Genomic DNA, 288,358 nt, shown 5'->3' on the forward strand with positions numbered 1-288,358 from the left:
TGCACTGCCTGAGAGTCTGGTATGGTAGATTTAGTCGGGGCTTTAAAAAGGGATAATTATTTGAAGAGAAAATTTGCAGGGATATGGGGGAAAGACAGGAGAGTGGGACTAGCTGGGTAGCTCTCACAGAGAGCTGGCATGGCCACCACAGACCAAAAGGCCTTCTTTTGCATTGTAACCAATCAGTGAATCTATGATTCTAATTTTTATTAGCCTTCTGTAATAGAATGTACTAGTACTGCTGAAGTTATTGCCAAACATCAGAGAGTAATGGTTTTGCTTCAGTTACCTTCTGATTTTACTCAACTTACACCATGGCATCATCAAGACTAATTAGCTCTGACTAGCAACAATTATTTATAGCTGTGGCTGCTGTCTAGTAAATTACTTTTAACAAAAGCAGTACCTCAGTGATGTTCCATATTAACAACAAATTGATCTCTAGAGATCAAACATAAGGGTGGTTTTTTTCACAGGTACTAAAAATAAGCTTCTAGAGATACAGGATATTTTCATGGAGTGGCTACTGCTCCTGTTTCCTCCCACTAGTCCCTAAAGACATGCTGTTAGGTAATTTGGACATTCTGAATTCTCCCTCTGAGTACCCTAACAGGTGCCGGAATGTGGCGACTAGGGGCTTTTCACAGTAACTTCATTGCAATGTAAGCCTACTTGTGACAATAAAGATTATTTGCAAAAATGGTTTACTGCATTCGCACTGGATTCAGAACTTCCCAAATCGAGTTAGCATAAGTCTATCAAATTTGTCTCATGTACCTTAGGTTGATCTTGTGGTATATGTATCAAAATCTTATGGAAATATGATTCTCCAATAATCAAGTCGATAATAGGCTTTGCTTGATATGGCACCAAAAAATATACATCAGAAAGATCCAGGTTTGGTACATGAAGAATCACGTAATCTCAGCTGGGGCAGTATTTAACCTGCTAGGTGTGAAGAAGGGGTAAAATTGGCCAAATTATTTGCTTCAGATGACTGCTAACTGGATATTTCTGTAAAATACATGACTATCTACTTTGGATAAGAATAGTATCAGTCTCAACTGTGATGCCCTCTCTATTGAATAGCCAGCTAACGTGCAGTGTCTAAGTGCACACAAAAAGAATGACTGTTTAAACAAAGTCCAGAAGGCTTGGCAGAACCTGAGAAACCATATTTCAGCAATAGTCAGTGGGTTCAGGGACCAGCGGAGGAAATAATCATGCAGGGTGAACTGAACTATATTCAATCACTTCTGTTAAATAAATTTGGTCAGAGCTTGTAATGTTTACAAAGATAAATATTTTTAAATTGTGCGCTGGGTTTCCAAACAAATTTATTGCTGCTGGTCCTTTCACATGTGTAAGCATAAAATATGCCAAGATGTCTAATAAAGTATAAAATTGCTCAGAAAAATAAGATTCCCCTACCACTGATGTATACCATCAATTCACATTCAGAGTCTCATTACCTAACTTCATCAAAAAGGGTGGTGTGACATAGCTATATGGGATTATAACAATAATTATTACCAACATATTCATTTAATATCAGCCCTTCAGATATTAAATAATGAATTGTTCCACACACTCTGTATTTCAGACCTATGCTTGAAAATTATTTACGTATTTTTGTAATCTGTGAATACATGCCATCAATGTAAATTGGGTACTTATATAAATTGATTTTCCCATCTTCAAACATGTTTTATAACCAATACACTTTCTGATAGCACCAATAATGATGTTAATATGCCCATACGTATTCCAGTATCTCACTACAGGATAAAACTGCTTTTAGAGTTTAACAGTTTCATTCAATAGGAATAACATGCAGTATACAAAGTGTTGTCTTTGTAAACCTACAGATGACAGATCAGTGGTTAAGGCCAACATGGGCTTGCTCCAGTAAATAGGTTTTCTGTTCTCTACCAGGTTAATCGACAGGTCTAAGAAAAGTTATTGAAGTATATTTAACTTTTGGAGGCACGGTGGCACAGTGGTTAGCACTGCTGCCTCACGGCGCTGAGGACCTGTATGCGATCCCGGCCCCGGGTCACTGTCTGTGTGGAGTTTGCACATTCTCCCTGTGCCTGCTTGGGTCTCACTCCCACAATCCAAAAAGGTGTGCAGAGTAGGTGACTTGGCCACGCTAAATTGCCCCTTAATTGGAAAAAAAAACATGGGATACTCTAAAATTCTTCTAAAAAAAGTATATTTAACTTTAAATGGAAAGATACACTATTAGTAATGATTTTCAAAAGTGAACAGTTGGCAAATTGTCAGTGGCAGCTGTCCTACAATTCAAGAAACTGGAAGATTACAAGCTTCTCCCATGGGCCTCCATGTGACCAAACAGACTGATTCCCAACTCACAGATCTATGGACATGGGGCATCCCATGATGCAATGGGATCCAGTGTGTAGGATTTGCTTGCTTCCTTTTCTTTCCCCACTACCATTGTCTGCCTCATTGGTAAGGTGTTGGGAGTGTTATGGACCAGGGTTTAGAGAACCCCAAAGTGTATCATGGAGTTCACCTGACCCACAACTTTTAATAGATTGTGGTATGGGGAGCACACGGTCCACTCAACAGGTGTGGTACAGCAAAAATGGAAAAGTAATTTTTTAAAGCAAAACAATGTTTATTCTATGAACTCAAGTTCACCTGTTTAAAACATACAGTGAACATCTTAGCAACCATTAATTCAAATACAACCCCCAAAGAATACAACACTAAGTAATACTTTATTATATTTATATACGCACCCATTTATAAACACCTATTTCTTAAAGGTACTCTCACATGACAGGAGTTAAAGGGTGATGCAGCTTGATGGACAAGCCACTGCCATCCTGAACAATTGGTAGCAAATTTCTCCCAGTCGTTAGTGTCAATGTTGCTGTCCTGCTGGGAGAGCTTTAGAGAATCCTCAAGTGTTTTATTTGTCTTCCCCTAGAGGGGGTGGGGAGGGGGCAATCCTCCCATAGGATCGGGGGGATGCGGTGGAGAAATTGCTGATCGAATTATATGTTGCTGATGCACCGTCGGGGTCGATCTACAGTACGTGAGCATGGTGACGACAACTGTTCTGTACATTAGGTCTCTTGTTGACTAGCTGGTGTATTTTTTGTCAAACACTTGTTCCTGAAGTTTGTAGAAGGCTGAACTGGCACAGTTGATTGGCTGCAGGATCTCCTCACCAATGATGACCTTTTGAGAGAGGTAGTGCCAAGGTACGAGAAGTACTCAACACACTCCAGAGTCTCGCCTTCAACATATATTGGAGGTGTAATATTTGGCCAACTAGGTGTAGGTTGATTTGTTCTGGCAACATTCAAAGACAGGCCCAGTTTCTTGATATGCAGAGTTGCAGCAATTATTATGTGACAGAAATTGGTATTGAGTGGACACATGAAATAGGAGTTGCCATATCCATCATTCGATAAATATTCAGCTGGCTAGTCAGCTGTGTTGAAGTCGATGGAATTGACTACGACGCAGGCAATATTAAATTAATAATAATAATATTTGCTTATTGTCACAAGTAGGCTTCAATGAAGTTACTGTGAAAAGTCCCTTGCAACAATCCAGCGCCTGTTCAGGGAGGCTGGCACGGGAATTGAACCCGCACTGTTGGCATTGTTCTGCATTGCAAGCCAGCTATTTAGCCCACTGTGCTAAACCAGGGCTCAAATTGACATCACCTATTCAGCACATCACCCAAGACCAATTTCTATCCCATTAGTGTTGCTGAATTTCTTTTCCTGTCGGTCTTCCCTCTGTGTAAAGGTGGATAGCATTGTTATGGAAGTTATCTTGGAGTTTGCACTTTGACTATCAGGCAACTTAATTCACAAAGTTTAAAAGACTAGATTTTTTGAAGCACCAAGGGTTAATTTATCTCCCTTTGTTATATCGGGAAGAACAACTCTTCATTGTTAGACCCATAGGGAAGAATTTTCTTTATTGAGGCAGACTGTTGCAGTGGGCAGGAAAGATAGCATTTATGCCATCTGTCCAAATGGCAGCTTTCTCCACCATATTGCGAGCAACTTTGAATTTATTTTCTAAGAGGTGGGTCCCATGACAATCAAAGTCTTGAATCCTGTTACATGACTGGCGGGGGTAATCACAATGGGACCTCCCACCAAGTTGTAACATGATTTGTGCCTCCTGTGAGATTTTATTCTCTTGCTGCCATTCACACCCAATGGAAAGGGGAGTGCAAAATTCTGAATTCTTTAGGGATCTGTCTGGTGAAAGATTCATTCCTCACATGTGTTATGGAGCTCGACTTTACAAAATTATGTTTTGGAAAGTCCAATTTACTTAAAATGAAATGGAACATTCTGAAAAGGGAAATAGTAAAGTCATACTAAATACCTCTGCTTGGAGACAAATCCATGTGATATGGTTGCCATTGGGGGAGAAACTGAAACAGATATATATCAAGGGAGAGTTTTCATCCTTTTCCAGAATATCTTACAGAAAAGGGACACAGAAAGAAAAATAATGTACTTATAATGAGAGACAAAGCAGCTTATGCCTTGGACTGACTGTTTTGTTTTAACAAACAAGCAGCGTGCTTATAAGAGTTTGTTTCATGTTTGAAAGGAAAGGGAAAAACAGATGGGACTTTTGGAGATTTAAGGAATTAGGAGCCGCCAAGGTGCACACTGCTGGTGAAAATCAGAACTGGAAGAAGTGGACCGAGAGTAATAACTTCCAAAAAGTACACTCATGTGTCAGAAAGAAATGAGCCAACTGTAGAGCTGGGAGTTGCTTTGGAGTCATTCCTGTAATGTTACACATCTTCCAGAAGTGCAGCACACAGCAAAGGGGTTTCACAAGAGAAATCTTGGTCTGTTAATGTGAACGTACCATTTCTTTAGTTGGGTGTATTGGCTGCCTATTAATTCATGTTTAATATATGTTGATTTCAGATTCATTGTTACAGTAGGCTTAAAACTAAAACATGAAATCATATTCTCATAGAATCCCTATAGTGTAGAAGGGGGCCATTCAGGCCATCGGGTCTTTGCCAACCTTCCGAAAGACCACCCTACCTAGGTTCACACCCACCCTATCCCCATATCCTCACCTAACCTGCACATTGTTGGGCACAAAGGGGCATTGTTTTAGCATGGCCAATCTACTTGACCCAACCTGCACATTTTTGGTTTGGTAATTTCCATTGGTTGCTGGGAAATTAATCTCTGTTAAAAGAAGTTGTGGTCTCCATGGGGATGGAACAAATTATGCAGTGGTCTTGTAACCGACGTTTTGTACAGGATAGTCCCAAAGTGGAGCTGGTCTCAAGCCATCATGTGCGGCACGGTAGCACAGTGTGTAGCACTGTTGCTTCACATCACCTGGATCCCCGGTTCGATTCTCAGCTTGGGCCACTGTCTGTGTGGAGTCTGCACATTCTCCCTGTGTCTGTGTGGGTGCTCCAGTTTCCTCCCACAAGTCCTGAAAGACGTGCTTGTTAAGGTGAATTGGACATTCTAAATTCTCCCTCTGCGGACCCAAACAGGCGCCAGAATGTGGTGACTAGGGGTGTTTCACAGTAACTTCATTGCAGTGTTAATGTAAGCCTCCTTGTGACAATAAAGATTATTAACAAAAACAACCAATCACATGAAAGGATTTTCACGGATCATTTTCCACCCCCGCCCCCCCCCCCCCCAACAGTAGGAAACAAAAGCACTAAAATGAAATTACTCTTAAAAAAAAGTACTTACTACACATGGAGTAAATTAACGATTGAGACATACAAAATAATCTACTAATTAATATTTTAATGGCCCCCATAATTATAAAACTGTTTTCTGAAGGTTAGTTCTGTCGTTCAGTAAATTTTATAAATCATCTAGCCATTAAGAAACCAAATGAAAAGTTGCAGTTTTGTCAGGGGTTTTAAACAACAATATGCACTTTCGGATATTAGGTCCCTTTTTAAGTGCACCTCCTGGTGGATTGATCAAGAATAGCAGATATCTAAATGCCACGATGCCTGAGAACAGGAGATCGGAGTGTGGATTCAGAAATCTGCCCCGCAGTGTTGTCAATTCATCACCAACCCATACTCCCACGTATGAATTCATAATGGGAGCCCGGGATTGTGGGATAATTGCGACAGTGTTAATGGGGAGCGCGAATCAATAGTGCTTTGCCATCATTTGTAACAGGGCAGTTAAAAATAATCTGAATGTTCTCTTTACTGGCAGGATTAGATAGGTTCTCCCACACACGGAGGGGATGGGGTGGATTTGGGAATTCGGACAGAAAGTTTATTACTCAGGGTCTTACAGACTCGGGCATTATCACTTTTGTGGCCATTAGCTTCTGGCGGTTGTGTCTCGTGGTCGTCAACCTCGGCTTTGCCTTTGGTGGAGACACCGAGTTTCACAGCACCAGCCTCGAGTTCCAAGTGTTCGGTCACTTGTGCAAAAAAGGAACACTGATCACCAGTCACCGCATTTGCAATCCTGTTGAGTTGGAGGAGTGTGTCGCACAGTTGAGAGATTTCCCATAACTCAGTGTCATTACTCACATATCAAACAAAGTAACATTACCAAATATCTATTGCCAGCACTGTCCTCGGCAACGAACGGCTTCTGCACTTTAATTAGCAACGTTTTGACCTGTAGCCTGGGCGCTGGAGCTAAAAAAAAGTTGTTTGGCAAATATCATATTATGTTGGCTGCTGGTTAGACCAACAATGTAAAACAATCGTTTGCATATTCTTGATTTTGAAGGGCGGAAACGCAACAACCACTGCAAATATGATGTTATCTTCGCTGTGTCGAAGCGCTAGGTAAATGCAAAATTCCCTTTTTGCAGCATGGGGGGATTTAAAATATAGTGCTGGAAAGATTCCACAGCAACGGTGGAGAGGGGAAGAGAGTTTGGAGTCCAACAAGGCTTCTCCAAGGAGAGTTGGAATATTATGTTCACAGGGATGACGTTTTTTCTTAAAGAGAAGACACTCCTCTTTAAAGGGAGGTTCAGTAGTCAGATGATTTGGGTTTAAGATAGTTTTAGTGGTCAGAGGAAACAAGTTTAAGATAGTAATAATAATCTTGATTAGTGTCACAAGTAAATTTACATTAACATTGCAATGAAGTTACTGTGAAAAGCCCCTAGTCGCCACACTTCGGCGCCTGTTCGATTACACAGAGGGAGAATTCAGCATGTCCAAATGACCTAATAGCATGTCTTTCCGGACGGGTGGGAGGAAACCGGAGTACCCAGAGGAAACCCATGCAGACACGGGGAGAACGTGCAGACTCCGCACAGACAGTGACCCAAGCCGGGAATCGAACACGGGTCCCTGGTGCTGTGAAGCAACAGTGCTAACCCCTGTGCAACCGTGCTGCCCAGTGGGCAGAGGACCCGGGTTTAAGATAGTTTCAGTAGTTACAGTTGGCAAAAGAGAGAGATGAGAAATGTTATTTATGCAATGAAAGCAGTAACTTTCAAAGGATATATTGAAATAAAAAATCAAGGTTGGAAAGAAGGGATAGGGGAGTGGGAGGGATTGGCTAGCCCGGGCACGATGGGCCGAATGGCTCCCGCTCTGTGCCGTATGATATGACGATTCGATGCTGTTTAGGCCCAATACTGTGGGCAGGATGTTTGTTTTGTCTCTGGTGGTTAACGGCTGATTAATGAGTGTGTCCCCCTTACCATTGCAGCTCAGTTGTGCAGCCTGGGCAAGGGCAGCAGCTAAGGCTGAGGTTTACCGCGGTCTTCATTCCCCAACATGCACAGAAATATATTTTTGGAAGGAGCTCGAGCCAGTTCCCATGAGCGCCGTTTGCTCGCTCCTGCATCGTGTGTGTGTGTGTGTGTAGCAAAGGAACAATCTTTGCTCCAGTTCGGAGCTATTTAAAAAAAATAGCACTCGGTTTCCAACTTTATTTCATGTGTGCATTTAAAAATCATACATTCATTCGCTGCAACATGTAGCGAAAATCTCGAGCAGCGTGAGGAGTGAGCGTGTTCGGTGGGGATTTTGTTTTTGAGTGAAAAGATGTAAGGAGGCAGATGCAGTGGTTTGCGAGCTGTAACTTAGGAAACACAAAGACAGCAATGAAAATGCACAACTGGTTCGCGCTCGAAATCATTCAGTTCTGTGCTGGCTCTGATGGAAAGAAAGGCACCCGACTGAACGCTTTGATTGCTGCATTAGAGAAGCTCTAGTATCGATCAGAGAGAGAACGAGAGGGAGAGAGCCTTGTTCCCGGAATAGACCAGATAGAGGCGAGGTAGCAGTTTAACACAGTAGAGATTAGCACACCGGCTGAATGCTCACCCCAACAGGCTTCAATCCCATAACGAACACCCCCCCCCCCCCCCCCGCCCCCGCAAAATAAATCAAAATCAGAAATTGCACTTTTCACTTTGTAATTCAATAGCATCTAAATATATGCGTGCTTGTGAGAGCCTCTGTACATCAGTGACAGCCGCCCAGTGTGATATTTAAACATGCTCCATTGGTGTTTCCCGTCTTTGCGGGAGCTGTTCTCCAGGCTGGTGCTGAAAACAAACTCCAGGACAGGGGATGTCAGCTGCACCTCACTGGGCACACGCTGCACCCGATGAAGACTCATCCTTTGTTGCACATTCGGATGAGTCTTATTCATGCAGGTCTGAAAACGAGCAGTTGCTGCGAGTGTCCGCGCTGACCTGTGTGTCGCTTGTTAAAGTAACAAGGTCTCGACGTGGTTTCATCGCATTGCGAGCACTTGGCCGACGCTGGTGCTCATTAATATATAATCACCCTAATTGGTATATGTTATGAACAGAGTCATTATAATTGTTATTGTTAACTCTGATAATCATTCTCATTAAGTTAATTGTGACGTTGATGCGCTCCAGACGAATGAAGATGAAATTCTATTATTGTTACTGGTCTCTGCCCCATAATAAAACGGGTTTAAGAAATATTTAGAGGACGAATCTAAATCCCAGTCCCGTGGTCGTACATTACTTGAATATTGTTGGCGAGAGAGACACTTTGCAGAAGCGTTTTGGCTTGCACTCATCAGGACAAATGCAAGAGTGCCAAATTTCAAACACTCAACAAATAATGCCACAGGAGAAAAGGAGTGCTGATTGGTTGGCAGGTCAACTCTGATTGGTCAGGGAATTGCCATGGCCAGGCAATTGCTGCTGCATCGAAAGAGGAAACAATAGGCTTCCCAAGCTCCAAAAGGCCACATGGCTTGAAGATGTTCTTTTTGTTTGCAGCCAGCAATCCTGTGTACTAATATATGCCACTTCTAACATGTATAAACAAACCATGTTACAAGCTCTTCTGATCATCTTAAATTGGTTGCTATTGTCGCTACTGTCATACTCAGGAGTGTTCAACAAGTGCTGCCTAATCATGGAATCATAACTCAGTCCACATTTCATTTGGCAAACATGGTTAGGGTTAGGCTGGTTGAGTAGGGTCTGCCCTCTGCCTATCATGAACCGCTGGAACATGCTGTTTTGATTTGAACAGCCAATCCCTGAGCAGTACGACATACGGAATTGAAATTCAACCAACAGGCTGCTGCGCTGTGGTAGGCGGGATGTCTTTGGAATGACTGCCGCAATTTGTTCGGGGAAAATACCACTCCAGTAGCCACAATGCATCGTCTCTTTTTCAGTGGTCCAAGCTTCTGTGTGTGTGGAGACCCCCACGACCACCCCCCCCCCCCCCAATCAGACCTCCCGCCACTCCAATTCCCCACCCCCATAGCATACAAGGCTACACCCGAGCTGCTGGAATGGGGATTAGGATATAGGTGCTTGATGGCTGTTGCGGAAACGATGGGCCGAAAGGCCACTTTTTGTGCTGTGAACTGTGTGACTCGATGACTCATCCACCCCATTATCCCTCACCCACCCCTCGCAGGGCAAATGTTGCTGCTCAGGACTCTCCTGGCTGAGTATCTGATAGACAGGGCACATTGACAAAAAAGCAGCAATTAGTGGAACTAAAACAGGAACTGTAACTCTGAAGAAGAATTCTTCCTCAGAAGTTGACTTTTCTTCTCCCTCTTTGCATTGTGACTGATCTGCGATAGTGTTCCCGCGCATTCTGTTTTCATTTGTAAAAGATAGTGTCCGGTACCGACTGGGAAACGGTGCTAACCCCCTTCCAGCACATTTGTAATTAGCACACAGCAAGGATGGTTAGCAAGAACAGTAGTACAGAAAATTTAATCCGATCGTGGCGCAAACTCTCTCAGGGGATCAATTGAGCTGAAAAATCTATGACGATCAGTTTAAAACTAGAGAAAAATCAGGGCTATTTATTGGCCCATCAACAACGAACCTGTGGTAAAATCCGCCATGTTCATATGAAGACAACATATGAGAAACAATTAGGCCAAGTTTTGTTCCTGTTTTATATATATTGACCAGCTAATGAATCTGCACAATTTTTCCATTGTTTTCACCCAGTCCTCCATTTTACAACATGTGCATGAAATAACCTTCAGATTCCACACCTGGACAGGCTATGACTTTGTCAGGGGTGCTCCTCGGTTTAAGTGGGAGCACGCTCCCTCTGAACCATATGGTCCTGGATTTAAGTCCCACACCAGAGACCTGAACCCACAATCTAGTCTTGACAATTAACTCCACTCCTGAAAGAGTGCTGCACTGCCCACCAAGTCGTCTTTTGCGATGAGTAAGAGGTCACCATTCAAAGAAGCAAAGTTCTCTTTTTGCCCCAACCAACACCACTCAGATCATTACCCGAATGCTGTTTGCAGAACCTTGCTGCGTACTGACTGGGAAACGCTTTGGGACTCGGACGCCAAGCAAGATTTATTAAATGAAAGATTGTTCTTCATTGCAAGCAGTGTGGTCTGATGTTAATTGGAAAACATCTTTTCAAGGGTCACCCTAAACTGGAGTGGTCACTTGCTCCTCGAGGGATACATCTCACCTGTGCAAACCTCGAGAAGTGAAAAGCAAACGCGAAGGGTCAGGGTATTCAGGGCGAGGTCACAGAGATTATTCTGCTGTTTAACCATTTCACAACACATAGCTTACCAACTCAGAACTGGAGAGCGTCCTGGCGCTTCTGGCCAGCCTGTGTGTTGGTGGATTGCTTCACAGGGTTATCAGAGTCTAAGGTGGAGAACATCAAACCCCCAGACCTACCCCACTGGAGTCCTGTCATTCTTTATAACAAGCAATCTGAAACATGCTGGACTATCAGAAAATTAGCCAGGTTGTCTCGGAGACTGAGTGGCTTGTCAAACCTGACTCCTATAGAGACCTTGCTCAGTATGTGACACTAAATGAGCGCCTGTGTTACCAGGGGCACTGCAATCTTCCGCAGGCAGAAGTTTGATTCTGTGAGTTGGTGTCTAGAGAAGTTAAAAAAAAATTGCCTGGGTGTGGATACCTCCGCGCGGTGATCCGGCGCCCCCGTGCTCGCAGCACAGCTCAGTTCTCAGCAGCCTCTTGCGCCACCACGGTGAAGTACCGCAGAGGCAGCAGCTCCGAGAGAGCAGCTCGCCTCAGATCGGCTGAGCAATCGAGCTGCTTGAGCGGAAATTTCCTGAGACCCGAGACCCGGATTTCTAACACCAAACCCCACTGATGTGAGAGACACAGCGTTGCAGACAACATGGGGATGTTTGGAGTGACTGTGGGAGCTTTGCATTACCTGGGGCTCTATGTCCAACTCTGTGCATCTTCACAAGGTGAGAAACAGCACTTGGCTATTCTGAGAGAGCAGGTTAAATAAGAGCAACCGGGAAGAATACCTTTGCACTTAGAATTGCCAGGCGCGGGCATCGTGTTTATTCTTTCTCTTCATTTTTCCTCCTCGCCCGTAATGCAAATTAAAGTTTTGACTGTCTGCAATAAATATGTTCATTATGAATTGAGGCAGGATGCGTGATAACATTTGGAGAATAGTCCTCTACAGGGTTCTGCACGATTCCACCCGTTTATTTATTTATATGAAGCAGTGTCTTTACATTGCAAGGTTTGCAAGGAAAGCCTGAATTGAGGCTACACCCTATAATTTAAAATAGATTGTGTTATAATTGATGCCCCTCATCAGACAGGAAACAATAATAAAATCAGATGCTGGATTTTATTCTGGATTGAAACTTCCTACTCCCTTTAGGATTTTAGCACAGGCTGTGGTAAGAGTGGAAACTGTGTAACATATATATATATATATATATACTGTATATATCAAGCACTCCATTCTTAGCATCCTTGTATGTCTCTGTACAATCCCTCTATCCCTTCCTGTTAATCTGTTGTATAGAGTATCCGATTGTATTTTGAAATATGATTAACCCTTTAAAATCCAGTGAGGCATTTTGTATAATGTCTGAATGATACTTTTTGGAGTTTACAGTAAGTGGTGAATGAGTTCACCACTTTGCTTTGTGTTTTACCATTGTAATCATTAAGCTTTGAGAATATTAATTCAGTAAGCACAAAGAAATCCTGATGTATCATTATTTTGGAATAAATGAGCATTGCACTTATAAGCAGTTTATGTACAATAGGTCCCATTGTATCAGTCATGACTGGGAGGGATCCAAACAAAAAGTAACAGTTTGTTTGTATCAAGAATTTTCTTGAGGTTTACTGTGCATTAATTCAGTTGTAGTTTTTTTGAAGTTTGTCCCCCAGTTGTCTAGGCTTTAACAGAGTTTAGGTCCACAGCTACTTTTCTACTTTTGCTACTGAGCCTATATTAAAAGGATTGTGGCTGTGTACTGGACCTTTCAGTTTGACTAATGAATTCAGCGATGCTAACCTTATCAGTTCTACCTTCACTAGACGCAGTACTGTTGATATTCTTCAGTTACCAGCAGTCAGGGTCATTAAACTTAGCAGCAAGTTCAGAAACATCTATAGATCTGAGATAAATGTAATTCAGTTAGATCAACACATAAAATTGAAAGTTTAATGTAATAGACAGGAGAATCTATTCACAACACTACACCAGCATATAATATCAGCTGTACTAGACCCAACTCTTGGATGGAGCGGAGGAGAATAACCTTGCACTGTTGACATTTTTCAGTGAGATGTGGTAACTCATAACCGACAGAATTAGAGCTCATTGTACTCATGTATTTGGTACTATTTTTGTGGTACTTAGAATAAAATCGTTTTTCGGGAGTTAAGCTTTCGAAAGTAATAGAACCTGCACGAGGTTCTTCAGGCTACTGTGAGAATGTTTATGTTTGTGGATGAACGAGAATTAATAATATATAATGAAGAAACACCTAAAATTATTCAAATGAACACAGCTTAAAGTAGTTTTCTTAGGAAATAATACATTAAGCTAAAGACTAGATCAGTCAACTTGTACAGAAAATGTAGTGTGTAGACTTTAGTGACATTAATTTGTGAGCTGATAAAGATTGTATGAAAACATTTAAGTAAACTGTAATGATTTAGATTAAAGCATGTATTTTAGGTGAAAGGTAATGTCAAAGCAAAAAAATCAAGCTTGTCTACTTAGAATACGTTGACAATGTGATTAGACGAATGGTTAAAAGCTTCCAGAGCAGCAGTAACACCTCAAAACTGCCTTATCTCTCAACACAATCGATGGTAATAAAATAATTAAGGAAACATTGTAGTTCACAATGGTCCTCACTACTTGTAGATCAGGAAGGGCAGATGTTAGGGGTAATCCAGCAACATTCCTTATATTGGAAAGAGTCAACTGTAAAACTGCGTCCACCACTGATCCCATATTTCATACCAAAAGGTTTGCTTCTGTTCAAACCCAATCCATTACATTGAAGGTTAAAATAATAGTTTTGGTTTTGGAATCATGTCCAGTATGCAGCAAATTCAACTTGCTCGGATCCACTTTGCGGCAGAGGTTCGAAATTATTTTAATCAAAACCATATGACATATAAATATTGTTGTCAATTTTGGACCCCCTATTGTTAAAACCAAATAAAAGAGATATTCCTAATTGTTTATTGTGCCTTTTTATGACACACCTTTCTAGAGTTGTAAATTAACATTTTTCCTAACTTTCGAACATATGAAAATGACCAACAGGAAAATATCCATTGGTCCATGCAGCCTGTTCCATGTGATTGTACATCTCAAAAGCATACTTCCTATCTGCCCAGCGGCATGTGTCCTACTGGGAGAAGCGAATAACCGGATAATGTAACAATTGTTGTTGAACTTAGATTTTCACATTTATACAAATTGAAAGATTATTTTATGTCCATTGAGTATTAAAAGTGATAAAAGCTGCGTAATCCATTTGCAAATTGATTAGAATATTATTAAAAGCTCTTTCTCTTTTCCCTTGCTTTCTTGCATAGCATTTGGTTATAAAGGGTATGAATCAGGGTAGGCTAAATCCAACCTGCAATAGGAATGTGAGTACGCAAAGCTGTCCAGAGCATAATGTTAATTTGTACCGAGGACCTCATTACGCACGGAAGGTCTACACTGAATGTCTTAGATTTGGCCAGAGAGGGCTTGCTGTTGACTTGTTGGTTACGCAGGCTGAAGAAAACAGCTCACAGAATTCACAGAAATTTCATTTGTTACCTTGATCAGCTTCAAATATACTTTAAAGCAGAAAAGCGCAGGGATCCAGTGTATTTTTCAGTGACAGGGTATGATATTTAGTATTAAAATTCCATTTTACTTTTGGGAGGTGAGATTTAAGCTATTTCACAAAATTGTAAAGTATAATTAAAATCTCCTTTATAGCCATCTCATGTTCTTTTCTTTTACATTATTATTGAGACAAGAGGGAGACAGGTTGCCACGTTTAATGGCTAAGTGAGTATGTGCCCAGCTGATAAAGAAAAAACAAATGCCCAGAGACGTGCAGGTTGGAAAGAGACCATTTAACACATTGTACTTTCGGGGCAGATATTTCATTACAACATATATTACTATTTGTGAGAGTAATAAAACTATAGGCCTGGCTCATGCATCTACACTTCATGGCTCAAGATTTAACATAATTATGTGAAGCTGAGTGATTTTAAACAATGCTTTTCATTCTCCCCAGGTGTATCAAATATTTTTGCAAAGGTTTTCGGGGAAGCGAAAACAATTTTTAATGTCACATTTGGACAGAGTTTGTTCCAAGTCAATCATTTTCTAATGCCTCCGTGTCTAAAATGTAATAATTGGAAGTTGAATGGAAGATATTTAAATGGGGTTGTTTTTCTCTTTACAAAACATTGGCGTTAAGTAAGTAAAACTGAATGTCATGTTGGAGAATTTTCTTGAAAAGGTATTCATAGGGCAGCACGGTGGCACAGTGGTTAGCACTGGTGCCTCACGGCGCCGAGGTCCCAGGTTCAATCCCGGCTCTGGGTCACTGTCCGTATGGAGTTTGCACACTTTGACCGTGTCTGTGTGGGCTTTGCCCCCACAACCCAAAGATATGCAGGGTGGGTGGATTGGCCATTCTAAATTGCCCCTTAATTGGAAAAACTGAACTGGGTACTCTGAATTTTAAACAAAGAAAAGGTATTTATAAACACAATGTAGTCAACAAAATACTGTAAAGGTCTGTTATTCCGCAGGAAGATGTATTTTGTGCTTCTATATGATTCAAAGAGCAAAATAAGATTTGGTGCAGCAGGCATAAAGTGATGAATCTTTTTTATACACAAACTTCAATCACACAAACCTGTGAAATATTACTGCAACTCAAATATTTAACTTGACAGCCATATATATAAAGCTTATCAATAGTTTGGCCAACCTTACATTGAAATTTATCACTGGGCTGCTCAAATATCATGTGATAAATAGAATTCAAACAGATCAACATGTCTATCGCACAGAATGTTGAATCTGCATCATAATCATGCAAGAGCTTGCATTAAAATTGTACCTTCACTTCAAAAAAAGCTTTCTGAGGTGTTTTGCAATAGAGTTAGGATTGGTGACACAAAGAGTTAGATTTAAGGAAACTTTTTGAAAAGGAAAGAAAGGCAGCGAAGGATAGGGGTTAAAATGTAAGACTGCAGAATGTGGCACCAAGATTGCTGAATGTTCTGGTTGGCGTGCTAAATTGTATATTTGTGAAACTGTACTGGTTGTGTGTGTTTTAAGTCAACACCCTGGGGATTACCATTGATCAGAAACTCAACTGGACTAGCCATATTAATGCTGTAGCTACCAGGGCAGGTCAAAGGCTAGGAATCCTATGAATGTAACTCACCGCCTGGCCCCCAAAGCCAGCCCACCATCTTACAAGTCACAAGTCAGGAGTGTAATGCAATACTCTCCTCTTGCCTGGATGAGTGCATCTCAAACAACACTCAAGAAGCTTGATACCACCCATGACAAAGCAGCCTGTGTGATTGCTCCTCCTTCCACAAACATTCAAACTCTACCATCTCCAAGATGCACTGCAGTAACTCACCAAAGTTCCTTAGACAGCACCTTCCAAATCCATGACGACTACGATCTAGAAGGACAAGAACAGCAGATACCCAGGAACCCCACCACCTGGAGGGCCCCCTCCAAGTCACTCACCACCCCGACTTGGAAATATAGCGCCGTTCTTTCAGTGTCACTGGGGCAACATCCTGGAACATCCTCCCGAACAGCACAGTGGGTGTATCTACACCTCAGGGACTGCAGCAGTTTAAGAAGGCAACTCACCACCACCTTCTGATGGGCAAAGAGGGATGGGTAATAAATGCAGGTCTAACCAGAACACATCCCGAAAATGAATGTAAAACACAAATAGCATCATTGTAGCTTTAAAGTAGAATTCAGGTAACAATTACTTGGTGATTCAAAAACTGAACTGATAAATGGTGCCCTATTTTTAAGTTAGTATGAGTGTGCGTGTTTGATGATCCTTTGAAAATGATGTTGACATGTAACTGCGGATGTGCATATTGTATACTTCTGGACATTTGGAATATTCTTCATGAAGACCTAGTAATAATCTTTATTAGTGTCACAAGTAGGCTTACACTACACAGCAATGAAGTTACTGTGAAAATCCCTTAGTTGCCACACTCCGGCGCCTGTTCGGTACACAGAGGGAAAATTCAGAATGTCCAATTCACCTAACAAGTACGACTTTTGGGACTTGTGGGAGGAAACCAGAGTGCCCGGAGGAAACCCATGCAGAAACGGGGAGAATGTGCAGATTCTGCACAGACAGTGACCCGAGCCGGTAATCGAATCCGGGTTCCTGACGCTGTAAAGTAACAGTGCTAATCACTGTGCTACCGTGCAAATGCAAATGGAGCGGATTAAGTTCTGTTCGTTAAAGATTTGCAACTGAAAAAAGAACATTGCTAATATTGGTATGGCTAATATTCATTTTGGCATAGAATAAGGTTGCATGCTGTCTTCATTTGGTTTCATTTAGTCCAAGTCAGTTCTGTTTACTGTGGATTTTTTATTCACAGACTTATCAAATAATGTGTGTTATGTGATGAGTAGCTGTTACACCTACAAATGTCAGTCCTTTTTATTTGCAATTTTCTGGAAATACCTGATTAAAGTTTTATTTAACCTATTCAAAGTTCTACCTTCAATCACCAAAAGAAGGAATGCAAAACAATTACTCTGTTTTATTCCAATGGAGTATATCCTGTACATTTTTCAAAAACTGACTGATTTTATCCATCTAATTCATATAATTTGATCACTTGTGTAACTTTGAGTAACTTAAAGGATCAATTAAAATGATTGATTAATTAATGTCAGTTGACAAAATATTGCTCCAATCATTCGTAAATGCACATAGACATGGCTTAATTTTAACTGAGGGAAGATTTCCACGCTTGCCATTTTCACCAAAAAGAAAAATAGATTTTCAAAATTCAAAGCAACGGAAAGTTCCCTCAATGTCCTTACATTGATAGCATTTTTATGTCTTACACAAGAGCAAATACATTTCCGAATAGACATGGACTATTATTCGAAGATTAAAATCTATCATACCATCCTTTGTAATGTGAAGATGTATTTGTGAACAACTCTTTTTGAGTTGAAATCTAGATCACCAAAAGGTGAAGGAACAGTGGACTAACTCATTGTGTAATCTAATTCCTATGTTCATCTGATGTATTAACCAAGCAATTTAACCGTATGGCCTTTCCCTCCCTCAGTAGGCAGATAACCAGCATAACACTTATGAATAATTAACAAGTCATCAATGTCTCATCTACTGTGCTCCTTAAAGTCTATTCAGGAGAGATGAATAATTAAATTTACGGTGACTATCCAAAATAGAGCATATTACAAATTAGCTCAAGAGTAAAGAATGATATTTTAGCTGCATTATGCAATATAAATAGAGAAGAATATAAAATAGGAATAATGGTTTAGCTATCATAGGGAGAGAAGCTGCAATACAGAATTTAATAGAATGGGTTTTTATTCTAATTGCTTAAACATTTTATATCAGGTCTGAGAGCTTTAACCTCAAGATAATGGAGACACAAGAGCAGCTTGCACAACTTATTCAGAAGGATTTTAAAAAACCTTTGTGCTTGTAATAACCCTTAGTGAAAACAAATGCAATCTAATTTATATTAATTAATTTTAAGACAGTAATTATAGATGAGGGTTGGAAATCTGTTACTTAATGGGAAACTGAAGACTACTGAAAATTTTCCAATATTGAGTCCAAGTGCAAAAACAAATAGGTTATGCCCCCATGTTTCCTGTAGTAAAAACCTCCAGTTGCTAAATCATCTATTAGTTTAGATAATCTTTCACTATTTACACTCTCTTACAGTTTCATCAGTTTGAACATCTCTATGAGATTCCTCCTTAATTTGGCTGCTCCAGTGAATACAGCCCTTGTGGCAACATCCTCATACATGGTATCTTATCTATAATTGAGCACTCAGAACTGCTCTAAATACTCCAGTTACAGCCTAACATTTGTTTTATGCTGATCCACGATCATTTTCTTGATTTTGTATGTACTGTATATACGTATTTTCTGTTTGGTATTTTCCAACTGTAATACCTATTATTCATACAATGTGCTTATTAAACAAGATCATGCTCTTGTAAGGGAAATTAGATGGATTTGCTGTCTTACCACAGCAGCATGTTGAAAATCAAGGACAGTTACATGAATTTTGTTACCTTGTACTGTGTGTATATATATTGTTTTTCTTGGAGGTTGGCAGGCTCCACGAAACAGGCAACACATCAGTTAACCTATCATACTCCTCAGAGGGCAAATCCATGAACTAATTTGATATCAAGTGCACCATCCTTGTTAAGAAAAGGAAGCAATCTACTAGCATATTTTATAGTGTGGGGCAATTTGAAACTGATAAATGCTTGAGATAGTGTTAGGAAAACAAAGGTAGTTTTAAGAGAATTAGATATGTATTGCTAAACATTAGCAATAAGGTATAGTTTTAAGTGTGTTTAATTGAATGTCTCTGTGCCTAGAAGGGTAAACCCTATAGTTAGATTCCTGCTAGACAAAGGTGTGTGCATGTGTAGGTATTGGTAAGTTCCAACTGTATTTCTATTGTGCTTAGAGATGGCTACGGCATGAATAATAAATAGAAAAGCATAGGTATGTGGGTGTTGGTTAGAAACTGGGGCCTTGTAGGGGTATGGAAGCTTTTATGTTTTAGTTTAGCTAAATTTGATTGCAGTTGGAGATAGGTATTGAGAGAGAAAGCAGTTTTCACAGATCTTCTAGAAGCAGGTCATTTAGAAGGCTGAAAAGCGAACATCTTTCTCAGCTTTGCTAGAAGAAAAGCCATACCATGGAGTAAGCAGATATCTGAAGAACAGATAGTTAAGGAAACTAGGGGAAAGAATAGAAGTTTCCAAGCAGTCAGAGGTTAAAGATATTTGAACAGAGAACTGTTTAGTAAAGACAGACAGAGCTGTGAAGAAGACTGAGATGCCAGAAAGCTATCAGAAGTGATTTTCAAGTTATGAGATTTTACTACGACCTACTCGAGTTGAAATAACAATGCAAATTGGTGGCTGGGACTCGGGGAGTTTGTGTAAAAGCAGTTAAGACAAAGGAAACCTAAAAGGGGCTGGTGTAAAATCCTGGACTGGATTTGCTGTTAAAAGTGGTGTGGAAGCTTGGGTTAAAAAAAGGCAATTGTAAACCAGGACTGGATTTCCGAATGCAAACTGCTAAAGGAAAGCATTATCATGAGAGAAGATTATAAAGCGTGTTTTTGGGAGTGAAGTTTGGAAGGTATCGCGTGACAATCATCTGGTGGGATTCTGAGGAGAAATCCACAGCCATTGACTTGAGATTCACAGTGGAGAGTGTATCTGACTACAGACATGTGTGCTTAAAAGTGACTTTTTAAAAAATATATTTTTATTAGGGTATTTGCAAAATTTTATAATGATAACAATGACAGCAACATAAACATGGTACAATAAACATTTCCACACCCATCACATTCTTCACACGCCCAACCATAAAACAACAATCCGGCCCTCTTTCCCCCCCCCCCCCCCCCCCCACCACCCTTTGGAATTCTGCTTCTGCTGACATTTTAACTTTCCCCGAGAAAGTTGACGAATGGCTGCCACCTCCGGGTGAATCCTAACATTAACCCTCTTAAGGCGAACTTTATTTTCTCGAGACTGAGAAACCCAGCCATGTCACTAACCCAGGTCCTACACTCGGGGGGGCTTCAAATGCCTCCACATTAATAAGATCCATCTCCGGGCTATCAGGGAGGCAAAGGCCAAGACGTTGGTCTCTTTCGCCCCCTGAATTCCCGGCTCTTCTGACACTCCAAAGATCGCCACCTCTGGACTCGGCACCACCTGTGTTTTGAGTACCGTGGACATTGTCTTAGCGAAACACTGCCAAAACCCTCTGTTTCGGGCATGCCCAAAACATGTGGACATGATTTGCTGGGCTTCCCGCGCACCTCGCACACCTGTCCTCTACCACGAAAAACCTGCTCATTCGGGCCACCGTCATGTGTCCCCGGTGGACTACCTTAAATTGTATCAGGCTAAGCCTGGCGCATGATGAGGAGGTATTAACCCTGCTTAGGGCATCCGCTCACAGACCCGCCTCTATCTCTCCTCCTAGCTCGTCTTCCCACTTGCCCTTAAGCTCCTCCACCGGAGTTTCCTCAGATTCCAAAAGTTCCTGGTAAATATCTGATACCTTCCCCTCTCCCATCCAGGTACTGGAGACTACTCTGTCCTGTATGCCCTGTGGCGGCAGCAGCGGGAAGGCCGGAACCTGCATTGTCAAGAAGTCTCGCACCTGCAGATACCTAAACCTATTCCCTGCCGGCAATGCAAATTTATCCTCCAAGGCTTTCAAGCTGGGGAAGCTCCCATCCATAAATAAATCCCCCATCTTCCTAATTCCTGCCCTTTGCCATCTCCGAAACCCATCATCCAGCCTACCCGGTACAAACCGATGATTATTATAAATCGGGGTCCAAACCGATGCTCCCTCCACTCTCTTATATCTCCTCCACTGCCCCCAGATTCTCAGAGCCGCAACCACTAATGGATTTGTGGAGTATCGGGCCGACGAGAATGGAAGAGGTGCCGATATCAGTGCTCCCAAACTTGTGTCTTTACATGACGCCGCCTCCATCCGCTCCCACACTGACCTCTCCCCCACTACCCACTTCCTAATCATGGCTATATTAGCTGCCCAGTAGTAATTACAAAAGCTCAGCATGGCCAACCCACCCTCCCTCCGACTGTGCTCCAGCAAAACTTTCTTCACTCGCGGGGTTTTACACACCCACATAAAGCCCGAAATAACCTTATTCACACACTTGAAAAAGGCCCTTGGGATGAAGATGGGGAGGCACTGAAAGACAAACAGAAATCTGGGGAGGACCGTCATTTTCACAGTCTGTACCCTCCCCGCCAGTGATAGCAGGAGCATGTCCCATCTCTTAAAGTCCTCTTTCATTTGTTCTGTGAGTCGGGATAGGTTTAACTTGTGCAGTGCCTCCCATTCCCGGTCCACCTGGATTCCCAGATACCGAAAGCTGCTTCCTACCATTCTAAACGGCAACTCTCCCAGTCTCTTCTCCTGCTCTCTTGTCTGGATCACGAACATCTCGTTTTTCCCCATGTTCAATTTATACCCCGAAAAATTACCAAATTTTCCGAGGATCCGCATAACTTCCCCCATCCCCTCAAGCGGGTCTGAAATATACAAGAGCAGGTCATCTGCGTAAAGCGAGATCCAGTGCTCCCCCCACCCCTCCCCGAACCAGCCCTTTCCAGTTCCTAGAGGCTCTTAGTGCCATGGCCAGTGGCTCTCTGGCCAGAGCAAACAGTAGAGGGGAGAGGGGGCACCCTTACCTCGTCCCTCAGTGTAGTTTAAAATACCCCGACCTCAGCCGGTTCGTACGCACTCGCTACTGGTGCCTGATAGAGCAACCGCACCCAGTCAATGAAGCCCTCACCAAACCCAAACCTACCCAACGCCTCCCACAAGTAATCCCATTCCACCCGGCCAAAAGCCTTCTCCGCATCCATCACTACCACCACCTCCATCTCCCCTCCTTCTGAGGGCATCATGATAACATTTAAAAGCCTTCGAACATTGGCCTTGAGTTGCCTGCCTTTTACAAATCCCGTCTGATCTTCCCCTACCACCCCGGGACACAATCCTCTATCCTTGTAGCCAGTATCTTAGCCAGCAGTTTGACGTCCACATTCTGTAGAGAAATTGGCCGGTATGACCCACATTGTTCCAGATCCTTCTCCCATTTCAGGATCAATGAAATCGAGGCCTGCGACATTGTTGGGGGGAGGACTTCCTTCTGCTTAAAAGCGACTTGTGTGAATGAGATAATTGTAGTTTAAAATGTACTTTATAATCCATGTTAATCTTCAAACCTGTGTGTATTTGTTAAGTTAAGAGGTGAGTAAAGGAGCATTGTATCATGATCCAATTTTTTCATGTTTAATAAAATGTTTTGTTTCTTGTTGTTGAAATTAATTAGAAATCCTGTGACTCTGTTTCTCCCCATTTTATTCAAACAATTTGAGCCAGGATTCCATTCTGGGATCTTCCCGTCCAGTTATAATGTCAGCAGGGATCATAACAATGTGAAAGTAATATTGGCACCTTCATGTATTAATTTGACAAGTTTTAAAGTGCACCAGCTTAGGATAGAAATAAATCAATTCCTTTCACTGATATGTAAAATTAGGGCTGCCAGATGCTTTATAACCATCATCTTGTTTGTCCCAAGTTCAAGCTACAAATCTTCAGGAGTGACTTATTGACTTCCAACTCCTCGGTGCTAGTCGAACTATCATGCAGATTCAGAAAGTCACTAATCATTGTTGGAAATGTGATAGAACAGGCTGCCCACAAATCTTTGCCTTCTACCTTCAAGAGAAAGAAAACACAATTACACAAGCCTTTTCTTACTTTCCTTATCTTGGGATCAACTAGTGACGTGTTGGAAATTCTCTTCCTATATTGACAAGTTGAACCATGTTGTGATAGAGCTACAATTCTGTTTTTCTGGCTGAATTTAATATTGATATTATTGAATTCTAATTCTACTCTAATAGATGTGTGCACACCAGCGGTGTACACCAATATGTGAGAGACAAACATTTTGGGCGTCATTCTACGACCCCCCGCCGGGTCGGAGAATGGCCGTTGGCTGCCGTGAATCCCGCCCCCGCCCCCGCCGAAGTCTCCGAAGGGAGAAAAGTCGGCGGGGCGTTAATGGCGCCGCTGCCGCGGAGAATGTCACGGGTCTGCGCAAGGCAGCCGATTTTCGGCCTGCCGATATTCTCCCTTCCGGATGGGCCGAAGTCCCGTCGACGTGATGACCGTTCACGTCGACGTGAATCAAACCTCCTTTTCATCGGCGTGACCCGATGCTCCAGGCTCACGCCGACCAGCGAGGAGGTGAGTGACGGCCTGGGGGGTTGGCTCTGGGCAGGAAATGGCGTGGCCGCAGACTGATTGCCTGAGGAGAGGTGTGTCTCGGCTTGTGTGTGTGTGTGCGGCCGTGGGGGGGGGGGAGGGGGGGGGGGGTTAGAGTAGGTTGGGCTCCGGGGGAGTGCCGGGAGGGGGTCCGTGCCGGGGTGGAGGTTGGGGGGGGGTCCGTGCCGGGGTGGAGGTTGGGGGTTGGGGAGGGGGTCCGTGCCGGGGTGGAGGTTGGGGAGGGGGTCCGTGCCGGGGTGGAGGTTGGGGGTTGGGGGGGGGGTCCATGCTGGGGTGGAGGTTGGGGAGGGGGTCCGTGCCGGGATGGAGGTTGGGGGTTGGGGGGGGGGGTCCGTGCTGGGGTGGAGGTTGGGGAGGGGGTCCGTGCCGGGGTGGAGGTTGGGGAGGGGGTCCGTGCCGGGGTGGAGGTTGGGGGGGGCCGTGCCGGGGTGGAGGTTGGGGAGGGGGTCCGTGCCGGGGTGGAGGTTGGGGGGGGGGGGGTCCGTGCCGGGGTGGAGGTTGGGGGGGGGGGGGTCCGTGCCGGGGTGGAGGTTGGGGGTTGGGGGGGGTCCGTGCTGGGGTGGTTGGGGAGGGGGTCCGTGCCGGGATGGAGGTTGGGGGTTGGGGGGGGTCCGTGTTGGGGTGGAGGTTGGGGAGGGGGTCCGTGCCGGGGTGGAGGTTGGGGAGGGGGTCCGTGCCGGGGTGGAGGTTGGGGGGGGGCCGTGCCGGGGTGGAGGTTGGGGGGGGGGGTCCGTGCCGGGGTGGAGGTTGGATGGGGGGGGGGGTCCGTGCCGGGGTGGAGGTTGGGGGTTGGGGAGGGGGTCCGTGCCGGGGTGGAGGTTGGGGAGGGGGTCCGTGCCGGGGTGGAGGTTGGGGGTTGGGGGGGGGGTCCGTGCTGGGGTGGAGGTTGGGGAGGGGGTCCGTGCCGGGATGGAGGTTGGGGGTTGGGGGGGGGTCCGTGCTGGGGTAGAGGTTGGGGAGGGGGTCTGTGCCGGGGTGGAGGTTGGGGAGGGGGTCCGTGCCGGGGTGGAGGTTGGGGAGGGGGTCCGTGCCGGGGTGGAGGTTGGGGGGGGGTCCGTGTTGGGGTGGAGGTTGGGGAGGGGGTCCGTGCCGGGGTGGAGGTTGGGGAGGGGGTCCGTGCCGGGGTGGAGGTTGGGGGGGGGCCGTGCCGGGGTGGAGGTTGGGGGGGGGGTCCGTGCCGGGGTGGAGGTTGGATGGGGGGGGGGGTCCGTGCCGGGGTGGAGGTTGGGGGTTGGGGAGGGGGTCCGTGCCGGGGTGGAGGTTGGGGAGGGGGTCCGTGCCGGGGTGGAGGTTGGGGGTTGGGGGGGGGGTCCGTGCTGGGGTGGAGGTTGGGGAGGGGGTCCGTGCCGGGATGGAGGTTGGGGGTTGGGGGGGTGGTCCGTGCTGGGGTGGAGGTTGGGGAGGGGGTCCGTGCCGGGGTGGAGGTTGGGGAGGGGGTCCGTGCCGGGGTGGAGGTTGGGGGGGGGGCCGTGCCGGGGTGGAGGTTGGGGAGGGGGTCCGTGCCGGGGTGGAGGTTGGGGGGGGGGGTCCGTGCCGGGGTGGAGGTTGGGGGGGGGGTCCGTGCCGGGGTGGAGGTTGGGGGTTGGGGGGGGGTCCGTGCCGGGGTGGAGGTTGGGGGTTGGGGGGGTGTCCGTGCTGGGGTGGGTGATGGGAGGGCAAATGAGTTGGTCCACCTGGCCAGGTGCCAGCCTCCAACAGTTGGACCCATGCGGTCCATGCCACCTGGCTGGGGGGAGGAGGGGATATGGGCAATGATGACATGTCGTCGTTCCCCTCCCCCCCACCAGGCCGTCATGTTTTCAGACCATCCAGCGATGTTGGCCGCCGTGGTGGCAGCCGCTCATGTCTATGTTGCCCTGGATGAGGAGGAGGAGGAGGAGGAGGAGGAGGAGCGTGCCAGAGAGGCGGCGCAGGCTGCAGCAGAGGGGCAGGCGGCAGCCGCCCAGGCTGGAGGGACACCTGACCGACAGGACGAGGAGGGGGAGGAGGACGTCGCGGCCCCACGGCAACGGAGGCATCCGAGGGCGCCCCGTGTGTACCGGCCACGGCAGTCATACCAGGACCTCACGGACCGGGAATGCAGGAGGAGACTCCGGATGAGCCGGGAAACCGTGGCACACATCTGCCACCTGCTGGCACACCTGTCACCGCGTGGCACTGGCGGGGGACACCCTCTCCCCGTGTCCGTCAAGGTTACGGTGGCCCTGAACTTTTATGCAACGGGGTCATTCCTGGCACCGAGTGGGGACCTGTCCGGCATATCGCAGACATCGGTGCATCGGTGCATCCGGGCAGTGACAGATGCCCTTTATGCCATGGCGCACCGCTACATCCGCTTCCCCGTGGACCGGGCCAGCCAAGATGCCCGGGCCGTGGGCTTCTCTGCCATTGCCGGGTTCCCCATGGTCCAGGGCGCGATCGATGGGATGCACGTTGCCGTGCGGCCACCTGCAGATAACAGGGCCGTGTTCACTAATAGGAAGGGGACCTATTCGATGAACGTACAGGTGGTCTGCGACCACCGCATGATGATCCTGCACGTCTGCGCCCGTCACCCAGGCAGTGTACACGACTCATTCGTGTTGTCGCGGTCATCCATCCCCGGCATGTACGAGGGACGCCATCCCCGGCTGAGGGGCTGGTTGCTGGGCGACAGGGGCTACCCATTGCGATCGTGGCTGATGACGCCTATACGGAGGCCACGCAATGAGGCGGAGAACCGCTACAATGATGCCCATGTAGCGACAAGGGGAGTGATCGAGAGGTGCTTTGGCGTGCTGAAGATGCGTTTCAGGTGCCTGGACCTCTCTGGGGGCGCCCTCCAGTATCGGTCAGATAGGGTCGGCCGCATCATTGTGGTGTGCTGCGTCCTGCACAACATAGCCCAGCAGAGGGGCGATGTGCCGCAGGCAGAGGAGGGTGGAGTGGAGGAGCAGCAGGAAGAGGCCCAGTCCTCCCCAGATGAGGGGGATGGGGGCAATGGTCAGGGCAGACGGGGTAGACACAGACGGGTGGCTGTCCACCGTTACCGGCTGGCCCAGCGGGCACGGGACAGACTGATAGACGCCCGCTTCACTGACTAGATGGGCGTGGGAATCGGGTAGTATGGCCACAGACCGCACACCATGACAACAGCCGACCACCCACACCCCCCACCCATCCACCCACCCAGCACCCTCACCCCCCTCCCCAACCCCACACACCCCACCCGCATGCACACCACCCCCCCACCCCCAATTGCCGATCCACCGGCGGCACAACGGGCCGGGCTCACCCAGTTGCGGGTGGACGTGTGTCTATCGCAGGCCATGGAGAATGATGACAACCCGCCTCCGATGAGCGCCTGGCTCTACATCGTTGGACTATGTCTGGCCCATGGTAACAGTACCAACATCCACCCGGACCATCCCTGCATGCGGCTGTGACACTGCAGCGCACGGTCCCGTCCTCTGCCCGGGGGATGTTGATGGCGGCCCAGGGGGAAGGGGGCAGACTCACCTGGGGTTGAGGTAAGACCACCCCTCACACACACACTTGCGCTCAACGTACATGACACCCCCGCACACTTTGGACAGAGCACAAAGGCAGCTTCGGTAGGTGTAACATTGACTTTAATAACCAAAGGAGTTCATGCACGTGCCCTAGCGCCTAAAACTCATCTGTGCCCTGCACCCGTACCAACTTACTCAGTGTCTAATTGTTTGGCCTTACGGGCCCTTTGACTACGTCTACGTGGTTCCCCAGACGGTACAGCAGAACTGGAGGTGGACTCCTGTGATTCCTGCCCTCTGACACTGGATCCCTTTGGCGGCCGTTTCCTGGGGCGTCCTGGCCTAGATGGGCCAGGCTGCGGCCTGGGCGACTGGGATGGCAAGCTGCCAGCCTGTCCTGTCCGTTGCCCACCCGATGCACCTGGAACGGAAGGGGGGGAGTCCGAGGTGTCGCAGTGTACCGGGACCTCCCCTACAGAGGGAGCCGGGACGGACCACACCACCTCCTCCTCCCTCGGGGTGCCCGATGGCCCCCAGGCCTCTACATGGGTGGGGTATGCGAACGGACTGGCCATCCGACGCGCCCCCGACATCTGGCGCTGCCAGTCCTGGAGGCCCGTGCTGGTATCGACAGGGGTCTGCAGGTTTGCAGCCATGGAGCCCAGGGGGTTGTCGAACCCTGTCTGCGACAGTGCGACGCCAGCTCGCACATGGCCACTGGCGCCGATGCCCTCAGCGATGGCCTGCTGAGACTGGGCCATGGCCTGCAGAGACATGGGCCATGGCCTGCAGAGACTGGGCTATGGCCTGCTGAGACTGGGCCATGGCCTGCTGAGACTGGGCCATGGCCTGCTGAGACTGGGCTCTGGCGTGCTGAGACTGGGCTATGGCGTTGAGCGCCTCTGCCATCTGGCGCTGGCACTGGCTCATGGCCTCCTGTGAGAGGGCAGCCATTTCCTGGGCCACAGACGCCGCCTGCACGGAAGGCCCCAGGCCTCGCAAACCGTTCCCCATGTCTGACACCGTCGCACCCATTGCCTCCACCGCGGACGCCACCCGTGCGGTGTCAGCCTGGGTGGCACGCATGACCGGGACCACTCCCAGCTCCTGGACGCGGGTGGACTCCTCCACCTGCGACCGCAGCCGCCGCAAGCCACCCGTCACCCTATTCGCTCGTCTCCGTGTCAGTGGTTGCATCGGATCTATGTGTGGGTGTGGTAACTGCAGGAACCCGGGATCCATCTGGGCGGCAGATGTTCGCTTGGCCTGGGCTGCCCTCCGACCGCCCGGTCCCTCTGCTGCTCCTACCTCCAGCTGCTGTACCGGGACGGCTGTGTTGTGCGCACCAGTGAGTGTACCAGACGCCTCATCACTAAAGTGCCCAACCGTGGTGAGTGTGTCTGCGATGGTGGAGGGTGTTGGTGACAGCAGTGGCGTTGTGTCGTGCTCTTCGTCCCACTCTGACTCCATGGCACTTTGGGGTGGGGGTTCGTCTCCACCCATCCACTCTGAGTCACTGTCCGGTATTTCGTCTTCCCGGGTAGGGGTGTCCTGGGTAGTGCTGTCCCGGGTAGTGCTGTCCCGGGTAGTGCTGTCCCGGGTAGTGCTGTCCCGGGTCGTGGTGTCCCGGGTAGGGGTGTCCTGGGTAGTGGTGTCCCGGGTAGGGGTGTCCTGGATAGTGGTGTCCTGGGTATAGAATCATAGAATTTACAGTGCAGAAGGAGGCCACTCGGCCCATCGAGTCTGCACCGGCTCCTGGGTAGTGGTGTCCTGGCTCGGATGTGACGGGGGCCTGTGGCTGCCCCCCTCGTCGCTGGGTGGTCGCTCCCGCACGTGACGGGGGTGTCGTCTCCCTGTTGCTCCAGGTCTCTCCGTCTCCCGTGGTGTGCGAGGGGCATCCTGCGGGCGTCGCATGCTGGAGGGTGCGGGTCTCTCCGTCTCCCGTGGTCTCCGAGGGGCATCCTGCGGGCGTCGCATGCTGGAGGGTGCGGGTCTCTCCGTCTCCCGTGGTCTCCGAGGGGCATCCTGCGGGCGTCGCATGCTGGAGGGTGCGGGTCTCTCCGTCTCCTGTGGTCTCCGAGGGGCATCCTGCGGGCGTCGCATGCTGGAGGGTGCGGGTCTCTCCGTCTCCTGTGGTCTCCGAGGGGCATCCTGCGGGCGGTCTGCATCTGCGGGGATGGGTGCCTGGACGTTTGGTCCTGCGATACACAATGAAGCATGCATGGTTAGACATCAGGCAGTGATCAGGTGATACGGGGGAGGGGGATATAGGGGAGGGGGGATATGGGGACGGGCTGTTGGTGGCTCACTTGCTCGTGGGGCCCCGACCTCTGCATCAGCAACCTCCCGGTCCTCAGGTCCGCCAGCCAGTTCCAGGGCCCTTTCCTCGTGTACGGTAAGTGGCCTCTCATCAGCGGGCCCTCCTCCAGTCCTCACATGCTCCCTATTGTTGTGTGCGCGCTTCTCCTGGGGGGGGGGGGGGGGTGGTGGCAGGGGTAAAAGGCAACAGTGTTAGGCAGGTATATGAATGCACGCCATCGGTTGCGCGTGCATTGCAGAGGTTAAGGTGAGGGCTGGATTCACTTGGGGATATGGGGGATATGGGGGAGGGGGGATATGGGGGTGGGGGGATATGGGGGATATGCGGGAGGGGGGATATGGGGGATATGGGGGAGGGGGAATATGGGGGATATGGGGGAGGGGGGGATATGGGGGATATGGGGGAGGGGGGATATGGGGGAGGGGGGGATATGGGGGATATGGGGAGGGGGATATGGGGGAGGGGGGATATGGTGGATATGGGGAATATGGGGGATATGGGGGAGGGGGGAATATGGGGGATATGGGGGAGGGGGGATATGGGGGATATGGGGGAGGGGGGATATGGGGGAGGGGGGAATATGGGGGATATGGGGGAGGGGGGGATATGGGGGAGGGGGGATATGGGGGATATGGGGGAGGGGGGATATGGGGGAGGGGGGAATATGGGGGATATGGGGGAGGGGGGGATATGGGGGATATGGGGGAGGGGGGATATGGGGAGGGGGGATATGGGGGATATGGGGAGGGGGGATATGGGGGAGGGGGGATACGGGGGATATGGGGAAGGGGGGATATGGGGGATATGGGGGAGGGGGGAATATGGGGGATATGGGGGAGGGGGGAATATGGGGGATATGGGGGAGCGGGGAATATGGGGGATATGGGGGAGGGGGAATATGGGGGATATGGGGGAGGGGGGAATATGGGGGATATGGGGGAGGGGGGAATATGGGGGATATGGGGGAGGGGGGATATGGGGGAGGGGGATATGGGGAGGGGAATATGGGGGATATGGGGGAGGGGGGAATATGGGGGATATGGGGAAGGGGGGATATGGGGGATATGGGGAGGGGGGGATATGGGGGAGGGGGATATGGGGGATATGGGGGAGGGGGGATATGGGGGATATGGGGGAGGGGGGAATATGGGGGATATGGGGGAGGGGGGATATGGGGGATATGGGGGAGGGGGGATATGGGGGATATGGGGAGGGGGGATATGGGGGAGGGGGGAATATGGGGGATATGGGGGAGGGGGGAATATGGGGGATATGGGGGAGGGGGGATATGGGGGATATGGGGGAGGGGGGATATGGGGGAGGGGGGATATGGGGGAGGGGGGAATATGGGGTATATGGGGGAGGGGGGATATGGGGGAGGGGGGATTTGGGCGAGGGGGGATATGGGGGATATGGGGGAGGCTCACCCTGCCTGCTCTGACGAGGTCGTTCACCTTCTTGTGGCACTGGGTGCCTGTCCGTGGTGTTAGGGCCACAGCGGTGACGGCCTCTGCCACCTCCCTCCACAGACGCCGGCTGTGGCGTGGGGCAACTCTGCGGCCGTGCCCGGGATACAGGGCGTCCCTCCTCTGCTCCACCGCGTCCAGGAGCGCCTCCACATCGCGTGACTCGAACCTCGGGGCTGAGCGACGGCCAGCCATCAAGTCGGGTGTTGCGGTCGGCTGTTCCGGTCGGGTGGGGGGGAGCTGCGCGGCCTTATGAGCCGTCACGCCGTGCAGCGCGTATGACGCTGCACGGCGTGAACCACTGCGCAAGCGCGGATCCCGTTACGTCGCTGCTAGCCCATTTCCGGCCGCAGAATATCGGCCCATTTTTATGACGTGACGCAAGTGGGATTTGCGCCGTTTTTTGCGCCGATCGGCGGACTTTCCGCCGATAATGGAGAATTTCGCCCTTTATCTCCAACAGTGAGATATATGATATAGTGAACAGAGTATGAAAAGCGTGAGATGGTCAGGAACCATGATATAGCAGCCTCGTAGCAGGCGATGTGATAATTCAGGCCTATTAAGCATGGTGTAATGCCAGTTTCTGTCAGTGAACTCTGTTCCATTCTAATTTATTTATTTTTTAACCAGTTTTTTAAAAAAACTTAGGAAAATATACAGTGTAATAAAGTCTGCCAGTTTGTTAACCTTTTCTCAGGAAAGCAGTTATTTCTCAGGAAAACAGTTGTTGCTTGGAGATACTGCATGAAAGATCTTTATTTTCAGTCTAAGGGTTTCCAATTAAGACCTTCTCCGAACAAGTTATAATCAATTTTCCACATGCAAAATCATTTTTTACTGCACGGTAATATTTTAGAATAATAGGGAATAAAGGCAAATCTCAAATAGAGTGACTAAAGAGTAACGCACAATAAAAACATGGGTGAAGAGAATTGGAATATCGTTGACGATGTAGTATTCAACATGCAACAGAACTATATTCCAAAACTAAGGAAGCACAAATAAAACAATGATAACACTGAATGGATAAATAAGACAATATATGGAGAAATTAAATTTAAAAAAAAAACAAATCTAGATGTATTTACAGATGTAGATATGGATGGGATGTGAAGTCAACCATGGGGACTAATGCAGGGACCACCAAAACAATGTAAATAGGCAGGCAAAAATGTTGAAAGGGAAGTGGAAATTAACATAAGAGTAGGGATCCAACATATCAGGAAGAACTGTATCTAATAATAATAATCTTTATTGTTATAAGTAGGCTTACATTAACACTGCAATGAAGTTACTGTGAAAAGCCCCCAGTTGTCATATTCTGGAGCCTGTTCGGGCACACAGAGGGCGAATTCATAATGTCCAACTTACCTAATAACGCGTCTTTCGGGACTTGTGGGAGGAAACCGGAGCGCCCGGAAGAAACCCACACAGACACGGGGAGAAAGTGCAGACTCCGCACAGACAGTGACCCAAGCCTGAATCAACCTGGGACCCTGGAGCTGTGAAGCAATAGTGCTCACTACTGTGCTAACGTTAGAGTAAGATTATACTCTATCTTACTCCACCAGCAGGGGCTGGTTTAGCACAGTGGGCTAAATAGCTGGCTTGTAATGCAGAACAATGCCAGCAGTGCGGGTTCAATTCCCGTACCGGCCTCCCCGAACAGGTGCCGGAATATGGCGACTAGGGGCTTTTCACAGTAATTTCATTGAAGCTTACTTGTGACAATAAGCGATTATTATTATTATTATTGATAATGAAGCAACAAACCTGTAAGGAGATGAATGGATTGAACTTGAAGATAGGATCGGCATGGTGACGAGTGGTTAGCACTGCTGCCTCACGGCTCCGAGGACCTGGGTTCGATTACGGCTCTGAGTCACTGTCCATGTGCAGTTTGCACATTCTCCCCATATCTGCATGGGTCTCACCCTCACAACCCAAAGATGCGCAGGGTAGGTAAATTGCCCCTCAATTGGAAAGTAAATTGTTTTAATTTTTTTTTTAATGTTGGGAAACTCAATATTGGACATATAATTTCCTGCAAGTGTTATCTTAGTATTAGAGCTGAATTATGAACAAACCATGGAAGAGTTTGTATTCTTGAATCTTGATAGAAAACATGTAAAAAGGATCTCTAGAAGGGTTAATAAGCTAGTGAAAATAGAAACTAGAGCACTATTTTTGGTTAAGTATTGACTGTAGAACTAAGAGATCTAGGTAGATACCATAAAAAGACACAATCAGACTTGATGATCAAGCAGTGATAAATACTTGTCGTGGTTTTCTGGGTAGTGCAATGGATTCAAAACCTTGGAATCATTCATGAGGTGGTTAGACGCTAATGTGTTTAACCTTTTATCCCCTTTTTCAAGGGATGGGGTTAGTTTACTCTGTGGGAAAGCTATACTGTCCCATGAAGCTTGTTTTAAACACAGATTGCCCAATTATATTCTGTACCGTTTTGTTCAAAATGCGACTTGAATCCACCCAGAGTGCTGTTCTTCTTCCTTTTGCTTTCGACAGTAAATTTCCATCATTATAGTCAATTTTCCAGTAATGGATGCTTGGTATGTTGCTGGAGCACTGTGCTGCAAGGCACTAAAGCATTAGTGTCTCTCACTGGCCTCAGTTCTTCCAAGAGCATTTGTTACCGTCTCTTGGCTTGGCCAGATCAGTGGGTTTGTTCCGGAAGGACCACACAAGAGTCGCTTTCTCAGTCCAGGTCATTTCATTGCAAGGTGTGATAGGTAATGTTCTCAACCTTTTTGCCTTAAAAATTATTTACAAATACTTTTTTTTGTCCTCCAATCCAATCATAAACATAGCATGTGAGAGAACTAATACTACATGAGCTTTATCTTCTGCACAGTCAAGACGGAAGTGTTAATTGAGATGCAATCCTACTGTAGTCCGATTTCTTTCATTTGGCAGCTGAAAATTGATTTTATGGATTACTTTACTTTTTAAAAACTTGCTGCTCGAAGATTTTGAGGAGAACGTATTGAATAAAGAGGATAGTGTGGCCTATGCCTTTAGGTATGCCTTCGTATATAATACAGGAGGTTAGAGAAACGGCAGGCAGTTTTACCATCAGTAACGTGGGATCTGTGGGATAGATTGTCTCCCTGGTTCCAGTGGAGGTACTATCACAGAAAATGTGCAAAAATGTTTTGTGGGGGACAGGGAGGAGAGGTTATGTTGGTCAGGGTCCATGTTGGAAACAACCACATAGGAGGGAAGAGGGTTGAGGTCCTGTAGCCAAAGTTTAAGGGGTTAGGTGGATAAACAAGTAGTGACAAGCAGCACGGTAGCCTTGTAGATAGCACAATTGCTTCACAGCTCCAGGGTCCCAGGTTCGATTCCGGCTTGGGTCACTGTCTGTGCGGAGTCTGCACATCCTCCCCGTGTGTGCGTGGGTTTCCTCCGGGTGCTCCGGTTTCCTCCCACAGTCCAAAGATGTGCAGGTTAGGTGGATTGGCCATGATAAATTGCCCTTAGTGTTCAAAATTGCCATTAGTGTTGGGTGGGGTTACTGGGTTATGGGGATAGGGTAGAGGTGTGGACCTCGGATAGGGTGCTCTTTCCAAGAGCCGGTGCAGACTCGATGGGCCGAATGGCCTCCTTCTGCACTGTAAATTCTATGAATAGCCACACAGGAATTGGTGGGAACTGAGACAAGGCGAGGTTCGGGTGCTTAATATATCTGGATGTGAGATATTCAGTAAAGGTGGGTGAGCAGACTTTCTGATTCATAGAAACTAGGAGCAGGAGTGGGCCATTCGACTCTTGTGCCATTCAATATGATTAAGGCTGATCTCAAATGCATATTCCCACTTTCTCCCCATACCCCTTGATGCCATTAAAATCAAAAACATTATCTGTCTTTTTCCTGAATACATTCAGTGGCTTGGCCTCGACAACCCTCTGTGGTAGAGAATTCCACTGGTTCACTACCCTTTAGGGTCTGGGCAGAGTGGATGGGGCGGGGGGCGAAAATGTGGGCAGAGTAGACATGGGTGGTGGTCCGGGCAGAGGGAGGGAGAGATGCGGGTAGAATAGACAAGGTGGTGGGGGGTTCTGGGCAGAGAAGATGGGGGATGTGAGTAGAGTAGACGGGGAGTGGGGGGCCGTCTGGGCAGAGTGGACTGGAAGGACAGGAGTCTGGGCAGAGTGGACTGGTGGAGGGGGGGGGGGGGTAGTTCCAGACAGAGTAGACTGAGGGGGGGGGGGGTCCAGACAAAGTAGACAGGAGATCTGGGTAGAGTGTACTGGGGTGGGAAGGTCCGGGTAGAATAGACAGGGGGAGCTGGGTAGTGTAGACCTGGAGATGGAGTCTGGGTAGAGTAGACTGGGTAGGGTTCCGTGCAGAGTAAACGGGGGGTTCTGGGTAGAGTAGACTGGGCGGGTGGCGGCTGGGCAGAGGAAACTGGGTAGGGATCCGGGCAGAGTAGACAGGGGGTTCTGGGTAGAGTAGACTGGGCGGGTGGCGGCTGGGCAGAGGAGACTGGATAGGGATCCGGGCAGAGTAGACAGGGGGTTCTGGGTAGAGTAGACTGGACGGGTGGCGGCTGGGCAGAGTAGACTGGGAGCGGAGGGGGTGGGGAGGTCCAGGCAGAATAGACAGAAGCATCTAGGTAGAGTAGACTGAGTGCGAGGGGTGTCCTGGCAGAGTAGACTGGGGGCGGGGGCAGGGGTGGCTGGGCAGAGTAGACAAGGAAAAACTGTTCCCATTGTTTGAATGATCAAAAACGAAATGGCACAGGTTCGAAGTAATTGCCAAAAGAAACAATGACGATATGAATAAAAGCATTTTTGTGCCGTGAGTGTTTGGAAAATGGTAGGCACTGTCTGAGTGCAGTGGAGGCAGGTTCAACTGAGGCTTTGAAGAGGGAATTGGATTATTATCTGAAAAGGAAGAATGTGCCAGGTTACGGGGGAAAGGTTGGGAGTGGCACTCGGTAAATTTCTCCTTCAAAGAGCCAGCACAGACCTGAGAGTTGAATGATCTCTTTCTGTGCTGTAACCGTTCTGAGATTCCATGTTTTGTGGTTGATTCATGTGAATCACGACAGTTGGTGTTGTGGTGGTGGACATGGGAGTTCCCTAGTAGCATGAAGCACTCCTGCTCTCCTGCCAGAGAGAGCCTCGTTAACCTGTTGTGCTTCGGTCACTGTTTGGGGCTCACCTGCCTCCTAATCAAGTACTCTGTAGCTCATTGCAGCAATGGCATGACTCCTTTCCTCACTCACCACCAATTCGCTTGCTAGGGTCTGCCTAATTGGCCCTGGAAACCCCAGATGCCACTTACTGAGTTACGAAGGCAACATTCTTCAATGCATCCTTGCAGCAGGCCACAGTCCCAGCAGTGGCCCCCGCTTCTGGTGGTGCTCCTGGGACTGAAGAGCTGTCAGTCCAGTGATTGCCCAGCAGCTCTTGGAGGCAGGCTCCAGATTGATAAAGGGACGGGAGATCCAAAGGAAGCTCATTAGCTACAAATTGCAAACTAAAGCCAATCCAGTCCAGCCTCAAATGGCTGAAAGCCCCAGCTTTACGGCTCATTGTTGGAGTACCCACCGTCCCAAAGAAAAGGAGTTTGAGCTAGAGGATGTGCAGGAAGTTGAAGACCTCAGCGGCACGGTAGCACAGTAGTTAGCACTGTTGCTTCACAGCTGCCAGGGGCCTGGGTTCGAATCCCGGCTTGGGTCACTGTCTGTACAGAGTCTGCACATTCTCCCCTTGTCTAGGTGGGTTTCCTCCGGGTGCTCCGGTTTTCTCAACAGTCCAAAGATGTGCAGGTTAGGTGGATTGGCCATGCTAAATTGCCCCGTAGCGTCCAAAAGTTAGGTGGGGTTGCTGGATTACTGGGATAGGGTGGAGGTGTGGGCTTAGGTAGGGTGCTGTTTCAGGGGCCGGTGTAGACTTGATGGACCGAATGCCCTCCTTCTGCATTGTAAATTCTATGATTCTATGATTCAGGAGGAAGATGTTTGTGGGGCTGGGGGCATGATTTCAGAGGATGTTCAGGCAGGCCCCTGTGGACCTCAGGCTGCTGGCTTCCCCAACGTTGAATGACCGTGTGGTTTTCCGCCTCACTATAATACTTCAAGTTGCAGCCCAGCTTCATGGATCAGCCTTAGTTACCTTCCTTCCTGCCAGCTTCAGACAAAGCTTGAAATGGATGGTTTGGAAGCAGGAAACAGATTTCTAACACTTTACAGAATTGTATAATCTTTGCAGTGCCTTATCCCCGTAACCTTGCACATTCTTGCTTTTCAGATGGGAAATCCAATTCCCTTTTGAATACCTCAGTCGAACCTGTCCACCACCCCCTCAGGAAGTTAATTCCAGACTCCCTCTGGGTAAAAGAAAATCCTCATCACTTTTACTCCTCTTATCATTTTGAATCTGGGGCAAAATTCTCCGGAAACGGCGCGATGTCCGCCGACTGGCGCCCAAAACGGCGCAAATCAGACGGGCATCACGCCGCCCCAAAGGTGCGGAATGCTCCGCATCTTTGGGGGCCGAGCCCCAACCTTATTGGGCTAGGTCGGCGCCGGACGTATTTCCGCCCCGCCAGCTGGCGGACAAGGCCTTTGGTGCCCCGCCAGCTGGCGCGGAAATGACATCTCCGGGCGGCGCATGCGCGGGAGCGTCAGCGGCCGCTGACAGCATTCCCACGCATGCGCAGTGGAGGGAGTCTCTTCTGCCTCCGCCATGGTGGAGACCGTGGCGGAGGCGGAAGGGAAAGAGTGCCCCCACGGCACAGGCCCGCCCGCGGATCGGAGGGCCCCGATCGCGGGCCAGGCCACCGTGGGGGCACCCCCGGGGCCAGATCGCCCCGCGCCCCCCCCGGGACCCCGGAGCCCGCCCGCGCCACCTTGTCCCGCTGGTAAGGTTGGTGGTTTAATATACGCCGGCGGGACAGACATTTTAGCGGCGGGACCTCGGCCCATCCGGGCCGGAGAATCGCACGGGGGGTCCCGCCAACCGGCACGGCGCGATTCCCGCCCCCGACGAATCTCCGGTGCCAGAGACTTCGGCAACCGGCGGGGGCGGGATTCACGCCAGCCCACGGCGATTCTCCGACCCGGCGGGGGATCGGAGAATTTCGCCCCTGCTGGTTCTTGATGCTCTCTTGAGTGGGAATAGTTTCTCACTATTGACCCTGTCCATATCCCTCAGGGTAGGGAATGCCTCTGTCATGTCTCCTCGCAACCTTCTTTTCTCGCGACATAAACTGAGTCTGAAGGTTGGGAGATCATGCTAAACGTATAAGAAACACTGCTTCGTCCCAAGCTGGAGTATTGTGTCCAGTTATGGGCGCCACACTTCAGGAAAGACATGAAGGCTTCGAAGAGGATAAAGAAGAGATTTATTAGGATAGTTCCAGGCTTGGGGGATTACAGTTGCACAGATAGACTGAAGAAACTGGCTTTGCTCTTTTTAGAGCAGAGAAGGCTAAGAGGGGCTTTGATAGTGTGAATAAAATCATGAAGCGTTTAAACAGAGTAAATAAAAATAAATTGTTTCCAATGGCTGAAGAGCCATTAACCAGAGGGCACAGATTTAAGGTGATTGAAAGAAGTAACCAGAGGCATCTGGACGAAAAACGTTTTTAATGCAACAAATGTTTAAAACCTGCGATGTGCTGCCTGCGAAGGTGGAAAAAACAGATTCGATAGCAGCTTTCAAAAGGAAATTGGGTAAAAAGTAAGAATCACTATCGTGTAGAAGGAGGCCATTCGGCCCACAGGGTCAGCGCCAACCTACCTAGGCCCACGGCCTTCCCCTGTTTAATCCAGAGACACACCTAACCTTTTGGACACTAAGGGCCACTTTCGTATGGCCAATCCACCTAACCTGCACATCTTTGGACTGTGGGAGGAAACCCACGCAGACATGGGGAGAACGTACAAACTCCACATCGTCACCCAAGGTCGGAATCGAACCCGGGTCCTTGGCGCTGTGAGGCAGCACTGTAATAATCTTAATAATCTTTATTAGTGTCACAAGTAGGCTTATATTAACACTGCAATGAAGTTACTGTGAAAATCCCCTAGTTGCCACACTCCAGAAACTGTTTGGGTACACTGAGGGAGAATTCAGAATGTCCAAATTACCTAACAGCACGTTTTGTGAGACATGTGGGAGGAAACCGGAGTCCCCAGAGGAATCCCACGCAGACACAGGGAGTACGTGGCAGACTCCGCCCAGACAGTGACCCAAGCCGGAAATCAAACCCTGGTCCCTGGCGCTGTGTAGCAACAGTGCTAGCCACTGTGCTGCCGTGCCGCCTGTAGTGCCTCCGTGCTGCCTAGACTTAGTACAGAGTCAATTTCAAGGAGAAAGGCATTGCAGGAATATAGCGAAAAACAGGGGAGAGAAACAAACTATCTAACTGGATTGGTCTTCAAAAGTGTCAGTGCAGACTCACTGGGATGAATTTCCTCCCTCAGTGCTGTACTATGATCATACTTCTTTGGAAGCAAATTGTCCGAACCATTTATTCGGTAATAGTGCTGCTTCTGTTACCTACTTTGGTTTTGCGGTATTAAAATAAGTTAAAATAAGAGTTACAAGTTGGCCACATACTTGGTGATCACAACTGTGATGATCAGGAAAATGCTGACTGAAAACTGGACAAATATAGACTGAAAATGGAGTCATGTTAGGCAGCTCCTTCCTAATGTCTGTAAAAAACAAAGCACCATGTATGTTATACTGATCCAAGTTAGTTCTTGAAATCAAGTATACTTGCAGAGCGCATTTATTGACTTAATACAGTTTCAACGCTCCTACACCGGTGCCCCAGCTGTCACCATTTTAACAATATCCTGTTTAACAATGTCATTGCCAATAACATTGACAATGCATATGATCTTTTTGATCTCAACTTCAAAAGAGTGTTGGAGTTACAACATCTTCCACCTCCTTGACTATTTTACCTATACAACAAATTCTGTGGTGGGATATTGGGGTGATAGAAGAGCTTGAGTGTGTAGGAACTTATTGGGGGGTGAAACCAGTCTACAGCAAACATGTGAAACTGGGATTGGAGTTCAGATCAGCAGCCAGTAAGACACTGTGACAGGTTTTATTTTCCATTGAGCGGGGAAATATTTTCAAGATTTTCAATTTCAAGCCAACTCAAAGTGACAGTGAATCTAGGAAATGAGTCTGAACTATCATTCTGTGATCCTTATTGCAAAGATAATTGGCTGTGATGGGAGATGGGCTGCTGATTCTCTGCAAGCCTATTTTGTGCTGCTGGCATCGAACAATTTCACCCCAGGGTTTCAGAGCATTAGCTACTTCCCCAGAATTATCAGTGCGTGAAATTCTTGCAGCAAGTAATTTATGTTTAACGTTACATCAAAGAAAAACAATACAGCTGGTCCCTGTCCTTTATTACAACTGCGTCCGTAAATAGAGAATCAAACACAAAAGAGGTAGTGTACAGAGTATATCAATGTGTTGTTCACCAAGCCCATGTGTATTACATTTAATTGTGTATGTGTAAACACCGATTTTCTTGGCAAGGTGTTGCTGTGTTTTGTTGAGGTGAGGTAAAACATTTGGGGTGGTGGGTTTTGCGGCAGCTGAATAGACCAATCCTGGAGCCGCAGACACGGAGTGTGGTGATCAATGTGGCGGTTGGCTGGGTCGCTCTGGATTCTGTGTGCTCTTTCTACGCACTCTTTCCGCTACTTACGCTTGGCCTCCATGTGCTCCACTCGGTGATGCTCGAGGTGGTTTGTGCCTTCGTGGGTGATTCTTCTCCAGTCTGTGTGTTCTAAAACACGCGATTCCCTCTTGTCAGGGGCTGTTGCATTTATTTAGCGGGGCTTTTAGAGTGTCCTCATATCATTTCCTCTGCCCTCTTAGTGATTGCTTGCCATTGTGGAGCTTGGAGTAGAACATTCGTTTAGGGAGTCTTATATTGGGCATGTGGAAAATATGGTCCGCCCATCGCAGCTGGTCGAGCGTGATCAATGCCTTAATACTGCGGATATTAGCCTGGCAGAGGCCGCTCGCATTGGTGCGCCTATCCTGCCAATGGATTTGCAGGATTTTTCAGAGTTAATGGTGGTGATATCTCTCCAGGGATTTGAGGTGTCTGCTGTATATTGTTAATGTTTCTGATGCATACAGGAGATCGGGGACCATGGCAGCTCTGTAGACCATGAACTTGGTGCTGGATTTAAGGTCTTCGTCTTCAAACACAGTTCCTCAGGCGTTGGAAGGCTGTGTTGGTGCATTGAGTTGATATTGGATTTCCTGGTCGATGTCTGGTCGTGCTGAGAGGAGGCTCCCAAGGTATGAAAATGGTTCTCATTGTCCAGGGCTCATTGTGGATCTTGATGGCCGGAGGGCAGCTTTGTGTGGCAAAAGAAAACCTTTGTTTTCTGGATATTTAGTCTAAATTCTCCCATATGTCTCGGTGAATGCGTCGACGATAGTTTGTAGTTCGGCCTGTGAGTGTGCGCACACGCTTATGTCATCTGCGCACTGCAGTCCAATGACAGAAGTTGGGGTGGTCTTGGTTCCGGTCTGGAGGCGTTGGTTGTTGAACAGTTTTATGCTTGTCCTGTAGGTTAGTTCCACTTTGACGGGGAGCTTCATGGTGATGGGGTGGAGTATTGCAACAAGAACGTGGAGAAGAGCATTGGTGAAATTATACAACCCTGCTTGAGCCCAGTTTGTACTCGTATTGGGTCTGTGGTGGATCCATTGGTGTGCAGCATGGCTTGCATGTCATTGTGAAACAAGTGGAGAATGGTGACAAATTTCTGTGGGCAGCAAATTTGAGGAAGGTGTTCCACAATCCCTCACGGTTGACAGAGTCAAAGGCCTTTGCGAGATCGAAGAAGGCCATGCACAAGGGTTGGTGTTGCTCTTGTCCTGGCTTTGTCGAATGCTGAATATTGTGCCCATTGTGCCTCTTGATGGACAGAAGACTTGAGATGGAGCTCTTCAGCCACTGGGAGGAGGTGACTGAAGAGGATTCTCGTGATGACCTTTACCATGGCGGAAGTAGGAAAATCCCTCTGTAATTTCTGCAATCAAACCTGCATTCTTTCTTGAAGATGGTCACAATTATGGTGTCTCTGAGATCTCCTGGCATTCTCTCTTCCATCCAGGCAGGGTGATGAGGTTGTGCATTCATGTTGGGAGTGCCTCTCTGCCCTATTTTAGTACTTCGACAGGGATTCCAGCTGTGCTGGAGGCCTTGCTGTTTTTCAGCTGTCATTGGGGGTTTGAGTTGTGCTGAGATGATGGTGGGTAGTATGCTATGGGATGGCATCAAGGGCACAGTGCCAAGGGTTACATATCGGTTAAGTAGGCCCTTGAAGTGCTTTCCCCAGCAGGCTTTGACTGCCTCTCTGTCTTTGAGCACCTCTCAATTTTTGGCTCTTGGTGGGGTAGGTCCCTGTGTTCTTGGACCATAGATGGTTTTGATTGCGCTGAAGAAGCTTCAAGCATTGTGGTTGTTGGTGAGTTGCTGAGTCTCCTGCGCTCTTTCCACCACCAACTGTTATTTAGGTCGCGAGCTCTTTGTTGCAACTCGACCTTCAGTTGCCTGTAGGCTTATTTCCTCTCACCCTAATTTTGGTGGAGCTGCCAGTTCAGGAACACCTTGTGTTTGCGGTCTAGAAGATCCTGGATCTCCTGATGGTTCTCGTTAAAAAAGTCTTGGTGTTTCCTGGTCGAGAGCCCGAGTGTTTCTTCACAGCTGCTGACTATGTGGTGATGTGCATCAATGTAAATGCATGTAGGCTAGCGAGACACTAGAGGGACACTTCACAAATACTAAAGACTAGGTCATGTTGGGGGACCACTGTCACTCAGTTTATCAGTACCACAGTGTGAGCCCTTGTAAAGGATTTGAATGCCTCACAAAACTGTGAGATTCTATATGTACACACAAGCAATGTTGTTAGAATAAAAGATGTCTTACCTCATGTTTTTCCATTAAGATCAAGTTAAATAGATATCTAGCTTCTGCTCAACTGAATTTTAAAATATTTGATCCTGTTTGTTCCTTTGCTCACTCTTCCTGAATTTCATTGGGAAACAGGGATTTATTGGCTAGAATTGTTAGTTGCTGTTTTTCCCTCCTATTGGCAATCTGTCACTTGCCCCTTGTGTCCCACCTCATTCCTTTTCATGATGGAAAAAAGTTCTCCCAGTCAGATGATGAATTATAACTAGGCTTCAGGGGAAGTTGCTTTTGCAAACACAAAGAATGCCTCGGGCATGCATACTCCTGTGTTACAAAAATGACGATGGGTTTAATGTTTTGACATAGAAAACAATACTGGAATAATTTGTCTTCATTGGGTGAAATAATTCATCCTTTGTGTTTTAATTGAATTAGAAAACAGTAAAACTATCAACATTGAGCAAAACACCTATTAATTAGACTATGGTGTGTTTATTTTTAATCAATAAAATTGCATATATAACAACACTTTTCTTGAACCTTAAGGGCAGCTACAGAAAATGCTGGAAATACACAAGAGATCAATCTGATTCTGAAGGAAAATGTTAATATCTCCAGAGGGTAAAGTCTACATCCCTTCATTTGAATTTTTTGTACCTGGTACATTAATTTGGAACATTCTCTTCTCATTTTAACAATCTAGTGTGCATTTTCAGCATTTTCCATCATTACTTCAGGTTTCTAGCATTTGCAGGTTCAGTTTGCCAAGAAAATAACTTCCAACGGTAAGGAATAATTTTTATTAGAAATTGATCTTTTTCAGTGCGATTCCGTACACTGGAAACCATTTGGCAATTGATGTATGGGGTAGGCACATTATTTTATCAGGAATAATCCCCTTTAACCATTTTGTGGTGAAATCTGTATTAATCAGGATTAGCCTTCAAGTTGGTATAACATATAAAAGCAAAATATCGTATCTATATACTTACTAGTGTCTCTAAATCAACTTACATGGTATGTTGTGCTTCAGTACAGCTCCAGTGGAAAATCATTTGCTTAAAACTTCCCTGATGTGGCCAACAGGCAGGACTGTCCAATCATGATCCCATTAGAAAGCGATATCTGATTGCTTCATCTAATCAGCCGTTCTAAAACATAAAACAAAGAACTAATGAGAGACACCTGGGAGTGCAAAAAATACCTAACTCTATGTCAGTAGGAATTTCAGGACAATTAAAATATTCCTTAAAATATGTGTTCCTTAAAATATGGCCGTGTGTAAGTTATTTCAAAATTATACTTTGTCTTTCATATATTGTTTGAGATGTAATTACTTTAAACCATTTCTGAAAGATGCTTCCATTGTCTTGGACCTTCATCGGCTGTAGTAACTGCCAAGTTTATCACAAAGCTTAATTGCATTTCTCTCTTAATCAATTGTCTGGCAGACAGAAGTGTTTGATCTGCTTTATCTACTGTGGTTTTCGCCTGCTTTCTGAATGGGTAGTTAAGCAATTCAGCTGTAATGTATGTATTTGATATTCAGTTATAGGTAACGCGAGATATCAGAAATTCCGTTTTTCATTTTATGATTTCAGAGTCCTTCTTATGCTTTTGGTGTATCAAAGTTCAATAATGTTCAGAAACGTCCTTATCAGAAATATTAATTGATCCAGAATGGGCAAGTGAAACACTGGCAAGAGCTCTGTTTCATATCGTATTGAATAAAATAATTTATAATGGAATATAATTTATTTTAACTTGCATGTTAAAAGGCAAAGAATAACTTTTTTTTAAGATATGAACTTAAAGAAATGTCAGCAGACATTTTCTTTATGATGTCTGTTATCCTAATTGAATGCCTTTTTTTTATCGAGGGCTTAAGTAAAAAGAAGATGGGAACAATTTTGGATGGACATTTAAAGGGTTGATAATCAGTGCCTGAGTGTTTAATTATTCTGAGTTAATCCTTATTGTATATCCTAGCAAGTGGGAAAGTCTTTATAACCATTTCTCTATTCCAGGAAGCCTAAGCCAGGTATCTTGTTGCTTTGAGGTCTGAAGTTGCAGCATCTGTGATGAAGCAGTGATTCACATCATTGGAGCCACAGAATAGGGATGCATTTTGAAAAATAATAATTACCCCATTATAACATTGAAGGGGCCGGTTTTTGTCGATTGCATGGAAGAGAGGAATGCTCCCTCCCTAACAGCATAGTGGGTAAACCTACACCTCAGGGGCTGCAGCGGTTCAAGAAAGCAACTCACTACCACCTTCTGAAGGGCAACTAGGGATGAGCAATAAATGCTGGCCGAGCCAGCAACGCTCACATCCCGTGAAGTCTAAATATACAATGCCCATGTTTTGGCAGCTATGGGTTGCCTCAGGGCTTCAAAATAATAACCTCAGCATACGTACGCACAAGACTGGTCCGAGTCATCATATCAGCGAATATGTTAGTGCGCACAGAGTGAACATCTACCGTAAGTATTCAGAATAGGCAGATCATAACATCAGTCAGTGCATAATGTTGATTTAATGTTAGCAGTGTCATTTTGGAACTCACAATCCAGCTCTCTCTTAATCACACATGGATGAACATGAGTTCAGCAGCAGGAAAGAATCCCTACCAGCTCCAATTAAAGAGATGATCAATTTTCGGATCAGTTGTTGATTGTTTTCTACTGGCTGGAGATGTGATTGCACTAGTTTTTTGTACTTTCTAGAGTTCTTCTGAGCTACTGAAGGCCACAGGAAGTGATGTGGCAAGACTTGGTCCTGACTTCCAAGGCTTCTTCAAAAACCAATTGCTCCCAGATATGGGCAGAGTGGTAGGCATTCCTCTGGAATACAGTATTACTAAGAGAAGGAGCAGAGGCAACAGAGGATAGGGTTAAACTGCTAGAAGAGTGAAGACGAATGGGTGAAAAGTTCTCAACAAAAAGACCATATCTCCCTATCGTGTAGAGTGAACAATTAAACTACCTGAATTTAATTGAAAAACAGCATGTTAAGACTGAAATTCTCCGGCTGTTGGGATTCTCTTTTCCCGCTAGCAGCTTACCCCTGCCGGTGGTGGGGTGGCTTCAATGGGAAATCCCACTTCGATAAAGACATCCTCACTAAAATCTTCCACCTGCTGCAGCCTCAGAGCAGGGTAAGGATGGCACTGACCATGGCTGTGAAGATGACCAAGGCAATGAATTTTTATGCATTGGGTTCATTCCAGGCTAGAGCTGGAGATGTTTGCAACAATTGTTAATTTTCTATCCATTATTGAATGAAGGGAGGTCACACAAAGAGAGCCGATCGTATTTCATTCCTGTTGCCAGTGGGCAACAGGTAAAGCGAGCACAAGGCTTCACATGGATTGTAGTTTCCAAATGGCCTCAGGTGCCACTGTCTGCATGCACAGTGCTTTGCACAAGAATTCCTGAGGTGTACTGCAAATGATAGGCATTCCACTTCCCTCAATGCTCAGCTGCTGAATGGTCATATACAGTGAAGGATGCAGGTCAATAAAGTGGCAGTATTCCTGATGCTTTTATCCTCTGGCAATCCACTATACCATAAGTGTTTAAACCACCATGGCACATCAAATTGTGGCTACAGGTGACGAGGACTATCTGCTAATCGCATGGCTAATGAAGGGATGACGGTGACATAGTCACTGGACAAGTGATCCAGAGGTCCAGGCTAATGCTCTGGAGGGGTTCCAATCCCACTGCAACTGGTGCAATTTAAATTCAGTTAATAAAATCAGGTATATAAAAGCCATGACCAGTATCGTTGATGGTCATAAAAACCCAGCTGGTTCACTAATACTCTTCAGGGAACAAAACCTGCCGTCCTTGCCCAGCCTGGCCTATAGCTAGTGTTGACTAATGCTCTCTGGACACTTTGGAATGCTTTGGGATGTTTAGCCGCATTAAAGATGCTGGGTGGAATTCCCCCCCCCCCCCACCCCACGCTGGGTGGGAGAATCGCCGAGCACCGCGCGGGTCCCGCCACGCCGTCCCGACGCCAGCACGCGATTCTCCCCCCCCCCACCAAACCAGCGCGGCACGAATCACGGCTGGCCACTGGGAGAATCGCCACTTGCCGTTGGTAATGGCCGATCTGCGATTATCCGGCGAGCGGCCTGCCCAACACGACAGGTTCCCGCCGGCGCCATCCACACCTGGTCGCTGCCGGCGGGAACAGCGCGGGAATGCTGGGGGAGGGGGTGGCAGCCTGTGGGGGGGGGGGGGGGCGAGGGATGTTCCTGCACCAGGGGTGGGGCTCAAAAGGGGTCTGGCCCGTGATCGATGCCCACCGATCGGCGGGCCGGCCTCTCTGAAGGAGGACCTCCTTTCCTCCGCTGCCCCTCAAGATCGATCCGCCATCTTCTTGCGGGGCGGCCGCGGGGAGGACGGCAACCGCGCATGCGCAGGTTGGTGCCGGCCAATCTGCACATGCGCACCCCTCCTAGCCCCCTGGGGGCGGGAGAATAGGGGGCTGGGAACGGCCTCCGACGCCGGAGTGAAACACTCCGGTTTTCACTCCGGCGTCGGGACTTGGTCTCCCGATGGGAGAATTGCACCCGCTATGTAAATACAAGTTACTGTTATAGGCCAATTAGCTGCAGACTGTTCTTGGCTTATATAAAAATGTTTGATTTTCCACGACTGTATATTCTCCGAATATGGTTATGTTGAGCTAAGACTATCAATTGCTGATGTAGCTGTACCTCATTCTGTATTGATTTCAAAGTCTGTATCAGGTATATTGGTGCCAAGGCTTTATACCACCACTGCCAGTGGAACTTTCTCTCGGACTATTGTAACCTGAAACTCTGCTCCTTGTGTGTAGAAGCTCAAAGACACAGTGTGCACTGATGCTGATGATACAATGAACTTCCATTTTCTTAGGCTTGGTGGGAGGGCAGTTCACTTCTTCAATCACTATTGGAAAATGCACAGGGTAGAGATAAATAAGCAAGGAAGCTCAGCCAATTCTAGCTGATCCATTCAGAAAGAGCCCACAGCATCCTCTACAACAAAACTTTCACTCATAGCTATGGCTTTTAAAAAAAAAAGATTCCACCCATTTTCTCAAGTACCACAGTGAGAAGTCCATTCCAAATGTTTGTCATTCATTTTGTGAAGGAGAATGCACTATTATCAGCCCTAAATTTATCTTTTGTGTGTTTGAACTTGCGTTTCTTTGGCCCTTGGCCATTATTCAGCTTGCTTTTGTATTCTAGGTTTCTCTTTTTTCATACAGTTTACTGTCTTATACACTTCTCTGAGGACACTTCTGGAACTCCTTTTCATGGTTAGTTTTCTGAAGCGAAGGATCGGCCTTTCCTCCAGAGATTAAATACCTATCTTTTCTCTCTGAGATCAGAATTTCTCCTGGTGTTCACTTCCATTATTTTGCCTGTTACTGATGGTTGAGTCTGTAATTACCTGGTTGTATTTGTCACATTTGTCATTTTTGCCACCAACCTGCTTTGCGCGGGTGAAGGAGACACAGCCTGAGTGAGTGAGACACAGCCAGAGTGGGAATTGGAGCTTGGTAATTTGGGCAGTGTGGTAATTCGGCGCGGAGTGGGAGGAGATGCTGTTTCCCTTTTTGTTCTGTTTCCTTCGTTTGGCTCTGTAACTGGTAATCAGCAGAGAGAGATCCAGAGTGCATTCCGGGAAGCAGAGGGAAAACCAGGGAGCACCCTGGGAAGGTAGGTGATATAAAATCTTACCCCCAGGTTCCAGTGGCCTTCATTTTCGGGAGAGAGAGCGAGAGATCCGGGGAGTAGCTTGGGAACAGGTAAGTGATAGATATTCTGCTATTCTGAGTCATCCGACTGGGGGGGGAACTGAAAAGTGATGTCACAGGAAAGCTGTGACCTGATTGGCTGCTAGGGAATCTGCACTAAATTTAAAAATTAAACTAATTACTTAAGCATAATTTAGAGGGGTATCTAGGCCAGAGATCGGAGAGTACTGTATTTAGCTTTTACATTTATAGTAGAAATCTAGTGCTGGGAAAGATATAGTTAACTAACTTCTTTTTAAAAAAATGTAAATTTAATTTACTAATTAATTAACGCAATGTCAATTAGAGGGGTGCAGTGTAAGATGTGGCAGGTCAGGGAGGCTTCCAGCGTCCCGGATGGCTTCATCTGCAGAAAGTGCACCCAACTGGAGTTCCTCACAGGCCGCATGGTTCGGTTGGAGCAGCAGTCGGATGCACTTAGGAGTATGCAGGTGGCGGAAAGCGTCATAGATAGCAGTTATATAAATGTGGTCACACCCAAGGTGCAGGCAGAGAAATGGGTGACCACCAGAAGGGGCAGGCAGTCAGTGCAGGAATCCTCTGTGGTTGTCCCCCTCTCGAACAGGTATACTTCTTTGTATACTGTCGGTGGAATAGCCTATCAGAAGAAAACAGCAGCAGCCAGAGCAGTGGCACCATGGCTGGCTCTGATGTTCAGCAGGGAGGGCCACAGCGCAGAAGAGCAATAGTCATAGGGGACTCTATAGTCAGGGGCACAGATAGGCGCTTCTGTGGATGTGAAAGAGACTCCATGATGGTATGTTGCCTCCCTGGTGCCAGGGTCCAGGATGTCTCAGAACGCGTAGCGGGCATCCTGAAGGGAGAGGGCAAACAGGCAGAGGTCGTGGAACATATTGGTACTAACGACATGGGCAGGAAGGGGGATGAGGTCCTGCAGCAGGAGTTCAGGGAGTTAGGCAGAAAGTTAAAAGACAGGACCTCAAGGGTTGTAATCTTGGGATTACTCCCTGTGCCACGTGCCAGTGAGGCTAGAAATAGGAAGTTAGAGCAGCTAAACATGTGGCTAAACAGCTGGTATAGGAGGGTGGGTTTCAATTATCTAGATCACTGGGAGCTCTTCTGGGGCAGGTGTGACCTGTATAAGAAGGACGGGTTGCATCTAAACTGGAGAGGCATAAATATCCTGGCCGGGAGGTTTGCTAGTGTCACACGGGAGGGTTTAAACTAGTGTGGCAGGGGGGTGGGCACCGGAGCAATAGGTCAGAAGGTGAAAAAATTGAGGGAGAACTAGGAAATAGGGCCACCATGGCTCTGAGGAAGAGCAGACAGGGAGATATTGCTGAAAACAGCAGGACTGGTGGCCTGAAGTGCATATGTTTTAATGCAAGAAGTATAACAGGGAAGGCAGATGATCTTAGAGCTTGGATCAGCACTTGAAACTATGATGTTGTTGCCATTACAGCGACCTGGTTGAGGGAAGGACAGGATTGGCAGCTGAACATTCCAGGATTTAGATGTTTCAGGCGGAACAGAGGGGGAGGTAAAAGGGGCGGAGGAGTTGCGCTACTGGTTCGGGAGGATATCACAGCTGTACTGCGGGAGGACACCTCAGAGGGCAGCGAGGCTATATGGGTAGAGATCAGGAATAAGAAGGGTGCAGTCACAATGTTGGGGGTTTACTACAGGCCACCCAACAGCCAGCGGGAGATAGAGGAGCAGACAGGTAGACAGATTTTGGAAAGGAGTAAAAGCAACAGGGCTGTTGTGATGGGAGACTTTAACTTCCCCAATATTGACTGGGACTCACTTAGTTCCTGTGATGAAGAAGGATAAATATGGCAAATTTTGCGATCCTTGGATAACGAGGGATATTGTAGACCTCGTCAAAAAGAAAAAGGAGACATTTGTCAGGGCTAGAAGGCTGGGAACAGACGAAGCCTGTGTGGAATATAAGGAAAGTAGGAAGGAATTTAAGCAAGGAGTCAGGAGAGCTAAAAGGGCTCACAGAAAAGTCATTGGCAAATAGGGTTAAGGAAAATCCGAAGACTTTTTACACGTACATAAAAAGCAAGAGGGTAGCCAGGGAAAGGGTTGGCCCACTGAAGGACAGGGAAGGGAATCTATGTGTGGAACCAGAGGAAATGGGCGAGGTACTAAATTAATACTTTGCATCAGTATTCACCAAAGAGATGGAATTGGTGGATGTTGAGTCTGGCGGAGAGTGTGTAGGTAGCCTGGTCACATTGAGGTCCAAAAAGACGAGGTGTTGGGTGTCTTGAAAAATATTAAGTGGGATAAGTCCCCAGGGCCTGATGGGATCTACCCCAGAATACTGAAGGAGGCAAGAGAGGCAATTGCTGAGGCCTTGACAGAAATCTTTGGATCCTCACTGTCTTCAGCTGATGTCCCAGAGGACTGGAGGTAGCCAGTGTTGTTCCTTTGTTTAAGAAGGGTAGCAAGGATAATCCAGGAAACTATAGGCCGGTGAGCCTTACATCAGTGGTAGGGAAATTATTGGAGAGAATTCTTCGAGACAGGATCTACTCCCATTTGGAAGCAAGGGGTTGTATTAGCGAGCGGCAGCACGATTTTGTGACGGGGAGGTCATGTCTCACTAACTTGATAGAGTTTTTCGAGAAGGTTATAAAGATGATTGATGCAGGTAGGGCAGTGGATGTTGTCTATATGGACTTCAGTAAGGCCTTTGACAAGGTCCCTCATGGCAGACTGGTACAAAAGGTGAAGTCACATGGGATCAGAGGTGAGCTGGCAAGATGGATACATAACTGGCTAGATCATAGAAGGCAGAGAGTAGCAATGGAAGGCTTTTCTGATTGGAGGGCTGTGACTAGTGGTGTTCCGCAGGGATCAGTGCTGGAACCTTTGCTGTTCGTAGTACATGTAAATGATTTGGAGGAAACTGTAACTGGTCTGATTCGTAATTTGCGGATGACACTAAGGTTGGTGGAATTGCGGATAGCGATGAGGACTGTCAGAGGATACAGCAGGATTTAGATCGTTTGGAGACTTGGGCGGCGAGATGACAGGTGGAGTTTAATTCGGACAAATGTGAGGTGATGCATTTTGGAAGGTCTAATACAGGTAGGGAATATATAGTGAATGGTAGAACCCTCAAGAGTATTGACAGTCAGAGAGATCTTGGTGTACAGGTACACAGGTCACTGAAAGGGGCAACACAGGTGGAGAAGGTAGTCAAGAAGGCATACGGCATGCTTGCCTTCATTGGCCGGGGCATTGAGTATAAAAATTGGCAAGTCATGTTGCAGCTGTATAGAACCTTAGTTAGGCCACACTTGGAGTATAGTGTTCATTTCTGGTCGCCACACTACCAGAAGGATGTGGAGGCTTCAGAGAGGGTGCAAAAGAGATTTACCAGGATGTTGCCTGGTATAGAGGGCATTAGCTATGAGGAGAGGTTGAATGAATTTGGTTTGTTCTCACTGGAACGAAGAAGGTTGAGGGGGCGACCTGATAGAGGTCTATAAAATTATGAGGGGCATAGACAGAGTGGATAGTCAGACTTTTCCCCAGGGTATAGGGGTGAATTACTAGGGGGCATAGGTTTAAGATGCGAGGGGCAAGGTTTAGAGGAGATGTGCGAGGCAAGTTTTTTACACAGATGGTAGTGGTGCCTGGAACTCGCTGCCGGAGGAGGTGGTGGAAGCAGGGACGATAGTGAAGTTTAAGGGGCATCGTGACAAATACATGAATAAGATGGGAATAGAGGGATATGGACCCCAGAAGTGTATACGGACCCCAGAAGTGTGGAAGATTTTAGTTTAGATGGGCACCATGGTTGGCGCAGGCTTGGAGGGCTGAAGGGCCTGTTCTTGTGCTGTACTTTTCTTTGTTCTTTGTTCTAATCCTTTACAAATCTCATCTGTTGCCTTTTTGTAGAGGTCCGGGAAAAATAGCATCTCTGGGGATCTATTTGTTCTGAGTTTTGTTGTTTCATCTGAGACCTCCATTTTACTGCTATCAAAGTTGTTATTCATACTTGGATTATCTCTCATGTTAAAAGCCATATGTGATGGAGTTTATGGTTAGGAAAGAGTAGCCCTTGGAGCCCTCAATATGGGCTTCAGACCCCATGAAGTCTTAGGCATCAGGTCAAAGACAGGCAAGGAAACCTTCTGCTGATTACCAGCTAGCCACTTTCCTCAGCTGGTAAATCAATGCTCCTCCATGTTCAACATCATTTGAAAGAAACACTTGAGGGTATCAAGGGCATACAATGTAGATTGGATATGACTTCATTGTCCATTACCAAGAATGGTTCAGTAGCCACACGACTGACTGAGCTGGCCAAATCTTGAAGGGAAAATATCCAGGCGGTGGTGAGAGGCTAAAAGAGGGAACATCCGCCTTGGCCCCATCCTCTTGTACCTGGTAAAAGATGGGATAAACGGTCAAAACTACGATAGAAATTATACATACAAACTATTTAAAAAAAATAAATGGTTCTGTTGATATAATAGAACGTATTTATGCCATAGGTCATGATATAGGGCATCACGGTAGCATAGTGGTTAGCACAATTGCTTCACAGCTCCAGGGTCCCAGCTTCGATTCCCGGTTTGTGTCACTGTCTGTGCGGAGTCTGCATGTTCTCCCCGTGTGTGCGTGTGTTTCCTCCAGGTGCTCCGGTTTCCTCCCACAGTCCAAAGATGTGCGGGTTAGGTGGATTGGCCATACTAAATTGCCCTTAGTGTCCAAAATTGCCCTTAGTGTCCAAGATTGCCCTTGGTGTTGGGTGGGGTTACTGGGTTATTTGGATAGGGTGGAGGTGTTGACCTTGGGTAGGGTGCTCTTTCAAAGAGCCAGTGCAGACTCGATGGGCCGAATGGCCTCCTTCTGCACTGTAAATTTTAATTCTCTGAGAATTATTAATGTGTCACATAGGTTTGCGATCGTGAAATAAATAAATGAAGGTGGCATTGAGCAAAGTCATACATCCTGTAGAATGTCACTTTGTCAAAATATATTCTCTTATCAATTATAAGCAGTGTTCCTTTATTGGGATTAAGTTTGTATTAAAGTTAAAACCCTGTTTATTAGATATGGGAGGCAGGAATTCCCAGCCTGATGCTATCCGAATACTAAGGATTAATTCCGAACTTGGAGATTTGCCAAAGTGGTCCATTTGAAGAAAGGCTTTTAAAAGTCATTTGTAGTTTTAATGAATATTAGCAGTTGGTAGGCTAAGGATGGTTTCAAACTCATTAGAACTGAGAATAATCTGATCGGTTGCTAACTAATTTTTATTTGGGTGAAATTAGCAAGGCTGCAGTTGTTTGAAGGAACGCATATCTTGGCTGGGCTTTTGAAAGCTAAAATGGTGCCAACATTTATGTTTTTACTATTGACGTATTCAGAAACATCCCAATCCTTCCTCCTGCCTGTATGATGCCGCATTGCATGCACATATACCGCAATAATGTAAAGGTAACGATCTGTCTGTGTCCTTTAACATTACTTTCGAGACTCTTACTGTTTTGTTGATTCCGCTATCCTCAATTCTGCCTGACACAACCCAATAAAAAAACAGTTCAGAACAGTATTCTTATTTCCCAGTTTGTACTGGCATTCTGTTTCAGCGTATACAGGACCAGTTTGGACCAATTTTCTTATTTTCAGTTTTTACTGTTTTTTAAAATTCCTTCTGGCACTCAAATCCTTTATTATTGTATTCAATTAAGATTTATCACATTGGGCGGGATTCTCTGGTCCGCCAGCTGCGTGTTTCTCAGCTGTGCGCAGTTCGCTGGCGGTGGGATTCTACCTTCCTACTGATTGTCAATGGGATATCCCATTGTAACCACCCCAAGCCAACATGAAACCCGCTGGCAGTGCTGCACTGCCAGTGACAAATTGAATCACAATGACCGGAGAATTCGGCCATCATATCCCACACTGAATCATTCTTACCTAGGACCTCAAAACTGAATCTTCTAATCTCCCTCGGTGTACCTTTCTTTTGACGTATGGAAGGTGTGCATGTTCTGTCCATTTTGCTTGTGAAAGTTGCAACTGGGGTCCTACAGCGTCCTGCTGGGATAGAGCGAGAGTACCTTGATGTCCAGTTAAACACAAGCCTGAAAGCTGATTCAAGAAGACAAATGGATATGTGCCCTCCTCACCAGCCATTATGTTGCCGGTTTCCCATTCTGTAGGTGAGATGAATAGTATTGAACTTACTCTGTTTGGCCACCAGCATCTAGAGGCTTGTGTGCCTAAAATGGCCAGAATTTTCCAGCTGCTCCCATTGGCGGAATGGTCTGGTCCCATTTACGGCAAACCCCCACCACGGGTTTCCCAGGGCGGAGTGTGCATACAATTGAAAACCCCGTTGACAGTGGTAGGGCCGTGAAACACAGTGCAAGGGCACGCGGAAAGTCCCACCCAATATCTGTAAAATTCCCACCTGGTTGCCATTATTTTCACATCATAATTTCTGAAACCATGGCATCACATTACACCTCCTCTGAGAACACATTCACTTGCGTGACACAACTTAAAGTGCACACCTCATGCACCATGTCACCTTGAGGGACGGTAAGTCTCCATTAAATTATTTATTTCAGGAAAATGCACACTATTCCCTCCTGAGGGTGTTATTTTCTTCAATTAATTTTGAGTGCAAAATATGGAGAGATTCATAGATCAATTTCTTCAGTGCCTGGCAGCTCGTGGACCTGTTATCCACCCGATGCAGTTTCCTTCCAAAAGGCAAAAACAGTGAGCTATTTGTATTTGCCGCTGCAGCAGATGTTACCCGGGAAACCAGATAAGGTTACAGAAGGCCAGCTCTGCTCAGTTGTCTCTTTGCTCTCCTAACTCATTTTTCGAGGAGGCTCAGAGTCCTGAAAAAGCCACCTGGACGCTCTCTAATCTGTGCCATTTTACAATGCACCCTCCAAAGATGACTGGGGGAGGATTTTCTCCATGTGCTACATGTATTCATAAATATATTCTTTATAAATGCATTTAGCATTTTGTTCGAACCAAGGAAATCTGGAGTTGCTGTACTCGTGATTCTTTGCCTAGTAACAGTGGCTAAGGCACATTGAGATGTTTCTGTAATAATGTTGATTTCTGAAGGTGACTGCAATGTTTGTGCACAAAGGCTGAACAGGAGATATTCTTTAGCTTGGAGCATCTCTGAAGTAAACCTTCAACGATTTTAAAAAATTCTATCCTTGCCAAAGCTACTTGTTGCCCCCAATTTGTTGGACGCTCAGGTTTCTATAACAGTCATCATTATCACCACTTCTGACTAGATCACAGATGATATGACGCACACCTAAATACAACAAATCTGTTTCTTTGGGAGGATTGCATAGGCGGCTATCTAACCCGGCTGAGCATCTTGCTTAGGGAATTAAATTGACTAAACGGGCTGGATTCAAACAGCAAGCAAAACTGAGATTAAAACCGTTGTAACTCAGATTATGTAAACAGCATGGAAAATAATCCCAGACTAAAATTCAACTCTGTTGTTTCCATGCCACCTTTCCAGAGTACAATCCAGCTTCACATTAAATATGTTTGCTATTAACATGGATATATATAGTTCTGGTGTCCTTGGGCTGGATTTTATGCTTTCCAGCTGACCCATTTGGGGAACAAGCAAAATTGAGCAGGTGGCTTTCATGTCATCTACCCCCGACCTGTCTGAAATTCAACAGAGGGCAGGAGAGGCATTGGGTGCTGCCTGACCATCCTTGGGCCCACTAAGGCCCTTAATTGACCAATTAGTGGCTCTAATGGGCTATTGGTGCACTGCTGTTAGTATTTTACCACATGGGAAGCCCAGCAACATTAGCTGCATGAGTGGGTGCAGTGCAAGGACGGGCATCTTACTTTGCCTGGCCCCCTCGGCCCATAGGAGGCAACCCCCCCCCGTAAAGACATGCCCCACCTTGAAGTCACCCCCCGGCCCACTCTTCCTTACTGAGCCCATGTTGGCAGGCCCCTCAAAACTCTCGACCCCTGACTTAGAGGTAAACCTTCAGCACCATACTGCAGGGCGGTTCAGGATTTTGATACAGTGGTGATGAAGGAACAACGATATAGTTCCAAGTCAGTATGGTTTGTGACTTGGACGAGGCAATGCATGGTAGTACTTTCACTGGACTAGTAAACCAGAGCCCGAGCATAATGCTCTACGTTCCTGGGTTTGAATCCTGCCAGAGCAAATGGTGAAATTTGAATGGAATAAAAATCTGGAATTAGAAGTCTAGCAATGACCATGAAACTCGTGTCGATTGTTGTAAAAACCCATCTGGTTCACTAATGTCCTTTAGGAAAGGAAATCTGCCGTCCTTAACTGATCTGGCCTACATATCACTCCAGATCCACAGCAATGTAGTTGACTCTTAAATACTCTCTGAAAATGGACCACCAAGCTACTCAGTTCAAGGGCAATTGGCTGATTGTAGGACATTACACAGTTTGGCCATCTTTTTTAAAACATTTAGAGTACCCAATTAATATTTTCCAATTAAGGGGTAATTTAGCGTGGCCAATCCACCTAGCCTGCACATCTTTGGGTTGTGGGGGCGAAACCCACGCAAACACGGGGAGAATGTACAAACTCCACACGGACAGTGACCCAGAGTCGGGATCGAACCTGGGACCTTGGCGCCATGAGGCAACAGGGCTAACCCACTGTGCCACCGTGCTGCCGTTTGGCCATCTTAAATAGCCAGAAAGTGATTTGTTATGTTGTAGGTGTAACATAAGCTGCTTCCTTGTGGTGCACTTGACAAAGGAAGGTTCAGACATGGAGATAACTTCAACACATTTATTTAACTATTTACACGTCTATTACTCGGGTTCGACACTAATGCTAGTCCTACTATAGCTACACAGACTGACTAACCAGTTGCTGCAATCCACGTGGTGGGTGTAATATTGAATCAACCCTGTGTCTCTACTCACTGACTGTCTCCACTGGAAAGAGGCAGATCATGTGTGTGGTGTCCTTTATATATGGGTTGGTGTAATGCCCCCCTGTGGTCGTGTCACCTCCTTGTGTATCGTGAATGTCTATTGGTCGTGTCCTATCTACTTGATCTATTAGTTGAGTGTGTGTGTGTGTGTGATGTCTCTGGTGCTCCCTCTAGTGTCTAGTTAGCCTACATGCATTTACATTGATGCACATCACCACATCCCCCCTTTTTTATATGTTCATATTTTCTGTACACTTTAAGAAAATTGAACAAAGAACAGGTAGATAACATAGAACATAGAACATAGAACAAACAGCGCAGTACAGGCCCTTCGGCCCACGATGTTGCACCGAAACAAAAGCCATCTAACCTACACTATGCCATTATCATCCATATGTTTATCCAATAAACTTTTAAATGCCCTCAATGTTGGCGAGTTCACTACTGTAGCAGGTAGGGCATTCCACGGCCTCACTACTCTTTGCGTAAAGAACCTACCTCTGACCTCTGTCCTATATCTATTACCCCTCAGTTTAAAGTTATGTCCCCTCGTGCCAGCCATATCCATCCGCGGGAGAAGGCTCTCACTGTCCACCCTATCCAACTCCCTGATCATTTTGTATGCCTCTATTAAGTCTCTTCTTAACCTTCTTCTCTCCAACGAAAACAACCTCAAGTCCATCAGCCTTTCCTCATAAGATTTTCCCTCCATACCAGGCAACATCCTGGTAAATCTCCTCTGCACCCGCTCCAAAGCCTCCACGTCCTTCCTATAATGCGGTGACCAGAACTGTACGCAATACTCCAAATGCGGCCGTACCAGAGTTCTGTACAGCTGCAACATGACCTCCCGACTCCGGAACTCAATCCCTCTACCAATAAAGGCCAACACTCCATAGGCCTTCTACACAACCCTATCAACCTGGGTGGCAACTTTCAGGGATCTATGTACATGGACACCTAGATTCCTCTGCTCATCCACATTTTCAAGAACTTTACCATTAGCCAAATATTCCGCATTCCTGTTATTCCTTCCAAAGTGAATCACCTCACACTTCTCTACATTAAACTCCATTTGCCACCTCTCAGCCCAGCTCTGCAGCTTATCTATATCCCTCTGTAACCTGCTACATCCTTCCACACTATCGACAACACCACCGACTTTAGTATCGTCTGCAAATTTACTCACCCACCCTTCTGCGCCTTCCTCTAGGTCATTGATAAAAATGACAAACAGCAACGGCCCCAGAACAGATCCTTGTGGTACTCCACTTGTGACTGTACTCCATTCTGAACATTTCCCATCAACCACCACCCCCTGTCTTCTTTCAGCTAGCCAATTTCTGATCCACATCGCTAAATCACCCTCAATCCCCAGCCTCCGTATTTTTTGCAATAGCCTACCGTGGGGAACCTTATCAAACGCTTTGCTGAAATCCATATACACCACATCAACTGCTCTACCCTCGTCTACCTGTTCAGTCACCTTCTCAAAGAACTCAATAAGGTTTGTGAGGCATGACCTACCCTTCACAAAGCCATGCTGACTATCCCTGATCATATTATTCCTATCTAGATGATTATAAATCTTGTCTCTTATAATCCCCTCCAAGACTTTACCCACTACAGACGTGAGGCTCACCGGTCTATAGTTGCCGGGGTTGTCTCTGCTCCCCTTTTTGAACAAAGGGACCACATTTGCTGTCCTCCAGTCCTCTGGCACTATTCCTGTAGCCAATGATGACATAAAAATCAAAGCCAAAGGTCCAGCAATCTCTTCCCTGGCCTCCCAGAGAATCCTAGGATAAATCCCATCAGGTCCCGGGGACTTATCTATTTTCAGCCTGTCCAGAATTGCCAACACCTCTTCCCTACGTACCTCAATGCCATCTATTCTATTAGCCTGGGGCTCAGCATTCTCCTCCACAACATTATCTTTTTCCTGAGTGAATACTGACGAAAAATATTCATTTAGTATCTCGCCTATCTCTTCAGACTCCACACACAATTTCCCATCCCTGTCCTTGACTGGTCCTACTCTTTCCCTAGTCATTCGCTTATTCCTGACATACCTATAGAAAGCTTTTGGGTTTTCCTTGATCCTTCCTGCCAAATACTTCTCATGTCCCCTCCTTGCTCGTCTTAGCTCTCTCTTTAGATCCTTCCTCGCTACCTTGTAACTATCCATCGCCCCAACCGAAACTTCACACCTCATCTTCACATAGGCCTCCTTCTTCCTCTTAACAAGAGATTCCACTTCCTTGGTAAACCACGGTTCCCTCGCTCGACGCCTTCCTCCCTGTCTGACCGGTACATACTTATCAAGAACACGCAGTAGCTGATCCTTGAACAAGCCCCACTTATCCAGTGTGCCCAACACTTGCAGCCTACTTCTCCACCTTATCCCCCCCAAGTCACGTCTAATGGCATCATAATTGCCCTTCCCCCAGCTATAACTCTTGCCCTGCGGTGTATACTTATCCCTTTCCATCATTAACGTAAACGTCACCGAATTGTGGTCACTGTCCCCAAAGTGCTCTCCTACCTCCAAATCCAACACCTGGCCTGGTTCATTACCCAAAACCAAATCCAACGTGGCCTCGCCTCTTGTTGGCCTGTCAACATATTGTTTCAGGAAACCCTCCTGCACACACTGTACAAAAAACGACCCATCTATTGTACTCGAACTATATCTTTTCCAGTCAATATTTGGAAAGTTAAAGTCTCCCATAATAACTACCCTGTTACTTTCGCTCTTATCCAGAATCATCTTCGCCATCCTTTCCTCTACATCCCTAGAACTATTAGGAGGCCTATAAAAAACTCCCAACAGGGTGACCTCTCCTTTCCTGTTTCTAACTTCAGCCCATACTACCTCGGAAGAAGAGTCCCCATCTAGCATCCTCTCCGCCACCGTAATACTGCTCTTGACTAGCAGCGCCACACCTCCCCCTCTTTTGCCTCCTTCTCTGAGCTTACTAAAACACCTAAACCCCGGAACCTGCAACATCCATTCCTGTCCCTGCTCTATCCATGTCTCCGAAATGGCCACAACATCGAAGTCCCAGGTACCAACCCATGCTGCCAGTTCCCCTACCTTGTTTCGTATACTCCTGGCATTGAAGTAGACACACTTCAAACCACCTACCTGAACACTGGCCCCCTCCTGCGACGTCAAATCTGTGCTCCTGACCTCTATACTCTCATTCTCCCTTACCCTAAAACTACAATCCAGGTTCCCATGCCCCTGCTGCATTAGTTTAAACCCCCCCAAAGAGCACTAACAAATCTCCCCCGCAGGATATTTGTGCCCCTCAGGTTCAGATGTAGACCATCCTGTCTGTAGAGGTCCCACGTTCCCCAGAAAGAGCCCCAGTTATCCAGAAATCTGAATCCCTCCCGCCTGCACCATCCCTGTAGTCACGTGTTTAAATGCTCTCTCTCCCTATTCCTCATCTCATTATCACGTGGCACGGGCAACAACCCAGAGATAACAACTCTGTTTGTTCTAGTTCTGAGCTTCCATCCTAGCTCCCTGAAAGCCTGCCTGACATCCTTGTCCCCTTTCCTACCTATGTCGTTAGTGCCAATGTGGACCACGACTTGGGGCTGCTCCCCCCCCCCCTAAGGACCCGGAAAACACGATCCGAGACATCACGTACCCTTGCACCTGGGAGGCAACATACCAAACGTGAGTCTCTCACGCTCCCACAAAATCTCCTATCTGTGCCCCTGACTATAGAGTCCCCAATTACTAATGCTCTGCTCCTCTCCCCCCTAAAGGTAAGGTATATACAAGTCATGGGAACAGTGATTAAACAATAAGTCCGAATCATTCGTGTGAGTCCATAAACCATCAATCATCATGGTCAAATGTCTCTCTTGGTTATGAACGCCATCAACGTCCCTGTGCCACAGGAACCAAGAAGTGGTCAAATCACTTTGTTGTCTGATTTGGGGTCCCTTTCTTTTTTTGATGTTTGTGATGATGCTGTCGGATGGCATCTTGTGGCTGATAAGGTGTTGACGTTAAAGAGGTACCATCAACAGTATCATTCGAGGTCATGGATGTGCCATATGTTGAAGTTGGATAAGACTGTACATACTGGTTCTGGCCAAGTGTTGTGCTTGAAGGGTGATCCTGCTGAGAACCGTTGAAGCTTGTTGAATTGGAAACAGAATTGATGCTCGCATAAATTCCTGGTGATGGTGTGAAACTAGAATCTTGCATCTGATAGAAATATGCCGTCTGACCAGGCTGGGGTGCAGCAAATCCTGGGCTGTAACTAAGACATCCAGTCTGTAGTGCAGATTGCGCTGGCGGTAGTCCTCCTTCGGTCTTGATTCCATTAGTGGGCAATCCATAGTGCTGGCCTGTTTGAGAATATGCTGCATAGACTGCTGGCTGCTGCATGCCTGAATACTGGGTTTGTCAAGCATGAGCTGTCATTGGCTGCACTTCTGGGGCGAAATTCTCCGTTATCGGCGGAAAGTCCGCCGATCGGCGCAAAAAACGGCACAAATCCCACTTGCGTCACGTCAGAAAAATGGGTCGATAGTCTCCGGCCCGAAATGGGCTAGCAGCGACGTAACGGGATCCGCGCTTACGCAGTGGTTCACGCGGTGCCGCGTCATACGCGCTGCACGGCGTGACGGCTCATAAGGCCGCGCTGCTCCCCCCCACCCGACCGGAACACCCGACCGCAACACCCGACTGGATGGCTGGCCGTCGCTCAGCCCCGAGGTTCGAGTCACGCGATGTGGAGGCGCTCCTGGATGCGGTGGAGCAGAGGAGGGACGCCCTGTATCCCGGGCACGGCCGCAGAGTTGCCCCACGCCACAGCCGGCGTCTGTGGAGGGAAGTGGCAGAGGCCGTCACCGCTGTGGCCCTGACACCACGGACAGGCACCCAGTGCCACAAGAAGGTGAACGACCTCGTCAGAGCAGGCAGGGTGAGCCTCCCCCATATCCCCCCTCCCCCATATCCCCCCTCCCCCATATCCCCCCTCCCCCATATCCCCCCTCCCCCATATCCCCCCCTCCACCATATCCCCCCTTCCCCATATCCCCCTTCCCCATATCCCCCCTCCCCCAAATCCCCCCTCCCCATATCCCCCCTCCCCCATATCCCCCCTCCCCCATATCCCCCCGCCCCCATATCCCCCCTCCCCCATATCCCCCTCCCCCATATCCCCCCTCCCCCATATCCCCCCCATATCCCCCCTCCCCCATATCCCCCCTCCCCCATATCCCCCCTCCCCCATATCCCCCCTCCCCATATCCCCCATATCCCCCCTCCCCCATATCCCCCCTCCCCCATATCCCCCATATCCCCCTCCCCATATCCCCCCCATCCCATATCCCCCCTCCCCCATATCCCCCCTCCCCCATATCCCCCATATCCCCCCTCCCCATATCCCCCCTCTCCGATATCCCCCCTCCCCATATCCACCCTCCCCCATATCCCCCCTCCCCCATATCCCCCCTCCCCCATATCCCCCATATCCCCCCTCCCCCATATCCCCCCTCCCCATATCCCCCCTCCCCCATATCCCCCATATCCCCCCTCCCCCATATCCCCCCTCCCCCATATCCACCCATATCCCCATCCCCCATATCCCCCTCCCCATATCCCCCCTCCCCCATATCCCCCATATCCCCCCTCCCCCATATCCCCCCTCCCCCATATCCCCCATATCCCCCCTCCCCCATATCCCCCCCTCCCCCATATCCCCCCCTCCCCCATATCCCCAAGTGAATCCAGCCCTAACCTTAACCTCTGCAATGCACGCGCAACCGATGGCGTGCATTCATATACCTGCCTAACACTGTTGCCTTTTACCCCTGCCACCACCCCCCCCCCCCACAGGAGAAGCACGCACACAACAATAGGGAGCATGTGAGGACTGGAGGAGGGCCCGCTGATGAGAGGCCACTGACCGTACACGAGGAAAGGGCCCTGGAACTGGCTGGCGGACCTGAGGACCGGAAGGTTGCTGATGCAGAGGTCGGGGGCCCACCAGCAAGTGAGCCACCGACAGCCCGTCCCCATATCCCCCCTCCCCTGTATCCCCCTCCCCCGTATCACCTGATCACTGCCTGATGTCTAACCATGCATGCTTCATTGTGTATCGCAGGACCAAACGTCCAGGCACCCATCCCCGCAGATGCCCACCGCCCGCAGGATGCCCCTCGGAGACCACGGGAGACGGAGAGACCCGGACCCTCCAGCATGCGACGCCCGCAGGATGCCCCTCGGAGACCACGGGAGACGGAGAGACCCGGACCCTCCAGCATGCGACGCCCGCAGGATGCCCCTCGCACACCATGGGAGACGGAGAGACCCGGACCCTCCAGCATGCGACGCCCGCAGTATGCCCCTCGCACACCACGGGAGACGGAGAGACCTGGAGCAACAGGGAGACGACACCCCCGTCACGTGCGGGAGCGACCACCCAGCGATGAGGGGGGCAGCCACAGGCCCCTGTCACATCCGAGCCAGGACACCACTACCCAGGACTCCACTACCCAGGACACCACTACCCAGGACACCCCTACCCGGGACAGCACTACCCGGGACAGCACTACCCAGGAAGACGAAATACCGGACAGTGACTCAGAGTGGATGGGTGGAGACGAACCCCCACCCCAAAGTGCCATGGACTCAGAGTGGGACGAAGAGCATGACACAACGCCACTGCTGTCACCAACACCCTCCACCATCGCAGAAACACTCACCACGGTTGGGCACTTTAGTGATGAGGCGTCTGGTACACTCACTGGTGCGCACAACACAGCCGTCCCGGTACAGCAGGTGGAGGTAGGAGCAGCAGAGGGACCGGGCGGTCGGAGGGCAGCCCAGGCCAAGCGAACATCTGCCGCCCAGATGGATCCCGGGTTCCTGCAGTTACCACACCCACACATAGATCCGATGCAACCACCGACCCGGAGACGAGCGAAGAGGGTGATGGGCGGCTTGCGGCGGCTGCGGTCGCAGGTGGAGGAGTCCACCCGCGTCCAGGAGCTGGGAGTGGTCCCGGTCATGCGTGCCACCCAGGCTGACACCGCACGGGTGGCGTCCGCGGTGGAGGCAATGGTTGCGACGGTGTCAGACATGGGGAACGGTTTGCGAGGCCTGGGGCCTTCCGTGCAGGCGGCGTCTGTGGCCCAGGAAATGGCTACCCTCTCACAGGAGGCCATGAGCCAGTGCCAGCGCCAGATGGCAGAGGCGCTCAACGCCATAGCCCAGTCTCTGCAGGCCATGGCCCAGTCTCAGCAGGCCATGGCCCAGTCTCAGCAGGCCATGGCCCAGTCTCTGCAGGCCATCGCTGAGGGCATCGGCACCAGTGGCCATGTGCGAGCCGGCGTCGCACTGTCACAGACAGGGTTTGCCAACACCCTGGGCTCCATGGCTGCAAACCTGCAGACCCCTGTCGATACCAGCACGGGCCTCCAGGACTGGCAGCGCCAGATGTCGGGGGGGCGTCGGATGGCCAGTCCGTTCGCATCCCACACCCATGTAGAGGCCTGGGGGCCATCGGGCACCCCGAGGGAGGAGGAGGTGGTGTGGTCCGTCCCGGCTCCCTCTGTAGGGGAGGTCCCGGTACACCGCGACACCTCGGACTCCCCCCCTTCCGTCCCAGGTGCATCGGGTGGGCAACGGGCAGGACAGGCTGGCAGCTCGCCATCCCAGTCGCCCGGGCCGCAGCCTGGCCCATCTAGGCCAGGACGCCCCAGGAAACGGCCGCCAAAGGGATCCAGTGTCAGAGGGCAGGAATCACAGGAGTCCACCTCCAGTTCTGCTGTACCGTCTGGGGAACCACGTAGACGTAGTCAAAGGGCCCGTAAGGCCAAACAATTAGACACTGGGTAAGTTGGCACGGGTGCAGGGTACAGGTGAGTTTTAGGGGCTCGGGCACGTGCATGAACTCCTTTGGTTATTAAAGTCAATGTTACACCTACAGAAGCTGCCTTTGTGCTCTGTCCAAAGTGTGCGGGGGTGTCATGTACGTTGAGCGCAAGTGTGTGTGTGAGGGGTGGTCTTACCTCAGCCCCAGGTGAGTCTGCCCCCTTTCCCCTGGGCCGCCATCAACATCCCCCGGGCAGAGGACGGGACCGTGCGCTGCAGTGTCACAGCCGCATGCAGGGATGGTCCGGGTGGATGGTGGTACTGTGGCCATGGGTCAGACATAGTCCAACGATGTAGAGCCAGGAGCTCATCGCAGGGCGGGTTGTCATCATCCTCCATGGCCTGCGATATACACGCGTCCACCCGCAACTGTGTGAGCCCGGCCCGTTGTGCCGCCGGTGGATCGGCAATGGGGGGTGGGGTGGTGTGCATGCGGGTGGGGTGGGTGGGGTTGGGGAGGGGGGTGAGGGTGCTGGGTGGGTGGATGGGTGGGGGGTGTGGGTGGTCGGCTGTTGCCATGGTGTGCGGTCTGTGGCCATACTACCCGATTCCCACGCCCATCTAGTCAGTGAAGCGGGCGTCTATCAGTCTGTCCCGTGCCCGCTGGGCCAGCCGGTAACGGTGGACAGCCACCCGCCTGTGTCTACCCCGTCTGCCCTGACCATTGCCCCCATCCCCCTCATCTGGGGAGGACTGTGCCTCTTCCTGCTGCTCCTCCACTCTGCCCTCCTCTGCCTGCGGCACATAGCCCCTCTGCTGGGCTATGTTGTGCAGGACGCAGCACACCACAATGATGCGGCCGACCCTACCTGACCGATACTGGAGGGCGCCCCCAGAGAGGTCCAGGCACCTGAAACGCATCTTCAGCACGCCAAAGCACCTCTCGATCACTCCCCTTGTCGCTACATGGGCATCATTGTAGCGGTTCTCCGCCTCATTGCGTGGCCTCCGTATAGGCGTCATCAGCCACGATCGCAATGGGTAGCCCCTGTCGCCCAGCAACCAGCCCCTCAGCCGGGGATGGCGTCCCTCGTACATGCCGGGGATGGATGACCGCGACAACACGAATGAGTCGTGTACACTGCCCGGGTGACGGGCGCAGACGTGCAGGATCATCATGCGGTGGTCGCAGACCACCTGTACGTTCATCGAATAGGTCCCCTTCCTATTAGTGAACACGGCCCTGTTATCTGCAGGTGGCCGCACGGCGACGTGCATCCCATCGATCGCGCCCTGGACCATGGGGAACCCGGCCACGGCAGAGAAGCCCACGGCACGGGCATCTTGGCTGGCCCGGTCCACGGGGAAGCGGATGTAGCGGTGCGCCATGGCATAAAGGGCATCTGTCACTGCCCGGATGCACCGGTGCACCGATGTCTGCGATATGCCGGACAGGTCCCCACTCGGTGCCTGGAATGGCCCCGTTGCATAAAAGTTCAGGGCCACCGTAACCTTGACGGACACGGGGAGAGGGTGTCCCCCGCCAGTGCCACGCGGTGACAGGTGTGCCAGCAGGTGGCAGATGTGTGCCACGGTTTCCCGGCTCATCCGGAGTCTCCTCCTGCATTCACGGTCCGTGAGGTCCTGGTATGACTGCCGGGGCCAGTACACACGGGGCGCCCTCGGGTGCCTCCGTTGCCGTGGGGCCGCGACGTCCTCCTCCCCCTCCTCGTCCTGTCGGTCAGGTGTCCCTCCAGCCTGGGCGGCTGCCGCCTGCCCCTCTGCGGCAGCCTGCGCCGCCTCTCTGGCACGCTCCTCCTCCTCCTCCTCCTCCTCATCCAGGGCAACATAGACATGAGCGGCTGCCACCACGGCGGCCAACATCGCTGGATGATCTGAAAACATGACGGCCTGGTGGGGGGGAGGGGAACGACGACATGTCATCATTGCCCATATCCCCTCCTCCCCCCAGCCAGGTGGCATGGACCGCATGGGTCCAACTGTTGGAGGCTGGCACCTGGCCAGGTGGACCAACTCACTTGCCCTCCCATCACCCTCCTCGGCACGGACCCCCCCCCAACCTCCACCCCGGCACGGACCCCCCCCCCCAACCTCCACCCCAGCACGGACCCCCCCCAACCTCCACCCCAGCACGGACCCCCCCCAACCTCCACCCCAGCACGGACCCCCTCCCCAACCTCCACCCCGGCACGGACTCCCCCCAACCTCCACCCCGGCACGGACCCCCCCCCCCACCTCCACCCCGGCACGGACCCCCCCCCCCCAACCTCCACCCCGGCACGGGCCCCCTCCCCAACCTCCACCCCAGCACGGACCCCCCCAACCCCCAACCTCCAGCCCGGCACGGACCCCCCCCCCCCAACCTCCACCCCGGCACGGACCCCCTCCCCAACCTCCACCCCAGCACGGACCCCCCCCAACCCCCAACCTCCACCCCGGCACGGAACCCCCCCCAACCTCCACACCAGCACGGACCCCCCCCAACCCCCAACCTCCACCCCAGCACGGACCCCCCCCAACCCCCAACCTCCACCCCGGCACGGACCCCCCCCCCCCAACCTCCACCCCGGCACGGACCCCCTCCCGGCACTCCCCCGCAGCCCAGCCTACTCTAACCACCCCCCCCACCCCGCCGCACACACACACACACAAGCCGAGACACACCTCTCCTCAGCAATCAGTCTGCGGCCACGCCATTTCCTGCCCAGAGCCAACCCCCCAGGCCGTCACTCACCTCCACGCTGGTCGGCGTGAGCCTGGAGCACCGGGTCACGCCGATGAAAAGGAGGTTTGATTCACGTCGACGTGAATGGTCATCACGTCGACGGGACTTCGGCCCATCCGGAAGGGAGAATATCGGCAGGCCGAAAATCGGCTGCCTTGCGCAGACCCGTGACATTCTCCGCGGCAGCGGCGCCATTAACGCCCCGCCGACTTTTCTCCCTTCGGAGACTTGGGCGGGGGGGCGGGATTCACAGCGGCCAACGGGCATTCTCCGACCCTCTGGGGGGTCGGAGAATGACGCCCCCTGTCTGGAGTAAAGTCCGGCTTACGTGAATCAGAGTCGGCGTTTGGTTGCTCCCCATCTGGAGTCTGGTCTGTTTTAATTGAGTCAGTGTTGGTTTGTTGATGCTGCCCGTCTGGAGTCTTAGCAGGTTCACTGGAGTCAGCTGAGATTTCTTGAAGCTGCACGTCTGGAGTCGGAACATGCAGGAATGCATTGACTTGTGCAGAGGTTTGAGCGAATAAGGGTGGAAGTATCGTGGTGTCACCGGAGTCACCAGTGGTCTCACAGTGATCGTCAAGTGCCTCTGTACACACTAGCTGAGGTCTGTCACTTTGCACATCTTGCATGGGAAGTGGGATGCTGTCGTCACTCGTCTCACATGCCATGGGTAGATCCTCAGTAGCTGCTTGTTGTTCACTTCGGTTGGGTAAATTGTCAGAGTTTTCATCTGGTGGCGCAAACAATGTGGGTGGACTGTCATTGTCTTGCTGTGTCCTTCATTTGGGCTTGGACTGTCATTGTCGCTTTGTTCTTCACTGTAGCATGATAGACCGTCATGGTCATCCTGCTGTGCACTGGAGCATGGTAGACTGTCATAGTCTTCTTGCTGTGTACTTGAGCATGGCAGACTTGCATCGTCTGCCGCTAGTTGATCAGAGGAGGTTGCTGGACCCTCATGGTCTTGTTCCTGCAAGGATTGCGCATCGGAGTCTTGCGTTGCTTCTATCGTGGAGTCTGTCCACGAGCTCGCTGTGGAGGCTTGTGACACTGGAGTCACTTCTTGTTCGTGAAAGTTCTGCGGCGTGGAGTCTTGCGTGTCTTCTTTGGTAGAGTCGGGAACTCTGAGCGGTGTGTGGACCACGCTCTGTGTGGCAGCAGGCCGCTCCCTGTGGGCTTGTATAGCTCTCTGTCTCTTGGTTTCAGGCCACAGCATAATCCTGCACTCATGAGTCGGGATGTCGTAGATGCTGGGTTGAAGATCCTCAAATCTGAAGAACGAATCCATGTCTGCGTCGGATTCATTACAGGGGGTCGCCAATGTGCAACAAGTCTAGTTGCGGTTCGAATTTGGTTCTGGGGTAGCCTCCCAAGGTGAAAGGTTCATCCGAGGCATAGTCTTCTAGGACCATATCATCACTGATTGCGTCGGAGCTGGCATTGGGCTCGCGATGTCCAGAGAAAATGTAAAGGTCGGCATCGAAGTATTCAAGGTCGGAATCATCGGTTTGGGCGTAGGTAACTGCTTGTTGCAGGGTTCTTCAGAGTTTAATTTCATTTCCTGGTTCAATTTGAGGCATGGTGCTGTCATTCCAGGTGAAGGAAGGTTGTTTTACTGCTTTAAAAAATTTTTCGTTGATTTGGTACGTTTCCCCTTTAAATGGGCATGGTCCGGGGCCTCTGATGTCATGACGCATGTGATGTAGCACGTAAGACGTGATTGCGCATGCACAGATGGCTGTTCCTTTACTGATGGCCGTTTTCGTGATTGCGCATGCGCAAACGGACCTTCCCGTTCTGCGCGCTTCTCGCGCAACTGTGCAAGTGCCGACCCTTTAGAAAGATGGCCGCCGATCAAAACTGTTCTCTGCTCCAGGATCTCGGCATTGTGGCGAGTACTGGTGCTTCTCTTACCTTTTATTGCTGGTTGGAGTGTGTTTTCCTCACAGTATTTGCCGAAATTGTCCAGGACTGCCTGGAAGTCGCGCCTGTTTTGCCCTTTGGAAAACTTGAATTTTTTAAAGATTTCTTCTGCTCGGGCAATGGTGAGGAGAAGCTCTGTTTTTTCAGCATCGGCCAGGTCTTCTAGTTCGGCTGCCACCAGGAAGAGTTCAAACTTTTGCCGGAATGCCCGCCAGTTTTCGCGGAGATCGCCGTGGCACTGGAGCTGCTGCGGAACCCGGATCTCGAACATCTTGCCTGGGTATTGTTGCTGGTTGTCACTGTATGCTGAGGTATGGCTATGTGGATTGAAACAGTTCAGTCCTGGTACCATGATTTGTTATGTTGTAGGTGTAACATAAGCGGCTTCCTTGTGGTGCACTTGACAAAGGAACGTTCAGACATGGAGATAACTTCAACACATTTATTAAACTATTTACACGTCTATTACTCGGGTTCGACACTACTGGTAATCCTACTATAGCTACCCAGACTGACTAACCAGTTGCTGCAATCCATGTGGTGGGTATAATATTGAATCAACCCTGTGTCTCTACTCACTGACTGTCTCCACTGGAAAGAGGCAGATCATGTGTGTGGTGTCTTTTATATATGGGTTGGTGTAATGCCCCCCTGTGGTCGTGTCACCTCCTTGTGTATCGTGAATATCTATTGGTCGTGTCCTATCTACTTGATCTATTGGTTGAGTGTGTGTGTGTGATGTCTTTGGTGCTCCCTCTAGTGTCTAGCTAGCCTACATGCATTTACAGTGATGCACATCACCACAGAAAGGATTTCCAACTGTGAAATCTGCCAATATGGTCCACTCTGCCCCTAATTGGCAAGGTGCACGCCTATGTGCTTTGATGCCTAGACATGATCTCCTGCGACCAGCATTGTAGTGTGCAACAAGGCAATGAGTGGGATCCATGTGCGGAGCCACACTTCAATTTTGCAATCACGTCCCTCCAATTACTGCCTCTGAAATACTGTATACCAGTGGTGCTTTCAATGCTCAGATGTTTGTAAAAGGAATGGCAGCATTTAACGGTAGTGTTGTGATGGGATGGAAGGGAACTGTTGAAAAATATTAGTAGTTGGCAGAAGCCTGTAAACTAATGGTCTTGGGAATGGAAGTAACCGAAAGACAGGATTAAACGTGAATGAATATCCTGTGAATGCTGCAACTGGGCAAGCTCTCCCTCTGGAATCACAGGCTGTTGGATATTTACTACTAGATGGATCTTCTCGGCTACCAAAGAAATATAACACGGGGGCGGTGGGGGGGGGGGGGGGGGGGGGGGGGGGGGGAGGGTGGAGAGATATAATGGCTAATTGAATAATAAGTGAACAAGTGAGTCTAAAAGGTCTCATTAAATAATTTTATCTATTGCAGTCTAATTTTCCAGTTCTCATTAGGCTGCATTCCAAATCCCTGTACTTGTGAGTAAACTGTTAAAGACTCAACCCTGAAATTACATTATAACAATGAGAGAATAAATGTTTAACATATTCATATGAATTTCTGTTCCCTTCTCTACTTTAACATATGTAAATAGATTAATGACTTCCTTAAAATGGCAGACAGTAGCAATTCATGATTATATCAGGCATCTAGTAACTAAGCAACTGGGGGGCTACTTTGAATAGCCCCTAAAAAGTAGGCACTGGGACTATGATGCGCAATTCATTCCTGACTGTACAATGTAATGCAAGCAGCGTGCCACCTCCAACCTGCCTGCTCATTTGAATTGATGTTGCATGCAGCCACCACTAACTGTACAGTTCATTAGCTGCACACATCAGCAGTGATCCCAAAATTGTAACTATCGAGCACCAGTTAAAACCAGCTTTTCAAGGCCATTGCTTTTTGACTGGAGCAGGTGCAGGCAGAAATGCAGGGAGTGAACTGACCTTGGAGGTTGTTCAAGAATAGCACAACACGGGAGGTAGAGGATTGATTCCATCGTTCTCCGATGTACCACTGAGGCTTTGGCGGAGGAAATGGAATGCAGGAGAGATATCCTCAAGGGGCTGGGAGGTTCTCCAGTCACACGCTTAAAAGGCAATGGGAGCATATGGCTGCATCCAAGCACATAGATGTAGTGCCACAAGAAGATCAATGACCTCACAGGAGTGCTCAAGGTCAGTGAATACATTTTCAAATGCTATATCGAACCAACTGAACCACTAGCTTCAGGCACCATTCAAATTCATCACAGCCCTATTATTCACCGACCAGTAATCTCTACCAATCATGACATACTTAAAATTCATAAGCTTCAACTCACTCACATAGACTTAATGCATGTATTGCTAAATGCTCTGCTATTACATCCTTATAATGGACTTTAACATTTTCTCAATGTCAGATGTTAAGCTGGTCTACAGTTACCTGTTTTTTTTGTCTCCCTCCCTTTTATAATAAGAGTTTTCCAATCCTCTGGGACTTTTTCAGAATTTAAGGATTCTTGGAAGATTACGACCAGTGAATGCATCCACCATCTTTGTAGCTACTTCCTTTAATATCCCAGGATGAAACCCATCCGGTCCCAGGGACTTAGCAGCTTTATCCCCGTTAGTCAACCTAGTACCTTTTATTTAGTGAGAGGTATAGTATTTATTTCCTCCCCCCCCCCCCCCTCCTTTTTTTCCCTTGATTATTTAGTATTTTTGGAATGCTATCAGAATGAACTGGCATTCATATTCATCACTACAGTAACTTACAGTTATTGGTTAAACAGGTCTTTGCCCCGGTTCTGAGGTTGGAATAATCTCAATGAGAACATTCTTGCTAAAGTGCAGAGTTCTCACACACTGTTCCTTGATGAGGTTCAGGTCGGAGAATAGCTTCCTGTTGAGAACAACCTCCTGCTGAGGGCCTATCTCCTTCATCTTCCACTTCCAGAAGCTTGCTCTGTGTGGCCTGTGCTTATTCTCCAGGTCATGTTGCATTCCAAGGGAAATGCCCACTAGTGCACTTACTAGCCTGGGATCAACTGGTTTGTGCAAAAGCCGTGAAGTCAACAAAATGCCCATGCCACCCCCTATGGACTTTCCACCTTGTAGTCACAATATAAATCACTTGTAGAATGATGCCAAAAAGCAGCATACATTTACTTCACCTGTAAATAGTTAAATATCCCTTGAAATAGCTCTGGAGTGGGGGTTTCGGGGGTCGGGGTGGGGGGAGTGCCAGGTGGGAGGTTCTGGGTGGGGGCTGGACTCCTTCCTGGTGCTGAATGTATTTTTAGCGATGCAAGGTTAAGAGACAGCTTTAAGCTGGAGCATTGAACTCCAAAATGGCGTCACTGGTCCAAATCACCATTGCACACAAGTTAAAGGTATTATCTGCATATTGGTAGATATTGATTGCACCCGTGCTAATTCCCTCACCAAGGTGGTGTTCAGCGCATTTTACCCCACAAGTCTGCGCGTGCCCGTCAATTTTCGAGATCTAAGGGAGTTATATCATCCAAATGATAAGCTGGGAACAAGTGAGAGCACCATATTCAGCTGTCAGGGACTGATCATGTCATTCGGGCCGTGATGTGATTATATGTTGGGATCATGTGACTCATGATGAGGGTTAAGTAATGACACTGAACTGTGGCATCATCCAGGAGTGTTTTCATTTTTAATTAAATCATCTGCGTTAAATTACTCTGCTGTCTCTTATCTTTTGTCTGCTTAGTTGCATGCTGGCGATAACTTGGACAGTGAATGCTTGCGATATATTAAAAAGCCACAGCAGTCGAAGAGGGTGTAAATTAACAATTTTGGGATGAACTTGATACACTATACTAATTGAATTTGATAGAGCAAAGTCTAACTTGTGTCAAGTTACGGGTTTGGAAGTTAGCACAATAAGAATGAGAGAAAATTTGACTAACATTTAATTCTTGTATTCACTGTCATTAATTGAAACGTAAAGGGGTTTACTGTGACAGTTTAACGGCAATGGGCCGCATTCTCTGTTTCAGAGACCCAAGTGATGATGTCAGGACTGAATTGGTGATGTTCTACGATTATGGAGTGATGCTGCCCTCGGAGCAATTCAGGATCCTTTAATGGGCTAGCTCCAGCGCCACGTGGAACTAGTGCAATTCCAATGAAAAACGGTGCCTGATTCGCCACAGTCGGGATTGGCACTCGAGAGGCTGGCAAGCTGCAGCCGCATATAAGCACTCCACTCCCCACACACTCTCATTCCAGCCAACAGAATGGCACCCCGAAGAGCGTCACCATGGTTCGGAGATGCGGAGCTCGAGACCCTGCTGGGCGCCATGGAGGAGAGGAGGGACAGCCTGTTCCTCAGGGTAGGAAGGAGGCTGCCACCCAATGGCGTACACTGGGCCTGGGTGCAGGTGAAGAGGGTGTCAACACCATGGGCATCACCACCAGGACTGGCCAGCAGTGCCGGAAAAGGCTGCAGAATCTCCTCTGGGCGAACGGGATGAGTAGCCGGCACCATGTCCCTGGGACCAAACCCTGTCCCACACACCCGCAACCCAATCCTCCGGCAGTCTGCTCGTACCCCACACTGCACCACATGCCAGCACCCATATCACCCACCATGGCCAGGTGCCCTGTTCACAAAGACCACCAGCTGCCCCCCCCCCCCACACCACCCACCCACCCCCTCCCTGCCCCGAGAAGGCGGCGCTCAGCAGGGAGAATGAAAAGACTGGAGGGGAGCCATTGTTCTGCAAGTGTGAGGGGCCGCAGGTCCTGGACCTGTTTGGTGGGCCCAGAGAGAGGGTCGGTGTGGAGGTTGGCATCGGGGAACCAAATGAGACCCTGCTGAGTTGCAGTGTCCCAATGGCACGTGTGGCACAACCCCCTCCCACACCACCCCAACCACCTCCATACCAACTCATCACCCCAACCTGCGATCCAAGCATGCGTCATGTCTTGTGCCTCAGCCGGCGATGAGGCAGGCCTTTCTGGCCCTAGGACATGTCCAGCGACGAGGCGACACCGGACAGCGATGAGAGACCCCAAACCCCAGCCCTCCACACACCGGAGCACAGACTTTCTGTCATAGCTATCTTCAACCCTCCGGGGGAGGGTAGGCGGTCGGATGGTGGGCCTACCCCATGGACTAGCTACCGTCCAGAGAGGTCCCGGGCTTCTGGGAAAGGTGGTCCCATCGATGCTGAAGATGCAGACACAGAGCCGGCAACTACATGAGGGGTGTCAGCAAACAACCAGCACCTGCAGGTACAGTTGGAGGAATCCAACCGCCTGCAGGGGCAGGACCATGAGTGCCACCCAAGCCAACACCGCACGGGGGGTGGCGTCCGCAGTGGAGGCCTTTGGGGCAAGGGTATCGGCCATGGGTCAGGACGTCCAAGGCCTGGGGCATTCTGTGCAGACCGGGGCTGAGGCACAGGACAAGGCTACTCTGTCACAGGCACCTATGTACCACCTACACATTGCAGCGGTGCGACAGAGTTTGGCTCAGTCACAACGGGTCATGGCTGCGGGTATCGCATCAGGCCACCACCATCCCTGGTATATTGCCTGGGGATCTACCTAGACATAACATTAGTGCCCATAAGGCTAGGATGTTAGACACCAGTTAAGTTGGCACGGGTGCAGCACACAGGATAGCTTTAGGGGCTGGGGCACAAACCTATAGTTACATGTTCACCTGTTTGCAATAACCACGGATTCACAAATGTTTTAACCTGCCTCGGTGCTCTCTCAGAAGGGTGTGGGGGTGGGGTGGGCTGGGCAGAGGGGGCGCTGAGGAGGATTGGGTGGTTATTGGAGGCAGGCCCTGACCAGGAACCCCAGGTCAGCCATCACTCGGCCCAGGTACGCATCCCCGCCCCCATTCCGCTCCACCCCAAACCCCCTCCCTAGCCACGCCACGCCCTATTCTCACCTCCGCCACCCCAAGGGTTTGGTGAGACCGTGTGATGGAATGGCCAGCTCCCATGCAGGAATCACCCTGGTGGATGGTGGGAAGTGCTACCGTGGGTAGGAGTCAGACATTGGGACCAGAGCTCATTGCAGAGTGGGTTGCCATCATCCTCCATCTCACGAACCAGATCTGTGATACTGCAAACCCAGGACCCACACCCCGTAGTGAGGCAGGTAAGAATCATGGAGGGGGCTGCAGGTACGGGGGTGGGGTTGTGCAGGGAGGGTGGCCGTGGGAGGGGGCATTTGTCTGGGGGTAGGGGGGTTGTTGGGGTGGGATGGGATGTTCGGACTGCAGTCGGCCAAGCCCCCTAGTTGGTAAACCTGGAGGTGATTAGAGCGTCTCATGCGCGCTAGCTCTGGCGCACACATTATGCAGCTTCCTGCGGCTGACCAGGCCCTATGCCCAGCCCAATCTGGCCCGCCCCCGCATCCTCCTCAGCGGACGAGGCCTTGCGTTATTCCCCCTCCTCCAGCATGTCGCCACTTTGCTGCACGATGTTGTTGAGGACGCAGCAGGCCATCACGATGTGGGAGACTCTCCTAGCGCTATCCTGGCGGGCCCCTCCAGAGCGGTCCATGCACCTGAAATGCATCTTCAGGTTGCCAATGGACCGCTCGATTACTGCCCTGCTTACGGCATGTACATCATTGTAGTGGATCTCTGCATTGGTCTGTGGCCTCCAGATAGGCGTCACCAGCCATGACCGCAGCGGATAACCTCTGTCGCTCATGAGCCAACCCCTCGGCCAGGGGAGCACTTTGAAGGTGTCGGGACCCGCCGAGTGTGCCAGGATGAAGCCATCATGCACACAGGCCAGGTATCGGTCGCAGATGTGCAAGATGTGCATCTCGTGGTCGCACATCAGCTGCACATTCATGGAGTAGAACACGTTTTGGTTTGTGAAGACCAGTCCCTCATGCACCAGTGCGTGAAGGGGGCCATGCATCCTGTCGATCACCCCCTGAACATGGGGCATTCTGCAGATGGTGCAAAACCCCGCTGCCCGGGCATCCTGGTAGGCTTGAACCTGAGATACTGTGCCTGTCATGATATGCAAACATGCAACCAATGAACACTCAGAATAGGACACAACCAATGGGCAGTCAGGACACTCAGAGGTGGCATCACCACAAGGGGCATGACATAAACACTATAAAAGGAATGAGGCACTCACACCCTGCCTCTTTCCACAGACAGACATCTAGAGTGTTAGACAGGGTTGACCAGCAGCATCACACCCCAGCACGTGGCTTAGAGCAAGCTGGTACAGTTAGACTGAGTTACTACAGTTAGATTAGTAGAGAGTCAAACTCATTTGAGAACTGTGTTAATAGTTCGATAAACACGTTGAACTCATTTCAGAGTCTGGAGCATCCTTTAGTTAAGACTGCATCAAGTAGCAGCCTGTGTTATCCGAAGCAGCATAACACAACAGTGCCAAGTAGACATACAGGGTTTCTGTGACAGCGTGGATGCACCTGTGCACTAGGGCCTGCGAGATCCCTGACATGTAACTCTTGGCACCTGGATGGACCCCGTGCCGAATGTCAGGGCGACCATCACATTGACGGCCACCGGGAGTGAGTGTCCCCCCCTAAACCCCTGCATTCCAGGTGCACCATGATCCGGCAGATGTGCCACACGGTCCCCCTGCTTAGCCGGAGTCATGGATGACATGCCCGATCCGATAGAACTTTGAATCACAGGTGCTGCCAGTATGCACGAGGCCTAATGCGGTGCCTCCGTCCCATCTTCTCGACCTGTTGGGCAACCGGCTTTCCATTCTCATCGGCTGGCTCCTGTTCCTTCTGTGGCAGGCTCCACTGCTACAGGATCCTACCTGAGCAGGTCCTGCTTGTGCAGTCTCAGTACCTTCCCCAGGGCTGTAAAGGCCAGTGTGATGGCAACCATTCCTCGTTGAATTCCAAAATCCATTGTCTGCAGGGGGTGAAAGAGAGACATGTTAGCATGGTGCATATCCTGGTGCCCAACCAGGTTCAACAGGCTACATGGTGGCCCAGGCCTGCACAGCAAACCCTGCTCCTGCATGTGCCCCTCGCTCATCTCCCATCTCCACACCCACCCCCGGCCGTTCTCCTGGCACTCTGTTCTCCGCACCGCACCACTGGCCCTGTTGGTGACCAGCAGAGCAGGGCCTTCTGGCCCCAGCACCTGTCCCTACTGGCGGTGGTACTGGTGACTGGTGCTATTCTTGCTCTGTGGCACCCGTCTGGGCCCTCCTGTAGCGGCTACCATGAGTGTTGCCCTTGAGTGGGCCGCGCGATGTCCTGCTGATAGGTGGCGCCCAGTTGTGGGTGAGGGTTCCGTGGCTGGAGGAAAGGGTTGGGGTGGGTTGGTGGGGTAGAGAGAGGATGTGGGAAGAGTTGAGGTGGAGGGAGGGTTTGGGGCTAGTGTGGGAGTTAGTGGGCAGGAGGGAGGGATTAGGGAGGCGAGTTAATGAGGTAGAGGGCAGGGTTGGGGGTGGGGTGGGTACACCCATACAGCCGGTGTCACGCCACGCAACCACGGGCCGTGGTAGGCGGTCAGCGGGGTGCACAGCAAGGTGGCTACCTTGCACGCCGCGGCAGTGGCGGTCCGTGGCTGGATACCGGCCACCGCAACGACATGGCCCATAACCTGGTCACCCCCACTTCTCTCCGGCCCTGTCAGCGACAGGATCGGCAGCCCACAGTTGTGCCTTTGGGTACATGACCTACGTCCGCTCCTTCAGCAGCCACAGTGCCTGTTTCCCGATTTTTAAAACCACAAGTGAACTTTGCCATCGGTAAGTCCTCCTGCTGGAGGAGGAGCATTGCAGGAGCACCGGAGAATACCGGGATGGGTCTGTTAATGATATGCCAACGCCATTTACTGTACATGCTGCATAGAATGCATTCACTAGCTGTTGAGGCACCGGAGCTTGGATTTCCATCGGGCGCCCGGCACTGGCCTCAGGTTTCTGCGGATTCTCCGCCTGATCGCATTTCCAGACTCCAGCGTCGGTCGACGGAGAATCCTGCCAGATATCTTTAATCACAGAAATTCTACGCTTGTCTGAGGACTGAATGAAGCATTCCGAGCTGGAGTGAAAACTGAAAATCAATTTCTTGTCTACCACAAACGATTCGTTAGCATCCATTTTGCAAACCATTATTTCTGTTATTTGTTGGGCTCTGTACATGATCATTATTGGGCTCTGCCTGAAGGCAGGTCCTTGGCTCATTAGTCTTATCTTTCTGCCCTGTGTCAGTCGTATCTTTTTCCAATAATTTCCTTCAATTTTCAAGCCATCCAGTATTGATATTTTCTTCCTCCCTCCTCTTTTTCCTTAAAATCGTCCCTCCATATTGTCTCTCACTAGTCCGTTCACTCATGAAATGTGTCCTGCCCAGCCTCTCTGCCTTTTCCTAATAACGTTCAGCAAATATTTTTTTTTGTCCAATCTCCACAGCACTGCAGTATTAGTTACTTTTCCTGTCTGGCTGATCCTTTCCAACTTCCTCCAAACCCACATTTCAAAGCTGTTGAGCAAGTTGGGCTCCTTTTTCCGTAAGGTCCAAGTCTCACATCCGTGCAAAACAATCCAGATAAAACCCTTTACAAGTCGCTTCTTGAGTTGTTTATTGAGCTTTCCAATTAGCAACATCTAAATACAGTCTTCCCACTGCTCTTCTTGTTCTACTTTCATTGTTGCATCTTCCAGCTGTAGATATTATGTTTCCTAAATAATTGAATGTTTGTACCTATTTCAGTTCTTTTCTTTCTATGTAAAAGATTTTTTCAATTTGGTTTTGCCAATGTTCACTTTCATTCCAAAGTTCATGCCTAGTTCATGTTACTAGTCCATCTACTAGTTCTTGTAATCCTTTTTCTGTGCTTTCTACACGTGCTTTGTTATCTGCAAACCTAATTGATGTTGTGTTATGCTTCTTCATATAGCATAAGCTGCTTCCTTGATGTATGCTCTGACAAAGGAAGGTTCAGACTTGGAGATAGGTTGAACACATTTATTGAATAGTTAACAATTCTCCTACTTGAGTTCGACTCTCCTGCTAATTTTGCTATAGTAACTCAATCTAACTACCCAGTCTGCTCTTATCCATGCGGTGGGTGTGATGCTTTGATCTGCCCCTATGTCTCTGAGTGTCGCCTATGGAAAGAGAAAGAGCATGTGTGCCCTGTCCTTTTTATATGGGTAGCCCCCTTGTGGTAGTGTCACCTCTGGGTGTGTCTTGACTGCCCATTGGTCGTGTCCTATCTTACTGACCTATTGGTTGAATGTCTGTGTGTCATGATGTCTCTGGTGCTCCCTCTAGTGTTTATTCAGTCCTAGTGTATCTACATTAACCCCTTGTGTATTTACAGTGATGCATATCACCACAGATGTTATCAACCCAATCTTAACACCAGATTCTGTGCCTTCAAACATTTATTTAATCAGTGCTTCTGCATCGGCATTGAAGAGGACTGGTAATGAACAGCACTTGCTTGTCGAGCTCCTCTTCCAATTAGATGTGGTTCCCATTCCCTGTTGACTACTCGCACTATTTCTGTTTGTCCCATGTACAGATTTCCATGAGTTTTCTGTCTCTCCAGCCTATTCCAAAGTCCTTCAGCATTGTCAATAGTTTAATCCAGTCAACTCGATCGAATGATATTTTGTAGCCCACAAAACAGAAATGTACCTCCCGTGCAAACTCTATATTGTGTTTACTCATCAATCTTGTCATTCTCTCATTCCTCTTCCTTCCTGGAATCCAAACTGGTCATCTGCGCTTTAGTTCTGCACCTTACCCATCCACTATCCTTGCTACAATTACAAAACAACCTTCAATGGAGGGTCAATTAGACTAATTGTACACAATCAGAACATCGGGATGCCTTTGACCTAGGGTGATCATTATTGTCTGCATGAAGTCGTCTGGTCATTCTGCTGCTAAGCAAATATCTTTGCATAGCTTAGTAAACATTGATCTTGCGTTGTTTCTCATGTTTTTAATCAACTCTGCAGGTATTTCTTCTATTCCAACCACTTTTCCAGCTTTTATCTCATTGATTGGTGCTCTTATCTCACTCTTGGATGCCTGGTCCAATGAAAACAATTCCGACGTTATTCTCTTCTTTTCGTTCATGTTTTTCATGTTTTGCAGATAGTTCTCCAATATTCTTAATTCACCAAGGTGTGTTAATGAAACATTTTCCTTACTCTACATTGCTGTTGTTTTCAGTCCCCTTATGCAGGGTGCCACTAACCTCCTTTGCTTTTGCAATCTTCAATACTGTCACATTCAATCCAATTTTTTGGAGTATATCACACTGCTCTTTTAACCGCTGTTCTTGTGCCTTTTCAGTTTCTCTTCGTAACCTATTATTCAAGTGTCTGTATTTCAGCTTGCCTTCTTCAGTATTGATAACGTTTTATTTTATCCGTTCTTCCATCCTTTACATTACAATCATAACCCATGATTTTCTGATCCTTTTTCCTCTTAAAAACCCTCTTATCTGACCATCCTGCCTTGATAGATCTGTTTCCATTACTCATTGTGTTGGTGGTATATTTTTTTAGAGAGTGCTTCCTTTACTTAATTTACAAATTTTTCATTTACTTCTTTCAGCCTCGCTAGCTTCCCATCGTTTTTTATGTATTCCACTTTGAATCTTCTTCATGTTTCCGTTTTCACCAGAATCACAAGTCTGCACCAGCTCCTGGTTGAACTTTTGAGTTGTTAACACTACTCCTGTATCTTTGTCCCACCATTTATTAGTCCAGTTGAAATCTTCCTATATCACCAAACATTTTCCATGTGTATTGTCTTCTATTTATGATGTCTAAACCATGTATTTGTTATCATGAGTCTGGTTCTTCTCCAAAAGTCTCCCAGTTCTTGGCCTTGCTCATTTATTTATTCAAGTCTATATGCTGATGTAACCTTTTCCTTTTCTAACAATACTGTTCCAAGCTCCCAGATTGATCACGTAGCTCTTTCCACTCTTGTTTGATTAGCTCATCAATTCTATCATACACTTCATCAATATTATCTGGATGTTCACTTGTGGATATTTTTACTTGAATAATGATAATGTCCACTGTCTGCCCTTTTAGTTTTGCTAGCATCAGCCAATCTTACTTACATTCCTGTCACTCACACAGTCAGCATCCCCCTTGTGTGGCATTACTGCTACTCCCCATTCCTTTTCTTCTGAATGCATCATTCTCACTACATCACTCATAAGGTCGCATTTTCCTGTCCACCATATTTCACATGACCCTAGGAGGTTTCCTTTCTCCTTTTCTATTTCCTGCTTTAGGTTCTCTTGCTTTTCTTTACTGCTCATTGTTTACATATTCCACATTCCTATTCTTTTGATACCGACAAGCTTGTACATATAAGGATTTCGCTGGAGGGTAACCCGAGAGGCCTCACTCCCTCCCTTGCTGAATGCAATGGCATCTGTCCTTCGACAGGTTCTCCCATCCATACCTGTTTCCGGAGGGTTCACCATTGCCTTCCGCTGTGGTACTGGTTGAGTCAGCAACACCTCATCCATTTGTGAGAGGGAGCACCGGGCTCCAATTAAACCAGTAGTAGACCTCAACACGACTCACCTGGCTGGCTGTCCATTCACATTTTATTGAGCAATTATACTGTGAGATTACCCCATCCATTCAATCTTAGACTTTCCTAGGATGAATGATTGCCAATTGGGGAGGGAAGGATACTGTGCCCCCTAATTCCACCCCCCCCCCCCCCCCCCATCTTCCTTTAGTTCACATCAGCCCTCCGCAGCATGTCTAATTGTCTGATTAGAGTCAGGGACCACCATGGCTATATTGAGAATACCACAAAGAGGATAAATCAGAGATTTGGATTTATGAATATCTGGGCTCAAGTGCTCTCAATTGATTTTTGAAAGACATTGATATACCTAGCTGAATATCTAGTTCAGGTCACAGGAGAAACCTTTTGTTACAATTCCCTCTCTCTCGCCCGCCCTTACCAGCTCACATGACCATAAAATTAGATGTTTGACGAAGCACTGCTAGAGGTAAGACATTCCGATTACAGTGCCAAAGAAAACATCAAAAGCATTGCTTAAAATACCAGCAACTTGACCCACAGCACATTTATGAAGAAGTCATTAATCAGGTTGTATTATTAGTAGTAAATACTATTAGATAACCTCCTTGTTTGAATGAGGTGAAATTTAAAATGTACTTTTCTAGGATTGAAATATACAGCAGTTCGGAGGAAAGGAAGGCACAGATTCTTGTTTTTGAAATATGTCGACTGCAGCTGCAGTTAGACCACAAATATTGGTATTTGTCCAATGTTATCCACAATTCACGTGACTTCTCGTTAAGTGCATTTTTTAGGCTGATGCATTCAACATGAACGGAAAATCAGCTGCTCTTGAGAATAATAATTGATGTTGCTGAAAGCATTCTTGTATGATGGGAAGTGGGCTGCCATAATGGAAGCTCAGTGAATTCACTGGAGGTCAGATAATCAACATTGGGATTTCAAAGAAATCTTGGATTTAATGGCTTTGTAGCTCCTCTGTGGCACTGTTTTTTTTTACCAAGTGTCTGCTTTTAAAAGGCCATTTGCAGAATCCTTTTGTCCCCATGCTAATGGAAATGTTTTGAAATGCTTCTTCATATATTATTGTGCAGATGCTTTTGGACAGAATGGCATTTTGCCATTCAATCTTGTATTCTGCTTGGTGGGAGAGGGCAGCAAATGATTACTTTAAATTTGTTGTTGGGTGCACTGATCATGTAGAGGCAGTATGCCTCAGATGGAAGCGGTGCTGCTATTATGGAATTGAGCATCTGACTGTGTTGCTGTTGGCCGTTCATACAGATTTAGGTTAAATATGCCATTCAGATACTGAGTACCAAATGGCGTTTTCTGTTTAAATGGGAGTCTCCCCCCCCCCCCCGCCCGTCCCTGTCCCCCCGCTTCTAAATTAAGATTTTCACCAAATTTGAAAAATTTAAATTAATGTCAGAACTCAAACCAGGAGCCCACTGGTGCCCAGGTTTTAATGTGGAAAGGGGTAGCAGGTTGGAGTTGGTACAGTCCAAGGTGACTCCAGATTGGAGTTGGTACAGTCCAAGGTGACGCCAGATTGGAGTTGGTACAGTCCAAGGTGACTTCAGATTGGAGTTGATGCAGACCAAGGTGACTCCAGATTGGAGTTGATGCAGACCAAGGTGACTCCAGATTGGCGTTGGTACAGTCCAAGGTGACTCCAGATTGGAGTTGATGCAGACCAAGGTGACTCCAGATTGGCGTTGGTACAGTCCAAGGTGACTCCAGATTGGAGTTGATGCAGGCCAAGGTGACTCCAAATTGAAGTTTGTGCATACCAAGGTGACTCCAGATTGGAGTTGAGGCAGATCAAGGCGTCGCCAGATTGGAATTGTTGCAGTCCAAGGTGACTCCAGATTGGAATTGATGCAGACCAAAGTGACTCCAGATTGGAGTTGATACAGTCCAAGGTGACTCCAGATTGGAGTTGATGCAGACCAAAGTGACTCCAGATTGGAGTTGATGCAGACCAAGGTGACTCCAGATTGGAGTTGATGCAGACCAAAGTGACTCCAGATTGGAGTTGATACAGTCCAAGGTGACTCCAGATTGGAGTTGATGCAGACCAAAGTGACTCCAGATTGGAGTTGATGCAGACCAAGGTGACTCCAGATTGGAGTTGATGCAGACCAAAGTGACTCCAGATTGGAGTTGATACAGTCCAAGGTGACTCCAGATTGGAGTTGATGCTGACCAAGGTGACTCCAGATTGGAGTTGATGCTGACCAAGGTGACTCCAGATTGGAGTTGATGCTGACCAAGGTGACTCCAGATTGGAGTTGATACGGATCAGCTGCCACATTTCCTGTGATTCATGAGTGAGGACTCTTCAGAAGTACTTCAATGTTTCTAAACAACCTGGAGATCCTTAGGTCCTGAAAGATGCTTTATAAATGCAAGCCCTTTCTTGGCATCTGCTGCATTGATCAAAGCACAAAATAATTCTCGAACTATAATCTTCAAGTCCAACTCAAAGCACAAAATAATTCATCCTTTATCCTGTGCAGGGTCTTGCTAATAGATGGAGAGCAGTATATATATTTAGATTGAGGAATTGACTGTAAATTAGAACTTGAATCGGGTTCCAGTGTTTTCCCAATGGCCAGGGTGGATTTCCTGACAAAACATCAATATATTTGAATGGAGCAACCTAATCGATGAACCAGCAAAATACTGCATATCTGTGTAATCAAAAATGAAGGGCAAAAAAGCATTGTCTGTAAATAAGTTCAGAACTTTGATATTTCATCTTTTTCTCCAGCCTGATGTCAGCTTTGTCAAATCAGCCGCATTTTGTCCAATAACAAAGAAGGGAATCATGGAATTGACAGTGAAAAATGACAAATAACTCTGGGCCACACTGACCAACACTGCGTGTAATTACAGTCTCCAACAGAATTTGATGCCAATGTTTCTGTTTGCATTTTCTGAAGTGGAGGAAGGAGCACCTATCCTGTGTCATTCTTCGCAGGAATTGTTTTAAAACTTGCAAATCAGAACTTAAATTCCAAATGTCAGCTCGGAATTCAGCGTACCCAGCTGCAAGGATTTACCGCACAGCCTCAGACCATTCAGACCAACTGGTCGTTTTGGTGTTTATGTTCCACAGCAGCCTCCTCTCACCAATTTATGTATCAGTCGACTGAGGCACATGACCTCCACAGTTACTAGCAAGTGAACTGCGATGTCATGATGTGCGCTGATTACAGCTTGACCTCAAGAAAATAAATGGTCATTATTTTCCCATTTGAAAGTGTATGATTATAGAGGAAATTCTCATTATGAGATTGTGATGTGAAGCTCTGCTTTCCCTGCCACCTTCGCTTCAAGGTGAGATTGTTTTGGTTGTGCGTCAACATGAAGGAAGCAGTATGAGTTGGGATAGTCAGTTTACAGCTTGGAACACCGTCTCATTTCAATCAGATCAAGTATGAGATCAGGCGTAATGCCTGTTCATGTCAGCTCTGATGTAGTGGGCGCGATTCTCCACCCCCAATCCGAAGTGGCTGCGCCGTCGTGAACGCTGTCGAGGTTCACGACGGCGCGGAACGGCCCCGGTCGCGACCGATTCAGGCCCTGACAATGGGCCAGTATCGGGGCCGCGGCATCTACCCGCGCTAGGCCTTGTTGCCCGCGTAAAAGCGGCGCTGATTAGATGACGCGGCCGGCGCCGCATAATGGACGTCATCCGCGCATGCGCGGGTTGGCCGGCGCCAACGGATCTTGCGGGGCGGCGGAAGGAAGGAGGTCCTCCTTCAGAGAGGACGGCCCGACTATCGGTGGGCACCGATCGCAGGCCACCCCACATCTAAGGTACCCCCCCCCCCCCGGTGCAGGATCCCCCCTTGCCCCCCCACAGGCCGCCCCCCCCCAGCATTCACGCACCGCCCACGACTGTAGCGACCAGGTGTGGACGGCGCCGGGGGGAACCTGCCATTTTGGCCTGGCCGCTCGGCCCATCCGGGCCTCAGAATCGCCATTTTGGGTGTCTCCGGCGATTCTCCGGCCTACGGCCCGCGAAACTCGACCGGGCCATTCCCGCCGCTTGGGAGAATCGCGGGAGGGCGTCGGACCGGCATCCCCGGAAATTCCGGCGCCCCAGGCGATTCTCCCAACTGGCGTGGGAGTGGAGAATCGCGCCCAGTATATCTCTTTTGTAGGGACCGTGAATTGGATTGAATTTGAATTGGTGTTTGGAGCAAGGAAGGAGATGAATCAAGGACTTGCCCCATGCACTCTGCGCAATGGTGTTGTAACTCTGAGAATGGAATAATTTTTCAAAAGACCATCCAGTAATCAGCATCACAGTGTTCTCGCGTTAGGCATCGCATCGCTCGATACAAAATAAATCTCCCTGTACTGTGCTGTACTCCCCTATAGGGGAGGCAGTGGTGTAGTAGTATCATCACTCAATTGCAATCCAGAGACACAGGGTAATACTCTGGGGACCTGGGTACAAATCCCACCACGGCAGATGGTGACATTTAAATTCAGTAGAAATCTGGATGACCCTGAAACCATTGTTTAAAAACCCACCTGGAAAAGAAATCTGGAAAAGGACCTTACCTGGCCTGGCCTACATGTGACTCCAGACCCACAGTAATGCAGTTGGCTCTTAATGCCCTCTGAAAGGGCAATTGGAGAATAAGTGCTGGCCCAGTGAGCAGCACCCACATCCGGGGCGAAATTCTCCCAAAACGGCGCGATGTCCGCCGACTGGCGCCCAAAACGGCGCAAATCAGTCGGGCATCGCGCCACCCCAAAGGTGCGGAATGCTCCGCATCTTTGGGGGCCGAGCCCCAACATTGAGGGGCTAGGCCGGCGCCGGAGGAATTTCTGCCCCGCCAGCTGGCGGAAACGGCCTTTGTTGCCCCGCCAACTGGCGCGGAAATGACATCCCCGGGCGACGCATGCGCTGGAGCGTCAGCGGCCGCTGACAGTTTCCCGCGCATGCGCAGTGGAGGGAGTCTCTTCCGCCTCCGCCATGGTGGAGACCATGGCGAAGGCGGAAGGGAAAGAGTGCCCCCACGGCACAGGCCCGCCCGCGGATCGGTGGGCCCCGATCGCAGGCCAGGCCACCGTGGGGGCACCCCCCGGGGTCAGATCGCCCCGCGCCCCCCCCCCAGGACCCCGGGGCCCGCCCGCGCCGCCTTGTCCCGCCGGTAAGAAAGGTGCTTTAATTTACGCCGGCGGGACAGGCAATTTATCGGCGGGACTTCGGCCCATCCGGGCTGGAGAATCGAGCGGGGGGGGGGGCGCCAACCGCCGTGGCGCGATTCCCGCCCCCGCTGAATCCCCGGTGCCGGAGACTTCGGCAACGAGGGGGGGTGGGGGGTGGGGGATTCACGGCAGGCCCCGGCGATTCTCCGACCCGGCGGGGGGGTCGGAGAATGACGCCCCCGATGTAAAAATCTATCCATTCCCCACGTTAGCTGTACTTGTATGTTCTCTGAAATACTCAGTTGGATTAGAAAGGCTGTGTTGTGCTGTGGAGCCTTACGCATGAGAAAATGTGTTGAGGTTACCCAGACTGATTTCAGGGTCTTGGGGGTGGGATGGGGGTGTGAAGGGTGGTGTTTGAATTTTCCGGACTAGTAAAACTACTTCAAAAGATCCATTTTGCAAAACAGGAAATTTGCAGTCAGGTTCAAACAGAAATACTGGGGGTTTGATTGCAAACGGGCAGTCTGTTTGATTTCAGATGTAATGTAAAGCTGGCTGTCCATTCATTATTGGCCTGTTTAGTGTCGAAACCAATTTCTCCCCCGATATTATTTCCATTAATCTAACAATTCAAATAATTGAGCAAACGAAAAGAAAACAGTCTCTTAAATAAAAACTGTGAACAAGTAAGCCCGGTGTGACTCCTACTATTCACTGCAATAGCCCAGTGAACAAATCCAAGCATTCGTTTTCCATTCTTAAATTGAGGAACTGACCAGTTCTGGAAAAACATCTGGGGCGAAATTCTCCCCCAACGGCGGGATGCCCGCCGACTGGCGCCAAAGCCGGCGCCAATCAGACCGGCATCGCGCCGGCAAAAAGGTGCGGAAGTCTCCGCATCTTTGGCGGCCTAGCCCCAACATTGAGGGGCTAGGCCGACGCCGGAGGGATTTCCGCCCCGCCAGCTGGCGGAAATGGCGTTTGTTGCCCCGCCAGCTGGCGCGGAAATGCGGCGCATGCGCGGGAGCGTCAGCGGCCGCTGTCAGTTTCCCACGCATGCGCAGTGGGGAGAGTCTCTTCCGCCTCCGCCATGGTGGAGGCCGTAGCGGAGGCGGAAGGGAAAGAGTGCCCCCACGGCACAGGCCCGCCCGCGGATCGGTGGGCCCCGATCGTGGGCCAGGCCACCGTGGGTCCCCCCCAGGACCCGGGAGCCCGCCCACGCCGCCTGGTCCCGCCGGTAAATACCAGGTTTGATTTACGTCGGCGGGACAGGCAATTCCTGGGTGGGACTTCGGCCCATCCAGGGGTCCCGCCAACCGGCGCGGCCGGATTCCCGCCCCCGCCCAATCTCCGGGAGCGGAGACTTCGGCGGGGGCGAGGGCGGGATTCACGGCGGCCAACGGCCATTCTCTGACCCGGCGGGGGGTCGGAGAATGACGCCCCTGGGCCCCCAGGATTATCCGTTTGCGAGTCCGCCCCGCTACCACTGCCAGCGAGAATGGAGAATTTGACGCTCAGCCAAATCTCCCATTCACTGCATTAGGGATGGAGAATCCCACCGGTGTGAAGAATGGAGAATCCCGCTGCTGCGAGCGGATGGGCAATCTTGCCCCTGGTGTTTCTGTGTTTTGATCGGCCGAACTTACTAAAGCACGCCATTGAAAAGTGGAGCGGTGCAACTAACAAGAAAAATAGAAATTTCAGTGTTTGAGTTCCACGTATATACCTCTCCCCCACCTATGCCATTGCCTTATAATTGATAGAGAGGGGACTGTCACCAGCCTAGGTTTTATGTCCATAATCTTGTACATTCATGTGTCTAACTGTGCTATTGATCCTGCCCTTTCAATATAATTCAAAGTAAAACACTGTTGTGTCCTTAGCTGCAGCAATATCATGTAAAACCCAGAGGTGAAGTTTTCTTAATTCAAATTTACTGTACATGATGAAAAGACAAATTGACCATGTGCGCAAGTTGACTACAGCATATGTGGTCAGACACATAGAATGGAATCTTCCACTCTGAAATCTAAGTTTAGCGGCAGATGCGGAAGTGAGATGAATTCCTGCTTGTGGTGGGGTGGGAGTGAGGGGGTGGGTTGGGAAGCTAACTGACCACATGCTCTTCAACTCATTAAATATGCATCTGCGAGGAGCTCGCCGGTTCTCATGAGGGGGGCAGGCAGGAAGTCTCCATCCCCATGGTGCTCATGACGTTAAAGATCCAGGAGCCATATTTAAAGGGTACCCAGACAACCTGCACCATCCCTTGTATCTTTGTCCGGATATTGTCCCATCCTTCCCCGCTAACCCTTCCTGCCTTGATCATCCACCATGCAACTTGCACTGCCACCCCTCAGTCTCGAGCAATGGCTGACATTTACAGAAACTGCCCAAAGGGAACATTTCAGTCACAGTGCACCATTACTCATGAAAGAAGTCTACATCGTCGGGTGCGCACACTTATATTCAGTCATAAAAGTGAATCTCCTCATTTCTCCCTGGTACGGAACTTGATTCCAGTGAGGTGGGCTTTTGATGAGAATGCATGTCTTGCTAGTGCATGCAAAAGGGTCTCATGACATGGTGCATTAGGAAGTTCGATCCCTCCCCAATCCACCTTTAAAGTCTTGAGAACAGATTTCCTAAAGTTCATCCCAACGTTAAAAAACGGATTATTGACCTCATGCCAAATTCAGCTTCCCGCCCACTATGCTGCATATTCCTAATGGGGCAGGAAGATTCTGCCCATAATCTGGGGTAAGCTGCTACCGCCAAAATTGTGAACAGGTAACATTGTGATGCCATTCTTCTGTGGCCTATTTGATTGAAGATGTTAAACCACTTACCTTACCTCCATTGAAACTTAGACCACATATGCTGTAGTCAAATTGCGCACATGGTCAATTTGTCTTTTCATCATGTACAGATGATAAAAGGTATTGACAAAGTAAACATAGAGCGAATGTTGCCTCTTGGGCAACTGTGAGGTCACAGTTTTAGGACAAGGGGCAGGAGATTTAAAACCGAGATGAGGAGAAATTACTTCTGTCCAAGGGTCGTGAATCTGTGGAATTCACTATCCCAGAGTGTGTTGGATGTCGGAACATTGAGTAAATTTAAGGGGCAGATAAACAGATTTTCATTTAGTAACAGGTTGAAGGAATGTGGCGTTGAAGCCGAGAGGAGATCAGCCATAATTGTACTGAATGGCGGAGCAGGCTCGAATTGCCTAATCCTACTCCTAGTTCTTATTAAAGAGTGTCATACGAATGCCTTAAACATCCGTGAAATAGTCATTTCTAGACTGCAGCTCAAAGCACTTTTATTCCTTCCGACAGCTCTATTTACTGAGGTCCCTCATGATGTCACAGCCAGAGCTGGGCAGGATGTGGAGATGGCCTGTGCTTTCCGGGGGAGCGGTTCGCCTTCCTACTCACTGGAGATTCAGTGGTGGTATATCCGAAATTCCAAGGACTGGACTGACAAACAGGCATGGAGCTCCCACCAGGTACTCGCACTGCATGCACTTGTATCCAACTTATTCGAGAATAAACAACAATGGCAGTTTCCATTATTGTAGCTCCTTTAATGAAGTAAACTGACCCAAGGCGCTTAACGGAAGTATAATCAGGTACACGTTGAGATGGACATGGAAAGAATGTTTCCTCTTGTACATGAGTCCAGAACTACGGCTGTTTTAAAATTAGGGGACGCCCTGAGAGGATAGAGGTGAGGAGAGCTGTTTTCTCCTCGTGCGACTTTGGAACACTCGGCCTCCGAAGGTGTTGGTACTTTTTAATGCAGAGGTGAATAGATTCTTGTTAGTCAAGGGAATCAAAGGTTATTGGGGGTAGATCAAGAATGAAGAACTCAACACAAAACAGTTCAACCAAGACCTTATTGAATGTCAGAGTAGGCTTGATGGCCCAAATGGCCGAGACAGTCTCCTGCTCCTATTTTCTATGTTTGTATGAAAAAGAGGTGGGGGAAAAGCAGAGAAGGAATTGCAGAACACGGGGCTTCGATTGTTGAATGTACAACCGCCAGCGGTGAACATGAAGTGGCAGGCACAGAGTGGGGGAGCACAGAGATTTTGTAGGCGCGAGGAGATTACAAGAATTTGGGAGAGGCAAGACCTTGAAAGCATTTGAAAACAAGGAATAGAATCGTAGTGTTGCTGGACCAGGAGCCAGTGCAGGTACAGAAAAATGACTCTTTGCACAGACTCCATCAATAATCGCCAGCATCTGATCAATGAAACCAGCTGTTCCAGGTGATGGAGAAAGCCCAGGCATCAGTGTGCAGCGATCGCCTCATGATCGTAACATGTTGCCTTGTCATTTTACATTCATTTGGAATATTTATCACAAATTTTTTTTAAATGTGCAAATCAAGTTGCATTTCAGATAACGTAACCTAAACAGCAGTAGTTCAGAAATTACATTTTGTTGGGGATCTCTTCCCCCCCCCGTCTGTCACAAAGTGTAACACAGCCAGAATGACAGCGCCTCCACAGTTGCTGAGGAAGATCACACCAATGCAAAGCACTTTGTTGCCACCCAGAGGCCAAGCTGAGAACTGTAGAATTTCCCACTAACAATCAGCCAAGTCTGGGCTCTGAATCAACCCATAGCCATTTGCCTTGGAGACACCTGCCTCTGCAGGAGAAGGGAAGGGGCAGGGGTGTTACCTACCAATGTCATATAGTTAGAATAGAACTTTCAAGCCAATTAAGTAGCCCGATGATGGGAATGTATAGACGTAAATAGAAAACTTGACAGAGAAGGAGCAGGGGAGTGAGACCAATTGGGAAGCTTTTGTGAAGAGCTTATAGAGGCACAAGGGATTGAATACTTCCTTCTGTTTATACAATTCTATGATTCCAAGAACATTGCAGCTTCAGTCTTTTTGGGACCAAAGGATTATGAACTGCAGCAAGAAAGTTTAAAACATGTTGTATTGACATTGTCAGTCACTTAGCTTTGGGATTAGAATAGACCTTGAGTTCTCTTTCTTCTTGGGAGAGTTACGTAAAGTAATCATCTCCATGAGTTACATTATAGGATGGTCTGTTAAATTTGTGTTTGACTCCGCGTGGCACGGTTGCACAGTGGTTAGCACTACTGCCTCACAGCACCGAGGACCCGGTTCGATCCCGCCCCTGGGTGACTGTCCATGTGGAGTTTGCACATTCTCCCTGTGTCTGCATAGGTCTCACCCCCACAACACAAAGATGTGCATGGTCGGTCAATTGGCCATACTAAGTTGCCACTTATTTGGAAAAAAAGAATTGGTTACTCTAAATGTATTAATTTTTGAAATTGTTTTTGCCTCAACAGATTTGAGAAGTCACTTGTGTTATAACACATGTTTTCTGATTAATTGAGCTAATAAAGCATGTGTGAAGGAGTGACTGAACTCCAAGATCTCGAATCAGTTAACGAGAAGTCTGGATCTAACTCGATTTGGCTCCACCATATTTCTGCCAGCTCCATTGACAATGTGATTTGCTGTCTTGGCCAATCAATTGTGAGAACTCAAATCAAGGGCGGAGTTGTAATTTTGGGTCATATTTTGTCTCTATTGGGAAAAGCACATATTCACGCCACACAAGTGCCAGGCAATGACCATCTCCAACAAGAGGATCAAACCATCTCCCCATGACATTCAATGATATTACCATCACTGAGTCCCCACAATCAACCTCCTGGGGATTATCATTGACCAGAAATTGAACTTTACCAGCTAAATACTGTCAGTTAAAGATCAGGTCTAAGGCTAGGAATCCTGCGGACAGTCATTCACCTCCTCATTCCCGAAAGCCTGTCCACCAGCTACAAGGCGCACGTCAGGAGTTTGATGGAATACTCTCCACTTGCCTGGAAAGTGCAGCTCCAACAGCACTGTGGAAACTCAACACCATCCAGGACAAAGCAGCCCACTTGATTGCTCCCCCTTCCACAAACATTCAAACCCTCCACCACACCGAGGCATTGTAGCAGCAGTGTGTTCCATTTGCTAGGCACACGGCAGGAACTCACCAATGTTCCTGAGGCAGTACCTTCCAAACCCATGGCCACTACCATCTAGAAGGACAAGGGCAGCAGATACCCGGGATCCCCAATACCTGGAGGTTCATCGCCAAGTCACTCACTACCCTGACTTAGAAATATATCACCGATCCTTCACTGTCACTGGGTCTAAATCCTAGATTTCCCTTACTAACAATATGTGGGTTTACCATACACCTCAGGGACTGCAGCAGTTCAAGAAAGCAGCTCATCGCCACCTTCTCAAAGGCAACTACAGATGGGCAATAAATCCCTAAATATTTTATATTCTTTCAAGACATCGGGCCCGAAAGACAGCGTGGCCAATAAATACCGAGAGATCCCTCTTCCGGGATCTTCCCGGCTCACCAAGCCTCGCGCGAGCTAACGCAATCTTGTGAAACGTAGCGATGTGGCCGGGATCACTTTTCAACAAATCTGCATATTGTGGTGATATACATCACTGTAAGTACACAAAGGGTTAATGTACATACACTACACCTAGCCAGACACTAGAGGGAGCACCAGAGGCATGACACACAGACAGTCAACCAATAGGTCAGTAAGATAGGACACGACCAATGGGCATCACGATACATATAGAGGTGACACTACCACAGGAGGGCATTACACCAACCCATATAAAAGGACACATCACATATGCTCAGTCTCTTTCCAGTGGAGACATTCAGTGTGTACACAGGGTTGATTTGAAACACATCACACCCACCATGTGGCTTGTAGGAGATTGGTTCGTCAGTCTGAGTAGCTACATAAGGATTAACAGTTGAGTTGAATCCAAGTAGGAGGATCATTATCAGTAATAAATGTGTTAAAGCTATCTCCATGTCTGAACCTTCCTTTGTCAGAGTGCACATCAAGGAAGCAGCTTATGCTACGTCAAGAGCATAACAAAACACATATTAGAGTGAGATAGCTAGTCTCACTCTAATATGCACTCCCACAATCTACACAGGCATTGGGATCTCATCCCTCCGCCTCGGAGACCTTCGGTGAAAAAGATGACCAGACAGAACGACACTCCAGTCAGAGGGTCAGAGGCCTCCAGGTGTTTGTTCTTTGGGCACTGCCAGCTGGCAATGTCAAAGTGCCAATCTGGCATTTCTCCTGCGATAGGGATTGGGCCAGGGGTGCCCTGCGCAGGTGCGGGGGGGGGGGGGGGGGGCCTGAGGGCCCAATTTAGAGGTGAGCTGGGGCTTGGGGGGGGGGGGGTTCGGGGGTTATGTCTAGGGGTTGAGAGTTTGAGACACCATTTAACAATGTGCCCCGATCTCCTCCTGTGCTGAGGCGTTCTGGCGAGCGGGGCTCCTCAGTGCAGAAAATGGGACAAAGTGCGGCCTGAGCTACGCGTTCCCTGCGAGGCCCCCAATCTACCCAAATGGTCACATAGAAAATAGGTGCAGGAGCAGGCCATTCGGCCCTTCGAGCCCACACTATCATTCAATATGATCACGGATGAACATACAAATTCAGTATCCCGCTTTCTCTCCATATCGCTGATCCCTTTAGCCTCAAGGGCCACATCCAGCTCCCTCTTGAATATATCCAATGAACTGGCTCCAACAGCTTTCTGTGGCAGAGAATCCTGCAAGTTCACAACTCTCCGAGAGAAGACGTTTTTCCTCATCTATGTCCAGAATGACTTACCCCTTATTCTTAGGCTGTAACCCCTGGTTCTGGATGTCCCCAACATCGGAGCATTCTTCCCGCATCTAGCCTGTACAGTCCCAACAGGATTTTATATGGGACCTCCTCTCATTCTTCCAAACTCCAATGAGTACAAGCTCAGTCGATCCAGTCTTTCTTCATATGTCAATCCTGCCATACCAGGAATTAGTCTGGTGAAGCTTCACCAGACACCCTCAATAGCACAAATGTAATTTCTCAAACCAGGAGACCAGAACTGCACACAATACTCAAGGTGTGGCCTCACCAAGGCCCTGCATAACTGCAGCAAGACATCCCTACTCCTACACTCCAATCCTCTCGCTACATAGGTCTTTCGGCAACCAGGGGCAGGATTCTCCCCTACCCGGCGGGGCGGGGGGGTCTGGCGTAATGGAGTGGCGGGAACCACTCCGGCGTCGGGTCGCCCCAAAGGTGCGGAAGTCTCCGCAACTTGAGGGGCCAAGCCCTCACCTTGAGGGACTAGGCACGTGCCGGAGTGGTTTGCGCTCCACCGGCTGGCGTGGAAAGGCCTTTGGCGCCACGCCAGCCGGGGCCGAAAGGTCTTCACCGGGCAACGCGGATCGGCGCATGCGCGGGAGCGTCAGCAGCTGCTGACGTCATCCCCGCGCATGCTCAGGGGAGGGGGTCTCTTCCGTCTCTGCCATAGTGAAGAACATGGTGAAGGCGGAAGAAAAAGAGTGCCCCCACGGCACAGGCCCGCCCGCAGATCGGTGGGCCCCGATCGCGGGCCAAGCCCCCGTGGGGTCACCCCCCGGGGCCAGATCCCCCCCCCCAGGACCCCGGAGCCTGCCCGCGCCGCCTTGTCCCGCCATTCAAAAGGTGGTTTAATCCACGTTGGCGGGACAGGCATTCCAGCAGCGGGACTTCGGCCCATCGCGGGCCGGAGAATCGGCGGGGGTGGGCCCGCCGACCGGCGCGGTGCGATTCCCGCCCCCGCCGACTGGCGCAGCGCGATTCCCGCCCCCGCCGAATCTCTGGTGGCGGAGACTTCGGGACACGACGGGGCGGGATTCACGCCAGCCCCCGGCAATTCTCTGACCCGGCATGGGGTCGGAGAATCCCGCCCCTGGTGTTTCTCTGCGCTCTGAGCCCTGGGAAACACCCCATGTTCCCATTCGGGTAGATCATGCCCGTAATCATTATTCAGTGTGTTCCATATGAATGGATACTTTCTGCCTAATGCCAACTATAATCCCCTGAGGCTACAGTCACAAATCAACAATCATCCTGTCCACAGGTCAGTGTGCAACCAAATGACAGATGCAGCTTTCACCTCCTGCCCAAGTATCCATTTTGAAATGACATTAACATTTTTAAAGCAGTCGAGCAAAATTAAAACACAGCATAGAGTTAGAGTAAATCAGTGTTTTCTTTTTTTTTAGAAATATTTTTATTCAAATTTTTACATATTTTCAACATAAGAAATACAAAGAACACATAAATAAACATCTTACAAGTACATCACAAATTCCCCCAATATACAAACCCTCCATTAAGCAATAATAAACACAGTAGAAAACACAAAGTACACCCCCCCACCCCTTCTCCCCCGCCTCTGGGTTGCTGCTGCTGCTGACCACCTCTTAATGCCCCGCTAGAAAGTCTAGGAACGGTTGCCACCGCCTGAAGAACCCTTGTACAGACCCTCTCAAGGCAAATTTTACCCTCTCCAATTTAATGAACCCTGCCATGTCGCTGATCCAGGCTTCCACGCTCGGGGGCCTCGCATCCTTCCACTGTAGCAGAATCCTCCGCCGGGCTACCAGGGACGCAAAGGCCAGAATACCGGCCTCTTTTGCCTCCTGCACTCCCGGCTCGTCCGATACCCCAAATAGTGCAAGCCCCCAACTCGGCTTAACCCGGGTGTTCACCACCTTAGACACCGTCCTCACAATACCCCTCCAGAACCCATCCAGCGCCGGGCACGCCCAGAACATATGGGCGTGATTTGCTGGGCTCCCCGAGCACCTCCCACACCTGTCTTCCACCCCAAAGAACCTGCTCAGCCTCGCCCCTGTCATATGCGCTCTGTGAAGAATCTTAAATTGTATCAGGCTAAGCCCGGCGCAAGAGGAAGAAGAATTAACCCTACCCAGGGCATCCGCCCACGTACCCTCGTCTATCTCCTCCCCAAGCTTCTCCTCCCATTTACGCTTTAGCTCCTCCACCGAGGTCTCCTCCTCCTCCTGCATCTCCTGGTAGATCGCCGAGACCCTGCCCTTCTCCAACCCACACCCCCGAGAGCACCCTATCCTGGATCCCGAGTGCTGGAAGCAGCGGGAACTCCCTCACCTGCCGTCTTACAAATGCCCTTACCTGCATGTACCTGAAGGCATTTCCGGGGGGAAGCCCAAATTTTTCCTCCAGCGCCCCAAGGCTCGCAAACGTCCCATCTAAAAACAGGTCCCCCGCCCTTCTAATTCCTGCCCTGTGCCAGCTCAGGAACCCTCCATCCATTCTCCCCGGGACGAACCGATGGTTCTCTCGGATCGGGGATCAAACCGAAGCCTCTACCTCACCCCTGTGGCACCTCCACTGCCCCCAAAATTTCAAAGTCGCCGCCACCACCGGACTCGTGGTGTACCTAGTCGGCCGGAGCGGCAGCGGTGCTGTCACCAGCGCTCCCAGACTCGTGCCCACACAGGACACCATCACCAGCCTCTTCCACGCCGCCCCCTCCCCCTCCCACTTGCGTATCATCGCCACATTGGCAGCCCAGTAATACCCACACAGATTAGGTAACACTAACTCTCCTCTGTCCCTACTCCGCTCCAGAAACACCCTTCTCACCCTCGGGGTCTTTGTCGCCCACACGAATCCCATGATGCTCCTACTGACCCGCTTAATAAAGGCCTTAGGGATCAGGATGAGGAGGCACTGGAATATAAATAGGAACCTCGGGAGCACCGTCATCTTCACCGACTGTACCCTACCCGCCAAGGAGAGTGGCAGCATACCCCACCTTTTAAACTCCTCCTCCACCTGCTCCAAGTTGAGCTTGTGTAGGAGCCCCCAGCTCCTGGCCACCTGGATCCCCAGGTACCGAAAACTCCTCTCCGCCCTCTTCAGTGGAAGCTCGTCTATCCCCCTTCCCTGGTCCCCTGGGTGTACCACGAAGAGCTCACTCTTCCCCACGTTGAGCTTATACCCGGAAAAGTCCCCAAACTCCCTGAGGATCCGCATCACCTCCGGCATCCCCCCCCCCACTGGGTCCGCCACATACAGTAACAGGTCATTGGCATACAACGAAACCCGGTGTTCCTTCCCCCCCCGGACCAGCCCCCTCCAGTTCCTGGACTCCCTTAGAGCCATAGCCAAAGGCTCAATTGCCAATGCAAATAGCAAGGGGGATAGGGGGCACCCCTACCTCGTCCCCCGGTACAGCCGAAAGTATTCCGACCTCCTCTGGTTCGTGGCCACACTCGCCACCGGGGCTTCGTAAAGTAGCCTAACCCAACTAATGAACCCCTCCCCAAACCTCCTCAACACTTCCCAGAGGTACCCCCACTCCACCTTATCGAAGGCCTTCTCCGCGTCCATCGCCACCACTGTCTCCTCCTCCCCCTCCACTGTAGGCATCATGATTACGTTAAGGAGCCTCCGCACATTGTTATTCAGCTGCCTTCAATTAACAAAACCCGTCTGGTCCTCGTGAATCACCCCCGGGACACAGTCCTCAATTCTGGTAGCCAACACCTTCGCTAACAACTTTGCGTCCACGTTGAGGAGAGAGATTGGCCTATACGACCCACACTGTAATGGGTCCTTGTCCCGCTTCAAGATCAGCGAGATCAGCGCCCTGGACATCGTTGGGGGTAGGGCCCCCCCCCACCCCCCCCCCTCCCTTGCCTCATTGAAAGTCCTCACTAATAGAGGGCCCAGCAGGTCCATGTACTTCCAGTAAAATTCCACCGGGAACACATCTGGCCCCGGTGCCTTCCCCGCCTGCATACTCCCCAGCCCCTTAGTCAGCTCCTCCAGCCCTACCAGTTCCCCAAGCCCAGCCACCTGCTCCTCCTCCACCCTTGGGAACCTCAGCTGATCCAAAAATCGACACATCCCCCCCTCCTACATCGGGGGCTCAGACCTATACAGCCCGTCATAAAAGTCTCTAAATACCCCATTTATTCCCACCGCACTCTGCACCGTGTTCCCCCCTTTATCCCAAACTCCCCCAATCTCCCTCGTTGCCTCCCGCTTCCGAAACTGGTGTGCCAACACCCGGCTAGCCTTTTCCCCGTACTCATACACCGCCCCTTGTGCTTTCCTCCACTGCACCTCTGCCTTCTTGGTGGTCAACAGGTCGAACTCAGCCTGGAGGCTTCGTCGCTCCTTGAGTAGTCCCTCCTCGGGGATCTCTGCATACCTCCTATCCACCCTTAAAATCTGCCCCACCAATCTCTCCCTCTCTCTCCTCTCCTTCCTCTCCTTGTGGGCCCTAGTGGAGATTAGCTCTACCCTAATCACCGTCTTCAGCGCCTCCCAGACCGCCCCTACCTGCACCTCCCCATTATCGTTATCCTCTTGATAGCTTTCAATGCACCCCCGGATCCGCCTGCTCACCTCCTCATCCGCCAGCAAGCCCACATCCAGGCCCCACAGCGGGCGCTGGTCCCTCTCCTCCCCTAGCTCCAGCTCCACCCAATGCGGGGCATGGTCTGAGATGGCTATGGCCGAATACTCCGTGCCCTCGACCCTCGGAATTAGAGCCCTGCTCATAACGAAGAAGTCTATCCAGGAGTAGGCATTGTGGACGTGGGAAAAAAAAGAAAATTCCCTGGCCCCCGGCCTGACAAACCTCCATGGGTCTACTCCACCCATCTGGTCCATAAACCCCCTCAGCACCTTGGCCGCCGCCGGCCTCTTACCCGTCCTGGACCTGGAGCGGTCCAATGCTGGATCCAGTAGCGTGTTGAAGTCCCTCCCCCCATTATCAAGCTCCCTGTCCCCAGGGCATCGTCCCAATTCGGGGCATATACATTCATTAATACCACCCGCGTCCCCTGCAGCTTACCACTCACCATCACATACCTACCTCCATTGTCTGCCACGATGTTCAGCGCCTCAAACGACACCCGCTTCCCCACCAAAATCGCCGCCCCTCGATTCTTTGTCCAACCCGAGTGGAAAACCTGCCCTACCCACCCCTTTCACAGCCTAACCTGATCTGCCACCCTCAAATGCGTCTCCTGGAGCATAACCACATCTGCCTTCAGTCCCTTCACGTGCACGAACACACGGGCCCTCTTGACCGGCCCGTTCAGGCCTCTCACATTCCAAGTTATCAGCCGGATCGGGGGCTTCCTGCTCCCCCCCCCCCCTCCCCCCCCCTGCCGATTAGCCATCCCCTTTTCTAGGCCAGCCACGTGCCCGCGCCTCCCGCACTCTCCATTCCCCCCGGCGGCAGACCCCCGCCCCGACTCTCCCTCCGAGCTCCAGCTCCCCTTTGGCCAATGCAGCAGCAACCCAGATTCCACCCCCCCCCCCCCCCCCCAAGCTAGGTCCCCCCCTAGCTGCGTTGCTCCCCCCATAGCACTCCCATGACTCCTGCTGACCCCGGCCACTCCTGCCACTCCATCGACCCCCCAGTGTGGTACTCTTCCCCCCCCCCCACCCCTCCTGTCCATCAGCGGGCGCTCCTCTCCAACACCGCCCTTCCCCCCCCGGCACTGCCCCCTTCCTTCCCTAGCGTGGGAAAAAGCCCGCGATTGCCATCAGACTGGCCCCGCCCTCTGGCACTGCTCCCTTTTGCATCCTAATCCCAACTCCCCCACCTCGGGCCTGCCATCTCCCCTCCTCCCAACGGGGCCCCATCCTTCCAACCACTGACGCCCACACTCTCACAAAACCCCCACTTCGAACCATTTCACCCTACCCGACCCAGCACCCAAGGAAACAATACAGAACAGAATAGAACATCCCCCAAAGCACAGTAACCACAGTAGCCCCCCGCGACTTCCCCTCACAACCGACCCTCAGTCCGTGTCCAACTTTCCGGCCTGAATAAAGGTCCACGCCTCCTCCGGCGTCTCAAAGTAATGGTGCCGGTCCTTAAACGTGACCCACAGTCGCGCCGGCTGCAGCATCCCGAATTTCACCCCCTTCCGATGCAGAACCGCCTTAGCCCGATTGTATCCGGCCCTCTTCTTGGCCACCTCCGCGCTCCAGTCCTGGTATATACGGACCTCTGCATTCTCCCACCTGCTGCTCCGCTCCTTTTGTGCCCATCTTAGGACACACTCCCTGTCCACCAAGCGGTGGAACCGCACCAATACCGCCCGCGGCGGCTCGTTAGACTTGGGCCTCCTCACCAGGACTCGGTGGGCCCCATCCAGCTCCATGGGCCTCGGGAAGGCACCCGCGCCCATCAATGTGTTCAGCATCGTGACCACGTATGCTCCAGCATCCGACCCCTCCACTCCTTCCGGGAGACCCAGGATTCGCAGGTTCTTCCTCCTTGACCGATTCTCCATGTCCTCGAACTTCCCCTGCCATTTCTTATCCAGCGCCTCGTGCGCCTCCACCTTCAACGCCAGGCCCAATATCTCGTCCTCATTCTCCGAGGCCTTCTGCTGCACCTCCCGGATTGCCGCCCCTTGGGCCTTCTGGGTCTCGACCAGCTTGTCGATCGAAGCCTTCATCGACTCCAGCAGCTCTGCTTTCAATTCCGTGAAGCAGCGCTTGAGAAACTCTGCTCTTGCGCCCACTGCATCCACGCTGCCTGGTCTCCACCCGCCGCCATCTTTGCTTTCCTCCCTCGCACTTTTCGCTGCGCCAGAATTACTTTTTTCACCACTCCACTCCTGGTCCAATCCATACAGTGCCGAGGAAATCATACTGTCACCTTCCCACACTGGGAACCATCGAACAAATGCCACTGGGGCCCCTCAAAAGAGCCCAAAAGTCAGTTTTTGGCGGGAGCTGCCGAACATGCGACTTAGCTCGGCATAGCCGCAACCGGAAGTCCGTAAATTAGTGTTTTCAAATAGAACATGAAAGATATTCAATATACATTGGGTCTGGTCAACTCCAACCGCATGGGACTTCCGGCAGCGCGATGTGAGAGGAACCTCTCACGAGGTGCCTCTCGCTAGAACACTGACGTTTTTACCATTTTTTTCTGCCGCCACGGCCTTTAACTTCTTGAAAAGTTGCAATTTGATTGTGTAAAGTTCTCTCATCTTGGAGGTGCCCAAGGGAGGCAGAGCCAGAAAAGGTTTGGCCCGAAACTGAATCTGAGGCCTCTTAGAGATCTACTGGAGATAAGATGGCAGAGTCAGCATCTTCTCCAACCACTTGACTAATGACTGAAGCTCTCACAAAAATCTTGGCAATCGCGCTCGATAAACACTGGCAAGACCTGTTGGTGAATCTTACAAGATCAATTGAAGAGGCCTTGGCCCCCATTCGTTTAGTTCTTGAAACCACCAGTAAGACCGTTGAGGCTCATGGAGCCACAATTAAGGACATTGAGGTTGTATTATCAGATCATAGTGATAGGATCACCTCCCTGGAGTCCTTCTGTGGTCGAGGTTTACAATATATTAACAGATAAGCTGAATGGAGAACAAATCCAGGAGACAGAATGTACGCATTGTGGGGTTACTAGAGATATCGAGGGCCGCATCCTGATTGAATATTTATCAGCCATGTTCCACAAGATGGTGGGTGAGGGTGTACTTCCATACCCCCAGAATTAGACCGGGCTCATCGCTCGCTCCAACCTAAGACTTGCTCTGGAGATCCTCCGCGTGTGGTGATTGCAAGGTTCTATTGTTTCAGAAAAAAAGAGCTGGTTCTTCGATGGGCAAGGGAGCATTGGGATCTCAATTGGGAAGGCCATTTCATTGGTCTGTACCAAGACATGAGTGTGGACCTAGCTAAGAAAAGAGTCGCTTTTAATGGAGTGAAATCCGGCCTGTAAAAGAGTGGAGTCAAGTTCAGGATGATCTATCGCCTTCGAGTAACGTTACAAGGAAAGGATCACTCGAGTAACATTACAAGGAAAGGATTATGCGCTATTTAATCTGTTTTATGTCCCCATGTACGGGCACGTTATATTTTGGGTTTTTTCATGTTTGTTGTTTGGGTGTGCTCTTGGGGCCATTAGTTATATTTGAAAGAGTTCTGCTGTTTATTAATCTATTGTTCCCTTTCTCTTTTTCATCTGGATGACTTTTAGTCGTTAGCATGGCATTGTTAGACAATTAATGTTTTATTCTACAATTGGGAGTCTCCCTGCTAACGGGGCGCATTAGCTAATGGATGTGGTGTTAGAGGGTTTTCAGTAGCTCATAACATTAGTTTTTAAAAAGAAATGAGAATTTGAGTTTAGTTTTGTTAATTGTAGGCTTCAGGGTAAGTTATTGGTTGCCACGGTTTCATTTGCTTTTGGGTGTAGTTATACTCAATTGTGATCGCGTTTTGGGGTTAAGGAGGGGAGGGTGGGGTGGGTTTTAAGGTTAGTTTGCTGACGGCGTCAGTTGGTCTCCCTTTGTTGAATCATCTGACTTTGCTCGGTGGCCATCTTTTTACTCTATCTTAGTTACGTCCATTGTTTAATACCTCTCTTTGGGAATGGCTGACTCCAGTATGAGGGGTGGTGGGAGACCTCCAATCCATCTGGTTACCTGGAACACTAGGGGTTTGACAGTCCCTGCAAAAACGGTCGAGAGCATTTGCTCATCCTGATATTGTGTTTTTGCAGGAAAGCTGTTTGCATATCAAGAATCAGACCAGGTTACACAAGGGCTGGGTTGGGCAAATTTTTCATTCCAGTTTCAATAGCAGGGCCAGGGGTATGATGATGTTAATTAATAAAAGATTCCAGTTCTCCTTGCCTGAGAAGTCTAATATCGGAGGATCAAACGGGCTTTGTAAAGGGCCGGCAATTATCAGCCAATATATGATGCCTTTTTAATGTCATTCTTTCCCCCTCCACCGCACCCGAGCTTGAGGTAATAGTTTCTCTTGACACTGAGAAAGCACTTGATAGGGTGCAGGGAGAATATTTATTTGAGATTCTCCAGAGATTTGGATTTGGCCATAAATTTGCCTCTTGTATCCTCTTGTTATATAATGCCCCCATGGCCAGTTTTCGCACCAACACTTTTTACTCAAACTATTTCCCCTTAAATAGCGGAACTAGACAGGGCTACACGCGCTCTCCACTTTTATTTGTCCTGGCAATTGAACCGTTATCTATTGCCTTGAAGTTATTACAGACCCAACTCCCTCCATTGACAGCATAATAAAGACACTGAATACCTTTGGCTCCTCTCTGGCTATAAGTTAAATCTAGGCAAGAGTGAATGTTTCCAGTCAACCCCTTGGAAGGCGAGCCTGATTAGGCATGTTACAATTCCGCATCTCGAGCACAAGTTTTCATTACTTCGGGATCAGGGTAGCCCGTTATTGCACCTCACTCACAAATTAAATTACTTGAACTTATCAATAATGTTAAAATGGACCTATAGAGGTGGATAAAACTTCCTCTTCTTTGGCGGATAGGATTCAAACTGTAAAAATGAACGTATTCCCTAGTGTTTTATTTTTCTTTCAATGACTCCCCATTTTTCTGCCCAAATCCTTTTTCGTTAAGGTTAATAAATTGATATCTGCTTTTATTTGGGTGGGTAACTGTGCTAGAATCTGCAGTGTTCTACTCCATAGCGATATACAGACAGGGCTTGGCCCTCCCAAACTTATTGTTTTATTACTGGGCTGCTAATATTCAAAAAATGTATTGTGGATCAATGATCCCGATTCCATTTGGGGCCAGATGGATGCCCTTCTGCATTATTTTCAAGTGCACGATTTCTCTCGTACAGCTTTTCCTTCCTTTCCTCTGGCTCCATCTTCCTCCTTGTAGTGATATCATGGTTGTGTTGTAATTCACCGATTGCCCACTAGGAATCTCATTAGTATATAAATGAATGTTAGACTCAGGTGACCTCAGACTGATTAGGGAGCTGGGAGAGAGGTTGTTTGTGCATGTTCATACTGTTGTTTTGTATATATTTGACCCACAGTTAATAAATTGTTTATAGCTTTAGCCACAAGTGTTCTTGTAATATAAATCTGGCCATCCGACATGAACATTATACTCCTTGCTGAATAATATGTTATCCTTGGACTGGTCTGGCAAGGGGTCTATCTGAGACATATATGGCCATTTTTTTTGTTTAATCCCTTCCCACTAAGCGGGGTAAGGGTGAAATGGGAGCGTGAGCTGGGTCCTATACTTACTGGCGAGGTTTGAAGGGAGGCCCTTTACAGGTTCAACTCTATGTCCTCATGCGCCCTTTTGAGCCTAATTCAGTTCAAGGTGGTGCATAGAATACACTTGACAATGGCAAGGTTGAGTGGGTTTTTCCCCAACGTTGAGGCCAGATGTGATCGCTGTTCGCTTGCCCCGGCTGACCATATGCATATGTTGTGGTCTTGCCCCAAACTCGCCAACTTCTGGGCTTCATGTTTTAGCCCCATATTGGAGATACTCTGTTTGGAATTTGTCCCATATCATATTTGGGGTTTCAGATTCACTGGCAGTCCATTTTGGGGTAGAGGCGGACTTTGTTGCCTTTGCCTCACTGCTAGTCTTTAGGTGGATATTGCTCTGAGGGTCTCTGAGGCAAGGCCGTTGGGTCCTGAGCGCTGGTCGATCCAGCTTTGACATATTCTTCTTTTTAAAATCTTTTTATTGGCATTTCTCATATTTATAAACAATTGTATATATACATCACATATTTCTTACACGCATTAATTTACTTTGTTGTACAGAGAGGTTTATTTTGTCTTTCATTTAATTGACCCTATATACATTTTGCCACCCTCTGGATCGGTCTATGGTCCCTCCCCCCTCCCCCCTCCGTTTGGCTTCAGCTGTGTTTTGCTTTTATTTATATTTTCAGGGAAAGGGGGGGTTTACCCCCTCCCTCCTCTTCCCTTCTTTTGTGGTTCCCCCACCTTCCTTCCAGCTGCCCCCCCCCCTCCCCCCCACAAACTGGGTTGCGCAGTCCTTTGGTTCCTCATCTTCTTGGTTTTTTATTCTTAACTTACTCCTCATTGCTGGCCTCATACTTGGTTTTGGAACAGGCCAACAAACTGCCCCCTAGTATCCAGGAAGCCTTCCTCCGAACCCTCGGATGGCGTACTTAATCTTCTCCAGGCGGAGAAATTCCGAAAGGTCAGTGAGGCAGTCTGCAGCTGTGGGTGGTGCTGCTGATCACCAGCAGCTTCGACATATTCAAGTGAGACCTGATTATCCAAATCTGGATCCTGCCCTCAATGGGCGGGACCCAGATCATAATGCCTCATGAGATCTCATTCGATCTCGTAAGGCAAGGCCAATAAATCACACAAGAGGCCCCTTACAAGATTTACCGGTCTCGTTGCATCTCGAATCGGGCATGGCCGATAGATTGTGCCCATAGTGTTTAAGTCAGTTGGCTTTCTTTGTTGTTTGTGTGGTGCTGTTTGTAATTTTTGCATTCTTGTGTTTGTTATTGTGTTTGATTGTTTGTTATTATGTAAAACTTTAATAAACACATATTTTTAAAATCTGCAACGACATTGCTCATGGGATCATTTAAGTTGGACAGTGAACTCAATTACATAGATACAGAATTCACAAGCTCTCTTGTGTGATTTAGTCATTTTAAGCATTGTTTTTCCTCTAAAACGGATAAATGGAATAGTCCTCAGAGAGAGAGAGCTGGAGAGAGACTGGTGAATTCTGGGTCAATTAGGCACATCTACAAAGAAATTGGATCAAAGCTTGTCAGGAAAAGCTATACAGGATTATAGAGATATTAATAAATCTGTTTGATCCATATGTAGCTTGGAACACATAATTGAGTTAGTGGGTGGGAGTGTGTGAGAATGAGACAACTGTGAAAGGAGTTGATTGACATACCAAATGGCGTTTTCTCACCGCAGACCTTTGTCTTTTATAAGGTCGTCCACTTGTGAAATATTTTTTACACTCTGGCTGTATCATTTTGTTGGATTTGGCGACAACTCAATAGCAGCTCCCGTGATGAATTAGTCACTGATTGCTGTGCAAAATAGCAACATTCTCCTAAAGTGAAATAGACAGAAAATCAAAATAACATAAAAATGTACCGTAATTCTTTGTAGCTTTTTTCAAAGCTGACATTGAGATTTGTCCCCTCTACTGAAGTTCTTGCAGCTAAAGTCCAAACGGCGAATAAATAAAATGGCATTGGGCCAGTTCTTCCGATGCCAACAGGCCCGAATATGGAGGTGTCTGCCAATGTCGGGTTTTAGGGTCCATCGGAAGTCCCGATGCCTGCTCAGGTACTGTAATTGTCCAGGAAGTTTAAATTTCTGATGAGCTGATTAGTGCTGCCGGGACACTACAAGAATGTTTCTTACATTCATTGAGTACCGCAGAATTGGAATCTTGAGCTAGAAATGTGCTACTTACCCAGATATTTGCTCTACAATTGTTATGTTGTGTAATCTCTGGTATAACACTGTGATTAACAGTGCAACCAATCTACCATTCAAATCGACACATAATCGCACCCCACAAATATGACTACCACCGCCCAACCCTCTCACTCAATCACCCACCCACGCGCTCACTCACCCACTGAACCTCTTTGAGATGATTAAACTCTTACCTGAACACAATAGCTGGTGTCATTAAAAGGGGAGTGTCTGCTGTGCTGCTGTTCTTTGCCAGCGCTCCCCATTGGTCACTGCGCTGATTCGCTGCTCCAGCATGGATGGGATATCTTGCCTAGGAGGACACAGATGGCTCAAGACTCAGCGATTTTCACAGTCAGTTGTGATCTCACCAGCATGTTCACTGACTGTAAAATCTGGGCCTCTAATTTAATGGTCCAATCTTTGAAAAAGTGAAAAGAAGTGATAGGCCATGTGCTACACATTGTGGGAGGGATTCCATGACCCCCCCGCTGGGTGGGAGAATCCCGCCCCGCCCCCCTCCCAATTCTCCCGCCCCCCAAAAACCGGCCAGGCGTGAGTCGCGCCACCCATCTCGGAGAATGGCGGGGTCCGGCGCGACTCAACGGGCGCTGGGGCCGCCCGAATTCTCCGGCCCGCGATGGGCCAAAGTCCCGCCCATCTGTAGCCGGTCCCGCCGGCGTAAATCAGAGTAGGTCCTGTCATAATATACACCATATATCATGGTGCAGATACACACACACACTGATAGACACACAGCAAGACCAATCAAAACACACAACACCGCAGCCAATCACCAGTTAGAGCACACTCACTATAAAGACAGGGGGCATCAGAGTTCCCGCTCATTCGGGATGCAGCCTCCTACAAGGACAGAGCTGAAGCTTACAGCACAGATCCTCACCATGTGCTGAGTGCATAGACTGGTTCGGACAGGCATAGGTCTTTAGTTTAATCTAACATCGTGTTAACCCACAGTGAAAGTATGGTCAACAGTTTCAAACTTAATAAAATAGTATTGCACTATTTTAAGTGTTGGTGGCCAGTATGTGTTCCATGGATCCAGAGCACCCAACACATCATGATACCAGGAGTTGAGGGATATTAGAACTTCTTAGACCTACCTGCAAGTGATCTGCCTTCCACCAGCATAGAGTCATCCTGCAAAATGGACAGCGTCCGCCCGCCGCCGCCGCTCCGCATCACCGGTAACCTGGGGGCCAACTGGAAGATTTTCAAACAACGCTTCCAGCTCTACCTGGAAGCCACAGACCGGGAAGATGCCTCGGACAGCAGGAAGATCGGTCTCTTCCTAGCCATGGCCGGGGAACATGCCATCCACATTTTCAATTCTCTCACCTTTGCTGATGATGAAGATAAATCATAATTCAAGACAGTCCTCCTCATATTTGACACTCACTGCAACATTGAGGTGAATGAAAGTTTCAAACGCTATGTATTCCAACAGCGTTTGCAGGGTAAGGATGAACCTTTCCAGTCCTTTCTCACCCACCTCCGCATCCTTGCGTAGTCCTGTAATTACGGGCCCACCTCCGACTCCATGATATGCGACCAGATCGTTTTTGGTGTTCAGTCGGACCCGCTACCCCAGCAGCTCCTCAAGGTAAAGCAGCTCACCCTAGCGACCGTCATCGAGACCTACGTGCTACACGAGCACGCCACTAGTCGGTATTCCCACATCCAAGTGGCTGAAACGGCAAGGTCCCCATGAGGCAGAATGGGTCCAAGCAATCGAGCAACTCCAGGGCCTCAGCCTCGAAGAGGGCGGCCATTTCACGCGCTTTTCGCGGACTCCCACGCTTGTGCGCACCGAGCGAGGGGAGGGCGACGTCGACGAATGTACTGCGCAGGCGCGCACCACGTACGGCCGCACCGCGCATGCGAGGTGGCGCAGTGAACGTACTGACGCTACAACGTGCAGCAACTGTGGCTCCGTTCACTTAAAGCGGCAATGCCCTGCCAAATGCCGACAATGCCTGAGTGTGGCAAACTTGGCCACTATGCTGCTTTATGCAGATTAGCACGGCCTGCCAATTCGTATCGCTCCGGCCAGCCTCGCAGGAATGTCCGGGCCATTCAAACCACGGTCACGGAGTCCGATGCGGACCAACTACCCGATATTGACATCGAGGACCTGAAGGCACCTTTTCGAGTCGGTATCATAACAAAAAACAGGGTGTCCCCGAAGCAAAGAATCCAGCCTCTATCGGTATACAGCATCGATCCAGACGATGAGTGGTGTGCTACCCTTATGGTCAACCGATCCCAAATACGATTCCACCTAGACACTGGTGCCTCCGCCAATCTCATTGCGGGTTCTGACCTCCAAAGCCTTCGTGTCAAACCAACCAACCTCCCATCAGCCTGCCAGCTATTAGATTATAATGGCAATGCCATTGCTGCCAGTGGCTCGTGTCAACTTGAAGTGATGCACAAGTCACGCAAAGCCATCCTTTCCTTTGAAATCATGGGCTCCTCGAAAGCCTCCCTGTTTGGCGCGCAGGCATGCAAGCTGTTGAACCTAGTTCAGAGAGTTCACTCTCTCTCTCCTGCTGACGCGTCTGCCTTTCAGGACACCGACTTCAGGGCGCAGCTCGATGCCATTATCAACCAGTACCACGATGTCTTTGAGGGCATGGGCACGCTCCCGTACACCTACAAGATTTTATTAAAACCGAATGCCACGCCTGTGGTTCATGCACCTCGCAGGGTCCCAGCACCCCTAAGGACCGCCTCAAGCAGCAGCTGCAGGACCTTCAGAACCAAGGAGTGATTTCCAAAGTCACGGAACCGGCCGACTGGGTCAGTTCCATGGTATGTGTAAAGAAAGCCTTCCGGCGATTTGAGAATTTGCATTGATCCCAAGGATCTAAATCGCAATATCATGAGGGAGCATTATCCAATTCCCAAGCGCGAAGAGCTCACATGTGAGATGGCTCGCGCCGAGCTCTTTACCACACTCGACGCATCAAAAGGATTCTGGCACATTCAGCTCGATAAATCCAGCAGGAAACTTTGCACATTTAATATCCCCTTTGGCAGTTATTGTTACAACAGGATGTTGTTCGGGATCATATCTGCATCAGAAGTGTTCCATAGGATTATGGAACAAATGATGGAAGGCATTGAAGGTGTTTGCGTCTTTGTCAATGACATAATCATTTGGTCCACCACCCCGCAGGAGCATGTTAGTCGCCTTCAGCGCGCATTCAGACGTATACATGAGCATGGCCTCTGCCTCAACAGGGCCAAATGCTCTTTTGGTCAGACGGAACACAAGTTCCTCATGGACCACATCTCCCAATTGGGTGTGCAGCCGGATGCGGACAAGGTAACTGCCATCACAGCTATGAAAACACCAGAGGACAAGAAGGCGGTCCTCCGATTTCTGGGCATGGTCAATGTTTTAGGGAAATTTATCCCTAACCTCGCCTCTCATACCATGGCTCTCAGGAACCTGGTCAGGAAGACGACAGACTTCCAATGGCTCCCTGCCCATGAGCGCGAATGGAGAGAACTCAAGGCAAAACTGACCACGGCCCCTGTCTTAGCTGTCTTTGATCCAGCAAAGGAGAACAAAATTTCGACCGATGCCAGTCAATCCGGCATTAGGGCAGTGCTCCTCCATCGTGATGAGGCCCCATCATGGGCCCCCATTGCATGTGCGATGACCCCCACGGAGCAGCGCTACGCGCAGATAGAAAAGGAGTGCCTGGGCCTTCTGACCGGTGTGGTTAAGTTTCACGATTATGTCGACGGACTTCCTCAATTCACCGTCGAGACCGACCATCGCCCGCTGGTCAATATAATACAGAAAGACTTGAACGATATGACGCCTCGTCTCCAGCGTATTCTTCTCAAGCTCCGGCGATATGGCTTCCAGCTGGTATACACCCCAGGCAAAGACCTCATCATTGCTGATGCTCTCTCCAGGGCAGTCAACACTCCATGTGACCCAGCGGGATTTGTCTGCCAGGTTGACGCCCGTGTGGCATTCGCGGCTTCCAATCTACCTGTCACGGATGAACGCCTCGTCCAAATTCGCTACGAGACGGCGGCTGACCCTTTGCTGCAGCGTGTCATGCACCACCTAACGGACAGGTGGCTCAAGGGCCAATGCCCTCAGTTCTATAATGTCAGAGATGATCTGGCGGTAGTAGACGGGGTTCTTCTGAAACTGGACCGCATTGTCATCCCGCATAGCATGCGCCAGCTCGTCCTGGAACAGCTACACGAGGGCAACGTTGGCGTGGAAAAGTGCCGCCGACGGGCCTGAGAGGCAGTGCACTGGCCCGGCATTAATGAGGACATAGCCAACACAGTGCTCAACTGCCCCACTTGTCAGCGTTTCCAGCCGGCCCAACCACGTGAGACCCTGCAGCCCCATGAGCTGGTCACGTCACCATGGACCAAGGTGGGCATCGACCTGTTCCACGCACTGGGTAGAGACTATGTCCTGATCATGGACTACTTTTCGAATTACCCGAAGGTGATACGGTTGCACGACCTCACCTCGTCTGCAGTCATTCGTGCATGGAAAGAAACATTTGCTCGACACGGCATCCCGCTCACGGTTATGTCGGACAATGGCCGATGCTTCGCCAGCCAGGAATGGTCCAACTTTACCAGGCGGTACAATTTTGCCCCTGTGACATCCAGTCCCCTGTACCCCCAATCCAACGGCAAAGCAGAGAAGGGAGTACATACCGTCAAACGGCTCCTATGCAAGGCTGCCGATGCCGGGTCCGATTTCTACCTTGCCTTGCTGGCCTATCGCTCTGCCCCGCTGTCTGCTGGCCTGTCACCAGCCCAGTTACCCATGGGTCGTACCCCGAGGACGGCGGTGCCGTCCATCCATGTCCCAGACCTCGACCACGTTCCGGTCCTTCGCCGGATGCTGCTGTCTCGTGCACAGCACAAGGTGGCTCATGACTCCCGTGCAGCTGATCTCCCTGCTCTGGCTCCAGATGACAACGTCCGCGTCCATCTTCCAGATGGGGGCTGGTCTGCAACCGCTGTTGTCCTTCGGCAGGTGGCCCCCCGCTCGTTCCTGGTTCGTCGACCGGATGGCTCCATTCTTCGCCGCAATCGACGCGCCCTTCGTCTCGTTCCACGCTCGCCACGTGATCCTCCACTGTCGCCTCGCCCTCCTGCTGACCCTGCCATGGATGCAGAGCTCCCTGTAACTCTGCCTCCCCCTGACTCTGACGCAGTCCAGCCCGCTCCTGAACCGGTGGCTCTCGACCCAGCCTTGAGGCGGTCAACCAGAATTATATACAGACCAGGTAAACGATCAAACAGAGGAACAAAACAATTTAGAAAGTCTATAAGGCCGCAAAGTTCATAAATTAAGTCTCTGAGGTGGGCGATGAATTCATCCGGTAGACAAACCAGGAACGAGCGGGGGGGGCACCTGCCGAAGCACAACAGCGGTTGCAGACCAGCCCCCATCCGGAAGGTGGACGTGGACGTTGTCATCTGGAGCTACAGCAGGGAGATCAGCTGCACGGGAGTCATGAGCCACCTTGTGCTGTGCACGAGACAGCTGCATCCGGCGAAGGACCGGAACGTGATCGAGGTCCGTGACATGGATGGACGGCACCGTCGTCCTCAGGGTGTGACCCATGAGCAATTGGGCTGGCGACAGGCCAGTGGACAGTGGGACGGAGCGATAGGCCAGCAAGGCGAGGTAGAAATCGGACCCAGCATCGGCAGCCTTGCAGAAGAGCCGTTTGACTGTATGTACTCCCTTCTCCGCTTTGCTGTTGGATTGGGGTACAGGGGACTGGATGTCACATGGGCAAAATTGTACCGCATGGCAAAGTTGGACCATTTCTGGCTGGCGAAGCAGGGGCTTGCCGTTTTAAATGGGCAGAGCCACAGTTGCCACACGTCGTAGCGTCAGCACGTTCGCTGCGCCACCGCGCATGCGTGGTGCGGTCATACATGGTGCGCGCCTGCGCATTACGTTCATCGACATCGCCGTCCCCTCGTTTAATGCGCACAAGCGCGGGAGTCCGCAAAAAGTGCGCAAAATGGCCGTCCTCATCCAGGCTGAGGCCCTGAGTTGCTCGATTGCTTGGACCCATTCTGCCTCGTGGGACCTTGCCGCGCCGTTTCAGCCGCTTGGATGTGGGAATACCGACTCATGGCGTTTTCGTGTAGGACACAGGTCTCGATGACGGTCGCTAGGGTGAGCTGCTTTACCTTGAGGAGCTACTGTCGTAGAGGGTCCGACTAAACACCGAAAACGATCTGGTCGCTTATCATGGACTCGGAGGTGGGCCCACTCCTCCTGCGCAAGGATGCAGAGGTGAGTGAGAAAGGATTGGAAAAGTTCATCCTTACCCTGCAAACGCTGTTGGAACACATAGCGCTCAAAACTTCCATTCACCTCTACGCTGCAGTGAGTGTCAAACTTGAGGAGGACCGTCTTGAACTTTGTTTTATCTTCATCATCCGCAAAGGTGAGAGAATTGAAAATGTGGATGGCATGGTCCCCGGCTGTGGATAGGAGGAGAGCAATCTTCCTGGAATCCGAGGCGTCCTCCCTGTCCGTGGTCTCAAGGAAGAGCTGGAAGCGCTGTTTGAATATCTTCCAGTTGGCCCCTAGGTTGCCGGCGATGCGGAGCGGTGGCGGGCAGATGTTGTCTATGTTGCAGGATGACGGAATACTGGCTGAAGGCAGATCACTTGCAGGTAGGTCTAAGAAGTGCTAATATCCCTCAGTTCCTGGTATCATGTTGTGTTGGGCGCTCTGGATCCATGGAACACATACAAGTCACCATCACTTGAAATAGTGCAACACTATTTTATTACGTCAGAAACTGTTTTACATACTTTCACTGTGGGTTAACACGATATTAGATTGAACTAAAGACCTATGCCTTGTCCTAACCAGTCGATGCACTCAGCACATGGTGAATGTCTGTGCTGCAGGCTGTGAGCTCTGTCCTACTAGGAAGCTGCAGCTCGAATGAGCGGGAACTCTGATGCCCCCTGTCTTTATACTGCGTGTGCTCTAACTGGTGATTGGTTGTGGTGTTGTGTGTGTTGATTGGTCCCACTGTGTGTCCATCAGTGTATGTGTCTGCACCATGATATACTGGTGTATATTATGACACAGTGAGAATGGGATCAAGGAAGGCAGAACTCAGAGGAGGCAGCCAGTTTCTTACAAAGAGAGCTTGTCAGAGTGTCTACCTGGAATAGTCTGTGACAAAAGGATGGTGTTGAGCATGAAAAGTAAAATATCTATTTTTAATATAAGTTGAGAGTACCCAATTCTTATTTTTTCCCAATTAAGGGGAAATTTGGTGTGGCCAATCTTCCTATCCTGCGCATCTTTGGGTTATGGGGTGAGACCCACGCAGACACGGGGAGAATCTGCAAATTCCACATGGACAGTGACCTGGGGCTGGGATTGAACCAGAGTCCTCGATGCCGTGAGGCAGCAGTGTTAATGACTGCGCCACCATATTGCCCATGAAAGGTAAAATAGAAGGGTCGTGTACTCTGTGGATGGCCTAGAATGTGGCACAATGGAATTTGAAAGTCCGGTGGTGTTAATTGGTTCATCTCTCACTCTGTCATATTTTCCACTCAGTACTTGATTATGAGAGCTTTGTGGGACAAACATGCGTGTCCCAAATTCAAGGGCAACTGGCTCAGAATCTTCCGTACATCCAGTTTGGAGTACCTGCTGTAAGCAATTCTTTTCTTTAAATATTTTTCCAAAAAAGGGGCAATTTATTGTGGCCAGTTCACCTACCCTGCACATCTTTGGGTTGTGTAGGTGAGACCCATTCAGACACGGGGCGAATGTGCAAACTCAAGAAGAACAGTGACCCAGGGTCAGGATCGAATCCGGGTCCTCAGCCTTGAGGCAGCGGTGCTAACCACTGTGCCATGTAGTCATGAGTCATGAGGGAAAAAAATTAATAAATATGATTGTTCCCCTTCAGGAAAAGATGCTGCAGAATATTTCTGATGGATATTAAGGAGTTAAGGAAAGAAGGAAAAAAAAGACTCGCAATGACATAGTGCCTTCCATTACCTCAGGATGTCCGAAGGTGTTTTACAACTAGTGGAGTACATTTTCAAATGTAGCCACTGGTGTAATGTAAACACAAGAGTACTCCATTCCAATGCAACAGGGCAACCGGGGAAGGGGACATAACTTCAGAGTTGTGAAAGGAAGGTTTAGGACAGATATCAGTTTGTCTTTACAAGAAAGAGCGCGGTGGGCCAGTTGTGCAATGGATAACGCGTCTGACTATGAATCTTTACGAAGAAGATGATCAGGAGTTGGCACTGGTTGCCGGGGGCAGGTGACTAAGGTCAGGACACGGACTGATCCAGGAAGAGTCTGATGTAGTAATGAGAAGAAAGTGGGCCTGGCTTTTGGGAAGGATGACACCAAACAGACCAAATGGTATTTATCTGAGCTGAGCTAGTACAATCATTAACAGTCTATTTTCAGCAGAGATTATCGCTGGGTAAAATATTCAGGAAGCTAGAAATTACATGCTGCCAAGTTTCACTATTTTGTTTCATGCCTCAGCTCATTTTGACTTTTCCTGCAACTTGTTTTGCAGCACACTCCTGCTTCTGCTCTCGCTGTGCCTGTGCTATAACACATCAAGCTTTTTTCCCCCAAAAATCATTTGCTCAGTGTAATTTCAAGGTCATCTTGTTTTGTTGCGCACTGTGTGTTGTTAAATCAAGGGTCTTCTCTATAATTAATGAATTGTTTGAAACCTAGGATTTTCTTGAATGTTGGTCACATGCAGTAACAGCGCTGCTTTAAAATTTCCCCTGCACTTAAATAACAATGGAGAGAGCTATCTGGAGGGAGCGATCACTCGGGGAGAAATCTGCCACATTGTGAAAGTTTCAGTGACAGTGACAGTCCTTGGTGAATTTGGCCTTTGCCTTTATCTCTGACTTTGTAGACAAGGGTCAGCTCCCTTGAAGTCTGAGGTTATCATTACTATTACAGGCTTGGGTTGCTATCGATACACAAGGAAGATCTCAAGGGTGCACGTCTTTGGGTTGCAATAACATTTAATAAACAACTTGAGCTTTTCTTTCACACTTTTGCACATCATCACATTGTCCCAATATGTAACATGATGTAAACTGTCTATTCTCCTTTATTTAACATGCAGGATTTAAAAATGAATAAAGCCATATGCATTATTTTGAATACATCATTAAATTACATGTCTGGCATCTTCCTAATAAAGAGGAACTTTACTGAACTGCTATGTTGTCTAATAAGAGTACCTGAAATTGCTTTTCACCTATTTGGATTGGGACTTTTTGTTGAAAACATTGACTAGTCATAAAAGTGCTATTTTTGTTTTCTCTCTCCCTCTATTTCTGTCTCACTCTTAATATCATGTGTTTGCCTTTCTTTTAACAGATGAAAGCCTCTACTCATGATGAGTCTAGAAAGGATGCAACAAAAATAAGTGTGAGTTTCAGTAACTTTCCATCATCTGTGCATACCTCCTATTGGGTCTAGTTATATCTCCATTAATACGCAAAGTATACAGGCGTTTGTTTGCATTATAAGAAGGTACAGTCCAGAGAAGAATTTTTGGAGCAATTTAATTTACAGTCATCTGTAAACAATCAAATAAACATTTGAAAAACCTACCCAATATCATGTTCAATGTCTGGTTTTCAATTTCTGGTTTTCACTGAGGTCAGCTGTTGGTGACATAAGAGGTTTTATTGCATGGAAAGTGGCCCTTTGGCCCATTGTCCATGCCGGCCATCAAGGACTTATCTGATCCCATTTCCAGCTCTTGACCCATAGCCTTGTATGCTAAGGCATTTCAAATGCTCATATAAATACTTCTTAAATATTGTGAGGTTACAGGTGAGCTAATGAGACAAGTGTTATAGCTGTGGAGTCACATTTAAGTATCTAAGTAGGAAATACGATTCCAACTCGATTCATTCCAATAAGTTACTTTTTCTCTCTCTTGCCCTGGACATTAGATGGTACAGTTCGTGGACATATGAGTCCTCTGTCTATTGGGGAGGAGATTAAAAAAAGCTGACAAAACTTGCGATGGTGCCTGCTCTTAATATTTGTGGCAGCTGCAGAGAAAATGTCTATTTGGTTGGTATACTCCTGCAACTGAGAGAAGGCCCCGGGTGCTTCTCAATATTGTCTAAGATCACATCATTCAAAGGAAATGTAGGAGGAACACCTTCGACGTCTTCCAAATAGGCGGCACAGAAGCACAGTGGTTAGCACTGTTGCTTCGCAGCGCCAGGGTCCCAGGTCGATAACTGGCTTGGGTCACTGCTTGTGTGGAGTCTGTAAGTTCTCCCCGTGGGTTTCCTCCGGGTGCTCCAGTTTTCTCCCACAAATCCCAAATGTGCTTGTCAGGTGGGTTGGACATTCTGAATTTTCCCTCAGTGTACCCAAACAGGCGCCGGAATGTGGCGGCTGGGGACTTTCACAGTAACTTCATTGCAGTGTTAATGTAAGCCTACTTGTGACAATAAAGATTATTATTGTTATTAAAGTGACTGTTAGTATCAAGCACAGATCTACCAAACCAATGCCCATGATGGTGACTGCCAAGATCAACAAATTCATTCAAATTTAAGTGTTACGTCATAAATGTCATAGAATGCAATTGAGTAGTTTTATTACAATTCAGGTCAATTGTCTACGTGAAAAGTAAAACATGATCTCACGTTCTAACCTTGCCCAATCCTAAAGGTCAGTGGTAGAGATGAGCCTTGGACAGTAGAGTCAGGAGTCACTGATTTTTTTTAAACTGACTATCTGACCAGCTGCACAGTAGGCTACACAATTTGTGTGAAAACCCCAGGTGGATGCCTGACCCATGGGGCGAAATTCTCCGTTATCGGCGGAAACTCCGCCGATCGGCGCAAAAAACGGCGCAAATCCCACTTGCGTCACGTCATAAAAATGGGCCGATAGTCTGCGGCCCGAAATGGGCTAGCAGCGACGTAACGGGATCCGCGCTTGCGCAGTGGTTCACGCCGTGCAGCGTCATACGCGCTGCACGGCGTGACGGCTCATAAGGCCGCGCAGCTCCCCCCCACCCGACCGGAACAGCCGACCGCAACACCCGACTTGATGGCTGGCCGTCGCTCAGCCCCGAGGTTCGAGTCACGCGATGTGGAGGCGCTCCTGGATGCGGTGGAGCAGAGGAGGGACGCCCTGTATCCCGGGCACGGCCGCAGAGTTGCCCCACGCCACAGCCGGCGTTTGTGGAGGGAGGTGGCAGAGGCCGTCACCGCTGTGGCCCTAACACCACGGACAGGCACCCAGTGCCACAAGAAGGTGAACGACCTCGTCAGAGCAGGCAGGGTGAGCGTCCCCCATATCCCCCATATCCCCTCTCCCCCAAATCCCCCCCTCCCCCATATCCCCCCTCCCCCATATCCCCCCTCCCCCATATCCCCCCTCCCCCATATCCCCCCCTCCCCCATATCCCCCATATCCCCCTCCCCCATATCCCCCCTCCCCATATCCCCCCCTCCCCCATATCCCCCCTCCCCCATATCCCCCATATCCCCCCTCCCCCATATCCCCCCCTCCCCCATATCCCCCATATCCCCCCTCCCCCATATCCCCCATATTCCCCCTCCCCCATATCCCCCCTCCCCCATATCCCCCATATCCCCCCTCCCCCATATCCCCCATATTCCCCCCTCCCCCATATCCCCCCTCCCCCATATCCCCCATATCCCCCTCCCCCATATTCCCCATATCCCCCCTCCCCATATCCCCCCTCCCACATATCCCCATATCCCCCATATCCCCCCTCCCCCATATCCCCCATATCCCCCCTCCCCCATATCCCCCATATCCCCCCTCCCCCATATCCCCCATATTCCCCCCTCCCCCATATCCCCCCTCCCACATATCCCCCCTCCCCCATATCCCCCATATCCCCCCTCCCCCATATCCCCCATATTCCCCCCTCCCCCATATCCCCCCTCCCCCATATCCCCCATATCCCCCCTCCCCCATATTCCCCATATCCCCCCCTCCCCCATATCCCCCCTCCCACATATCCCCCCTCCCCCATATCCCCCCTCCCCCATATCCCCCATATCCCCCCTCCCCCATATCCCCCATATCCCCCCTCCCCTATATTCCCCATATCCCCCTCCCCATATCCCCCCTCCCCCATATCCCCCCCTCCCCCATATCCCCCATATCCCCCCTCCCCCATATCCCCCATATCCCCCCTCCACCATATCCCCCATATTCCCCCCTCCCCCATATCCCCCCTCCCCCATATCCCCCATATCCCCCCTCCCCATATCCCCCCTCCCCCATATCCCCATATCCCCCCTCCCCCATATCCCCCATATCCCCCCTCCCCCATATCCCCCATATCCCCCCTCCCCCATATCCCCCATATCCCCCCTCCCCATATCCCCCCTCCCCCATATCCCCCCCTCCCCCATATCCCCCATATCCCCAAGTGAATCCAGCCCTAACCTTAACCTCTGCAATGCACACGCAACCGATGGCGTGCATTCATATACCTGCCTAACACTGTTGCCTTTTACCCCTGCCACCACCCCCCCCCCCAGGAGAAGCGCGCACACAACAATAGGGAGCATGTGAGGACTGGAGGAGGGCCCGCTGATGAGAAGCCACTGACCGTACACGAGGAAAAGGCCCTGGAACTGGCTGGCGGACCTGAGGACCGGGAGGTTGCTGATGCAGAGGTCGGGGCCCCACGAGCAAGTGAGCCACCAACAGCCCGTCCCCATATCCCCCCTCCCCTATATCCCCCTCTCCCGTATCACCTGATCACTGCCTGATGTCTAACCATGCATGCTTCATTGTGTATCGCAGGACCAAACGTCCAGGCACCCATCCCCGCAGATGCAGACCGCCCGCTGGGTGCCCCTCGGAGACCACGGGAGACGGAGAGACCCGCACCCTCCAGCATGCGACGCCCGCAGGATGCCCCTCGGAGACCACGGGAGACGGAGAGACCCGCACCCTCCAGCATGCGACGCCCGCAGGATGCCCCTCGGAGACCACGGGAGACGGAGAGACCCGAACCCTCCAGCATGCGACGCCCGCAGGATGCCCCTCGGAGACCACGGGAGACGGAGAGACCCGAACCCTCCAGCATGCGACGCCCGCAGGATGCCCCTCGGAGACCACGGGAGACGGAGAGACCCGAACCCTCCAGCATGCGACGCCCGCAGGATGCCCCTCGGAGACCACGGGAGACGGAGAGACCTGGAGCAACAGGGAGACGACACCCCCGTCACGTGCGGGAGCGACCACCCAGCGATGAGGGGGGCAGCCACAGGCCCCCGTCACATCCGAGCCAGGACACCACTACCCAGGACACCACTATCCAGGACACCCCTACCCGGGACACCACTACCCAGGACACCCCTACCCGGGACAGCACTACCCGGGACAGCACTACCCGGGACAGCACTACCCGGGACAGCACTACCCAGGACACCCCTACCCGGGAAGACGAAATACCGGACAGTGACTCAGAGTGGATGGGTGGAGACGAACCCCCACCCCAAAGTGCCATGGACTCAGAGTGGGACGAAGAGCACGACACAACGCCACTGCTGTCACCAACACCCTCCGCCATCGCAGAAACACTCACCACGGTTGGGCACTTTAGTGATGAGGCGTCTGGTACACTCACTGGTGCGCACAACACAGCCGTCCCGGTGGAGGTAGGAGCAGCAGAGGGACCGGGCGGTCGGAGGGCAGCCCAGGCCAAGCAAACATCTGCCGCCCAGATGGATCCCGGGTTCCTGCAGTTACCACACCCACACATAGATCCGATGCAACCACCGACACGGAGACGAGCGAATAGGGTGACGGGTGGCTTGCGGCGGCTGCGGTCGCAGGTGGAGGAGTCCACCCGCGTCCAGGAGCTGGGAGTGGTCCCGGTCATGCGTGCCACCCAGGCTGACACCGCACGGGTGGCGTCCGCGGTGGAGGCAATGGGTGCGACGGTGTCAGACATGGGGAACGGTTTGCGAGGCCTGGGGCCTTCCGTGCAGGCGGCGTCTGTGGCCCAGGAAATGGCTGCCCTCTCACAGGAGGCCATGAGCCAGTGCCAGCGCCAGATGGCAGAGGCGCTCAACGCCATAGCCCAGTCTCAGCAGGCCATGGCCCAGTCTCAGCAGGCCATAGCCCAGTCTCTGCAGGCCATGGCCCAGTCTCTGCAGGCCATGGCCCAGTCTCAGCAGGCCATCGGTGAGGGCATCGGCGCCAGTGGCCATGTGCGAGCTGGCGTCGCACTGTCGCAGACAGGGTTCGACAACCCCCTGGGCTCCATGGCTGCAAACCTGCAGACCCCTGTCGATACCAGCACGGACCTCCAGGACTGGCAGTGCCAGATGTCGGGGGCGCGTCGGATGGCCAGTCCGTTCGCATCCCCCACCCATGTAGAGGCCTGGGGGCCATCGGGCACCCCGAGGGAGGAGGAGGTGGTGTGGTCCGTCCCGGCTCCCTCTGTAGGGGAGGTCCCGGTACACCGCGACACCTCGGACTCCCCCCCTTCCGTCCCAGGTGCATCGGGTGGGCAACGGGCAGGACAGGCTGGCAGCTCGCCATCCCAGTCGCCCGGGCCGCAGCCTGGCCCATCTAGGCCAGGACGCCCCAGGAAACGGCCGCCAAAGGGATCCAGTGTCAGAGGGCAGGAATCACAGGAGTCCACCTCCAGTTCTGCTGTACCGTCTGGGGAACCACGTAGACGTAGTCAAAGGGCCCGTAAGGCCAAACAATTAGACACTGAGTAAGTTGGCACGGGTGCAGGGCACAGATGAGTTTTAGGAGCTAGGGCACGTGCATGAACTCCTTTGGTTATTAAAGTCAATGTTACACCTACCGAAGCTGCCTTTGTGCTCTGTCCAAAGTGTGCGGGGGTGTCATGTACGTTGAGCGCAAGTGTGTGTGTGAGGGGTGGTCTTACCTCAGCCCCAGGTGAGTCTGCCCCCTTCCCCCTGGGCCGCCATCAACATCCCCCGGGCAGAGGACGGGACCGTGCGCTGCAGTGTCACAGCCGCATGCAGGGATGGTCCGGGTGGATGGTGGTACTGTGGCCATGGGTCAGACATAGTCCAACGATGTAGAGCCAGGAGCTCATCGGAGGCGGGTTGTCATCATTCTCCATGGCCTGCGATAGACACGCGTCCACCCGCAACTGGGTGAGCCCGGCCCATTGTGCCGCCGGTGGATCGGCAATTGGGAGTGGGGGGGTGGTGTGCATGCGGGTGGGGTGTGTGGGGTTGGGGAGGGGGGTGAGGGTGCTAGGTGGGTGGATGGGTGGGGGGTGTGGGTGGTCGGCTGTTGTCATGGTGTGCGGTCTGTGGCCATACTACCCGATTCCCACGCCCATCTAGTCAGTGAAGCGGGCGTCTATCAGTCTGTCCCGTGCCCGCTGGGCCAGCCGGTAACGGTGGACAGCCACCCGTCTGTGTCTACCCCGTCTGCCCTGACCATTGCCCCCATCCCCCTCATCTGGGGAGGACTGGGCCTCTTCCTGCTGCTCCTCCACTCCGCCCTCCTCTGCCTGCGGCACATCGCCCCTCTGCTGGGCTATGTTGTGCAGGACGCAGCACACCACAATGATGCGGCCGACCCTATCTGACCGATACTGGAGGGCGCCCCCAGAGAGGTCCAGGCACCTGAAACGCATCTTCAGCATGCCAAAGCACCGCTCGATCACTCCCCTTGTCGCTACATGGGCATCATTGTAGCGGTTCTCCGCCTCATTGCGTGGCCTCCGTATAGGCGTCATCAGCCACGATCGCAATGGGTAGCCCCTGTCGCCCAGCAACCAGCCCCTCAGCCGGGGATGGCGTCCCTCGTACATGCCGGGGATGGATGACCGCGACAACACGAATGAGTCGTGTACACTGCCTGGGTGACGGGCGCAGACGTGCAGGATCATCATGCGGTGGTCGCAGACCACCTGTACGTTCATCGAATAGGTCCCCTTCCTATTAGTGAACACGGCCCTGTTATCTGCAGGTGGCCGCACGGCGACGTGCATCCCATCGATCGCGCCCTGGACCATGGGGAACCCGGCAATGGCAGAGAAGCCCACGGCCCGGGCATCTTGGCTGGCCCGGTCCACGGGGAAGCGGATGTAGCGGTGCGCCATGGCATAAAGGGCATCTGTCACTGCCCGGATGCACCGATGCACCGATGTCTGCGATATGCCGGACAGGTCCCCACTCGGTGCCTGGAATGACCCCGTTGCATAAAAGTTCAGGGCCACCGTAACCTTGACGGACACGGGGAGAGGGTGTCCCCCGCCAGTGCCACGCGGTGACAGGTGTGCCAGCAGGTGGCAGATGTGTGCCACGGTTTCCCGGCTCATCCGGAGTCTCCTCCTGCATTCCCGGTCCGTGAGGTCCTGGTATGACTGCCGGGGCCGGTACACACGGGGCGCCCTCGGGTGCCTCCGTTGCCATGGGGCCGCGACGTCCTCCTCCCCATCCTCGTCCTGTCGGTCAGGTGTCCCTCCAGCCTGGGCGGCTGCCGCCTGCCCCTCTGCCGCCTCTCTGGCACGCTCCTCCTCCTCCTCCTCCTCCTCCTCATCCAGGGCAACATAGACATGAGCGGCTGCCACCACGGCGGCCAACATCGCTGGATGGTCTGAAAACATGACGGCCTGGTGGGGGGGAGGGGAACGACGACATGTCATCATTGCCCATATCCCCTCCTCCCCCCAGCCAGGTGGCATGGACCGCATGGGTCCAACTGTTGGAGGCTGGCACCTGGCCAGGTGGACCAACTCATTTGCCCTCCCATCACCCACCCCGGCACGGACCCCCTCCCCAACCCCCAACCTCCACCCCAGCACGGACCCCCCCCCCAACCTCCACCCCGGCACGGACCCCCTCCCCAACCCCCAACCTCCACCCCAGCATGGACCCCCCCCCCAACCTCCACCCCGGCACGGACCCCCTCCCCAACCTCCACCCCGGCACGGACCCCCTCCCCAACCCCCAACCTCCACCCCGGCACGGACCCCCTCCCCAACCCCCAACCTCCACCCCAGCACGGACCCCCCCCCCAACCTCCACCCCGGCACGGACCCCGTCCCCAACCCCCAACCTCCACCCCAGCACGGACCCCCCCCCCCCAACCTCCACCCCGGCACGGACCCCCTCCACAACCCCCAACCTCCACCCCGGCACGGACCCCCTCCCGGCACTCCCCCGGAGCCCAGCCTACTCTAACCACCCCCCCCCCCCCCGCCGCACACACACACAAGCCGAGACACACCTCTCCTCAGGCAATCAGTCTGCGGCCACGCCATTTCCTGCCCAGAGCCAACCCCCCAGGCCGTCACTCACCTCCTCGCTGGTCGGCGTGAGCCTGGAGCACCGGGTCACGCCGATGAAAAGGAGGTTTGATTCACGTCGACGTGAACGGTCATCACGTCGACGGGACTTCGGCCCATCCGGAAGGGAGAATATCGGCAGGCCGAAAATCGGCTGCCTTGCGCAGACCTGTGACATTCTCCGCGGCAGCGGCGCCATTAACGCCCCGCCGACTTTTCTCCCTTCGGAGACTTCGGCGGGGGCGGGGGCGGGATTCACGGCGGCCAACGGCCATTCTCCGACCCGGCGGGGGGTCGGAGAATGACGCCCATGATGTGTAACTTCCCCAAAAAATGAAATGTGGGCATCTGACATACAGGCCTGGATTTGTGCTACTGAGATGAACAGCTCGAGTCAGGAAATCTCCCTACTCACTGCACCCACCTCAGTAAAAAGGCTCCTGAATAATGCAATCCTTGCATCGGGGAGGCGGATGCAGGATAGAATCAGGCCCGCTGGTGAGCCTTCTGGTCAGCTGAGCACATAAGTGACGAGAGAGAAGACCCATCTTGATTCTCTGAAACTTCATCCCAGTTTTTTAATAGGATTTTAGGCCTTCTGTTCCTCACCCCCTATCCATGCTTCAAGGCTCTCTGTACCCTTTAGGCCAATTCACCCAGTATCCACCCTGGGCAGACCTTAGAAGCCATATGGAGATGAAATAACATTGATTCTAATACAGTTTTCACTATACAGAGTAGATAGTTTAAAATATTCATCGAAGCCTGTTCAATGCTTTTTCAAAAAAAATCTCAAGAGCTTAACCTTTTATAAATACTAACAAATTTATATTCATACTCCACATCAAAGACACCTAATCCTTGAATCAGAAAGAAACCTTAGGGAAATGTCAATAAGCAGCTATTGAAACTGATTGAATGGGGTTTTCGTTAACCTCACTGACAGCTACAGCTGATTTTAAACTTATTTTAAAGGACCGACGATTTAAATAACTTTACAGGACAATAGTTATTTCCTTCAAGAATATTTACGTCTACTCCATCAATTTTTGATTTTCACACCGCAGCCTAGGGAGTCTGTTTGAAATCAACTCTGAGTTCAAATTGCCCTACTGAATTTGGGTTTCAAGCCCCACCCTTTTTTGGTAAACCTCTGGTCTGTGGGACTTCCCCATCTGGGTCCCGCTAGTTTGGAAGCTATGTGGAGTCTCCCTGACACCGTGAAAGTCCAGGCCTATTATCTGTTATCACAAGTTAATTTCATCATCTCCACACTGTGAATTGAAATTAATAATCCTCTGCAAGGATTGCCAAACCCTGAGTGGCGTGGTGGTGGTTGGAGTACAAGAAACAGGTTTGCATTTGCTGTGGCATAACTCTAACCGAAATCTTGAGAACAGAAAAATTCTAACAGCTGAAAACTTTAATCACTTTCTTTTCCTTCAGAAGCTACTTTACTCCCCCGCTGTCTCTAAACAGTGCTGCCATGCACCTTGTTCACTTGCTCCTGGTTAAGAGAACGACGGAGTGTCCTCTGCATTGCTTTCTCTGTGGACCTTCCACTTTCTCCTCCACTTTTGAGTTTCTCTCCCCCCCCCCCCTCCTCCTTTGGCTTACCACCTCTTTGTGGCCAATTATGGTCAAATACCGATCCGAGTCACGTGATCCCTTTCTCCCTCCCCCAACCCCAGTGCACCAGGAGCATCAGGAGAATCCAACAAGGGATTAATCCCAGGTGAACGTCACAGCAGAAGACGGAGAGCGGGACATTGCTCCGTCTGCAGTCACTGCAGCTGGTGGTGTTCCTGTGGAGATATGAGTGCTGCAGACGGCAGCTGCTACCGGGAATGAAAATTCATTGGCATAATATCACATCACTGTATATGAAAGAAATAAACACTATGCATTGAGGCAAAAATCAGTTTTTAAGTCACAGTTTGGGCAGTTATTACCTTCTTTCAAGATGATTTGATGCAAATAGTTTTCTTCATGTTCAAAACCCCCTATTCCTTTAATCTTAGTGAATGTTAGTTAAGTTCTTTATTGTAGCTAGTAGGTAGTGTCATGGGCTCCTGTCTCTCTGTGGGTGCAAACTGCTGTCACCTGTTACGACTGACTCAAGTACCAGCTTCCCTGTTCCCGCTGTTCTGTTGCCAGGCAAATCTCAACACAGCGAAGCCTGTCTGACATTGCCCCAGACAATGGTGCTGCTGGGAGCTTAATCACGGGCTTACTCTCGCCACAGCATGACACATAGACCACACTCCCCCCTGGTGTGAAGGTTGACATGAACAGCAAGCCGTGAAGTACTCAGAATTCCCTCGTCCCCGCAGTGATCCATCTCAACTTGCAGTTAAATCCGTACTGCCTTTATCCTGATTCCCTTCCCTTGTTGCATGGAGGATTACCATTGGTTTCCATTTCAGTGAATGTCTAGGAATAATGCACAGCCACTAACCTACACACATCATTGTACTGCAGCCTTTGGATACCAGAGCGCTCTACTGCAGGAGGAGGCAATGGCGTAGTAGGATTGTCACTGGACTGGTAACCAGATACCCAGTGTAATGCTCTGGGGACCCGGGTTTGAATCTCATTCCTACAGATGGTGAAATTTGAATTCAATAAAAATCTGGGGTGGGATTCTCCGTGCCGCCGTGACCCATTTTCTGGCATGGTGCACCCCCGCCGGTAGCGAGATCCTCCGTCCCGGCAGCTGGCCAATGGGGTTTCCCATTGTGGCCACTCCTATGTCGTTGGGATATCTGTGGGTATACACTACCGGTGAAGCGGAGGATCCTGCCGACGGAGAATCCCGCCCCAGGGTTAAAAGTCTAATGATGACCATGAAACTGTTGCCGAATGTTGTAAAAGCCCACCGGGTTCACTAATGTCCTTTAGGGAAGGAAATCTGTTGTCCTTACCTGGTATGGCTGACATTGACTCCACGTCCCTAGCAACGTGGTTGATTCTTAAAAAATGCCCCCTTGAAATGGTCCAGGAAGCCACTCAGTTGAAGGGAAGTTAGGGATGGATCAGCCAGGAATTGCACACAGGAATGGCATTAGAGAACGTCTTCTGAAACACGGGGCTTTGAAATGCACCGTCCCTCCGAAAGAGCACTCTATCTAGGCCCACTCCCACTCCAGGTATTATACCCTGCGAAGAGCAGTGACCATGCTGTTAATAGGCATCCCGGACCGCAAGCTGAAAGCACTGCTGGTCCAATTTAAATGTGGGAAAAAGGGATCTGCACCTGTTTCTGGAACCTCCTCCCCTACTGGCCAAAGATCTGTTGAGCTTGTGCTGCATACAATCTCTGGTTATCCAGCAGCATTATCAATGGTCCTTAGAAATACCTGAATGTGGAGTTAGAAGTAGCAGACGTGCTCATTCTGGCTCCACATTAATAGTATGTATACACATACACACATACACACTAGCCTCTGTCGTAATATGCACCAGTATATCATGGTGCAGACACACACACTGATGGACACACAGCAAGACCAATCATCACACACAACACCGCAGCCAATCACCAGTTAGAGCACACTCACTATGAAGACAGAGGGCATCAGTATTCCCGTTCATTCAGGATGCAGCCTCTCAGAAGGACAGAACTTACAGCTTACAGCTCAACATCCTCACCATGTGCTGAGTGCATCGACTGGTTAGGACAGGCATAGGTCTTTAGTTTAATCTAACATCGTGTTAACCTACAGTGAAAGTATGTTCAACAGTTTCAAGCTTAATAAAATAGTGTTGTACTATTTTAAGTGTTGGTAGCCTGTATGTGTTCCACGGATCCAGAGCACCCAACACATCAGCCTCTTTTACGCTTCTTTTGTTGAGTGAACTGCCTCTTGAAGTATGGCCAATGTCCACAGTGAGCTGGCCACCTCCAGACAAGAGGCCTCAATACTCTCTCGCTCATCTGTTTAGATGCAGCAGTTCTTGATGCAGCTCACCTCATGCCCAGAAACTTGTGTGAACAATTCTCCAAGCACTTGAGTTAAATAATCAGGGTGGTCCACTCTCGTTCTTGGACAATGAATTAACCAACAACCTCCTAGGTTGCAGTTAACCCAGAACACTCTGGATGTACTGATGCCTGTGATATCCACAAATGCACTCAGCTGCAGGATTTGTGGTAATCGGGGTCTGCAATTCTATCAAATACAAAATAGATTTAACCAGTGTTTGTGATCGGTGATATCTTAATACCATCTAGTGGTCAATAAGTGCATTGCCTTTACATCAGAGGTTGTTGGAATCTGTCATACTTATGGTGAGTGCTGGGTTTGTAAGACCTCATGCAGGTTGCCAGGAAAGGAATGTTTTGGAGGTGTTTGTTCTGGTTCCAAATCACAACTTTCCTTGAATTCCACAAATCAAGAAGAAAGGTCACTGAAAATTATCCAAACAAGCAGGGAACAAGTATGGTGCACAATTTTAAAATTAATGCCAACTTCCAGAATTAAGACCTATCTGACGTCTTTATCATATTAATGAAATGGTCAGTACAATACACCACAGTGCATTTTCTTACCTAATTTATCAAGTGTGAAAGATGCAAGAAATCGAATAAATCAAAGATTGCAAATTCTTTTACATCAATTGAAATGTGAAATATGAGGCGTGTGAATTCTAAATCATTCTTTAGTGCTGTTCACTGCTGAATTACCTTTATTATCACATTTTCACGTCATGACACGTCCAGTTCATAGAAGTTTATGCACATATACTGTGATGTTGCATCATAATTCCGGTACCCACAGGCTTTATATGTTAAATATTCAGATCAAGGTTCACTCCCATTGTAAAGCTTCATCTCACTGATGTATTATGCAGAGAATGGGCAACAGGAGGTAACCACAGAGCACATTTAATGTAACAACATTTATACAATGCCTCTAACAGAGGAAAATGTCCCGAGGCACTTAACAGGGGTGTTATCGGACAGAATTGGACGCTGAGCCCAATAAGGAGATACTAAAACAGCTCTGATCCGTATCATGAAGAGGGGGAGAGAGTTTAGGGAGAGAGTTTCTGAGATTAGGGTCCACGAGCAAGACAGGGTCATGAATAACAAAGTAAGGAAATCAGGTATGCAAAGCAGGACAGATTGGATGAATGCAGAGTTCTTGGGAGGTTGCAGGACTGCTGGAGTGCAGAGATGGGAGAGGAGAGGTCATGGAGGGATTTAAAATGAAGGATGCTAATTTTTAAATCAAGGTGTTAATGGCTGGAAGTTTATGCTGGTTGTGCTGGAGGGAGATCAGGATTGTGTCAGTATTGTAAACCCTAGTGAAAATAAATCCCTTCAGCTTTACATCATTCTGAATATTTTGCTGACATCAAGCTGGCACTCTGGCACAAATCCAACCAATCGGGGCCTGTGGTTGCCTGCCACATCCTGACGTGAGGGGTTTGTGGAATACACAAGCCTCCCAGTGTTTGGGATATCCAAGGGCATACAAATGAAAAAGAATGTGCTGTCTGACACACTGACAGAACTTGTGCCCTCGCAAGGTCGGGCACTGGGTATATGAGTATGTTGCTGGAGCAACAGCCAGGTAGAGGAGAGATTTCAATTTTTTGTGGAGAGATCGACTTAACTGCCTGCCTTCATGAATTTAAAATGGCAGGGAGACAAAGCATCGGTCCTATCTTCTGCTGGCCCCAGAGTTATCCACCCTCATTATGTGAATTAACACACTTGCTGAAACAGGCAATGGAAACAAAGAACAGTGCAGCACAGGAACAGGCCCTTCGGTCCTCCAAACTTGCACCAATCATGATGCCTGTCTAAACTAAAACATGTCCCTCGTATCCCTCTATTTCCATCCTATTCATGTATTCATCAAGATGCCTCTTAAACACCGCTCTCGTATCTGCTTCCACCATTTCTCCCGTCATTTCTCCACTCACCACCCTCTGTGTAAAAGAACTTACCTTGCAAATCTCTAAATTTTCTGACTTTCTCACCCTGGGGAAAGGCGTCTGACTATCCACTCTGTCCATGCCCCTCATAATATTGTAAATCTCGATCAGGTCACCCCTCAACCTCTGTCATTCCAGTGAAAACAATCCGCGTTTATCCAACCTCTCCTCATACTGGGCAGCAGGGTAGCATAGTGGTTATCACTATGGCTTCACAGCACCAGGGTCCTAGGTTCGATTCCTGGCTTGGGTCACTGTCTGCGCAGAGTCTGCACATTCTCCCCGTGTCTGCGTCAGTTTCCTCCGGGTGCTCCGATTTCCTCCCACTAGTCCCGAAAGACGTGCTGTTAGGTCATTTGGACATTCTGAATTCTCCCTCTGTACCTGAACAGGTGCCGGAATGTGGCGACTCGGGGCTTTTCACAGTAACTTCATTAATGTAAGCCTACTTGTGACAATGAAGATTATTATTATAACCAATACCCTCCAGATCGGGAATCATCCTGGTAAACCTCTTCTGTACCCTTTCCAAAGCACCCACATCCTTCTGGTAGTGTGGCAAGCATAATTGCACACAATATTCCAAATGTGGCCAAAACAAGGTTCTGTAAAGCTGCAGCATGACTTGCCAATTTTTATACTCAGTGCCCCAATCGATGAAGGCAAGCATGCTGTACACCTTCTTGACTGTCTTATCCACCGTTGCCACTTTCAGTGACCTGTGGACCTGTGTGCCCAGATCTCCCTGCCTGTCAATACTCCTAAGGGTTCTGCCATTTACTGTATAATGTCCATCTGTATTAGACCTTCCAAAATGCATTACCTCACATTTATCCGGATTAAACACCACCTGCCATTTCTCTGCCCAAGTCTCCACCCGATCTATATCCTGCTGTATCCTCTGACAATCCTCTTCACTATCCAGAACCCCACAAATCTTTGTGTCATCTGCAAACTTATTAATCATACCAGCTGCATTTTCCTCCAAATCATTTATATATACACTATGAACAACAAAGGTCCCAGCATTGATCCCTGCGGCACACCACTAGTAAAGCCCTCCATTCAGAAAAGCACCGTCCCACCACTACTCTCTATCTTTGATGAACGAGCTAGTTCTGTATCCACCTTGTCACTGTTATAACCTGCCTGCTTACCACTGGCTGGGGACTAATGGCAATCCCGCAATCCTTAGGGAGTATGAGCTTCCCCAATGAGCGGGGGGGGGGGGGGGGAGAAATCATTAGCAGATTCCCTGCATAAATAAAGCTGGCCAGTTTGGAACCGGCTAGAGGAGAGTGAACAGCAAGGAGTTGCTGCTGCTGCTGTTGCATATATATGTTATTGTAAATAAATGTTATTTCTTTCTATCCTACAACCCGTGCTGGATTCTTCGTGGCCCTCACAAAAGTCACCTTGCATCTGATTCCTTTGACTTCACCTTTTGTACCAGTCTGCCATGACGGACCTAGTCAAAGGGTTTACTGAAGTCCATGTGGACAACATTCACTTCCCTTCCTTCGTCAATCATCTCAGTCATTTCCTCAAAAAACTCAATCAAGTTAGTGAGACACAACCTCCCCTACAGAACACCATGCTGTTTAAGTCCATTTTGTTTCCTAAATGCGAGTAAATCTTGTCCCTAATTTCCCTACTACTGACCTGTAATTCCCTAGCTTATCCCTTCTACCTTTCTTAAACAAAGGAACAACATTGGCTATTCTCCAGTCCCCTGGGACTTCACCTGTAACCCATGAGGATTCAAAGATTTGTGTCATGGCCCCAGCAAGTTCCTCTCTTGCTGCCCTCAGTATTTTGGGGGTAGATTCCATCAGGCCCTGGGAACTTAGCCACCTTAAAGCTTTTTTTAAAAATCCAAGGGACAAATCTTTAGTTCTTCTCTTTCAAGTGTAATTAAGCTGAACTCCATGATATTCATCTATTCCTGTTTAACCTCCCCTCTACAGAAAGCATTTTGCCCACACAATGCCCCGTTTACTTTTTTTTTTTAAAATTCCAATTAAGGGGCAATTTAGCATGGCCAATCCACCTAACCTGCACATCTTTGGGTTGTGGGGGGGCGAGACCCACAAAGACACTGGGAGAATGTGAAAACAAGGACAGTGACCCAGGGCCGGGATTGAATGCGGGTCCTCGGCGCAGTGAGGCAGCAGTGCTAACCACTGCGCCACCGTGCCACCCCACCTTAATGCTTTTTAAGATGTCAACACCGTTTTGATATCTACATGACCCAGAATATCTTCACACCCTTCATCGTCCATCAACTCCTTCTCTTTGGTGAATACTGATGCAAAGTACTCATTTAGTACCTCATCCATTTCCTCTGGCTCCTCAGTTAGATACCCTTCTCTACCCTTGAGTGGGCCAGTCCTTTCCCTGGCCACCCTCTAGCTCTTTATATACGTATAAAATGCCTTGGGATTCTCCTTAATCCTGTTTGCCAGGGACATTTCATTACCCTTTTTAGCCCTCCTAATTCCATGCTTAAGTTCCTTCCTACTTTCTTTATATTCTTCAAGGGCTTTATCTGTTCTCAACCTTTTAGACCTTGCGAATGATTCCTTTTTCTTTTTGTCTCGGCTCCCAATATCCGTCATTATTCAAGATTCCCGAAACTTGTCATACTTATCCCTCATCTTCGCAGGAACATGCCGGTCCTGAATTCTAATCAACTGACATTTGAAAGACTCGCACCTCAGATATTGATTTACCCTCAAACAGCCGCCCCCAATCTAAATTCTTCAGTTCCTGCCTAATATTGCTGTAATTAGCCTTACCCCAATTTAGCACCTTCACCCAAGGACGACTCTTATCCTTATCCACAAGTACCTTTAAAACTTACAGAATTATGTTCACTCTTCCTGAAGTGCTCCCCTACTGAAACTTCGATCACCTGGCTGGGCTCATTCCCAATACCAGTACGGGGCTTTCACTAGTTGGACTATTTACATATTGTTTCAAGAAACACTCCTGGATGCTCCTTACAAATTCTGCCCCATCCAAGCCTCTAGCACTAAGTGCGTTGGAGTCAATATAGGGGAAGTTAAAATCACCACCATAACAACCCTGTTGTTTTTACATCTTTCCAAAATCTGTCTACATATCTGCTCCTGTATCTCCAGCTGGCTGTTAGGATACCTGTAGTAAACCCCTAACATTGTGATTGCACCCTTCCTATTCCTGACCATTGCCCATATTGCCTCGCTACATGAGCCCTCCAAGGTGTCCTTTCCTTCCTGTGATATTCTTCTAAATCAGTAATGCAACTCCTCCAACCCTTTTACATCCCCTTCTATCCCACCTGAAGCATCTAAATTCTGGAACACTTAGCTGTCAATCCTGTCCCTCCCTCAACCAAGTCTCTGTAATAACAGCAATATCATAGTTCCAAGAACTAATCCAAGCTCTAAGTTCATCTGCCTTACCTGTTGAAAAAAATGCACTTCAGACCACTGTGTTCAGCAATTTCTCCCTGTCTGTCTTTCGTCTAATTCTTACTTACCTTAGTCGTTAGCTCTCCCTCAGTTACTTCACCTGCTGACCTACTGTTCTGGTTCCCACCCTCTGTCAAATTTGTTTAAACTCTCCAGAGTGACGCTAACAAACTTCCTGGCCAGGATATTGGTGCCCTCCAGTTTAAGTGCAACCTGTACTTCTTGTGCAGGTCCCACCTGTCCTGGAACAAATCCCAAAGATCCAGATATCTGAAACCCTCCCTCCCACACCAGCTCTTTAGCCACGTATTTAGCTGCACTACCTTCCTATTCCTAGCCTCACTGGCATGTAGCACAGGGAGTAATCCTCAGATTACAACCCTAGAGGTCCTGTTTTTTAACTTCGTACCTAACTTCCTAAACTCCTCCCACAGGACCTCGTCACTCTTCTCCCTATATTGTTAGTACTAATGTGTACCACGACCTCTGGCTTTTTACCTTCCCTGTTCAAAGCTCCTGCTAAGAGACCTCATATAATTGTGTGATAGCGGATGTGACCTCACAGCTCCCATCCGACTGAATATGCATCAGAGCTCCACTAAAGTGGATAATCCCAGCCAAGACCATAGTGTGTGTTAAACACAGTATTTAATAGCATTACATAAAATTTACAGCATACTGTAATTTATACTGATGTTTATGTTCCACACAAGCCTCCTTTCGCCTAACTTCACCTACACTGTCAATATGTCCTTCTATTCCTTTCTCTCTCATGTGTTTGTTCTCGGCCTCAACCACGCCTTGTTGTAGCAGTTCCACATTTGAACAGTTCTCTGGGAGGAGATATTTCTCCGGAGTTCACCTTTAAGTTTCGGACTCCTTCACAGGTGGAAACACTTTCTCTCAGTCTATCTTATCAAACTGCTTCATCATTTTAGAGGCCTCCATTAGGTTACCTCTCAACCTTCCTTTTGAGAGCAGCATGGTGGCGCAGTGGTTAGCACCGCTGCCTCATGGCGCCGAGGTCCCAGGTTCGATCCCAGCTCTGGGTCACTGTCCCTGTGGAGTTTGTACATTCTCCCCTTCTATGCATTGGTGTCGCCCCCACAACTCAAAGATGTGCAGGGTAGGTGAATTGGCCGTGCAATTTAAATTGCCCTTAATTGGAAAAAATGAATTAGGTACTCCAAATTTATTTTTTAAAAACCTTCCTTTTTCAAAAGGAAAGAGCCTCAATTTGTTTAATCTTTCTTGCTGGTTCTAACTCTCTGTTCCCCGAAAATCCTTATAAATCAGTCTTGCACTTTCTCCAATGCCTCTACATTCTTTTTGTATCATGGGAACCAGAACTATGAAGATCAGGACAATCGGGAATGTCCTTGAGTCCCAACATGTGTACACAATGGATAAATGCAGTTGCCATTCAATGTCTACAAATCCCAGGCTATTGATTTCCCTCTGATATAAAAAACACATAATACAAAAAGCTCAATATTTAAAACCCATACTAAATATTCTTAACTACGCTCCCTAGGTTTATTCATGAAAATGTCAGCAGTCGTTACAGATGCTTAATGTATGTGGCCTAGCTTACAAAGGTTTTTATCCACTCTAAATTTAAGTAGATAAGCTCAACCACTGTTTTGACAGACACTGACAGACCTGCTTGCTTGTAGTTCTCATTCTATGTTAATAATTCCTGATAAATGGAGAAGTCTTACAAGAAGGGCTATGCTTTACTGAAAATTTTACAACCCTTCATGTCGGGAAGCTGACCAGGGACTGAATTTGAGGCTAATAAGATGAGTTTAAGCGATTCTTTTTTCCTAATATAAAATATTAAATTTAACAAAAGCAAGATGAAATTATGTACGGCTGAATTAGAGATGGTGCCTGATTCCCCGCCTCCCCAACTAAAATGTTGGGGGGGTTAGTTGCCCATCTTGGGGAGTCCACCGAGGGGAACATCGGCTGCCTTGCAACCATTTAATGGCCAATTGGCAATTAATACAGTGGAGGTGGGGCTACTGCCCCACTGGATCAGGAAGTCCCGAGTCAGAAAGCTGAAAGCCAGTCAAAGTCCAGGGGGCCCGTTAGGGGAGACCTACCCCCGCCCCACCCCACCACCAGCATATACAGGTAAACCTGCTGGTGGTTGTTTGACATGGGCCTGTCCTACCACTGGGATGTTGTGGGATCGAGGCCTTTGTGGTCATTATTTGCCCACTTATGAGCCTTCATTGGTTGACTGGCAGGTGGGCGGCCCGACACCATCCCCGGGTGCAGGGGCAATCAGGCAGGCACACTGCTCTCTGGATTTAATGTGCCGCCCCTGCCTTCAAACCCGCTGGTGGGGAAGCGTATAATCCTAAAACAGCTTCCCCTGAATTTTTGTTAACTTTACACAAACTTTATCTGTTATTAAAGCAATCATTTATTTAATGTCAATAGAATATCTTTGGACAGTGGCACTGCAGCAAAAATCTTTATCTTTCATTGCATTTTAATCCTCCTGCACACTAAATGTGTTGTGGGTTAGGTTGGCAGATAATTAAAAAAACAACATGAAACTAGCTATCTCACTATCAACAGGCAAGTTTCTGCAAATCCCTGATCACTTCACAGCATCTACCACCTTAAGAACGTAGATTTAATATCTCTCCAAGCTGCAGTTGAACGCAGTGAATTAATTTTACTTGCGATAGACAATGCATTTAAATTGATTTAGCTGAGAAGCTAATGAGTTTGGGGTAAGTTCACATTGATTTGTTTACTCGGCTCATATTTTTTTATTACCTCTGAACTGCGGTGCCTGCTTAAGGTCAGAGCTTTATCACAACTGTGTAGATACAGGGAACATTTTAAAGAGGTTCTAGCTTATAAACATCAAGGCACAAATGAGATATTGGAAGGCCCCCTGCAGTGACCTTGACAGAAGCTAAAACATTGTCAAGTATGATTAAGGCACATGAATTCAATGATCTCAGATTCTCCTTTCAGAATATCATTTTTAAAATCTGCACTTCGTTGGTGATTTTATTCAGAATCAGTGAGAACACAAGCTATAGAGAGACAATAATTAGCTTGTGTTAGGGTATGTACGTGAAGGAAGGCAGCAGGCAAATACAACAAAATAAATAACATTTTAGATGATGGGGCTAAGTAGATCATCAATTTGTTTTGCAGGATACAGAGTGACTCTGGTGAATGGGGTTTGGGGTGGCACTGGGGTGCAGTGGTTAGCACTGCTGCCTCATGGCACCGAGGACCCTGGTTCGATCCCGGCCCTGGGTCTCTTTCCTTGTAGAGTTTGCACATTCTCCCTGTGTCTGCATCGGTCTCACCCCCACAACTCAAAGATGTGCAGGGTAGGTGATATGCCATCAATGAACACACGACGAGTGGTGAATGTAACTGAGGCTTTAATAAACTAAACAGAAAGCCTCCTGGCCTCGGATCCCGAACTGAGGCAGCGGCGGAGACGAGCCACCTTTATACCGAGCCCAAGGGGAGGCGGAGCCAGCAGGCAGTGGTTAACCACATTACATACAATACAGTGGCAGTTTACCACAATACAAATATTATATACTACAGTGGTTCGGAGCCAGCAGGGTCAAGCCCAGGCATGTAACAATACAACAGTACAATACAATACAGTGGTTTACCATGCTAAATTACCCCATAATTGGGAAATTTAAAAAATATGTAACTGGGGCTTTGATTGGGCAAAATGCTTTCTGCCGTGGGGAGATTAAACAGGAATGGATGAATGTCAAAAGTTCAGCTTAATTACACTTGATAGAGAAGAACTAAAGATTTGTACTATAATAATGCTTTTCATGATCTCAGGGTTCCTGAAAGTGCTTTACATTGAACTAAGCACTTTTCAAATGCAGTCACTGTGTAACATGGTGGCAACCAGATAAACCTTTCAGTGATGTTAGGTGAATGAAAACTATCATTCCTGGGACAACTGCCCTCCTTTTCTTTGAAATAGTATCTTGGGATCTGTTACATCTTGCCTTGGAGGGTAAGATACAGTCTTAGTTTAATGCCTTGTCTGAACGCCTTGGCTGAAAGCTGGCACTTCCAGCAGTGCAGCACTTCCTCAGTACTGCAGTGAATGTCAGCCAAGATTTTGTGCTCAGGTCTCTGGAGTGCAAAATTAAGGTGGTTTCACAAAGGAGACCAAGTGGGTCAGGCAGACCTTGTAATGGGTTATATAGTGCAATGTTTGTGGGAGGATTGGACATGGTGGTGCAAATATAATGGGCGAGATTCTGTATGGGAGAATCGCCGTTCGCGCCATTTTGTCCCGCGGCGCGTTCCGACGCCGGCAGGCGATTCTCCGAAGAGCGGAGAATCGGCGCCATTTGCGCCGGTGCGTTTGGCCCGGCGCCGGTCACGGCTGCTATCCGCGGCCAGGCCGCTATCCGCGGCCGGGCCGCCGATTCTCCGGCCTTGATGGGCTGAGCGGCTGCGCGGAAACAGCAGAATCCCGGCGGCACCGTTCACACCTGCTCGCAGCCGGCGGGAACTCTGCGCGTAGCGGCGATCGGCGGGCCGGCCTCTCCAGCCCCGGCCCTATTTTATTACGCGGCCCCTGAACCCCCATGCCATGTTGTGTCGGGGCCAGCGCGTTGAGGAAGTTCCCCGCGCATTCGCGGGTTGGCGCAGCCCAACTGCGCATGCGTGGGTTGGCGTGGCGCCACTGCGCTTGCGTGGGTTGGCACCAGGAAGGGAGGCTGGAGTGGGGTGAACCTGTGGGGGCCAGAATCGGTAGTGCCCACGCCCGTTTCGCGCCGTCGTGAAACGAGACGACGTTCACGATGGCGCGAACACTCTGTCTCCATTTCGGAGAATCGCGCCCAATGTCCTTGCTCCATGCTTTCTCTATGTAGAAGAGTGCATAATACACTTTCATGATGCATTGTTGTCAACTTATCAATGCTTTTATCTTAGTGATCTTATTTATATAGTTTGCTTATGATCAAAGATCAAAATTAAGCCATGTGAATATTTGCATATGTATCCTCAACATACTTGCATAAAATCATTTCAAGTTAAACGGGAGTATCAACACATTTAAAATAAATGAGTTATAAATGTAAGCCATTTGTACAGCCAGAGAATTGAGCACCTCCCCACATAACTGTCGTTCCCATAACTGAACGATACTGAACAGAGTTGAAAGAGAATCATTTGGGATGCTGCTTTCATTGGAACGTTTCTTTATGGAAATCCTCAATGAGCCAATCCATTTGTCATCAAAACTAAAATTATAAATGCTAATGTGAATTTATTTGAACCAAATTAAATCACTTTCAAGTTGTATACTGTTGTGCTTAAGAAATGTAACCATAGCTAGTATTACCCTGTTACTATTAAATGAAAATCAGTTTATTTTCATTCGTTTCTATTTTCTAAGCCCTTCATCAAACTACTCTTTGTCTTTTTTAATCCATCTAGGCTGTGAAGGTGGTTGGAAGCAATATCTCGCACAAACTGCGGTTGTCCACCATAAGAACTTCAGATGAAGGCACTTATGAATGCAGAGTGACTGATTACAGTGAGGGCAAACCCAGGCATCACAAAGTGAAAGCTTACCTGCGGGTCAAGCCCGAGCAGGGTCATGAGGTGCTGCTACATGGAGCCGCTGCACACATGCAGGAAACCAAGGTGCCGCCGGCAAGTGATATGGAGACTCACATAAACCACATTGCTAAATCCTCATCTTTTTCCAACAGCCCTCAAACTGTCCAAATCATGAATGAACAAGCCCTGGATACTGGCTGTGAACAGAATGATCTGTCTCTCGATGCTGATCGTATTCACTGTGTTTAATCGGGTGAGCTGTTGTGGGGGGAGTCAGGTCTTTGAAAATTGTCAAGAAGGAGTGCATGATCAGCTTCTTTGTGGGAATATTTTGAGAAAATAAAATCTCCCAAATTATAATTTAAAGGGGGGAAACCAGGCTTTTGAACTATTTTCTTTATTTGATATATGTTTATTGGAAGTAAAATGTTGATTTAATTATATCCACCTGGATGTTGGTGTGTGTTCAGTGTCCTGTTAAAACATCTCTGCCTAACTATTAACACAGCAGAAACAAGCTCAGATCAACTTTTTACTGTACGTTTATCAGAAAAATACAACTCCACCTTACATCGTGTAGAAAACTTATATAGATGCTTTTAGTCTTTATTTTTAATGTGCAGTACAACAATTATCCATCTCTTCAACATTAATGAAGAGTCTTTCATCCACTCTATTCATTTAATAACTGAAACTTCATCTTCACCTGAGATTCCAAAACCTAATCCAGTTTCTAACGATTTAAAAGCTCTAACAATAACTGAGACTCCATATTAACTGATAAACTTCAACCTTACCTTGGCTGAACAATTACGGGGAGATGAGTGGTGTTGTCACTGGACTAGTAACCCAGAGACCCATAATAATGCTCCGGGGACCTGGGTTAAATCCGATCACGGCAGCTGGTGAGATTTGAATTCAATAAAAATCTGGAATTAAAAGTCTAATGATGACAGTAAAACCATTGTCGATTGTCGTAAACACCCATCAGGTTCACACTCATGTCCTTTAGAGAAGAAAATCTGCTGTCTTTACCTGGTCTGGCCTACATGTGACTCCAAATCCTCAACAATGTGGTTAACTCTTAAAGGCACTCCAAAGATAGCAAGCAACCAGTTTAAGGGTAATTAGGGATGTGCAATAAATGCTGGCCCACATCGAATGAATGCATTAGAAAAAATTCCAATCCTACATGAACAACCCCTAACATCATTGTTACCATATAAATTTAAGCTCAACTCAACATTTGTGTTTGGATCTCCTATTGTTTGGTGGCACAGTGGCACAGGAGTTAGCACTGCTGCCTCACAGCGTGAGGGACCTGGGTTTAATTTTGACCTTGGGTGACTGTGTGGAGTTTTCACATTCTCCCCACATCTGTGTGGGTTTTCTCTGGATGCTCCGGTTTCCTCCCATAGCCCATAGATGTGCAAGTTAGATGGATTGACCATGCTAAATTGCCCCTTAGTGTCCAAAGATGTGCAGGTTAGGTGGGGTTACGGGAATTGGGCAGAAGAGTGGGCCTAGATAGGGTGCTCTTTTGGAGGGTCGGTGCAGACTCAATGGGCCAAATGGCTTCCTTCTGCACTGTAGGGATCCTATGATTCTATTATATGAAAAGTCCTAAGCCTGTCTTCACTTGAAGAGTCCCAATTGTATTATCCAACCTCAACTTCATTCTCACCTAAAGTCTCTAACTCCACCCATTACAACCCTACATTCCCGAAGAGTTTCAACTCTATCTCTTCTTCATACCTACCTATCAACTTTAATAATCTCAAACATATTTCAAGTAACTACGCTTTCTAATCTCACCCATGGATCCCAACATCATTTCACTTAATACCCTCAACCTGTTCCTACCTAACCTTGGGTGACTGTGGAGTTTCCACCTTCTCCCCGTGTCTGCGTGGGTTTTCTCCAGGTGCTCCAGTTTCCTCCCACAGAACAAATACGTGAAAGTTAGGTGGATTGGCTGTGATAAATTGCCCCTTGGTGTCCAAAAGGTAGGTGGGTTACGAGGATCGGGCAGGGGAGTGGGCCTAGGTTGGGTGCTCTTTCAGAGGGCCGGTGCAGATTTGATGGGCCGAATGGCCTCCTACTGCACTGTTGGGGTTCTATGAAATAATTGAAAAGCAATACTCAACCTTCCCTAATCCAACATCATTCAATATATTTTACCTCATTAAAAATATATCCCTTATTTCAACCTCATCCAGAAATTTCTACTAAAATATTGGAATCTCATCTAAAAAGCTATACTGCAGGAGACAATATAGGTTGACCCCCCAGCCGTCTGTACTAACCAAATATCCTGAATTATGAAGGCCTATTCGTAAATTCAGTGCTTGGAAATATAATACAAAATTAACATACCACTTTAGAATGAAAAACAGTGAATATCATTGAAAAGACGAACATGAAAATATTTGGACGTCTGGATTTGCTCCTTAACTGCTCCCTAAATTCAACTAAAATGCAAACTATTTTGATAGATTTTACAAGAAAAAGTTTAAGCAGAACACCGCTCCTTTTTATCTTTTGTTTACTAATAACTGGGACCAGTCAGCATCTGAAATGTGTATGTGTCATACGTTGTTAGTGTCCCCACAGTGTATGTAAATTCTACCAGAGGCAATGAAAAGCCACTTGATTTTCCTCTCTCTGATTAACTAATCATCTTGATAAAATGCACATGTCCAACAATGCTTCGGGGCCACACCTTCCAGGAGACCTAGACCATCTGATTAGATGGTGTCCTCGAATACTGCATGAGTTTACCACGCCTCATTGCTCTGAGTCAATTCGGACACATCTGGTATCGTGCAATAGAACGCTTGCTGTAAATGGAGCTTCCATTTGTGATTTTCTCTAGCATTTGTGTTTCAATTAATTGTGCAACTTTGGGGTGACATGGCTAGCACTGCTGCCTCACAGTGCCGAGGGACCGAGTTCGATCTCGGCCCCAGGTCACTGTCCATGTGGAGTTTGCACATTCTCCCCCTGTCTGCGTGGATCTCACCTCCACAACCCAAAGATGTGTGGGTAGGTGGATTTGCCTCACTAAATTGTCCCTCAATTGGAAAATTTTTTTTAAAGAAAAATGTTTTAAAATTGTGCAACTTTGAAAAATTCATGTAAAAAAATTAAAGTAACATTGTTTATCTGCAAGTTATTTTTTAAATCATAAATGAACAAGTGTCACCAAATCAATTAAAAAGAACATAACTTCACTGAAAATGGCATAATGCATTTTAGATTGTGCCAATTATTTGGATCCAATTTTCTCTGACAGGGCCAAACAAGAACTAGCTTTGTCCTTTAGCCAGTAAAAAAAACTGTATATCTGTTATGCCTGCAGACATGCAGTGCCGTTGCCATATCTGAATGTAATCACACATGTGTTGACAAATCTGCATCAGTGCCCGTTACCCTGTCAGAAATATCGACTGAGCAGGACGGCAAATGGCTTCCAGCCTTGTGCGTTACCAGTAAATTGCCATGTAAAGTACTGACATACTACAAATGGTGCCCCTTTGCTCTTTGGAACCCATTGAATGAGCAATGAAGTGGGCTGATGCTCAGTCTGAGCTCTAAAGCCCATTGAATGGATCATTCGGAATTGTCGGTCCAAGCTGTGAACAGCTGTCAGTCTATACAACTGAGATAAAAGCAGGAATTGCTGGAAACACTCAGCAGGTTTGGCAGCACCTGCGGTCTTTTTGCTTCTGTACAGCTGAAAACTGTTAATGCGAGGGAAAGAAAAGAAAATCCAGTAAGGAGTGGATTGTTGCACACAAAATCATACTTTTTGTGTTTCTTTAATGATAACGTAGCTACGGAAACATAACTGAGCTGCAGCGGCTGCAGATTTAAGTTACTGGATTTTATTTTGTCCGTTTGTAGCAGGGTCTCTTTCTGTAAATTGATTTTTGCTGAATGTGATTTAATAAACACACAAGATAATGGATTTAATATTGTCAGGTTTGTTTCCTTGTTTATACTTTTCTGGTGACACAAAAGTGTTGCAACTTTCATAGGCCAACAGAATTCCAGCATGATGTGCTGAGATCCAGCTATCATTTTGGGAGCTACATACCTCAGTGGGTTCAGGTGAATTGGACATTCTGAATTGTCCCTCTTTGCTCCTGACCAGGCGCCGGAGTGTGGCAACTAGGGGATTTTCACAGTAACTTCATTTGCAGTGTTAATGTACTGCAAAGCCTACTTGTGACAATAAAGATTATTATTATTAATGTGGCTGTTTGGACCTTTTTCACTTGAAGCAGTAAGGGATGCAATAAGTCGGTCTAGTGTAATCAATGTGACAAGTGCCCCTTATTTGGCACTGCTATTATAATAAATGAACGATTGGTCCAATTAAGCTAATATGCTTAAAACAAACAAAAAATAAAAGTAAGTTTACTAATTGTATTGAAATGGCATTCCTGGAGACTACAAAATGAATTAGAATTATTGAATCAATACAGTACAGATAGAGGCCATTTGGCCCATCAAGGCTGCACCTTGAAAGAGCACCCTACCTAGGCAAGTAACCCAGTAACCCCACCTAACCTTTTGGGCACCAAAGGGGAAGTTTAGCACAGCCAATCCACCTAACCTACACATGTTTGGACTGTGGGAGGAAACTGGAGCACCCAAAGGAAATCCATGCCGATATGGGGAGAAAGTATAAACTCCAGACATACACGGCAGGAATTGAACCTGTGAGGCTGTAGTGCTATCCACTGTGCCACGTGCCACCCTAAACGAAGGTTCCTCTGGGATTCTATTGGGAAGAATGTCACTGCTTTTGATGAGGCACCAATGAGCTGACGTCTGGTTCTAAGCTGCAGGACCTCAGTCTTCTGTTCAACTGGTTCGCCTTTGTGTCCAGCCTTAGAAGTGTTGAAATTCGGATCGCGCAGTTGTATGTTGTTGGGAATGGCAGCAATTGCTTTAGGCCTACGTCGGCGGGTGCAGGATACTCATATTTGCCAGGAACGAAAAAGCCCATCAAACTACTTCCTGAATACCAGCTTTGGTAACCTGCCTGCTGCAAGCTCCCGTAAGATTGCCCACTTTCAACATCAACCTCTTCAATGTTGCCCCTCTTAGTGAATGGGTTTCTGATCTACTCAGTCCTGACTCTGGTTATGGGAGATACTCCCCAATTGCCTGTAGAGACCCCATAGATGCGTTTTGAAGTCTTCAACAATGACAGAGTCAAATTCTCAGTGGTTGAGTTGTCCATACCACAGCTCCATACTTAAAGCTTTGACCTTGTCCTGGACATTAAAGACACTGATATCTCTTTTATTTTGTTAACAAGCCCCTTCAGAATGTTGAAAACATCAGACAAGTATGCTAGTTGGATAAACCATGAGAAATCATACAGACCACACTGTTGATAGTCACTGATAGAGGTAGATTTTGATCTCACATGGTTCAAATAGGTAGATGAGTATTTTTCCCCATGAAAACTGTATGAATGTTTTTTAACCTGTTCACTCCCCACCTCTTCACACAGGGCTTTTAAATTGCAGGTGTTCAGGGGCCGTCCTTTTATGAAATTGACAAGTTTTACTGCCTCATCCACTGCCTCATCCAACAATACCAAGTCCAGTGGGAAGCTTCACAATGAGCTTTTCACAATAAACGCTACAGTGCATTATTGCCGCCTATGTGCAACTGTGTGGACATGTACATGAAGACCATTCATCCTTCCAGTTATTCCCAAATACTGACACATCACGTTTTATCCACCATAGATTTCTCAATAAAATCGTTCTGTATCTCAAAAATGGGTTCTCCCTGTTGTGTTGGTAGGCAGAAATTGGCAGAACAAAAATTGCCATATTTCCCCCAAATATCCTACATGACACAGACCATCGCTCACTATATCAGTGGATTTCTCACATTGGAGCAAGGAGGAGCTAATATTGCACATTTTCAGTCATAAATGTTACTTGACGCTTGTGGTGGTATGTATTAAGGGTAATACGGTACACCATGAATGCCGAGGAGCCATTGGAGGACAGATGCTGGATCCCGATTGGATCCGCCGCCTACTGGGCTCCACCCAGATAGGCGGGGTATAAGAACCTGGGTTAATCCCCGTAGCTGCATTCTGTGACTGAGCTGCTGGGGAACGAGTCTGAACAAGTCTGCTCAATAAAGCCTCGATTGAAGTTCTTTACGTCTCGCCTCGTGTGTGATCGATGGTGCTACAACGCTGAACCGTCTAATTCCAAAGTACTTTGTCAATTACATTCTTTCCCCTTTCCCCAATCGTGTTGTATGCAGTAGGCCTGACTACGTTCTCTGTTACAGAATGATCTTTCCAGCCTTTGTTCACAGCTGTGATACCTGGTATGAAGTCCCCGTAGTGTTTGCACATTCCCCAATAGTTGCAATAAAATGCATAGTATTCTGATTGTGGGTCAGTTCTTTGCATTTGTTCTTAAAAACCTATAATGATGTACTTTCAGAGACTTTATTAGTGAACATAGAACATACAGTGCAGAAGGAGGCCATTCGGCCCATTGAGTCTGCACCGACCCACTTAAGCCCTCACTTCCATCCTATCCCCGTAATCCAATAACCCCTCCTAACCTTTTTGGTCACTAAGGGAAATTTATCATGGCCAATCCACCTAACCTGCACGCCTTTGGACTGTGGGAGGAAACCGGAGCTGCCGGAGGAAGTCCACGCAGACACAGGGAGAATGCGCAGACTCCGCACAAGCAGTGACCCAGCGGAGAATCGAACCTGGGACCCTGGCGCTGTGAAGCCACAGTGCTATCCATTTGTGCTACCAATGTGCCCATGCTGAACGATTTAGGATTTATTCATAAGGATCTACAAGAGCAGCAGCATGTCTGCAGCTAGTTCTGGAATGTTTCCTACTGAAGAGAACTCATCCCCCTGGGGTGATTTCCCCCCTCTGAGTCCTGATTGGTCACCCAGGTCAGGTGACCCTTACTCTGCTGTATTGCCCTTAAAGGGACAATCACTACAAAACACAAGGGGTTTTCTAATGCATTCCTTGGGTTTAAGTTATAGGGTTTCTTTGCTTCATTATTTAAAGTTTTGTAACACAAAACACAATGAAGCTTTGGACATTCCTCATTCCCATCTAAAAAAGTCCCATTCTCAAGTGGTCACTGTTAAACTTGCTTTTTATTTTTTTTCTTGTCCTTCTGGTTACTCTTATTGTCAATTTAGTCTGCTTTACAAATCACATCACTCGCATTGTCACTGCTATTTTGCACTGTGCTCAGACTCACGCTATGACAAACCTCATTTTGCTCTTTAGACTACCATATTTAAGCTAAAGATCCATTTATATTCCCCTATAATGCTCCTTTTTTTTGGAACGTACTGGGATATTCTGGGAGTGGCAGTCAAATTGTTCAATTTGCATAACAACTTGCAAATGTTGAAGTACCTTCCAAAATCAAAACAAAGATTGAACATAGCCAACCATAGCGCAGGTGCCATGCATTATCCGAGCCATGGTGGCCAGAATCCATAGTAACGTCGCACAACCTGACTGCCTATAGTATAGGCACTTATAAATATTTTGTGGCTTTATTGCTACTAAATCTAATTTATGTATATGCATTTTTCACTTAAATGTCATAAGTAAATTATCAATTTATGCCAGAAACAAAAATACAGATATTTTCATATTATAAGTATCAATGTTTCATTTATTTCAAACCTTCTAACATGCTATAAAGTCATCACAGTTATCGTCTTCTGAGAAACTAATATTTACTTTAAATCAATATTAATCAAACAAAATCAATTGTTACACAGGTCTTACTTGTCAAAATATAATGTTTGCGCTTGCCCTGATGATGACTTGTGCTGCACACGGAGGATCCTGTCTCGTTGGGCGCACCATGCTAGTGGTCATGGTTCTGGCCTGATGGCTGGTACGCCTCGGCTGTGGCATCACACGTCAATGAGTTGCATTTTGGGTCAGCCCGCAGAGCACTTGGAGAACCTTCACAGACCACTGCTTTAAGGCATCAAATTGTCAACTGAGCATTTGATTAATTGGAGATTCAGTGTTTGGTGAAGGCAAAGTAGAGCAAGCTTTGTACATTTCAGGCTGCAATCTGAAATGCTCTCCTATAAATGGCTGGCTTTATTTCCTGTTTTTTATAAAAAATTACAAAATTGCATAAAATCTACAACACAAAATGTGACATTTGTAAACTAGACTATATCGCTATTTATATAACTACAAACGATCCTTCTCTCACTCAAACTGTATCTTCCTAGTTTGTCTCTACCACCTCTCCAATCCCTTCTACTTCATAAATTTGTACCACCTCCCCTCACTGTCATCTGCTTCAATGTTAGTGGGTGCGAATTTCTGGACTCATTGCACACTTACTCAAGCAAAACAAGGCCGGTGAATAGCGGGAGAGGCTAAAATCAAGAACCGCGCCAGGAGCCGAACAGTTTGCCATTCAACCGGTCCACTCCTGTAGACAAAATCGGGATCTCGCTGTAGCATAGTGAGAAATTAATTATCATAACTTAAATCCTATTTCCATACAATTAACGGGAGCAACCCGTTATCCAATGGCTTCTTGTGTTTCATCGGCATCCCCAGCAAGTGGTCACACTGGCGCCGATTCGTAATCATTTTTAAAACGTGAACCTGGCGGAAGGACTTCTGTGGGGAGCCGAGGAGTTGAATAGCCATCTTTGCTCACAGGGAGAGCCCCGGGACGCTGGGCTTGCCACCCCAATGATCGGCAGTGGGTGGGGGACCCTTGGCTGGGGATGAGAGTGGGGGGGACGGGACAACCCAAGCTGGGGGCGAGGGACCCCGTGCAGGGGTGGGCCGCCATGGGAGGGTGGGTGAGAGGCGCTGGGGGAGGGGGGGGGGCAACTGGAGGGCAACCATGCACGGCAACACCATGCCAGCCACTGGATCGTTTGTAACCATTCCGGGGGCTACACTAGTCCCTGTCCATCTCTCCCACCGACCACCCATAACCCCTACTGACTGCCAAGGCCTCTGGCTATGTGGCTGATTATTGCTAATAGGGAATTGGCAATTGTGGTGAAGTGTTCACTTCACACATCCCAAGTGGATCCCCGTGGGTGGGCGAACAATGTAGCATGTGGGAGTCTGCCCAGCATCCCAATCAGACCGTGATGCTTGGACACTGTGCAAGACCACACACGAAGCAGCCAACATCCGAACACCCAGGGGATGGGACACAGCTCCGAGGACATGTCCATAGCCGGAGGGTGGGTGAGAGCAACGGGGAGGGGACCAGCGCCTGATCAAGGTGATGTTATGAGCGGGTGTCCGGGGTACAGCGTATGGAGTCCAGTGAGAGGAGCCCGCTGCACCCGGGAGTATGTGGGCAGGGCGTTCCGGATGGGTGCGGGGAGGTATCGATGGGGAATGGAGGGTCCCGGGATGGGTGCCACCACTGCTTGTCAGTCTATCACCCTCTCCCAATGCCTTGCAGATATTGAACGCTATGGAAGGGATTTTGGACCCAGCAGAACTTGCCCTAGTGGTGCTGCTGCTAGGTCGGGTGGCCAGACACCAGAGACGGCAGCAGCCAGAGGGTCTGCAGATGGTCGAGGCGGTGGCCCACGTGCCAGACCCTGCCCCATATCCTGAGGACCTGGCCACCAGAGACAGAGCCTGAGGGGGAATCCTGTGATGGCCCAGGGTGTGTAGGCATGGCTGGTCCTTTGAACAGAAGATGGACAGTGCGTGCCGCAGGAGGCTCCGCCTCAACAAGGAGATGGGGCGACACCTGTGCCATGTTCTCGTGGACTTGGCACCACATGGAGGAGGAGGACACCCACTGTCTGTGGTCATTAAGGTCACCGCAGCCCTGAACTTTTACGCCTCAGGATCCTCCCAGGGCTCAAGCAAGGACCTGTCTGGCATCTCACAGGCCACAGCCCCCAGGTGCATCCAACAGGTCACGGATGTATGCCCGGGCAGAAAACTACCTCAACTTTGACATGGACCAAGTCCAACAGGATTCACGGGCAGCTGGATACACCAGCATCACCGGAATGCCCCAGGTCCAGGGGGTAATAGGTGGCACGCATGTTGCCCTGCGCTCACTAGGCCATTTGCGAGTGCCTTACATTAACAAAAAGGGGTTCCACTCCCTGAACATACAGCCTGTACGCGACCACCACATGAAGATCATGCACGTGCTTGCACGCTTCCCGGGGAGACAGCCACTCCTGGGGCAGTCGGTTATCCCCGGTTCTTCGAGGACCACCCCAGCATGGGCGGCTGGCTCTTGGGGGATAAGGGATAGTCGCTGAGGACTTGGCAAATGACGGCAGTACGGAGGCCGGAAACCAAGGCATAGACCCGACCACAGCGAAGCCCATGTGGCCACGCGGACTGCCATTGAGCGGTACATCGGACTCCTCAAGGTGCGGTTCCGATGCCTCGACCACTCCGGTGGTGCACTGCCGTACTCCTCCCGGAGGGTCATCCACTTTGAGGTGGTCTGCTGTGCTCTCCACAACCTCACACTTCACCGGGGTGATGGGATGGAGGTTAGTGATGAGGAACATGTGACCACCTCCGAGGAGGAGGAGGAGGAGGTGGAGGATGATGAGGCATCGTCAGATCAGCAGGAGCTGGACGTGGAGCCCAGGGAGGAACCGAAGGACCAGCCAGAGGCTGCAGGACAGGCGGCAGCGGCGAGGGTCCAGCAAGCCTGGAGGCAAGGGACACCCTCATACTCGACCGATTCACATAGTAAGTGGGCTGTTCCGTCGTCCCACCCTCGCAGGGTATGTGTCACATCACTCCAGGGTACCCTCAGCCAGTCACTGTCGAGGGCAGGGGGGGGTGATGATAACCTGCAGAGAACTGAGCGCCGGTCATCATCAATCTATGTCGTATTCTGACCCCTGCCTGTCTGTTGAGTGCTCGCTTACTCCCATCACCTGCACGCAATGTGCCTGGAGTGATTGGTGGGGGGGGGGGGGATGTCTCGAGGGATGGGCCAAGGGTTTGGAGGTCGACCCGTATGCATAAGAAAGTGACAGTGGCATCATACTGCTTGTGTTCAAGGGTGTTTAATGTGTTTTACAATTTCTCACTCTCCTAATGGGGCCACCCACTCCCTCACACACTCACCCCCCTCACCCCTTACCACCTCCCACGTTGCCCTCAGTGCTTGACCCTCCTAGCTCTACTGCTACGTCTAGATGTCTCCCCAGGATATACATCAAAGTTGGAAGGAGCCAGCTGTTTACTTCGTCCCGTGGCCTTCGATGCCCCTGGCGGGCATCCTCTGGGGGCTCTGGGGCTGGAGGGTCTTGATGCACATTTCTGCGGCACATGCACAGCCGTGCCACCCTGTACCATTTGCTGGCTGCGCGACGCGGTCTCATCAGAGGGGTCGAACTCAAGTTAGCTGGTGGCCACCATCGCCACTCCATGGGGCGGGTCCCGGTTGGCATCCAGCACCCCCTCCTCCAGGTCGGTGCCCATAGACGGAGGTGCAGCTAGTTCGAGCCCCAGCTGCCGTGCTTCATCTGGCTTCGCCAGCCCTCACGGCTCCCCGACGCCTGAACCATCACGTCGACGCTCTCGGTGATGCTCCACAGTGACTCGCTCATGCTCTGCAGTGCCTTGACAATGCCCACCTTCAACTGGGGCAAGCTCCGCCGCACCTCGGCCATTCCCATCTAAGAGCGGGACATATCCCACATAAATTCATCTAGGTCAGCCTGCTACTGGGTCACATCTCCCAACGAGTTGGACATTCTACGAGACCCTTAGCGATGGCCGTCACCGACTGCGTGATGCCTTGGACACCTTCACTAATGGTGCTGACATCATGCACCAGACTCTCCACTGTGGTCGCCACCCTAGTAGTGTTGGCCTCACTGCCACACATTGCCGACACCATCTCCTTCGCCCATAGTCTCTAGGACTCCTCCAATCAGCTATGGATCTTGAGTGTCGCTGACATCTCCTTCTGAATGTCCTGGCCGCACCCTAACATCTCCATTGGCTCTGGGTATACCTCTTCCAGAGGCTCAGCATCAGGCTGGGACCTGGGATCCAGCGACCTCTGACTACTTTTGCCTGGGGGTTCCTGCCTGCACCTGATGTACATCAGCAGCAGTGTGGTGCTCACCAGATTTTGCCCCAGGACCCTGACCACTAATGTTTCCCACTAAGGTGTGTGTATCTGCGCTGGTGGAGGGTGGGGATGACCGCTGTGACGCCTCAATCTTGACTTCCTTGGAGCTCCCCTCTGAGGTAGTCTCCTGGGAGGTTGGGGAGGGTGCCGCCCAGGATGGGCCGGCGCCGTTGGCTGGAGGACCTGGGGAGAATGAACATGTGGTCAGTGGGAGGGATGGGTCAGTCAGTAAGGCAATGACAACTCACGTTTGACAGGTCCTTCAGCTGGAGCCCAGTGTTCCCTCACCTCTGCGGCTTCCGCCAATCTCCACGAGGGTGACCGCCCTGTCCTGTATACCTCCGCCCGTCTGAGCCCTCTCCCGATGGTTGTACGAGAGGTTTTCCTGAGGAGACACAGAGAGGGCATCATTAGCCACACGCGTGGTTCACAGTGGTGGGAGATGTGTGTGAAGGAAGGGTTGGGGGGATTGAAGGCAGGGGGGTGAAGGGAGGGTTGGGGGTTGCATGGAGAGTTTTGCGGGGTGGATGCTTGCTTGGGGGTGGAATGGTCTCGGGGAAATGGGGGGCCTTGGTGTCAACTCCCTCATGCTGCCCGCTGTAGGTCATTGAATTTTCTTCGGCACTGGATGCCAGTCCTCCTGGTCACACTCCCCGAGCTTACAGTCGTTGCCACCTCATCCCAGGCAGCACTGGCTGTCCTGTGTCTCAGCCTCTGGGACCCTCAGGGGAACAGTACATCTCTCATGGTCTCCACTACACCTGGAACCTTCCCCAGGTCCACATCACCTAATCGTGGGGCCGGTCTCCTTGGCACCATTGTTGTGCGCTGACTGGGGTTGGCTGAACAAATGCTGCTTAAGTGCTGCCCGACCTTGTTAGTGGGGGTCTGGTGAGTGCGGTGCCGCCGAATTGGCTGGCCAGCCTTCATGTGCAGCGAGAAGCCCATGGGGCCTCGTTAAGTGGACCAATTAACGTTCAACAGCTTTGCCGGCCTCACTGGGCTGAGCACCGGGAAGCTCGTGCCAGTTCCCGCTCTCTACCAAATTTAGAAATCTTTCCGGAGAATCGCGTCCAGTGTGTTGCACATTTGCACTACACTGTATATTGCGACTGAGGTATTCATGAAGGCCCTGCCTTCTCAACCTTGTCCTTCACCTGAGGTGTGATGATCCTCTGTTTAAATCACCACCAGTCAGCTCTCCCGCTCAAAGAGCAGCCTATGGTCATCTGGGACTAAGGTGACTTTACCTTTACTTTACACTCAATATTTTAAATTCTGTATTATCTAAAGGTGGGCATTTGTTAGTCTGTTTGGCTGTAAATAATATATCTCAAAAGCTAACTGGAAAATCTATAAAAATCTTGGTTAACAGATAGGATATGGCACAAAGAAGAACTGATTAGTTTTTGGCAAAACTGTGGATCCGGATCCTGGAATTTACCTTTTGAAAGAATGTTAACATTGGGAAATAAGATGACTTGACTTTTTTTTAAAGAACGCTGTGGGTTATTTTATTTATAACGTTGTTGTTTGTTTTAGAATGTTGTGGATTGTCACAGCTGCTGTGGTGGAATTTGTCATAATTGTAAAGATGTGAACAGAGTTTTCAAAACAGCTTGTTGGATATGGATTGACCTGAACCCTCCCCCAGTGAGATGGAAAAGTGTTTTATTTTCAGTTTTACTAGTTACAGAGCATCAATCAGGCAGGGAAAAGATTCAAGTAAAATCTGTGTAATTGTAGTACCATTGAGTTAACACAGCATTTTGGAGGCATGTGCTCTACTGAGTGTACTTACTTGTTAAATCTGTTTCTGACTGACTTATATGTTTCCCCCTCATTGTGGATATTTTTTAAAAAACTGTAATAAAGCATGATCTCTGGTATGTAATGTATTGAGTGTGATGAACAAAACACATGTGAGATATGCCAATGATATGTCATTGTTATGGAAACAAAGTTTGTTTTAAGGGATTTATACTTGTGTTGGTAAACATTAGAAATAATATATAGTTTTAAGTGTTTAATTTAATATTTCTATGCCTGGAAGGGTAAAACCTATAGTTGGATCCATGCTGGCCAGAGATGTCTGTGTGTGTGGGGGTTGGTTTCAATTTCAACTGTGATTCAATTGTGCTCACAGAGGGCTGTGGAGTAAATAAACCAGCAGTGGTTGCTTAGCAACTGGGGCCTTGTAACGTTTTCCTAATTTGATTTCAGTTGGAGATAGGTAGTGAGAGAGAAGGCATCTCTCTCAGCTCTGCTAGAAGCAGTTGGTTTAGAAGACGAGGGTGGGAAGATCTCTCTCAGTTTTGCTAGAAGAAAAGCCGTACCATAGAGTAATGCTTAAGAAAAAATATGCAGAGATCTGAAGAGCAGCTAGTTAATGAAACTAGAGAAATGAAGAGATGTTTACAAGAAGTCTGATTTAAATGTGCTGGAACAGAGCACTGTTCAGTAAAGACAGACAGAACTGAAGAGAAGGCTGAGATGCCAGAAAGATGTCTAAAGTGATTTTCAGGTTTGTGAGATTTTACTACAACCTGTGGAACCCGAGTAGAAATAACTATGGAAATTGATGGCTGGATCTCATAGTTTGTGTAAAAGCAGTTAAGCCAAAGAAACATAAAAGGGGGAATGTAAAATTCAGGACTGGATTCACTGTTAAATGTGGAGCGGAAGGTTGGGTTAAAAATTCATTTGTAAAATCTGGATGGATTCCAGAATGTAAACCGCTAAAGGAAACAATACGTTTGAGAGAAGATCTTAAACCATGTTTCAGGAGTGGAATTTGGAAACTTTCACATTATAATCATCCGGGGGGATTCTGAGGAGACATCCACAAACTTTCACTTGCCATTCAGAGTGTACTGTGTATTTGTTCACAGTCATCTTGTGCGCTTAAAAGGGACTTTGTGATAATGAGACCCTCATAGATTAAGACATACTTTGTCATTCATGTTAATCCTAAACTCTGTGTATAATTGTTAGGAGGAGGGGGGTAAGGCATCATAATCTAATTTTTTCATGTTTAATAGATGTTTTTTCCTCGTTGTCAATACTAATCAGCAGTCCTGTGACTCTGTTCATCAATGTTTTATATTAAAAAAATAAAAGTAATGGGGATGCATTCTCTGGGAGACTGCCAGAACTGAATTGTGCACAATTCACATTTCTGATGGGGGCACGTTTGAACAAAATTCAGGAGATGCAAATGCGCCAGCACTCTGCTGATGTGAATTTCCCGCTGGTGTTGGATTCGCTGGGGGCGGAATTCGTGTTCAAGAGCCCGATGATCTGAAGCTGCTAATAAGTGTTCCACGCACAAACACACTCATTCCAGCCAAGAAGATAGCTCAAAGAAGACTTGCCCTCAATTTCAGGAGTCTGAAGTGGACCGACTGCTGGGTGTCATTGAGGAGAGGAGGGACACTCTCTTCCCCAGGGTCGGGCAGAGACTCAAGCCCACCCTCCTGAACAGCACCTGGGAGGAGGTGGCAGAGGCAGTCAGTGCTGCCAGCATCACCAGGAGGACCAGCATGCAATGCCGGATGATGAAGGACCTCTTTCGGACGGACATTCTGGTAGGCCTGGTACAGATTGCATGTGATGTAGTGCAATGCCTGGGTGCATAGGGCAGCTGGCACAGGGTGGTTGCACCTATACTCGGACATTTGCGAGATCCCACACAAATCCCCACTCGAGCCCTGGAATGAGCCAGAGGCATAAAAGCTCACAACGCCTGTCACCCTGACAGCCACCGGGAGCGGTGTCCTCCTCCAAACCCGCCTGGTGCCAGGTGTGACACCATCTGGCACAGGTGACGCATGATCTCCCTGGTGAGCCACAGTTGGCATCGGCACAGGCGGTCCAGCAGCTCCTTGAATGACACGTGACGACAGGCCTCCTTTGCACCTCCTCCTTGGCCTGTTGAACAGCTAGCATGCACTTCTGTCACCATCAGTGAACAGCACCGGGCCTGTGATGTGAGAATCCTCTATCCCCACCAACCATCCCTGTCAGCGGGCAGCACGGTGGCGCAGTGGTTAGCATTGCTGCCTCACGGCACCGAGGTCCCAGGTTCGATCCCGGTTCTTGGTCACTGTCTGTGTGGAGTTTGCACATTCTCCCCGTGTTTGCGCGGGTTTCACCCCCACAACCCAAAGATGTGCAGGCTAGGTGGATTGGCCACGCTAAATTGCCCCTTAATTGGAAAAAATGAATTGGATACACTAAATTTATTTAAAAAAACAAAAAAAAACATCCCTGTCAACAGGGGTATTGATGGCCACCGCAACATGTCAGTGAGAGGCTCTGTGGCCCCTGTCCTGTTTTCTCTTGTGGGGTCTACTGTGGGTCTACTCACTAGTGGGCCGTGTGTTATACCGGCAGCAGGATGGCAATTGGTTGTGTGTTGGAGACGGTCAATGTGTGCTGCCAGTCACCTCCATATTTAGAAGCTTGTGTGTGGGCAGATATTGCAGATGGAGGTGAGCGAGGGAAGTTTCCGTTTGTTGGGACTTTAGCTGCAGTGTGGTGTGGAGCTTGCATGTAACACAATTTGTGACAGAGCTGGTCAGGTTTCCAGGCCAAAGGCAGCATTAATTGGATCAGGGGCATGGTGGACAGGCAAAGCATGCACGCAGCTGGTGGTCCCGAGAGGTGGGATAGCTGATCATGTCACTGGTGAGGCTTCTACTCTGAGGGGGGCTGTACACCATGGAGGGTGTCAAAGGCCATAGTGCATGTGTCCATTGTTTGGGGTGAGCTCTGCTATTCCCCTCCTTCCTCTGTTGTGGGGCTGTGCCACTGAGTAGTGCACTGAGTGCCAACATCTGGTGGGCCGATGATTGAGCTTGGCCATGCCCATCCCCTCGATGCTGGGGTCTGAGGTTTTCCAGAGGGGTGGGTTCCCACATGACCAGAGGCTCTCTGAACATATAAAGGACACAGTGAGCAGTCAGCAGTGTGAACAGTCAGGGGTCTGTAAATTGCTCCGAAGAGGGGCAGTGAAAAAACATACTTCTGCAATGGTGTCTGAGCCAGGCCACCCCGATTCCAAGTGGGACAGCCCGAGTGCACGGACATGGCACCAAGCCTTTCCCTGCTACCCCCTGTGCTCCAGGCAGCCATCCTCCCATCAAGGCCGACAAATTTTGAGTATTTCCTTACCTTCTCACTCCCCCTCAACAGGCATGGTGCCCAAGCTCTGCTTGTAAATATTTGCACCAATTCACACAAATTGGCTCCCGCCTGAGGAGTGGAGCATGACGGAGCGGTGGGCTGGTTTAGCTCAGTGGGCTAGATAGCTGGTTTGTGATGCAGAACAAGGCCAGCAGCATGGCTTCAATTCCCATACCAGCTGCGAATTTTGAATTCTCCCTCTGTGAACCCGAACAGGCGCCGGAATGTGGCGACTAGGGGCTTTTCACAGTAACTTCATTGTCGTGTTAATGTAAGCCTCCTTGTGACAATAAAGATTATTTATTTTATATTTATATGGTGTTCGACCCACTAATTTATTTAAATCCATGCAAATGAAAGGTTTGCATGGAGACGCCAGCGCAGGGCTTGAATCTCACTGTCGCCAACAGCGAGGAAGCAGGGCATCATGTCAGAATAGGTGTCGGGCGCAAATTCCAATTTTCGCTTCCCCCAATTGCCATTCTCGCTGCTGCCGTCAGGCTGCAAAGAATCCAACCCATGATCTTTTGAGCCAGGGTTCCATTCTGGGATCTTCTTGTCCAATTAATATTTTTATTCAAGTTTTTCATATTTTAACATTTGAAACACACAGCATTGCAAAGCAAACCCAACACAAACCCCCAACCACCCGCCCCCCCCCCCCCCCCAATACCCTCAACCAAACACCTCTTTGCACCCCCCCCCCAACCCGCTTAGCAGTTGGCAGTAACCAAATCCTTGAAATCTAGTATAAACAAACTCCATCTCTTGTGGAACCCCCTCACTCGTCCCCCTCAAAGCAAATTTCACCTTTTCCAAATACAAAAAACGGCATTAGATCCCCCAGCCACACCGAGGAACAGAGTGGAGAAACTGACCTTCACCCCAACTGCCTGAGAGCGAACTACGAGGCAAAGCTAAAACATCTGCCCCCAATCCCGTCTGCAACTCTAGCAAGTGTGACACCCCAAATATGGCCCCCAAGGGACTGGGCTCTAAATCCACGTGCAAGATCGGCAATATGATGCTGAAGAATGACCTCCAAAATTTTTACAACTTCGGGCAGTACCAGAACATATATATGTGATTGGCCATGCCCCTCCCACATCGTTCACAAGTATCTCCAAGCCCTCAAACAACCGGCTCATCCCCGACTTGGACAGGTGCGCTCTGTGTACTACCTTTAGCTGTATCAGCCCCAGCTTCAAACACGAGGTTGAGGCATTCACCCTCCACAGCACCTCACATCACAAGCCTCTTCTCCGGCGCCATCCCAAGCTCCTCCTCCCACTTGGTCTTATCCCCCTCCAGAGACTTCATATCCTCCTCCAAAATCCTCATACAGATCATGGAATTGACCCTCCTCTACACCCCCATCACCGACAGCACCGCTCCAGCAACGTGGAGGATGGTTCCATTGGAAAAGTCGAAATCCCGCACCTACATTGATGCACTATCAATTACGACGAGACGAGAGTAGAATGTAATCGAGGCTTTATTACACAGAGATGTGTGGCCTCCAACAGCAGCTTACGAAATGGCTGCTGTTCGGAGAGCACACACATTTATACTCCGCCTCCTGGGCGGAGCCAGCATGCAGGGATCTACCCCCGTACCTGTGGTACAGGGGCCTTACCGTAATACCCATATATACACAATATAATACAACAGTGGTGACTACCACATTCACCCCCTGTTAAAAATGAGTCCAGCGGGGGGGGGGTGGAAAACTATATACATACAGATTGATTTTAAAATTACAGAGAAGGTTACAAATTTAGACGATCGGGTGCCTTGATCGGTCGTTGAGAGCGCCGCAGTGCTGGTGGCGACTCAGGCGTCGGCTTGGTCTTGGGTGACTCCGGGAGCGTGTCGAAATCCTCTTCATCCCCGGGTGGGACCAAGGGGAGGACGGATTGTCCTGGAGCGGGGGCTGTGGTGGGGTGCGCCTGGAGAAGAGGAGGGACGTGCCGGGGCAGGGGGTGGGGGGGGGGTGTGGGGACCCAGCTGGTGCCAGATCCCTGAGGGGGACTGTGTCTTGGCGGCCATCGGGGTTCGCTAGTAGGCGTACTGCGGGTTCGCATGGAGTACCTGTATTCTCTCAACCAACGGGTCTACCTTGTGGAGCCGCACGTGCTTGTGGAGGAGAACGGGTCCTGGAGCTGCCAGCCACGTTGGGAGCGAAACCCCGGAGGTGGACTTCCTGGGAAAGGCAAAGAGACGTTCATGGGTCACGTTGGTCACGGTGCACAGGAGCGACCGAAAGAAGTGAAGTGCGTCGGGGAGGACCTCCTGCCAGCGGGAGGCCGGTAGATTTCTGACCCATAGGCCAGCTGGACGGCCCTCCAGACCATCCCATTCTCCCGCTCCACCTGCCCGTTTCCCCTGGGGTTGTAGCTGGTCGTCCTGCTCGAGGCAATGCCCCTGTTGAGCAGGTCCTGGCATAGCTCCTCGCTCATGAATGAGGATCCCCGGTCGCTGTGGACGTCGGTGGGGAAACCAAACAGAGCGAAGGTGGTGTTGAGGGCTTTGATGACGGTGGCAGACGTCATATCGGGGCATGGGACAGCGAAGGGAAATCATGAATACTCGTCGACCACATCAAGAAAGTACATGTTGCGGTTGGTGGAGGGGAGAGGCCCTTTGAAGTCCACGCTGAGGCGTTCAAAGGGGCGGGAGGCCTTCACCAGGCGCGCACGGTCTGGCCGGTAAAAGTGCGGTTTACACTCCACGCAGACCAGGCAGTCTCTGGTGATAGCCCTGACTTCCTCGATGGAGTAGGGCAGATTGCGGGCCTTAATGAAGTGGTAAAAGTGGGTGACTCCCGGGTGACAGAGATCGTCATGCAGGGTCCGGAGTCAGTCCACTTGTGCGCTGGCACATGTACCTCAGGACAGGGCATCGGGGGGCTCGTTGAGCTTACCGGGGCGATACAAAATCTCGTAATTGTAGGTGGAGAGCTCGATCCTCCACCTCAAAATTTTATCATTTTTGATCTTACCCCGCTGTGTGTTGGATCGCTTGGGCCTTCTTTTCGACGGAGGAGTGCCGAATTTCAGAGGTATAGAGGGTGCGGGAAAAGAATGCCACGGGCCTGCCTGCCTGGTTGAGGGTGGTGGCCAGAGCGACATCTGATGCATAGCTCTCGACTTGGAAGGGGAGCATCTCATCGACCGCGTGCATCGCGGCCTTGGCGATGTCAGCCTTGATACGGTTGAAGGCCTGGTGAGCCTCGGCCATCAGTGGGAAAGCGGTGGATTGAATGAGTGGGCGGGCCTTGTCCGCATACTTTGGGACCCACTGGGCGTAATACGAAAAGAACCCCAGGCATCGTTTGAGGGCCTTGGGGCAGTGGGGGAGGGGGAGTTCCATGAGGGGGCGCATGCGATTGGGGTCGGGCCCTAGAACTCCGTACTGAACCACATAGCCGAGGATGGCTAATCGGTTTGTGCTGAACACACACTTCTCCTTGTTGTAAGTTAGGTTGAGGAGTGCGGCGGTGTGGAGAAATTTGGAAAGGTTAGCTGGTCCTGCTGGTCATGGCCGCAGATGGTGACGTTGTCCAGGTACGGGAAAGTGGCCCGCAGCCCGTACCGGTCAACCATTCGATCCATCTTCCGTTGGAAAACCGAGACCCCGTTGGTGACGCCGAAGGGAACCCTAAGGAAATGGTAAAGGCGGCCGTCTGCTTCAAACGCAGTGTATTGGCTGTCCGCCTTGTGATGGGGAGCTGGTGGTAGGCAGATTTCAGGACAACTGTCGAGAAGACTCAGTACTGTGCAATCTGATTGACCATATCAGAAATGCGTGGGAGGGGGTACACGTCAAGCTGCGTGTACCGATTCATGGTCTGAATGTAGTCAACGACCATCCTGTTTTTCTCCCCGATTTTTACCACTACCACTTGGGCTCTCCAGGGGCTGTTGCTGGCCTCGAAGATACCTTCCTGCAGCAGCCGCTGGACCTGAGACCTGATGAAGGTCCTGTCCTGGGCGCTGAACCATCTGATCCTGATGGCGACGGGTTTGCAATCCGGGGTGAGGTTTGCAAACAGAGAAGGCGGGTTGACCTTAAGGGTCGCGAGGCCGCAAACAGTAAGGGGTGGTAGGGGCCCGCCAAATTTCAGGGTTAGGCTCTGGAGGTTGCACTGGACGTCCAGGCCGAGTAGCAAGGCAGTGCAGAGGTTGGGGAGGACGTAGAGCCGAAAGCCGCTGAACTCTACACCCTGGACGGTGAAGGTGGCAATGAGGTACCCCCCGATCGCCATGGAGTGCGATCCGGAGACCAGGGAGATTCTTTGGTTAGCGGGGTGTACCACGAGGGAGCAGCGCCTTACCATATCGGGATGGATGAAGCTCTCAGTGCTCCCGGTGTCTAGAAGGCAGGATAGCTCGTGCCCGTCGACCTTCCCCTTTGTTGAAGCGGTCGCGAGGTTGTGCGGTCAAGACTGGTCGATCGTGACCGAGGCACGGCTGGTCGTCGGCGGTTGCAGGCGATGAGCGGCCCGATGAGGTGCCCGACGGGCAGGTGTCCTGAGGCGGGTAAGATGGCGGCGCCCACGGGCCGCACGTGTCCTGGGCAGGCAAGATGGCGGCGCCCTCAGGCCGCACGTGTCCTGGGTCAGGCAAGATGGTGGTGCCCATTGGTTCTGAGGCAAGCAAGATGGCGGCGCCCACGGGCCGCACGTGGTCTGAGGCGAGGAAGATGGCGACGCCCACTGGCCGCACGTGGGGGGTGCCGGGACAACAGCGGCGATTGACCGTGCCTAGCACACTGCAGCGAAATGTCCCTTCTTGCCACAGGCCTTGCAGAGCGCGCTCCGCGCCGGGCAGCACTGCCGGGTGTGTTTTGTCTGTCCACAGAAGTAGCACTTGGGTCCCCCGGGGTTGGTTGGCAGCCGTGCGGCACAGGCGTGGGGTTGGCTGGGGGTGGTCGCTGATGGGGTCCACGATGGGATGGCTGCTTGCGGGGTCCACGATGCACAGGGCCATGCGGTCGGGGGCATAAGTCTGTACGTTGCATGAGGCGACTGTGAGCGAGAGTGCTAGTTTCTTGGTCACCGCGAGGTCAAGCGTGGCCCCTTCTAAGAGGCGCTGACGGATGTAGTCAGACCCTATGCCCGTAACGAACGCGTCTCTCATTAGCAGGTTTGAATGTTCCATGGCCAAAACGGCCTGGCAGTCACAGTCTCTCACCATGGCGAGCAGGGCACGCCAGAAATCTTCCACAGACTCACCGGGAAGTTGGTGCCGCGTGGATACGAGGTGCCTGGCATAGATCCTGTTGGTCTGCTGAGCGTAATTCTCCCTCAGTAGCGCCATGGCCTCTGCGTAGGTAGGCGAGTCCTGGACAAGGGGAAAAACGTTGCAGCTCAGCCGCGTGTACAGAATCTGGAGTTTCTGTGCTTCTGAGTTTGGGGCTGGCGCAGACCCGATGTATGCTTCAAAGCAAGTTCGCCAATGTTGGAAGGCCTTTTTGGCGTTGTCAGCTGTATAAAACCTTGGTTAGGCCGCATTTGGAGTATTGTGTGCAGTTCTGTTCACCACATTATCAGACGGATGTGGAAGCTTTGGAGAGAGTGTAAAGAAGGTTCACCAGGATGTTGACTGGTCTTGAGGGTGTTGGCTATGAGGAGAGATTGAATAAACTAGGATTGTTTTCACTGGAAAGACGGAGGCTGAGGGGAGAGCTGATGGAGGTCTACAAAATCATCTCTGAAAAATCTCTGTGTAATAAATTGATGCACTATCAATTACGACGAGACGAGAGTAATCGAGGCTTTATTACACAGAGATATGTGGCCTCCTACAGCAGCTTACGAAATGGCTGCTGTTGGGAGAGCACCTACTGGACAGAGTCAGCAGGCAGGGATCTACCCCCGTACCTGTAGTACAGGGGCCTTACCGTAATACCCATATATACAATATAATACAACAGTGGTGACTATATCCATGGATCTAGTGCTGCCATCTAGTGGTTGTCTAACACTATGATACAGCTGTTAAGCCTTTACATACTAGGAGATATACAGACCACTACAAAGGGTACAGGTAATGATCTATCTCCATGACTAGGTTTGAACACATCTCTGGTCAACACAACACTAACACTAGGTCTACGGTCATGTGCCTACTGTGTGAACAGTACTGTAATCAGTCCCACATTAACCCTGCATACACCAGACCCTTAAACTGTAGCCATAAACATTGATTTTCAAATGTGGGAGACACGAGCCTACAATAGAGGGAAAAGTGACATTACCTGTAGGATGGTGTGTGCCAACAGCGACTAGTAACTACAGCAGCTTGATAGCAAGTGCCAATGCCAAAAACAGCATCCCAAAATGACACCTGATAGTGCCCTTATGTACAGAAGAACCTTTCTCTAACATATTGGTCTCTTTGGCCATCGGCAAAAATGCACCACGTGAAACTATCCCATTCCCAACTGATTTGCTGCACGCCCATCATCTCACGTAGATTAATGGATGTCGCCGCCGATGGCTACAGCACACACAATTAGCTAATTACTTACATATTCGCTCAAAGTACCAACACCGCAAAGTCTGATTTCTCTCTTCCAGCTAAGATGCAACTATTGTTAATTTTAGTCAAGAGAGTTCAGCAGTACATTAAACTATGTGACAGCAGTAGAACTTTTAGGAAACTTATGGGTTGGTTGATCATAGGATTTGGAACAATAATTCAAATGTGCTCAATTATTTAATGGTGCAATCCATTGGTTTAGTAACACGTACATGGGACTCTAGATGACCAATTTTTACCCAGGTGTTTAAACTAATTCTGACTAATGAAGGTGCAGATTTGAAAATGGTGTAGAAATTAGAAAATATGAAAGCATTGTGGTTAAAGCTGACACTACAGACATAAAAAATTCAGAAGGACTAATGAGTTTCCGACTGAGATCGCCATGCTTCAAAACTTAAATAAGTAATCAGATACATTTATAGTATTCAAAATGCTTCTAACAGGGCTTCCGGTGGCGGCCATGGTGGAGTAGGTCGAACATTTGATAGCTCCCGGCTATAACGGACGTTTGGACCTTTTTCTCTGGGTTTTTCTTCGGATTTTATGGGATAAATCGGTGAAGAGTGAGACAGGAAGGAGAAATCCCCCTCCGGTGTATGGAGAATTGGACCAGAAGTGGCTGTGTGAGATGACAAAGTCCTATAAGGAAGACGCGAGCAGAGATGATAACGCGGGAAAGCATGGCGGGGCAGCAGGACTGCGGGGAGACGGCACAGTGGTCGATGGAGCAGCTGGTGAAGTTTTTAGAGGATTGCTACGCCAAGCTGAAGAAGGACATGCTGGACCCGATTAAGGTTTCGATTGATCAAGTGGTTCAGAATCAGGAAACCCACGGGAGAGCGATCCAGGAGGTGGAACAAAAGTTGCACGAGGAGTATATAACCGTGCTGGAAAGCAAGGTGGGGATGATGAACGACTGCCAGAAAAAAATGCAGAAGCTGGAGGACCTGGAGAATAGGTCCAGGAGGCAGAATCTCAGAATTGTTGGCCACCCTGAAGGCAGTGAGGGATCGGATGCGAGGGCTTATGTGACGGACATGTTGGAGAAGTTGATGGGGGCTGGGGCGTTCCCTCGGCCCCTGGAATTGGACAGAGCGCACAGAGCCCTCGCGAGGAAGCCCAGAGCGAACGAGCCGCTGAGGGCCATGGTGGTACATTTTCACCGTTTCATGGACAAGGAGCACGTTTTACGGTGTGCCAAGAAAGAACTGAGCAGCAAGTGGGAGAACTGTGAGTTGCGCATCTATCAGGACCTGGGAGCAGATTTGGCCAAGAGGCAAGCTGGGTTCAATCGGGCAAAGAGACCCTCTTTAAGTAGTGGATGAAGTTTGGGATGCTTTGCCCAGCCCGTCTGTGGATCACACATGAGGAACGGGACTTCTACTTTGAAACACCAGACGAAGTATGGACCTTTATTAAAGAAATGAAGCTGGAGGCGAATTAAAAGACACTGAAGCATTGGAGAAGTACTGTAGCGGCAATTTGTGGTGCTGGATTGTATAAATTTAAGCAGCTCTATGTGAAATAATGGGCTGTGTGGATGGTTAAAGGTTGCTTTGTCTTGCAGGGACCTGGGTAGAGGGGGGGGATGGGCTTTGAATTTGGTTCTGCTTTTTGGGTGACTGTTTTTATAAAGTGACTGTTTCTTCACTATTTTTTCTGATGTTTGTTTACTGGGGAATGTGATGCTTTTAAAACGTTTATTCATGTGGGGGGAGAGGGGCGAGAACAATAGGGAAAGAGACTGCTTGGTGCCAGGGGTGGGAGCTACCAAGTCAGCATGGGTCAACTAACTCTCAGAAGCGTAGTGGGGGGTGAGCAGATGTTAAGCTGGAGCTTGACTTGGGGGATTGGGTTTCTAGTGTTGTTTCTTGGGGGGGGGAGCTGCTTTGCTGACAGGGGAGGAACTATTACTAGGGGATAAATGGGAGGTAGGGAATGGTGACTGCCCGAATGGTGACTCGAGGAAGCGGAGGGTGCGAGCTCGAGGCTGGCCTAAAAAGGGTGATGGCTAGTTGGCAGAGTGTGGGGGGGGGGGGGGGGGGGGGGGGGGGGGGGGGGTTGGAAGTCCCCCGTCCAGGCTGATCACATGGAACCTGAGAGGACTGAATGGGCCGGTCAAGAGGGCTCGCGTGTTCGTGCATTTGAGGGAGCTGAAGGCGGACGTGGCAATGCTATAAGAGACACACCTGAAGACGAGATTGAGGAAGGGGTGGGTCAGCCAAGTGTTCCACTCAGGACTGGACTCAAAGATCAAGGGGGTAGCGATCTTGATCAGCAAACAAGTGGCATTCAAGGCAGGGAGAATCGTGTCAGACTAGGGGGGTTGGTACATAATGGTGAGGGGGAAGCTGGAGGGGGTGCGAGTGGTATTTGTGAACATATATGCTCCAAATTGGGACGACGTGGAATTTATGAGGTGGGTGTTAGGTAAGATCCCACACTTAGTCACATAATCTGATCATGGTAGGGGACTTCAATACAGTCATTGATCCGGAATTGGACCAGTCAAAATCCAGGACAGGGAGGAGGCTGGCTGCGGCAAAAGGAATTGAAGAGTTTTATGGAACAGATGGGGGGAGTAGACCCATGGAGGTTTGCATGGCCGAGGACAAAGGAGTTTTCCTTTTTTTCACATGTCCACAAGGTATGCTCTCGCATCGACTTTTTTGTTCTGAGCAGGGCGCTAATACCGAAGGTGGTGGACACTTAGTACTCAGCAATTGCAGTGTCGGATCATGCCCCGCACTGGGTGGATCTACGGGTTAGTGCGGAGAGAGGGCAACACCCGCTGTGGAGACTGGATGTGGGGTTGCTAGCGGATGAAGCGATCTGTGGGCGGGTTAACAAGTCCATCCAGAACTACCTGGAAACAAATGATACGGGGGAGGTCTCTGCAGCGACAGTCTGGGAAGCTTTGAAGGTAGTAGTCAGAGGGGAATTAATCCCAATACGGGCCCACGGAGAAAAGGTGGAACGGGCTGAGAGGGATAGATTAGTGGAGGAGATACTCCAGGTGGACAGGAGATACTCGGAGACCCCGGACGTGGTGCTACTGAGGGAGCGGCGGAGGTTACAGGTGGAGTTTGGTCTGTTGACCACAGGGAAAGAAGTGGAACAGTTGAGGAAGGCAAGGGGGGGCGATCTATGAGTACGGGAAAAAGGCAAGCAGAATGTTGGCGCAGCAGCTCAGGAAAAGAGAGGCGGCCAGGGAGATAGGCAAAGTAAAGAGTAGAGACGGTAATACTGTCCTGGACCAGCGGGGATGAACGAGGTGTTTAAGGACTTCTATAGTAAAAATCCGAACCCCCGGCAGGGGTGGAGGGGATGAGGCAGTTTCTGGATCAGTGGAGGTTCCCGAGGGTAGATGAGGATCTGGTGGAGGGGCTGGGTGCCCCAATTGAAATTGAGGAAATAATCAAGGGGCTGGAGGGCATGCTGTCGGGCAAGGCCCCGGGGCCTGACGGCTACCCGGTGGAATTCTATAAGAGGTTTCCAGAGATATTGAGCCCACTGCTGGTGAGAACATTTAACGAAGCAAGAGAGAAGGGAGTCCTCCCCTCAAAAATGTCGCAGGTCTCGATTTCATTGATCCTGAAACGGGAGAAGGATCCAGAGCAATGCGGGTCATACAGGCCGATTTATCTACTGAATGTGGATGCCAAACTGCTGGCTAAGATACTGGCCACAAGGATAGAGGACTATGTCCCGGGGGTGATAGGGGAAGACCAGACGGGATTTGTTAAGGCAGGCAACTCGAGGCCAATGTTCGAAGGCTGCTTAATGTTATTATGATGCCCTCAGTTGAGGGGGCAGAGGTGGTGGTGGCGATGGATTCGGAGAAGGTTTTTGATCGGGTGAAGTGGAATTACCTGTGGGTGGCTCTGGGAAGGTTTGGGTTTGGTGAGGGCTTCATTGACTGGGTACGGTTGCTCTATCAGGCACCAGTAGCGAGTGTGCGTATGAACCGGCTGAGGTCGGGGTACTTTAAACTACGCCGAGGGACGTTACTGTTTGCTCTGGCCATAGAACCACTGGCCATGGCGTTAAGAGCCTCTCAGAACTGGAAAGGGCTGGTTTGGGGGTGGGGGATGGGGGTGGGGGGGGGTGGGGGGGAGCACCGGGTCTCGCTCCACGCAAATGACCTGCTCTTGTACATTTCGGACCCGCTGGAGGGGATGGGGGAAGTAATGCGAATCTTGGGGGAATTTGGCAATTTTTCAGGGTATAAATTGAACATGGGGAAAAGCGAGATGTTTACGATCCAGGCAAGAGGACAGAGGGAGAGCTGCAGCTTAGAATGGTAGGGAAGCGCTTTCGATATCTGGGAATCCAGGTGGCCCGGGAATGGGAGGTACTGCACAAGTTAAACCTATCCCGGTTGGTAGAACAAATGGAAGGGGACTTTAAGAGGTGGGACATGCTCTTGCTATCAATGGCAGGGAGGGTACAGACCGTGAAAATGACGATCCTCCCCAGATTTCTGTTTGGCTTTCAGTGCCTCCCCATCTTCGTCTCTAAGGCCTTTTTCAAGCGGATGAATAAGATTATTTTGGGCTTTGTGTGGGCGGGTAAAACCCCGCGAGTGAAGAAAGTGTTGCTGGAGCGCAGTCGGGGGTAGGGTGGGTTGGCGCTGCCAAACTTCTGCAACTACTACTGAGTGGCTAATAGAGCCATGATTAGGAAGTGGGTAGTGTGGGAGGGGTCAGCATGGGAGCGGCGTCATGTAAAGACACCAGTCTGGGAGCACTGGTAACGGCACCTCTGCCGTTCTCGCCGGCCTGATACTCCACAAGTCCGGTGGTAGTAGCGGCTCTGAGAATCTGGGGGCAATGGAGGAGATATAAGCGAGTGGAGGGAGCATCGATTTGGACCCCGATTTATAATAACCACAGGTTTGTATCGGGTACACTAGATGGCGGGTTCTGGAGTTGGCAGAGGGCAGGAATCAGAAGGATGGGGGATCTATTTATAGACGGGAGCTTTCCCAGCTTGAAAGCTTTGGAAGATAAATTTAAATTGCCAGCAGGGAATGGTTTTAGGTATTTGCAGGTGCGAGACTTCCTGAGAAAACAGGTGCCGGCCTTTCCGCCACGGGGGATACAGGATAGAGTAGTTTCCAGTACCTGGGTGGGAGAGGGGAACGTATCGGATATTTACCAGGAGGAAATCCCGGTGGAGGATCTTAAGGGAAAGTGGGAGGACGAGCTAGGAGGGATAGAGGCGGGTCTATGGGCGGATGCCCTAAGCAGGGTTAATACGTCCTCATCATGTGCCAGGCGTTGCCTGATACAATTTAAGGTAGTCCACCGGGCACACATGGCAGCGGCTAGGATGAGTAAGTTCTTCGGGATAGAGGAGAGGTGTGTGAGGTGCGCGGGAAGCCCAGCAAATCATGTCCACATGTTTTGGGCCTGCCCGAAGCTTAGAGGGTTTGGCAGGATTTTGCTAAGGCAATGTCCACGGTGCTAAAAACATGGGTGGTGCCGAGTCCGGAGGTAGCGATCTTTGGAGTGTCGGAAGATCCGGGAGTTCAGGGGGCGAAAGAGGCTGACATCTTGGCCTTTGCCTCCCTGGTAGCCCGGAGACAGATATTGTTAATGTGGAGGGACTCGAAGAGCCCGAGTGTAGAGACCTGGGTTAGTGACATGGCTGGGCTTCTCAGTCTCAAGAAAATAAAGTTCGCCTTAAGAGGGTCAATGTTAGGGTTCACGAGGTGGCAGCTGTTCGTCAACCTTCTCGGGGAAAATTAAAATGTCAGCAGATGCAGTATTCCGAGGGGAGGGGGGGTGGTGATTGTTGTTGCGTGGTTGAGGTGTGTGACGATTGGGCTGGGGAGGGAAATGTTTATTTTACCATGTTGATGTCATTGTTTATGTTACTGTTATAAAAAATTTCAAATACCTCAATAAAATATATTTTTTAAAAAAAATGTTTCTAACAGCAGATTAAATAAAGCAGAAATTAGGTGTTACATCACCACTCATAGACTGGAAGCAGTCAGTAATTTTAAATCAGAATGATTGGATAATTTTCTGTGGATGGAGGTGAAAGGGAGATATCTATCATTATTTCCAAATTTGGGATTTGTTTTCCGGAAAAAAAGTCTCTACTTTGTTTTCAAATTAATTTTTTATAATTCCATCATCACTCAATGGACTACTCTTTATTTTGCTAGAGTGGTGCCTCTTATGCCATGTGAATAAATGGGAACAAATGCACATACATATCTAATATAATGGAAATGCATTTCTGTCACGTTGCACTTGTGTTAGTTTAAAAGTAATTTCAATAATTTTTAAACCTGAATGAATTTTTGGGGGAGAATGGCCATAATTTAATGCTAGCAGCTTTCATTAAATAAGCATTCTTTGCTCATCAACATTGTTATTCTAAGTTCAGTGGTTTAGCGTTGTTGCCTCACTGCCCAACATTTTACATTGTGTTCAGTTGCACACAGGAACAAATATGGCCACTCTTTGAGTTTATTTGCTTGATGCCGATGCCTGCCCTCGTCACTACAGCTGTCTAGCCATCCAACCTTCCAGTGGTGGGAAATAAAAGAACAGATATCAAGAGAATAAATGAAGATAATCTAAAGACGGTCAGCCAGGGGGCTATAGCACTTGTCAGTAGATGGTTGGTGACGAGTGAAGTGTTATTCTGGGTTGAGTGGTCAGAACAACACCATCTTAGATAGGGTAGCGAGGCCAAATGTGTAATAGCAGGACAGAGCCTCCGTAACCGAGAGGGAAGTGCTAAAATAACATTTAAAAATAAAATAACTATCATCCAATGTGTTTTATAATGATTTGACTCTTGTGTGACATTGTGTGGTAAACCTGGACCAATAAATGCGTAATTGTTCAATTTAAGCTTGCAATTAAAACCAAAAATGTTTTTTGGTTTTAGACAAGATAAAATCTAAGTCAAGACAAAGTGACTGAAGTTCATTATTATTTGGTAAACTTGTCATCATGTGCCGAGTGTAGTCCTGATAGTCATATAATAGAACATAGAATACAGTGCAGGAGGCCATTCAGCCATTGAGCCTATACTGAACCGCCAATTTTTTTTTTCACTTTTCAAAAGAGCACCATACCTAGGCCCATTCCCCTGCTCTATGCCTGTAATCCCAGCTAATCTTTGTGAGGTCTGCCGCACATCATTAGCTTTACAATACTGGTATCTTAAACTAAACTCACCACAGAAAGTTATTGCCTCATTCATTCAGTCAAGGTACCCCCCCATAACAATGTGACAACTATTAACTACTGCAAGCAACTTTTCTGACATTCAAAATTAACTATCACAAGTTTGGGAAATCATTCCTTCAGGCGTTAATTTTTAAAATGTAGAATTAAAAATTTTACTCTCGTTTTCCCATCTACATCAAATTTACCTTAGACTCTGTTTCTCCTTCTGCACCTGGTTTGGCATTGAATTCTCCCATGCTAATTTCCTTCTCAGTCCTAACACTGTTAATTTCACAACTCTTCAATTTATTGGTTAAGGAGATACGCTATTGCTTGTCCAATTCACACATGAACTGGGTGCTTGGTTTCCCTCATTGCAACATTATCAGCGTTCACTTGCAGCAACTTCTGACTCAAAATATCATTGCGATCAATGGACAAGGGTAAGCCTAACAGGGCATGCTGTTCAGTGCCCTCCCCCAGCAACTCATGGCCTGTGAAGAAAAAAGGTTAGGCGAGAATCATTCATTCATGTGACATTGTACCGCTCGAAAGCAACAAAAGCGTGCGGTAGCTCCCTCGTGCATTCTCCACATCAACACCTCATCCAATCATAGAATCCCAAAAGTGCAGAAGGAGGTCATTTGACCCATTGAGTCTGCACAGACCCTCCGAAAGAGCGCTCTACCTAGGTCCATCACCCCGTCCACCCACCCCATTCCCGTTGTCCTGCAACCTAGACTGCACACCCATGGACACTAAGGGGCAATTTAGCGTGGCCAATTCACCTAACCTGCCCGTCTTTGGACTGTGGGAGGAAACCGGAGCTTCCGGAGAAAACCCAAGCAGACACGGAGAGAATATGCAAATTCCACACAGTCACCCAATGCCGGAATTGAACCTGGGTCCCTGGTGCTGTGAGGCAGCAGTGCTAACCATTGTGCACCATGCCGCCCACTGTAGAAAGGCACGGTACCCAACTAATCTGTGCTGGTGCTTATTCTCCATGAGTCTATTACCCTCATATCTGCCTCATTTCAGCCTTTTGGCATATCTTTTTATTCTCTTTTCTCTCCTGTATTCATCTAGTTTCCATTTCACAGCTATTTTCCTCAACTAGTTGTCATGGCCGCAAGTTCCACATGCTGTTTTAACATAGGGCAGCACAAGTGGATAGCATTGTGGCTTCATAGCGCCAGGGTCCCAGGTTCGATTCCCCGCTGGGTCACTGTGCGGAGTCTGGATGTTCTCCCCATGTCTGCATGGGGTTCCTCCGGGTACTCCGGTTTCCTCCCACAGTCCACAGGCGTGCAGGTTAGGTGGATTGGCCATGATAAATTGCTCTTCGTGACCAAAAATGTTAGGAAGGGTTATTGGGTTACGGGTATAGGGTGGAAGTGAGGGCTTAAGTGGATCGGTGCACATTCAATGGGCCGAATGGCCTCCTTCTGCACTGTATGTTCTATAGCTCATAGACAAGGCTATGATTTTGTTTAAATTTAAGCACCATGATAAATTTAGCAGTGTATGGTATCGGAGGAACACACATGTTGAGCAGTTTTTTCCCCCCTACACAGCAGGTTATGATCTTGAATGCACTGCCTGAAAGGGTGGTGGAAGCAGATTTCATGGTGACTCTCAAAAGAGATTTGGACACAGACTCAAACAGTAAAATATTTTCAGGACTGTGGGGAAAAAACAGGCAATGGGATTGATCGAATAGCACTTAAGAGCTGACATAGGTACGATGGGCCAAAGGGCTTCCTGCAATGCTGGATCATTCTATGAACATGGTAATAAAATTAACTATCAAAAAGTTAGCAGAGGCAGCACGTTTATTCAGGTTAGTAGGATATATGGGGCTGGATTCTCCAATTTGCAGACTAAGTGCTGATGATGGTGTGGGAACAGTCGAATTTTACGCCAGAATAAATGGCGCAACAGTTGCACCGATCCTCTGTCCGGTGGGGGACAAGCAGCAGTGCAGCGCAAAGCCCCTGGCTTTACCTGTGGATACAGGCAGAAAATTGCCGGGTCTATGGCCGCGCATGCGCACGGCAAGCCGTGCAACATGGCGCCGGCCGCGCGCAGACCTGGCCTGCCAAATACTGTCCCCCAGTAACCCCCCTCGCCACCCCGGACCACCTCACACCAGTGCCCCCCCCCCCCCCCCACCAGACTGTGGCGCCGCTGGACTCAGTCTGTAGTCGCCACACGGGGTCCACAAAAAAAATACCATGAGTGACCCACACCATCGGGAACGTGGCCTATTGGGGGCAGAGCATCGGGGGAGGGCCTCAGGTGAAGTCCTGAGGCCGTACATACGGCGTGCAATGTACTCCCTGAGTATGCTGCTTTTGATAGGCGGCGCATCCCAAAAGCGGCACCGCCCGATTTCAGCGCAAACAGGGATTCTCCGGCTGATCGACGAACGCGATTTCGGCGTTGGCGACCGGAGAATCCCGCCCATGAACTTTTATCTTCTACTTGTCCTTCGCATGGCTCAGTTATGGTTAGCCTTATCCTGACAGCACAGACTTGTTCTGGGACACACATTCAATAATAGTAAAAGCAAAAGACTGCAGATGCTGGAAATTTGAAATAAAAACAGAAAATGCTCAAAAAGCTCAACAGGTCTGTGGAGGGAGATACAGCAGGCCCGGTCGAACAGCCTCGTCGACTTGGGCCGCGACAAGGCCGTTAAATCTTGTGAGAGGTCTCTCGCGAGGTTGATGAAGTTCAGGGTGTCTCGTGAGATCGCCTTCACTGGACGGGAACCAGATTTGCATTTTATGGGAGTAGTTCAATACGTCTGCGCCAGATTCTCCCAAGACCCAGGATTTTACGCCTATGCCTGGGAGACATTGCCATTGCGTCATTTAGCACTGGTCCACACAAATATGGACCATGTGTAACGGCACCTGCTGGGGTCTCCCAGGCCATCGGAGGTCCACGGGTGGTCAGGTCTGGGCAGGGTGGTACACTGACATTCCCCTGCCATCAGGCACCTTGGTACTGCCAGGCTGCAGGGGGCACTGCCAGAGTGCCAGGTCCAGAGATTGGGATGGCATTTAAAAATAACGCCCCAATCTCTTCCTGCACTGATGAGCTGGTCAATGCAGGAAATAAAGGCAAGTGCAGCTTCAGCGGGGCTTTCCTCGCCAAGGCCAAAAAAAAACCCTCCCATTTGGTAGCAGCACTAAGAATCACCCTACCAAACACGGGCAAAACGGGTTTATTTCCGTTAAATCGCGCCCAGTGCTAATGGTAAGTTGACATTTCTCTGAGTTATTGACAGAAAACTGAATAAACAGTATATTTTATTTTTATTGCTGATTTTAAAGGGGCCATCTTGGTTCCATCAGTTCACTTTCGCATTGAAAGCATAGTATTCCAAGAGTGCCAGATGCTCCATTTAGTGGCTAGTCTAAACAAGTGCAGCAACTTGAATAGGTGAAAGATGCCTATTCATAACATGCTGTAGACACAAATAACATGCAAAACAGTCATGGAATTCATGTAATCGAAGTAAACAAGAAGTGATATGGTGCATTTTTCTTTCTAATTAGGGTGCTAGTAAGTCATTTTTTCTTTTCAAATGTCAACCCTGGATCAGTATCCAATTTAAGTGGGTGACACTACATGGAGTGTGTGACGATTAGGGCATCTGAAGAACATATTCATTGTAATGCTTATTTTTTAAAATTGAACCGTAATGTATCAAAGGACGGCTAATATTATCATAATCAAACTGTCCAAAGTAAACAGTCACAAAACATCTACAATTAAATAAATGACTTAGAGGGAAAAGAAAATACACATGCCCTCAAGTTCTCCAAGACAAGATTTACTGTTCTCCTTCAAATATAATAATTTTGGATGCTTTAATATGTACAAAAGGCCATTAAAATTGACAAGCCAGACAATGATTATGTGCAAGTGCATTCTGTGTGTCTAAGATTCTCTTATTATTTATAAACTAATAAGAACATAATCACATTAAAACATCTGAAAACTGGCAGTAATGCCCATTTTAATCATTATAACGGCACTGGATAAAGCCAGCAAATCCACCTTTATTTTACTGACATTGTCCAAAGATACAGCCATATACCTCAGAGGATATTGCCTGGGTTTGTGCAGTAACAAGTTTATTACAGTCATTATTCTGAATGACTGTGACTTTCTAATGTCACACATTTATCTCTGTCGGCACTGCATGCTGCAACATTCCTCCATTAATCTAAATAACATGGAGCTAAGCAAATCTGCCCCAGCAGAGAACATTAATTTGCAGCCAAGGGCTGGACCACATCTCATTACTTCTCAATTTAGAACTAAAGGGATCAAGTGCACAGAAGGTCAGCCTCCATGGATATTATACAAGGGTTTACACTCATTCCATCAAAAAAAGTTAGTTGCTCAGGTGGCAGTTGAATATTGATGTTGCAGCACAAAGGGACAGATGGCTCAGGCATTTGGCAACTTCAGTAAGATGGGGATAAAGTTGTTTTTGAAATCATTACCTGACACCAGCAATTTACGTTTATATAGGGGACTGGTTTAGCTCAGTTGGCTGGACAGCTGATTCGTGTTGCAAAGCGAGGCCAACGGTGTGGGTTCAATTCCCGTACTGCCTAGGATTATTCATGAAGGTCCTGCCTTCTCAACCTTGCCCCTCGCCTGAGGTGTGGTGATCCTCAGGTGAAATTACCACCAGTCAGCTCTCCCTCTGAAAGGGGAAAGCAGCCTATGGCGACTTTACTTTTACTTACTTTACATTCATATAGCGCTGTTGACATGGTAAGGTAATTAAAATCTTTTGATGCTTCCCTCATTATTTATTGTCCTGTAAATGAGCTGCCAATTTTTATTGGCAGCAGGTTAAGTACCTGCATTTAAGACTTTCGATATTGATTTTCATCCGCAGGTGCGTTTTGAAGCAATTTGCTCCAAATTCAGTACTAAATATATGCTTTCCTTTCTCATTAGTTAAAAAATACGAACTCACATGGTTACTGGAGCCCATAAGTAGCATCAGCATTCTGTATTGCTTGATTTTGGAAGTTGAGGCAAGAATTCCATTGGATGACATGATATAATGCAACATTCAGCTGGCATTTGTGCTCAATTCAAGTCTTCTCCCATCTTTGTTCATCCAAATCTATCATAAACCTCTATCCTCCACCTTCATAGGGCGCAATTTAGTGCGCTAAAAACATTCTGTTTTGGGCATATAAAGTGGGTGTTTCACAGCACCGTCAGCACCAAAAATGACCCCACTATTTATCTGCTGGATTTTTCTGGCTTGGGTCGGGAATGTCCCGTCAAGGCCGCACTTACCTAATTTCCTGCACTGACTAGCCATTTTTAAATGCAACCCCAACCTTACGACCCCCCCCCCCCCCCACTGCCCCAACCTACCTCGAGGACCTTAGGGGGTCCTCGAGCCCCGCTCACCCCACCTCTTAAGGGCAGGGCACCCGCAGGCCTGATCCCTAGCACTGACAACCTGGCACCTTGACATTGCCAGCCCGGCACCCTGATCGTGCCCTTGCCAGCCTCACAGTGTCACCCAGGCACGGGGTGTAAGCACGAGTCCCAGAATACCACCCTGCCCAGAGCCTGACCACCCAGGAGTCTGAAATGGCCTGGGATGACCACCCAGGAGTCTGAAATGGCCTGGGATACTGCCCCCCCCACTCAGCTTCTATTATGCCTGATCCACGTTTGGGTGAACCAATGGCAAATGGCACCATGGTGAGGTCTCCCAGGCTAGGCCGTTAGTTCCCGGGCCTCGGGAGAATACGGCGGAGACATATTTAAGTGAGTCGAATGGCTCATTTAAATATGTTAATCTAGATCTCATGCAGCAAGGGCAAGATCTAGATCGTAATGTGTATCATGAGGGGATCAGAGCATCGCAAATCTTGCGAGATGCTTCTCCTTCCCCTTCAATGCATCCATACAATTTGTTTCAACCACTCAATATGGTGCAAAATGGCATATGCTTCCTACTTTTTAGGTAAAAAGGTTTCTTCTAAATTTCCTACTGGATTTCATGGGGTGACTATCATATATTGATGGCCAGTTATGCTGGTCTCTACAAGGGGACATACTCTCTTTGTATCCACTTTATCAACCAAAGACACTTATAATTTTAAAAAGACCTCTATTAGGTCACCCTCCTAGCTGCCTTTTTTCAAGAGTAACAGGAGACCAAGTTTCCTTTCCTGATCTGCATACCCTTGCATTTCTGGTATTTTCATTGTAAATCTTTGCTGCACCTTCTCCAGTATCTCCATATTCTTTTTGTGGGGCGATCAGAACTGCACGTGGTAATACAAAGAGAGCTACAGGCACAGTGCATAGTGAGATGCCTGAATTTAGTTATGAAGTGAACTCTGCTGCTTCTTGAAAAAAGGATTTGCAGTTCAGCATGTTGTTAGTTTGGCCTGTAAACTAGAGTGTCTTGCTACCTTTGTGCTTTGGACACTAATCACCTTGCTGTGCATTTTCTGTTTCAAATTGGAAATTGGTGGGTATCTAACATATCCAATATAAAAGGAAATCTGCATGAAGTGGACAACAACTAGTTGATACAATGGTGGCCATCTTACACCATTAGCAAAGCTTACAATTTCCTTCTTGGGATTTAAACTGTGGGATAGAAAGGAGGAATCCTAGCAGGGAGTACAGAGAAGCATTATTGTCTAAGAGGACAAATTTGCCCAAGGGATTTTATTTGCATTTCTTCCCTCAAGGTACAATTTAGTTACCTCTTGTGCCCAGGCTCATGCAACCTCTAGACATTCGTGGATTAGAGTCAATTTCAATTTCTTTCTTCTGCTAAAATATGCTTCAGTTTATTATAGCAATGCAAAGCAAGTTTGGTCCTGGACTTTGGAATGATGGTAAACAGGACAGTTTAAAGGAATAAATGACCCAAGATTTAAAATGGCTTCTTAAAATGGTTTGTTAAAACCCCACATTTCAAACATGACATTAACAACTGCTGAATCCCATGAGAAACATCAAGATAATGAAGCCAGACAGACCAAGGACACATTTTGCTAATTTAAAGTTTCTAGGCTACATTCCCAGAAACTGTTTTCATGACAACGGATAAGGCTCATGAGAAAGACGTATTTCAATCACCCTATATTAAAATTTGATGGACAGACATCTCAATTGAATTGAATTAACTGTAATAACTTTAACTCAATCACAGCCAGAAAGGGGAAAGACATTGGTGATAACCATAACCTTAAAAAGTACTGCTGGTTTTGAACAATTCATTCCAGAATCATCTGACTTAATTTCTGAAGCTACTTTCTGCACTTTCGCTTTGAACCGCCATTTTGTTTATTTTCAACTTTTCTGTATCGTGTATTCAATTAGAAGAAATTATCAAGTGCTGTAATTTGTATTGAATTCAACTCAGTACTCTGTATTTGCTTGGACAAAACAAACTTTAAAACAAACTGTATTTGCAAGCAAAAATACTGATCAAGAGACATCTGAAACTAAATGAATAAAAGACAATTTACTTCACGCATGAAGTTCAGTTTCAAGATGTGTAGAGTAATATATAAAGTGCGGTGACACTTAAGATATATTAATCAAAGTACAGACCTATCAAGGACTCAAAGCTCATTATCTTGCACTGCTCATATTGTCGGGCTGGCCTGCGTTCATTTCAAACCATGCGTGATGCATGTTCTATGATTGGTCATCTGCATTGAGCTTCACTGCTTGAACCAAGTACAATATCCCGCATTTTGGAACAAATTCACTCACCTTAATCCCCACAGTCAATGATAAAGAACTAGGTTGCTTGCCACAGCCACCTGGAATGAACATTTATATTACTGTTGTAAGGTTTTCTCCCTCTCAAAAGACTTACGTCTCCATTTCCTTCCAGCCACATATTCATCAGGATCACTGCCTGGAAGTCAGTGCGACTCATGTGGCTGAATTTTCAGATAGTTAAATTAGGATTCAAAGGGGAAGGAAAGGAACAAAATAAGATGGTGAACAAGGTCATTTTTTTCTTTCTGACAAGCTGTATTTCTAGCGGGGCTATATCCAGCAGCCGTATAGCCAGCATAGACAAGCTTTGGGCACACTATCTTCCTTTCGAGAGCTCTGCAGCTACCTACTTGAGCTAATAGGATTACTCCCACCGAGTTTGAAATTGGTGGGGGTGGGATTCTCCAGCCTTCCAGCCACATGTTTCTCAGCAATAGAAGGCAGCGTGTTGTTGGCTGACGGCGGGATTCTCAGCTCCTGCCAATGGGAATTCCCACTGAAGCCACCTTCAGCCGCCAGGAAACCAGTGGGCAGGGGTGCGCTGCCGGCAGGATGAGGGAATCACACCACCAGCAAACAGCCAGAGAATTCCAGCTCGGATATTGCCAGCTCTTGCTAGTAAAGATACCATTGCCCTCCTATGTAAGCACACATAATAGTGCACTGAACATTTATGCTATGCAAGTCCATTAAGTATTAACTCTAGAATAAAGGTCAGTTTGACACAGATGATTGATAGAACTGGGAAATGTTGTGGCTCAAAAGATTGAATAAGGAATTGTAGATATCAGGGTCAAACCAGTCAAAGTTATTAAAAATATTTTTCTTACAATACTCTGGGGAGAAATCCTCATTAAAAAAGCATGATTCCAATAAGCGTTTAAAAAAAATGTAATTTATTAGATCACTTCCCTTTCCTGATCGAAGAGACAGTTAATATAACTTTCAGTTGAAATGCAGGATTTTACCCATTGGCTGTTCAAATCAAATCACAATTTTGTAGAACCAGGAATCAAAACAATACTTTTAAGACCTACATTACTGGGTCTTGTAAGACAAGACACATGTCACTGATTTATTAGGAAATAAGGACACAAGCGCAGACACTTTTATGTCCAATATTCAAGATTATTACAATAAAAACTAAAATAAAAATGTCTGCTGCAGGAATTAAGATGCTTGAAGCTGCAGCAGATAACATGATAGCCATGTTTTTTTTCAGGCAGGTGCTTCAAGTGCTGGACCTGTGCTGGTCTGTTCTTTTAAGTGATTTTATTAATGATTTTTAAAAATGCACACATAAACTATCAGATACAATTGCTAGAATGAGGGTTTTACTGAACATATAGTTAAATATATGATCAATAAATTAGATGTCCAGTGTTAAAAGTTAAATATTTCTCTAATGTGATTCTGAGCATCCCTCAATGATGTAGTATTATTTTTGTAATCATCCACATACTTAACATTTGAAAAAAAAATGCTAATGCTTAATACACAGTCGAGCCAGAATGTAATTGAAGCATTTAAATTGATCCAAACGATGGTCAATTACATATTTATGAGCAGGCATTAGAATAATTTCTAACAGGTCACATGTAAAAGGCACCAGCTTTTGTCCAAATCCAGTAATAAGTTCAACATATTGAAAGGTATGCTAGCATTTATAAGTGGGCATGCCATTCCTTCTCTTGTACTGCTAAACGCTTGGGTGGTGGATGGAAGAGGGATGGAAGAGAGGAGAAAACAAAAGACAACACCTTTTGCAATTCTTTTTGAGGGTGATGGGGCAGTAATAGAATGAGATGTGTCAGCCTGGGAACTTGGAGTTGAAAGCCAAGTTGTAGGATGTCAGTTTTTTCAGTTAAAAGTTTTATAGAAAGAGCTGCATGAGAAAAAAAAAACGTTATCCTGCAAGTATGGTTCACGATATAATCCATCCCGCATTTCTTTCGGAAAGAAGTAGGGCTGAGCAAAGTAAGCAGAATTTGGTTGACCGTTACTTTAACTTGTAATAACGGCAGCTTAATAACTTGTATCTGGCTTTGTCTCATCAGTATTTTTTTTTTAAACTGGTTATGTACAGGTGCTAAAGAAAAGATAGCCTGTTCTAATCACAAGGTGGAGCTGCTGTTACAATGCTGGGCTATGCTGTGGTGCGATTAGCCAACAAACATCATGTATATAGTGTAAGCCACTCTGACCGCTTACTGGAGTGACCGGCACTGCTGTCTGACCCTGCGACAAGGAGGGCCTGAAATTTGTAACACAAACAAGTTACCTCATGATCACTCATAATTCAAAAAAATTGACCTGCTACATTTGTCAGGTAGCAAATTACTCCTCCCTCTGAATTTCTAAGATGTACATTTGAGAAACTGCCCATAACCATCAAACTATCACCTCAGTCAGTTAGGTTTTCATTAAGAAGTTGAAAACCTTTATTATTACTAACGTTTCTCAGGTGAAGCAAATATTGATCGGCTGTAACATCAGAAGTACAGAGCGCCCGATTACATTGCATTGTCCCTTAGACAATATTATTAAGAAGTAATACGCCCTAAAATTGGTGCAGATGTTGTGAAACTCAAATCTATTCAAGCCTGATGAACAAAAGCCCCCTCATAGGTTCTGAACGCAAAATAGCCCAAAGGGACAGAAATGGTTGGAACAGTTTGGGATCTCATCACACATACTTCTGTCCCTGGTATTTTATTGGCCTTCCTGTCATGCACGTTACCTGTAATCAAAATATAAATGTGTGATTTTCACAGCGTTGCTGTGCAACAAGCTGCAGTACATCAAGAAGCACTCCATATCCCTACAGCAGAGTGCCTTTCTTCAGCTAACACCAACGCTGATGTTGGCAGTCTGCAGATGAGGAGTTGTAGATATTGCATAGTACTGCCAAGTACCGCAAAGTCTGGAGTCATTCAAACTCTTGCAGAAGTTGAAAAACATTATCCGTGAATTCATTCCTCTGCTTTCCCATCCCAGTCAGTTGTATCGGTGGGAGGCAGAGGTGTGGTGGATTGTAGGCATCAGGACAATAAACTTCATTCAAAAAGAGCCATGTGGCATCAGGATCAACTTCATTTAAATGATAAAAAACACTGGTGAAGGAAAGAATAGAGAGATTATATACATATTAACCAATTGTATCGCACCATTAGCTAAACAAAACATTCCAAGGTGCTTCACAGGAACATTTTAAAGCTAAGTATGAGACGGAGCTACATAAAATAATATCAGGTCAGATGACCAAAAGCTTGGTCAAAGAAGTAGATGGGTGGGGTTGCTGGGTTGTGGGGATAGGGTGGAGGTGTTGACCTTGGGTAGGGTGCTCTTTCCAAGAGCCGGTGCAGACTCGATGGGCCGGGTGGCCTCCTTCTGCACTGTAAATTCTATGAAATAAGTAGGTTTTATGGAGTGTCAAGGAGGCAAACGAGGCAGAGAGGTGCAGGGAGGGAATCCCAGAGCTTTGGGCCTTGGCATCTGAAGGCGCAGCCATTCATGATGGATCAGTTAGAACTGGAAATGCACAAGATGCTAGAATTAGAGTTCAGATATCTCAGAGGGCTGTGTGGCTGGAGGAGATTACAGAGGTACAGATGGGTAAGGCCATGGTAGGGTTTGAAAACAAGGATGAAGATTGTAAAGTCAATACATTCCATGACTGGGAGCCAATTTAAGCCAGCAAGTAGAGGAGTGATGAGGGGATGGAACTTAACGCGAGTTGAGACATGGACAGCTGCGTTTTGGATGATCTCAAGTTTATTTAGGGTAAAATAAAGGAGACCAGCCTGGAGTGCATTGGAATAGTTGAGTCTAAAGGTAACAAAGGCATGAATGAGGGTTTCTGCAGCAATTGAGCTGAGATAGGAGGTGACGACGAGCAATGTTATGGAGGTTGAAACAGGCAATCTTAATGATGGCACAAAAAGGAGGGCCGAATCTTATCTGGGGATGAGTGTGACACCAAGGTTGCAAACACATTGGCTTAATCTCAAGACTGTTGTCAGGAAGTGGGATAAGAGTTGGCAACTCGGGGACAGTTTGGAGTGGGAACCAAAAATAATGGCTTCACTTCCCCAATATCTAACTGGGGGACATTCCTGCTCATCCCAATAGTGGATGCAAGATAAGCGCCTGATAATTTAGCAACAATGGAGGAGTTTAGAGAGGTAGTGAGCTAGAGCTATGGGTTGTCAGTTTACAGTTAAAAACTAACTGTGCCTTCAGATGATGTGGCCGAGGACGAGTTTGTCCCTTTGGTTCCAGTTGAAACAGTTTTATAATAAAATAATTTACATATTTATTTATGTCTTTTTTTAAACCTTCAATTCTCTTTGATCTTTTGGATCTCTGCTGCAGTCTCCTTCCAGGTCATTCGATCCATGTTCTCCTCTTTAATCTAGCACATCGAGGACAGTTCAGTATCTCTTATCACCTCACTGCCATCAGTTAATTCAGCAGAGACCAAGAAATTCACTGGTTTGAATGGCTCAGTTTTTAATTTTAATTAGTTGGGCCATCAGGGCCCTGTTTCTACGTCTAATTTTGATATACGAGAGGGGATGTTAATGCAACCAGAAAATTCTCTGTTGTGACAAATTTGACCACAAGCTAATGTCTCCTTTTACTCAACAATGCAACCTCGCACTGGGTCATATACACGGACTTATAGCAATTGCACTACCACCCCACCTCTATCCCTATGCCACATGAATATTGGAACACAAAGTACCCAAAAGGATAGTTAGAACACCCAGATTAAACTTTCCCCCGAAAAAGATATGAAAATGAATACAAGACAATGCTGAGGATGCTCCCTTGTTTTAAAATTTATGATATCATTCACTGATTTTGAATATAATGAGTTACCTGCAAGCTGCATTCTGGAGTTTCAGAGGCTGCCTACTACTCAGGTATGGTAAGCAGGTGCTAGCCACCATATCCAGGTCAGTCTCACCTGCATCAAGAAAAACATTGATTACATCTCCTCCAATGTGATTTAAGCATTTGTGCTCACCAAGGTCAGGGGCTATCAGGAATGGAGGAAATTAACATTTTCTATATCAGGCGGCGTTAGGCAGTCACCTGGTCAGATGTTAGATTGAAATTGAAAATTGGAATGAGCGGGTTATTAAAAAAAGAACGTTTGAAACAAAGTGGTGGGGCGAGTATGGGGGGGCGAAGAAGGGGGGGACAGAGGAGTTTTATGTTATTAATCCTGCGATGTGGTAACTTTTCTCTCTTCCACAGGAGGTGGTGGGGGGAGGAAAGGAGGTGGAAGAGATGGGGCGTTGGCCATTGGGGGCGGGGCCAAGGGGGAAGCGCGGGCTCGGTTCCCGCGCTATGATAATCATGGCGGGAATAGGGAAGCAGGAAGGAGGGGGCATCGCACGGTGCGAGCCGAGGTCACGGGGGGGAAGCCGAGGTCGGCCAGAGTTTGCTAACTTCTGGGAGCAACATGGGGGGTGTAACTACGCTAGTGGGGGATCTAGCGGGGGGGGGGGGGGGGGTGGGAGGGGGGAATTATTGGGCTGCTGCTGCTGGGGAGAGGGGGGAGCTGGTATGGGGTGGGATGGGCGTGGGGCACCGCCTGGGGGGGACACAGCTGCGTGGGAACCGGGTGGGAGGCGCTGAAGGCAGTGGTTAGAGGGGAGCTGATATCAATAAGGGCACATAAAGGAAAGCAGGAGAGTAGGGAACGGGAGCGGTTGCTGCAAGAACTTCTGAGGGTGGACAGGCAATATGCGGAGGCACCGGAGGAGGGACTGTACAGGGAAAGGCAAAGGCTACACGTAGAATTTGACTTGCTGACAACGGGTACTGCAGAGGCACAGTGAAGGAAGGCACAGGGTGTACAGTACGAATATGGGGAGAAGGCGAGCAGGTTGCTGGCCCACCAATTGAGGAAAAGGGGAGCAGCGAGGGAAATAGGGGGAGTGAGGGATGAGGAAGGCGAGATGGAGCGGGGAGCGGAGAGAGTGAATGGAGTGTTCAAGGCATTTTATAAAAAATTATACGAAGCTCAACCCCCGGATGGGAGGGAGAGAATGATGGGCTTTCTGGACCGGCTGGAATTTCCCAAGGTGGAGGAGCAGGAAAGGGTGGGACTGGGAGCACAGATTGAAATAGAGGAAGTAGTGAAAGGAATTAGGAGCATGCAGGCGGGGAAGGCTCCGGGACCGGATGGATTCCCAGTTGAATTTTACAGGAAATATGTGGACTTGCTCGCCCCGCTACTGATGAGGACCTTTAATGAGGCAAAGGAAAGGGGACAGCTGCCCCCGACTATGTCTGAGGCAACGATATCGCTTCTCCTAAAGAAGGAAAAGGACCCGCTGCAATGCGGGTCCTATAGACCTATTTCCCTCCTAAATGTAGACGCTAAGATTCTGGCCAGGGTAATGGCGATGAGGATAGAGGATTGTGTCCCGAGGGTGGTCCATGAGGACCAAACTGGGTTTGTGAAGGGGAGACAGCTGAATACGAATATACGGAGGCTGCTAGGGGTAATGATGATGCCCCCACCAGAGGGGGAAGCGGAGATAGTGGTGGCGATGGATGCCGAGAAAACATTTGATAGAGTGGAGTGGGATTATTTGTGGGAGGTGCTGAGGAGATTTGGTTTTGGAGATGAGTATGTTGGATGGGTGCAGCTGTTGTATAGGGCCCCAGTGGCGAGTGTGGTCACGAATGGACGGGGATCTGCATACTTTCGGCTCCATAGAGGGACAAGGCAGGGATGCCCTCTGTCCCCATTGCTGTTTGCACTGGCGATTGAACCCCTGGCAATAGCATTGAGGGGTGCCAAGAAGTGGAGGGGAGTACTTAGAGGAGGAGAAGAACACCGGGTATCTCTGTATGCGGATGATTTGTTGTTATATGTAGCGGACCCGGCGGAGGGGATGCCAGAGATAATGCGGACACTTCGGGAGTTTGGAGAATTCTCAGGATATAAACTGAACATGGGGAAAAGTGAGTTGTTTGTGGTGCATCCAGGGGAGCAGAGCAGAGAAATAGAGGACTTTCCGCTGAGGAAGGTAACAAGGGACTTTCGTTACTTGGGGATCCAGATAGCCAAGAATTGGGGTACATTGCATAGGTTAAATTTAACGCGATTGGTGGAACAAATGGAGGAGGACTTCAAGAGATGGGACATGGTATCCCTGTCACTGGCAGGGAGGGTGCAGGCAGTTAAAATGGTAGTCCTCCCGAGATTCCTCTTTGTGTATCAGTGCCTCCCGGTGGTGATCACGAAGGCTTTTTTCAAAAGGATCGAAAAGAGTATCATGAGTTTTGTGTGGGCCGGGAAGACCCCGAGAGTGAGGAAGGGATTCTTACAGCGTAGGAGGGATAGGGGGGGGCTGGCACTACCGAGCCTAAGTGAGTACTACTGGGCCGCCAATATCTCAATGGTGAGTAAGTGGATGGGGGAAGAGGAGGGAGCGGCGTGGAAGAGATTGGAGAGGGCGTCCTGTAGGGGGACTAGCCTACAAGCTATGGTGACGGCCCCATTGCCGTTCTCACCGAAGAAATACACCACAAGCCCGGTGGTGGTGGCGACGTTGAAAATTTGGGGACAGTGGAGACGGCATAGGGGAAAGACGGGAGCCTTGGTGGGGTCCCCGATAAGAAACAACCATAGGTTTGCCCCGGGGAGAATGGATGGGGGATTTTGAATATGGCAAAGAGCAGGAGTAACGGAACTGAAAGATCTGTTTGTGGATGGGAAGTTCGCAAGTCTGGGAGCGCTGACCGAGAAATATGGGTTGCCCCAAGGGAATGCATTCCGGTATATGCAACTGAGGGCTTTTGCGAGGCAGCAGGTGAGGGAATTCCCGCAGCTCCCGACGCATGAGGTGCAGGACAGAGTAATCTCAAAGACATGGGTGGGGGACGGTAAGGTGTCAGATATATATAGGGAAATGAGGGACGAGGGGGAGATTATGGTAGATGAGCTGAAAGGGAAATAGGAAGAAGAGCTGGGGGAGGAGATTGAGGAGGGGCTGTGGGCGGATGCCCTAAGTAGGGTAAACTCATCGTCCTCGTGTGCCAGGCTAAGCCTGATTCAATTTAAGGTGTTACACAGGGCGCATATGACTGGAGCACGGCTCAGTAAATTTTTTGGGGTAGAGGATAGGTGTGCGAGATGCTTGAGAAGCCCAGCGAATCACACCCACATGTTCTAGTCATGTCCGGCACTACAGGGGTTCTGGGTGGGGGTGACAAAGGTGCTTTCGAAAGTAGTGGGGGTCCAGGTCGAACCAAGCTGGGGGTTGGCTATATTTGGGGTTGCACAAGAGCCGGGAGTGCAGGAGGCGAGAGAGGCCGATGTTTTGGCCTTTGCGTCCCTAGTAGCCCGGCGCAGGATACTGTTGATGTGGAAGGAAGCCAAGCCCCCGGGGGTGGAGACCTGGATAAATGACATGGCAGGGTTTATAAAGCTGGAACGGATTAAGTTCGTCCTAAGGGGATCGGCTCAAGGGTTCACCAGGCGGTGGCAACCGTTCGTCGAATACCTCACAGAAAGATAGAGGGAATGGAAAAGAAGAAGGCAGCAGCAGCAGCCCGGGGGGGGGGGGGAGAGAGGAACCAGAAGGAGTCTCAGGGTTATTAATATATATGTATAATATGTATAGGTCGTTGCTATAAATAATTGTATATTGGATTGTTAAACCATATTTTTGGAGAGTGTTTATCTGAGACAAGGCATTTAGTTTTAGTTTTTGTTATATATTATTTATTCTTTGTTTATAAAACAGGTCATTGTTATTTATACTGTTATATTATTGTGTAAAGGATACACAATGCACTGTGATGGTTGACCAAAAATTTTCAATCAAATATTCTTAAAAAAAGAAAAGAAATTGAAGCCATCCCAAATTTACTTCAGTAAATGTTTCTTCGCTCTAAATTTAAAATAACAACTAGCCATTTCCTACATCAGCAATCCTGTGACTACTCTGAGCAAGACTTCTAATACGTTACTATTTCATACTCAGCACAAACCAGATTAAGGCCTTGCAAGTAAATTCATTCCATAATTAAACTGTTAATTAATGAATTTCTACTGACCTCAAACTCTTTTTTAAAAAAAAGCCATGTTTGCTCTTGGAAAATTACATAAAACTAATACTTCAAATAATGCCTCAATACAAATCAGAGTGGTTGATACCTGCAGCATTTTCAGCAACAATGTAATGAAATCGGTGACCCATCTGGCCAATTTGGACTGATCAATTATCGGTCAGTCAGATTGCTTTAGCAACATTAGTGTAATGCTTGGCTGCTTCTTCTGCTCCTGTTTAGTACTCTGGTGAATATCCTTCTGTACTGGACAGTTCAACAGATGATTCAACAAGTTCAGCACCAATGCTCACTTCACCAGCCACATACATTAACCTCTAAATCCTGAACCTGGTTTGCTTTGCTCCCAGTAAAGTGGATAATTCAGTTGCAGCAAAAGTTAGAAACACCAGCCAAAAATTATGGTGTATACAACTGCACTCTGTTATCCCGCAGCCCGGGTGATAATTAAGCTTCTAGAGGAAATTTGTTCCAGTTTTGGAAGTTGGGGAGGACTAAACTTCCCTACACCCTATTCTCTGCATTGCCAATCACTTTGAAAAGTGTAATTCAATATTGGCAATCGGCACATCATAAAAGCAAAGACAAGTGTCCAGTGGAGTTAGCTGGCCTTGAAGCGAAGCTTGGCAACTGCATATTAATATATTTTCTGGAAACCATTGGGAACAAATGAAAGTTTATAATTGTGGCAGCATTTGCCAGAGAAATATATCAAATACCCATGAATGGGGAAAAAAGGCAACTGTCGCAAAGCTCAATAACTAATATTCTTTTAAACTAATATAGGATTTTGAAAGAAAAAGTCTCACAATATGAACTCAAGTGTCTCAGATCCATGAATAGTTTGAAGATAGAATATGGTAGCTGTATTTCGAAAATAACTGAATTAGAACACAAAACTGAAATAGAACACTAGCCCCACTTAAATATCTTAATTTCTTTGCCTAATTTATTTGATTACAATGTAAACCATTCAACTGTTGACATTGGAGGCAAGTACTTACCAAGATCCAGTTTCTCACAGAGTTTTCCAAAGCCCCGAAGTTCGGCTAATTGTAGTTTGTAGGACAGTGTGTGTTTATAAATGGGCCCAGCCTTTGCACTGACTGGGCCTTGGCTTACTAAATACCTAGTCATCTTTGGCAAAATGTCTTTAGAAACTCTGCTCCTCAGGAAATCACCAGATGTATCTGCCAACTTACACAGCACCTGAAAGCAAACAAGAAAAAACACTCAATGGTCTGCAGTTTGTTCACACAAGATCAAAAAGCAATCCCAGCAAATTTCTGATATTCAGAAATAGATGCAAACATTTCATATGAAAGTCAGCATAAAGTAAAGCGTTCTTGCCCTGGTTTAAAATAAAACATGTGAGACACATAAATTCACTTCACATCAAACATCACTTCACCTTGACTGCCCGGAGGATCACAAGGGGATCATCACTCGTCAATCTCTGCACAAAAGGACTCCACAACCGGTGTACCATTGGGAGCAGTTCATTCACATTACTCTGAAGAACAACCACACATAGTTCCAAAACATCCAACACCTGTAAGAAAAGGAGTAATACATAGTAAGTAATGAGGCAGACCTTTGAAATGATTTCAGTATAAAGAGACACTCTCCATATCCAATGGAATCTGGCAATCCACATGTGGTCAACAGTGAAAAAATGCCTCATGGCTGTACTCAGTACCCTAATTGGCTACATGTGGCCCACAGACCGCATGCTGCCCACCATGCGCTCTGGTACCTTCCATGTATCGAGGGAAGATTATGGCAAGCCCTTTTGCTATCTCCACCTGCACTTCCTTCAGCAACCTGGGATTCAAACCATCCAGACCAGGCTAACTATCCACTAAGCATAACCAGCTTTTGTACATTCTGTCCATCAATTTTCACCCCATCCATTACATCTTCACTTCTACCAATATTTTGTCAGTATCCTTTCTTAGTAAACACCGATACAAAGTGCTCATTAAGTATTGCCCTGTGCCACTGGGCATATACCACCTTCCTTGTTTTTAATAGGACCCACTTGTTTACAACAACAACCTGCATGTATATCGCAAAACTCAATGTAGCAAATCATTCCATAACTGCTGGGACAGCTGTAATCTCTGCAGCATGGAGGAATGTAGAATGCGAGGCTACAGCGCCTTTTCCTTTTTAAGAGCATAAGATATAGGACCAGAATGAGACCATTCAGCCCTGTTCTGCCATTCGATTATGTTTGATACTTTCCTCATCCCATTCTCCTGTCTTCCACCCATAAACCCATATCCTCTTATTAATCAAGGAATCCCCTTATTAATCAAGAACACTAGATTTGTGCTTGAGGTGCTGTTACTTACAGGGCTACTGATCAAGAGCTGGAAGATGGAATTAGACAGAATAATTATTTCTTACAACAGAAGAACTAGGAGCAGGCAGAGGCAATTTACCCCCTCGAGCTTCATCCACCATTCAATACGATCATCGCTGATCTCATCACAACCTCAAGTTCTCCATCCTGCCCGTTCTCTGTAACCCTTCAACCCATTATTAATATAAAAATCTATTTAACTCCTCCTTAAATTTACTCATTGTCCCAGCATCCACCGCACTCTGGGGTAGTGAATTCCACAGATTCACCACCCTTTGGGTGGAGTAGTTTCTCCACATCTCGGTTTCAAGTTTGCTGCCGCTTATCCTGAGACTATGACTTCTCGTTTTAGCTTGGCCCACAAGACGAAGCATCCGCTCCTTGCCTACTTTATCCATACCTCTTATTACCTCATATACCGCAATTTGATCTTCCCTCGTTCTTCGAAACTATAGAGAGTATAGGCCTAAACTGCTCAATCTCTCTTCAAAAGACAAACCCATCGGGCGCAATTCTCCCATCGGGAGGCTAAGTCCCGACGCCGGAGTGAAAACCGGAGTGTTTCCCTCCGGCGTGGGAGGCCGCTCCCAGCCCCCTATTCTCCCACGCCCGGGGGGCTAGGAGCGGCGCCGCATCATTTACGCGCGCCGGGCCTTGGCGCCGCATAAAAGCGGCGGCGCGTAAATGACGTCACCCGCACATGCGCAGTTGCCGTCCTGCCCGCGGCCGCCCCACAAGAAGATGTCAGATGGATCTTGCGGGGCGGCGGAGGAAAGGAGGTCCTCCTTCAGAGAGGCCGGCCCACCGATCGCGAGCCAGACCCCTTTTGAGGCCTCCCCGGTGCAGGAACCCCCCCCCAGCGTTCCCGCGCTGTTCCCGCTGGCAGCGACCAGTTGTGGACGGCGCAGGCGGGAACCTGTCGTGTTGGGCAGGCCGCTCGGCCCATCCGGGCCAGAGAATCGCCGCTCGCCCGTTACAAATGACGATTCTCCCAGCGGCCAGTCGTGATTCTCGCCGCGCCGGTTTGCGGGGGGGGGGGAAGTGTGCGGGTGCCGGGGAGGCGTGGCATGGCGGGACTCGCGCGGCGCCCCGGCGATTCTCCAACCCGGCGTTGGGGGGGTGGGGGGGGAATTCCGCCCTTCATCTCTGTATTCAATTCAGTGAACCTCCTCTGCACAGTCTCTAATGCAACAACATCCCTCCTCACATAAGGCGACCAAACTGTACACAGTACTCCAGGTGCGGTCTCACCAATGCCTGGACAGTTGCAGCAACACTTCCATATTTTTATACTCTATTCCTTTTATTATAAATGTCAACATTCCTTTTGCTTTCTTTATTACCTGGTGTACCTGCATGCTAGCTTTCTGCGAGTCATGCATGAGGACACCCAGATCCCTCTGCACCAGAGCACCCCGAAGTGCCTCCCCATTTAGGTAATAAATTACCTTCCCATTTTTACGACCAAAATGGATGATCTCATACTTATCCACGTTAAACTCCATCTGTCACATTTTTAGCCCACTCACCTAACCTATCTATATCCATTTGTAAGGTTGTTATTTTCTCTTTGCAACTTACTGTCCCACCTATTTTAGTATCATCTGCAAACTTGGCTATGGAACCTTCTAGCCCTGGTCCAAGTCGTTAATATAGATTGTAAATAGTTGGGACCCAAGGACCAAACCCTGTGACACCCCACTAATTACATCTTGCCATCCAGAAAAAAGACCCATTTATCCTGACTCTCTGTCACCTGTCCGTCAACCAGTCTTCTATCCAAGCTAATAAATTACCCCGAACCCCATGTAATCTAACCTTGTGTATTAACCTTCAATGCGGCTGCTTATCAAACACCTTCCAGGAGTCCCGATATACTACATATGCAGGATCCCAATTATCCATTTGGCTTATTACATCTTTAAAGAACTCTAGAAAATTAGTCAAACATGATGTGCCCTTCATAAAACCATGCTGACTCTGATGTATTGCGTTTTGACATTCCAAATGTCCTGCTATTGTTACCTTAATAATGGATTCTAACAATTTCCCAACAACAGATTTTAAATGAACTGGACTATAATTTCCTACATTCTACCTCATTTCTTTTTTGAATAAGGGCTTTTCATTAGCATTTTTCCAACCCACTGGAATCTTTCTCGTGTCCAGGAATATTATAACCAATGGATCCATTATCTCCGCTGCCACTTCCTTAAACACCCTAGGAGTAGACCACCAGGCCCTGGGGACTTGTCTGCCTTCAATCCCAATAGTTTGTTGAGTACTGTTTCCCTATTGATGCCGATTGTTCTAAGTTCCAACCTTTCTTTTGCTTCTGAAATACCCTTTTCTATAGGGATGATACTAGTGTCCTCCACTGTGAAAACTGAGGCAAAATTTTGATTTAGCATCTCCGATATTTCCATGTTCCCCACTATTAACTCTCCGGTTTCATCTTCCAAGGGATCAACATTCACTTTAGTGACTCTCTTCCCTTTTATGTACTTACAGAAGCTTTTGCTATCCTTTTTGATATTGTGCGCTAGCTTTCTTTTGTAATTTACCATAGCTCTTTATTACTTTTTTAGTAACCCATTATTTATGTTTAAAAGTTTCCTAATCTTCCAGCCTGTCAGTGGCCTTTGTAATATGTATACCTTAGTTTTTGTCTTTGTATTATAGAACATTACAGCGCAGTACAGGCCCTTCGGCCCTCGATGTTGCGCCGACCTGTGAAACCAATCTAAAGCCCATCTACACTATTCCATTATCATCCATATGTTTATCCAATGACCATTTAAATGCCCTTAATGTTGGCGAGTCCATTACTGTTGCAGGCAGGGCATTCCACGCCCTTACTACTCGGAGTAAAGAACCTACCTCTGACATCTGTCCTATATCTATCTCCCCTCAATTTAAAGCTATGTCCCCTCGTGCTAGCCATCACCATCCGAGGAGAAAGGCTCTCACTATCCACCCTATCTAATCCTCTGATCATCTGTATGCCTCTATTAAGTCACCTCTTAACCTTCTTCTAACGAAAACAGCCTCAAGTCCCTCAGCCTTTCCTCATAAGATCTTCCCTCCATACCATGTAACATCCTGGTAAATCTCCTCTGCACCCTTTCCAATGCTTCCACATCCTTCCCATAATGCGGCGACCAGAACTGCACGCAATACTCCAAATGCGGCCGCACCAGAGATTTGTACAGCTGCAACATGACCTCATTGCTCCGAAACTCAATCCCTCTACCAATAAAAGCCAACACACCGTACGCCTTCTTAACAACCCTATCGACCTGGGTGGCAACTTTCAGGGATCTATGTACATGGACACCGAGATCTCTCTGCTCATCCACACTACCAAGAATCTTACCATTAGCCCAGTACTCTGTATTCCTGTTACTCCTTCCAAAATGAATCACCTCACACTTTTCTGCATTAAACTCCATTTGCCGCTTCTCAGCCCAGCTCTGCAGCTTATCTATGTCCCTCTGTAACCTGCAACATCCTACCGCATTGTCTACAACTCCACCGACTTTAGTATCATCCGCAAATTTACTCACCCATCCTTCTGCGCCCTCCTCCAGGTCATTTATAAAAATAACAAACAGCAGTGGCCCCAAAACAGATCCTTGTGGTACACCACTAGTTACTGAACTCCAGGCTGAACATTTCCCTTCAACCACCACCCTCTCTTTTTACAGCTAGACAATTTCTGATCCAAACTGCTAAATCACCCTCAATCCCATGCCACCGTATTTTCTGCAATAGCCTACATGGGGAACCTTATCTAACGCTTTACTGAAATCCATATACACCGCATCAACTGCTTTACCCTTGTCCACCTGTTTGGTCACCTTCTCAAAGAACTCAATAAGGTTTGTGAGGCATGACCTACCCTTCACAAAACCATGTTGATTATCCCTAATCAAATTATTCCTTTCTAGATGATTATAAATCCTATCTCTTATAATCCTTTCCAAGACTTTGCCCACAACAGAAGTTAGGTTCACTGGTCAAAGGTTACCGGGTTTGTCTCTACTCCCCTTCTTGAACAAGGGGACACCATTTGCTATCCTCTAATCCTATGTCTACTTCCTGTAGACAATGACGACAAAAGCTCAGCAATCTCCTCCCCAGCTTCCCAGAGAATCAGAGGATAAATCCCATCCGGCCCAGGGGACTTATCTATTTTTACACTTTCCAGAATTGCTAACACCTCCTCCTGCACCATCTCCTTATGAACCTCAATCCCGTCTGATCTAGTAGCCTGTATCTCAGTATTCTCCTCGACAACATTGTCTTTTTCCCGTGTGAGTACTGATGAAAAATATTAATTTAACACCTCTCCTATCTCCTCGGACTCGACGCACAACTTCCCACTACTGTCCTTGACTGGCCCAACTCTTACCCTAGTCATTCTTTTATTCCTGACATAACTATAGAAAGCTTTAGGGTTTTCCTTGATCCTACCTGCCAAGGAGTTCTCATGTCCCCTCCTGGCTCTTCTTAGCTCTCTCTTTAGTTCCTTCCTGGCTAACTTGTAACTCTCAAGCGCCCTAACTGAACCTTCACGTCTCATCTTTACATAAGCCTCCTTCTTCCTCTTGACAAGTGATTCAACTACTTCAGTAAACCATGGTTCCCTCGCTCGACCACTTCCTCCCTGCCTGACAGGTACATACTTATTAAGGACACGCAGTAGCTGTTCCTTGAACAAGCTCCACATTTCAATTGTGCCCATCCCCTGCAGTTTCCTTCCCCATCCTATGTTTTGCCTAATCGCATCTTAATTGCCTTTCCCCCAGCTATAATTCTTGCCCTGCTGTATATACCTATCCCTTTCCATCACTAAAGTAAACGTAACCGAATTGTGGTCACTATCACCAAGTGCCCACCTACTTCCAAATCTAACACCTGGCCTGGTTCATTACCCAGTACCAAATCCAATGTGGCCTTGCCTCTTGTTAGCCGATCTACATACTGTGTCAGGAAACCCTCCTGCACACATTGGACAAAAACAGCCCATCTAAAGTACTCGAACTATAGTGTTTCCAGTCAATATTTGGAAAGTTAAAGTCCCCCATAACAACTACTCTGTTACTTTCGCTCCTATCCAGAATCATCTTTGCAATCCTTTCCTCTACATCTCTGGAACTTTTAGGAGGCCTATAGAACTCCCAACAGGGTGACCTCTCCTTTCCTGTTTCTAACCTCAGCCCATACTACCTCAGTAGACAAGTCCTCATCAAACATCCTTTCTGCCACCATAATACTGTCCTTGACTAACAATGCCACACTTCCCCCTCTTTTACCACCTTCCCTGAGCTTACTGAAACATCTAAACCCCGGAACCTGCAACAACCATTTCTGTCCCTGCTCGATCCATGTCTCCGAAATGGCCACAACATCGAAGTCCCCAGGTACCAACCTATGTTGCAAGTTCATCCACCTTATTCCGGATGCTCCTGGCGGTGAAGTAGACACACTTCAAACCACCTTCCTGCCTGCCGGTACACTCCTGCAACCTTGAAACCTTACTCATGACCTCACTGCGCTCAACCTCCTGTACACTGGAGCTACAGTTCAGGTTCCCATCCCCCTGCTGAATTAGTTTAAACCCTCCTGAAGACCATTAGCAAATTTCCCCCCCAGGATATTGGTACCCCTCTGGTTCAGGTGTAGACCATCCCGTTTGTAGAGGTCCCACCTACCCCAGAATGAGCCCCAATTATCCAGGTATCTGAATCCCTCCCTCCTGCACCATCCCTGTAGCCACGTGTTCAACTTTTCTCTCTCCCTATTCCTCGTCTCAGTTGCACGTGGCACGGGTAACAACCCAGAGATAATCACTCTGTTTGTTCTAGCTCTAAGATTCCACCCTAGCGCCCTGAATACCTGCCTTACATCCCCATCCCTTTTCCTACCTATGTCGTTGGTGACTATGTGGACCACGACTTGGGGCTGCACCCCCTCCCCCTTAAGAATCCTGAAAACACGGGATAGGTATATTGTCCTTAACCTCATTGCTTAGCCATGAATGGTTTTTTTGACCCTCTTACCGTCTTTCTTCCTCTCGGGAATATATTTTAGTTGTGAGGAAATGAATATCTTCTTAAACGACTGCCACTGCTCATCAACTGTCCTACCTTTTAGCCTTCCTGCCCTTTTGACTCAATCCAAATCTGTCCTCATGCCTATGTAATTAACTATGTTTAATTCCAGTACACTAGTGTGGGCCTCCACTTTCTTGCCCCCAAACTGAATTTTGAATTTATATCATACTATGGTCACTATTCCCTCAAGGATCCTTAACTATGTGATCATCGATTAATCCATCCTCATTATACAATACCAAATCCAGAGTAGCCTGCTCCCTGGTTGGTTCGCCAACATATTGTTCCAAGAAACAATCTCTAATACATTCAATAAACTTTCCCTCAGGACTACCCTTGCCAATTTGATTAATCCAGTCTATGTGCATATGAAAATGACCCATGATTATTTCTGTACCTTTCTTACAAGCACCTCGTATTTCCTGATTTATACTTTGCCTCACTGCGGAACTACTGCTTGGGGATTACTCCTAATTAACTGAGGGGCTGCTCCTCATCTTCTGGTTGTATTTCAATCTCACGCTCCTGATGGTCGGGATAGAGGAGAGTAGGCAGATTGGACATCCTCCTCATGGGACTGCTCCTTCAGCTGGCAAAAGTGGTCACCAACTGGTCCAGGCAACTGTTCTGCCTGACTGCCTGCCCCTCTTCTGCAGCAAGGTCTACACCTGGGTGTCACTGGAAAAGTAACACACAGTGTACACTAGTATGCTTCAGTCCTTCTTCAACCAGTGGCACGAGAGAAATTGGAGCCATCGCCTCAATAATGTTACTTTAATCTGATTAGCTTTGCTTTGATGTTGTTTGGGAATTTCTTGTTACAGTACATCAATGCTGCTGCTTTTAGAAGTAGCACTCAGTTCCTCTTTATTCGCAAGCTTCTGGCTGGATCAAAAGAAGTGAAATGAGGGCTTTAAAACATATTTTGAACACTTGAGCCAAGGAAGACGATTCCATAACAGATGATCAAAGAGGCAGTTTTTAAAGAGAACGATAATGGAGTAGAGAAAGGTAGATTGGCTTGGGGACAAAATACCAGAGGTTAGGGGACAGAATCCAGGCCTTAGGGCCAATGCAACTGGACAGAAGTAAGGCCACCAATAGTGGGATGGTTAAAACCGAGGATGCTCCAGAAGAAGAACTGGAAAGCAGAGATCTTGAACGACAGCTAACACGGAACGAGAGGGCGAGGTCATGCAGTGATTTGGAAACAAGGATTAGGATTTCAAAATTGAGGAGTTGTCAGACTGGGAGCCTGTGTCAGTCAGGAATCTCAGAGGTGTTGAGTGACTTGAGACTTGGTGCATGTCAATGTTTAGGCAGCAGATTGTTGGATTACCTAGCACAAGCTTAGGTAAAGTGGATGATAAGAAGGCAGTCAGGAGTGTGTTTGAATAGTGATGCTTACAGGTAACAAAGGCATGGATGAGGGTCTCAGCAGAAGACAGTCGGCTGATGGTACACAGGTCAAGTAGGCAGTCTCAGTGATGAAGTAGATATGTGGTGGGAAGTTAATCTCTGATCAAACATAACACCAAGGTTGCAAGTGATCTATGCAGTATCAGACATTGCCAGAAATGGAAACAGCAGTCAGGGAATAGAGTTTGTGGCAGGGCCCAAGACAGCAGTTTAAATCTTCCCAATATTTAATTACAGGAGATTTCAATTCATTCAATACTGCATGTCCGATAAGCAGTGTGATAAATCAGAGACAATGGAAGAATGCGTGCTGAAGTCGGCCCACCACCCCTGACCCAGATCAGAGGTCAATAGGTGATGCCATGTGCTGAGGCAGTCGAGTTAAAAGGCCCACCTCTGTTCTCTGATACTTCATACCAGTTTTGTTGTTAAATATTAATCCCTCTGGCCCTCACGCCTCACACCATCCACTCCCCATGCCCTATCAATGCCAACCCAATCACCCACATCCCCCTTTAGCCTCCATGCCAATTTAGTGCTAACTCATGCCAACCTATGTTCCCCACTCACAAACCTTTACCATTACACCCACCATGCCAACTCCCATAGGAAGACCTCAGTAGCCTTCTCAGATGGAATAAAGTTCCAAGTATCTATTGCAGACTTTGCTATTTACTTTATACCCTCAAGTAATTAATCCCTTTTAAAAACAATTATTTGTAATTATAACCCAAGAGATAAGCAATTCTTTAATAATCTTTTAGAGCTGTTAACCAAACTGTGGACCTGTAGGGCTCCCTACCTCACCCTGAGTTAATGGCAGGCTGTGGAAGCAGTTAAGTGGTAATAATGCTATAATAATTGTGTTATGTTAGTAAACAATTACTGAAATTTCAAACAGATTGTTTTCAATTCTCAGACAAAGGCTGGTTATTTTATTTAAATCTAAAGGGCAGGGAATTTAAAACACCTGGAAACTTGAGAGTTCCCCAGACCTTATCCACCCTTAAAAGCATCTATGTCTAATCTAAAAACAAATCATAAGTCATAGACTTCAGGATAAGACCATTGTTGAGTTCAAGTGAAAATGGGATAGTCAGAAATGGAGTGGCATTCTGGATTTAGGTTCCCAATGCCATTTTGGATGAGCTGTGGTGTCTCCATGGTTCCCCAAAAAAGATGTCCAAGGGTTCTTTGTGCCTATAGTTAGAGGTGAGGGCACAGGCAGCACAGCAGAGTGGTTTAAACTGAAGGTTTGTGGCGAAGAAGAGAATCAGGATTTTTAAATAATAAACAGTTCGAGCAATAAAGAGCAGGACCTGTTAATGCTTTATGTGATACAACCACAACCAGATCTGGTGATGGATGGTCAAAATCATTTTCTGCCATAGACGTTCATATTTTTGTCCCTTTGACTTAGGGAGTGAAGATCAGGGGTTTACTGGAGGACAACTAGGCTGAGAGAAAAGTGGTTTTAATGTTTAAACTGTAAACACGTTAAATATCTAGTTGCAAACATATGGCCTGGTTACAGTGGCCCATTTGGAGCAGAATTAGACTGAAAATTGAAATTAAGATTTTAAATAGAAAAGTCTCTTAGTTTTTTTGTAAATTAGAGGAACTCTCCATCATATGAATCATGTATTACAATTGTGCACTTTACTTGGGCTCCACATTCTTGGGAACTAACTCACCCCATTTCTATTATAAGCTTCAGACTAGACAGCATGGAAGGCTATTCACTTCAGCTCTCAATTTCCACCCCTGGCAATTCTCTCTTGTAAGATTGGATTGAGCGAAACACGACAGTTCTATTTAGGAGCCAACTTAATGGAGTAGATTTTTACTGTATTGTCGGCCAAGCTTTTGCTTACGGTAACTATGCAGACTGGGTGTATTCAAATAGTAAATTACAGGGTGGCTATTATAGTAAAGCTCTTGGATACTTTACAATAAAGGTAGTGAAATTCCTAAAAAAAATTAACATGAGAACCGAGTGGACAAGGTGGCCAAGAAAGCATATGGAATGCTTTCCTTTATTGGGCGAGGTATTGAATACAAAAGCAGGGATGTAACGATGGAACAGTATAAAATTCTGGTTAGGTCACAGCTAGAGTTTTGTGTACTGTTCTCGTCACCACATTATAGGAAAGACATGATTGCTCTGGGGAGTGCAGAGGAGACGTACAAGGATGTTTCGAGGGCTTGAGAATTGGAGCTATGAGGAGAGATTGGATAGTCTAGGGTTGTTTTCCTTAGAAGAGTTGAGGCTGAGGCGTGACCCAATTGAGGTGTACACAAGCATGAGGTGCCTACAAAGAGTAGAAAGGAAAGACATTTTCCCCCTAGCTGACGGGTCAAAAACTAGGGTACAAAAATTTAAGGTGATTGGTGGAAGGAGTACAGGGGCCATGAGGAAAAATCTTTGCACCCAGAGGGTGGTGGGAATCTGGAATTCACTGCATAAGGTGGTGGTTGAGGCTGAAATGTTCAACTCATTTAAAAAGTACCTGGATTTGCATCTGAAGTGCTGTAACCTGCAAGACTATGGACCAGGGGCTGGAAAATGGGATTAAAATGAGAGGCTAGTTTCTTTTATCTCTTTTTGGCTACTGCAGAAATGGGTTGAATGGCCTCTTTGTGCATCGTAACCTTTCTGTGGTTCTATGGAATGCAAGGTACTCAGCTACAGTTATTCATGAGTTTAGCCGCAGGGCTCAAGGCACGATTTACCGCCTGCGTCCCGCTGGAATCGGGAAGGGACATGGCCGATAGATCCCGCGAGAGGCCTCTTCCTCGATTCGTAACGCTAATTATACCTCGCGCGGTCTACCGAGACATTGTGATCTGGATCCTGCCCATTGTAGTTAAGTGAGCTGATGCCAGATCTAACCAGCCGAGAAGATCCCAGCCGGGCGGCATTTAGCACTAGCCCCAACAGACGGGGTCTAGGCGGAATGGTAGTTGGGGGGGGCGTTTCCCAGGTGATTGTAGACCACCCGGTGGTCGGCCTCTGGGCAGAGTAGCACCCTGTCACTGCTGCTGCCATCCAGGCACCTTAGCAATGTTAGCCTAGCACTATGAGGGTACCAGGCTGGCAGTGCCAAGATGCCCAGGTGGCATTTTTCCCACTCCGAGGATCGGGCCTGGAGGTGCCCTGCCACTCTGAGGTGGGGTGCGGGGAGGAGCTTGAGGACCCCCTTTTAGGTGAGTTTGGGCGCTGGGTGCCACGTCGGGGGGTGGGGGTTGAGAGATTGGGGTGCCATTTTCTCTTCCAGGGATGGTGACGATGTCGCTAAAGGTGGCCTCGGTGGGGGGGGGGCTTTGCAAAAAAACAAAAAGCAAAAACCACGAACGACTGCACTATACCCGCCCAAAATGGGACTGTTGCTTTTTTCAGTAAATTACGTCCCTAATCCTAATATTTCTGTTCTCACTGATGCAAGTGAAAATTGGAACTTATTTAACAGTGAACAATTAGCATACATTAGCATCTCCAAAGCACTGACCTACCTATTTCTATAGATGCTGACTGATCGAATTTGTATTTCCAGCATGTACTCATGTTCTTTCAATCAAGTCTAGCTGTTTATGTCATTTACAGAAGAAATTAGAATTGTGCTCCAAAAGCTAATACCAATTCACTTGATTGCATACAAGTCATTTGAATTCACCAATGTCACTCCACAAAGATTGTAAGCAACTTTGAACATTAAACAGAAATTCAGTGTGATTCAGTAAGAAGGTAGACAAAAGATTATAACACAGTTCTGAGGGAGTGACAAGGAACATAACTTTCTCATGTACACTTGGAACATTTCTTTGCCAATTGGGATTTCAGCTAGGTTTCTAGCAATCCCCATATTCACTGGGTTACTCCAAGTAAAATCCCTAAGAACTTCAAGCCTTACTTTCACAAAAGAGACCCGACAATCAACAAATATCCAGTAAGCCCTTGAAGAACATACAATCTAACATCAAAATAAAGGGGAGGTGGTGGCATAGTGGTATTGTCACTGGACTGGTGATTCAGAGACCCAGGGTAATACTCTTGAGGACCTGGGTTTGAATCCCGCCATGGCAGATGGTGGAAATTGAATGCAATAATTATCTAGAATTATAAGTCTAATGATGACCCAGAAACCATTATCGATTGTCGTACAATTTTGTGCCAAAATTGGAGAGCTGTCTTACAGACTAGCCAAGCAACAGCTGGACAGGGTCATACTCGCAAATTACACCTTACCGAAAACGTACCTGGGCATGTCTTGTCCCAACGGCAGGACAGACCTAGCAGAGGTGGCGGACAGTGGTATGCAGTCAGGGGGCTATTGCCCTGGGAGTCCTCAACACCGACTCTGAACCACAAGGCGTCTCATTGGATTCAGGCCAAGCATGAGCAAGAGAACCTCCTGATTACAATGTACTGTCTACCCTCAGCTGATGAATCAGTACTCCTCCATGTTGAACACCACTTGGAGGAAGCACTTAGAGGATGTACTCTGGGTATGGGAACTTCAGTGTCCATCACCAAGAGTGGCTCGGTAGCACCACTGTTGATCGAGCCTAAAGGACATAGCTGTTAGGCCAGGTCTGAGACAGGTTGTGAGGGAACCAACACGAGGGAAAAACATTCTCACAAACCTACCTGCCACAGATGCATCTGTCCAGGACATATCGGTAGGAGTGACCACTGCACAGTCCCTCCATCGTGCTGTGTGGCACTACCATTGTGCTAAATGGGATAGACGCAAAACAGATTTTGCAACTCAAGACTGGGCATTCATGAGGCACTGTGGGCCATCAGCAGCGGCAGAATTGTACTCAGCCTCAATCTGTAACCTCATGGCCCGGTATATCCCCCATTCTACAATACCACCAAGCCAGGGGATCAACCCTGGTTCAATGAAAAGGACATGCCTGGAGCAGCACCACGTATACCACAAAATGAGGTGTCAACCTGGCGAAGCTACAACACAGGACTACTTGTGTGCCAAATAACATAAGTAGTAAATGATAGACAAAGCTAAATGATCTCATCGGATCAACGGCGGATCAGATCGAAGTTCTACAGCCCTGCCATCCAGCCGTGAATGATAGTGGACAATTAAACAACTCACTGGTGGAAGAGGCTTATCAAATATCCCCATCCGCAATGATGGAGGAGGCCAGCAAATCAGTCCAAAAGACAAGGCATTTGCTACAATCTTACAGTCAGAAGTGCTGAGTGGATGATCCATCTGTCTCCTGCAGAGGTCCCCAGCATCACATATGCCAGTCCTCAGCTAATCTGATTCACACTGTGATATCAAGAAACGGCTGAAGACACTGGATAATGCAAAGGCTATGGACCCTAAAAATATTCCGGTCATAGCGCTGAAGACTTATGCTCCAGAACTTGCCGCGCCCCTAGCCAAGCTGTTCCAGTACAACACTGCCATATGCCTGGCAATGTGGAAAATAGCCCAGATATGGGCTATTTCAAAGAGGTGAACTCCAGAGGTGAGGTGAGAATGATTGCCCCTGACATCAAGGTAGCATTTGATATGGCATCAAGCATTTGAGTATGGCATCAAGGAGCCCAAGCTAAACTGGAGTCCATGGGAATTGGGGGGGGGGGGGGACTCTCCACTGGTTGGGGTCATACCTAATACAAAGGAAGATGGTTGTGGTAGTTGGAGGTCAGTCATCTCAGTCCTGGCTGAAGCAGGTTCTGCCGAGGACACTACCCTGAGGAACTCCTGCAGTGGTGTCCCGGGACTGAGATGACTGACCTCCAATCACCACAACCATCTTCCTTTCAACAGAAGATCAGATGTGGGGATGTTTGCTGGCATCATTTGTGACTCCTCAGTCACTGAAGCAGCCCACGTGCAAATGCAGCAAGACCAGGACAAGATCCAGGCTTTGGTTGACAAGTTGCAAGTAACATTTGTGCCACACAAGTGTCAGGCAATGACCGTCTCCAATAAGAGAGAATCAAACCATCGCCCCATGACATTCAATGGCATTACCATCACGGAATACCCCACTATCAACACAATGGGGGTCACCATTGACCACGAACTGAACAGGACTAGCCATATAAATGCTGTGGTTACAAGAGCGGGTCAGAGGCTAGGAATCCTGCAGCAAGTAACTCACCTCCTGACTCCCCAAAGCCTTTGCACCACCTACAAGGCACAAGTCAGGAGTGTGATGGAATACTCCCCATTTGCTCGGATGAGTCCAGCTTCAACAACACTCAACAAGCTTGACACCATCCAGGACAAAGCAGCCCGCTTGATTGGCACCCATTCCACAAACATTCACTCCCTCCACCACCAACGCACAGTAGCAGCCGGGTGTGCCATCTGCACCAGTCATTTTCAAAGTCAGGGTGGGTACCAGGAGGTAGGTCACGCACGGGTGTCGTGAGGGTAGCAGGGCCGTCGGTCACGCCATTCCCGATCGTGGGAGGAAATGCCCAAAGGCCACGACCGGTGTTTAAAAATTCCGCCGCGACCGGTTTTCAGAATGTCGGCCATCCCGCACATGCGTTCCCCCTCATCAGTGCCCAGGCCCGGAGCACGGCAAGGCAGACCGTCTCCAATTGACACCAGCACCAGCACCCTGACCCAGGAGCAGATGCTTTTGAAACATCGATGGAGTCTTCACTCCAGAAGTGGCGACAGAGAACAGGTCATGGGTCCCGTACACTGACGTCGCGTGCTCTGGGCGCGAGAGAGATTCCTCGGTTTTGTAGCTGCCAACAGTGCTGGTGTGAGCTCCAGGGTGTCTGGTGAACAACCCATGAAGAAGTTGGTAACTGGAACAAAGCATTATAAAGATGATTTCTTGAGGTATGCCATTGCAAATCAGGATGCAACGTTCATGTGTGTTATACGCAGGGAAGTACTAGCAAATTGAGGATTAGAACCCTCAAAACTTCAAAGGCATTTCAAGACTAAGCATGGCGAGTTCGAAGACAAACCTCTTGATTTTTTTCAACGGATGCAGAGATCTTAAATCATCAGCTAAAGTTGTTAGCAGAAAGGTAACATTGAATGACAAAGCAAATGAGATCTTGAGGACCAACCAGGCTCACCTGTCATATTAAAGGTAAGCAAAAATGGTGGGTCGTGAAGTTTGGGCATTGTGGGTCCCAAAGGATGGTCGCTTGGTAATAATGGGTCCTGGGCAAAAACGTTTGAAAAACACTGAACTACACGATGAACTGCAGGTACTCACCAAGGCTCCTTAAGCAGCACATTCCAAACCCAAGGCACAGTAGCACAGTGGTTAGCACTGTTACTTCACAGTGCCAGGGTCCCAGGTTCAATTCTAGGCTTGGGTCACTGCCTGTGCGGAGTCTGCACATTCTCCCAGTGTCTGCGTGGGTTTCATCCGGGTGCTCCGGTTTCCTCCCACAAGTCCCGAATGGGGCATTCTGAATTCTTCCTCAGTGTACCCAAACAGGCGCCGGAGTGTGGCGACTAGGGGATTTTCACAGTAACTTCATTGCAGTGTTAATGTAAGCCTACTTGTGACAATAATAAAGATGATATTATTACCATCTAGAAGGACAAGGGCAGAAAATACATGGGAACACCACCATCTGGAAGTTCCCCTCCAAGTCACTTACCACCCTGACTTAGAAATATATCACCGTCTCTTCGCTGTCGTTGGGTCAACATCCTGGAACTCCATCCGTAATAGCACAGTAGGTGTACCTATACCACATGGACTGCAGCAGTTCAAGAAGGCAATTCACCAGCACCTACTCAAGGGCAAATAGGATGGGAACAAATGCTGGCCTAGCCAGAGAAGCCCACATCCTGTAAAAATTTGTTTAAAAATATGAAACAGTACAAGACCTTTAGCCGCAGCTTAATGCTTTTGCTTGACAGGAGGTGAATGCATCTCTCCAGCACATCTTTGGCAATTTGGATATGAGCAGGCAACACCTTTTTCACATCTGGATGGTCAGAGCTAATGTCAGGTTCCAGTCGATCAGGGATTTCACCTTCTGAAAGAGAACATATGCATACATGTTTAGTGTCACCTACAACATTGTGAAACATGACTGTGATTGAAACAGTGATAGAGGGTGGCACGGTGGCGCAGTGGTTAGCATTGCTGCCTATGGCGCTGAGGACCCAGGGTCGAACCCTGCCCCGGGTCACTGTCTGTGTGGAATTTGCACATTCTCCCCATGTCGGCATGGGTTTCACCCCCACAACCCAAAAATGTGCAGGTTAGGTGGATTGGCCACGCTAAATTGCCATTGCCTCTTAATTGGAAAAAGAAATAACTGGGTCCTCTAAATTAAAAAAAAAAGAAACAGTGATAGGATCAAGGTCATTGGTGGTGGGTCTTTCACATTCACAGATCAATCAGACCGAAAAGACAAAGGTTACTGCTTTGACATCAGGCAAGCCAGCATCCCTCGTTACTTGAAAATATACTACAGCACAGATGAGCAGTGAATTTTCTTGTTTGTACAGTGACAGCCAGTGCCATAGGAAATTCCCAACCTAAGGTCAAGTTTTTATACCAGTACATTACTGGCATTAGTTTATACTTAAGCTCTACTCTGGAGAAAAACCTATCCAGAGTTAAACAAAAACTTAAGTGTGCAAACTGAGACTCATATAAATAAGGGCTTCAAGAGTGGCTTTGAAAATAATATCTTATTTGAGGCTTCGGTAAGCACAGCTCCCTTGTGGAACTTGCTATTAGGTTTGCACAACTCCTAAAGGTAAGAATGTTCAAATATAACAATTTGTAAAGTCCCAGAAGGCGATGACCTGCTATAGGTGCATAAAACTATCCACATAAGAGCACTGAATACTTTTATATAAAACTCAAGCTCCTCAGAAAATGACTGGTACTTTAGCCATCTGAGAAGAAAATCTAAGAACAGCAATATGGTCAAATGCACAATTATGATAAAAAATGACACAAGTGGACTCTGAAGCCCATTGAGATATTTGGGTTGTGAGATTCCTCATGGCTCTAGAAGCAACAGAGTTGCCTGACTTGCGTTTTTCCAGAATCTTTTTGATTTTATTATGGGGTTAGAAGTTCAGTTCTGGGTCAAGTAGCATGCCAAGGTTATAAACAGTTTGGTTCATCCTCAGACAGTTAGAGAAAGGGAAAGAGCTTATGGTGAAGGAAACGAGTTCAGGGTGGTGTCTGAAGACAATTTATTTTTTTGCTAGTTGGTTTTCCAATTGCAATACATTTCTGCTTGCTATTTATCTGACCCTCGTGTCCAGTTCGGCTGTCTGGAAACTATGGTGTCAGGGGAGTATTAAATCATTTAAAATCTAATATTCAAAAGAAAGACTACATTAAGAGAGACTATAGGAGAGCTTGCACAAAACAATTAATAAGCTGCATTATTCTCGATTGAAAAGGTTTTACATTCCTTCTCAACAATAGATCGTCAGATTTCTGGTAAAATAATTGGCTGAAATTATACTGCATTTGGAGGCAGGATGGCTGATTGGGTGGGAAACATAAAACACAAAGTAAGTTACTTAGGGGACTGTGTGGGTCTGATAGCAGACTCCTCTCAGTATCACGACAAACAAATCACAGTTCAAGAGCTCAGGCATAAAGAGGGCTTAAACAAATATAAAAGGCAAAACAGATGAAAAAAGGCAGACTGCAATAAGGCACGATGAAGCGAGAGAAGATTGTAGAAATGCAATGAACATATGAGAAGGGATTAAGAGGATTCATTTCAAGTCACTGCATCCAACAACTAATAGCTGGGTTAATCACAGAAAAAGCCTGCATGTTTGAAGAGAGCTGATCTTTCAAGTACTTTCCTAATAAGAACCAAAAAGGAAAAGATATAAAAGAATCAAGTTTGATGAGACATAATAATGTAAAGCTAAAGTTTGCAGTATACAATTTTTTGCGTGTCAGCTACACAGATGGGATCACAGGCTCTTATTTGATAGTAGGGTAATGTGCACTGTGTGTACATTGAAGATTATGGATTGTATCAGAGATAAAATGACATGCCTTTACGATGTGCAAGAGAGGCATTCTTATGCAGGAAATACCTGTTTTCTCCAGATCAATATCGTCAATATCCCCCTCAGCCAGATGCTTCTGCTTCTGATATTCCTGGAAAAAGCACCGGATCTCTTCTGCTGTGATACCAGACCTGCAGATTTTATCTTGAGGTTTTTCCTTTTTCTGAATAGGGTCCTTAGGTGGAAACCAGTGAACTATTTTGAGATCAAAAATGTATAAATTATTTTGTGACTGAATCCTTCATTAATATGCTGAAGAGCTTCTTTCATTCCTCTTTCAGCTTTTCCCATGGAGTCGCCACAACACTGATTGATCACACCTTCATATTTTGGATTTGGTGGGAAGCTTTATAACTGGATGCCCTTCCTACTGCAAACCCTCACCTCATTTATCCAGGCTGGGGACTGGCACCGATACAAGCTTGCCTGCGCCAGAGGCTGGGCTTGGTTGAAGAGCTTCCGACAATCAACTTTACAAAGGCAATTGAATAGCATTTACACAACCTGTACGTTAATTGGAACCACAATTTCTAAACTGCATTAATTCATTGGAGAAAAAAAAGGTAGATTCATCTACCTAGAGGATGCACCTCTCTATTAAATTTCCACTGTAATAAAGAAAACTTTCAGCATATGCAGGATGAATGCCACACCCTCCATCATGTGGAATTTTTAAAATGTTTTTTGTCTATTTAATATTAATTTATTATTCCGGACCTCACACTGGACAGAGGCTTTACAATGACCGAAGCCACTGCTGACTTATGACTCACACATGAGGAACTTTCTGGCTTTCAGAGCAGTTACAATTTCATTGGCCCCAAAGGTACGCAAACAACCCTGTGCTTAGAGGTCAAATTCTAAAGAGATTTCACAACAGTACTTTACATTTCTAAGCCAGGCTCTGGCCAATGGAAACTGCCCGTCTGAGAGGGCAAAGGATCCTGAAAACCTCCTGTAAGTTTATTAATGAACGAAACATTAACCATCTCAAGAACCCAGACAATGAATATACATCTTTTGTCCAAACCAAAGGGCACGATTTAATAAAACAAAAGCCCAGAGCCAGTTTTGGGCATGAATAGCGGGATGTTTCTTGGCACCTGCAACGCCAAGAACGACCCCACTATTGAACGGGACTCTTTTCTTCGGGCTTCGGTGAGAAATATCCCGCCGAGGTCACATTTACATTAATTTCCTGCACTGACAGTCAGTGCAGGAAGAGATCAAGTGCCATTTTTAAATGTCAACCCGATCTCTGTACCCCCTGTGATGTTCCTTGTATAGCTCTCCAAGATAGCTAAAAGTTGTAGTGTTTACAAAGAACATCAAGGTATGTATTTAAAACAAAGCTAGTTTATTTTACACTACTTTAAATGGTCCGCACACTATACTAAGTAATAGTTAACAAAATAACAGGATTGAATCTACGTTAATGTATTATGTCGCTCTAATACAACCAACACTCTATCTCAAATTCGCATTAATCTTTGCCATAAGTTTCTCCCAGAATGATTAGAGACGCAGCCTTTTATAAGACTACTCAGTGATACCATCTAGTGTTGGGATACATGAACATCATCTTGTTAACCCTATACTCTCCTTAGATTATACATATCATTACACCCCCACTTTGGTCTCTGGACCTCCCCAACGCCTCAATTTACCAGTTAGGAGGTCTTTGAGCCCCCCTCCCCCCACCTCGTAAGGGCAGGGCACCTCCAGTCCCAATCCCAGGCACGGACAACCTGGCACCTGGGCACTGCCTGCCATTGTCTCAGACAGCCTGGCAGTGCAACCTGGGCACCCTGGCAGTGGCAGTGCCAAGGTGCCCAGGTGGCATTGCGGTGCCAGGGTACCACCCTGCCAAGAGACCGGCCATACGGGGACATCTGATCCGCCTAGTTCACCGGTTTGTGGAAACCTGTGCTAAATGGCAGCACGGCGAGTTCTCCCCTTGGGCTTTCGATTCCAGGCCCTGGGATACTTTGGCGTAGACATATGCAAGGGCTGGTTTAGCTCAGTGGGCTAGACAGCTGGTTTGTGATTCAGAACAAGGCCAGCAGTGCGGATTCAATCCCCCTACCAGATGGGAATTCGGAATTCTCCTTCTGTGTACCCGAACAGGCGCCGGGATGTGGTGACTAGGGGCTTTTCACAGTAACTTCATTGCAATGTTAATGTAAGCCTACTTGTGACAATAAAGATTATTATTATATTTTTTCGGGTAATGTTAAGGGATAAATGTTCTCCAGGACATAGGTTAAACTTCCCTGCTCTTCTTTGAATAGTGCACTGGAATATTTACATCCACTTGAAGGACTAGAGAGACCTTTGGTTTAATGTCTCTTCTAACAGTATTGTTCTTATATGTCTGCCTAGATTAATGTGGTGATCTTGGTCATGAATTTTGAACCTACAACTTCCTATCTCAAGAGGCGAGGGTGCTACTCTGAACCAAACGTCCAAGTCCCCTATGGCTTTAATGCCCTTATGATCAAGCTGGTGCCGAAAACTTAGCACAATGTTCTAACCCTGCAATACCGTATATTCTACCTCATAAACATTATCTAATCCAAAGCTTGTTGCCTGTCTCCTAAATTCCATCAAACCATGTCAACCCATCACGCCCATTCTTGCTGACCTTTGCAGTCAACACTTCTAATATTAAAATTTTCATTCTTGTTTTCAAATCTCTCAGTGGTCTCCCCCCACTCTCTGTAATGTCCTCCAGCCATACAACCCTCCCAAGATCGCTTCGCTTCTCTAATTTTGGCTTCTGTGCAATTGATTTATTTCACTCCACATGGGTCGCCACGCTTTCAGAGCCCAAGTCCAAAGCTCTGAAAAGTTCCTTTCTAAAACTCAGTCTCTCCTTCTAAGATGCTTCTTAAAATCTACCGCGGAGTAAGCTTTTGGTCACTTGTCCTAATATCTCATGTTGCTCGGTATCAAATGTTGTGATGATAATCAACCACTCCAGTGAAGTGCTTTGGGACGTATACGCCTTTAAGGTGCAAGTTGTTGTTGCTGCTGTTTTTAATATATGTATAATACTCACAAACCTAAACTTGCAAGGCTGGACAAAAATATTCAAGCAACTACAGATGAAATAGCTCCATTATTTAGTGACTCCCACCATTAGAATAGGTTTTACAATCACCAGGTTAAATCGGTAACAAAGAAAATGTTGTAAGTACATATGTCAATCAGATATATAAAGAGAAAAGCAGGCTTGGACAGTTATAGGTCTATAATCTTCATCAGAACTGAAGACGATAAGATAAAAATGTGTCTGATGCATAGAGTTGCAGTTATGAAACTTGGCTTACTGGTGTTTTGTGTGAAACTGAAAGCACTATAGTCTTAATGATCGTCATATACCAGCGAGGGTATAGATGAGCAGATACAGTGCCCAAAGCTGATGGCACAGTAACTTCATTTGAAGCCTACTTGTGACAAAAAGCGATTTTCAGTTAGCACTAAGTACCAAGGTTCAATTCTGGCCTTGGGTGACTGCATGGAGTTTGTATGTTCTCCCCATGGCTGCATGCGTTTATCCAGGTGCTCCAGTTTCCTCCCACAGCCCAAAGATGTGCTGATTAGGTGGATTGGTCATGCTAAATTATTTGTCCATTAGTGTCCAGGGATGTGCAGGTTAGGTTACTGGGATAGGATTGGGTAGATGGGGGAGTGGACATGGGTAGGGTGCTCTTTTGGAGGGTTGGTGGGGACTCGATGAGGCAAATGCCTCCTTCTGCACTGTAGGAATTCTATGATTCCTGCTTGAGACTAATTCTGTGAAAAAAGGAATTACCTTTAAGACCCAATATACACAACATTAATTAGATGTTCTTAAACTTTGAAAATTTAAGAAAAGGGCCATCATCATAATCTGTCATATGCCAGGTGTCTGCTGTGGGATGAATATGGAGTAGTTACTCTCTCTGGTGGTAGAAACAGATATTACTGTTCATATGGAATTTTGTAGGTAATATTGGTTTAAAGGCGGTACTTTCTGGAAGCAGTAATGGTCAGCTTTGTACCTCGCCTGGAAAAGTTTTATGCATCAGGCCTGTGAAATTGCTTCCTTACATCAGGCTACCCTCATTTTCAAACTAAAATGCCATGCTAATTGCAAAAGGGAAAATCCACTAAGAGAGTGGAAAACATTTTTTTTCCCATTGAGCAAAATGTTCAACAACATTCAATCTCAGCTATTGTTGAAAAGTAATCACAAACTGCGTGCTACATTCTAAATCAGGTCCATATTATCTTGGCTCAAGACACATACCTAAAGCTGACATCAGCGAATGGAGGACAGAGAAAATTAGCTCAGCCTTTTCATTGTAGTAATGATCAAGTGACAGCAGCACATCCTGGACCACATCATCGACCAAAGGCAGTAAACTGGCATCGGAATAGCTAAACATGACACTAATAACACGAGGTGTGTGAGGGTGTTGGGTTAGACTTCTCAGGTTGAGTGAAATTGTGTTCACTAGATAGTCAGAATTCAGATTTATCAATTCCTGAAGTGAATCATAACCACAGGCAAGACAAAGATCTACTAATGTCCTTGTGGCCATTTGACGAACAAGCAGAGTCTCAGCTCCAACTTTTTCTATTACTGGGTAAAGAGATGTTATTAAAAGCAAACGGATTTCCTTATTTAACACACGGGCAAAATAGCCAATTCCTTCAAGCTGGATGCAGATTTGCCAGATATTACTATTCATTGTGTGAACAGTTAGACTTTGACTTGAGTACAGGTAGCCACTGTGGGATCCTCTAGTAAAATTCTGAAATTTTGGTTGATTTGTGTTGAGGCAAGTCTCATATTCTGACTCGATACTTGTCACCAAATGCCAGTTAGTTGTGCTTGTGTACTCCTCAATAATGGAAGTCACGGTCGCCTTGAGATCATCTGTGCAAATTGGAGTTTCTCTTTCATGCATAACATCTACATCTAAGCCTGTAGCCCCGAGTAACAGTTCATTAATCACTATCGCAGCCTGTTTCCTATACGCTACTGACTCTTGGTACAGGTCCATGAAATGATCCACAAGCAGATAGAGATTGCCATAGTAACCTAAAACCCTACAAATCTGCTGCAGTAATGCAAATACACATTCTTCAGTAAAATACTTAAAGTATTTTCTCCGTGTAGCAGGCTTGCTCCATGTTCTTAAGTGATCCCAGCCGGATAAAGAATGTGCTGCGTCCTGCAGATCCTCGACCTCCGAATTCAAACACCGTTCTTCTACAATTCTCACATCTGTGACATCCAGTTCTAGGATTTGCATCAGTGCTTTTGAAAGACGTCCAAGATGAACAGTTGAATTTAGAACAACATTGACTTTGGGCCCTAATAATTTTAAGTAGCCAAGCAACAAACCCAAGGATTTCAATTTACTTTGGTCGTCCAGTGTTCTCATGAGTCTTGGAAGAGCGGTTGTGAGTGCATGCAAGTTTTCAGAAAGCACATCGGTGAAATCTTTCCTCTCGCACATCACACATAGTTCAGAAATGCTTCTCAAAACTTGACGACATCTGGTTTGCACCTCTGGTCTCTCATCACCCACCAGCCCCACCAGAACTTCCAGCAAATGGCCGATGGACTGTTTCAGCGATTTGTTACAGTAAGACAGCAAATGGTAAACTAGTTCAACCAATTCCAACCTTACTTTCCAATGTGGGTTACCAGCTGCGCAGCTGTTGAGATTCTGCAACAGTACACCCAGCTTGCTTGCAGTGTTTTTCACCCATTCTGGTTTTCTGCAAATTACAAGTTCAGCAAGCTTAAGCTCCCTTGCACAGAGCATCTTCTTGGCATGGTGGGTTTTGGAGACTTGGTCGTTGGCCATGACCAAGCCCACCAACTTGTACCAAACCTTGATGGCATAACTTGTAACTAAGTGACCCTGTTTAACATCTCCAGAGATAATGCGTGTCATTCCTAAAGTGATCCCAGGCAAAAATGAGGCAAATGAGTCTCCAACTTGAAGGAGGCCATTGTCGTCAAAAGAATGGTGCACATCTGGGCAATCACACTGTAAAATCAAGACCAGCAAACACTTCAGGGCAAGAATTTGGAGCTGTCTTGATTTTTCATGTTCAGCTATGTCTAATAGCAGCGAGATAACAAACCCTTGGATAGGAAGCATGTCTGGCTGGTACAGACTTAGCAGAATGTCACCATATGCTGAATGGAGCAGGGCAATGAGTCCTTGGACAACTGACATTTTAAGCTCCTCTGAAATAACGGCCAACTTTCCATGGTTGCTCGGGGAAGACAAGCAAAGGGAAAGTTCGGAGAAGAGGTCACAAAGTTGTTGTTGATTCCGCACACATGTTCTAGAAATAATAAAATTAATGCACTCCACCACACTCTGGACAAATCTTTCTTGTTTTAGACCAGGTGTCCGCAATGAAAATCTGAGTGGAAACAAGACATACTCCTGCAAGTCCTGTAAGGCTGCATCTCCAACCTTCTGTAGCTGAGATTGAAGGCACTGTACATTGTTGATAGTCTGCTCCTTTGTTATCTGAATGCAAATTGGACGCAAGACACCAAAAGCCTCTTTTGGGGTATCAAAGATGGCCATAATTCTGTCTTCCTCACTCCTACTGTTTCACATGCTGTTTCACCATCCTGTAAAAGGGAAACAGAATGTGAAATATTCCAACAAAGTGAACATAAAAGTCAGAATTTACTAAAAAAAAAATCAAACAAGTAGCAATGTCACTGGTGAAGTAACAAGTTATTCTGAGTGGCGTATCATGTTGGTAATGGAGCAATCTATACACAACTGTGCCAACTGATACTCTAGGCCCTGCCTGAAATCAGTTAAATTCACACTAAGACAGCCATGAAATTATAGAACGTAATCGAGAAAGGGCGAGTGAGCAGGAGAGAAAGAGCGAGTGAGCGGGAAAGAAAGAGCGAGTGAGAAAGAGCGAGTGTGTGAGAGAGAAAGAGCGAGTGTGCAAGAGAGAAAGCGCGAGTGTGCGAGAGAGAAAGTGCGAGTGTGCGAGAGTGAGCGTGAGAGTTTGTGAATGAGAGTGAGTCTGTGAATGAGAAAGAGCGAGTTTGTGAATGAGAAAGAGTAAGTTTGTGAGAAAGCGGTGTGAGAGTGTGGGTGTGTGAAAGAAAGAGAGAAAGTGTGTGTGAAAGTACGTGTGTGAGAGAAAGCGAGTGTGAGAAACAAAGAGTGAGTTTGTGAGAGAAAGAGTGTCTCAAAGAACATATGTCTGAGAATGTGAGAGAAAAATAGTGAGTATGTGTGAGAGAGAGCGAGTGAGAGTTAGTGAGTCAAAGAGTTTAATTGAGAGGGAGTACTGGGTGCTCAGAGATTGGTGGGGGAGGGTGTGGATGGAGGGAGAAGGTGGTGCTGTTAGGTGCTCAGGATTGATGGCTGCCCAGACTTTGGACAGCCTCAATTTTCTTCCTGAAGGGAGGAGAGGTCACGTCTAGCCCAGGACGGTGCGTGCGTGTTGTGGAATGAGTAAGCGTGTATGTGTGGAGGGGGATGTTATATAATAATCTTCATTATTGTCACAAGTAAGCTATATTAACACCGCAATGAAGTTACAATGAAAATCCCCATGTCTTGTCAGGTAAACAGAGGGAGAATTCAGAATGCCCAATTCACCTAACAAGCATGTCTTTCGGGAATTGTGGTAGGAAACCGGAGCACCCGGAGGAAACCCACGCAGACAACGTGAGAACGTACAGACTCTGGACAGTGACCCAAGCGGGAATCGAACATAGGACCCTGGCGCTGTGTAGCAACTGTGCTACCGTGCCACCCTTCGTCACCGAGTGATTAGGAAGGGTGTGCAGCAGCAATATGTGACACTGAATGTGTGTGTGGGGGGTGTGCAAGGTGCTGAGTGTGTGGGGATTGCGAGATACTGAACGAGTGAGTGAGTAGGGGTGAGTGCGAGGCACTGAATGAGTGTCTATTTATCCAGCGTGCAGGCCCCCTCACTCACCAATCTCCTATCGCATTTATCCAGTTTGTAGACCCCTCACTGACTAATCTCCAACCTTATTTATCCAGTGTGCAGACCCTCTCATTCACCAATCCCCATCCTATTTATCCAGTGTGCAGACCCCTCACTCACCAATCCCCATCCTATTTATCTCAAAGGGAAAGGATGGCCCCTTTGAAGCGCATTCTGCGCGAATGATGAAACAGGTCCCGGGTGTACAGGACATACTTGGTGGGAGAATCTGTCAGAGAGCCACAAGAAGAGCTTAGGGAAAGCTCGCAAGCCGATGGCAATGGTGTCCTGCTTGGCACAATTGCGAGGCACAGAGGAGATCATTAGGACGCTCCGTAGAGAGATAGAGGAGAGAGATAGAAATAGTGAGGGAGATGTGAGTGAGTTTGAGAAAGAGAATAAAGATTTAAGAGAACAGTTAGCAGCGAGGGACAGAGAGGTGGATGATGCCAAGGGGGCACACCAGTCTTGTCTCGCCCATTTGAGTAGTTTTCAGACCCAATATGATAAGGCCTACCAGGACATGCAACGCGCAGTCTTGGTAAGACAAGAAACTGAGCAACAGGTAGAGAAATTGCAGAAACAATGCAATGATTTAAAAGCAGCCCTACGAGTGCTTCACACTTCCACGACGGAACAAAGGTAGAGCTCCGTAGATCACGCAAAGTGCCGGAAACAAATTGCAGAATTGCAATCTCTGCTTTCTGTCCAGAATGGGTTACAAAGTACGTTTGGACTCTAATTAGACCAGGAAAATGGCCCCGATTGGCAGGAGTTAAATGAGACTGCCCACAGATACGTACATGGGACATGTACGCAAAAAAAACCCCAAAAGAGAAAAGCACCCAACCCCCGATTGAACAGGCAGAACACCCCCCCCCCCATGAACCCTGTAACCACACACCGCAGGGCCACAGCAGAAGGAGAAGCAGACTTCCTTTACACAACCCCATTAACCGTGACCCAATTACGGGACGCGTGTGGAAAAATTACACCCTTCCTTCCCACATTAGACCCCCACCAGTTTTTCGCTAGAGTTAAACAGCAGGCTACCATGTACGGCCTGGACGAAAAGGAGCAAGTGAAGCTCACAGTTTTAAGCCTCGACCCTTCAGTCGTGGCAGCCCTTCCTGACCCACAGAATGTAGGAGGAGGCACACTCAAGAGATGCACACAGCAATCCTAGATGCGATCGGCTATAACAGAGGAGACCCCGTAGAAGGCCTAAACAAGTGTAGACAAAAGAAGACTGAGCACCCCACAGCGTTTGCTGGACGCTTGTGGATACATTTTACAGCGGTATTCGGAGAATTAGACCGTGCCCATTTGTCCGCAGATAATGTGGCCAAATGTACTCGAATCCTAGTCTCTCATGCGAGAGGCAGGACAGAGAGCTTGCGTAAATTACGACCCCTCAGACGAGGCCCACAACGAGAAATGGGTTTTGAAGAGATTGTCCCACCCTTGGGAACAATCCGTCCAAGGCAAAACCGCATTTGCAAAACCCGAGGAAGAGCAGGCAGACATGAATCCAGTAAAAGCGCACCAGAACCCCACATGGATAAATGAGGGCAGGAAATGCCCACCACAGCCAAAACCCCAGGAATGCTACAACTGTGAACAATTAGGACACTTTGCACGGGAGTGCAACGTGCCCCAAAAGCAGCAGTGAAACCAACACACAGGCACCCTAAATAATAGGACAAAGCCAATCCATAGCGTTAGCGCCCGTTCAGAGAACATAGACATGAACGGCACCGACTGACGGTGTTCGGGCTCCCCAACTTGGGTCCGCGACACCCTTTGGGTCAAGTCCCAAAGAACGGTCGTAGCAGGCAAAGTATGGGAGCACCCCATAGAATGACTTTGGAACACAGGAGGGTCCCGCACCACACTCAATTCCTCCACAATGTTTCAGCGAGACACGTGGCCCACAACAGACACCATCACACTCAGCGGCTTTACAGGTCATTTACAACAAGGACACATCACAGCCCCTGTAGCGATACAAATAGGGAACATTACAACTAAACACCCCGTAGTTTTGGTCGATCTACCCCAGACAGCTGAACACATCCTAGGAATCGATTTTATGAGCTCCCACAACCTCTCTTTTGATCCAGTTAATAAATGTGTATGGAGAATGGCAAAGGCAGCATGAGCCCCCACCACACTCTCAGTTGGAGACTATGAAAACAGGATTAGCTCAGTAGGAGACTTCTGGTTCGACCCTCGAGCCATTAGTCAGGACAAACAGGTTAGGGAAGTCCTGCAGCAACACAAAGCAGCATTTGCACAGCACAAGCACGACTGTGGCAAAATAGCTGGCTTGGTAAACATTACAGATCCCGACCCCAGACCCCAAAAGCAGTATGGTTTTCCCCAAGAGGCAGAGGGAGAAATCTCAAAGGTAATAGAGAGTTTGTTTGATCAAGGCGTACTCAGGTCAGTAGCCTCCACAAACAACGCACCAATTTGGCCAGTCAGGAAACTCGATGGATCATGGCGACTGACCATTGATTACCGGGAACTGAACAAACTAACCCCAGTAGCAGCCCCCACCGTAGCCACGAGTCCTGAGACCATGCTCAAACAGGGACTTTAGTCAAAAAATGTTTCAGTTTTGGACATTAGCAACGGCTTTTGGTCTATTCCATTGGATAAAGCATGCCAGTACAAATTCGCCTTTACATTCCAGGGACGTGGATGTGCCTTCCACAAGTCCCCCTCCATTTTCCACTGACAGCTGGCAAAATTTTCCTGCCCCGATTGTCTGGTCCAATATGTAGATGACTTGCTACTACAGACAGACACAAAGGGAGAGCACATTTAGCTTCTCGCCGAACTCCTAGCACTCCTAACAGAAATTGGATGTAAAGTCAACCCCAAGAAGGCCCAGATTTTGCAGGAAAATTTGATTTACTTGGGTACAGTAATCACACATGGTAAACGCGAGATCGAGCAAAAGAGAATTGACTCTATCCTGAAATTGCCCCTTCCCCACAATGTCTCAGCCCTCTGGTCATTTTTAGGACTGGTTGGCTACTGCTGAAACCATATTGATGGTTTTACCACAAAAGCAGCGCCCCTATCCAAACTTCTCAAGAAGCAGGCACATTGAGAATGGCTTCCACAGAACAGGGATGCCGTGGATGCTTTAAAAAGAGCCCTCAGCACAGGTCCCAGAGCCACTTTCCCCGTAAGCAATGGAAGTTGCAAGCACCGACCGAACCCTTTCGGCCGTACTCCTCCAGGAACGCCATGACCAATTACGCCCCGTGGCATACGCGTCACGCGTGTTAGATCCTGTCGAGCAAGGATTTTCTGCCTGCAAAAGGCAGTTTTTTGTGCAGTACAGTACTTTGCCTATATTACGGGACTCAACCCCATCACCATTCTCACTGAACACACCCCAACACAGCTATTATTAGATGGTCGACTTAAAGATGGCACAGTCAGCCAAATCCGCGCAGCCCGTTGGACCCTTCTTTTCCAAGGACGGGACATTACAGTTAAAAGAACCAAGACCCACACTTTCCTCGCCGATAACTTGCAATATGCAGATACCCCACATGAGTGTGAGATCATCACCACAAAACAGAACACAGGCCCATTTATATCCAAGTCAGTTCACAGGAAAACAGGTAGTACACCCCAGAAACCCCAGCCCACCGACACGCGCGCATCACTGAAAATGTATGCGGATGGCTCCTCCACAGTTTTGAACGGAAAGAGAATTACCGGTTGCGGCATTTATGTAGAGGACGCGCAGGGACGTGCCCTTGAAGAGATTTCACTAAAGTTGCCAGGACATCTAGGCTCGCAGGCAGCAGAACTGGTAGCCATAGCTTACATTGTAGACCACCCTGACTCATTTCCGACCCCGGCAGACATATGTTCGGACAGCTTATATGTCTGTAATAGCTTAACGGCATTCCTACCCCTGTGGGAAACTAGAAAATCCCTACCCTCAGCCCCATTACTCCGACATATCCTAGAGACAGTCAAAAATAGGAAATATGGCATAATTAAGGTTCACAGTCATCACCGTTCTCCCCTCCCCCCGGTAACGTTAAAGCAGACGCCCTAGCGAAGGCAGGTTCCAGGCATGGTTACTTTTGGACCTCCCCGAGAGTACCCCAGTGCACGCGGTTCAGGTCTCACAGACCAACATTCAGGATCTAGCAAATGCACAGAAGGAAGATGAAAAACTCAGGGAAGTTTTAAAAGGAACCTTCCCAGCCCCGTATGACAAGTGTAAAAACACAATCACCACACAGACGGTGTGATTTTAAAAGAAGGCATTTATGTAGTTCCCAGCCAGGACAGGAACCAGATTATTTGTCAGTTCCATGACAATCATGGACACCAAGGCATTGAACCCACCCTAGCCCACCTCAGACCACTCTGCTGGTGGCCTGATTTAAAAGCCGATGGTACTCACTACATTGAAAATTACTTGATCTGTGCCCAGAACAATCCGGACAGATATGCAAGAAAGGCTCAGCTTAGTCACATCCTCCCCGTTAATGGCCCCGGGACGAATTTGCAGGTAGACTACATAGGACCCCTACCCCCCTGCAGAAATGGTTATAAGTATGTGTTGGTTGTCAACGACACCTTCACAAAATGGGTGGAAGCTTTTCCATCGAGAACAAATACGGCCAAGACAACAGGTAAAATACCAACACAGCACATCTTTACAAGATGGGGCCTCCCACGCAGTATAGAGTCCAATCAAGGCTCCCATTTTACAGGACGAGTAATGAAATATGTCCTCACAATTTTGAGAATCAGGCAAAAGTTTCATATAGCCTACCACCCCCAGTCAAGCGGCATTGTCGAGAGGATGAATAGGACTTTAAAAGCCATTCTCAGGGAAATGGTACAACAGAACAGCACCTGGGATTCAGTTCATAATTTGCTTTAATGTTCTTAAGAAACAAGGTATCCACGTCCACAAGATACACCCCCCTCACCCTCATGACCGGACGCCCCATGAAAGGGCCAGAGTATTTATTAGGACTGGATTTGGCCAGCCCCGCAATCACCGCCCTCAAGCATGAAAATGCTGTACAGCACTTAATTGAGAACATAAAGGCAGCCCAACTCACAGCAGCTGTGAGACTTGGGACCAGGAAGAAACAAAGCAAGGCTTGTTTCGACAAAAAGGTGCACACCACCGAGTTTGTAGTAGGGCAGCAAGTGATGCTTTCTCTATACAACCCCAGTTCATTCCTTTCCCCCAAATCTTCCGGGAAGTACTCCATTTCAGACAAAGTCAGCCCCTCCGTATACAAAATCACATATGCCAATGGCAAGTCTGCGTGGTTTCACATAAACCAGCTTAAGGCTCGCAGAACAACCATTCAGACCACATCTTGCTCACAGCAGCAGACGAGCACGCCCCGCCCATAGATGACGTATACCTACCCTCCCCCAGCCAGTCCAGCCTCAGACACATCTTCAACTCCACACCCAGAGGCACAACTCCGCCTCTCCCTTCCTTCAACAAGCAGCGGCAGTGATAGCGACAGCAATGACGACAGCTACAGCACATGTTATAATTATACCCCTGCACTAGGCCCCATTCCCAGCAAATCCGAGCAGGATTCCAGTGACCTACACGATCCAGTGTTCAGACCCTCTCCCTCACCAATATCCTATCTCATTTATCCAGTGTGAAGACCCCTCACTCACCAATCCCCATCCTATTTATCCAGTGTGCAGACCCGTCACTTATCAATCTCCTATCCTATTTATCCAGTGTGCAGACCCTCTCACTCACTAATCCCCATCCTATTTATCCAGTGCGCAGACCCACTCACTCACCAATCCCCATCCTATTTATCCAGTGTGCAGACCCTCACTCACCAACCCCCATCCTATTTATCCAGTGCGCAGATCCACTCACTCACCAATCCCCATCCTATTTATCCAGTGTGCAGACCCTCTGACTCACCAATCCCCTATCCTATTTATCCAGTGTGCAGACCTGTCACTCACCAATCTCCTATCCTATTTATCCAGTGTGCAGACCCTCTCACTCACCAATCTCCTATCCTATTTATCCAGTGTGCAGACCCTCTCACTCACCAATCCCCTATCCTATTTATCCAGTGTGCAGACCCTCTCACTCACCCATCCCCATCCTATTTATCCAGTGTGCAGACCCCTCACTCACCAATCCCCATCCTATTTATCCAGTGTGCAGACCCCTCACTCACCAATCCCCATCCTATTTATCCAGTGTGCAGGCCTACTCACTCACTAATCTCCTATCCTATTTATCCAGTGTGCAGACCCTCTCACTCACCAATCCCCATCCTATTTATCCAGTGTGCAGACCCCTCACTCACCAATCCCCATCCTATTTATCCAGTGTGCAGGCCCACTCACTCACTAATCTCCTATCCTATTTATCCAGTGTGCAGACCCTCTCACTCACCAATCCCCATCCTATTTATCCAGTGTGCAGACCCTCTCACGCACCAATCTACAATCCTATTTTTCCATTGTGCAGACCCCTCACTCACCAATCAACACTATTTATCCAGTGTCCAGAATCCTCACTCACCAATCCCCTATCCTATTTATCCAGTGTGCAGACCCCATACTCACCAATAACCTATCCTATTTATCCAGTGTGCAGACCCTCTCACTCACCAATCTCCTATCCTATTTATCCAGTGTGCAGACCCCTCACTCACCAATCCCCATTCTATTTATCCAGTGTGCAGACCATCTCACTCACCAATCTCCTATCCTATTTATCCAGTGTGCAGACCCCTCACTCACCAATCTCCAATCCTATTTATCCAGTGTGCAGACCCTCTCACTCACCAATCCCCATCCTATTTATCCAGTGTGCAGACCCCTCACTCACCATTCCCCATCCTATTTATCCAGTGTGCAGACCCCTCACTCACCAATCCCCATCCTATTTATCCAGTGTGCAGACCCTCTCACTCACCAATCTCCTATCCTATTTATCCAGTGTGCAGACCCTCTCACTCAACCATCCCCATCCTATTTATCCAGTGTGCAGAGCCCTCACTCACCAATCCCCATCCTATTTATCCAGTGTGCAGACCCGTCACTCACCAATCTCCGATCCTATTTATCCAGTGTGCAGACCATCTCACTCACCAATCCCCATCCTATTTATCCAGTGTGCAGACCCCTCACTCACCAATCCCCATCCTATTTATCCAGTGTGCAGACCCGTCACTCACCAATCTCCTATCCTATTTATCCAGTGTGCAGACCCTCTCACTCACCAATCTCCTATCCTATTTATCCAGTGTGCAGACCCTCTCACTCACCAATCCACATCCTATTTATCCAGTGTGCAGACCCTCTCACGCACCAATCTCCTATCCTATTTATCCAGTGTGCAGACCCTCTGACTCACCAATCCCCTATCCTATTTATCCAGTGTGCAGACCTGTCACTCACCAATCTCCTATCCTATTTATCCAGTGTGCAGACCCTCTCACTCACCAATCTCCTATCCTATTTATCCAGTGTGCAGACCCTCTCACTCACCAATCCCCTATCCTATTTATCCAGTGTGCAGACCCTCTCACTCACCCATCCCCATCCTATTTATCCAGTGTGCAGACCCCTCACTCACCAATCCCCATCCTATTTATCCAGTGTGCAGACCCCTCACTCACCAATCCCCATCCTATTTATCCAGTGTGCAGGCCTACTCACTCACTAATCTCCTATCCTATTTATCCAGTGTGCAGACCCTCTCACTCACCAATCCCCATCCTATTTATCCAGTGTGCAGACCCCTCACTCACCAATCCCCATCCTATTTATCCAGTGTGCAGGCCCACTCACTCACTAATCTCCTATCCTATTTATCCAGTGTGCAGACCCTCTCACTCACCAATCCCCATCCTATTTATCCAGTGTGCAGACCCTCTCACGCACCAATCTACAATCCTATTTTTCCATTGTGCAGACCCCTCACTCACCAATCAACACTATTTATCCAGTGTCCAGAATCCTCACTCACCAATCCCCTATCCTATTTATCCAGTGTGCAGACCCCATACTCACCAATAACCTATCCTATTTATCCAGTGTGCAGACCCTCTCACTCACCAATCTCCTATCCTATTTATCCAGTGTGCAGACCCCTCACTCACCAATCCCCATTCTATTTATCCAGTGTGCAGACCATCTCACTCACCAATCTCCTATCCTATTTATCCAGTGTGCAGACCCCTCACTCACCAATCTCCAATCCTATTTATCCAGTGTGCAGACCCTCTCACTCACCAATCCCCATCCTATTTATCCAGTGTGCAGACCCCTCACTCACCATTCCCCATCCTATTTATCCAGTGTGCAGACCCCTCACTCACCAATCCCCATCCTATTTATCCAGTGTGCAGACCCTCTCACTCACCAATCTCCTATCCTATTTATCCAGTGTGCAGACCCTCTCACTCAACCATCCCCATCCTATTTATCCAGTGTGCAGAGCCCTCACTCACCAATCCCCATCCTATTTATCCAGTGTGCAGACCCGTCACTCACCAATCTCCGATCCTATTTATCCAGTGTGCAGACCATCTCACTCACCAATCCCCATCCTATTTATCCAGTGTGCAGACCCCTCACTCACCAATCCCCATCCTATTTATCCAGTGTGCAGACCCGTCACTCACCAATCTCCTATCCTATTTATCCAGTGTGCAGACCCTCTCACTCACCAATCTCCTATCCTATTTATCCAGTGTGCAGACCCTCTCACTCACCAATCCACATCCTATTTATCCAGTGTGCAGACCCTCTCACGCACCAATCTCCTATCCTATTTATCCAGTGTGCAGACCCTCTCACTCACCAATCCCCATCCTATTTATCCAGTGTGCAGACCTCTCACTCACCAATCCCCATCCTATTTATCCAGTGTGCAGACCCTCTCACTCACCAATCCCCATCCTGTTTATCCAGTGTGCAGACCCCTCACTCAACAATCCCCATCCTATTTATCCAGTGTGCAGACCCCTCACTCAACAATCTCCTATCCTATTTATCCAGTGTGCAGACCCCTCACTCAACAATCCCCATCCTATTTATCCAGTGTCCAGAATCCTCACTCACCAATCCCCTATCCTATTTATCCAGTGTGCAGACCCCATACTCACCAATAACCTATCCTATTTATCCAGTGTGCAGACCCGTCACTCACCAATAACCTATCCTATTTATCCAGTGTGCAGACCCCTCACTCACCAATCCCCATCCTATTTGTCCAGAGTGCAGACCCTCTCACTCACCAATCCCCATCCTATTTATCCAGTGTGCAGACCCCTCACTCACCAATCCCCATCCTATTTATCCAGAGTGCAGACCCTCTCACTCACCAATCCCCTATCCTATTTATCCAGTGTGCAGACCCCTCACTCACCAATCTCCTATCCTATTTATCCAGTGTGCAGACCCTCTCACTCACCAATCCCCTATCCTATTTATCCAGTGTGCAGACCCGCTCACTCACCAATCCCCTATCCTATTTATGCAGTGTGCAGACCCTCACTCACCAATCCCCATCCTATTTATCCAGTGTGCAGACCCGTCACTCACCAATCTCCTATCCTATTTATCCAGTGTGCAGACCCCTCACTCACCAATCTCCTATCCTATTTATCCAGTGTGCAGACCCTCTCACTCACCAATCTCCTATCCTATTTATCCAGTGTGCAGACCCCTCACTCACCAATCTCCTATCCTATTTATCCAGTGTGCAGACTCTCTCACTCACCAATCCCCATCCTATTTATCCAGTGTGCAGACCCCTCACTCACCAATCCCCATCCTATTTATCCAGTGTGCAGACCCACTCACTCACCAATCCCCATCCTATTTATCCAGTGTGCAGACCCCTCACTCACCAATCCCCATCCTATTTATCCAGTGTGCAGACCCCTCACTCACCAATCCCCATCCAATTTATCCAGTGTGCAGACCCCTCACTCACCAATCTCCTATCCTATTTATCCAGTGTGCAGACCCCTCACTCACCAATCCCCATCCTATTTATCCAGTGTGCAGACCCCTCACTCACCAATCTCCTATCCTATTTATCCAGTGTGCAGACCCCTCACTCACCAATCCACATCCTATTTATCCAGTGTGCAGACCCTCTCACGCACCAATCTCCTATCCTATTTATCCAGTGTGCAGACCCTCTGACTCACCAATCCCCTATCCTATTTATCCAGTGTGCAGACCTGTCACTCACCAATCTCCTATCCTATTTATCCAGTGTGCAGACCCTCTCACTCACCAATCTCCTATCCTATTTATCCAGTGTGCAGACCCTCTCACTCACCAATCCCCTATCCTATTTATCCAGTGTGCAGACCCTCTCACTCACCCATCCCCATCCTATTTATCCAGTGTGCAGACCCCTCACTCACCAATCCCCATCCTATTTATCCAGTGTGCAGACCCCTCACTCACCAATCCCCATCCTATTTATCCAGTGTGCAGGCCTACTCACTCACTAATCTCCTATCCTATTTATCCAGTGTGCAGACCCTCTCACTCACCAATCCCCATCCTATTTATCCAGTGTGCAGACCCCTCACTCACCAATCCCCATCCTATTTATCCAGTGTGCAGGCCCACTCACTCACTAATCTCCTATCCTATTTATCCAGTGTGCAGACCCTCTCACTCACCAATCCCCATCCTATTTATCCAGTGTGCAGACCCTCTCACGCACCAATCTACAATCCTATTTTTCCATTGTGCAGACCCCTCACTCACCAATCAACACTATTTATCCAGTGTCCAGAATCCTCACTCACCAATCCCCTATCCTATTTATCCAGTGTGCAGACCCCATACTCACCAATAACCTATCCTATTTATCCAGTGTGCAGACCCTCTCACTCACCAATCTCCTATCCTATTTATCCAGTGTGCAGACCCCTCACTCACCAATCCCCATTCTATTTATCCAGTGTGCAGACCATCTCACTCACCAATCTCCTATCCTATTTATCCAGTGTGCAGACCCCTCACTCACCAATCTCCAATCCTATTTATCCAGTGTGCAGACCCTCTCACTCACCAATCCCCATCCTATTTATCCAGTGTGCAGACCCCTCACTCACCATTCCCCATCCTATTTATCCAGTGTGCAGACCCCTCACTCACCAATCCCCATCCTATTTATCCAGTGTGCAGACCCTCTCACTCACCAATCTCCTATCCTATTTATCCAGTGTGCAGACCCTCTCACTCAACCATCCCCATCCTATTTATCCAGTGTGCAGAGCCCTCACTCACCAATCCCCATCCTATTTATCCAGTGTGCAGACCCGTCACTCACCAATCTCCGATCCTATTTATCCAGTGTGCAGACCATCTCACTCACCAATCCCCATCCTATTTATCCAGTGTGCAGACCCCTCACTCACCAATCCCCATCCTATTTATCCAGTGTGCAGACCCGTCACTCACCAATCTCCTATCCTATTTATCCAGTGTGCAGACCCTCTCACTCACCAATCTCCTATCCTATTTATCCAGTGTGCAGACCCTCTCACTCACCAATCCACATCCTATTTATCCAGTGTGCAGACCCTCTCACGCACCAATCTCCTATCCTATTTATCCAGTGTGCAGACCCTCTCACTCACCAATCCCCATCCTATTTATCCAGTGTGCAGACCTCTCACTCACCAATCCCCATCCTATTTATCCAGTGTGCAGACCCTCTCACTCACCAATCCCCATCCTGTTTATCCAGTGTGCAGACCCCTCACTCAACAATCCCCATCCTATTTATCCAGTGTGCAGACCCCTCACTCAACAATCTCCTATCCTATTTATCCAGTGTGCAGACCCCTCACTCAACAATCCCCATCCTATTTATCCAGTGTCCAGAATCCTCACTCACCAATCCCCTATCCTATTTATCCAGTGTGCAGACCCCATACTCACCAATAACCTATCCTATTTATCCAGTGTGCAGACCCGTCACTCACCAATAACCTATCCTATTTATCCAGTGTGCAGACCCCTCACTCACCAATCCCCATCCTATTTGTCCAGAGTGCAGACCCTCTCACTCACCAATCCCCATCCTATTTATCCAGTGTGCAGACCCCTCACTCACCAATCCCCATCCTATTTATCCAGAGTGCAGACCCTCTCACTCACCAATCCCCTATCCTATTTATCCAGTGTGCAGACCCCTCACTCACCAATCTCCTATCCTATTTATCCAGTGTGCAGACCCTCTCACTCACCAATCCCCTATCCTATTTATCCAGTGTGCAGACCCGCTCACTCACCAATCCCCTATCCTATTTATGCAGTGTGCAGACCCTCACTCACCAATCCCCATCCTATTTATCCAGTGTGCAGACCCGTCACTCACCAATCTCCTATCCTATTTATCCAGTGTGCAGACCCCTCACTCACCAATCTCCTATCCTATTTATCCAGTGTGCAGACCCTCTCACTCACCAATCTCCTATCCTATTTATCCAGTGTGCAGACCCCTCACTCACCAATCTCCTATCCTATTTATCCAGTGTGCAGACTCTCTCACTCACCAATCCCCATCCTATTTATCCAGTGTGCAGACCCCTCACTCACCAATCCCCATCCTATTTATCCAGTGTGCAGACCCACTCACTCACCAATCCCCATCCTATTTATCCAGTGTGCAGACCCCTCACTCACCAATCCCCATCCTATTTATCCAGTGTGCAGACCCCTCACTCACCAATCCCCATCCAATTTATCCAGTGTGCAGACCCCTCACTCACCAATCTCCTATCCTATTTATCCAGTGTGCAGACCCTCTCACTCACCAATCCCCATCCTATTTATCCAGTGTGCAGACCCACTCACTCACCAATCCCCATCCTATTTATCCAGTGTGCAGACCCCTCACTCACCAATCCCCATCCTATTTATCCAGTGTGCAGACCCCTCACTCACCAATCTCCTATCCTATTTATCCAGTGTGCAGACCCCTCACTCACCAATCTCCTATCCTATTTATCCAGTGTGCAGACCCCTTACTCACCAATCTCCTATCCTATTTATCCAGTGTGCAGACCCTCTCACTCACCAATCCCCATCCTATTTATCCAGTGTGCAGACCCTCTCACGCACCAATCCCCATCCTATTTATCCAGTGTGCAGACCCTCTCACTAACCAGTCTCCTATCCTATTTATCCAGTGTGCAGACCCCTCACTCACCAATCCCCATCCTATTTATCCAGTGTGCAGACCTCTCACTCACCAATCCCCATCCTATTTATCCAGTGTGCAGACCCTCTCACTCACCAATCCCCATCCTATTTATCCAGTGTGCAGACTTCTCACTCACCAATCCCCATCCTATTTATCCAGTGTGCAGACCCCTCACTCACCACTCTCCTATCCTATTTATCCAGTGTGCAGACCCTCTCACTCACCAATCCCCATCCTATTTATCCAGTGTGCAGACCCCTCACTCACCAATCCACATCCTATTTATCCAGTGTGCAGACCCTCTCACGCACCAATCTCCTATCCTATTTATCCAGTGTGCAGACCCTCTCACTCACCAATCCCCATCCTATTTATCCAGTGTGCAGACCCTCTCACGCACCAATCTCCTATCCTATTTATCCAGTGTGCAGACCCTCTCACTCACTAATCTCCTATCCTATTTATCCAGTGTGCAGACCCTCTCACGCACCAATCTCCTATCCTATTTATCCAGTGTGCAGATCCTCTCACTCACCAATCCCCATCCTATTTATCCAGTGTGCAGACCCTCTCACTCACCAATCCCCATCCTATTTATCCATTGTGCAGACCCCTCACTCACCAATCCCCATCCTATTTATCCAGTGTGCAGACCCCATACACACCAATAACCTATCCTATTTATCCAGTGTGCAGACCATCTCACTCACCAATCCCCATCCTATTTATCCAGTGTGCAGACCCCTCACTCACCAATCCCCATCCTATTTATCCAGTGTGCAGACCCTCTCACTCACCAATCCCTATCCTATTTATCCAGTGTGCAGACCATCTCACTCACCAATCCCCATCCTATTTATCCAGTGTGCAGACCCCTCACTCACCAATCCCCATCCTATTTATCCAGTGTGCAGACCCTCTCACTCACTAATCTCCTATCCTATTTATCCAGTCTGCAGACCCACTCACTCACCAATCCCCATCCTATTTATCCAGTGTGCAGACCCCTCACTCACCAATCCCCATCCTATTTATCCAGTGTGCAGACCCGTCACTCACCAATCTCCTATCCTATTTATCCAGTGTGCAGAACCCTCACTCACCAATCCCCATCCTATTTATCCAGTGTGCAGACCCTCTCACTCACCAATCCCTATCCTATTTATCCAGTGTGCAGACCCTCTCACTCACCAATCCCCTATCCTATTTATCCAGTGTGCAGACCCCTCACTCACCAATCCCCATCCTATTTATCCAGTGTGCAGACCCTCTCACTCACTAATCTCCTCTCCTATTTATCCAGTGTGCAGACCATCTCACTCACCAATCCCCATCCTATTTATCCAGTGAGCAGACCCTCTCACTCACCAATCCCCATCCTATTTATCCAGTGTGCAGACCCTCTCACTCACCAATCCCCTATCCTATTTATCCAGTGTGCAGACCCCTCACTCACCAATCCCCATCCTATTTATCCAGTGTGCAGACCCTCTCACTCACTAATCTCCTATCCTATTTATCCAGTGTGCAGACCCTCTCACTCACCAATCCCCATCCTATTTATCCAGTGTGCAGACCCCTCACTCACCAATCCCCATCCTATTTATCCAGTGTGCAGACCCTCTCACTCACTAATCTCCTATCCTATTTATCCAGTGTGCAGACCCTCTCACTCACCAATCCCCATCCTATTTATCCAGTGTGCAGACCCCTCACTCACCAATCCCCATCCTATTTATCCAGTGTGCAGACCCTCTCACTCACTAATCTCCTATCCTATTTATCCAGTGTGCAGACCCTCTGACTCACCAATCCCCTATCCTATTTATCCAGTGTGCAGACCTGTCACTCACCAATCTCCTATCCTATTTATCCAGTGTGCAGACCCTCTCACTCACCAATCTCCTATCCTATTTATCCAGTGTGCAGACCCTCTCACTCACCAATCCCCTATCCTATTTATCCAGTGTGCAGACCCTCTCACTCACCCATCCCCATCCTATTTATCCAGTGTGCAGACCCCTCACTCACCAATCCCCATCCTATTTATCCAGTGTGCAGACCCCTCACTCACCAATCCCCATCCTATTTATCCAGTGTGCAGGCCTACTCACTCACTAATCTCCTATCCTATTTATCCAGTGTGCAGACCCTCTCACTCACCAATCCCCATCCTATTTATCCAGTGTGCAGACCCCTCACTCACCAATCCCCATCCTATTTATCCAGTGTGCAGGCCCACTCACTCACTAATCTCCTATCCTATTTATCCAGTGTGCAGACCCTCTCACTCACCAATCCCCATCCTATTTATCCAGTGTGCAGACCCTCTCACGCACCAATCTACAATCCTATTTTTCCATTGTGCAGACCCCTCACTCACCAATCAACACTATTTATCCAGTGTCCAGAATCCTCACTCACCAATCCCCTATCCTATTTATCCAGTGTGCAGACCCCATACTCACCAATAACCTATCCTATTTATCCAGTGTGCAGACCCTCTCACTCACCAATCTCCTATCCTATTTATCCAGTGTGCAGACCCCTCACTCACCAATCCCCATTCTATTTATCCAGTGTGCAGACCATCTCACTCACCAATCTCCTATCCTATTTATCCAGTGTGCAGACCCCTCACTCACCAATCTCCAATCCTATTTATCCAGTGTGCAGACCCTCTCACTCACCAATCCCCATCCTATTTATCCAGTGTGCAGACCCCTCACTCACCATTCCCCATCCTATTTATCCAGTGTGCAGACCCCTCACTCACCAATCCCCATCCTATTTATCCAGTGTGCAGACCCTCTCACTCACCAATCTCCTATCCTATTTATCCAGTGTGCAGACCCTCTCACTCAACCATCCCCATCCTATTTATCCAGTGTGCAGAGCCCTCACTCACCAATCCCCATCCTATTTATCCAGTGTGCAGACCCGTCACTCACCAATCTCCGATCCTATTTATCCAGTGTGCAGACCATCTCACTCACCAATCCCCATCCTATTTATCCAGTGTGCAGACCCCTCACTCACCAATCCCCATCCTATTTATCCAGTGTGCAGACCCGTCACTCACCAATCTCCTATCCTATTTATCCAGTGTGCAGACCCTCTCACTCACCAATCTCCTATCCTATTTATCCAGTGTGCAGACCCTCTCACTCACCAATCCACATCCTATTTATCCAGTGTGCAGACCCTCTCACGCACCAATCTCCTATCCTATTTATCCAGTGTGCAGACCCTCTCACTCACCAATCCCCATCCTATTTATCCAGTGTGCAGACCTCTCACTCACCAATCCCCATCCTATTTATCCAGTGTGCAGACCCTCTCACTCACCAATCCCCATCCTGTTTATCCAGTGTGCAGACCCCTCACTCAACAATCCCCATCCTATTTATCCAGTGTGCAGACCCCTCACTCAACAATCTCCTATCCTATTTATCCAGTGTGCAGACCCCTCACTCAACAATCCCCATCCTATTTATCCAGTGTCCAGAATCCTCACTCACCAATCCCCTATCCTATTTATCCAGTGTGCAGACCCCATACTCACCAATAACCTATCCTATTTATCCAGTGTGCAGACCCGTCACTCACCAATAACCTATCCTATTTATCCAGTGTGCAGACCCCTCACTCACCAATCCCCATCCTATTTGTCCAGAGTGCAGACCCTCTCACTCACCAATCCCCATCCTATTTATCCAGTGTGCAGACCCCTCACTCACCAATCCCCATCCTATTTATCCAGAGTGCAGACCCTCTCACTCACCAATCCCCTATCCTATTTATCCAGTGTGCAGACCCCTCACTCACCAATCTCCTATCCTATTTATCCAGTGTGCAGACCCTCTCACTCACCAATCCCCTATCCTATTTATCCAGTGTGCAGACCCGCTCACTCACCAATCCCCTATCCTATTTATGCAGTGTGCAGACCCTCACTCACCAATCCCCATCCTATTTATCCAGTGTGCAGACCCGTCACTCACCAATCTCCTATCCTATTTATCCAGTGTGCAGACCCCTCACTCACCAATCTCCTATCCTATTTATCCAGTGTGCAGACCCTCTCACTCACCAATCTCCTATCCTATTTATCCAGTGTGCAGACCCCTCACTCACCAATCTCCTATCCTATTTATCCAGTGTGCAGACTCTCTCACTCACCAATCCCCATCCTATTTATCCAGTGTGCAGACCCCTCACTCACCAATCCCCATCCTATTTATCCAGTGTGCAGACCCACTCACTCACCAATCCCCATCCTATTTATCCAGTGTGCAGACCCCTCACTCACCAATCCCCATCCTATTTATCCAGTGTGCAGACCCCTCACTCACCAATCCCCATCCAATTTATCCAGTGTGCAGACCCCTCACTCACCAATCTCCTATCCTATTTATCCAGTGTGCAGACCCTCTCACTCACCAATCCCCATCCTATTTATCCAGTGTGCAGACCCACTCACTCACCAATCCCCATCCTATTTATCCAGTGTGCAGACCCCTCACTCACCAATCCCCATCCTATTTATCCAGTGTGCAGACCCCTCACTCACCAATCTCCTATCCTATTTATCCAGTGTGCAGACCCCTCACTCACCAATCTCCTATCCTATTTATCCAGTGTGCAGACCCCTTACTCACCAATCTCCTATCCTATTTATCCAGTGTGCAGACCCTCTCACTCACCAATCCCCATCCTATTTATCCAGTGTGCAGACCCTCTCACGCACCAATCCCCATCCTATTTATCCAGTGTGCAGACCCTCTCACTAACCAGTCTCCTATCCTATTTATCCAGTGTGCAGACCCCTCACTCACCAATCCCCATCCTATTTATCCAGTGTGCAGACCTCTCACTCACCAATCCCCATCCTATTTATCCAGTGTGCAGACCCTCTCACTCACCAATCCCCATCCTATTTATCCAGTGTGCAGACTTCTCACTCACCAATCCCCATCCTATTTATCCAGTGTGCAGACCCCTCACTCACCACTCTCCTATCCTATTTATCCAGTGTGCAGACCCTCTCACTCACCAATCCCCATCCTATTTATCCAGTGTGCAGACCCCTCACTCACCAATCCACATCCTATTTATCCAGTGTGCAGACCCTCTCACGCACCAATCTCCTATCCTATTTATCCAGTGTGCAGACCCTCTCACTCACCAATCCCCATCCTATTTATCCAGTGTGCAGACCCTCTCACGCACCAATCTCCTATCCTATTTATCCAGTGTGCAGACCCTCTCACTCACTAATCTCCTATCCTATTTATCCAGTGTGCAGACCCTCTCACGCACCAATCTCCTATCCTATTTATCCAGTGTGCAGATCCTCTCACTCACCAATCCCCATCCTATTTATCCAGTGTGCAGACCCTCTCACTCACCAATCCCCATCCTATTTATCCATTGTGCAGACCCCTCACTCACCAATCCCCATCCTATTTATCCAGTGTGCAGACCCCATACTCACCAATAACCTATCCTATTTATCCAGTGTGCAGACCATCTCACTCACCAATCCCCATCCTATTTATCCAGTGTGCAGACCCCTCACTCACCAATCCCCATCCTATTTATCCAGTGTGCAGACCCTCTCACTCACCAATCCCTATCCTATTTATCCAGTGTGCAGACCATCTCACTCACCAATCCCCATCCTATTTATCCAGTGTGCAGACCCCTCACTCACCAATCCCCATCCTATTTATCCAGTGTGCAGACCCTCTCACTCACTAATCTCCTATCCTATTTATCCAGTCTGCAGACCCACTCACTCACCAATCCCCATCCTATTTATCCAGTGTGCAGACCCCTCACTCACCAATCCCCATCCTATTTATCCAGTGTGCAGACCCGTCACTCACCAATCTCCTATCCTATTTATCCAGTGTGCAGAACCCTCACTCACCAATCCCCATCCTATTTATCCAGTGTGCAGACCCTCTCACTCACCAATCCCTATCCTATTTATCCAGTGTGCAGACCCTCTCACTCACCAATCCCCTATCCTATTTATCCAGTGTGCAGACCCCTCACTCACCAATCCCCATCCTATTTATCCAGTGTGCAGACCCTCTCACTCACTAATCTCCTCTCCTATTTATCCAGTGTGCAGACCATCTCACTCACCAATCCCCATCCTATTTATCCAGTGAGCAGACCCTCTCACTCACCAATCCCCATCCTATTTATCCAGTGTGCAGACCCTCTCACTCACCAATCCCCTATCCTATTTATCCAGTGTGCAGACCCCTCACTCACCAATCCCCATCCTATTTATCCAGTGTGCAGACCCTCTCACTCACTAATCTCCTATCCTATTTATCCAGTGTGCAGACCCTCTCACTCACCAATCCCCATCCTATTTATCCAGTGTGCAGACCCCTCACTCACCAATCCCCATCCTATTTATCCAGTGTGCAGACCCTCTCACTCACTAATCTCCTATCCTATTTATCCAGTGTGCAGACCCTCTCACTCACCAATCCCCATCCTATTTATCCAGTGTGCAGACCCTCTCACTCACTAATCTCCTATCCTATTTATCCAGTGTGCAGACCCACTCACTCACCAATCCCCATCCTAATTATCCAGTGTGCAGACCCTCTCACTCACCAATCCCCATCCTATTTATCCAGTGTGCAGACCCTCTCACTCACCAATCCCCTATCCTATTTATCCAGTGTGCAGACCCCTCACTCACCAAACCCCATCCTATTTATCCAGTGTGCAGACCCTCTCACTCACTAATCTCCTATCCTATTTATCCAGTGTGCAGACCATCTCACTCACCAATCCCCATCCTATTTATCCAGTGTGCAGACCCTCTCACTCACCAATCCCCATCCTATTTATTCAGTGTGCAGACCCTCTCACTCACCAATCCCCTATCCTATTTATCCAGTGTGCACACCCCTCACTCATCAATCCCCATCCTATTTATCCAGTGTGCAGACCCTCTCACTCACTAATCTCCTATCCTATTTATCCAGTATGCAGACCATCACACTCACCAATCCCCATCCTATTTATCCAGTGTGCAGACCCCTCACTCACCAATCCCCATCCTATTTATCCAGTGTGCAGACCCTCTCACTCACTAATCTCCTATCCTATTTATCCAGTGTGCAGACCATCTCACTCACCAATCCCCATCCTGTTTATCCAGTGTGCAGACCCTCTCACTCACCAATCCCCTATCCATTTATCCAGTGTGCAGAACCTCTCACTCACCAATCTCCTATCCTATTTATCCAGTGTGCAGACCACTCACTCACCAATCCCCATCCTATTTATCCAGTGTGCAGACCCTCTCACTCACCAATCCCCCATCCTATTTATCCAGTGTGCAGACCCTCACTCTCCAATCCCCATCCTATTTTTCCAGTGTGCTGACCCGCTCACTCACCAATCCCCATCCTATTTATCCAGTGTGCAAACCCGTCACTCACCAATCTCCTATCCTATTTATCCAGTGTGCAGACCCTCTCACTCACCAATCCCCGTCCTATTTATCCATTGTGCAGGCCCCTCACTCACAAGTCTCCTATCCTATTTATCCAGTGTGCAGACCATCTCACTCACCAATCTCCTATACTATTTATCCATTGTGCAGACCCTCTCACTCACCAATCACCTATCCTATTTATCCAGTGTGCAGACCCACTCACTCACCAATCCCCTATCCATTTATCCAGTGTGCAGACACGTCACTCACCAATCCCCATCCTATTTATCCAGTGTGCAGACCCTCACTCACCAATCCCCATCCTATTTATCCAGTGTGCAGAGCCTCTCACTCACCAATCTCCTATCCTATTTATCCAGTGTGCAGACCCTCTCACTCACCAATGCCCATCCTATTTATCCAGTGTGCAGACCCGTCACTTACCAATCTCCTATCCTATTTATCCAGTGTGCAGACCCGCTCACTCACCAATCCCCATCCTATTTATCCAGTGTGCAGACCCGTCACTCACCAATCTCCTATCCTATTTATCCAGTGTGCAGACCCCTCACTCACCAATCCCCATCCCATTTATCCAGTGTGCAGACCCTATAACTCACTAATCTCCTATCCTATTTATCCAGTGTGCCGACCCCTCACTCAACAATCCCCATCCTATTTATCCAGTGTGCAGACCCTCTCACTCACTAATCTCCTATCCTATTTATCCAGTGTGCAGACCCACTCACTCACCAATCCACATCCTATTTATCCAGTGCGCAGACCCTCTCACTCACCAATCCCCATGCTATTTATCCAGTGTGCAGACCCCTCACTCACCAATCCCCATCCTATTTATCCAGTGTGCAGACCCTCTCACTCACTAATCTCCTATCCTATTTATCCAGTGTGCAGACCCACTCACTCACCAATCCCCATCCTATTTATCCAGTGTGCAGACCCCTCACTCACCAATCCCCACCCTATTTATCCAGTGTGCAGACCCGTCACTCACCAATCTCCTATCCTATTTATCCAGTGTGCAGACCCCTCACTCACCAATCCCCATCCTATTTATCCAGTGTGCAGACCCTCTCACTCACCAATCCCCATCCTATTTATCCAGTGTGCAGACCCTCTCACTCACCAATCCCCTATCCTATTTATCCAGTGTGCAGACCCCTCACTCACCAATCCCCATCCTATTTATCCAGTGTGCAGACCCTCTCACTCACTAATCTCCTATCCTATTTATCCAGTGTGCAGACCCTCTCACTCACCAATCCCCATCCTATTTATCCAGTGTGCAGACCCTCTCACTCACCAATCCCCATCCTATTTATCCAGTGTGCAGACCCTCTCACTCACCAATCCCCTATCCTATTTATCCAGTGTGCAGACCCCTCACTCACCAATCCCCATCCTATTTATCCAGTGTGCAGACCCTCTCACTCACTAATCTCCTATCCTATTTATCCAGTGTGCAGATCATCTCACTCACCAATCCCCATCCTATTTATCCAGTGTGCAGATCCCTCACTCACCAATCCCCATCCTATTTATCCAGTGTGCAGGCCCTCTCACTCACTAATCTCCTATCCTATTTATCCAGTGTGCAGACCATCTCACTCACCAATCCCCATCCTATTTATCCAGTGTGCAGACCCTCTCACTCACCAATCCCCTATCCATTTATCCAGTGTGCAGAACCTCTCACTCACCAATCTCCTATCCTATTCATCCAGTGTGCAGACCACTCACTCACCAATCCCCATCCTATTTATCCAGTGTGCAGACCCTCTCACTCACCAATCCCCCATCCTATTTATCCAGTGTGCAGACCCTCACTCTCCAATCCCCATCCTATTTTTCCAGTGTGCTGACCCGCTCACTCACCAATCCCCATCCTATTTATCCAGTGTGCAAACCCGTCACTCACCAATCTCCTATCCTATTTATCCAGTGTGCAGACCCTCTCACTCACCAATCCCCATCCTATTTATCCATTGTGCAGACCCCTCACTCACAAGTCTCCTATCCTATTTATCCAGTGTGCAGACCATCTCACTCACCAATCTCCTATACTATTTATCCAGTGTGCAGACCCTCTCACTCACCAATCCCCATCCTATTTATCCAGTGTGCAGACCCTCTCACTCACCAATCACCTATCCTATTTATCCAGTGTGCAGACCCACTCACTCACCAATCCCCTATCCATTTATCCAGTGTGCAGACACGTCACTCACCAATCCCCATCCTATTTATCCAGTGTGCAGACCCTCACTCACCAATCCCCATCCTATTTATCCAGTGTGCAGAGCCTCTCACTCACCAATCTCCTATCCTATTTATCCAGTGTGCAGACCCTCTCACTCACCAATCCCCATCCTATTTATCCAGTGTGCAGACCCGTCACTTACCAATCTCCTATCCTATTTATCCAGTGTGCAGACCCGCTCACTCACCAATCCCCATCCTATTTATCCAGTGTGCAGATCCGTCACTCACCAATCTCCTATCCTATTTATCCAGTGTGCAGACCCCTCACTCACCAATCCCCATCCTATTTATCCAGTGTGCAGACCCTCTCACTCACTAATCTCCTATCCTATTTATCCAGTGTGCCGACCCCTCACTCAACAATCCCCATCCTATTTATCCAGTGTGCAGACCCTCTCACTCACTAATCTCCTATCCTATTTATCCAGTGTGCAGACCCACTCACTCACCAATCCACATCCTATTTATCCAGTGCGCAGACCCTCTCACTCACCAATCCCCATCCTATTTATCCAGTGTGCAGACCCCTCACTCACCAATCCCCATCCTATTTATCCAGTGTGCAGACCCTCTCACTCACTAATCTCCTATCCTATTTATCCAGTGTGCAGACCCACTCACTCACCAATCCCCATCCTATTTATCCAGTGTGCAGACCCCTCACTCACCAATCCCCACCCTATTTATCCAGTGTGCAGACCCGTCACTCACCAATCTCCTATCCTATTTATCCAGTGTGCAGACCCCTCACTCACCAATCCCCATCCTATTTATCCAGTGTGCAGACCCTCTCACTCACCAATCCCCATCCTATTTATCCAGTGTGCAGACCCTCTCACTCACCAATCCCCTATCCTATTTATCCAGTGTGCCGACCCCTCACTCACCAATCCCCATCCTATTTATCCAGTGTGCAGACCCTCTCACTCACTAATCTCCTATCCTATTTATCCAGTGTGCAGACCATCTCACTCACCAATCCCCATCCTATTTATCCAGTGTGCAGACCCTCTCACTCACCAATCCCCATCCTATTTATCCAGTGTGCAGACCCTCTCACTCACCAATCCCCTATCCTATTTATCCAGTGTGCAGACCCCTCACTCACCAATCCCCATCCTATTTATCCAGTGTGCAGACCATCTCACTCACCAATCCCCATCCTATTTATCCAGTGTGCAGATCCCTCACTCACCAATCCCCATCCTATTTATCCAGTGTGCAGACCCTCTCACTCACTAATCTCCTATCCTATTCATCCAGTGTGCAGACCCTCTCACTCACTAATCTCCTATCCTATTTATCCAGTGTGCAGACCATCTCACTCACCAATCCCCATCCTATTTATCCAGTGTGCAGACCCTCTCACTCACCAATCCCCTATCCATTTATCCAGTGTGCAGAACCTCTCACTCACCAATCTCCTATCCTATTCATCCAGTGTGCAGACCACTCACTCACCAATCCCCATCCTAATTATCCAGTGTGCAGACCCTCTCACTCACCAATCCCCCATCCTATTTATGCAGTGTGCAGACCCTCACTCTCCAATCCCCATCCTATTTATCCAGTGTGCAGACCCTCTCACTCACTAATCTCCTATCCTATTTATCCAGTGTGCCGACCCCTCACTCAACAATCCCCATCCTATTTATCCAGTGTGCAGACCCTCTCACTCACTAATCTCCTATCCTATTTATCCAGTGTGCAGACCCACTCACTCACCAATCCACATCCTATTTATCCAGTGCGCAGACCCTCTCACTCACCAATCCCCATCCTATTTATCCAGTGTGCAGACCCCTCACTCACCAATCCCCATCCTATTTATCCAGTGTGCAGACCCTCTCACTCACTAATCTCCTATCCTATTTATCCAGTGTGCAGACCCACTCACTCACCAATCCCCATCCTATTTATCCAGTGTGCAGACCCCTCACTCACCAATCCCCACCCTATTTATCCAGTGTGCAGACCCGTCACTCACCAATCTCCTATCCTATTTATCCAGTGTGCAGACCCCTCACTCACCAATCCCCATCCTATTTATCCAGTGTGCAGACCCTCTCACTCACCAATCCCCATCCTATTTATCCAGTGTGCAGACCCTCTCACTCACCAATCCCCTATCCTATTTATCCAGTGTGCCGACCCCTCACTCACCAATCCCCATCCTATTTATCCAGTGTGCAGACCCTCTCACTCACTAATCTCCTATCCTATTTATCCAGTGTGCAGATCATCTCACTCACCAATCCCCATCCTATTTATCCAGTGTGCAGATCCCTCACTCACCAATCCCCATCCTATTTATCCAGTGTGCAGGCCCTCTCACTCACTAATCTCCTATCCTATTTATCCAGTGTGCAGACCATCTCACTCACCAATCCCCATCCTATTTATCCAGTGTGCAGACCCTCTCACTCACCAATCCCCTATCCATTTATCCAGTGTGCAGAACCTCTCACTTACCAATCTCCTATCCTATTCATCCAGTGTGCAGACCACTCACTCACCAATCCCCATCCTATTTATCCAGTGTGCAGACCCTCTCACTCACCAATCCCCCATCCTATTTATCCAGTGTGCAGACCCTCACTCTCCAATCCCCATCCTATTATTCCAGTGTGCTGACCCGCTCACTCACCAATCCCCATCCTATTTATCCAGTGTGCAAACCCGTCACTCACCAATCTCCTATCCTATTTATCCAGTGTGCAGACCCTCTCACTCACCAATCCCCATCCTATTTATCCATTGTGCAGACCCCTCACTCACAAGTCTCCTATCCTATTTATCCAGTGTGCAGACCATCTCACTCACCAATCTCCTATACTATTTATCCAGTGTGCAGACCCTCTCACTCACCAATCCCCATCCTATTTATCCAGTGTGCAGACCCTCTCACTCACCAATCACCTATCCTATTTATCCAGTGTGCAGACCCACTCACTCACCAATCCCCTATCCATTTATCCAGTGTGCAGACACGTCACTCACCAATCCCCATCCTATTTATCCAGTGTGCAGACCCTCACTCACCAATCCCCATCCTATTTATCCAGTGTGCAGAGCCTCTCACTCACCAATCTCCTATCCTATTTATCCAGTGTGCAGACCCTCTCACTCACCAATCCCCATCCTATTTATCCAGTGTGCAGACCCGTCACTTACCAATCTCCTATCCTATTTATCCAGTGTGCAGACCCGCTCACTCACCAATCCCCATCCTATTTATCCAGTGTGCAGATCCGTCACTCACCAATCTCCTATCCTATTTATCCAGTGTGCAGACCCCTCACTCACCAATCCCCATCCTATTTATCCAGTGTGCAGACCCTCTCACTCACTAATCTCCTATCCTATTTATCCAGTGTGCCGACCCCTCACTCAACAATCCCCATCCTATTTATCCAGTGTGCAGACCCTCTCACTCACTAATCTCCTATCCTATTTATCCAGTGTGCAGACCCACTCACTCACCAATCCACATCCTATTTATCCAGTGCGCAGACCCTCTCACTCACCAATCCCCATCCTATTTATCCAGTGTGCAGACCCCTCACTCACCAATCCCCATCCTATTTATCCAGTGTGCAGACCCTCTCACTCACTAATCTCCTATCCTATTTATCCAGTGTGCAGACCCACTCACTCACCAATCCCCATCCTATTTATCCAGTGTGCAGACCCCTCACTCACCAATCCCCACCCTATTTATCCAGTGTGCAGACCCGTCACTCACCAATCTCCTATCCTATTTATCCAGTGTGCAGACCCCTCACTCACCAATCCCCATCCTATTTATCCAGTGTGCAGACCCTCTCACTCACCAATCCCCATCCTATTTATCCAGTGTGCAGACCCTCTCACTCACCAATCCCCTATCCTATTTATCCAGTGTGCCGACCCCTCACTCACCAATCCCCATCCTATTTATCCAGTGTGCAGACCCTCTCACTCACTAATCTCCTATCCTATTTATCCAGTGTGCAGACCATCTCACTCACCAATCCCCATCCTATTTATCCAGTGTGCAGACCCTCTCACTCACCAATCCCCATCCTATTTATCCAGTGTGCAGACCCTCTCACTCACCAATCCCCTATCCTATTTATCCAGTGTGCAGACCCCTCACTCACCAATCCCCATCCTATTTATCCAGTGTGCAGACCATCTCACTCACCAATCCCCATCCTATTTATCCAGTGTGCAGATCCCTCACTCACCAATCCCCATCCTATTTATCCAGTGTGCAGACCCTCTCACTCACTAATCTCCTATCCTATTCATCCAGTGTGCAGACCCTCTCACTCACTAATCTCCTATCCTATTTATCCAGTGTGCAGACCATCTCACTCACCAATCCCCATCCTATTTATCCAGTGTGCAGACCCTCTCACTCACCAATCCCCTATCCATTTATCCAGTGTGCAGAACCTCTCACTCACCAATCTCCTATCCTATTCATCCAGTGTGCAGACCACTCACTCACCAATCCCCATCCTAATTATCCAGTGTGCAGACCCTCTCACTCACCAATCCCCCATCCTATTTATGCAGTGTGCAGACCCTCACTCTCCAATCCCCATCCTATTTATCCAGTGTGCAGACCCTCTCACTCACTAATCTCCTATCCTATTTATCCAGTGTGCCGACCCCTCACTCAACAATCCCCATCCTATTTATCCAGTGTGCAGACCCTCTCACTCACTAATCTCCTATCCTATTTATCCAGTGTGCAGACCCACTCACTCACCAATCCACATCCTATTTATCCAGTGCGCAGACCCTCTCACTCACCAATCCCCATCCTATTTATCCAGTGTGCAGACCCCTCACTCACCAATCCCCATCCTATTTATCCAGTGTGCAGACCCTCTCACTCACTAATCTCCTATCCTATTTATCCAGTGTGCAGACCCACTCACTCACCAATCCCCATCCTATTTATCCAGTGTGCAGACCCCTCACTCACCAATCCCCACCCTATTTATCCAGTGTGCAGACCCGTCACTCACCAATCTCCTATCCTATTTATCCAGTGTGCAGACCCCTCACTCACCAATCCCCATCCTATTTATCCAGTGTGCAGACCCTCTCACTCACCAATCCCCATCCTATTTATCCAGTGTGCAGACCCTCTCACTCACCAATCCCCTATCCTATTTATCCAGTGTGCCGACCCCTCACTCACCAATCCCCATCCTATTTATCCAGTGTGCAGACCCTCTCACTCACTAATCTCCTATCCTATTTATCCAGTGTGCAGACCATCTCACTCACCAATCCCCATCCTATTTATCCAGTGTGCAGACCCTCTCACTCACCAACCCCATCCTATTTATCCAGTGTGCAGACCCTCTCACTCACCAATCCCCTATCCTATTTATCCAGTGTGCAGACCCCTCACTCACCAATCCCCATCCTATTTATCCAGTGTGCAGACCCTCTCACTCACTAATCTCCTATCCTATTTATCCAGTGTGCAGACCATCTCACTCACCAATCCCCATCCTATTTATCCAGTGTGCAGATCCCTCACTCACCAATCCCCATCCTATTTATCCAGTGTGCAGACCCTCTCACTCACTAATCTCCTATCCTATTTATCCAGTGTGCAGACCATCTCACTCACCAATCCCCATCCTATTTATCCAGTGTGCAGACCCTCTCACTCACCAATCCCCTATCCATTTATCCAGTGTGCAGAACCTCTCACTCACCAATCTCCTATCCTATTCATCCAGTGTGCAGACCACTCACTCACCAATCCCCATCCTAATTATCCAGTGTGCAGACCCTCTCACTCACCAATCCCCCATCCTATTTATGCAGTGTGCAGACCCTCACTCTCCAATCCCCATCCTATTTATCCAGTGTGCTGACCCGCTCACTCACCAATCCCCATCCTATTTATCCAGTGTGCAAACCCGTCACTCACCAATCTCCTATCCTATTTATCCAGTGTGCAGACCCTCTCACTCACCAATCCCCATCCTATTTATCCATTGTGCAGACCCCTCACTCACAAGTCTCCTATCCTATTTATCCAGTGTGCAGACCATCTCACTCACCAATCTCCTATACTATTTATCCATTGTGCAGACAATCTCACTCACCAATCCCCATCCTATTTAGCCAGTGTGCAGACCCTCTCACTCACCGATCTCCTATCCTATTTATCCAGTGTGCAGACCCTCTCACTCACCAATCCCCTATCCATTTATCCAGTGTGCAGACACGTCACTCACCAATCCCCATCCTATTTATCCAGTGTGCAGACCCTCACTCACCAATCCCCATCCTATTTATCCAGTGTGCAGAGCCTCTCACTCACCAATCTCCTATCCTATTTATCCAGTGTGCAGACCCTCTCACTCACCAATCCCCATCCTATTTATCCAGTGTGCAGACCCGTCACTTACCAATCTCCTATCCTATTTATCCAGTGTGCAGACCCGCTCACTCACCAATCCCCATCCTATTTATCCAGTGTGCAGACCCGTCACTCACCAATCTCCTATCCTATTTATCCAGTGTGCAGACCCTCTCACTCACCAATCCCCATTCTATTTATCCATTGTGCAGACCCCTCACTCACAAGTCTCCTATCCTATTTATCCAGTGTGCAGACCCGCCACTTACCAATCTCCTATCCTATTTATCCAGTGTGCAGACCTGTCACTCACCAATCTCCTATCCTATTTATCCAGTGTGCAGACCCTCTCACTCACCAATCCCCATCCTATTTATCCATTGTGCAGACCCCTCACTCACCAGTCTCCTATCCTATTTATCCAGTGTGCAGACCCCTCACTCACCAATCCCCATCCTATTTATCCAGTGTGCAGACCATCTCACTCACCAATCCCCATCCTATTTATCCAGTGTGCAGACCCTCTCACTCACCAATCTCCTATCCTATTTATCCAGTGTGCAGACCATCTCACTCACCAATCCCCATCCTATTTATCCAGTGTGCAGACCCCTCACTCACCAATCCCCATCCTATTTATCCAGTGTGCAGACCCTCTCACTCACCAATCCCCTATCCTATTTATCCAGTATGCAGACCCTCTCACTCACCAATCCCCATCCTATTTATCCAGTGTGCAGACCCTCTCACTCACCAATCCACATCCTATTTATCCAGTGTGCAGACCCCTCACTCACCAATCCCCATCCTATTTATCCAGTGTGCAGACCATCTCACTCACCAATCCCCATCCTATTTATCCAGTGTGCAGACCCCTCACTCACCAATCCCCATCCTATTTATCCAGTGTGCAGACCCTCTCACTCACCAATCCCCTATCCTATTTATCCAGTGTGCAGACCCCTCACTCACCAATCCCCATCCTATTTATCCAGTGTGCAGACCCTCTCACTCACCAATCCCCTATCCTATTTATCCAGTGTGCCGACCCCTCACTCACCAATCCCCATCCTATTTATCCAGTGTGCAGACCCTCTCACTCACTAATCTCCTATCCTATTTATCCCGTGTGCAGACCATCTCACTCACCAATCCCCATCCTATTTATCCAGTGTGCAGACCCTCTCACTCACCAATCCCCATCCTATTTATCCAGTGTGCAGACCCTCTCACTCACCAATCCCCTATCCTATTTATCCAGTGTGCAGACCCCTCACTCACCAATCCCCATCCTATTTATCCAGTGTGCAGACCATCTCACTCACCAATCCCCATCCTATTTATCCAGTGTGCAGATCCCTCACTCACCAATCCCCATCCTATTTATCCAGTGTGCAGACCCTCTCACTCACTAATCTCCTATCCTATTCATCCAGTGTGCAGACCATCTCACTCACCAATCCCCATCCTATTTATCCAGTGTGCAGACCCTCTCACTCACCAATCCCCATCCTATTTATCCAGTGTGCAGACCCTCTCACTCACCAATCCCCTATCCTATTTATCCAGTGTGCAGACCCCTCACTCACCAATCCCCATCCTATTTATCCAGTGTGCAGACCATCTCACTCACCAATCCCCATCCTATTTATCCAGTGTGCAGACCCCTCACTCACCAATCCCCATCCTATTTATCCAGTGTGCAGACCCTCTCACTCACCAATCCCCTATCCTATTTATCCAGTGTGCAGACCCCTCACTCACCAATCCCCATCCTATTTATCCAGTGTGCAGACCCTCTCACTCACCAATCCCCTATCCTATTTATCCAGTGTGCCGACCCCTCACTCACCAATCCCCATCCTATTTATCCAGTGTGCAGACCCTCTCACTCACTAATCTCCTATCCTATTTATCCAGTGTGCAGACCATCTCACTCACCAATCCCCATCCTATTTATCCAGTGTGCAGACCCTCTCACTCACCAATCCCCATCCTATTTATCCAGTGTGCAGACCCTCTCACTCACCAATCCCCTATCCTATTTATCCAGTGTGCAGACCCCTCACTCACCAATCCCCATCCTATTTATCCAGTGTGCAGACCATCTCACTCACCAATCCCCATCCTATTTATCCAGTGTGCAGATCCCTCACTCACCAATCCCCATCCTATTTATCCAGTGTGCAGACCCTCTCACTCACTAATCTCCTATCCTATTTATCCATTGTGCAGACCCCTCACTCACCAGTCTCCTATCCTATTTATCCAGTGTGCAGACCCCTCACTCACCAATCCCCATCCTATTTATCCAGTGTGCAGACCATCTCACTCACCAATCCCCATCCTATTTATCCAGTGTGCAGACCCTCTCACTCACCAATCTCCTATCCTATTTATCCAGTGTGCAGACCATCTCACTCACCAATCCCCATCCTATTTATCCAGTGTGCAGACCCCTCACTCACCAATCCCCATCCTATTTATCCAGTGTGCAGACCCTCTCACTCACCAATCCCCTATCCTATTTATCCAGTATGCAGACCCTCTCACTCACCAATCCCCATCCTATTTATCCAGTGTGCAGACCCTCTCACTCACCAATCCACATCCTATTTATCCAGTGTGCAGACCCCTCACTCACCAATCCCCATCCTATTTATCCAGTGTGCAGACCATCTCACTCACCAATCCCCATCCTATTTATCCAGTGTGCAGACCCCTCACTCACCAATCCCCATCCTATTTATCCAGTGTGCAGACCCTCTCACTCACCAATCCCCTATCCTATTTATCCAGTGTGCAGACCCCTCACTCACCAATCCCTATCCTATTTATCCAGTGTGCAGACCCTCTCACTCACCAATCCCCTATCCTATTTATCCAGTGTGCCGACCCCTCACTCACCAATCCCCATCCTATTTATCCAGTGTGCAGACCCTCTCACTCACTAATCTCCTATCCTATTTATCCAGTGTGCAGACCATCTCACTCACCAATCCCCATCCTATTTATCCAGTGTGCAGACCCTCTCACTCACCAATCCCCATCCTATTTATCCAGTGTGCAGACCCTCTCACTCACCAATCCCCTATCCTATTTATCCAGTGTGCAGACCCCTCACTCACCAATCCCCATCCTATTTATCCAGTGTGCAGACCATCTCACTCACCAATCCCCATCCTATTTATCCAGTGTGCAGATCCCTCACTCACCAATCCCCATCCTATTTATCCAGTGTGCAGACCCTCTCACTCACTAATCTCCTATCCTATTCATCCAGTGTGCAGACCCTCTCACTCACTAATCTCCTATCCTATTTATCCAGTGTGCAGACCATCTCACTCACCAATCCCCATCCTATTTATCCAGTGTGCAGACCCTCTCACTCACCAATCCCCTATCCATTTATCCAGTGTGCAGAACCTCTCACTCACCAATCTCCTATCCTATTCATCCAGTGTGCAGACCACTCACTCACCAATCCCCATCCTAATTATCCAGTGTGCAGACCCTCTCACTCACCAATCCCCCATCCTATTTATGCAGTGTGCAGACCCTCACTCTCCAATCCCCATCCTATTTATCCAGTGTGCAGACCCTCTCACTCACTAATCTCCTATCCTATTTATCCAGTGTGCCGACCCCTCACTCAACAATCCCCATCCTATTTATCCAGTGTGCAGACCCTCTCACTCACTAATCTCCTATCCTATTTATCCAGTGTGCAGACCCACTCACTCACCAATCCACATCCTATTTATCCAGTGCGCAGACCCTCTCACTCACCAATCCCCATCCTATTTATCCAGTGTGCAGACCCCTCACTCACCAATCCCCATCCTATTTATCCAGTGTGCAGACCCTCTCACTCACTAATCTCCTATCCTATTTATCCAGTGTGCAGACCCACTCACTCACCAATCCCCATCCTATTTATCCAGTGTGCAGACCCCTCACTCACCAATCCCCACCCTATTTATCCAGTGTGCAGACCCGTCACTCACCAATCTCCTATCCTATTTATCCAGTGTGCAGACCCCTCACTCACCAATCCCCATCCTATTTATCCAGTGTGCAGACCCTCTCACTCACCAATCCCCATCCTATTTATCCAGTGTGCAGACCCTCTCACTCACCAATCCCCTATCCTATTTATCCAGTGTGCCGACCCCTCACTCACCAATCCCCATCCTATTTATCCAGTGTGCAGACCCTCTCACTCACTAATCTCCTATCCTATTTATCCAGTGTGCAGATCATCTCACTCACCAATCCCCATCCTATTTATCCAGTGTGCAGGCCCTCTCACTCACTAATCTCCTATCCTATTTATCCAGTGTGCAGACCATCTCACTCACCAATCCCCATCCTATTTATCCAGTGTGCAGACCCTCTCAATCACCAATCCCCTATCCATTTATCCAGTGTGCAGAACCTCTCACTCACCAATCTCCTATCCTATTCATCCAGTGTGCAGACCACTCACTCACCAATCCCCATCCTATTTATCCAGTGTGCAGACCCTCTCACTCACCAATCCCCCATCCTATTTATCCAGTGTGCAGACCCTCACTCTCCAATCCCCATCCTATTTTTCCAGTGTGCTGACCCGCTCACTCACCAATCCCCATCCTATTTATCCAGTGTGCAAACCCGTCACTCACCAATCTCCTATCCTATTTATCCAGTGTGCAGACCCTCTCACTCACCAATCCCCATCCTATTTATCCATTGTGCAGACCCCTCACTCACAAGTCTCCTATCCTATTTATCCAGTGTGCAGACCATCTCACTCACCAATCTCCTATACTATTTATCCAGTGTGCAGACCCTCTCACTCACCAATCCCCATCCTATTTATCCAGTGTGCAGACCCTCTCACTCACCAATCACCTATCCTATTTATCCAGTGTGCAGACCCACTCACTCACCAATCCCCTATCCATTTATCCAGTGTGCAGACACGTCACTCACCAATCCCCATCCTATTTATCCAGTGTGCAGACCCTCTCACTCACCAATCCCCATCCTATTTATCCAGTGTGCAGACCCTCTCACTCACCAATCCCCTATCCATTTATCCAGTGTGCAGAACCTCTCACTCACCAATCTCCTATCCTATTCATCCAGTGTGCAGACCACTCACTCACCAATCCCCCATCCTATTTATGCAGTGTGCAGACCCTCACTCTCCAATCCCCATCCTATTTATCCAGTGTGCAGACCCTCTCACTCACTAATCTCCTATCCTATTTATCCAGTGTGCCGACCCCTCACTCAACAATCCCCATCCTATTTATCCAGTGTGCAGACCCTCTCACTCACTAATCTCCTATCCTATTTATCCAGTGTGCAGACCCACTCACTCACCAATCCACATCCTATTTATCCAGTGCGCAGACCCTCTCACTCACCAATCCCCATCCTATTTATCCAGTGTGCAGACCCCTCACTCACCAATCCCCATCCTATTTATCCAGTGTGCAGACCCTCTCACTCACTAATCTCCTATCCTATTTATCCAGTGTGCAGACCCACTCACTCACCAATCCCCATCCTATTTATCCAGTGTGCAGACCCCTCACTCACCAATCCCCACCCTATTTATCCAGTGTGCAGACCCGTCACTCACCAATCTCCTATCCTATTTATCCAGTGTGCAGACCCCTCACTCACCAATCCCCATCCTATTTATCCAGTGTGCAGACCCTCTCACTCACCAATCCCCATCCTATTTATCCAGTGTGCAGACCCTCTCACTCACCAATCCCCTATCCTATTTATCCAGTGTGCCGACCCCTCACTCACCAATCCCCATCCTATTTATCCAGCGTGCAGACCCTCTCACTCACTAATCTCCTATCCTATTTATCCAGTGTGCAGACCATCTCACTCACCAATCCCCATCCTATTTATCCAGTGTGCAGACCCTCTCACTCACCAACCCCATCCTATTTATCCAGTGTGCAGACCCTCTCACTCACCAATCCCCTATCCTATTTATCCAGTGTGCAGACCCCTCACTCACCAATCCCCATCCTATTTATCCAGTGTGCAGACCCTCTCACTCACTAATCTCCTATCCTATTTATCCAGTGTGCAGACCATCTCACTCACCAATCCCCATCCTATTTATCCAGTGTGCAGATCCCTCACTCACCAATCCCCATCCTATTTATCCAGTGTGCAGACCCTCTCACTCACTAATCTCCTATCCTATTTATCCAGTGTGCAGACCATCTCACTCACCAATCCCCATCCTATTTATCCAGTGTGCAGACCCTCTCACTCACCAATCCCCTATCCATTTATCCAGTGTGCAGAACCTCTCACTCACCAATCTCCTATCCTATTCATCCAGTGTGCAGACCACTCACTCACCAATCCCCATCCTAATTATCCAGTGTGCAGACCCTCTCACTCACCAATCCCCCATCCTATTTATGCAGTGTGCAGACCCTCACTCTCCAATCCCCATCCTATTTATCCAGTGTGCTGACCCGCTCACTCACCAATCCCCATCCTATTTATCCAGTGTGCAAACCCGTCACTCACCAATCTCCTATCCTATTTATCCAGTGTGCAGACCCTCTCACTCACCAATCCCCATCCTATTTATCCATTGTGCAGACCCCTCACTCACAAGTCTCCTATCCTATTTATCCAGTGTGCAGACCATCTCACTCACCAATCTCCTATACTATTTATCCATTGTGCAGACCATCTCACTCACCAATCCCCATCCTATTTAGCCAGTGTGCAGACCCTCTCACTCACCGATCTCCTATCCTATTTATCCAGTGTGCAGACCCTCTCACTCACCAATCCCCTATCCATTTATCCAGTGTGCAGACACGTCACTCACCAATCCCCATCCTATTTATCCAGTGTGCAGACCCTCACTCACCAATCCCCATCCTATTTATCCAGTGTGCAGAGCCTCTCACTCACCAATCTCCTATCCTATTTATCCAGTGTGCAGACCCTCTCACTCACCAATCCCCATCCTATTTATCCAGTGTGCAGACCCGTCACTTACCAATCTCCTATCCTATTTATCCAGTGTGCAGACCCGCTCACTCACCAATCCCCATCCTATTTATCCAGTGTGCAGACCCGTCACTCACCAATCTCCTATCCTATTTATCCAGTGTGCAGACCCTCTCACTCACCAATCCCCATTCTATTTATCCATTGTGCAGACCCCTCACTCACAAGTCTCCTATCCTATTTATCCAGTGTGCAGACCCGCCACTTACCAATCTCCTATCCTATTTATCCAGTGTGCAGACCTGTCACTCACCAATCTCCTATCCTATTTATCCAGTGTGCAGACCCTCTCACTCACCAATCCCCATCCTATTTATCCATTGTGCAGACCCCTCACTCACCAGTCTCCTACCCTATTTATCCAGTGTGCAGACCCCTCACTCACCAATCCCCATCCTATTTATCCAGTGTGCAGACCATCTCACTCACCAATCCCCATCCTATTTATCCAGTGTGCAGACCCTCTCACTCACCAATCTCCTATCCTATTTATCCAGTGTGCAGACCATCTCACTCACCAATCCCCATCCTATTTATCCAGTGTGCAGACCCCTCACTCACCAATCCCCATCCTATTTATCCAGTGTGCAGACCCTCTCACTCACCAATCCCCTATCCTATTTATCCAGTATGCAGACCCTCTCACTCACCAATCCCCATCCTATTTATCCAGTGTGCAGACCCTCTCACTCACCAATCCACATCCTATTTATCCAGTGTGCAGACCCCTCACTCACCAATCCCCATCCTATTTATCCAGTGTGCAGACCATCTCACTCACCAATCCCCATCCTATTTATCCAGTGTGCAGACCCCTCACTCACCAATCCCCATCCTATTTATCCAGTGTGCAGACCCTCTCACTCACCAATCCCCTATCCTATTTATCCAGTGTGCAGACCCCTCACTCACCAATCCCCATCCTATTTATCCAGTGTGCAGACCCTCTCACTCACCAATCCCCTATCCTATTTATCCAGTGTGCCGACCCCTCACTCACCAATCCCCATCCTATTTATCCAGTGTGCAGACCCTCTCACTCACTAATCTCCTATCCTATTTATCCAGTGTGCAGACCATCTCACTCACCAATCCCCATCCTATTTATCCAGTGTGCAGACCCTCTCACTCACCAATCCCCATCCTATTTATCCAGTGTGCAGACCCTCTCACTCACCAATCCCCTATCCTATTTATCCAGTGTGCAGACCCCTCACTCACCAATCCCCATCCTATTTATCCAGTGTGCAGACCATCTCACTCACCAATCCCCATCCTATTTATCCAGTGTGCAGATCCCTCACTCACCAATCCCCATCCTATTTATCCAGTGTGCAGACCCTCTCACTCACTAATCTCCTATCCTATTCATCCAGTGTGCAGACCCTCTCACTCACTAATCTCCTATCCTATTTATCCAGTGTGCAGACCATCTCACTCACCAATCCCCATCCTATTTATCCAGTGTGCAGACCCTCTCACTCACCAATCCCCTATCCATTTATCCAGTGTGCAGAACCTCTCACTCACCAATCTCCTATCCTATTCATCCAGTGTGCAGACCACTCACTCACCAATCCCCATCCTAATTATCCAGTGTGCAGACCCTCTCACTCACCAATCCCCCATCCTATTTATGCAGTGTGCAGACCCTCACTCTCCAATCCCCATCCTATTTATCCAGTGTGCAGACCCTCTCACTCACTAATCTCCTATCCTATTTATCCAGTGTGCCGACCCCTCACTCAACAATCCCCATCCTATTTATCCAGTGTGCAGACCCTCTCACTCACTAATCTCCTATCCTATTTATCCAGTGTGCAGACCCACTCACTCACCAATCCACATCCTATTTATCCAGTGCGCAGACCCTCTCACTCACCAATCCCCATCCTATTTATCCAGTGTGCAGACCCCTCACTCACCAATCCCCATCCTATTTATCCAGTGTGCAGACCCTCTCACTCACTAATCTCCTATCCTATTTATCCAGTGTGCAGACCCACTCACTCACCAATCCCCATCCTATTTATCCAGTGTGCAGACCCCTCACTCACCAATCCCCACCCTATTTATCCAGTGTGCAGACCCGTCACTCACCAATCTCCTATCCTATTTATCCAGTGTGCAGACCCCTCACTCACCAATCCCCATCCTATTTATCCAGTGTGCAGACCCTCTCACTCACCAATCCCCATCCTATTTATCCAGTGTGCAGACCCTCTCACTCACCAATCCCCTATCCTATTTATCCAGTGTGCCGACCCCTCACTCACCAATCCCCATCCTATTTATCCAGTGTGCAGACCCTCTCACTCACTAATCTCCTATCCTATTTATCCAGTGTGCAGATCATCTCACTCACCAATCCCCATCCTATTTATCCAGTGTGCAGATCCCTCACTCACCAATCCCCATCCTATTTATCCAGTGTGCAGGCCCTCTCACTCACTAATCTCCTATCCTATTTATCCAGTGTGCAGACCATCTCACTCACCAATCCCCATCCTATTTATCCAGTGTGCAGACCCTCTCACTCACCAATCCCCTATCCATTTATCCAGTGTGCAGAACCTCTCACTCACCAATCTCCTATCCTATTCATCCAGTGTGCAGACCACTCACTCACCAATCCCCATCCTATTTATCCAGTGTGCAGACCCTCTCACTCACCAATCCCCCATCCTATTTATCCAGTGTGCAGACCCTCACTCTCCAATCCCCATCCTATTTTTCCAGTGTGCTGACCCGCTCACTCACCAATCCCCATCCTATTTATCCAGTGTGCAAACCCGTCACTCACCAATCTCCTATCCTATTTATCCAGTGTGCAGACCCTCTCACTCACCAATCCCCATCCTATTTATCCATTGTGCAGACCCCTCACTCACAAGTCTCCTATCCTATTTATCCAGTGTGCAGACCATCTCACTCACCAATCTCCTATACTATTTATCCAGTGTGCAGACCCTCTCACTCACCAATCCCCATCCTATTTATCCAGTGTGCAGACCCTCTCACTCACCAATCACCTATCCTATTTATCCAGTGTGCAGACCCACTCACTCACCAATCCCCTATCCATTTATCCAGTGTGCAGACACGTCACTCACCAATCCCCATCCTATTTATCCAGTGTGCAGACCCTCACTCACCAATCCCCATCCTATTTATCCAGTGTGCAGAGCCTCTCACTCACCAATCTCCTATCCTATTTATCCAGTGTGCAGACCCTCTCACTCACCAATCCCCATCCTATTTATCCAGTGTGCAGACCCGTCACTTACCAATCTCCTATCCTATTTATCCAGTGTGCAGACCCGCTCACTCACCAATCCCCATCCTATTTATCCAGTGTGCAGATCCGTCACTCACCAATCTCCTATCCTATTTATCCAGTGTGCAGACCCCTCACTCACCAATCCCCATCCTATTTATCCAGTGTGCAGACCCTCTCACTCACTAATCTCCTATCCTATTTATCCAGTGTGCCGACCCCTCACTCAACAATCCCCATCCTATTTATCCAGTGTGCAGACCCTCTCACTCACTAATCTCCTATCCTATTTATCCAGTGTGCAGACCCACTCACTCACCAATCCACATCCTATTTATCCAGTGCGCAGACCCTCTCACTCACCAATCCCCATCCTATTTATCCAGTGTGCAGACCACTCACTCACCAATCCCCATCCTATTTATCCAGTGTGCAGACCCTCTCACTCACTAATCTCCTATCCTATTTATCCAGTGTGCAGACCCACTCACTCACCAATCCCCATCCTATTTATCCAGTGTGCAGACCCCTCACTCACCAATCCCCACCCTATTTATCCAGTGTGCAGACCCGTCACTCACCAATCTCCTATCCTATTTATCCAGTGTGCAGACCCCTCACTCACCAATCCCCATCCTATTTATCCAGTGTGCAGACCCTCTCACTCACCAATCCCCATCCTATTTATCCAGTGTGCAGACCCTCTCACTCACCAATCCCCTATCCTATTTATCCAGTGTGCCGACCCCTCACTCACCAATCCCCATCCTATTTATCCAGTGTGCAGACCCTCTCACTCACTAATCTCCTATCCTATTTATCCAGTGTGCAGACCATCTCACTCACCAATCCCCATCCTATTTATCCAGTGTGCAGACCCTCTCACTCACCAATCCCCATCCTATTTATCCAGTGTGCAGACCCTCTCACTCACCAATCCCCTATCCTATTTATCCAGTGTGCAGACCCCTCACTCACCAATCCCCATCCTATTTATCCAGTGTGCAGACCATCTCACTCACCAATCCCCATCCTATTTATCCAGTGTGCAGATCCCTCACTCACCAATCCCCATCCTATTTATCCAGTGTGCAGACCCTCTCACTCACTAATCTCCTATCCTATTCATCCAGTGTGCAGACCCTCTCACTCACTAATCTCCTATCCTATTTATCCAGTGTGCAGACCATCTCACTCACCAATCCCCATCCTATTTATCCAGTGTGCAGACCCTCTCACTCACCAATCCCCTATCCATTTATCCAGTGTGCAGAACCTCTCACTCACCAATCTCCTATCCTATTCATCCAGTGTGCAGACCACTCACTCACCAATCCCCATCCTAATTATCCAGTGTGCAGACCCTCTCACTCACCAATCCCCCATCCTATTTATGCAGTGTGCAGACCCTCACTCTCCAATCCCCATCCTATTTATCCAGTGTGCAGACCCTCTCACTCACTAATCTCCTATCCTATTTATCCAGTGTGCCGACCCCTCACTCAACAATCCCCATCCTATTTATCCAGTGTGCAGACCCTCTCACTCACTAATCTCCTATCCTATTTATCCAGTGTGCAGACCCACTCACTCACCAATCCACATCCTATTTATCCAGTGCGCAGACCCTCTCACTCACCAATCCCCATCCTATTTATCCAGTGTGCAGACCCCTCACTCACCAATCCCCATCCTATTTATCCAGTGTGCAGACCCTCTCACTCACTAATCTCCTATCCTATTTATCCAGTGTGCAGACCCACTCACTCACCAATCCCCATCCTATTTATCCAGTGTGCAGACCCCTCACTCACCAATCCCCACCCTATTTATCCAGTGTGCAGACCCGTCACTCACCAATCTCCTATCCTATTTATCCAGTGTGCAGACCCCTCACTCACCAATCCCCATCCTATTTATCCAGTGTGCAGACCCTCTCACTCACCAATCCCCATCCTATTTATCCAGTGTGCAGACCCTCTCACTCACCAATCCCCTATCCTATTTATCCAGTGTGCCGACCCCTCACTCACCAATCCCCATCCTATTTATCCAGTGTGCAGACCCTCTCACTCACTAATCTCCTATCCTATTTATCCAGTGTGCAGACCATCTCACTCACCAATCCCCATCCTATTTATCCAGTGTGCAGACCCTCTCACTCACCAACCCCATCCTATTTATCCAGTGTGCAGACCCTCTCACTCACCAATCCCCTATCCTATTTATCCAGTGTGCAGACCCCTCACTCACCAATCCCCATCCTATTTATCCAGTGTGCAGACCCTCTCACTCACTAATCTCCTATCCTATTTATCCAGTGTGCAGACCATCTCACTCACCAATCCCCATCCTATTTATCCAGTGTGCAGATCCCTCACTCACCAATCCCCATCCTATTTATCCAGTGTGCAGACCCTCTCACTCACTAATCTCCTATCCTATTTATCCAGTGTGCAGACCATCTCACTCACCAATCCCCATCCTATTTATCCAGTGTGCAGACCCTCTCACTCACCAATCCCCTATCCATTTATCCAGTGTGCAGAACCTCTCACTCACCAATCTCCTATCCTATTCATCCAGTGTGCAGACCACTCACTCACCAATCCCCATCCTAATTATCCAGTGTGCAGACCCTCTCACTCACCAATCCCCCATCCTATTTATGCAGTGTGCAGACCCTCACTCTCCAATCCCCATCCTATTTATCCAGTGTGCTGACCCGCTCACTCACCAATCCCCATCCTATTTATCCAGTGTGCAAACCCGTCACTCACCAATCTCCTATCCTATTTATCCAGTGTGCAGACCCTCTCACTCACCAATCCCCATCCTATTTATCCATTGTGCAGACCCCTCACTCACAAGTCTCCTATCCTATTTATCCAGTGTGCAGACCATCTCACTCACCAATCTCCTATACTATTTATCCATTGTGCAGACCATCTCACTCACCAATCCCCATCCTATTTAGCCAGTGTGCAGACCCTCTCACTCACCGATCTCCTATCCTATTTATCCAGTGTGCAGACCCTCTCACTCACCAATCCCCTATCCATTTATCCAGTGTGCAGACACGTCACTCACCAATCCCCATCCTATTTATCCAGTGTGCAGACCCTCACTCACCAATCCCCATCCTATTTATCCAGTGTGCAGAGCCTCTCACTCACCAATCTCCTATCCTATTTATCCAGTGTGCAGACCCTCTCACTCACCAATCCCCATCCTATTTATCCAGTGTGCAGACCCGTCACTTACCAATCTCCTATCCTATTTATCCAGTGTGCAGACCCGCTCACTCACCAATCCCCATCCTATTTATCCAGTGTGCAGACCCGTCACTCACCAATCTCCTATCCTATTTATCCAGTGTGCAGACCCTCTCACTCACCAATCCCCATTCTATTTATCCATTGTGCAGACCCCTCACTCACAAGTCTCCTATCCTATTTATCCAGTGTGCAGACCCGCCACTTACCAATCTCCTATCCTATTTATCCAGTGTGCAGACCTGTCACTCACCAATCTCCTATCCTATTTATCCAGTGTGCAGACCCTCTCACTCACCAATCCCCATCCTATTTATCCATTGTGCAGACCCCTCACTCACCAGTCTCCTATCCTATTTATCCAGTGTGCAGACCCCTCACTCACCAATCCCCATCCTATTTATCCAGTGTGCAGACCATCTCACTCACCAATCCCCATCCTATTTATCCAGTGTGCAGACCCTCTCACTCACCAATCTCCTATCCTATTTATCCAGTGTGCAGACCATCTCACTCACCAATCCCCATCCTATTTATCCAGTGTGCAGACCCCTCACTCACCAATCCCCATCCTATTTATCCAGTGTGCAGACCCTCTCACTCACCAATCCCCTATCCTATTTATCCAGTATGCAGACCCTCTCACTCACCAATCCCCATCCTATTTATCCAGTGTGCAGACCCTCTCACTCACCAATCCACATCCTATTTATCCAGTGTGCAGACCCCTCACTCACCAATCCCCATCCTATTTATCCAGTGTGCAGACCATCTCACTCACCAATCCCCATCCTATTTATCCAGTGTGCAGACCCCTCACTCACCAATCCCCATCCTATTTATCCAGTGTGCAGACCCTCTCACTCACCAATCCCCTATCCTATTTATCCAGTGTGCAGACCCCTCACTCACCAATCCCCATCCTATTTATCCAGTGTGCAGACCCTCTCACTCACTAATCTCCTATCCTATTTATCCAGTGTGCAGATCATCTCACTCACCAATCCCCATCCTATTTATCCAGTGTGCAGACCCCTCATTCACCAATCCCCATCCTATTTATCCAGTGTGCAGACCCCTCATTCACCAATCCCCATCCTATTTATCCAGTGTGAAGATCCTCTCACTCACTAATCTCCTATCCTATTTATCCAGTGTGCAGACCATCTCACTCACCAATCCCCATCCTATTTATCCAGTGTGCAGACCCCTCACTCACCAATCCCCATCCTATTTATCCAGTATGCAGACCCTCTGACTCACTAATCTCCTATCCTATTGATCCAGTGTGCCGACCCTCTCACTCACTAATCTCCTATCCTATTTATCCAGTGTGCAGACCCACTCACTCACCAATCCACATCCTATTTATCCAGTGTGCAGACCCTCTCACTCACCAATCCCCATCCTATTTATCCATTGTGCAGACCCCTCACTCACCAATCCCCATCCTATTTATCCAGTGTGCAGACCCTCTCACTCACTAATCTCCTATCCTATTTATCCAGTGTGCAGACCCACTCACTCACCAATCCCCATCCTATTTATCCAGTGTGCAGACCCCTCACTCACCAATCCCCATCCTATTTATCCAGTGTGCAGACCCGTCACTCACCAATCTCCTATCCTATTTATCCAGTGTGCAGACCCCTCACTCACCAATCCCCATCCTATTTATCCAGTGTGCAGACCCTCTCACTCACCAATCCCTATCCTATTTATCCAGTGTGCAGACCCTCTCACTCACCAATCCCCTATCCTATTTATCCAGTGTGCAGAACCCTCACTCACCAATCCCCATCCTATTTATCCAGTGTGCAGACCCTCTCACTCACTAATCTCCTATCCTATTTATCCAGTGTGCAGACCATCTCACTCACCAATCCCCATCCTATTTATCCAGTGTGCAGACCCTCTCACTCACCAATCCCCATCCTATTTATCCAGTGTGCAGACCCTCTCACTCACCAATCCCCTATCCTATTTATCCAGTGTGCAGACCCCTCACTCACCAATCCCCATCCTATTTATCCAGTGTGCAGACCCTCTCACTCACCAATCCCCATCCCATTTATCCAGCGTGCAGACCCACTCACTCACCAATCCCCATCCTATTTATCCAGTGTGCTGACCCGCTCACTCACCAATCCCCATCCTATTTATCCAGTGTGCAAACCCGTCACTCACCAATCTCCTATCCTATTTATCCAGTGTGCAGACCCTCTCACTCACCAATCCCCATCCTATTTATCCATTGTGCAGACCCCTCACTCACAAGTCTCCTATCCTATTTATCCAGTGTGCAGACCATCTCACTCACCAATCTCCTATACTATTTATCCATTGTGCAGACCATCTCACTCACCAATCCCCATCCTATTTAGCCAGTGTGCAGACCCTCTCACTCACCGATCTCCTATCCTATTTATCCAGTGTGCAGACCCTCTCACTCACCAATCCCCTATCCATTTATCCAGTGTGCAGACACGTCACTCACCAATCCCCATCCTATTTATCCAGTGTGCAGACCCTCACTCACCAATCCCCATCCTATTTATCCAGTGTGCAGAGCCTCTCACTCACCAATCTCCTATCCTATTTATCCAGTGTGCAGACCCTCTCACTCACCAATCCCCATCCTATTTATCCAGTGTGCAGACCCGTCACTTACCAATCTCCTATCCTATTTATCCAGTGTGCAGACCCGCTCACTCACCAATCCCCATCCTATTTATCCAGTGTGCAGACCCGTCACTCACCAATCTCCTATCCTATTTATCCAGTGTGCAGACCCTCTCACTCACCAATCCCCATTCTATTTATCCATTGTGCAGACCCCTCACTCACAAGTCTCCTATCCTATTTATCCAGTGTGCAGACCCGCCACTTACCAATCTCCTATCCTATTTATCCAGTGTGCAGACCTGTCACTCACCAATCTCCTATCCTATTTATCCAGTGTGCAGACCCTCTCACTCACCAATCCCCATCCTATTTATCCATTGTGCAGACCCCTCACTCACCAGTCTCCTATCCTATTTATCCAGTGTGCAGACCCCTCACTCACCAGTCTCCTATCCTATTTATCCAGTGTGCAGACCCTCTCACTCACCAGTCTCCTATCCTATTTATCCATTGTGCAGACCCCTCACTCACCAATCCCCATCCTATTTATCCAGTGTGCAGACCATCTCACTCACCAATCCCCATCCTATTTATCCAGTGTGCAGACCCTCTCACTCACCAATCTCCTATCCTATTTATCCAGTGTGCAGACCATCTCACTCACCAATCCCCATCCTATTTATCCAGTGTGCAGACCCCTCACTCACCAATCCCCATCCTATTTATCCAGTGTGCAGACCCTCTCACTCACCAATCCCCTATCCTATTTATCCAGTATGCAGACCCTCTCACTCACCAATCCCCATCCTATTTATCCAGTGTGCAGACCCTCTCACTCACCAATCCACATCCTATTTATCCAGTGTGCAGACCCCTCACTCACCAATCCCCATCCTATTTATCCAGTGTGCAGACCATCTCACTCACCAATCCCCATCCTATTTATCCAGTGTGCAGACCCCTCACTCACCAATCCCCATCCTATTTATCCAGTGTGCAGACCCTCTCACTCACCAATCCCCTATCCTATTTATCCAGTGTGCAGACCCCTCACTCACCAATCCCCATCCTATTTATCCAGTGTGCAGACCCTCTCACTCACTAATCTCCTATCCTATTTATCCAGTGTGCAGATCATCTCACTCACCAATCCCCATCCTATTTATCCAGTGTGCAGACCCCTCACTCACCAATCCCCATCCTATTTATCCAGTGTGCAGACCCTCTCACTCACCAATCCCCATCCCATTTATCCAGCGTGCAGACCCACTCACTCACCAATCCCCATCCTATTTATCCAGTGTGCAGACCCTCTCACTCACCAATCCCTATCCTATTTATCCAGTGTGCAGACCCCTCACTCACCAATCCCCATCCTATTTATCCAGTGTGCAGACCCTCTCACTCACTAATCTCCTATCCTATTTATCCAGTGTGCAGACCCCTCACTCACCAATCCCCATCCTATTTATCCATTGTGCAGACCCTCTCACTCACCAATTCCCATCCTATTTATCCAGTGTGCAGACCCTTCACTCACCAATCCCCATCCTATTTATCCAGTGTGCAGACCCTCTCACTCACTAATCCCCATCCTATTTATCCAGTGTGCAGACCCACTCACTCACCAATCCCCATCCTATTTATCCATTGTGCAGACCCTCTCACTCACCAATCCCCATCCTATTTATCCAGTGTGCAGACCCACTCACTCACCAATCCCCATCCTATTTATCCAGTGTGCAGACCCTCTCACTCACCAATCCCCATCCTATTTATCCAGAGTGCAGACCCCTCACTCACCAATCCCCATCCTATTTATCCAGTGTGCAGACCCTCTCACTCACCAATCCCCATCCTATTTATCCAGTGTGCAGACCCTCTCACTCACCAATCCCCATCCCATTTATCCAGCGTGCAGACCCACTCACTCACCAATCCCCATCCTATTTATCCAGTGTGCAGACCCACTCACTCACCAATCTCCTATCCTATTTATCCAGTGTGCAGACCCACTCACTCACCAATCTCCTATCCTATTTATCCAGTGTGCAGACCCTCTCACTCACCAATCTCCTATCCTATTTATCCAGTGTGCAGACCCTCTCACTCACCAATCCCCATCCCATTTATCCAGCGTGCAGACCCACTCACTCACCAATCCCCATCCTATTTATCCAGTGTGCAGACCCGTCACTCACCAATCCCCATCCCATTTATCCAGTGTGCAGACCCCTCACTCACCAATCCCCATCCTATTTATCCAGTGTGCAGACCCTCTCACTCACCAATCCCCATCCTATTTATCCAGTGTGCAGACCCTCTCACTCACCAATCCCCATCCTATTTATCCAGTGTGCAGACCCCTCACTCACCAATCCCCATCCTATTTATCCAGTGTGCAGACCCTCTCACTCACCAATCCCCATCCTATTTATCCAGTGTGCAGACCCTCTCACTCACCAATCCCCATCCTATTTATCCAGTGTGCAGACCCTCTCACTCACCAATCCACATCCTATTTATCCAGTCTGTCTTGTCGCCGACCTGTCGGATAACCGGGGACACTGAACTTGCGTCCAAACCGTGCGCCCGCCGCAGTCTCTGCGCAGGCGCACGAACGGGGGCTCTCTGCCAGAATTCGTTGGATTAACCCTCCTTTCAAAAATAGACTTCGCCGTCGGCATCCCAGGCTCACTGAAATTGTTTATTCCCGCCACCCCCACACCACTTGCCGCGTCCGGTCGGACTGTCAGTCACGTGACGCCCTCTGACCCCCCCCCCTCCCCGCGCGGGTGAAAGGTGAGGCCGCCATTTTGCGGAGTTACCTCCTGAGAGGATTGACCGGGGGAGGGCCGGGAAGCAGCGCGGATACAGAGAGAATAAACAGAGAAATGTCCTCTTTCTCCGAATCCGCACTCGAGAAGAAGCTCTCCGAGTTGAGTAACTCGCAGCAGAGTGTGCAAACCCTCTCCCTGTGGCTCATCCATCATCGGAAACATGCAGGCATCATCGTGCACGTCTGGCACCGGGAGCTGAAGCGAGGTGAGCGGCTCCCGCAGCGGAGCAGCCGCTCCTCGGCTGGACTCGTCCCGGAGCGGGGGACGCCGCGCCCGACCCCTTGTGTTGAAGCATTTCCCCCACTCACAACCGCGTTACTCCGCGGCAGAACAAGGGCGAAACGCTTCACAGTCAATGAAGTACTCCCTCAGAAGTGTTGTCACCGTTGTACCGAAAGAAACTAACCATTCAAATTGTTCTCACCCACCAATGAATCGCGTGGTCAGATCATCTTGATTTTTTTTGTGGATGATAATTTGAGGACTGAGTATCGGTATAATTTCCCCTGCCCTCCAAAAAGCGCCATGAGATATTTGGCGGGGGCCAAGAGTGAACCGGGGTGTGTTTGTGTGGGGGGGGGGGTAAAATCTGAACTTGGTGGGGGCGGCTAAAATCTCAACCCAAAGGTGAACGAATTGACATTGTAGCAGCAGCACTCCTTCCGTAATAGACTGGAGTGGCAGCCTAGATTATATGATATAGTAAGAGTAACTGGTTTAAACTGAGTGATGATAAATGTCCAACAGTCTCTTTATTTAAGGTCCTGATTCGAAACTAGTTTGTTCCTGTGGCAATGTTTCTTGCACTCAAGCTGGAATGAATGAATTTAATGTTTGGAAGATTAGTGTTAGCTCTGGAAGGAGCTGTTTCTGTCATTGTCTGCCCTGCCTTCTATTATTTCGAAGAGTGCGCTTGCTGGATTAGTGTTGAATTTATTTTATATGAAATAGGATATAAGAAATGGGGGCAGAAGTGGGTTATATGGTTTCTTCTGCCTGTTTTGCCAGTCAGTAAGATCATGAGAAAAATATCATTGTGATTGAATGGCAGAGCAGATTCAATGGGCCCAGTGGACTCATTCTGCTCCTATGTGTTATGACCGATCTCAACCTCCTCTCCGCTTTCATGCTGGATCCCCATATTCTTCAGCATTCAAAAATCTGTCAGTTCCAGCCTTGAATATAATGCAACACTGAGCACCTATAGCTCTCTGGGGTAGAGAATTCCAAAGATTCGCAACCCCCTGAGTGGAGAAATTTTTCAGCTCCGTCAAAGTGGCCATCCCTTTTACCTTGAGACTATGCCCCCAATTGTGGGGCTCTGCAACCATGCATGACAGTCTCTCTGCATCCACTGTCAAGTTCTCTCAGAATCATATATGTCTCAATGAGATTATTTCTCCTGAGAGTAAAGGCCTAATTTACTTTATTGCTCCTCATAGAGCAACCCTCTCATCCCAGGTATCATTAAGTGAACTGTCTTTGTATCTATCCCCTCTAAGGCAATAATTTCAAAACTGATGGAGTAACTAATATTTTATTGATTTATTCCAGCAAAGCAGTTCGGAGCAACAAATAAAGCATGCCCCATTCGATGGACTACATTTCTGGTGCATTGTGAATTGAATAGCACTATTCTTTAGGTTTAAGTAGATTAGTGTGTACAACTTTCATATAAATGTATTTAATGAGAATTAAATTTAATCAAGAGGTAGGAACTACTAAATCTCAAAGTAATATTAAATAGATTATGGTGCCGGAGTGTAGTTTCCAATTTGATAAAGTTTAAATTACAGATTTTTCTGGTAGTTGTGCCTCTATTCTGCGTTTTTCTGATTATCGTAGAGTGCCGTCTCTGCTTCTCTTCGATAATGGTCATGGTTTTTCTGTTGGATTTTATAATCTAATGACAAATTTGTTTGGAAAAAGAAACACAAACCGCCTTCTCTAATCACCACATCTGATTTTAACTACAGAAACAAATCAATTTTGCTGGGTCTATTTAAAACAAAAAGCACTGGGCACATTCTAAATGGAAAATTAAATACATTTCTAGAGATCTGAGCCAACAGGTTTGTTTACTTGACAGGTTCTGTGTGCTTAGTTGATAGTTTAAAGATCCATATTTATTTATTTGCCCCATCTGTTAGGTAGACTATTTTGACAAGATGTGGAAGAAATGGGCATGAAAGTAAACGATAAACCTAGTGCATTACTGCTAAAACATGTAAACTGGCATACCTATATATGCCATGTCTACTTGAATTCCATTTCCACATTTTTCTTTTTCATTGCTGGAGTTTGTCTGTTCCTCAAGACATTTCCATCTATCCTCAAAATGGATTGAAATCATTTTTAAAATTGGAGGTGAGAAGATGAGAACAGTATTTTTGGGGAAAGTAAAAGTTACAATAGAAGGAACGTACCCGAGGACTGAGTTTGTTTTCAATTAAAGGGACAAATTCAATTAGCGCTTGGGAAACAAATAACCTTTCAATGCGCGATTGATATTACTTCAGGATTTATTCTCTATTCATGGAACTTTGCAACATGCTTTCTTATACTAAAACTAGCTAGTTTGCAAGTCTAATATTTCGATTAGAATTTATATATCTTCTGCACCAGCAACTTTGTCTATGAAGGGACAATTACGCTAAAATCTGGTTTGCACTTGTTTTTTTAAATTGGTGCACAACAACCTTTCGGGTAATTGCAGAGTGTTTAAAAAGTCATGATGCATCCTTCTAAAATAAAATTTGATGGTGGATTCAGTACTAGAATAAAGTTAGCGAGAGGCTAGATTCGCGTAAGCAAGAAGGTTGTCCATTGGGCCTGGTTATTTAGTGCTTGACTTTCAAAATTCTGGTTTATATCTTGGAGATCGGAAATTACTGCAAATAAAATTGTGGAATAAAATGAGGTGAGTTAACACACAAACATCTTTCTGCAATTTAGGAAAGACAACCTCCTGTTCTCAAGTTATTTCTACGGGCTTTCCTGGGATTCAAAAACCAATCATGAGTCAAATCCAAAGATGAGAATTATTTAAAGGTGCAGACATAGTTTAATATATTGATTAATTTAACATTCTGTGATCAAGCTTTTTATGAATATTTTATGTAAAATGCCTACAATATAACGTATTAAATTTCTGGGATGTTGTTTAAATATAACCTCCATTTGAGTCAATTCTTGTCTTCCCAGAAAATTAAAAAAAATTACCAATCTTTTGAATGATGAGAATTATCCCATATTTTTAAATATCTTAAAATATGCTTTCTCTAAAAGTTGCTCAAATTGAAGTTTTTACATGGTTTACCCACCAACGAATCAATTCTCTCTCAAATCCATGGAAATTTACAGCCACATATTTAATTCTTAATTGTTAAAGGTCTAAGGTAAGTTGACTACTGTTTGAAGCAATTGTGAAGCTCTTTTTGAACAGAAAGCTCTTGCTAAGTGCACAGGGAGGTTATCCACCTGAATGTTTTGTATTCATTAACAGCAACTTTTTTTGTGTGTAACTCATCTAGCTAAACCAAGCAGGAAACTGACATTCATCTATCTGGCTAATGATGTCATTCAGAACAGTAAGAGGAAAGGTCCTGAATTCACCAAAGCCTTTGAAGGGGTTCTTGTGGATGCATTTTCACACGTCGCTAGGTACAGTACGAGTTATTGAAGAGCTACATAATACCCTTGGAGGCATTATTCTACAATAATAATTCGAGATTGGTGCGTTGTGCAGTAGGTAGGAAGTTCATTTGACTGGTGAATAAATTGGAAAGAAGATGAGATGTATCCAGAGTATTCGTGTTTTGTTGTTGCAATTGAGATTATATTGTTAACCAGTGCTTAAAGGAACATCGATTGAATTTAGTGTCCGTTAGAACAGTCTCAGATTTTCCACTTACTAGATATAACTGTGATATAACAGCACTGAAATCCAGACTGACTGGCATCGAATAGCTAAACTGGTTAAATGTTGGTATAAAATGTCAGCGCAGTGTATGAATGTCAACCAGTGACCACCAAATGGACACTCTTCATCTCCATTTTTTGAGTGGCGTGATGCTGGAAAAGTAACAGGAAGGTTGGGGGTAATGCTTGAAGACTGAGCAAAAGTGTTCCACAGAGCAATCACCCAAGTCTGTGTTCAGTCTCCCCAATATAGAGGAGACCCGCAATCTCTTGAAGCTCTAACATATTCTCCCTCCCTTCAGTTCTGACAAGTCAAAGGACTTGAAACATTAACTCTGCTTTCTTTTCCTAATAGATGCTGCCAGACCTGTTCAGATTTTCCAGCATCTGCAATATTTTGCTTATTCAATTTAATTTGCATTAGATCATAATGTATCCGTGGCTGGTTAGGAAAGTTAAGTAGCTGAGCCTCGTGTAAAACATTTAATAGTTTCTGCCAAGTAAACTGTTTTGATTCACAATGGTAGGAATGCTGCAATTGGAATTATGTGCTGCAGTTAGGAATAGGAAAATGAGCTAAAGTACTACTTTCAGCAACCGTCCAACAATCTATCGCAGGTGGTGTGTTGAGGACAGGATCATCCTGGTTCCAATAACTACCTTATGCCCTTGTTATAATTTATCTCAATGTAACTTTCATCATAGGTGTATTTTTTAAATTCACTCGTTTTTTAAAATTCAATTTTGCATCTGGATAGTTATATTGGAAGTTGTGATGTTAGGAAAAATCTGAAACAAGAATAATAAATTACTGGAGCTTTTGTTAATTTTGTTTTTTCCTGTCCTTCCCCAGAGAATCTGAGCAGAATTGTAAGAAGCAAATGGAACGAGTCCTCAATATCTGGCAGGAAAGGATTGTCTATGATGTTGATTTTATTCAACAACTTAAGTTAACTGTGGATGAATCTAACAGTCCGCTTTCAGTAGGTATGCATGTCATAAATTAAAATGTGACCTTGTCAGCATACAGCCAGTATATTATCTGAATCAATCAGACTATCTTTGTTCTTAAAGTTACTTGGTTGAAGCAAACTGCCTCACAAGTCTCATTTTGTAAAGTGGGATGGTGTTGTTTGAGATAGTTTCATTTGAACAGCATCCACTAATCAGTGAGTCTGTTGAGAAATTATGGGTGGGATTTACTGGCTGTTCATGCCCGCGCGCGGGTTTCCGAGTGACGAGGGGTGCTATCAAAGAGAAACTCCGTTGTCAGCGGCGGGACCGGTCGATCCTGCTGGTGGGTTGCCTCCGCCGCCGATAAACCCGGCCAGTTGGTCAGTAAATTCCGGCCTATATGGTTGCTTATAATCTCCCACTCTCATGGTATTACTTTGAGAAGTAGTCAAAAACAATGCAAACTCTATTCCAGAGTATCGGAAAATTAGAGAACCAATCATTCTGTTTTCTAATGCCTTCATGTGTTTGACTTGAGAGCAGTGGAGCTGATGGTCTGGGACTGAGTCTCCACACTACCCTTTCAACCTGGAAAGGTGCTCAGCATAAGGGGGAAAAAGCAGACAAAATAAATACAGAAGAAAAAAAATCTTAACAGGAGATGAATTTTAAAAAACATCAATGGACAACCACAGGAAGTTATCAGAATAGCATTCCTAAATTTGTGTTGTGACAAGGAATGGCAAAGCATGGCTTTTTACGGTGATGTCTGCATGCTGAAATGCTGCTTTTCACCAGTGTCATTGAGGGAATTTGAGCAGAAGTGAAATATTTCCCTAAATAGGGAAATATGGAAAAGCTGCTTGCATTTGCCATCCAAATCAGGTGCAGTACTGGCACATATTTCATGTTGTAGAGTTGAACATGCATAGGAATCATTTTGCTTGTTGAATTCCAAGTAAGTGGGTCTTGTCAACCTGTTTGTCATTTTGATTTGCATATAAAATGTAATGGAATGGGGAATATTACAGTGGCTTGTTTGGTTGCCCTTGTGTTTATTTTTGGACCACAATGTCTATGATGTTGGTGCATTCTGTTGCATATTTGGCCAAGTTAATAGTGATTGCAGAAATGCAGAGTGTAAAATGTTGTGTTGTGAAACACAGGAAGCGGTGGTCAAGCTTTAAGAAATACTAAATATCATTAAAGAGCTGTTGCCTACACTAAGGACTTTGAAGCTTTGATTCAGGCCTGAAACATGCACTTACTACTTGTTTGGCTATGTCATTGTACTATACCAATACATTTTTAAACTTGATCTCCTGCTGTGTTCTCAAATCAAAATTAAGTTATGGTAAGAGTTAAATTCAGGATTGGTCAATGGTAACACATGTCTTATATCCTGGTTGATAGTTATTCAAGTTTTTAAAATCTATTTATAAAAGTAATTGGGAACCAAAGTGAAATGTGCTGAACTAAACAGTCCCATACTGTGCTTAACCTATACTGCATTATCAGTGGCATTTATCCTAATGGTTCATAATTAACAGATTAGAATAGGTAGAATAAGGAAGGAGAGAAAGTCGATATTGGTGTTTTTTGGAGGGACTTGATAATGAAATCTTGCATTATAGTTTCCAAGATTTTCAATAAATTAAACAGCTTCAAATAGTTATCCAATTAGTCTTGCAACAAGGGAGAATCATATTAACTTTAATAAATTCTGACTTTAATTCAAGAAATAAGCCTGCATGCAGTTAAAATCACTGTTAAATTCCTTTTCAAATCTAACAACTGATTATTTGTCTTAATCAAAGAAATTTGATCAGGGCAGTGTTCCAAAGCAAAGGGAAGAGAATCAGAGGAAATAATGTGTGGACATCAAAAACTTGGAAGAGTTGTTGCTGTGAGTTCTGCTACCTGTAAATCTGCATTAGCAGTGCTAGATTCTAGACAGTATCGTGATGATCAAAAATTCCGCAATTAGTTGCATCTCCCTTGTTCTTTGAGATTGCCCACCATCTACTTCTCTTCTTTCATTTGCTTTCATTTGCTTTAACGGTATAATTAGCAATGTTGATTTTTATCCCAATTCAAAAATTGTAATGTTTTTGAATTTACAATCAATGATCTTTGAGATACATATTTTCCTTTCTTGCACCTACTGAAACTGATATATAAAATAAATCTGCAGTTAGATTATCTCAAAGCCTTGCTATTCTGGTAGGTCTGACAACATCTGTGGAGAAGGAACGGAACTAACATTTTGAGCCTGGATGACTCTTTCAAAGAGTCATTCAGATTTGAAACGTTAGTTCTGTCCTCTCTCTACAGATGCTGTCAGACCTGCTGAGATTGTCCAGCGTTTTCTGTTTTTGTTTCAGATTCCAGCATCCACGGAATTTGCTTTTATGTTGATATCCTGATGTTGCCCTCATGTAATAATCCCTAAAGGAATAAATCCAATTTGGATTAAAATCTTACAGGCAACACATTAAACTGGCTGAACAACATATTCTGAGTCCCTAGAAATAAATAAGTATTTACTTTTCTGCATGTAATCTCTCTATTCAAGTTCGGTGGTCATGAGAATAGAGGTCTGTGATGTGATGCTGTATATTTTGCTTGTGTTCCTTTATTTTAAATGGAATAGATATGCAAGTTCTTAATTTCTTGAAGAGATTAAATCTACAAAATATCAAATATTGCAATCCAACATCAGGTAACTAGTTGAGAGTTGGCAAGCCGCTGCAAAATATGGATGATTCTATAAGTAGCAGATTAAAATCTTTGGCAGTTGTAAATATATTTTTCCTCCACACAAACTTCTAATGAATTCAAGATTGCCAGGTGTTGCAGTAAGTGGTTGAAGAAATAATCCAACTCTTGGGCTTGTGAATCACCAATATATCCTGTCACTCCTAGATAAATCGAGGCCCTAGTATAATCAATAATTTAAAAAACCCTGAAAATATCAGAAATTGAGGAATGCAGCAAGAGATTACCTAAGGTAATTTTAACAAAGAGCTTAAAACATTTTTTTAAAAATCAGTGAAAACTTAACGAACTGAAGTTCAAATTTGTTTGAGAAATTGAACCACAGATCTACGAAAGTACATGACAGCAATGTGGTCAGAAATTGAACATTAAAGAAAAAACGTGTTCTGTGGCTAGGATGTAGCAATAATTCCACATTTCAACAGGGACTGACATTTTATTCTTTACAGGTAGACTGTCATGTTGATCATTTTCTCTAGCTGCTGTGATAGGAAATCTTCATGTCTTTAATTTACAAATGGAAATACATAAATATAGTTTGAATTAGAACAACAGGGCTAGTGGAATATCATTGAAGCTTACATTTTCTGTAGGAGATGCATGAAATTGAATTGTGACGGGGTCTGTAGGCGATGCATGAAATTGAATTGTGATGGGAGGGAGCAGAGGGAAAAACAATCTGTTTGCAATCATTAATAAGACTACTCCATAATCAAGAACAAACAGTTGGTTTTGCTGGATTTATATTCTTTTCCTGCAAGCTGGAAGCATCGCTACCATTCGATCTACCGAGAAACTTATTTAATACCTAATTTTTTGAAAGTTAGTACTTTCTAACCTGTAGTGACTAAGTTATGTATCATACATCTTGATCAAATTTCTTAATGAACTTATTTTGTGATTACATTTTCTTTAGATAGCTAACCTTATGTTTCCGAGAGCTTGCAGTTATGTAGGATCTTTCATCCCTATGGCTTCACAGCTAATGGTAGTTTAAACCATTTTTGGATTCTGCAAGCCACTTATCTGAGTTGGGAATTTGGCAATAAATTGCAAATAAAATATGTCCAACAACGTTGCTGTGTGGAAAAGTCAATTCTGATTAACCAATACTGACTGGCAGCTACGATGAGCATCTTTCAAATTTTTAAACTAATATAGCTGTTAAACTTGAGTGAGATTTGCAATAAACAATGGTCACGGGTCTGCTGGGTACAACAATCGGCGACATGGGAGCACAGTGTTTAGCACTGTTGCCTCACAGCGTCCGGGACGTCGGTTCGATTCCCGGCTTGGATCACTGTCTGTGCGGAGTCTGCACGTTTCTCCCCGTGTCTGCGTGGGTTCTCCAGGTTCCTCCCACAAGTCCCGAAAGACGTGCTTGTTAGGTGAATTGGACATTCTGAATTCTCCCTCGGTGTATCTGAACAGGCGCCGTAGTGTGGTGACTAGGGGATTTTCACAGTAACTTCATTGTAGTGTTAATGTAAGCCTACTTGTGACACTAATAAATATTATTATTACAGTGGTTAGCACTCCTGCCTCACAGTTGGAAGACTCCACAAACATTACCCAGCATTTGTGCCTCGAAAACAAGGACCCTTGCCTTGTGTATTTTGCTCCCTTACTGCCATTTTAGGATTATTGTATGGGTTAGATATTTCCCTACTCTTTGAATACCGTATATGTATTTGTTTGGTAGGGCATTAGCTTAAAGTGATGTTGAATTGCATTAGCATTTCAAAGTACAATGAAAAATATTTAAAACATTTTCTACCCCAGTAATTACCTTCTGACAGCAAATTTAATCTTTGCAGAGAGTGCTGGTTCTAAAGTCGTATATGATCAACCACCAACTTGCCCGACATCCAGTGAAAGGCATTCTCGGTCTAACAGAGTTCGTAATACTGAGGTTGTAAAAGGTCATGAATCAGCAACATCTGACTCTTCATCCAGCATCTCATCTGAGACCAGATATATAGGTCAGTAGGCTCCCAGAGATCCAATAGTATGCCACCATTCTAAGAAAGTTGGATTTGTTCCAAAAAAAGTATTTTAAGATGCGTCCAATTTGTAAAGTTGGTTGTGCCTGTGTCCAACCTTTGATCGTGGCTCAGGACCATGGAACTGGTTCATGTTTTTTTTTTAAAGCTCTTGATTTTAAAAGGTGGTATTGATTGATCTGTGTATACTGCTCATGGATTGGATTTAATTGTATTTTGCTTTCTGTGCTGACAAATCTACCGGAAGTGCAAAAGCTTAATTGGTGAGGTGCTCAAGCTATAATTGAAATCAGGTAAACCACATTTTCCTACTGTTACTGAGAACAGAAACACTTCGCGTTTGTAAATTAAATATTTGAGCCAAGAAGGTAGATTGAATTTCTATACTGCCTTTCACATCATTTTACCATCCAGAGTTTTTATAGTTCGTGATTACTTTTGAAGTGTAGTCATTGTTATTATGTAAGTAGGTGAAGCCTCCACTTTGTTGTTTGTTAAATAGTTTTGTGGCATCTTTTAACTCCCTTACCTGAAAAGGCAAACTGGGCCTTGGTATGAAATTTCATCAGAAAAACGGTACACCCAACATTCCTGCATTCTCTCAATTTGTGGAATGTCAAGACCAGCAGGACTATTTGCACCAATTCCCTAATTTATAAATGGAGCTAAAACAAAAATGCATTGAGATCTAGCATTAAATGGTGGACTTCAAATTTGCTTGTAAGCCTCTTATGTTACACTTTATCAAGCACCTTTTCAAAGTTCATGTACGTGACATCATCTGATGATCAGATGACAATTAGTGAAGTGTTGACTGAAGCCTAGGGGAAGATTGTCAATCAAAGATGGTGTTATCAGTCAGTAGAAGCCCTAAAAGAGAGGTTGGGGGGGGGGGGGGGGGGGGGGGGGGAGAGAAAGAAAGAAAATTTGTCTTTAAAAGAAATGGACTGGAACCATAGGTGATTGCTGCCCAGCTATACAAATACAAAAGTTTATGTTGATAGCAATTGAGCTCTTCAAACAACACAATCTTGAAAATTCGGATTTTGCAACTTTAGGGTGTTGCCAGAGTTATTTTCTTGGATATGATGGTGCCAACCACGCGTGCAATTTGTCTGAGCATCTTGCATATGGGATGTGCCTGTTTTGCCAAATGTAACAACCCAGGATTGTATCAATGGTGCAACCGGATGTTTATCATTTTCGCCCATGTGCTTCTTCAATCTCTTCAATGTCAGACTGAGAAAACACTTGCTAAAGTAAAGACGCCAATTATAAATGGCTAAACTATTTCAATTTGAAACAAATTAACATGGCTTTCATTTGTTTTATTTGGCTCAATTGGTACAAATTTGTTATGTAAAATTCTGAAGAGGCTGCACTTCCTCACCAAAAAATGCTCCAGTTTTACCCTTTACCCTTCTGCATTCCCCTCTGCAGCTTTCTATTTTGAAATGTAACTGTTCGTGCAGCACTTCTTCGGTCTGACTGTCTTTATTTTCTTTCCTGAAGCATGTTAACTGATAGCCCGATGAGAAAAGATGGGAAACAAAACATAGCAAGTTTCCAGCTTTAGCGAGAGCTTCCTAATTCTAGGAGAAACCATCCATTATGTTTGGCAGTTTTTTGTTTTGAAACAGATCTGTCAAGTTGATAAGTGATGTATTTCTAGGGCCGTGCATATGGCGTATCTAGTTTCCATCCCATTTTGGTACTTTTCAGGCATAGCATACCAATATTCCAAACCGAAATAATATAAGCTTAAATATTGCAAACAACAGTTTAAATGGGAATTCTTCTTCATTGATGAGTTTCCTGTACCTTGAGTAATGGAAGGATTGGAGCTGATCACAGCAGAGGGTTTCTGTATGCCTTTTCATACAGAACCCACATGACCCTTTACTGCATCCTTGTAACATTGTTCGTAAACTCCTGTGACCAGTATCTAATTGTGTGCTGCTAAATCACTCGCGCAAGGAAACACAAACAAAATCTTGCAAAAAGACTCCACAAAAATTCTGCCAATACTTTTTAGAAAAATTAAAGGATCTTAAGGTCTAGTTTTTCAGCAGCAGTATCATTTAGGAAGATGTTTATATCAGCAATTAAGCAACACTTGAGACAGAAGAGAATTTCATGCTGGGTCCTAGTTCCTTTTGAGGTAGTGTTACCTGAAGGTTGTCACTTTCCGATGCCATACTGTGAGGCTGCGACCTGATCAGAGGCATAGTTGAGATAAACCTACAAAATAATGTTTTGCGAAACTCAAATAGATTGCAGATTAGTCAGCATAAGGTTAAGTGAAAGGAATACTTTTGTAGCTCTAATTTATCCCCATTGAGTATTTACTCAATTAACATTTGCAAGTTACTTATGAATGTGCTTCCGCTATTTTTTCAGGCAACTCTTTCACGCACATCATAACTTACTGTGTAAATTTTTAAAAAGGTTTCCCATTTGTTCTTTTGCCATTTAAATCTGGTTATTGACCCTGCTGCCAGTAGAAAGAATGTCTCCATATTTACTCCAAAGCCCTAATTGACACAAATCTACACACAAACTGTGCAAGCAGACAAACTAAACTTGTTTGCAACTTGAGACGTAGTCTGTCTCGTGAGAAGTGGTTGGCACTACTGCCTCACAGCACCAGGGACCCGGGTTCGATACCGACTCTGGGTGTCTATGTGGAGTTTGCACGTTCTCCCCATGTCTGCATAGGTTTCCTCCAGGTGCTGTGGTTTCCTTCCACAGTCTTAAGACGTGCAGGTTAGGTAGATTAGCTATGCTAAATTGTTCCTAGTGGGGTTACGGGGATCGAGTGGGGATTGGGCCTCCGTAAGGTGCTCCTTTAGAGGGCCGGTGCAGCCTTGATGGGCATTTGCCATTTCAAAATGCCTCCAATGTGTAAACAGAAACTTTCTAAATTGCTATCTTAGGAGATGGTGTTACATTAAACACGTGCCGATTTACCAACTTACTAAATCATACACTTTGCTGCTGAAGTCATGCTGCCCTGGTTGTCATGACGTGTCATTTATGTTTTTGATCTATTTAAGCTGAATTTGATATGGATCCTCCTTCAGCAGATCTCAGAACCACAAGAATCAGATGACCATCTAAGCTATTTTTGATCTTTAGGTAATAAATTTGAAGCTAGTTGCCCCATCAATTGAATCCTTCTTCAGTATTGGTTGACAGGATGAGAGCACTGGCTAGATTTGAGTTGGTTTCTCAAACAGTGGCTACTGCCTGGGCTAACAGTCACATGACTTTTGGATTTTCCACTCTTCTCCTAAAGCAGTAGTGGGCAACCGGTGATCCAGGGACCACATGCAGCTCACCTGGGTTCTGAGTGCAGCTCACAAATCATTTTGTTGATCATTACGTGCACAAAGGGCTGCCACATTCCGCTGATTTCCATCCACATAGTTTTTTCCTACTGATATGGCTGAAGTGTCACGGATGTGTAGCATGGGCAAATTAAGTGAGGTTCGTGCTGATTACACACATTGTTGACTGAGAGGCATGCGCTCCCTCTGCATCCAGTGTAAACATTTATTTTGTTTTTACCATTTGAAGTTGATGACCGTTCTATTACTATTTGAATAAGTATGCTTTTTCTGTAGATTGTTTTGAATATTCACGGTGTGTTAAATGTATTTAATTATATTCATGGGATCATGGATAGTGGACAAGCCCGATTTCAATCGTGCGGCCTACTGAGATGCAGGAGGGCCGCTCTTAGAACCCACTCATCGACCAAGGTTGCCCATCACTGTCCTAAAGGCTGTACACTCCTGAGATGCAGCTTCATGAATAGTAGCAGCCCTCTAGTACTTTCACCCCATGTGAGCCAACACAAGCTCAACAAGTTTATTCAGCTGTGCTACAGAATCGCAGCTGAGCACAATTTCTCCTCGTATGTGCATATGCACATATACATCTGAGTAGAAGTCACACGATAGTAACAGGGTGTGAATCTCAGCCAAAAAAATTATTATATTTCTCCTCCTTCCCTAATAATCATTTCCTTTGGGCAAAATGATGCCATTTATGGCTGCCTTTACCACCGCAATATCAAAGATCAATTAACGTGGATGAATGCTGCAACTTGGGACCTTTCTCGTCTTTGTCCTCTTGAAATGTTAGACAAGCAGAAAAACCTTGCATTCAGTAAGAATCAAACTACATATGGGAGTATGCATGATTTCCTCCGGATCCTAGATAGATAAGCTCCTATCTTCTCCATGCTGTATTGTTGCTTGGTTTTCTTCTGTTCATGTTGCTTGGTTTTCTTCTGTTCCGTTTATAATTCCCTAAAATGTAATTTAATCAATATGGTAGAGGTACACTCTTACTACTGGCAGCCTTGGAACGGAGGCTGTGCCAGATTTTGCCAAATTTCAGGTTGGGTGCTTTGGGTAGGGGGAAGTTCAGGCCAATCTAAGCCGGGTAGGGGCAAGAGTTATTTGGAGCCGTGGGATCAGACATGCGTGCAAGTGGCAAAGGGATAACTAGTCTGGTGCCTTGCAGACACCCAGCTGAACTATTCAGATAAGTTCATTTTAATTGAAGTAAATTTTTTAAAAAAAGGATGCCTGGCAAGTTCGAAAAATATCCAGTTTGTGGGCAACTCTGGTTTTTAGACAGCCGGTTTCAAGAGAGTATCTCTTTATGGTCGTTGTATCATGTTACAAATATTTTTCAAGTTATTCAAAGTAATGTGTATAACCTTGCGTCCTTATTTACAAAGTATTTTAAATGTTTAATTCCATACATTAATACGTTATTTCATTTAGATTTGATTTTTGCATTGTACCAATGTTTTCTTCTTCCCATGTGCCTTGAAGGAAAAAGTGTTGCATATTCTGTTAAAATGCTCTGAATGAACCAGATTAAAGAATGATGATATGAATTTCAGATAAGTCTTGCAAAGGGACTAGTTGCTCTGTTTTTCCTCTTTGTGATCAAAAAAAATTGTACGGTTATGTTGTACCTTTCACGTTTGAGAATTTCAAAATGCTTTACAACCAGTTAATGACTTTTGAATGATTAGTACCATTGTTATGTAGGGAAGCCTGAACCTTGAATTCATTCATAGCAGACAAGATCAGATAAATGGTGTGGCCCTAGCCAGTTATATTTATGCCCGTTACAGTGGCATTGGAGTGTCCCGCTTTGCCATAAATCAGGCTTCCATTATACAGTTGTTAGCCTGATTTAAATGTTACAGTTGCTGCACACGTTTCCTGGAGTCTCCAAACCTCGGTCATGAAGGGAGTCAGGAACTTGGGCTTTACAAGTGAAGTGCCTATTTCAGCACTTGTGAACAAGAGTTCTTCCCATACCCAGCTTTTTAAGAGCCAGTCTCTTTCTCCACTCCTTCCTCTTCGCTGACTCCCAAAACTACCTCCCACAGCTCCCGCTCAAATAGTTTTTCTATTCTTTCCATAGTGTTTGCAGCTTGTCTCTTTCCTGATTGCTATGGGCAATTTCCAAGACTGCAGCTGCTGTCTCATACTGCTGGTTTTCCTGCCCTGCTGATAGACAGCAAATGGAAGAAAATAATTGAAGAAAGTTAGATCTCTGCATAGCTGGTCTTGCCAGGCTCTTTGGCTACAACTTTACTGTACAGATTTACATAGAATTTACAGTGTAGGAGGAGGCCATTCGGCCCATCAAGTCTGCACCGGCTCTTGGAAAGAGCACCCTACACAAGGTCAACACCTCCACCCTATCCTCAGTAACCCCACCCAACACTAAGGGCAATTTTGGACACTAAGGGCAATTTATCATGGCCAATCCACCTAACCTGCACATCTTTGGACTGTGGGAGGAAACCGGAGCACCCGGAGGAAACCCACGCACACACTGGGAGGATGTGCAGACTCCGCACAGACAGTGACCCAAGCCGGAATCGAACCTGGGACCCTGGAGCTGTGAAGCAATTGTGCTATCCACAGTGCTACCGTGCTGCCCACAACAAGGCTTCAGATCAGCAAATAAATGATTAGCGAGATAATCGGTCTTTACTACTGGTGATTGAGGAATAGAGTGGTGAACTGAGAACTTTGTTCATTTGGTGCTGCAGGATAAATACTCCGAGACCATTATGATTTTAGATGTGAATACTTCTCGTCACCATCCCAGAAACGCGCAATGTCTGCTTTGATCTGTAACTTTCTTCATCTATATCCCATATTTAAAATCCGTTCCCCAAACCAGAATAACAAACCAAAATTTATAATCCTAAATTAATCTTAAAATTAAACATTTGTAACACTATATCGCTGTTCCTTCACTGTCACTAGGTTAAAATCCTGGAACTCCCTTCTAAGCAGCACTTTGGTGTACCTAACCGGGACTGCAGCGGCTCGAGAACACTGCTCACCATCACCTTCTCGAGGGCAATTGGGGATGAGCAATTGGCTTTGCCTATGATAGTCGTCCCATGGAAGAATAAAAAAACTGACATTAATAGAAAGAGCCCTTTGTTGCAGAAATACAGCAATTCTTTAAATAAAATACTTCTGTAGTATTCGCTTAAGGTTTGGAATACAAATGTGCAGAAGTGGAGCGCTCCAGTTGTACTAAGCCTTTCAGTCCATTTGAAGGACTGAATTCACTTTTGGACATCGAACCTCAGGGCAGATACATTAATCATGAGAGGAGATTCACCAGAAAATCTGAGTAATTGTGCATGGAATGTAGTCAACGACCCTACTCCTAGTGCTCTTGAGAGGAGAATTCCAAAGTCCTAATGATCTTCTGAGAGAGAAAAAAATCACCTCCAACTTAAGTGGGAGGAGGCCACTTATTTTTAAACAGTACCCCCAAGATCTAGACTCTCCCACAAGTTGAAGCATTCTCTCAGGCCCCATCCTATTTGACTTCCCTTGGAATCTTATGTTTGAATAAGATTACTGCTCATTCTTCTAAATGCGAATATTGGCCCAACCTGCTCAACCATTCCTCATCAGGCAATCCCTTTATCCTGTCACAAGGCTGTGCCGCTTTATTTTTGAAAATATGATTCCAACTGACTGGAAATTTTGCAATTTGAACTGAGACAGAGCAAACTGCTGAAAAATGCACGGTGAAGGTGAGAAACAAACAAACAAATCACCTTCAGGGAAGTGTAAAGAGCGAGATGTTTCCTATAACCCAGACACCCATTGAAACTTGTAACTCCATGGAAGAGATATTAAAAATGCAAAGTACAGGACATTGAAACAATGGCTACCTCATAGCTCTTGGAAGTACACCATGGGTGAAGTATTTCAAGGAAGGCTGCTCAGCCATTAGAGAGTGATTGTGAGTGACACAGGCAGTGTCAAGAAAGTCTTCAGAGAAAACAGACTGAAGGCTGCTCTCGCTCTTCAACTGTCGGATTACATGCATCGCCCAGTTTGAGAACTGAGATTTTGTAATAATTGCAAAATCTACACTGACCGTATCCAAGAAGCCAACTAAAATGGCTGCAACGTTTTAAAATCTATGCCTTATGGACAATTAATTGTATGTTATTTTACCTTTTTTTAGTTGAATGTTTAATTCCCCTTATTTCTGATAAGTGTGTGTAGGCCCAAATGACTGCATGAGTGCCAAATACTTGATGTTGTGTTTTTATTTGTTTGGGTTAATTTGCACTTTTCTTGGACTCAAGAAAACCTTGTTTGATTGGCTCCTTATTGCTCACTGCTTAAATAGTTAAAATACATTTTGATTTGGGAAAAAGCATGTCCTCATGAAAACAAAACTTAAACATTTGATGTGATTAATTAAAGTGATTGAATAGAGGGAAGCCAATTCACTCATCATCTGTTCGTAACAGTCCCAGAAATTAACCTCCTAAATCTTCTCTGAACAGCTCCCAATGCAATTTTATCCCTCCTGTTAAGTAAGGAGACCAAAACAGTATACACTACTCCTGATTTGGCCCTCACTTGGTCCTACTTTTATACTCCAACCCCATGGCAATGAAGGCCAACATTCAATTTGCCTTCCCAATCACTTGCTGAACCTGATTTTGTGATTCAAGTATCAGGACACCCAGATTCCTGTGTACCATGCATTCCACAATGAATGTGGTGTGGTGAAATGGCTGATAACAGGAGATCAAATATCAGTAGGAGAACATATAGGAGGCAGTGTAGGCTAACAATGGAAAAGAAGAAACAACAGTCCTGAACAAGAAAAACTAACTAGGAAAAAGCCAGCTTCAGTGGGTTACAAACGGATCTGGGCCTAATTGATTGGAGTCAAAGGTTGGTAGGAAAAACTGGAGTTAATCAATAGGCTTCCTTCACAGAAGAGATGATTCTGGCACTGTGTAGACATATTCCCTTGAAAGGAAAAGGTAGGGTAAACAAATCCAGAGCTCCCTAGTTGACAAAGGAGATAGATATAAAAGTGTGCACCAGGCAGGTGACAGATAGAAAATACAATTTAAAACCAAGCTGAATACAGAAGCTTCAGAGAAGAGGGAAAACAGCGAATAAGAAAATCAAAGAAGGAGCATGGAGAGACTTGCAGCCAGCATGAAAGGAAATCCCAAAGTATTCTATAAACATGTAGAACCTAAAAGGATGAGTAGGGCCTAATAGGAACCAAAAATGGATTTCCTAAATTATTTGCACCTGTGTTTACGAAGGATGATTTGAGCTATCCAGGCCATGGTAAAAGAGGAGGTAATTCAGATACTAGATGTTTGAAATTGATAAAGAGGCAGTATTGAATAGGTTATCTATAATTAACGTTGATAAGGCATTGGGACCAGATGAGATGCATCCAAAGATCACAAGGGAAGTGAGAATGGCAATTGCAGAGGCACTGGCCATAATGTTTCAGTCTTCCTAAGACATGGGTGGTCCCAGAGAACTGCAGCATTGCAAACATTATTCCCTTATTCATAAAAAGCTAAGTCCAGCAATGACAGGCCAGTCAGTTTAACTTCAGTGATGGGGAAGCTTATAGAAACATAATTTGGGATAAAAATGAATAGCCATATGGACAAAAGTGGGTTAGTTAAGGAAAGCCAGCCTGGATTTTGTATGGGAAAATCATATTTGACTAGCTTTCTGGAGTTTTTTGAGGTGGTAACAGGATTGATGGCTGCAGTGCTGTTATTGTGTACCTGAACTTCCAAAAGATGTTTGATACAGTGCTGCACAACAGAGTTGTGAGCAAAGTTATAGCTCATGGAATAAAAGCGATAGGTAGGTAAATGGAGTTGTATAGCTCAGGCATGATCTAATTTAAATACGAAAAAGGGCTTGAGGAACTGAATGAACTACCATCTGTTGCTGTGAATCTATGCTGGAATGCATTTGCATAGAATATTAATGCAGTTGCTTAGATTTTAAGAAACTAAAAATAAAGTTTCCCCCAACTATCAGTGGAAAGGTGCTTCAAAATGAAGGAAGAAACTTGTACTGTTGCACTTTCTCCATTGTTCCTTTCCCATACTCATTGTATGGCATGTATATTTCCATAGAATCGCAGACAATGCAGCACAGGAAGAGATCATTCGGCACATGTCTGTGCTGAAAATCACTGGCAAGCAGGATGTACGTATAACACTACGTATAACATGCCACGTGCAGCACTGACTGCTGAACTAATCACAGTTTTAGCACTTCAAAGCTGAACATCAAGAGCTACCACCTTCATCCACAGGAGATAAAGGTCTAAAAACGTGGCTCAAACAGCATCATGACGAATCTCTCTTAGAAAAATTTGAGTCACCTGTGTGCAATAAAAATGGACACATTATTGAGACTGGCTGGGTAACTTTCAGGCAGATCGTGTTCTGCGCTGCTCTATAGGCACTTGGCCCTACCTCTCTTAAGCATCAAGATTGTTTTCATCAAAACAGTGAGGTAATCCAGCAACTACTGGAGGAGAAACACTGCCTCTACAGGGTTTACCTCAGCGACAAGTCATCATTATCCAAGCACGATCTCTACTGAAACACCCGCAGTAGTGACCTGTGCAAGCTCGGAGAAATGCAAGACCCTTGGCTGAATCAGAAAGCAGACGGATTTCAGTCATATGCAGATCACAAAGGCCGGAAGAGATCCTATGAATCTCTGAAATTTGTCTAATATACTGGTTCAGTACCAATCCTGAATACCAACACATCACAGAAAAGGCCCAGATCCTATAAAGATGGGCATAGATCTTTGACCACACCTGTCAACCTTCATCCATCAATGGAGAAGCAATTAACAGGTTGCCATCAACTGCGCCATTGATGACCTTCGCAAGCTCTATGAAACAAAGTGCAATCACTTTCCCGCCTAGTGGCAAAGCCCAAGAGCTGATACTAAGCTTAGGTCGACGAGACTGGAGGACAATGTCTGGTGAAGAAGCTCGCTGAACTCTTCAACCATGTTGCCAGAACATAAAAATGCCACCATTGTTCACCTAGACAGGCAGAAAAGAACTCTTAAATCATAGAGGAGTCTTGTTCCTTCAATTGCCAACAAAATTGTACTGAAGCATTTAGTGCAACATTTTGACCAGGATCTGCTGCCAGAGAATCAGCATAGTTTTTGGAAGGTCAGAGGAGCCATTGGTATGGTATGGCAGTTCGTTCCAGGAGATTGTTCGTTCCAGGAGAAATGCCAAGAACAGACCATGGGCGTCTATGCCAAATTTGACCACGGTCTTTGACATAGTCAATTGTAAGGGCCTTTGGAAGGTAATGGAGAAATTCGATTGCCCTGAGAAATTCATCTCACTGGTTTCACAGCATGCTCATTTGGGTTGAGTGTTCTGCCCCATTGCCAGTAACTATTTGAGTTAAACAGGGCTAAGTGAGAGTGGCAATCCTCTTCATGTGTTTCTCTTCCATGCTCTCCAATGCTTTTCATGATGGTGATCCTGGCATTGAAATCAGAATGCATAGATGGGAAGCTGCTGAATCTGAGAGACTCGAGGCAAAGATCAAGATCTTCAAGAATATATGTCATGATTTCCTATTCATTGATAACCATGCACTACCTGCCAGTTCAGAGCTGGCCATGCACTGTGGCCTGGACTTGTTCTCCAATGCTTGTGATAACAACCTTACGATCAGCATGAAAAAACTGATGTAATGTGTCACCTTGCAACAAGAAAGCCCTATCACGATCCCAAGGTTTCAATCCATGACCAGAACCCAATAGCAGTGGATGTCTTGGCAGCACACTCTTGGTTGTCTATATTCATGACCGGACACATGCAAGAACTGCCAAAGCAAGAGTAGCCTTCAACATCCACACCAGATTGAGATGAGCGCAACTGAGTTGGGCTTGCCATGTAGCCAGAATACCTGACATTTGCTTGCCAAAGCAAATTTTTAAAGGAGAACTTGACTCCAAGGAATCGCTGTAAGGACAAGGCTGGATTTAGAAGATTTGATATTGGAATTCAAGTCCTCGGAGCAACTTGCCCAGGATTGTTGCACCTGACATAACCAAGTATAAAATGGTGCAACCTCCTTCAAAAGCAAGTGCATGTCAGGGGCGGAGAGAAAATCACAAGCCAGTCATTTGCGGCTTCTTGTCTTATTTGTAATAGAACATTCTGTGCCTTGGTGGTCACTTGTGTGCCTAACACAATCGGAACCGTACCAAGCACCTCCAGCTGACAAACATGATCATTTATTTTAAAGGCACTAAAAAGCAACTTTGGTAGCTAGTTATTAAATTACACATTGGTGTGTCTTTTCCTGCATCACCACTAATTGGATTTTAACTTTGTTACTTTAAAACCGTGAATAGAATAAGACTTATTGCCACACCTTTTTAATGCCTTTAGAATTAAACCAGCATTTTCTGTATTGACTGATTTCTCTGTTCCCTTATTACAAGTCACATAATTTTAGTTTATATGATTGGAGAAATTGCTCAATCTTGATTGAATTCTAGTATTGCTGTCTGTCTCTGGTGCCATCATTGCTTCCTACAGTTATAAATAGCCTACGTATTTTCAGTAGTAATTTTTGATCCTTGTGTTTATATAAGGTAATTTAAAAAATAAGCTGCAAATTCCTCCACAACAGCTGGAGTTAGAGCTGTAACTGGAGTGTTTTATTTACCATTTATCAAGGGAAGTAAAAACTTATTTTTCAAAAAAAAGGTGTAATTCTGCAATTTATATATTTTGATACATCATCTTCGTTTGCTAGAGATACATGTTTTTGAGTATGCCTGCAGTATTATGTTAACCATAAACACTTATTTCCACAGGCGAAGAGAAGCGAGCACCAAAACGTAGCTATCCTGTTGTTGAAGATGAAGAAGATGATGATTACAGAGTCAACTATTCTCCTATAGACACAGGCACAGGTCCATTGTTGGTATGTTCTTGAATGAAAGCCATTGAACCATGATGTATGTAGGATTCCATGTGCCTGATGCTAAAGTGATGTTAGTATCATTTCATCATGACTGGCTGTTGTTCCTATTTATAATAATGGAATAGAATTGTTACGGCACAGAAGAAGGCCAATTGACCCATCACTGGTGAACAGTTGCACATCTAAACTTGTAGGATGTACACACCACTATTTTTTCTTTCTCCCCAGAATCTCATTGCTTGTATTAAAACTTGCATTCTTCTTTCTTTGAGCAGCTCATTGTAGGCAACATATTCACATAATGCCAAATTAATATTATATGATTGCTTCGCCCAGCCTACCATGTTAAACATTTGGACTTTTTTCTTAAATTAGTAGCTTGTAAAACCTGCCATTAACTGTTTTCATTTAGACTGATGAACGTACATCTTGATATATTTGAATATATTTTCCTCTTAAAGACTGAAAATTTGATTAAAGCTCTGCAAGACCTGGAAAATGCAGCATCGGGAGACGCAACTGTTCGACAGAAGATTGCATCATTGCCTCAAGAAGTGCAAGATGTTTCACTCTTGGAAAACATAGCAGGTAGGGATTTTTCTGTATAATTATTGACCACTAGGGCTGAATGGTGCAGTGTGCTCCTGCACAGTTGTTGTCTGTTAGGGCTCCCGTACGAGAATCCCAACAATTTGTCAGACTGTGAGGGAAGACTGTTGAACCACAGGAGTGATAACACTGACCAATAGGTATCTTGTATGTTAAAACAAATTTTAATTTAAATACAGAATAAATCACACGAGTAAAAACTTTCCAATTAACAGTTCTTAAATAAAAGCGGGAAAAATATAACTTCCTATCTACACCTGCAACTATATATTAAAATTAAGCAACCCAAATACGGTTCAAATGCCATTTATAAATAAAGCTAATAATCAGGGTTACTTGCTTCTCTAGGCAGACCTTAGGGAGAGACCCTTTTGAGAACAACCTGAATATCTTGTCAGACTAAATCCTATGGCAAATTGCAATACGTACAGACCGACCTGGCTCCTCTCATTAATTAAAAATGGACGAGCAATATGAAACTATGGCTTCATTTTTCAAAGCCTTTTCAACTTTAAACTTTACACTATTACATTATATGCTACATATCCGGTGCAAATTTAAACATTTCAGTGTTTTCTTTCCCA

General features: G+C 47.6%; 3 protein-coding genes across 7 annotated transcripts in view; 2 read left to right on the forward strand and 1 right to left on the reverse strand.

Moving 5' to 3' along the window:
• Positions 1 to 11,485: 11,485 nt before the first annotated feature.
• Positions 11,486 to 141,334, forward strand: LOC140428315 (V-set and transmembrane domain-containing protein 2-like protein). Its single transcript, XM_072514655.1, has 4 exons — positions 11,486 to 11,723; positions 91,492 to 91,661; positions 117,818 to 117,868; positions 140,621 to 141,334. The coding sequence occupies exons 1-4, from the start codon at positions 11,648 to 11,650 to the stop codon at positions 140,993 to 140,995; spliced, it is 672 nt and encodes a 223-aa protein (XP_072370756.1). The 5' UTR covers positions 11,486 to 11,647; the 3' UTR covers positions 140,996 to 141,334.
• Positions 141,335 to 180,540: 39,206 nt separating this feature from the next.
• On the reverse strand, positions 180,541 to 265,679 carry tti1 (TELO2 interacting protein 1). Of its 4 annotated transcripts, none has more exons than XM_072514659.1 (8): positions 265,592 to 265,679; positions 212,996 to 215,356; positions 208,729 to 208,896; positions 206,527 to 206,678; positions 190,176 to 190,316; positions 189,769 to 189,973; positions 184,550 to 184,637; positions 180,541 to 182,778 (listed from the first exon to the last, which is right to left on the reverse strand). In XM_072514659.1, exons 2-8 carry the CDS (start codon positions 215,307 to 215,309, stop codon positions 182,595 to 182,597), a joined length of 3,252 nt encoding a protein of 1,083 aa, XP_072370760.1. In that variant the 5' UTR covers positions 215,310 to 215,356; positions 265,592 to 265,679; the 3' UTR covers positions 180,541 to 182,594. The 4 variants fall into 4 exon arrangements, with proteins under 4 accessions (XP_072370760.1, XP_072370759.1, XP_072370757.1 ...); XM_072514658.1 differs by lacking the exon at positions 265,592 to 265,679 and adding an exon at positions 265,152 to 265,254; XM_072514656.1 differs by lacking the exon at positions 265,592 to 265,679 and adding an exon at positions 264,831 to 265,099.
• The window catches only part of rprd1b (regulation of nuclear pre-mRNA domain containing 1B), a 47,578-nt gene continuing 24,352 nt past the window's right edge, over positions 265,133 to 288,358 (forward strand). Inside the window, exons 1-6 of one of the 2 annotated variants that reach the window (XM_072514660.1) lie at positions 265,135 to 265,368; positions 268,697 to 268,826; positions 269,938 to 270,071; positions 274,634 to 274,798; positions 287,056 to 287,165; positions 287,627 to 287,753. In XM_072514660.1, the coding sequence (XP_072370761.1) occupies positions 265,218 to 265,368; positions 268,697 to 268,826; positions 269,938 to 270,071; positions 274,634 to 274,798; positions 287,056 to 287,165; positions 287,627 to 287,753 (817 nt within the window). In that variant the 5' untranslated portion in view covers positions 265,135 to 265,217. Of the gene's footprint in view, positions 265,369 to 268,696; positions 268,827 to 269,937; positions 270,072 to 274,633; positions 274,799 to 287,055; positions 287,166 to 287,626; positions 287,754 to 288,358 lie in introns of both variants that reach the window. The other variant, XM_072514661.1, reaches the window with a different exon arrangement.

This window comes from Scyliorhinus torazame, chromosome 8 (genome assembly GCF_047496885.1).
Source record: "Scyliorhinus torazame isolate Kashiwa2021f chromosome 8, sScyTor2.1, whole genome shotgun sequence".
In the NCBI taxonomy this organism is placed as follows: domain Eukaryota; kingdom Metazoa; phylum Chordata; class Chondrichthyes; order Carcharhiniformes; family Scyliorhinidae; genus Scyliorhinus; species Scyliorhinus torazame.

Bases quoted from the DNA above. Each gene is read 5' to 3' on its own strand.
- tti1 (XM_072514659.1), bottom strand. From the start codon at position 215,309: ATGGCCATCTTTGATACCCCAAAAGAGGCTTTTGGTGTCTTGCGTCCA. The intron at 208,897-212,995 runs GTATGTGTCTTG...ATCTCAAAATAG, and splicing joins TTCGCTGATGTCAGCTTTAG to TTCACTGGTTTCCACCTAAG. The intron at 189,974-190,175 runs GTGAAGTGATGT...GTTTGCTTTCAG, and splicing joins TGATCCTCCGGGCAGTCAAG to GTGCTGTGTAAGTTGGCAGA.
- LOC140428315 (XM_072514655.1), top strand. From the start codon at position 11,648: ATGGGGATGTTTGGAGTGACTGTGGGAGCTTTGCATTACCTGGGGCTC. The intron at 11,724-91,491 runs GTGAGAAACAGC...TCCTTCCGACAG, and splicing joins ACTCTGTGCATCTTCACAAG to CTCTATTTACTGAGGTCCCT. The intron at 117,869-140,620 runs GTGAGTTTCAGT...TAATCCATCTAG, and splicing joins AGGATGCAACAAAAATAAGT to GCTGTGAAGGTGGTTGGAAG.